The sequence below is a fragment of the Salvelinus namaycush genome, chromosome 20 (assembly GCF_016432855.1).
Source record: "Salvelinus namaycush isolate Seneca chromosome 20, SaNama_1.0, whole genome shotgun sequence".
Taxonomy (NCBI): Eukaryota; Metazoa; Chordata; class Actinopteri; order Salmoniformes; family Salmonidae; genus Salvelinus; species Salvelinus namaycush.
In genome coordinates, this window is record NC_052326.1 from 7,068,142 (window position 1) to 7,299,544 (window position 231,403).

Consider the following 231,403-nt stretch of genomic DNA (forward strand, 5'->3'; position numbering starts at 1 on the left):
GCGTGGTCTGCACGGATCCAAGCCAACGTTAAAGTGGTAGTCTGCTCGGATCACTCTCATCAGCACCACTGACGATAGAGCGGTTGCCTATCGACCAAATCCGGTGTTATATTTTGTCTAACAGCCCCATCATGCGACCATTGCCCCATTTTTTTTAACAATTCCTTTGACATTTAATACTGAAAGGGATGGATATGCTATTTATTTAAATCGACTTATGCTATTTAGGCTACTCATATCTAGGCTAGTAGGCCTGGAATAGGCTATACTTAGCCTAACAAACGTTTTGATTCACAATATGTTGTACCTTATTCCAATTCTCCATTTCATAAAAACATGCTTTTAGGATTACATTCCCTAATCCAGGGTTCTCCAACCCTGTTCCTGGAGAGCTACCGTTCTGTGGGTTTTCACTCCAATCCGGTTGTAAAATTCAGTGTATCAGCCAGCTAATTATTATAATCAGGTGCGCTAGATTGGGTTTGGAGCGAAAGCCTACAGGACGGTAGCTCTTCGGGAACAGGGTTGGAGAGCCCTGGTTTATTAGGACCGTGGAAAAGTAGGTTTGAGTTTCGATATTCGCCAGATATTCGGAAATTCAAACTTCAATAGCTCGAGAAGGTTTTGAGCTAAATACCTCAGGTTAGGCTCGTTATGAAGGGAAACAAGTGTACAACATTGCACAGGTCTTATTTTCCCGATTTCGACCAGAGTTTCATAATCACATGGCAATGGCGTAGGCTGTCTGACACACAAGCAATGCAACTAGTTAGGGACCGTCAACAAAGTGCATGATCACAATATTCAAATGTCAATAGCTCTTCAACCACTTGTGTTATCAACCTCATTTCAATTGTCCATTATTCCTGACTCAGAGAGGCATGTTGAGCACCCGTTGGTTTTCTCATAAAATGCTACCAACATGTTTATATTACACTGAGCAAAAATATAAACCCAACATGTAAAGTGTTGGTCCCATGTTTCATGAGCAGAAATGAAAGATCCCTGAAATGTTCCGTACACATAACAATCTTATCTCTCTCAAATTGTGTGCACAAATGTGTTTACATGCCTGTTATTGAGCATTTATCTTCTGCCAAGATAATAATCCACCTGACAGGTGTGGCATATCAAAAAGCTGATTAAACATCATGATCATTACATTTACATTTACATTTAAGTCATTTAGCAGACGCTCTTATCCAGAGCGACTTACATTTAACCTTTTTTTTTTTTTTTTTTTTTTTTACTAGGCAAGTCAGTTAAGAACAAACTCTTATTTTCAATGACGGCCTAGGAACAGTGGGTTAACTGCCTTGTTCAGGGGCAGAACGACAGATTTGTACCTTGTCAGCTCGGGGATTTGACACACAGGTGCATCTTGTGCTGGGGACAATAAAAGGCCATTCTAAAATGTGCAGTTTTGTCACACAACACAAATGCCACTGATGTCTTAAGTTTTGAGGGAGCGTGCAATTGGCATGCTGACTGCAGGAATGTCCACCAGAGCTGTTGCCATAGAATTGAATGTTCATTCCTCTACCATAAAATGCCTCCAACATTGTTTTAGAGAATTTGGCAGTACATCCAACCGGCCTCACAACCGCAGACCACGTGTAACCATGCCAGCCCAGGACCTCCACATCCGGCGTCTTCACCAGCGGGATCGTCTGAGCCCAGCCAAACGGACAGCTGATGAAAATGTGGGTTTGCACAATCAAATAATTTCTGCAAAAACTGTCAGAAACTGTCTCAGGGAAGCTCATCTTTGTGCTCGTCATCCTCACCAGGGTCTTGACCTGACTGCAGTTTGACATTGTAACTGACTTCAGTGGGAAAATGCTCACCTTCGATGGCCACTGGCACACTGAAGTGTGCTCTTCACAGATGAAAACCGGTTTCAACTATACTGGGCAGATGACAGACAGCGTGTATGGTGTCGTATGGGCGAGCGGTTTGCTGATATCAACGTTGTGAACAGAGTGCCTCATGGTGGCGGTGGGGTTAGGGTATGGGCAGGCATAAGATACGGACAACAAACACAACTGCATTTTATCAATGGAAATGTGAATGCACGGAAATACCGTGACGAGATCCTGAGGCCCATTATCGTGCCATTCATCTGCCGCCATCACCTCATGTTTCAGCATGATAATGGACGTCACCATGTCGCAAGGATCTGGAAGCTGAAAATGTCACAGTTCTTCCATGGCCTGCATACTCACCAGACATGTCACCCATTGAGCATGTTTGGCATGCTCTGAATCGACGTCTACAACAGCATGTTCCAGCATCTTCGCACAGCCATTGAAGAGGATTGGGACAACATTCCACAGGCCACAATCAACAGCCTGATCATCTCTATGTGAAGGAGAGGTGTCGCGCTGCACGAGGCAAATGGTGGTCACACCAGATACTGTTTTTTTTATCCACGCCCCTACCTTTTTTTAAAGGTATCTGTGACCACAGATATATATCTGTATTCCCAGTCATGCGAAATCAATAGATTACGGCCGTATGAATTCATTTCAATTGATAGGAACTACAAATCAGTAAAATCTTAGAAATTGTTGCATGTTGCATTTATATTTTTGTTCAGTGTGTGTGTATATATATTAGTACCAGTCAAAAGTTCAGACACACCTACTCATTCAAGGATTTTTCTTTATTTGACTATTTTCTACATTGTAGAATAATAGTGAAGACATCAAAGCTATGAAATAACACATATGGAATCATGTAGCTACCAAAAAAGTGTTAAACAAATCAAAAGATATTTTAGATTTTAGATTCTTCAAAGTAGTGTGGTGAAAATGTAATATTATTTACATACTATACTGTTTAATTAGACATACTATGCTGTTAAACTTAAGATAATTGTTATATGTTAGTATTTTTACTGATACAGGCTTGTCATTTGACTGAGTCATAAGTCTGGGCATACAGAAAAAAGCTGTTTGGGGTGTGACTGCAGTATATGACATCCTGTTTTAACAATATACAGGAACTTAGATGTGTGGAAACATGCAGGAAGGAACAGACATGTCAGCTAACTTAATCTACACAGACATGCTAAATCAGCTTTTACACACCATGTTCCATCCCTGTTTCAATCCATCTGCTAAACTGCCACAGACAAAATAGGTTGTACTTTTTCTGTAAGAGGAGAGAGACAACTCTGTTCGTTGGACTTTCATAACGATGCACTGATTGAGTGGTTGTTATTGATTGCTTCATATTTGAAAATCTTTAAAAAATGTTTTTTGAAAGAATCTACAGTCTCTCTTCCTATAGAATTATTCTGACAGTAGCTACCATTTGCCTTGATGACAGCTTTGAACAATCTTGGCATTCTCTCAACCAGCTTCACCTGAAATGCTTTTCCAAAAGTCTTGAAGGAGTTCCCACATATGCTGAGCACTTGTTGGCTGCTTTTCCTTCACTCTGCGGACCAAATCATCCCAAATGATCTCAATTGGGTTGAGGTCGGGTGATTGTGGAAGCCAGATCATCTAATGCAGCACTCCATCAGCCTCCTTCTTGGTCAAATAGCCCTAAAACAGCCCGGAGGTGTGTTGGGTCATTGTCTTGTTGAAAAACTAATGATAGTCCAACTAAGCGCAAACCAGATGGGATGGCATAACGCTGCAGAATGCTATGGGAGCCTTGCTGGTTAAGTGTGCCTTGAATTCTAAATAAATCACTGACAGTGTCACCAGCAAAGCACCCCCACACCATCACACCTCCTCCTCCATGCTTCACAGTGGGAACCACACTTGCGGAGATCATCCGTTCATCTAGTCTGCGTCTCACAAAGACACGGCAGCTGGAACCAAAAATATTATTTTTGGACTGGTCTAATGCTCATTTCTTGGCCCAAGCAATTCTCTTCTTGGTGTAATTTAGTAGTTGTTTCTTTGCAGCAATTCAACCATGAAGGCCTGATTGACACAGTCTCCTCTGAACAGTTGATGTTTTTTATTTATTTAACCAGGTGTGTTGACTGAGAACACATTCTCATTTACAGCAACAACCTGGGGAATAGTTACAGGGGAGAGGGGATGACTGGGCCAATTGTAAGCTGGGGATGATTAGGTGGCATGAAGGCCAGGACACCAGGGTTAACATCCCTACTCTTACAATAAGTGTCATGGGATCTTTCTTTACCACAGAGTCAAGACACCCATTTAGCATCCCATCTGAAAGATGACACACAGGGCAGTGTCCCCAATCACTGCCCTGGGGCATTGGGATATTTGCCTCCTACTGGCACTCCCAACAGCATCTAGTCTCCCATCCAGGGACTGACCAGGACCAACCCTGCTTAGCTTCAGAAGCAAGCCAGCAGTGGGATGCAGGGTGGTATGCTGCTGAGATGTGTCTGTTACTTGAACTCTGTGAAGCATTTATTTGGGCTGCAATTTCTGAGGCTGGTGACTCTTCTGAACTTATCCTCTGCAGTAGAGGTGACTCTGTGTTTTTCCCTGCGGCAGTCCTCATGAGAGCTAGTTTCATCATAGCGCTTGATGGTTTTTGCGACTGCACTTGAAGAAACGTTCAAAGTTCTTGAAATGTTCTGGATTGACTGACCTTCATGTTTTAAAGTAATGATGAACTGTAGTTTCTCTTTACTTATTTGAACTGTTCTTGCCATAATATGGACTTGGTCTTTTACAAAATAGGGCTATCTTCTGTATACCACCCAATCATTCTTAAATGGAAGAAGTTTGAAACCACCACGACTCTTCATAGAGCTGGCCGCACGGCCGAAGTGAACAATCGGGGAGAAGGGCCTTGGTCAGGGAGGTGACCAAGATCCTGATGGTCACTCTGACAGAGCTCCAGAGTTCCTCTGTGGAGATGGGAGAACCTTCAAGAAGGACAACCGTCTCTGCAGTACTACACCAATCAGGCCTTTATGGTAGAGTGTCCAGACGGAAGCCACTCCTCAGTAAAAGGCACATGACAGCCCGCTTTGAGTTTGCCAAAAGGCACCTAAAGACTCTTAGACCATGAGAAACAAGATTCTCTGGTATGATGAAACCAAGCCGGAACTCTTTGGCCTGAATGCCAAGCATCACGTCTGGAGGAAACCTGGCACCATCCCTACGGTGAAGCAAGGTGGTGGCAGAATCATGCTGTGAGGATGTTTTTTAGCGGCAGGGACTGGGAAACTAGTCAGGATCGAGGCAAAGATGGACAGCGCAAAGTACATAGAGATCCTTGATGAAAACCTGCTCAAGAGCACTCAGGACCTCAGACTGTGGCGAAGGTTCACCTTCCAACAGGACAACAACCCAAAGCACACAGGCAAGACAACGCAGTAGTGACTTCGGGACAAGTCTCTGAAGGTCCTTGAGTGGCCCAGCAAGAGCCCGGACTTGAACCCGATCGAACATCTCTGGAGAGACCTGAAAATAGCTGTACTGCAACGCTCCCCATCCAACCTGACAGAGCTTGAGAGGATTTGCAGAGAATAATGGGAGAAACTCCCTAAATACAGGTGTGCCAAGCTTGTAGCGTCATACCCAAGAAGTCTCAAGGCTGTAATCGCTGTGCTTCAACAAAGTACTGAGTAAATAGTCTGAATACTTATGTAAATGTTATATTTCCTTTTTCTATTTTTAATAAATTAGCAACAATTTCTAGAAATCTATTTTTGCTTTGTTATTATGGGGTATTGTGTGTGTAGATTGATGAGGGGAAAACAATTTAATCCATTTCCAAATAAGGCTGTAACGTAACAAAATGTGTGACAAAAATCAAGGGGTCTGAATACTTTCTGAAGGCACTGTATATACAGAGTCAGTTCAATTAACATATTTACAATGTGCAGGGATAATGGAGTGATAGAGGTAGATATGTAAGTGGTAAGGTGACTAGGCATCAGGATATATGATAAAAAGGAGTAGCAGCAGTATACATGTGTGTGCTTGTTATGTGTGTGTTGGATTATCAGTTAGCATGAGTGTGTATAGTCCTGTGAGTGTGCATAGACAGTACAACAATAAAAAACAAATTATGTGCAACGTGTGGTGCAACGTGTGGCACAACCCTGTGAACAATATGAACTGTGTTAAAGGTGCCTAGGTCATGTGATCAAGTAGCTATTGAAATTCTAAGTCAAAAGTTTAACTAATAAATAGAGATTAAATAAATTAAACAACAAAAAAAAATTTAAAAGGCTGCGCAATGTGTATCTCTCCCCTTTGAACAATACAACTTGTGTTTGAGGTGCCTAGGTCATGTGATAAAGGAGCTATTGAAATTCAAGTCCAAAATTGAACTAATAAATGTTGGTAAAAGACATTTAAAAAATACATCAAAAGTGATGTACAGTACCAGTCAAAAGTTTGGTTACACCTACTCATTCAAGGGTCTTTATTTTTACTATTTTCTACATTGTATAATAGTGAAGACATCACAACTATGAAATAACACATATGGAATCATGTAGTAACCAAAAAAGTGATAAATAAATCAAAATGTATTTTAGATTTAAGATTCTTCACCTGTAGCCTTGATGACAACTTTGCATACCTTTGGCATTCTGTCAACCAGGTTCACCTGGAATGCTTTTCCAACAGTCTTGAAGGAGTTCCCACATATGCTGAGCACTTGTTGGCTGCTTTTCCTTCACTCTGCGGTCCAACTCATCCCAAACCATCTCATTTGGGTAGAGGTCAGGTGATTGTGGAGGTCAGGTAATCTGATGCATCACTCATCACTCTCTTGTTGTGTTACAGCCTAAATTTAAAATTGATTTAAATTGAGCTTTTGTGTCACTGGCCTACACACATTTTTACAAATGTAGTGAAAAGCTGAAATGTCTCATCTAGGTATTCAACCTCTTTATTATGGCAGGCCTAAGTAAGTTGAGGACAAAATTTGCTTAACAAGTCACATAAGTTGCATGGACTCAGTGTGCAATAATAGTGTTTAACAGGATAATTAAATGACTACCCCATCTCTGTACTCCACACATACAATTATCTCTAAGGTCCCCCAGGGAGATTTTTTAATGGTTCGCAAAGAAGGGGACCTGTTGTTATTTATTTGTTTACAGTGCATTCGGAAAGTATTCAGACCATTTTGTTAAGTTACAGCCTTATTCTGAAATAGATTAAATGTTTTTTCTCCCGCTCAATCTACATACAATACCCCATATTCACAAAGCAAAAACAGGGTTTAATAAATTTTTGCAAATGTATAAATATCACATTTACAGTACATAAGTATTCAGACCCTTTACTCACTACTTTGTTGAAGCACCTTTGGCAGTGATTACAGCCTCGAGTCTTCTTAGCTATGACGCTACAAACTTGGCACACCTGTATTTGGGGAGTTTCTCCCATTCTTCTCTGCAGATCCTCTCAACCTCTGTGAGGTTGGCTGGAGAGCATCGCTGCACAGCTTTTTCAGGTCTCTCTAGAGATGTTCGATCGGGTTCATGTCCGGGCTCTGGCTGGGCCACTGAAGGACATTCAGAGACTTGTCCCGAAGCCACTCCTGCGTTGTCTTGGCTGTGTGCTTAGGGTCGTTGTCCTTTTGGAAGGTGAACTTTCAATCCAGTCTGAGGTCCTGAGCGCTCTGGAACAGGTTTTCAAGGATATTTCTGTACTTTGCTCCGTTCATCTTTCCCTTGATCCTGACTAGTATTCCAGTCCCTGCTGCTGAAAAACATCCCCACAGCATGATGCTGCCACCACCATACTTAACTGTGGGGATGGTTCCAGGTTTCCTCAACATGATTCTTGGCATTCAGGCCAAAGAGTTCAGCAGGCTGTCATGTGCCTTTTACTGAGGAGTGGCTTCAGTCTGGCCACTCTACCATAAAGGCCTGATTGATGGGAGTGCTGCAGAGATGGTTGTCCTTCTTGAAAGTTCTTCCATCTGCACAGAGTAAATCTGTCTCTCTGTCAGTGTCACGTTCGTTATAGCTACACAGGCAACTAACCATAGACAATCACCCACGAAATACTCAAGGAATATGGCTGCCTACATATGGTTCCCAATCAGAGACAACGATAAACAACTGCCTCTAATTGAGAACCAATCTAGGCAACCATAGACTTACAAAACACCTAGACTAGTAACAACCCCATAAACATACAAAAACCCTAGACAGGACAAAAAACATATATCACCCTTGTCACACCCTGACCTAACCAAAAATAATAAAGAAAACAAAGAATACTAAGGTCAGGGCGTGACAGTCAGTGACCATCAGGTTCTTGGTCACCTCCCTGACCAAGGCCTTTCTCCCCCGATTGCTCAATTTGGCTGGGCGGCCAACTCTTGGAAGAGTCTTGGTGGTTCCAAACTTATTCCATTTAAGAATGATGTAGGCCACTGTGTTTTTGGGGACCTTCAATGCTACAGACATTTTTGGTACCCTTCCCCAGATCTGTGCCTGTAACGGGTGTCGTCGTTGGATGAGGAATAATCGAACCAAAGCGCAGCGTGGTAAGTGTTAATGCTTTTTATTTAAACTGAACACTAACAAAATAACAGAGAATGAGCGAAACCGAAACAGTCCTGTCAGGTGTAGAAACACAAAACAGAAAATAACTACCCACAAAGCATCGTTGGGGAAAAGCTACCTAAGTATGGTTCCCAATCAGAGACAACGATAGACAGCTGTCCCTGATTGAGAACCATATCCGGCCAAAACAAAGAAATACAAAACATAGAAAAAGGAACATAGAATGCCCACCCAAATCACACCCTTACCAAACCAAAATGGAGACATAAAAAGCTCTCTACGGTCAGGGCGTGACAGTGCCTCAACTCAATGCTGTCTCGGAGCTCTACTGACAATTTCTTCGACCTCATGGCTTGGATTTTGCTCTGACATGCACTGTCAACTGTGGGACCTTATATAGACAGGAGTGTGCCTTTCCAAATCATATCCAAACTATCTACCACAGGTGGACTCCAATCAAGTTGTAGAAACATCTCAAGGATGATCAATTGAAACAGGATGCACCTGAACTCAATTTGAAGTCTCATAGCAAAGGGTCTGAATAAGTATGTAAATAAGTTATTATGGGGTATTGTGTGTAGATTTGATTTTTTAAAATTCATTTTAGAATAAGGCTATAACGTCACAATGTGGATAAAGAGAAGGGGTCTGAATACTTTCTGAATGCACTGTATGTATATTGCACCAGATTTAGCTAGACAGCTAATTTTAATCTGTAGGCCCTGGGTAGAAAACAATCAACATCATTACAATGCTACAATATAGCACACTATTTAAAATGTGGGTGGGTGGGATGGATGGATGGATAAATATAGTACCTGTCAAAAGTTTGGACACCTACTCCGGGTTTTTCTTTGGGATGGTGTATTGCTGCAGAATGCTGTGGTAGCCATGCTGGTTAAGTGTGCCTTGAATTCTAAATAAACCACAGACAGTGTCACCAGCAAAGCACCTCCACACCATCACACCTCCTCCTCCATGCTTCACGGTGGGGAAACACACTTGTGGAGATCATCCGTTCACCTACTCTGCGTCTCACAAAGACACAGCAGTTGGAACCAAAAATATCAAATTTGGATTCATCAGACCAAGGGACAGGTTTCTTGGCCCAAGCAAGTCTCTTATTCTTATTGGTGTCCTTTAGTAGTGGTTTCTTTGCAGCAATTCGACCATGAAGTCCTGATTCACGCAGTCTCTTCTGAACAATTGATGTTGAGATGTGTCTGTTACTTGAACTCTGTGATACATTTATTTGGGCTGCAATTTCTGAAGCTGGTAACTCTAATGAACTTAATCTCTGCAGCAGAGGTAACTCAGTTTTTTTTCTTCCTGTGGCGGTCCTCATGAGAGCTGGTTTCTTGATGGTTTTTGCGACTGCACTTGAAGAAACTTTCAAAGTTCTTGAAATGTTCCGTATTGACTGACCTTCATGTCTTAAAGTAATGATGGACTGTCGTTTCTCTTTGCTTATTTGAGCTGTTCTTGCCATAATATGGACTTGGTCTTTTACCAAATAAGGCTATCTTCTGTATACCACCCCTACCTTGTCACAACAACTGATTGGCTCAAACGCATTTCATTTTTTTTTTTTTATTGAACCTTTATTTAACTAAGAAGTAGTTAACTAAGTAGTAGTTAAATAAGTAAAGACATTCCACAAATTAACTTTGAACAAGGCACACATGTTAATTGAAATGCATTCCAGGTGACTACCTCATGAAGCTGGTTGAGAAAATGCCAACCTGTGCAAATCTGTCATCAAGGCAAAGGGTGGCTACTTTGAAGAACACTTTTTTGGTTACTACATGATTCCATATGTTTTATTTCATAGTTTTGATGTCTTCACTATTATTCTACAATGTAGAAAATAGTAAAAATAAAGAAAAACCCTTGAATGATTAGGTGTGTCAACTTTTGACTGTATATTGTTTTAGCCATTTTGAATTCAGGCTGTAACAACAAAATATGGAATAAGTTAAAGGGTATGAATACTTTCTGAAGGGACTGAATCTGCTTTAGTGTTCGAGATGATCAATCCCTGTTGAGGGAGGAGCTGCTTTAAAATAATATTGTGCCTATTTATTTCTTCTGAACACATTTTGAACACAGTTTGTTCGAAATGTCAATTCTTGCAAACGTTTTAAAAATATTTACTTTATTGTTCGCTAGCTGGACAGGCAAACACGAGTTCTAAACTGTAAATCAATCAAAACTTGTGTACTATCGACGGTACTCAATCTGCTGATCACGTTTACCAATCTCATTATCCATACCTAAAGTAGTAGACAGCTTTTGTATTTATTTGTAATCTAACTATTCAGTTATAGAAATGTGATACCATCAATGCAAGCTTTAGAATGACTCCCAACTTAGAACACAGCAACTTAGTTATGTAGCTAGGTTGCTAGTTAGCTAGTTACAATAAGTAGATCTGTTGCTAGCTAGCCGGAGAAGATAGCTTTATCACTGGTTAGCATGTCATTCCAGGACAAGTAGCATTTCAGTTTATTCCAAGTAATAATTTAAGACGACACAAATCTATAGGACAAGTGTTGTAAAACGTATACAGTCATCAAGGCAGGACCCACTAATTTCATTCACACTGAAACATAAGAAATGCACTTATCCCTGTCAATAGTTGGAGTAGGATGATTGCAGAGCACCCTGCCTCAGACTGTCATGAGATTCATTTTCTAGCTCACAAACTACAATCCTTTGCTGTGATTATTATTTAAATGAATTCTTGTCTCTCACTTTTGTCTCACATTATCTATTCGGCTCTCATGTGTCCTTATTTTTAAAACTGTATTTAACCTTTATTTAACTGATCACAGAGATCAACCTAGCATGGGATGATTCATTCACCAGGGAGTGACATCTATAGGCTTTGCCATATGTATTTGCTAATATGCATATAGAGCTGTCATTTTTTAAACTTCCATACAAGTATACATGACACCTTTTCTATCTACATGCTTTTATCTGAGTTTCTATGCAAATTATATGATTGAATGTTTCTTTACGCCTGCAGCTAGTTACTTGAAATGAGACAATCATGTCAAAACCTGATTCAAAATTGAATTCACTGACAGATGGCTAATGAAACACTAGCTTCCTGAGCAGACACATTGACAGTTACAGTATTAGCTGGCTAGGCTGGTCAACTGTAACAATGCCTAGCTTACAAATAAATTGGCTAAATGGTCAACAGAGTTACCTCTTCATATGATCAAGACAAGTCGTATGGCATGCTGCATATTTCAAGTGCCCTCAAACAGATATTTATCTTCAGTCTTTGGGAGCAACCGTTAGTTCCTCTTAACACACTGACAGCCGATCACACTTTCATGTAAGGCCGTGTTTACGTCTGGGCTGCATTCAAATCAAACTTTATTTGTCACATGCGCCGAATACCAAAAGTGTAGACTTTACCGTGAAATGCTTACTTATAAGCCTTTAACCGACAGTGGATTGCAGTTCCCGTGTATACATGAGGGGTATGTACGGGATTGCTGATTGGTTCCAAGTTTAGCAATTCGCAAATTTGCCTGAGCAGACAAGTGTTGAAATGTACTTTTTCTGAGAAAAAGTGCAAGAAATGAAGGTGAAAACTAATTTTACAGTAACCATAATATGTAATTGTCATATAAAGAAATTAGCAATGAACACTGAACAAAAATATAAACTCAACATGCTACAGTTTCATAGATTTTTTAGTTACAGTTACAGTTGCGGGAGTTACAGTTCATATGCGGAAGTCAGTCAATTTAAATATATTCATTAGGCCCTAATCTATGGATTTCACATGGCTGGGAATACAGATATGCATCTGTTAGTCACAGACACCTTAAATAAAATTGGCCTCACAATGGGCCAATGGGACTCCCAATCACAGCCAGTTGTGATACAGTCTGGAATCAAACCAGGGTCTGTAGTGATGCCTCTAGCACTGAGATGCAGTGCCTTATACCGCTGCGCCACTCGGGAGCCTATATTTACTAGTAACACAGACAACTTTTGATATCTACAACATATGCTAATCTTATGATAGTCGTATTCAAGACTGCATGCCTACTACATGACCGTATGGAGAAGGGACAAAATGGCAGATGTTATTGAACAACTTTGACGAAAATTCAATGAAGTTGAGAGAGACTTTCAACAAGGCCTTGCAGGTCAGGTACAGTTGCGGAATATTGATACATCCCTGGCGAATTTACGAAAAATTGAAGGCATGTTCTCGCATTCAAGCTCACGTGGAGACCAGGAGGAAGCCTTCTCAGCACCCCGAATGCTTCAAGATAGCAAGGCTATGAAAGTTTAAAACAACTGTTTTTGATTGCACTTTTTGAACAGTGTTCCGTATTTATTAACTATGGTATCATCTCACTAAGTTTCGTCTGACTAGCTACAGCTTAAAGGCCTTCCTTGGCACTTAAAGGGATACTTCGGGAATTGGGGGATGAGTCAGATGAACTTGTGGATATCATTTGTATGTCTCTGTGTCCAATATGAAGGAAATTATAGGTAGTTTCGCGAGCCAATGCTAACTAGCGTTAGCGCAATGCCTGGAAATCTATAGGTATCTGCTAGCATGCTAGCAATTTTGCTAGCGCTAGTTAGCAATTTCCTTCAAACTACATGCAGAGACATAAAAATGTTACTGACGAGTTCATCTTAACCTCTAAGGAGGTTAAGTAAGGGGCATCATTGTCAAAATCCAGAATTATTCCTTTAAGGGATCTGGATCTTTTGTGGCCGGGGCTCTTTTGTGGCCGGGTCACTAAAGAACAAGTCTAACGTTACTCTTGTCCCGACAGCACCTTACATTTGTTATGGATTATCAATGTCATGATGAATTGAGCAATTTGTAGCAATGTTTGTAATGTTACAGGCAGGAAGGAAGACCGCCAATCAGAATAACAAGGCAGCAAATCCAGTTGATTATGAGGCAAGGCTACACTGTCAAGTGCAAGGCCAAACTGTTGGGGTCTTTCTCCTCGTTCCTGTGCAAGAGAACAAGACTGATTGGGATGCCGATTACAAGCAGCAGGTCAAGGTTCATTAACAGATGAGGTGTTGGAACAGCATGTAAGAAGACTCCACAGACTGTATCCTAGATCAGGAAATGCTGTGATGTCAACCTCTTTTTGACTAGGGCTGTAGGCCAAATGTGTGTGTGTCGGTGGGTGTGTTTAGAAAACTATTCTGTCATGTGGAAAGCCTATGCAGAATTGTTTCATCTGCGTAATATAAATAACCTATTTGTGACCGTACTTTGAGATGATGAGAGCATTGTTGCAAGCAGATGGATTTGTGGTTACAAGACAGAGAGTGCGAGGGATATTGAATCTGATTTACCCAGTGGCCACAGCACGTAGATGGAGCTTGACCGTGGCCAGATGAACATACCATGTTCCTTATCCTAATAGTCTATGGCATATGGATGGGAACATGCGTCTCTTCAGCTAAATTATTCGGTTTCTTTGAAACATGTTTTCACCCTTCATTGTGTTTAACTTTGAACTGCATAAAACAGAATAGGCCTAGTTAACCATAAACCTGAATCAAACTTGGTCTGGTCCATAACCTGGTGTTTGAACTATGTTATTTTAATGCACTTACATCAATTTACCAGGAATCTCGGCTATACATGTAAGGTACCATGCCTGATCTAACAGCCTCCCTTCTCCTCCCCCTGTTTTATTTATGTTTGTCCTTTACAGATGGGGCTTACCCATTCATGGAGCCATAGATAGCAGCTCTCCTCTGATTACATACCTTGCTGCAATACAAACAACCTAGCCTCCACTGTACTGACGCAGTTCTTAAAAGGCAACATGCCTCGATGGACTCCCATCCAGGGTTTGGTCTGACCATGGAAGTAAGAACACTCAAGTTGCCTTGATTAGGAATCTTGTTCAAGATGTTGAGCACAGAAGTCACATGACAGGAGAATCTGTGCACAACCAGAGGATAAAGCGCCTTTTCGGAGGGATGTGTTTCTGTATGTGTTGCATCACTTCTACCAGTCTTAAGGACACTGGCATCCTAGATCCTTCAGATGACATCCACAAAATATCCCTGCAACTTGTATATCCCCCAGAAATTCAGCCCTGATGGATTTGTTTCGAGAGGTCTGGAATCACCACACAGATATGGACAGGTGTCATGCTAACCAATACGTGTGCAGACAACACAGCTATCAAAAATGTGTTCGGTGAAGATCCACACAGGGAGCACAATTCGGAGGCCCTTCTCACACGAAATGGCGTTGACTACTTCCCTATTGGTGTGAATGAACAGTTCCCTGCTGTAGTTGTGGAACAACCAACTATCAACCTTAGTCGACAACAGCAACAGTACATTTTAATGCCATAGAGGGAATAGTTGACCTTAAGATAAAATGCCAGACTTGCTGCACAGAAATCTCAAATCTGTTGACAATGTGTGACAGAAGGCTTCATGTCAATAGCCAAGCGCATTTCCCGCATTTCCTGTGTTTGAAGGCCGCAAAATCCACTTGACACTTAAATCTCGTTGGATAAATTGCTTTCATTTTACTCTGGCGACACTTTCCCACTATTGCTTGTGCCATTGGTTTTTTTCTTTTAACGTCTTTTGCCTCAACGATTAAACTTTGTCACACGAGAACAACAAACCAGTACAATAAATGACATCTTCCAATAACATAAGAAATGTAGCTATTATCAAGGCTGATCTTGTAATTTTAAAAATATATATATTTTCATAATAAAAAGCCAACACAACAGCTTACCAGAAATACAGTACTTTCGGGGTTTCCTATAAAATCAATGATCTGGATCAAAGCGTTAATGTTTAGAATTTCAACACAACATTATTGAAAAACGTGAAATCTAAATTAAACAACTATTCCCTCAAAGCTGTTTTTGTACAAAAAATGACATATTAAATACACACACATACTCACACAGACACACACAAACACACCTTAGGTAGGTGTGAAGACGGCTGTGATATATTTTCCTATTTAAAGGGGCATTACACCAAAATTAGAATTATTATAAATGTTATCGACCCCAACAAAAATGTACTTAAAAAAGTGCTCCTGTGAGACATTGACCAAAATGATGGCTTAGTTTTATTCCACAGCCAGCATTATCATCACTGTTAGTCAAACAATCAGAATTAGATGTTTTTGGCCGGGTGGCAATTGACCCCAAAGGACTAGAATTTATAAAAACTGAGTACTTTCTCTGTCCTTACTATGTTAATTCCCTGATTTTGGCAATGATTTAGGCTGTGTGTAGCGGTTATGGTTTGGCTTGGAAAGGTTTTTTCGCAAGGTCACATACTATACAGCTGATGTGTTGTGCATTGAAATCCACAAGCGAAGGGAAATGTGAGAGGAGGAGAGTGCATAGATGTGAGAAGGAATACAATGTGGCTGCTATGAAAGTGATCTGTGTTTACTTGTGATCAGGTGTGTATTCAAACCGCCGATTCTGTTGAAAAGTGTTTCTTAAACGGAAGCAAACGGAACGAAACGGGGATAAACATACCTGAATTTGTTTAATAGAAACTCTCGTTTGCAACTGTTGATTACACCCTAGATCAGTGAGATGTAGGCAAGAGTGTGCAAGGCGGTATTGAATGTGTCACTACCTGTCCATGTGTTACTTCCTGTCACCTCAAATTTTTCTCTCGAAATGTGTGCACCTACGTTGTAAACTTTCATTCATAGGCTAGGTTGTATCAACCTCATGATGGGTATAGGGATAATTTGAGTATCATGTAGTAGCTTAAACCTATCGCTGTTACATTGAACTGGCTGAATGGAATACGAATGACAGTCATCCAATATGCTGTAATAGAACGGCATCGACCGCCACTGGTGGAGACACATACTGTAGGCTACAATATGAGGAGGAAATTATAGTCCTAAAATGCTTTCCAGTTTAATTGACTCACCCAATAATGAGTTGCTAACTCACCGGTGATTGCCGATGCGTTCGGGGTAAAAGCCTTACTTTGTAAAACAGTTTGGAAGTTGATCAAATATTTTGGCAGCCTACAGCAGAAAGATTAGAGTCTTCTGTTCTCTTTACAGCAGGAGCTACTTGCTTTCCAATCTGTGTTTTCCAGCGATTGTATTTGAAATATTGCGAAAGGCCTGTTTTGTCTGCATGCTGCGCATCTCAAACTGTAGGCTATGCCTTGTTATTGGCCCACACACAATCCACTGCTAGGCAATTTATTTTTAAAGAAGCTATTGATCCTCTGAGGCTACATTACATGCATTCTCATGGTATAGTAGGCTATTCTGAATTATTTCATAACATTTTTTAACAGACATCAGTCATTCTTTAAATTTGGCAAATGTATTTTAATTCATCAGGGGTACTGCAGCTCCTCCAGAGCCCTTCAACTGGCTATGATTCTATATGGACATAAATGATGAAGTGCAATGTTCGAGAGATGAGTCGCAGGCTCATGTCTATCAAAGCTGCTTTTAACTGTTTTAAACACGCAATTTCATTTCGAATTTTTTCACAATGAATGGCCTTTATAAAATAACATTTTACTCCAGCAGCAATCAGCAGAGGAGCTGTAAGATAAATTCTGCTCAAAATATCTGTATGCTGTGCGGGTGCGATATTTGTGTGGGATAAATAAAATACATGATGACTAACAAAAATACACACTTGGTCAATTTGGTCATGTATTTTCATCCACTGGTATTTCTATCAATGAATTAAAAGCAACTGCCGGCTAACGGAAACCCTGCTCCTTTCACATGGGAAGCTGGGATACACTACATGACCAGAGGTATGTGGACACCTGCTTGTCAAACATGCTGAAACAGGAAAGGGTCTTCCCCAAACTGTTGCTACAAAGTCGGAAGCACAGAATTGTCTAGAATGTCATTGTACTGTATGCTGTAGCGTTAAGATTTCCCTTCACTGGAACTAAGGGGCCTAGCCTGAACCATGAAAAACAGCCCCAGACCATTATTCCTCCTCCACCAAACTTTATGGTTGGCACTATGCATTGGGGCAGGTAACATTTTCCTGGCATCCGCCAAACCCAGATTTGTCCGTCGGACTCCTGAGAACGTGTTTTCACTGCTCCAGATTCCAATGGCGGTGAGCTTTACACAACTCCAGCTGACGCTTGGCATTTTGCATGGTGTTCTTAGGCTTGTGTGCGGCTGCTCGGCCATGGAAACACATTTCATGAAGCTCCCGACAAACAGTTATTGTGCTGAAGATGTTTCCAGAGGCAGTTTGGAACTCATTACTGAGTGTTGCAACCGAGGACAGATGAATTTAACCTGCTACGTGCTTCAGCACTCGGCATTCCCGTTCTGTGAACTTGTTTGGCCTACCACTTAGCGGCTGAATGATTGTTGCTCCTTGACGTTTCCACTTCACAATAACAGCACTCACAATTGACAGGAGGAGCAGCTCTAGCAGGGCGGAAATTTGGAGAACTGACTTGTTGGAAATGTGGCATCCCATGACGGTGCCATTTTTAATGTCACTGAGCCATTCAGCAAGGCCATTCTACTGCCAATGTCTGTCTATGGAGAGTGTATGCATGCACAGTCGATAGCGCACTGGAATTCGGGCTAGAAGGTCGAGGGTTCAAGGCCTGCTCCCTGCCTGTTTCATTACAGTATATATAGTTCATCTTGCTACCAGCTAACTCTGACACAACTAGTAGCTAACGTTAGCAAACTTGAATGAAATAAATATATAATTGCACTTATTCACTAACACTTATACTTTACTTTTATACTCTATAATTTAACTCCTTTGAATCATTTACTCCATCGAAATGTTTTGCAAACGCTGGGAAAGGAGCTGGCGCACTACAGTAGGGAAGTTCTGTCATACTTCCAGGTCTATTCCCAAACAGTTTGAGCTTCTAATTTTAAAAATGAATCTCTCCAGAAATAAGTCTCTCACTGTTGCTGCCTGTTATAGACCCCCCTCAGCTCCCAGCTGTGCCCTGGACACCATATGTGAATTGATTGCCCCCCATCTATCTTCAGAGTTCGTTCTGCTAGGTGACCTAAACTGGGATATGCTTAACACCCCGGGCCTTCCTACAATCTAAACTAGATAACCTCAATTTCACACAAATTATCAAGGAACCCACCAGGTACAACCCTAAATCCATAAACATGGGCACCCTCATAGATATTATCCTGACCAACTTGCCCTCCAAATACACCTCTGCTGTTTGCCTGCATCGGTTATGGGTCCGCGGTCAAACGACCACCCCTCATCACTGTCAAACGCTCCCTAAAACACTTCTGCGAACAGGCCTTTCTAATCGACCTGGCCCAGGTATCCTAGAAGGATATTGACCTCATCCCGTCAGTAGAGGATGCCTGGTTGTTCTTTAAAAGTAATTTCCTCACCATCTTAAATAAGCATGCCCCTTTCAAAAAAAATTGAACTAAGAACAGAACTAAGAACCCTTGGTTCACTCCAGACCTGACTGCCCTCGACCAGCACAAAAACATCCTGTGGCGTACTGCACTAGCATCAAATAGTCCCCGCGATATGCAACTTTTCAGGGATGTCAGGAACCAATACACACAGTCAGCTAGGAAAGCAAAGGCTAGCTTTTTCAAACAGAAATTTGCATCCTGTAGCTCTAACTCAAAAATTTTCTGGGACACTGTAAAGTCCATGGAGAATAAGAGCACCTCCTCCCAGCTGCCCACTGCACCGAGGCTAGGAAATACTGTCGCCACCGATAAATCCACGATAATCGAGAATTTCAATAAGCATTTCTCTACGGCTGCTTTCCTCCTGTCTACCCCAACCCCGGGCAACAGCGCTGCATCCCCCGCATCTACTTGCCCAAGTCTCCCCAGCCTCTCCTTCACCCAAATCCAGATAGCAGATGTTCTGAAAGAGCTGCAAAACCTGGACCCTACAAATCAGCTGGACTAGACAATGTTCCGCCGCCATTGTTGCGACCACTATTACTGGTCTGTTCAAACTCTCTTTCGTATCGTCTGAGATTCCTATAGATTGGAAAGCTGCCGCGGTCGTCCCCCTCTTCAAAAGGGGTGACATTCTAGACCCAAACTGTTACAGACTTATATCCATCCTGCCCTGCCTTCCCAAAGTCTTCGAAAGCCAAGTTAACAAACAGATCACTGACCATTTCAAATCCCACCCTACCTTCTCCGCTGTGCAATCCGGTTTCCGAGCTGGTCACGGGTGCCCCTCAGCCACGCTCAAGGTACTAAACGATATCATAACCGCCATCAATAAAAGACAGTACTGTGCAGCCGTCTTCATCGACCTGGCCAATACTTTTGACTCTGTCAATCCCCTTATTCTTATCGGCAGACTCAACAGCCTTGGTTTCTCAAATGACTTCCCCGCCTGGTTCACCAACTATTTCTGATAGTTAGCTGATAGAGTTCAGTGTGTCAAATCGGAGGGCCTGTTGTCCGGACCTCTGGCAGTCTCTATGGTGGTGCCACAGGGTTCAATTCTCGGGCCGACTCTTTTCTCTCTATATATCAATGATGTCGCTCTTGCTGTGGGTGATTCCTTGATCCACTTCTACGCAGACGACACCATTCTATATACTTCTGGCCCTTCTTTGTACACTGTGTTAACAAACCTTCAAACGAGCTTCAATGCCATACAACACTCCTTCCTTGGCCTTCAACTGCTTTTAAAAGCTAGTAAAACTAAATGCATGCTTTTAAACCGATCGCTGCCCCCACCGGCTCGCCCGACTAGCATCACTACTCTGGACTGTTCTGACTTAGAATATGTGGACAACTACAAATACCTAGGTGTCTGGCTAGACTGTAAACTCTCCTTCCAGACTCATATTAAGCATCTCCAATCCAAAATTAAATCTAGAATCGGCTTCCTATTTCACAACAAAGCCTCCTTCACTCACACTGCCAAACATACCCTCGTAAAACGGACTATTCTACCGATTCGCGACTTCGGCGATATAATTTACAAAATAGCCTCCAACACTTTACTCAGCAAACTGGATGCTGTCTATCACAGTGCCATCTGTTTTGTCACCAAAGCCCCATATACAACCCACCACTGCGACCTGTATGCTCTCGTCGGCTGGTCCTCGCTTCATATTCGTCGCCAGACCCTCTGGCTCCAGGTCATCTATAAGTCTCTGCTAGGTAAAGCTCCGCCTTATCTCAGCTCACTGGTCACCATAACAACACCCACCCGTAGCACGCGCTCCAGCAGGTATATCTCACTGGTCATCCCCAAAGCCAACACCTTGTTTGGCCGCCTTTCCTTCCAGTTCTCTGCTGCCAATGACTGGAACGAATTGCAATAATCGCTGAAGTTGGAGACTTATATCTCCCTCACTAGCTTTAAGCATCAGCTATCTGAGCAGCTCACTGATCGCTGCAGCCCATCCAACTACCTACCTCATCCCCATATTGTTTTTATTAACTTTTTTTGCTCTTTTGCACACCAGTATTTCTACTTGCACATCATCATCTGCACATCTATCACTCCAGTGCTAATTTGCTAAATTGTAATTACTTCGCTACTATGGCCTATTTATTGCCTTACCTCCTTACTCCATTTGCACACACTGTATATAGATTTTTTTCTACTGTTATTGACTGTACTTTTGTTTATTCCATGTGTATCTCTGTGTTGTTGTTTTTTGTCGCACTGCTTTACTTTATCTTGGCCAGGTCGCAGTTGTAAATGAGAACTTGTTCTCAACGGGCCTACCTTGTTAAACAAAGGTGAAATAAATACAAATATAAAAGTACAGAGGAAGTAGAATCCCTTACTTCCGTTGTTTGTATGTGCCCATAGCAACGTTCGAAAATGAGAGGGATACTTAACCCATACAGTAGGTGGCGACATCCACCTCTAACGTATGTTTGTGGACCGCCATAATACCATAGACGAAGATTCGTTTGCTGCTTGTGTATTCAGTTGGTGATAGCTATATAATGGAGTAATAACGTTTCCACACGGTCTATTTCAAAGACCGTTGGCAGATTTTTTCGATCTTTTCTACTCATCCACCACCGACCTCGTCATTGCATCCTCAAAAATGGCTGATCCCAAATACGCCAACTTGCCTGGAATTGTAAGTGGCTTGTTAGCTTGCTTGCTATTCACATTGTCGCGTTGTTAGTAGTTAAGCACAAGTGTTTATAAGATGTTTGATGACTGCTAGTAAATTACTAGCTAAGCTCTAATCAAAACCACGGAGTCCCGGCAGCTAGTTAACTATCTAACGAGTTATCCAAACGTTTGCTAGCTAGCATTGGTTTGCCACACATTAGCCTGATATGAAGAAAAAATAAGGAAAAAGCCTGATATGATAACGTTAGCGTACTAGCTAGTGACCAAAGCTAACGGTAGTTAGTCAGTGTCAGACCTCTGGTTAACTTCTTATATGCATTGAAATTGACCGTTAAATAACAGACATGTCTTACAAGTCATCACATTTCTAAACGTAGTCTTTGGACGGCTAACTAGCTTTCAGTTAGGCTAACAAAACATGCAGCAGCTAGCTAATCCAGTTGTGTGATTGAATGTTGGCCAGCCAAAGCTAGCTTGCTAACCAGCTATAGTAGCTAGTTAGCGAAATTTGCTTTTGGTGGTTCCAGTCATTGGGTGGGTGGTTCACGCTGTAAAACTGATGACTACAGTCAGTACAGGGAGCTAATTTGGCATAACCTGAGCTATGTAACGTTAGGCATTTTAAAAAACTTTTTTTTATTAACACAATTACAAAAAACAGAAATGTACAAACAGAGTACATGAACCTAACCTAACAGTATTACAGATCAAGATTAATTTTCAATTTGTTAAATACTTGTGTTGTGTATTGCTTTTTTTGTTTTTACATTTACTGATCATTTCAAAATAAATCTTAAAAAATGTGAAGAAGTGTTTGTTCTCTACCCACTTCATTTTATGGACAAAGAATCTTCTATGAAAGATAAACAAATTAACCATGAAAGTTAAATCAGGGTCCATATCATTTTGGTTCAAAATAAAACATAATATCAGAGGCTTTCAAATTAACATTAATAGTTGTTTCTTTTAAAATAAAATCTTCTAACTTACACAAATCTTCTGACATAAGAGCAGTCCCAAAATAAATGGTCAAGAGTCTCTGGGTCACAATCACAAAATACACATTTGTTATCAATAGCTATTTTATATCTGTGTATAATAAAGGTCTTTACAGGGTGGATTCTATGAATGAGTTTGTATGATACTTCTTTCACCTTATTAGATATACAATATTTACCAGATAACAACGAAACTTTGGTTCCAGTTCACTTGTCCTAGGGCTGCATTCCAGTACATTTTAGCAGAGGGAATAGGAACAGATTGACATAGTTTCCTTATATACATGTTATTACATTTATAGTTTAAAATGTCAGTTCCTTCTAATTGTATTGAGGCTACAAAATCCTCAACAGTTGCACTTGGAGTATTGTTATATTCTCCTAAAAGAAGAATAGCACCTTCAGGGATAGCTCTAACAACAATTTGATACTCCTCAGGAGTGAATGTAACATTGTGTGTTCTCATAAATTCTGGATAATCATATAGTTGTCCAGCATTATTCAATAATTGTTTAACCCAAATAATGGTGTTGTCAATCCACTTCTGGAAAAACAAAGACTTGTTTTTATATTTTATGTCTTTATTATTCCAGATTATATACCTATAAGGGGAAAAATTGTGTACATGAGGTTCCAAGTTAGAAATACTTGTTTATGAAAGTTTGCAAGCTTAATAGGGATTTTACCCATATCAAAGTTGCATTTGAGTAAGAATTCTAGACCACCAATTTGTTGGAATATAAAATTAGGGATGATATTCCAAATGCAATCCTTATTTCTCAATCAGTTAACCGCTACTCTAACATTGAAGTCTGGTATATACACCCTTGTCCCCATCCTTCCACTGACTGGATCCTTTGAACTGTATATGTCCTTACAAACAAATAAAACCAATTTTTATCTATATCTCTCCACACACCGTCTCATCCCATTCTCTTCTGCCCTCAATCATGTGCACATCTACACTTGGTTTAGGAAACTACCATGGAGGAACGTTCCCCAATGCAATTGCTGGCCCGATCTCTCCCCCGAGTCCATATTCTACCTTCTGCCCGATTGTCCACCCGTATGTCCTCTGCTTACCAACTACTTGCTCCCAGCATTCTCCTGTTGCCGTACCTTCTGAACCACCTTTCAACCTCGCCCAGTACGCTAATGCAAGTTTGTCCTGCCTTATCCTCCGTTGCAGTTGACCACTATCCACAGGGGGGCGAACTAGTGAGCTAGGTGGATAAAAAAGAAATACAAAATTCTAGTGATTTAGACTGGATCCCTTCTCGAAATGCAGTTTTTAACTGTGTACTAATTAAACCCCAAATAATATGATCTACATTATCAGTCTCTGTGTGTAAAATAAAGTGGTTAATGTGATCCTAACTCATAGCAAAAAAATTATATTTGTTACCTAGACTTTACTACAAATTACACTCAAGTCCACAGAATAAACAATACATTAATATTGCAGTTAGCGTTGATAGCCTTTATAATAAGATGCTTGTGACCACACACATCTAAATATTGCACTTGGGGGAAAAAACCCCATCTTAAATAGAATGAAACAAACAGGCATTCAATTTTTTTCTCTATTATAGTGACCACTATAGTAGACATCGATCAAGTGCACAAGGATACATGTGCAAAAATAACGTTCACTGAGTAAAAAATGTAATAATCCCCCTGTTATAGTATGTCAAGTTCAACAAAACAAAAGTAATATCTTTGGGCTACAGTTGCAAGAAAAAGTATGTGAACCCTTTGGAATTACCTGGATAAATTGGGCATAACATTTAATCTGATCTTCATCTAGGTCACAACAATTGACAAACACAGTCTGCTTAAACTATTAACACAAACAATTATGCATTTGTATGTCTTTATTGAACACACCATGTAAACATTCACAGTGCATGGTAGAAAAAGTATGTGAACTGGTTTACCCTCCTTTGGCAGCAATAACCTCAACCAAATATTTTCTGTAGTTGCGGATCAGACCTGCACAACGGCCAGGAGGAATTTTGGACCATTCCTCTTTACAAAACTGTTTCAGTTCAGCAATATTCTTGGAATGTCTGGTGTGAACTGCTCTCTTGAGGTCATTCCACAGCATCTCAATCGGGTTGAGGTCAGGACTCTGACTAGGCCACTTCTGTTGAAGCCATTTTGATGTTGAAGCCATTTTGTTGTTGATTTACTTCTGTGTTTTGGGTCATTGCCCTGTTGCATCACCCAACTTCTGTTGAGCTTCAATTGACAGACGCCTTCTATTCTTCTGCAAAATGTCTTGATAAACTTTGGAATTAATTTTTCCGCAGCCCCAGACCATGATGCTCCCTCCACCATACTTTACAGTTGGGATGAGGTTTTGATGTTGGTGTGCTGTGCATTTTTATTCTACACGTAGTGTTGTGTGTTCCTTCCAAACAACTAAACTATAGTTTCATCTTTCCACAGAATATTTTTCCAGTAGTGCTTTGGAACAACCTGGTGCTCTTTTGCCAACTTCAGACATGCAGCAAAGTTTTTTGGGACAGCAGTGGCTTCTGTGGTGTCCTCCCATGAACACCATTCTTGTTTAGTGTTTTATGTATCGTAGACTCGTCAACAGAGATGTTAGCATGTTCCAGAGATTTTTGTAAGTCTCTAACTGACATTCTAGGATTCTTCTTAACCTCAGTGAGAATTCTGCGCTGTGCTCTTGCAGTCATCTTTGCAGGACGGCCACACCTAGGGAGAGTAGCAACAGTGCTGCATTTTCTCCATTGATAGACAATTTGTCATACCGTGGACTGATGAACATCAAGGCTTTTAGAGATACTTTTGTAACCCTTTCCAGCTTTATGCAAGTCAACAATTCTTAATCTTAGGTCTTCTGAGATCTCTTTTGTTCGAGGCATGGTTCACATCAGGCAATGCTTTTTGTGAATAGAAAACTCAAATTTTGTGAGTGTTGTTTTATAGGGCAGGGCACCTCTAACCAACATCTCCAATCTTGTCTCATTGATTGGACTCCAGGTTTGCTGACTCCTGACTCCAATTAGCTTTTGGAGAAGTCATTAGCCTAGGGGTTCACATACTTTTCCAACCTACACTGTGAATGTTTAAATTATGTATTCAATATAGACAAGAAAAATACAATTTGTGTGATATTAGTTTAAGCACACCGTGTTTGTCTATTCTTGTGACTTAGATGAAGATCAGATCACATTTTATGACAAATTTATGCAGAAATCCAGGTCACATACGTTTTCTTGCAAATGTACACTGCACGTTATTACATTGTACACTTTCTGCCTGTGTACATCTGTTCTACAATGTGCCAGCAGAGCATGAGACCCTTTGTTGGTGTAAATTATCTCTTTCTGGCATACTCCTTTTTATCCACCATAGTGAGAAAGAGGGAAAGTGTGTGTGGTGTTCGTTTCACCTCTATAGCGGCATCCAGTTTAAGCCAGCTCCACTTCATCCCTGAATCCACTTGTTTAACAAGCAATGCCTCATTTTCACCTAATTCTCTCATTCTGAAAAATAACCACATGCTGTAGAGGGAAAACATTAGCTCACAGATAGTATTTATTTCGTTAGCTAGTTAACATTTCACACAGATTGCCAGGGTCCAGTGAGAAACTAACATTAGAACTTTAGGAACGGCAAGAATTCGTATAACAGGTAATATTATAGCGAATTGGTTAGGTTACTTACGTTAGCTAATCTGATGTAACGTTAGCTAGCTATCTGTCTGACTTGATTAGAGAGCTAAATTTCACACCATAAACTCAATTATTTGATCAGCTAAGTTAGCTGATGTTGCTCAATATTTATCTGGCCAGATAACGGAGAATTCAATCCAGCTAGCAAGACACTTAACAATGCTAAGTATTCTTGTTCCACAACACTTTCTCCCTCACCTCAACTTTCCAAATGCCAGTTGTTTTTCGGTTACAACTCATGAAGTACGCTTCATCACCTTCTCACCCCCGTCTCCGTCATCAGATGTTAATGTTAAGTACATGTTAAGTTTGCTGAAAATAAACGCAATTGACAGTGAGAGGATGTTTCTTTTTTTGTTGTGTTTATCTGAGTTATTCAGGATATAATCTTTGCTATACTGTCTAGGCCCGTCGGTGAGGGAGGGGACACGGGGAGACAGACGGGACATTATGCTTGCTGCAAGCTACTAGTAATGATGGCTAGTATCTATACTGATCAAAAATAATAACTGCAACATGCATCATTTTCAATGATTTTAGTGAGTTCATATAAGGACATCAGTGAATTTAAATACATTTATAAGGCCCTAATCTATGGATTTCACATTAATGGGCAGGGGTGCAGCCATGGGTTGTGCTGGGAGGGCATAGGCCCACCCAGCCAGTCAGAGTGAGTTTTTCCCCCACAAAAGGGTGTTATTACAGACCGATACTTTTCAGTTCAATTAGCTGTCCGGGTGGCTGGTCTCAGATGATCCCGCAGGTGACGACACCGGATGTGGAGGTCCTGGGCAGTTGTGGTTACATGTGGTCTGCGGTTGAGGCTGGTTGTACATACTGGCAAATTCTCTAAATTTTGGAGAGAGGCTTATGGTAGAGAAATTAACATTCAATTACGCTGCCTCAACTTGAGACCTCTGTGGCATTGTGACAACTGCAGGAAAAATGCTCACTAACAGGTACGTGCACAACATTTGAGAGAAATAAGCTTTTGCATGTGGAACATCTCTGGGATCATTTATTTCAGCTCATGAAACATGGGACCAAAATATAACAAAAATATAAAATGCACTATGTAAAGTGTTGGTCCCATATTTCATGAGTTGAAATAAAAGATCGCAGAGATGTTCCATACGCACAAAAAGCTTATTTCTCTAAAATTGTGAACCAATTTGTTTATATCCTTTTTAGTGAGCATTTCTCCTTTGCCAAGATAATCCATCCACCTGACAGGTGTGGCATATCAAGAAGTTGATTAAACAGTATGATCATTACACAGGTGCACATTGTTCTGGGGACAGTAAAAGGCCACTCTAAAATGTGCAGTTTTGTCACACAACACAATGCCACGGATGTCTTAAGTTTTGAGGGAGCGTGCAATTGGCATGCTGACTGCAGGAATGTCCACCAGAGCTGTTGCCAGAGATTTAAATGTTGATTTCTCTACCGTACGCTGCCTCCAATGTCGTTTTAGAGAACCTGGCAGTACGTCCAACCGGCCTCAACCGCAGACCACGTGTAACCACGCCAGCTGAGGACCTACACATTCGGCTTCTTCACCTGCGGGATCGTCTTAGACCAGTCTCCCGGACAGCTGATGAAACTGAGGAGTGTTTGCCTGTAATAAAGCCCTTTCAGTCATTCTGATTGGCTGGGCCGGGCCCCTGCCCAGTCATGTGAAATCCATAGATTGGGGCTTAAATGAATTTATTTCAATTGACTGATTTCCTTATATAAACTGTAACACGATTAGGTCTTTGAAATTGTTGCATGTTGCGTTTTATATTTTTGGTGTGTGTATTTGTATTTATTATTAACACTGACTGTGTGTAAGGGAGAAGGACCCCTTCGGCCATTAGTCTTTGAGTTAGTCCTTGGTGGGACAGCATTTACAAAAACTGCTTGTTGTCATGTCACCATGCACAATTAGGGCTGTGCGATATGACCTAAAAGTAAAATATACTATTTTTTTCAGAGGTTTGGACGATTCACAATATCTCGATTTCTTGTTTTTCTCTAAAGAATTGAAAGGCCAAGACATAATACTTAATTGATTATTATTTATATTTTATATTCAAGGCCCATTTGTGCAAGACAAAATAACAACACTACTTGCCAGGCTGTCATTGTATGCAAATCAAATAAAAAATGTCTCCCTAAGAAGAATTTGCACAATAATAAATCAAAGTGTAAAATTCTGTCAAACAAAATATCTGCCTTTACTTTGTTCATCACAAGTTTCTGGAAACAAACACCGAAGGGGCACTGTAACTGACAGTTAGACTTACAGGTTATGTCGTTGTTTTGTGTTTGAATTGTTTACGTGTCCGCTGTGCGGGGAAATGATAAGACAAGCGGAACTACGTAGCTAATAACTGTTGTAACGGGGATTCTTATTGTAGCAACACACTTTTGGAGGGAAGGCAATCCCGCGCTGTGTTAGCTAAGTTTTTCATGTCATCGGGTGTAGTTCATAAAGTTTGAAGCGTATATGTTAGGATGGTAACGTTATAATAATTAAGGATGAAGCGTGAATTCATGCCAGGAATAATACGTGTGAAGTTTGATTTCCTCCCTTCTGTAATAAGCAGCCAATGAGGTATTTTTCCTTTATTCATGTGTTTAATCTAATACTGTTATAGCGCCGGCTAAACTGTTTATGTATGTAAGCACTTCAGAGTTATACCAAGCTAATAAGTCACTCGTAAGATAAGGTTGTAAGAGTATGCTTAACTGTATTTTTCATTTACTTTATAGTTCTCACGGAAGGTGATAATTCTGACTAAATCTACAGAATAAAGCCGCCAGTTAAAATCAAGGAACGGTTGTGCTCGTGGTTACTGGAGGGAGCTACAGGCACTTGTAGCAGGAATGCACAGGTACTTTTTTAGCAAGCTTACTCTGTCTTGGGAAGTTGGCCTCATGGAGCCTCCACCACTCAAGTGGGTCTTTGTCTGGGTCTGTGTCAGGGGACATCATCAAGTATCTTGACAGCTCAGTTGTTATGTTGTCCTCCTCTGACTGTGGGCCAGACGGCGCTGTCTTCTTGAAGAAGCTTGCAAGTGTTTTCTTGCCCTTTTTAGACACAGGTTCACTTTCTTCTTCTTGGTGCACAGTTGTGCCAGGTGGACATGTGCTTTCCTCAGCTAGCAGAGACTTCAGCTCCAAAACAGCTCTTTGTTTGATGGTCTCAATCTTGTCATCTACAATATATGTTGTCCTGAACCCGGGGATCAACCAGTGAGGCCATATCAGGGAGTTCAACTATGGCAAATCTTCTTACTTGTCGTTGCGATACTGTAGTGTGGCACTCTTGATTTTCCTTGCGAGCGTGCCCTCACCTTCCTCTGGCTGCAGGAGGCTGCTGTTGAACAGGTTTAAGCACAGGCTTGAGGTAGGAGACGCTAACGTAGTTCTCCCCAGACAGCGCGTCGGTGAATTCCTGTAATGGGCCTATGACTTTGTTCACGGACTCCAACACGTCAATATCTTGATAGTTGGGCAACAGGTGCCTGCTTTTATTCTCTGAGCCCAGGACTCGGGCTATGGCCTTTTCTTGTTCCAGGATTCGTTCTATCATCTTCTGTCTTGACCCCCACCTGGTTGGGGACTCTGATGAGCTGGTGAGTGGGTTGACTGAGCTCAGCCTGTGCTACAGACTTACAGACAAGTCTCTCCTCTTCTTCCAGCTGAAGGAAGAGGTGCTGACCACCTTCTTGCACAACCCAATGGCACGGTCAACTCGTGGGTCTTTCCCACCATTCTCTGAAAGTAATGAAGAAAGGATTCTAGGAATGGCAGCATTTTTCAATAATGTGACAAGTACAGCATTCAGTTGACCTGTCAAACCAACACCACCCACCCACACGTCTATTCTATTGTTTAGGAATGTTTGACCACTAGCTGTTTGAATATGTAATTTATATAATCATTTTGATTGAAAATGTATTAATTTAGTTGTTATAATTAAAACAGCCTGTGGTTATTTGCTATTGGATTGGCAGAATGACACAACTACCAACACATTAGCCTACAGTTGGCCTGAACATAACTTTTTTTGAATGCACTTTAATTATCCAATGTCACACTTACCGATGGCGAGGTGAAGCCTGTGCCCAAGCACTGCAGGTGGGTCCAGTTGAAGCGCAATGCTTTTATCATGTTGCTCCCGCTGTCAGTTGTCATGCACACCTGTCGGTCTTTGCTCATCTTCCACGTTGACAGAGAGTCATTGAGACCCCGGGCTATTACGTCACCCGTAATAATAAGAAACACTAGCCAGCTTCTCTGCGACTCTTTTGCGGGTAGCTGTGTATAATAGCGGCAGCGCTTCTTCCGTGAAATACTTGCGGCTTGGCAGCTGATATTTGTGGTCAACTGTACTAACACGTGCACAGAGGTTATCCACCAATCACAACCCTAGACACCCTTTCACAAATTGTAACCACACCGGAGAAGTGTAGCCGCCGTACCTAGCAGCTTTTTAAAGCCTGGCTTTTCTACTGTAAAGATTGGGACCATATTTGTTGTTATGTAATAGGTCACTGCTTCCGTTATCTCCTTCCACCTCAAACTTTTCTTGTCATAAGGGATTACGTTTGAAAAGGATGCGGCTATGGTAGTTTGTCTTTTAGCAGACGTTTTGCAAATCGGGCGACTGGAATCGGCATTGCGTAGTCTCACACAAGCCTCTGTTCTTCTTTCGGATTGGGTTGGTGGATCACATCTATCTTAAAGGGGCATACAACGCCACCTACTGTACTAAAGTGTGAGGCCAGACACGGCCTACCTACATTAAATTCCTGTCATTATTCTTGTTCCTAAAAGGAAAAATGTGCACCACCAACCAACCCTACACCTATATACCACTATACAAAAAAAAATATCATCACCCCATAAACTCTTCGGCAGTAAGATCTCGTACTCCTCTGCAGCTGCCACCTACACTCATTAAAAACCCACTACCCCATTCCACTACTTAGATCCCATCTGCTCCTGCACCATGCCAACGACCTGGGAGGACAGGACATCATCCCTCAACACACGCTGTAACTCTTCTGAAGTCAAATCTCGTATACCCAGATACTTCTCTGCAGCTGCCACCACAATATCTATTCTCTGTGATTTACGTTCCATTTCTGTGGTACAGTTGATAACCATTGCTATGAATGCTAAGAAGCCAACCTTACTGAAGCATAACTCACTCGTTTCCCTATCCCTCTGTGCTGGCACAAATCTACTACATCTCTGGGATGCCTTACACTTGACCCATCCTCCTCCACTTTCTATACTGCCTCAGCAAAGGTCACCTTCTGCTCTATTCTGACTGGCCACTTCAACCTGCCTCTCTCGCACCGGACACTTCCGATCCCCAGCAACATGAGCAACCCTACAGTTGACACGCACAACTTGATCCACCGAAATGACACAATCCTCTGTCCCATGCCCTCCTGCACACTTCCCACATCTTGGAATCTCTTGGAATCTCCCTCCTCCAACATGACCATAAAGTTGCACATGAAACAGCGCAGTGGATTCTGCACAAAAGTCCAAACAGGATATCTAAAATATCCTAACAGGACTTTGTCTGGTAGAGACTCAACTCAAAAGGACTGACAAGGACTCCTCTGTTTCACCTCGCTCCCCACCGGTTCTACGTCGCACCAACCAGCGGGCGTCACAAACACCAGGAATTTTCAACTTCAATTGCTCCACCTCCACACTTAATGCTACCCCAGAAATCATTCCTTTAAAATGGTGCCCTGTTCCTAAGAGCTAATCAAGAAACAGATCTTGACCCAATGTGCGTGACATGGAGCGCTGGCTCCCTCTGGTCAGAAGAAACACAAACAAATATCACAAATCCACTACAGGTTACTGTGAGCGCTGCGTTATTCGAATCCGGTATCAGGATAAATAAAAAGCGAGGTCTGCTAACTTTCTTTAATTATGTTTAATTAGCGCAAGCAATAAATGGCAATTTTCATATATACGGGTTCGCTGTATCACCGCGCAGGGTAAAACAGAGAACTCTGGAATGTGCTCAAACAACAGTTTTTATACTATGACAGCTTTAGTTCCAACCCGTCCGTTGGCCTATCACAGTAGAGGCTGAGCGCGGTTTAAACTTTGCTCAGCCTATCGCTGGCACTCAGACTGGTCCCAGTCCCTTGGTGCTCTCATCTGTCCGCATCTGGTCGTTGCGTAGATTAGATCCGTCTTGTGTCTCCCCCCAGATCCTACACTCAAACAGTTCCTAATATGGTATTGTCCAGTGTTCTACCCTCCCTGGTTGGCCTGGAGATATGCACCCCTCCCCTCTCCAGATTGACCACAGCTTTTATAGCATGTCACTCCATGTTGCTCAGTCTTTACACACATACACACATCTGCATTGTTTGTGTGTGTGTGTGTAACAAAACAATATTCATCTTCAAACAATATGGTAGCGGGCTATAGTGCATAAACATAAATCCTAACATTACCTTCACTGATTCAAATGCCCCCAACTCCTTTCTCACCCATGCTGAAACCACAAGTGGATCATCCAAATGTCACTCCTACTGGTCCAGATCGTTCTTTATCATGCCTGACGCCATTCTTCCTCAACATAGATCTTCCCACTACACTCTGTTTTTCTTCTTCCTCGCTGTCTATAATCACATCTATCCGTTCACCACGCTCATCATCCGCTGCATTGCTTGCAGAGCACACACTGATGGTGTTTCTTCAAAACCCAACTTCAGTTCCTTAGCCCATTTTACAAGTCTGGCTATCTCGGACCGCTCCGTGCTTCCTTCACCTTCCAAACATTTACCACACCGCGGCTCTCCAAACTGGCGGTTGTTGCTGGGACAGCCTAAGTACACGCTACAGCGACACAGCTGCGACTGAAAGTGATCTTTCAGTTGATTTTTTTTTTATGGGGGGGTAGATCAGCTTTAGTTTTGCAGATTGTGGCTTCTATCAATGTAATAGTTTAAAAAATATATATTTTGTATTTATATTTGCCCCTAACTCTACCATCCCTCCCCTAATTGGAGTAACCTAATGGACAACAACATTTAGCATGTATAAGCTGGCAGTAGATGCCTATTATACATTTCATGGACACAGTATATTTTACATTTAGTTATCTTTTGTTTGTTTTTAGTCCCATCCTTCAGCTACCCTCAACCGCTCCCTTCTATCTCTGAAGACTATCCAGTTTTGATTTCTATATGACATATATATTTTTAAACTGAAAGTGACAGTTGGTGGCAAGCACAGGCAACCTAACCTCTCTTCCACCTCACGTTACCAAAACCCCACCCACAGTTTTTGACAATCAACACAGGTCGAAAATGGTAACACAAATGAGGAAACTAAATATCAAATTAAGCATTGCGAATGATTGATCATTTAGAATTTTGACAGTTTTAAACAACAGAGTATGGAAAATCATTGTCAATTGACAAATATTTTGTCACAATTTGTGCTATCGCAACAAGGAAACTAAATGGCAACTCGACTTCATCTCGGGCCTAACACCCGTGCCAGTGCCCTCCAAACACCGGCTTCTTGGCCTTTATCACTTAATCAGAACACAAGTAGCTAGCTATGTTAATGTAATATTGATTGATTGAATGATTTTGTATTCATAGGCGTCCAACGAGCCAGATGACCAGCGACCTGCCAGAAGATGACCAGGCACAGTTTAAGTCGGTGAGTGAAAATCGGAGGAGAGAGGAAAGAAGGGATTGTGGAGAGCGAAAGGGAGAGTTTCCACCCCCAAATACAGTTTTGGAATCATCTGTTGTGGCGTAGCAGCATGACCTCCTCTATGGTAACCACTGCACGATGCAGAGTGGTTGGTTGTTTCGTTGATTGATTAGCATCTCTGTATCATCGTGCTGGCTCATGGATCAAGTCTGCTGTGGAACATAATTAAATGTTGTCTGACTCCCACTACAACCTAATAGTGGTTTCCCTCCCATATCCCAAAACGTACCCCTCCCTCCGCGTGTCTTGTTTTTGCCTCCTCTCCCCACCCACCCCTCCTGGGAGGCTAGTTTGTACAAGTAAGAGGTTATTTTTGTCTCAGTGCGGTCAACTGCATGTGTTGTAAATCCTTCATGTCCCCTTTTTCTTCCCCTCTTCAAATTGGGTGGAAATTGAGAATAGCCTACTTACAGGATGATGTAATGTGTCCCATTATTCTGTATCAATTCAGTTTTATTAATCTTTTTTTTGTAATGTGGCCAAATGGTTTCTCACTTTTGTAGGGAGTGGTGTTTTTCATTGATTAGTGTTCATGCAAGACGTTTAGTAGGCCTAATAATCCTCCGTTTTCACCTCGACATGGAGTTGTAGCACGTCAGAGGACATTGAATCTAAGATGTCTCTGTTATTGTGTGTGCTGATAAGAGATCTGCCACTGTACTTGTTTTAACATCCCTTCGCCCCCGTTCGTAGCAGTATACATGTTAACAGAAGCTTACTAACTAAAGATTGTTACTAACTACGTTGCTAATCAAACACTAGGTGTAATACTGCAACACACTCTAAACCATTCAGAATGTAAATTGCAGATTTGCACTAGCCTACTTTTAATATCTGTGACCATCGGGATTTCATCATACTCGCACAGGTTCTTAATGGATGGGTGTTGCACTCTGTTGAGTTTATTTACCTCATCCCATGGCGCTAAACCTATTTTCTTTCTAACCATCTCATCTTTGACTTGGGGGCTCAGAAATTGCTTTTCCCTCCTGACATTCCCCTCCTTCCACTGACTACATGATGCTAACAATACCAAGTACAGGATTAGAGGCTTCAGTAAATAGTGAGGGGCTCAGGGCATATGTTGCCTACACACACAGGATATCAGTCACACATACAGCATATACAATTCAGTGTGTGTGTGTGTGTGTGTGTGTGTGTGTGTGTGTGTGTGTGTGTGTGTGTGTGTGTGTGTGTGTGTGTGTGTGTGTACTGTATGATTTGCGATGTCAGCAGCCTATAACCAATGCTGCTAATGTATCACAGTAACCACAGCACAGGCTCTGTGGGGCTGAGAGAGAGAGAGTGAACCGCGACGTCATCATGATCAGACGGTCAGCCTAGCTCAGAACACTGTTCTCTTTCTTGGCAGTGACGGGCTGGCTGCTACTGTTGTGCATGGCATGTGATAACCACATTAATCTGTGTTTCTCTCTCTTTTCTACTCCCCCCCCCCCCCCCCCCCCCCCCCCCGTGGTCTTCCTCTTTCTCTAACTCTCTTTGGGAACCCAAGGAGCTGGTAAGATCCTCAGTGACTGACTGCTTTACCCCTCCCTCCCTTCCTCCTAACATCTACTTGTCAGTCTGTTGCATGCATCTCTGTACTGTGTGTGTCTTTACTGTCTGTATTAGTGGTGATTAATCCCATGACCCCCTTTGATGCGAGCTGGTCAAGAACTACAGGAAACATATGATCTCTGTAATTCCAAACGAAGGTTTCTGTGCCAAATATTAAGTTCTGCTTTTCTGATGTATCAAATACTTATGTCATGCAATAAAATGCAAATTAATTACTTAAAAATCATACAATGTGATTTTCTGGATTTTTGTTTTAGATTCCGTCTCTCATAGTTGAAGTGTACCTATGATAAAAAATTACAAACCTCTACATGCTTTGTAAGTAGGAAAACCTGCAAAATTGGCAGTGTATCAAATACTTGTTCTCCCCACTGTATCTAATGGTTCTGGTTGTACAGATACAAAGGACTAGTTCCCAGATCATATTTAAAGAGCCAGTGTGATAGATGGCCAATGGTTAGAACACCAACAGCAGAAATCCCCATCAATCTATCAATCAAATGGGAATCAAGCCTTAAGAATAATTTTGCCCTAGATCCACTCGCAGACCTCTCTATTCCCAAACCATGTGTACATTTGCGACTTTGCCAAGATTGGCTGGTAAGATCTCTGAGTGGATTGGAGACGAGAAAGTGAAGAATATGGCTGCATCTCAATAGTATAAAGAGAGCTGAGATGCAGCCTGTGTCTGTTGTGTATTCCTGTGGTATATCTGACCATGCATTCTCTCTGGGTGCCTCCCTCCATAACAGGAAGAGTTGTGCAGTGACAGTGTGGAGAGGATCGTGGTCAACCCTAATGCAGCTTACGACAAGTTCAAGGACAAAAGCGTCAGTACTAAAGGACTCGGTCAGTCTACTACATCCAACAGCTGGATGTCCAGGCATGATATACAGTGCATTCGGGGAAAGTATTCAGACCCCTTGACTTTTTCCACATTTTAAATTACAGCCTTATTCTAAAATGCATGAAATTGTTTTTGTTCATCTTCAATCTACACACAATACCCCATAATGACAAAGCGAAAACAGTTGTTTTAAATATTGTTTTTGCAAAAACAAATAACGGTTACCTTATTTACATAAATATTTAGACCCTTTGCTATGAGACTCGAAATTGAACTCAGGTGCATCCTGAGATAAGGTCCCACAGTTGACAGTGCATTTCAGAGCAAAATCCAAGCCATGAGGTCGAAGGAATTGTCTGTAGAGCTCAGAGACAGGATTGTGTCCAGGCACAGATCTGGGGAGGGTACCAAAAAATGTCTGCAGCATTGAAGGTCCCCAAGAACACAGTTGCCAACATTCTTCAATGGAAAAAGTTTGGAACCACCAAGACTTTTCGTTGAGCTGGCCACATGGCCAAAATAACAATCGAGGGAGAAGGGCCTTGGTCAGTGACCAAGAACCCAATGGTCACTCTGACAGAGCTCCAGAGTTCCTCTGTGGAGATGGGAGACCCTTCCAGAAGAACAACCATCTCTGCAGCACTCCACCAATCAGGCCTTTATGGTAGAATGGCCAGACAGAAGCCACTCCTCAGTAAAAGGCACGTGACAGCCCTCTTGAAGTTTGCCAAAAGGCACCTAAAGGACTCTGACCATGTGAAACAATATTCTTTGGTCTGATGAAACAAAGATTGAACTCTTTTTGGCCTGAATCCCAAGCGTCTTATCTGGAGGAAACCTGGCACCATCCCTACGGTGAAGTATGGTGGTGGCAGCATCATGCTGTGGGGATGTTTTTCAGCAGCAGGGACTGGAATACTAGTCAGGATCAAGGGAAAGATGAACGGAGCAAAGTACAGAAATATCCTTGAAAACCTGTTCCAGAGCGCTCAGGACCTCAGACTGGATCGAAGGTTCACCTTCCAACAGGACAACGACCCTAAGCACACAGCCAAGACAACGCAGGAGTGGCTTCGGAAAAAGTCTCTGAATGTCCTTCAGTGGCACAGCCAGAGCCCGGACTTGAACCCAATTGAACATCTCTAGAGAGACCTGAAAATAGCTGTGCAGCGACGCTCCCCATTCAACCTCACAGAGCTTGAGAGGATCTGCAGAGAAGAATGGGAGAAACTCCCCAAATACAGGTGTGCCAAGCTTATAGCGTCATACCCAAGAAGATTCGAGGCTGTAATCGCTGCCAAAGGTGCTTCAACAAAGTAGTGAGTAAAGGGTCTGAATACTTCTGTAAATGTGATAATTCAGTTTTGTTTTTTAATACATTTGCAAAAAATGTCTACATCTCTTTTTGCTCTGTCATTATGGGGTATGGTTTGTAGATTGAGGATTTGATTTGATCCATTTTAGAATAAGGCTGTAACGTAACAACATATGGAAAATCAAGGGGTCTGAATACTTTTCCCAATGCACTGTAGGGGCAGTAGTTTTCCCCTCACCACACGACCTGGAAGAACTTTTCCTGCATATTGTATCTTATTATTGTTATTATTATATAGTCTATATGCAGAGCAGTTGACCTCAGTCACATGACCAGGAAGACTCATGGCTCGCCTAACAGGGTCAGGGAAAACTCCTGGCCCTAGACATCAGGCATTTCATGAATTGGTCACAAATCGCCTAATATTCTGGTTTCTCCTGTAATAAATGTGTCTCTTCCAGACTTCTCAGACTGTATCAGTAAGAACAAAAGAGTGGGCTATGAGTGGAGAATATGAGATCGTGAGTAGACTCTGGGCCTACATTATTGAATTTCATATTGATCATCTTAGTTATATAAATATATTTAACACAAATCAATGGCAAGACCTTTTTCCATTCTAATCGTGTGTTATTTGCTGTCTGTTCAAGTGCTTCACTGTGTTAACTGGTTGTCCTTTCACTTAATCCCCCTTTTCTCCCTGTCTAGTTGGTGGAGGGCTGTGGGGTGAAGGAAACCCCCCAGCAGAAGTACGAGCGGCTGGTCAATGAGATCCAGGAGCTCAGTCATGAGGTGGAAACCATCCAGGTAGGGCCCAGACACAGTTCCAAGCAACCTGTTTGCTTCCTAGCCCTTACGCCCTACCGCCTAGGCCTAGACTATCCAGGTCAGACAGGAACATCAGGAATCCCTTAAACCATCCTTCATGTACTGTATACACCATTTGACCTAGACCTACCCCAAATCAGTGGTTGCCCTTTTCACATCTGTCTCGCTGTCCCCCAGGCGACCACGAAGGATAGCAGTGCAGAGGAGCGTCTGACCCCAGTAATCCTAGCCCAGCAAGCTGCCCAGCTCAAACAGCAGCTGGTCTCTGCCCACCTGGACACTCTGCTGGGACCACAGGCACATATCAACCTAGCTGACGGAGACAGAGCACTGGCCAAGTAAGTAAGTAAAGGAGCGGGTCCCAGAAGCGCTCGCCAAGTGAGAGGACAGGGAGGGAAGTAGGAAGGGATTAAAAACGGTAGAAAAGGCAATTTTAGGCTCAAATGGTTACATAGTTGTCAGAAAGGGAGACGATATGACGTAGTCTTAGCAGTCGCTGCTCGTATTAAAGACTTAAAAGGCGTCAGGAAGCCTAGCGGTTAAGAGCGTTGGGACAGTTACCGAACGGTTGCTGTTTTGAATCCCTGAGCCGACTAGGTGATAAATCTGTAAGTCGCTGCATAGGAGCATCTGCTAAGTGACTCAAATGTAAAAGACTATCTTCTTATCCCCCTCATGTTATTTCCTTCCCTACTCTCCCTCTCCCTTCTCCACCCTTTTGCTCTCTATTTGTTTCTCTCCAACCCCAGGCGTCTGCTAACCCAGCTGGAGGCAGCGAGGAGCAGTAGGGGGAGGACAGGGGAGCGGAAGGCCTCAGCTAAAGCTCCTGATGGTGTGGTGCTCTATGAGCTGCACAGCCGGCCAGAGCAGGAGAGGTTCACAGACGCTGCCAAGGTGAGGGGCCCCGGGGCCATGGCTGGGCGTCTGCCAAATGGTCAGCAGTTGCTGTGCATGCGCATGTGAGTGAAGAGAGCTCAATGAGTGTTAGCTGTTGTGTCTGTTGCGCTAGATGGGTTGGTGATGCAATGTTAGGCGTGTGAGGTCTGTTGCCTAAATTATTTGTCTTTGTTACATGATTTAGTAGTTAATTCTCCGTCTCTCCTGTGTGTAGATGGCAGAGCTGGAGATGCGGCTTGCAGAGCTGGAGACTGCCGTGGGCTCTGGATCAGACAAACAGGGTCCTCTGAGTGCTGGGGTGCAGGGAGGCAGTCTCATGGTGAGTCTCTCCTGCACTCTGCTTTCAGTACTGAACTCCACCCATATCGTCAATCACTGTTAACCCTTTGACTGATTTTGAGACGTTCTATCTGTGTGTCATCAATCACTGTTTGGTACTGAGGCCGAATGACTAAATATTATTAAGTTCAACCTACATAGCCACAACTTCACTTCGTGGTCATGATTGGAAGCCAATCAATCCCTGTTAACCTTGTGACTGTCCCCCCCCCCCCCTCCTCCATACTGTCTTTTTCTCCACCCCCCAGGACACCATGGAGCTGCTGCAGGCGCGGGTCAGTGCTCTGGACTCAGCCACTCTGGACCAGATAGAGGCCAGACTGCAGGTGACACACCTTTCCCATTGCAGAGGCAAATACAAAACGGATCAGTGTCTGGGGCAACTTGAGCCTACTCCACACTGTGTGTCTTGCCGCTTCTAGTTGTCAGAAGGCCCGGAGGGACCTTGACAACCAACACCATTCGTTGTCGTACTGCAATAGTACACTTTTATGTACATGTGATGATTTTGTGTTGTCTATGTATAGAGTGTCCTTGGGAAGATGAATGAGATTGCAAAGCACAAGGCAACCATCGAAGATGCTGATACACCAAACAGGGTCAGTAACTACCTGGTTTTTACGTCAAACTTTTCAAATGGGAACTTTATACCGCATCTTAGGACTATTTCACACAACATTTTTAAAGTAATTGTGGCCTGACCAGGAAAAACTATTGGCACAAACTATGCCCTATTGATCAAACCCTGACAATCCACTACTAACCATATAATTATTCCGACTGCGTTTCACAGCAACTCGTTCTGCTGTCAGTCAATATTGTTCACCCCCAACCTTATCATTATTTGGTCTGCAACTTGTTCCATTAGCTATTATTATATTTATATTATTCCAATAACTGTTATGTTGTCTGTCAGGTGTCTCAGCTGTATGACGTGGTGCAGAAGTGGGACACCATGGCAACCTCTCTGCCTCAGGTGGTGCAGAGGCTCATGGCTGTCAAAGAGTTGCATGAACAAGGTAATAACTAGGGCCGGTTCAATTACTGTGTAACTGACGGTTATGGATAAGGACATGAAAAGAAAATAACCGTCAAAACAAAAAAAACGGGGTTGGGGGAATGAACAGGTGACGGAAGCCGGACATTTGTGCGCTTGAGTCGGTTTCTGCGGTAACACGGACTCTTAACAACGTGATGAAACTTTGTTGCTTCTTGCTGAAACGAGCAACAAGTAAAATAAAGCTTTATTCATACAGCACATTTCAGACATGGAATGCAACACAATGTGCTTTACAGGAAAAAACGAACAATGAAAATAAAAGCTGAAATATTTACTACACAACAAGATAAAAAAAACAAAATAATGACAAACTGAACAACTAAAAAGCACCTGAAGGAAAAGCAAAGCTAAACATGTTTTTGTTAAGATCTCTTTTAAATATGTCCACAGTTTTGGCCCCCCTCAGGTTCTCTGGCAAGCTATTCCAGAGTCTGGGGGCATTTAAAAAAAAAAAAGATATATATATTTCACCTTTATTTAACCAGGTAGGCCAGTTGAGAACAAATTCTCATTTACAACTGCGACCTGGCCAAGATAAAGCAAAGCAGTGCAACACAAACAACAACACAGAGTTACAAATGGAATAAACAAACATACAGTCAATAATACAGTAGAAAAAGTCTATATACAGTGTGTGCAAATGAGGTAGGATAACGGAGGTAAGGCAATAAATAGGCCATAGTTGCGAAATAATTACAATGGAGCAATTAAACACATTAAACGCATAACTAAAGGCTGCCTGTCCATGCATCTTGGTCCTAGGCTTTGGTATAGTTAAAAGGCCAGTTCCAGAGTACCTGAGGCACCTACTGATTTGACTGGTAGACTCATTTGTACACTCGCAATGGCTGCCTAGTATTGCGATGAAAATGTCCATGTAATATAGAATAAGTTCATTCAAATGATAACTGATGCGGCACGTGGAATGTACTGTATGTATTTATTATTTTTTGTAATCTCAGTTGAATCAACAAATCACTTCACATATTGATAGGTACACTTCCTGCTTTTACTTCCTGCTTTGCTCCTCTGGGGACACTCGCAATGGCTGCCAGTCCACCCATTATGCAATCATTGACTTGAATGGAGATACCCTTTCTATTTCTATGGCAGCACATGCAGTCAGGAGCACATGCTGTAAAAAAAAAATGTTTTGCTATTCGAAAGGTTATTACCAGCAGCATACCACCCTGAATACCACTGCTGGCTTGCTTCTGAAGCTAAGCAGGGTTGGTCCTGGTCAGTCCCTGGATGGGAGACCAGATGCTGCTGGAAGTGGTGTTGGAGGGCCAGTAGGAGGCACTCTTTCCTTTGGTCTAAAAAATATCCCAATGTGATTGGGGACACTGCCCTGTGTAGGGTGCCGTCTTTCGGATGGGACGTTAAACGGGTGTCCTGATTCTCTGAGGTCATTAAAGATCCCATGGCACTTATTGTAGGGGTGTTAACCCCGGTGTCCTGGCTAAATTCCCAATCTGGCCCTCAAACTGTCACCTAATAATCCCCAGTTTACAATTGGCTCACCTGGTGTCCATACTTGTGGCAAACAAATTGTTATTTGAGTTTCACTGGATTCGGCTAGAATTTTGCTCTTTTGGGACTTCCATTGTATCAAGCAAACAAAATGTGCCTCACTTTGGCTTTGATTGGATTTTCATCAAGATCCCCTCTGCTTGTCTGTAGTGCCTACATAGCTCTGTGTTTCTCTCTGTGCCTTGTAGCCATTCAGATGGCTTGACTCGCTAGCTGCGATTTACACAGGCAGCCCAAATCTGATGTTTTGCCCAATTATTGGCAAAAGATCTGATCGGTCAAAATATCAGAATCGGGCTGCCTGTGTAAATGAAGCTGTAGTAATGCAGATTGCTTAACTCTGATGGGCAGTGTCTGTCTGTGACGACATGACTCACCAGTCTTAGTCTATCTATAGCCATGCAGTTTGGTCAGCTGCTGACCCACCTGGACACCACCCAGCAGATGATCAACAACTCTCTGAAGGACAACGGAACACTGCTCTCACAGGTAGGAAACACTACATCCCTCACTGCTTTCACACTGCCGTAGGACACATTTCACACTGCTCTCACAGGTTGGTAGGACTGCTGCGGGGACTGACATGTGACCTTTCCACTACTGAGCTCTTGTACCTTCCACAGTGTATTGAGCTGAACTGTACTGCACTTGTCTGTTTACCCATCCATCGTAGCTGCTGGAAATGTGCTGAAAAGGAGAATGTGAAATGATGGTGTGGAAAGGGTAATAAAGTTCTCTCGTCTTTCCGGGACAAACGTGTCCACATACTTGATCCCCATGGTGTCACCTTCTGTGCATTGTCTTTTTTTTGACAAAGGTTTTACTCTTGTGTAGCTAGACAGCCTGTTCATTCAATACATTGAACCAAATACATGTATTTCACTTAAAATTCATTGTTTATGAATTACCATAGACATATGTAATGATTTTGCAAGATATATAGGTATTTTTATGTGCAGCGCCTTCACATCCCTTGACTTTTTCCACATCTTGTTGTGTTACAGCCTACATTTTTTAAATTTATTTAAATTGAGCTTTTGTGTCACTGGCCTACACACATTTTTACAAATGTAGTGAAAAGCTGAAATGTCTCATCTAGGTATTCGACCTCTTTATTATGGCAGGCCTAAGTAAGTTGAGGACAAAATTTGCTTAACAAGTCACATAAGTTGCATGGACTCACAGTGTGCAATAATAGTGTTTAACAGGATAATTAAATGACTACCTCATCTCTGTACCCCACACATACAATTATATCTAAGGTCTCTCAGTCAAGCACTGAATTTCACGCACAGATTCGACAACAAACACCAGGGAGATTTTTCAATGGTTCGCAAAGAAGGGAACCTGTTGTTATTTATTTGTTTACAGTGCATTCGGAAAGTATTCAGACCATTTTGTTAAGTTACAGCCTTATTCTGAAATAGATTCAATGTTTTTTTCCCCGCTCAATCTACATACAATACCCCATATTCACGAAGCAAAAACGCTACAAGCTTGGCACACCTGTATTTGGGGAGTTTCTCCCATTCTTCTCTGCAGATCCTCTCAACCTCTGTGAGGTTGGCTGGAGAGCATCGCTGCACAGCTTTTTCAGGTCTCTCTAGAGATGTTCGATCGGGTTCATGTCCGGGCTCTGGCTGGGCCACTGAAGGACATTCAGAGACTTTTTCCGAAGCCACTCCTGCGTTGTCTTGGCTGAGTGCTTAGGGTCGTTGTCCTTTTGGAAGGTGAACCTTCACCCCAGTCTGAGGTCCTGAGCGCTCTGCAGCAGGTTTTCAAGGATATTTCTGTACTTTGCTCCGTTCATCTTTCCCTTGATCCTGACTAGTCTCCCAATCTCTGCTGCTGAAAAACATCCCCACAGCATGATGCTGCCACCACCACCATACTTCACTGTAGGGATGGTTCCAGATTTCCTCAACATGATTCAGGCCAAAGAGTTCAGCAGGCTGTCATGTGCCTTTTCCTGAGGAGTGGCTTCAGTCTGGCCACTGTACCATAAAGGCCGGATTGATGGAGTGCTGCAGAGATGGTTGTCCTTCTGGAAAGTTCTTCCATCTGCACAGAGTAACTCTGGCTCTCTGTCAGTGACCATCGGGTTCTTGCTCCCTGACCAAGGCCCTTCTCCCCCGATTGCTCAATTTGGCTGGACGGCCAACTCTAGGAAGAGTCTTGGTGGTTCCAATCTTATTCCATTTAAGAATGATGTAGGCCACTGTGTTTTTGGGGACCTTCAATGCTGCAGACATTTTTTGGTACCCTTCCCCAGATCTGTGCCTCAACTCAATCCTGTCTCGGAGCTCTACTGACAATTCCTTCGACCTCATGGCTTGGATTTTGCTCTGACATGCACTGTCAACTGTGGGACCTTATATAGACAGGTGTGTGCCTTTCCAATCATATCCAAACAATCCACCACAGGTGGACTCCAAGTTGTAGAAACATCTCACTGACGATCAATTGAAACAAGATGCACCTGAACTCAATTTGAAGTCTCATAGCAAAGGGTCTGAATAAGTATGTAAATAAGGTATTTCTGTTTTATTTAAAATACATTTGCAAAAAAAAAAATGTTTCACCTCGTCATTATGGGCTATTGTGTGTAGATTTTTTAAAATTCATTTTAGAATAAGGCTATAACGTCACAATGTGGATAAAGAGAAGGGGTCTGAATACTTTCTGAATGCACTGTATGTACATTGCACCAGATTTAGCTAGACAGCTAATTTTAATCTGTAGGCCCTGGGTAGAAAACAATCAACATCATTACAATGCTACAATATAGCACACTATTTAAAATGTGGGTGGGTGGGATGGATGGATGGATAAATATAGTACCTGTCAAAAGTTTGGACACCTACTCCGGGTTTTTCTTTTTTACTATTTTCTACATTGTAGAATACTAGTGAAGACATCAAAACTATGAAATAACACATGGAATCATGTAGTAATCAAAAGAGTGTTACAATTGCCCCAAACCCTTGCAGCCATGACAAAACCATATGCCTAGCAATAAACAAGTGATACATGTAAATGTTTAGCTAAAATAGTGATTAAATTATTCTTGTTTGAATTCTTTTGACGTTTATGGTCAGGACAGTAAGAACAATGCAGCCAGTGGAAAAAATTACTTTCACCCATAACACATGTAAATAGTGAGATTTGGGTGAAAACGGGGAGAGAATCTAAAAGGACATGTGCTGAGTGAATTTCATCATTCTAGCATGTTTCTGTTTGGGGAAATTGAAGGTGTTTCAATTGTCCCTTGTCGCTATTGCCGCCGGTCTCCCCTACTGTACAGGCATCGACTCTGTTAACATATCTCTCCCCCCCCCCCCAGGTGCAGACGACCATGAAGGAGAATCTCCTGTCGGTAGAAGAAAACTTTGCTGCCCTGGACCAGAGGATGAAGAAGTTCAACAAATAAATCTGCTTAGTTTGAAAAACTGCCTTTTTTTTTCTGGAAGCCGGAATGTTTGATCAAGTGGATTATAATAAAAAAATGGAGACCAAATGTTCTTGTCTATTCTCCCTTCCCACCCTCTTTCTTTCCCATTGAAACATGTTATATTTGGTACTATACAGGATCCCATTGAAATGTTTACTTTGGCTGAAATGCATTATTATTATGGAGTGGCTGTGGATCTGACCTTTTGGGGATCTTTAGTCCAGAAAAGATCTGGAGCTTACCAAAGCTTCTGCACATGTGCGGATCACGTTCTGCGCAGGTGTATATTCTCCACTTTACGTACAGAACAGGCTACTCAGGCAGACGATGCTACTTTTAATAGTCAGATTAAAGCTCAATGTCTGCAAGATCACATAATGATCACAGTATTCTACATAACAGAACCTAATATAATAGCATACAATAACATTACTGTAAAACAGAAACACTATTCAATAGTGAAGGATATTTCTTCAAGTTTTACAGGTGAAACATCCATGTGGCATAATTCTGCATAGTAACCATTTGATCTCTTATCAGTTTCATGGGTATATGCATTTAGGTGTTGAGTTATACAGTGTTTTGAAGTAGCCTGTTGTTTTGAATGATGCACAGTGAATGCATTTTAGATCAGATGGCGTCAACTGTAGCCTGCCTGTGTATCGTGTCTAGTGGCGCGCGCGGTTCAGTTTTGGCCGTGAGAGAAATGCTATGGTGTTTTTGTCTTACAGTAACGTTTTACTATGTTTGGTTCTGTTATGTAGATTACTGTGAATATTATGTGATCTTGCAGACATTGGTCTAAACTTTACTTAACAGGCACCATTCGACCTGAGTAGCCTGTTCTCTACGAGTAAAGTTAGAGAATACAGCGTAGATCGTTGTATTTTTTATTTAACCTTTAACCAGGCAAGTCGGTTATTTACAATGACGGCCAAACCCTAACGGCGCTGGGCCATATGCCCAGAAGCTTCAGCTGTTGTCTTTTCTGACTAAAGATGGCTCCACAGCCTTATTACGCCCACTATATATACACACACACACACATCACTTAATATTCACGTTCCCTTCAAAGCTTGATTGCTTTTAGACTGAAATGATTCTCAATGAAAATGGATCCATAACCTTTCAACCTCTTCAGCCACACTGTTTAGGTATTTTCAACAACATTCATTCAGCTAAGTCAATTTATTTTCCTGTTTGTGGCAGAGCCCTATGTAAAGATATGGCTCTGGTTTGAGAAGTGTTCAGAACAAAAAAAAACGAAGGTGAAATGGCATGTTTAAGAAAGGACATGTCTACAGCTGCACAAAAACTAACCATCGGTTGCATCCCAATTGTCCACTCTTCTCCCAAATGTGCACTTGCACACTTCCCGTCATGGATATAGCAATGGTGGAAACTTCCTCCAGCCAATGCTTACACCAATCCAATGATGGGAAGTGTGCAAGTGCACACTGGCAGAAGGGTGGAGAATCGAGATGTGCATTGTCATCCATCTTCCTACTGGTGTAGCAGCAGGAGCACCTACAGTACCTGTGTGTGTTGGGGGCCTGAAGTCATGAAGGAATACTTGTAAATATACTTATGTACTTAATGTTTCATGCTCAGTTGCTTGTAACTATTGTATTATGACAGACTAAAATGCCACAGACAAACTAATTTTAATCTACTGTGTCGACTGTCATTGCTTACGATGGACTGTATTGTACATGACCCAGTCTGGTGATGGGATATCTGAATAACATGCTTTAACTACACTCACTTGAGAGGGAGAGCAACTCGGCATATTCTACTTCATTATTACTGTTTAAATAATTGCTTATACCCTGAAAGACCCATGACAATTAAGTCCTCCGACTTGATGTTGTTGTGTAAAAGTACAGAACATTGCTACTGTGCACAGACTGCATCTGCCAGACTAGGGTAATCTGATCCTAGATCTGTGGTTACCCGCAATTTTTTACTGGGGCGCTCTAGTCTAGTTACAATCTGTTTGTAATGGTGTAAAGTGGCCAGCAGAGGGCAGCATAGACCCTTATAAAAAGCATCACTTGAGTTCATACAGTAGGGCACAGAGTTTGCCTTTGGTAAGGTTTCCACCTCTCACGCCATTATTGCCAACTAGGCTACAGTGCAGCTCAAATACAGTGCAATTGAACTTTGGATCTTTTAGCAACCTTTCAAGTATATTTACTAAAACCCTGATGTACACTGAACAAAAATATAAACAACATGTGTTGGTCCCATGTATGATGAGCTGAAATAAAAGATCCTAGAAATCTTCCAGATGCACAAAAAGCTTATTTCTCTCGTGTGCACAAATTTGTTTACATCCTTGTTAGTTAGTATTTCTCCTTCGCAAAGATAATCCATCCACCTGACAGGTGTGGCATATCAAGCAGATTAAACAGCATACTCATTACACAGGTGCACCTTGTGCTGGGGGCAATAAAAGGCCACTACAATGTGCAGTTTTGTCACAACACAATGCCACAGATGTCTCAAGTTTTGAGGGAGCGTGCAATTGGCATGCTTCAGAGAGGTTAGGTTAAATGTGGACATTTCAGTTGAATGCATTCCGTTGTACAACTGACTAGGTATCCCCCTTTCCCTGACTGCAGGAATGTCCACCAGAGCTGTTTCCAGATCATTTTATGATAATTTCCGTAACATAACCCCCTCCAACGTCATTGTAGAGAATTTGGCAGTACATCCAACCGGCCTCACAACTGCAGACCACGTTGAATCACGCCAGTCCAGGACATCAACATCCGGCTTCTTCACCTGCAGCATCGTCTGAGACCGGACAGCTGATGAAACTGTAGGTTTGCACAACCAAAGAATTTCAACACAAACGGTCAGAAACCGTCTCAGTGAAGCTCATTTGCGTGCTTGTCATCCTCACCAGGGTTTTGACCTGACTGCAGTTCGATGTCGTAACTGACTTTAGTGGGCCAATGCTCACGTTCGATGGCCACTGGCACATCGATGGCCAATGCCATACACAGTCTGCAGATGGCAGACTGTGTATGGCATCGTGAGGGCGAGCGGTTTGCTGTTGTGAACAGTATCCCCCGCCCTCTCACCTGCTTTTGAGTTCGCTTGGGGACTTGTTACCAAATTCAAAGTTTCAAGTTCCTATTTTTCCTTGGGAGTTTTCCTTCAGGCGTGCGCGGTCGCTAAGAAGTGAACTTTGGAAAATCCTTTCCACTGACAATGCACCTGAAGAGGCACTCTGCAATTCTGTTCTCTGTGCGGTTTCAAGGACCTGAGCTCCCTCTTCTTTTTGCTTTATTATAGGCTATAGTAAGCCAAACAATTGATACGTGTGTGGGGGGGGGGGAGCACAGCAGAATGATGCCGCCATCATGGCAATCCACAAAAGTCAGTCTGAAGAAGACTCGAACAGCCGCTTTAAGGAGAAGTTCAGCATAATTCAGGATAAAGTGTATCGGAAAAACTCCAAGAGGAGATGGAACACACAGCACCCATTACCGTGTCTTCATCCCCTCTACATTGACTGACCAGATGATCATAGCTTATCATACCAACCCCATGAGTGGCCACCTTGGAGTCTTCAAGACCTACCGAAGATTACAGGAGGTGGTGTACTGACCAGGCATGTGGATCGATACCAAGAGGTTTGTACAGCAGTGTGAAGTCTGCCAGGAATACAAGCCAGACATGGGCAGACCTGCAGCAGAACATGGTGAACCGTCCCAATGAAATGCTGGGAATTGACCATGGGGCCTTTTCCTCCCAGCCAGGGGACCCGGAATGAATTGTTATTGGTGCTAGTGGTCTACTACATACACTGGGTGGAGTTGTTTCCACTCCGCAAAGCCACTGCATCCGCCATTGCTCTAATTCTGCAAATGGAGAATCATTACCAGATTCAGGATTCCAAAACAGATTCTCTCTGACCGAGGTCCGCAGTTCATCTCAGGAATCTACAAAGAGTTCTGTACCTACAGGGGTGGAGTTGCCAAGCTGACCACGGCCTACCATCCTCAGACCAACCTGACCGAGAGGGTAAACCGCACCCTGAAGGGGATGATTGCTTCATTCGTGGGGGAATCAGCACACAAGGTGGGTTCAGCATCTTCCTGCGTTTTGCTTTGCACTGAACTCTGCGGTCCAGGAGACTTCTGGGGTCACTCCCGCCGAACTCCACTAAAAGGTCAGATGGACAGAGTCTTGCAAGGTTACAACGTTTCACCTGACTGCTCAGCGTTTTATGCAGTCCAACACCACTACACCTTGCTAGCCAGAGTGGAGGCCAGCAAAACCAAAGCCAAACAACGACAGCTCAGAAACTATGACAAACATAGACGAGACGTGTGTTTCCCACCCCAGTCTCATGTCTGTGTCCATTCTCATCATCTGTCAAAGGCGTCCAAGAAAAATATATCACTAGCCACTTTAAACAATGCCACTTAAAATAATGTTTACATACCCTACATTACTCATCTCATATGTATATGTATATACTGTACTCTATATCATCTACTGCATCTTGCCATCTTTATGTCATACATGTATTGTGACGTTCCTGACCTGTTTTTCCTTTTTCTTGTGTTTATTTACTTGGTCAGGGCGTGAGTTGGGGTGGGTTGTCGAGGTGTTATTTTCTATGTTGGGTTGTTTGTGTTCGGCCGGGTATGATTCTCAATCAGAGACAGCTGTCAATCGTTGTCCCTGATTGAGAATCATACTTAGGCAGCCTGTGATTCACGTGGTTTTTGTGGGTGTTTGTATCTCGTGTCAGTGTTCGTACCACACGGGACTGTTTTCGGTTTTGTCACGTTTGTTGTTTTGTATGTTGAAGTGTTCAGTTATTGTTCATTAAAATATGACCACTTTCCACTCTGCATATTGGTCTGATCCTCCTCGCCTCTCCTCCTCGTCCGAGGAGGAGGATTACGACAGCCGTTACAGAAACACCCACCATCAAAGGACCAAGCGGAGTGGAGAAGGGCGGCAACAACAGCAGTGGAAGAAAACACAGGACTCGTGGACTTGGGAGGAGATCCTGGACGGCAAAGGACCCTGGGCTCAGCCAGGGGAATATCGCCGTCCCAAGGCGGAGTTGGAGGCAGCGAAAGCAGAGAGGCGCTGGTATGAGGAGGCAGCGCGGCGACGCGGTTGGGAGCCCGAGAGTCAGACCCAAAAATTTCTTCGGGGGGGGGGGGCACACGAGGTGTGTGGCAAAGCCGGGTAGGATACCTGAGCCAACTCCCCGTGCTTACCGTGGAGTGAGAGGGCGTCGTACTGGTCAGACACCGTGTTATGCGGTGGAGCGCACGGTGTCCCCAGTACGCGTGCTTAGTCCAGTGCGGGCTATTCCACCTCGCCGCACTGGTAGGGCTAGGTTGGGCATCGAGCCGGATGTCATGAAGCCGGCCCAACGCATCTGGCCTCCAGTGCGTCTCCTCGGGCCGGCATACATGGCACCAGCCTTACGAATGGTGTCCCCGGTTCGCCAGCATAGCCCAGTGCGGGCTATTCCACCTCGCCGCACTGGCAGGGCTACGGGGACCATTCAACCTGGTAAGGTTGGGCAGGCTCGGTGCTCAAGAGCGCGTGTCCTCCTTCACGGTCCGGTATACCCGGTGCCACCTCCACGTACCAGTCCACCGGTGGCAGCCCCCCGCACCAGGCTGTCTCTCCGGGTTCTCTCTCCAGCTGCTCCCACCTGTCCAGCGCTGTCAGAGCCTTCCTCCTCTCCAGCGCAGCCAGTGCCTACACCACGCACCAGGTCTACAGTGCGTCTCAGCCGGCCAGAGTCTGCCGTCTGCCTAGCGGCGCCTGAACTGCCCGTCTGCCCAACGCCGTCTGAACTGTCTGCCTGCCCAGCGCTGTCTGAGCTGCCTGCCTGCCCAGCGCTGTTTGAGCTGCCTGCCTGCCCAGCGCTGTTTGAGCTGCCTGCCTGCCCAGCGCTGTCTGAACTGCCTGCCTTCCCAGCGCTGTCTGAACTGCCTGCCTTCCCAGCGCTGTCTGAACTGCCTGCCTTCCCAGCGCTGTCTGAACTGTCTGCCTGCCCAGCGCTGTCCGTCTGTACTGAGCCTTCAGAGCCGTCCAGCCAGGACCAGCCAGAGCCGTCCAGCCAGGACCAGCCAGAGCCGTCCAGCCAAGACCAGCCAGAGCCGTCCAGCCAGGACCAGCCAGAGCCGTCCAGCCAGGACCAGCCAGAGCCATCCAGCCAGGACCTGCCAGAGCCAGCCAGCCAGGATCTGCCAGAGCCAGCCAGCCAGGAGCTGCCAGAGCCAGCCAGCCAGGATCCGCCAGAGCCAGCCAGCCAGGATCCGCCAGAGCCAGCCAGCCAGGATCCGCCAGAGCCAGCCAGCCAGGATCCGCCAGGGCCAGCCAGCCAGGATCCGCCAGCCAGCCAGGATCCGCCCCTCAGTCCGGTGCTGCCCCTCAGTCCGGTGCTGCCCCTCAGTCCGGTGCTGCCCCTCAGTCCGGTGCTGCCCTTTGGTAGAGTGGGATTGACATGGAAGGTGGCCATTGGGAGGAGGCCAAGGAAGCGGGGTTTGACTATGGTGGGGTGGGGACCACGACCAGCGCCAGAGCCGCCACCGTGGACAGACGCCCACCCAGACCCTCCCCTAGACTTTATGCTGGTGCGCCCGGAGTTCGCACCTTAAGGGGGGGGGGGTTATGTCACGTTCCTGACCTGTTTTTCCTTTTTCTTGTGTTTATTTAGTTGGTCAGGGCGTGAGTTGGGGTGGGTTGTCGAGGTGTTATTTTCTATGTTGGGTTGTTTGTGTTCGGCCGGGTATGATTCTCAATCAGAGACAGCTGTCAATCGTTGTCCCTGATTGAGAATCATACTTAGGCAGCCTGTGATTCACATGGTTTTTGTGGGTGTTTGTATCTCGTGTCAGTGTTCGTACCACACGGGACTGTTTTCGGTTTTGTCACGTTTGTTGTTTTGTATGTTGAAGTGTTCAGTTATTGTTCATTAAAATATGACCACTTTCCACTCTGCATATTGGTCTGATCCTCCTCGCCTCTCCTCCTCGTCCGAGGAGGAGGATTACGACAGCCGTTACATGTATCACTAGCCACTTTAAACTATGCCACTTTATGTTTATATACCCTACATTACTCATCTCATATGTATATACTGTACTCTATACCATCTACTGCATCTTGCCTATGCCGTTCTGTACCATCACTCATTCATATATCTTTATGTACATATTCTTTATCCCTTTACACTTGTGTGTATAAGGTAGTAGTTGTGGAATTGTTAGGTTAGATTACTCGTTGGTTATTACTGCATTGTCGGAACTAGAAGCACAAGCATTTCGCTACACTCGCATTAACATCTGCTAACCATGTGTATGTGACAAATAAAATTTGATTTGATTTGATTTGATTAGACCAGTCACATTGTACAACACCTGAGTTGCGCAACGGTCTAAGACACTGCATAGCTTTGCAAGCTGTGTTGCTACAGATGCTGGTTCAATACATGTGCCGGCCTCGACTGAGAGACCCATGAGATGACTGTAGGTGTTTGGTTTCTCTCCCTCTAAAAACAGAAATAAATAATCCTAAATAACAAACTTGCTTTATTTACAAATTAGTAACAATGTCTCACCCCACTCAAGTATGGCCTTTTTCTCACTCATTTTACGTTATTTGAAAACGAAATCATCTCCAAAATATTTTTTAAACAAAGCAATTATTATTATTCATTTAGAATTATATAAAAGCCCCTTGGATATTCTCACAGATATATTATTAACCCTGTTATTAGCAGGACAATATATATTGGTCATATTGTTCATGGCTCCCGAGTGGCGCACAATGGGATTACCTTGCAGTTCTCCAGCTGTATCAACAAAGCGTGCAAGGTTCAAGGCACGAGGGCAGGGGGCACGGGATGGGCCGCAGAGCCACTCACAGAAGACCGACCTAACCCATGGGGAAGGGAGGAGGGGGGGTGGATGAGTCACGTCATATTTTTCGATATACTGTAGGCCTACCGTAGGCGGCATGAGTCTCACGAGTGTTGTGTAATGTGCTGTTAAAAGGGGTGTAGGTCTTATTTATTTAAAGAGCATACTGAAGTTAGAAGCAATAGGATTTGAAGCAATAGCCTACAACATTTAGCACTGCTCTGAGACAAGCATGGGGACTGGTCTTGATAAATTAGATTTTTATTTTGACTGAATCTCCGTTTGGGTATTGGTTAGACTACAATTAGGGTGTAGACATGTTATGCTCTTAGTGTAACCTTTATATAACTAGGCAAATCAGTTAAGAACAAATTGTTATTTACAAGGACAGTCTACTCCTTCCTTCCTGTGGGGAATTGAATACCGGTCTCCCACCTGCCCGCACCACACGGGGATTCTTTAGCTAAATAGCCCAGTACTGTAAGCCTATCAAATGCTTCTCAAAGATGCCCTCTGGTGGTCAAACTAGGATTAATGGTACCAGTGGTTCACACTTAAATAACGTGCCATAGAATTATGCGGCACCATGCAAGCTGCGCCGCAGTACGCTGCAACTTTTAAAGGACGAACCACTTGGTCTGTTTGGAGGACACGGCGTGACGTTTTGATAACTGTGTAAATCTCTTTAGGACAAGGGGACTTTCGTCAATATATTCGCCTGTATTAAACCCCAAAAATGAAATGCTAATTAGCTGCTAATTTGGTTGTCATAAAGAATTACAAATGTCATGGTGATTTGGATGAGACTGCCGAATCGAGGCAAAGGTTAGAATCTCTGGATTAGTAACTAATGTTAGCTAAATTTTGTAATTCATAAAATAGCTACATTTCTTTCAATTGACAATTCTGTTAACTGTCTTGTGCAAGTTTTAAATTGACTCAATACCTGTTGGCAAAGGTGTCAGCTAGAGATGACGTGCAGGAGCTTGCAGGGATTTGTAGTCTTGCATGATTTCGACTTTGATGCTAATCAGCATTTTCGAATCTGAGAGTATATACAGCCGAATATACGGATAAAAGTCACCTTGTCCAAGAGAGATTTACATGGTTAAAAGTTCACGCCGGGGTAAGCCTACACGAAACACAGCCCTTATTTTAAGTGTTTCTAAAATACCCTATGGGAAAAATGTACGGTGGAAAAACTATTGTCACCATTTCTGTTTGACCGCTAGGTTTTATGGGTATGACATCTCCACTGTGGGGCTCTATAGGTGTCTCCCCATTTTTGTGCTATGTTCGTGTACTAGTCGGAACTAGGACACTCTGAAATGTCTGACTTGCTAAATGGTTGTAGTTATACACGTGCCACGTTCAACCAGTTAGCAAGTCGGGAAATTTCAGAGTTTCCTAGTTCCGACTAGCACTTGAACGTGGCATTATTACACCTAAGTGGTGTCACCTTGTTAAGGTTGCTGGATCGAATTCCCGAGCTGACAAGGTAAAAATCTGTCATTCTGCCTCTGAGCAAGGCAGTTAACCCACTGTTCCCTGGGCCCCGAAGACGTAGATGTCGATTAACGCAGCCCCCCGCACCTCTGATTCAGAGGGATTGGGTTAAATGCGGAAGACACATTTCAATTGAATACATTCAGTTGGACAACTGACTAGGTATCCCCCTTTCCCTTTCCCCTGAAAACCTTTCGGCCACTGAGGTATAATAAGAAAGGACTTGGCAGAGGCTAATGACACATTCATGTAGCTAAAGAAATCATCTTAGAAAAAAAACACACTAGGTGACAAAATACCAGATATTCAAACGAAAAAGCTCATAATGTTTATTAGTACAATTTTGTAGTTTATTGATTTCTCTAATCCATCCCGCCTTTTGATTCTCTTGTGAATAACATTTCCCAGTTTTGTTTAATTTTGCCTTTGTTTGTAAAGCCCCTTAGCAGCAATGTTAGTATTACTATATTATTATTGAATTGTTATTAGGCCTATGATTATGAGAATTACATATAGTATTTATATTATTATAATTATCGAACTAACAAATTAGATAAATTAAGGGAATAACATTGTGGTGTAGTCTAAACGTGTGTTTTGCTTTTATAAACACTGTTGCCTCCCTGCCCATTCCACCCCAGACGGTCGTAACAAAAACCCAGCCTGTGCCAACAACCCTGTGTCCTTTATCCCACTAATGAATACAATACACACGACACGACGGGACTCAATAAACATTAGACAGAAAAAGTATTCCGCTCAACTACTCAGCAACAGCCCCTCAAGTCGTGACGTGGTAACCAAGGCTCCTCGCGCGCTTTAACCCTGCTCCTGGAGACAGCACGTTGAGCTTTCTATTCGCTACTCACGCACGCGACGCGTCTCATCCCACTTGGCGCTGTTGCTAGGCTTGCTGTTGCTAGGCTGATAAACATGGATTTAAACACTTATCTGTCCTTCGGAGTTTGAATACTTTGACGTGAAGTGCCCAAAGACGAAATGACACATGAAATAGAATAAGAAGTGAGCGATTATTTATTAGAATGAGAATGTTGGCTTTAAACGGTTAACCTTAAATGTGTATTATCTTTTATCGTGTACAGTTGTAGCCTGTTCACGATCATCCTCGAAACGATGCGGTAGAGGAGTTTTTGGGAACGCCCAATTTAGAAACTGGCTCTCGACATGTTGAATCGGAGCGTGGTGATGTTGTTTTGATAGCGCGCACAGGCACTACAATAAATTACATTTATGAAATTAATATCCGAATGACATGATATTCCTTTAGAATAAACGTGCAATAAAATAAAACAAACAAACAATTATTATAGGCTGTCACTTATTGCAATAAATAGGCTATATTGCGTTGTTTCCTCTGAGGAAAAAAAATATGTTGAAGTTTAATTGTTGCAGCAGGCTATACTAGCCTACTCTTGAGAAACAACACTATTTACACAGATAGAGCTACAGTTGGGGGATAGCAGTCGGATCTTCAAAGCATTTCACATAACATGACACACACACAGACTTGATTAAAGGCCTACTGTACAATGTGGCCCTCACGCGCGTAAAGAAAACAATCGGTCCACAAAAATAAAGACACAATAGAGCTACCAGAGAATTGTGAGATCAAGCCTATATCAAAAATGGAAAATAAAAACCACACAATTATTGGATTTACATAGAAAATAAGCCATTATTCCAAGCAGACTTGCTTTCTTTATTCTTTTCACTAGCCTATATAACTGAACAGAAATTACAAATAGCCTGTAGTGTAATATGTGTAAGAAAAACTTTGCTTAGACATTCTAAAATATTCTTGCATAAGTGTATTTTTTTTTTAGAATTTTGTTAGAGCCAGAGAGACTTAAATAAAACATGTTCTGGTTCTCCCGGTCTTATCACTGACTAGAAATGTGTTGCCAAGCATTGCATCATTCCTTTCATGTGACTCCCAAACGCCCCAAATTCGTCCTGGCCGTCTTATGACTGCATCACATCTTCAGGTCACATAAACTACGACGGAGACAACTAGCAATGGCATTTTAAGGCCCGCCTTTACCGTAGAAGATAATTACGCATTGGATGTCACCAAGCAAAATATTTTAGCGCGTAGATTATGATTGGACCATCTGGATGTCAGTAATTTCATCGTCAGCTAATGGTAGGTTAGGTTGTGTAAAAAACAATATCTCCACATTAAGTTCGGTTGGCTCACCTTATATAAACACCACCGGGAGTTTCCAAAAATCACATTCACTATACTAAGCCGAACAATGGTTAACATGAGCTATCACCAATCTCAACTAAAATATATACATACTCCGAACCCAAGACAGTCAAGAAAGCGAAATAATAAAAGAAAAAGGGTAGGTGGATTTTATTTTATTGTCTACAGTTTTTAAGAGTTGTTGAACGTCTTCTACAAGAGTTCTAATTTTAATTTGGCAGCTGATCGTCTCTGGCGTTCCTTTAGAAATAAGAATGTGCATGTTTTGGCAACTTTCCCATGTCTGTTATAGGAGAGCAGTTGCTCTAGTTCAATTATAATTGACAGTTGTTATATTTTTATTCAGGGAGGCATTTATCTGCTTATTTGACTTTGACCGTTCTCTACCACGAGCTTTATCTCTCTACCAGAAGTTTGATATCAGTGACAGCTGAGCTGTCAAACGCGTACATAACGTTTTGAAAACTTTTGTTTCGGTTTTATTAACTTATGTAGACTACTGTTATCGAAGACAAAAGTATTTGTTTGATAAATGTATAGGATGTCATGTATCCAGATAGTATATAGGCTGTGTTATGTTAATAGCCAATTAAATAAAAAAACACTTATCTGCATTGACAAAGAAGAATAAGCTCGCACGTCTTGCTATTTTGAGTTCATTGATTTTCCTGTAGAATAGAATAGAACAGCTTTTGTGTTGCCATCCCAGTATTCTGTACCCATTGGAGGTGTCAGTTTTCACCCTTGCTTTTGTTTCACTCGTCCCGTACTTTGATTCCATGACGTAATGCCTTGGCTTGGCTGGATGGATGGAGAGCGAGCTGAGACCACATCCGAGAAAAAAACATAGCCTACAGTTGCATAAATGTCACTTTTCTGAAATGTATTCGTCAAACAATACATTCAAGAATAAATAGATACTTATCATAAAAGTATTCGTCAAGAATTGGGCTGCATTTATTGATTGCGGCAGAGTTAAAGGTACTTTAAAACCAGTTACTCTGACCACAGTAACGACTTTCTTTGCTCGATGTCTGTTGTGGTCAGACAGCCATGTATTTCCTGTGTTGAGCAAGTGGTTTCAAAGTACCGTTAACTATTCAATATTAAGGATAAAACTGTATTTTTAGACCAAATATCTTCAACTCGGAAAATTGGATGTCAATTATATTTTATTTTTCATGAGCTAGTGGAAATCGAACTCAAGCAAGGATGTTCTGATAGAAATATAATTCATTGTGGACCTTGACAGACAGAGGGCGCCCTAGAACACCTACGGAGTCTTTGTTTACATGAGGCAAATCAATGACCTGATTTTGTTGTGATTTTCCCTAAAAAAAATATAATCAGAACACGTGAAGCCAGTACAGTAGTTTGTCAAATGATTGTATTCGTTTTCTTTATCGAAAATCATTTGTATAGGCCTATTCAATATTTTTATGAATGTATTGTCAGCAGGTTGTTTTATCAAGTTGACTGCATCAGCTTTAATGTGACTAGACATCTCTATGGCTGCTTTTATACAATATGTTCCTTTAAGCAAATTCTAACATCTCATCAACATCTCATCATCACTGTATTACGTATTTGTTACAATAATTGCCAATAATTATTGTCATGAATTCTTTCTTTCTAGACTTGTTGGGACAAATTATCACCAACAACCAATTGCCAGACTTGATTATAAGAGACTTTCAAAAGGTGATTTGCATTTCCTCATTAATTCTTTAGATTTCTGTGTTTTTACTGAGTGTTGGATGTTTTGTCTATGGATGTCAAGTCAACCTCATCATGTTTATATTATATCAATGCATTTATTTTCTAGATTTGAACTTGATAATGTTTGAAATTTAGTCATCACTACATCTCATGTTTTTGGCTATAGAATCCTATCATCAATTGATTCATGCAGTACAGCCATTTGTCCAAAGAGTGTCACTATTTTACAATTTCACGAAAAGTGGATTTTTTTTCACTAAATATAGAAATTATAATACCGGTACTTTGTTCGATTGCATATTTTTCTTCAACAATTGATAATTAGAAACAACATGCTAACGTAGCCAGTTCTATTGCACAGCTCTCTCACATACAGCTTTCTTGGTAATATGTCGATCCCGATATCTAGCCTACTGTATAGAAACCCCATAACGGTTCATACTAAAGATGCTATATTAAATAATTATTTCATCATTCTAAAACCAAACCCTCCTGTCTCGACATTATTTTAAAACCGGCTCCTCCTTTCTCCACCACCAGTCCAGGTCCAGTGTGTACCAGCGTGTGGCTGTGAAAGACTATCTGTGCGACTGAGTGACAGAGATGACTACCGAGTGGCTTCACCTGCCCCCTCCGTACCCCCCTGGTGTGGGGCCGCTGTGTGGTGCAGAGTTGGAGGCGTGGTATGAGGACCTGCAGGATATACTGGGATCAGACACGGGTGGGGCCAAGCTGACTCGCGCCCCTCCCTGCTCAGAGGTCAGTTGGGATTATAATTAGTAATTTAAAAAAAATATTGATTGATTTATGAACAAAGTGATCGATGACTGATTGTGTTTTTTATTTTTTTATCAGTTGTTGGTTATCCAAACATTTTGTTTAATCTTTTCTTCGTCTTCTCTTCTTCATGATGCAACTCTTTCAAGAGCGCTGATGTAAGAAGGGTCTTTGACATAACTGCTCCTCTATTTTTTTCTTCTCTTTCTTTTGCTCTTCCTTCCCTCTCTCTTCTGTCATTTCTTCTTTCTCCTCTCTCTATATCTCTCTTCATAGAAAGAGACAGAGTTCCTGGATGTCCTGGAGAGCTGTTCCCTGACATGGCTGACGGACGGGGTGGGGGTGGGGGTTGGAGGGCAGGCGTGGGGCGGAGGAGAGGGTGTCCAGAGGGTCACAATTCCGGAGGAGCCTCCTATCCATCCGCCCCACTCCTCCACCGCCTTGTGTCTGAATCCAGCTGTGGAGAGGACGGAGAGGCCTGGGGACAGAGAGGGAGGGAGAGATGGAGAGGAAGGTTCGGGAGGAGGGGACCTGTTACCCCCAGAGTTCTTTGAGCTGCTGAGTGAGGGAGGGTTGGGCATGGTGGACGGTAGCTACCATCATCATCACTCCAACAACGTCCAACAGCCTGCGTCTCAGCCTGCGTCTCCCTCCACTAGCGAGGAGGATGAACACCCATGTGTCCCCGACTCACCCTCCTGCTCCTCCTCCGCCGCCTCTCCTTCCCCCTCTCTCAACTGCTCTCCTCCCTCCTCTCCTGTCTCCTCTCTTACTAGCACCGCTTTCTCATTGTCTCGGCTGGGCAAACGCAAGAGAGGCAACTCTCTGTCCTTCCCTTCCGCCAGTTCGCGCTCATCCTCCTCTTCCTCTTCTGCGAAGAAGAGCAGGAGAGAGAGGGAGCAGGAGAACGAGAGGAAGGTGCAGGAGCTGACGGATCAGAACGAGAGGTTAAAAGCGGAGATAGACAGACTGGGAGAGGAGGTACAGAGGACACGCAGAGCCCTGATAGAGAGACTAGTTAACACCAAAAAGTGAAGGAAGAAAAGCAAAGAGGTAGCGGGATGACAGAAGTAACACAAGGCAGAACGTAAACATTTGGAATAGCAGGTTGGCGGTGAAGGGTGAACATTGGGGTGACCATGAAATGCATTTCTAGATGAGAGTTAGAAAGAAACCAAAAGACACGTACGTGTTTCGAGAAGAAAGTTAAATGATAATTTTCTTCAAAACTGTATGAGAGAGAGAGAGAGAAAGAAGTAAAGTTAGACAGAAAGATGAAAGAGCAAGTCAAAGGAAAACCATGGAGAGAAGGAACTGCAGCATTGCGGCAAACGTAGAGAGAGGGAGATAGACAGCATGTAAAGGAAATGGAGGAAACGGTTTAAATGGCAGGTGGATCATGCAATGCCTCTGTTGAGACGTTACAGTGTACTGTATGTATGTAAGGCTGGATTTTAGGAAGCACATTTGAACTAGATGGGTAGCAATTAGCGCCCATCACAAGCATTGTACGATTGTGTAGCTCATTCAGTCTACTGAAGTGCTCAGTTTGAAGTACTGTAGGGATTAGTTAAGAGTCAAATTAATTGATTGAGGGCATCGATTCCAAAATGAAGAAATTGATCGGAAGCATCTATGAAGGTCGTTAACAGTTAACGCCCATCGCAAGCATTGCATGGGACTTGTTCATTAGGAATCAAATGGAAAGAGAAGGTGGGTCTACCTGGACTCATCCAATAAGAAACGCTGATGGTTTTCTGTTGCAAAACGCATTAAAACTTTTTTTTGCCGCGATGAGCTCGATCCTGATTATGGCGTTTTTCCGCTTATCCAACCTAGTGAAGTGTTCAGTATGAAGTAGGGATGATGAGTTAGATTCAATTGAGTGATTTCCAAAATGTTTCCAAAATGAAGGAATTGGTTGGAAGCATCCATCTATGGAAGTTGTTAACCAACACCCATCAGAAGCATTCCATGGGTCGTGTTCATTAGGCACCAAACGGAAGACCAACTTGGGTTTGTTCATCAACAAACACTCAAATGACATTTTCCGTCGCATGCCATAATGAATGAGACTGATTGGGCGTGGTTTAGATCATTCAGCCTAGTGAAGGGATTTGTATGAACTAGGGATGAGTTTGATTATTGGATTAATTGATCAAGGGCGTTGGCAGTGACTCCAACATTATGGAATTGACTAATCACATAAAGGTGATATTTACCGTTGCTAGGAGTTTTATTGACTAATCTGCCCTCGCAACCATCAATGAATTGATTCTGAAAAACATAGTTGGGCTCATCCTTAGTATGACGGTAGACTGTGGAACGGAAACGCAGAGAGTGCATTTCATTGTCACCCTATCCTTGATCTAGCCTGGTTATATCAGACTGAATGCTGTGCGTACCATTGTTCCCCAATGAAACAACAATGAAACATAGCTAAATCAGTTTGGATCCCAGGCTATCCCTTATCTGCCAACCTCGAAAATCTAAGATTAATCCTAAAGGCTGAACGGAGGCCAGCAGAGATAATATTTCTTGCATAGTTTATGTGGAAATATGGAGCTCAGGAAAGTTTGTCAGTACTCAGTGCAGTGTGAGTATGTGAGAATGATGATTGGTAGTTTTTCAATTTCTACTTTTGTATAACCCGCTGCAGCTTTAGTGTGTATGGATAGTTCTACACCTAGGACCCATTTATTCTTCTTTCTACGCTGACCTTTTTCTATCAAATTGACTGAATTGAGGTAGTAATATTTACAATGTAGAGCTACCTGATTCACCTATATATTTGATATAACCATGTATTATACCTAGTTATACTGTAATATATACACTTTACTGTACCCATATTAATTTGTCATTTTATTATAAAAAAATATGTTTCGATTAGTGGTTGAATTAGAGGTATTTTATTTCTGTTACATGAAACATTATATTGTATTAACTTTATTATATGCTCACATTTTCTAATAAATCCTTAAAACAATTTCAGTGTCTTGAAATGCTTATTTGAACGTACTCCGGTCAGTTGACGAGAGAGAGAGAAGTGAGATGCGTATATATTAAGGTCCAAACGAATGCTTAGAAAACACATTTTTTTCTGAATTCATTTTCCACAATATTTGCAAAAAGTTACTTGTAGCAATGCTATTTATTTGATTGAATAAATGGGTAAGGGGCATATTAAAAAAATGTTTTTTATAATATAACAATTATATTATTAAACATCTACCCAAACCTGACATTGATCACACACTGACCTGTTCTGATTTCTGCATAGTGACACTAGATTCTAGAACCTTAGCCTGGTGGAATCAGCACGATCGTTGCCTTTTTTATTTCACTTCACGATAGATGTGGTGCAGTAAAACAGAACGGTGAATGCAAGCAGCTATCAGGCTGGTTTCTACCAGGCTACTAGAACCTTCTTGTCTTTCATCCAGTCATAGACTTGTCTTACAGAAGTTATTCTCATATTTCTTTCTTAGTGCATATCTTGATCCCATTCTCCATTAAGGTAATTATTGAACTCTTACTTCCCTCTACTCTTATTTTCCTGCTTCTGTCTTCCTTCTCTCACTTCTTGCCTTTCGTAGGGGCAGGTTCGGGGTTCTTTCCCTCAGCCAGGGCTAACTGTTTCTTCAGTTCCAGCAGTTTGGTGATCTCTGCTCCGATCACAGCCTTCTCTGCCTTCTGGCCTTTTAGGGTCCTCACCTTCTCCCTCTGAATCAGAGACAGACCGGAGAAGAGGTTGTGTTAGACCTAGTCGTCATTGACAACTAGTGAATCATTACCTAACGTCCAGGCTGTATCACAAATAACATCTATTCCCCCTAACATGACACAGTACTGAGTAGAGAAGAGGTTATGCTAGGCTCAGTTGTCATTACCAACTAGCAGGCTAAATCATTAACTACCACCTTTTCCCCCTGACCCAGAACAGAGAAAAGCAGAGAAGAGGTTAGACACAGACATCATTATAGAGATACAATATAATACTATAAGGACTCGGTCGTCATTACCAGCTATTAAACCATTACATAACTGGGCACATAAACAGAGTAGAGAAGAGGATGGACACAGAGAGTCAGCATTATCAACTAGTAAATCATTGACTAGCAAGACACTTTCATCATAACCAGCTAGACTGTCGTGATTACTAAATTAACAACTAAAAAGGCCCTTTTACTTAGTCCGCACAAGGTGCCAAGCTCGCTGTGTGGTCAGGTGTAGAAGCGGGTGAAAGTTTGCTGGGTGTAGCTGTTTGACGTTCTTGGGCGTATCATGAGAAGCCAGGGTCATCAATACCAGCTAGACAGTAGTCATTGCCAAACTAGTACATTATTAACTCAAGTCAATCCATGGACACACTGACATGCTTTGAAATCCTATGGTTGCATTACCTTTCACATTACTAGATACTCAAGAGAGTTCTAATGTTAAGGTATCAAGATAAGATGAGACTTTACCATTTAAAAATGGCATCATAAAATGTCTGGGATTTATGTAATGGCGCATCTGTGACAAAATAAATGTAATGTTTTGATATTTGATCAGGAGGTTTAACATTGGGAGCATGTCCTCTCACATTTATATTCCGAAGCTGTCCCGGATATCATACTAACAAGACATTTCTGGAGAAAATAATGTAGTATGTAACTGACTTAGGGGACAATTATTTCATAATTGAATTGTTTTCACCCCTAATTTGCTACACCCGTACCCCTCATCTTACCTGTTCTGCAACAGCGAGTGTTAGCTCCCTGGCTCTCTCAACGTCTACTCCGTTCCTTACAGCCTGAGCAGTATTAGCTGGGGTTGGGGCGAGCAGGGTGTTCTTCGTGTCTTTCGTGGGGGCTAGTTCTAGGTTCTTTCCCTCGGCCAGGGATAGCCGTTTCTTCCGTTCCAGTAGCTTGGTGACCTCCGCTCTGATCACAGCCTTCTCTGCCTTCTGGCCCTTCAACGTCTGCACCTTCTCCCCCTGGAGCAAAGACAGTAGAAGAGAAAGAGGTTTTGATAAACAGTCATCAGGGACAAAGAAATATCAAACATGTTTTGATATTTGACCGGGAGGTCACGCGAACATCGGGAACCATTCCAGACACATTGTGCTTCCGATATTCCTAACATATCCCAATATTAGGACGTCATACAAACATGTAATTTTTTAAAGAAAATGATGTACCATGTAACTGTCTTAGACTCTTTTTAAGCAATGAAACAATCTGCAGCTGTTACATCCAATTTTAAAACTATAATTCCATATCATGGATGGTCAGTCCTTGCATCCATAGCTCGATCTATGAATTTCAGAGTGGTTCAATTTCTCCAGCCTTATCCCTCAGCTTTTTACTGAAACAGTGCCGGGAACACTTTTTTATTGTTTCAACTGTTGATTGCTCCTTTAAGGTCATTGTGTCACCCATAATTCACTACACCCATCTCTCCACCATCCCACGGCCAGTGTTAGCTCCCTGGCTCTCTGTGTCGGCTCCGTTCACAGCAGCAGGGGCTGTAGCTGAGACTGGGGCGGGCTGGGCGTTGGCATTAGTCCGGGCGGTTGATTTGGGCTGGAATGTAAAGACAGGTTTCAGATTTTATAAGCAATGTTTCTCCAACAATCTCAGGATTACACTATTACATTTCACTCTCTGTAGTGACGCGTCTAGCACTGCGATGCGGAGCCTTAGACCGCTGCACCACTCGGGAGGCAGTGTTGCAGTTCTTGACACAAACCGGTGCACCTGGCACCTACTATCATACCCCGTTCAAAGGCACTTCCATTTTTTTGTCTTGCCCATTCACCCTCTGAATGGCACACAAACACAATCCGTGTCTCAATTATCTCAAGACTTAAAAATCCTTCTTTAACCTCTCTTTCCATCTCTCATGCTCTTCATGCTCTTCTCTCCCTCGGTTAATTGTTTGCAGGAAATATTTCAATTTAACAGGCACGAGTGAGTACACAATCGTTTAAATGTTTTTTGGGGTGTATCTACCGACGGCCTGTACAGGTCCGGAAAGATACATCCGTTGTTTTATTTTTGTTTTACTCTGCCTGCAAACACCCTGGATGATTCAGAATCCATTGAAGAGCTTGAACGAGTCATTGACGAGAGATACTTACGAGCTCAAAGAAACATGTCACTGGATTCGGAGGATTCAAACACTGTGAAGGACAACAAACCCAATCAACAAAACAAACCAAAGCCAAGTTGGCCAAGCGGTATCAACGATGGCATCAAACCATCCTCAAGCAAGAGGGCGCTGTGTGGAGAGTGGGGAGAGGTTTACGGATAGGGATGTTGACTTGTTGAAATCCATCAATGAAAGGCTTGCCAAACTTCGATATACTAAGAGAGGACATCAATGCATTATGTGCCAGTCTAGAATTCAGCCAATGTCAGATGTCAAACAACTTAAAGAAACCTTGCTTGATGTACAGTGTCCGATCAATGTGGGATAATCTAATATTTTCAGGGATAGCGGAGAATGACAACAGCAGAGGCTGTGAGGACACTGTCCGAGACTTTATGTCAACTCAACCGAAACTGCCCACAGATGTTGTGCGTTTCTTCAGAGTCCATAGAATGGGTAAGGCCTCTGGGAATAGGCCACGGGCTATTATTGCATGTTTTGAACATTTTAAGCAAAAGGAAATGGCGAAGAGTAGGGGTAGGAACTCAGAAACACTGACTTTTGAATGAATGATCACTTCTCCACGGAGATCAATGAAAGGAGAAAAAAAACTGAATCGATGAGTCTCGTTGGTGATGGATAAACTTTACGTCAACGGGCAACTGTATCAGGACTCTAGAGTAACTCCCTGGCTATTTTAATTCAATGTTCAAATCTGAGTTTGTGTGTTGTAGTGTATCATGACAACTTCAACTATAATGAATACATGCTCTATTGATCTCCACTTGATAAGGAAAGGGCTGCATATAGCTCATGTTAATGTATGTAGCCTTCCTAACAAAATACATGAGGTTTTTAACTTGGTCAACATAAATAATATTCATATTTTAGCTTTGACCGAAATGCATTTGGATGCATCTGTAAATGATGGGCAAATGAACATTCATGGATATAGTCTACTGAGAAGGGACAGGAATCAAGGATATAGTCTACTTAGAAGAGATAGGAATAGGAATGGTGGGGGTGTAGCACTGTACATTCAGAATCATATACCTTTTAAGAGAAGGGATGACCTTAATGTATGTCAAATAGAGGCACTATGGGCTCAGGTACATCTGCCTCACCAGGCACCCGTATTGGTAGGATGTGTGTATAGACTTCCTAGCTCTAAGGTGTCCTATCTGGATGACTTATGTACTGGGTTTGACAAGGCCACAGATAGCAACAGAGATGTATTTATCTTGGGTTATTTTAATATAAATTGGAAGTATCATAATAATTCAAATATAACTAAATGAATGAGATATGCCGAGAGCTGTGGTTTGGAACAAATGGTTAATGATACTACTGTACTAGATCATCAACTAAGTTAGGTCACTGTTCAGACACGTGCATTGATCTGATCTTCTGCAATATACCATTGCAATGCTTAAAAGCCAGATCAATGCCAGTGGGCTGGACAGACCATAATATTGTGACCATAACCAGGGGTACGCGCAATGCCGTCGGGGGTACGCCAAATAAAAATGGGATTCACTTTTTTTTCCTTCACATTTTCAAACAGTCCATTTATATTTTCCAACGGGGCAAAACATTTGGGTGAGGTTTTTTTCTCGCCTGAGTAGCCTCGTTTCACTGCCAAAAATAACATTTAACTATCTAGCATTCAGTGAAATAACAACACAATGTCAAATACAGGTAGCCTAGTCAAATAATTAACATCCAATCACATTAACCGTTACTCTCTGGTGGGAATTCCACTCACGGTCCGTATGTAGCCAAACGTAGCTGCTGCTCATGTTGGTTTCTGCACTGATGGCACAAAAGCCATGACAGGGAGACATAGTGGAGTGGTAACGCACATGCAAGCAGTTGCTCCCGACACCACTTAGGTACACTGCAGCATCCACCGAGAGACTCTTGCTGCCAAGGGAATGCCTGACTGCTTGAAAGACATGTTGTACACTACAGTGAAAATGGTTAACTTTGTTAAAGCAAGGCCCCTGAACTCTCGTGTATTTTCTGCACTATGCAATGATATGGGCAGCGACCATGTAACACTTTTACAACATACAGAAGTGCGCTGGTTATCAAGAGGCAAAGTATTGACACGTTTTTTTGAATTGAGAGATGAGTTTAAAGTTTTCTTTACTGACCATAATTTTCACTTGTCTGACCGCTTGCATGATGACAAGTTTCTCACGACTGATGTTTATTCTCACCTGAATGATCTGAATCTAGGATTACAAGGACTCTCCGCAACTATATTCAATGTGCGGGACGACATTGAGGCTATGATTAAGAAGTTGGAGCTCTTCTCTGTCTGCATTAACAAGGACAACACACAGGCCTTTCCATCATTGTATGATTTTTTTGTGTGCAAATGAACTCAAGCTTACGGACAATGTCAAATGTGATATAGCGAAGCACCTGAGTGTCACGTTCCTGACCTGTTTTTCCTTTTTCTTGTGTTTATTTAGTTGGTCAGGGCGTGAGTTGGGGTGGGTTCATTAAATATGAACACTAACCACTCTGCATATTGGTCTGATCCTTCTCGCCTCTCCTCCTCGTCCGAGGAGGAGGATTACGACGATCGTTACAAGAACCACCCACCAATCTAGGACCAAGCGGAGTGGAGAAGGGAGGCGACAGCAGTGGGAAAAAACCCAGGACTCCTGGACTTGGGAGGAGATCCTGGACGGCAAAGGACCCTGGGCTCAGCCAGGGGAATATCGCCGTCCCAAGGCGGAGCTGGAGGCAGCGAAGGCAGAGAGGCGCTGGTATGAGGAGGCAGCGCGGCGACGCGGTTGGGAGCCCGAGAGTCAGACCCAAAAATTTCTTGGGGGGGGCACACGAGGAGTGTGGCAAAGCCGGGTAGGATACCTGAGCCAACTCCCCGTGCTTACCGTGGAGTGAGAGGGCGTCGTACTGGTCAGACACCGTGTTATGCGGTAAAGCGCACGGTGTCCCCAGTACGCGTGCTTAGCCCAGTGCGGGCTATTCCACCTCGCCGCACTGGTAGGGCTAGGTTGGGCATCGAGCCGGATGTCATGAAGCCGGCCCAACGCATCTGGCCTCCAGTGCGTCTCCTCGGGCCGGCATACATGGCACCAGCCTTACGAATGGTGTCCCCGGTTCGCCAGCATAGCCCAGTGCGGGCTATTCCACCTCGCCGCACTGGCAGGGCTACGGGGACCATTCAACCTGGTAAGGTTGGGCAGGCTCGGTGCTCAAGAGCGCGTGTCCTCCTTCACGGTCCGGTATACCCGGTGCCACCTCCACGTACCAGTCCACCGGTGGCAGCCCCCCGCACCAGGCTGTCTCTCCGGGTTCTCTCTCCAGCTGCTCCCACCTGTCCAGCGCTGTCAGAGCCTTCCTCCTCTCCAGCGCAGCCAGTGCCTACACCACGCACCAGGTCTACAGTGCGTCTCAGCCGGCCAGAGTCTGCCGTCTGCCCAGCGGCGCCTGAACTGCCTGCCTGCCCAGCGCTGTTTGAGCTGCCTGCCTGCCCCTCAGTCCGGTGCTGCCCCTCAGTCCGGTGCTGCCCCTCAGTCCGGTGCTGCCCTTTGGTAGAGTGGGATTGACATGGAGGGTGGTCATTGGGAGGAGGCCAAGGAAGCGGGGTTTGACTATGGTGGGGTGGGGACCACGACCAGCGCCAGAGCCGCCACCGTGGACAGACGCCCACCCAGACCCTCCCCTAGACTTTATGCTGGTGCGCCCGGAGTTCGCACCTTAAGGGGGGGGTTATGTCACGTTCCTGACCTGTTTTTCCTTTTTCTTGTGTTTATTTAGTTGGTCAGGGCGTGAGTTGGGGTGGGTTGTCGAGGTGTTATTTTCTTGTTGGGTTGTTTGTGTTCGGCCGGGTATGATTCTCAATCAGAGACAGCTGTCAATCGTTGTCCCTGATTGAGAATCATACTTAGGCAGCCTGTGATTCACGTGGTTGCTGTGGGTGGTTGTATCGCGTGTCTGTGTTAGTACCACACGGGACTGTTTGCGGTTTGTCACGTTTGTTGTTTTGTATGTTAAGTGTTCAGTCTATTTTCATTAAATATGAACACTAACCACTCTGCATATTGGTCTGATCCTTCTCGCCTCTCCTCCTCGTCTGAGGAGGAGGATTACGACGATCGTTACACTGAGTGAGTTGGGTGAGAAATTACGCAGGTACCTTCTCAAAACGGACGACACAAACAACTGGATTCGTTACCCCGTTCATGCCCTGCCTCCAGTCCACTTACCGATTTTAATCAGAAGCCACTGCCAGATTTCTGGATTGTGCTGCGCTCAGCGTATCCTGCCTTGGCAAATCGCGCTGTTAAGACACTGATGCCCTTTGTAACCACGTACCTATGTGAGAGTGGATTCTCAGCCCTCACCTGCATGAAAACTAAATACAGGCACAGACTGTGTGTGGAAAATTATTTAGGACTGAGACTCTCTCCAATACAACCAAACATTGCAGAGTTATGTGCATCCTTTCAAGCACACCCTTCTCATGAACCTGTGGTGAGTTATTCACAATTTTTCGATTAACAAATAAGACTTTATATGTAAGATGGTACAGGTACAGCAAGCTCTACAAGTAGATCTGAGAAATATCAGGGAGTGGGTTTGCCAGAACAAACTTGTTTTGAACACCAAGAAAACCAAGGATATGTTGGTCTGTTCCACCAGGAAAAGGTCAACACAGCATGGGAGACAATTAAGTATGGGGGGAGTACAAATTGAGGAAGTGGCAGAAACCAAACTACTAGGGGTGCAGCTAGACAACTGCTTATCATGGTCGTCTCAAATAACTCATCTATGTATAAAAAATAAAAAATTAAAAAAGAAAACTGCATGAATGATCAGAAGGATAGCTAAAAATGTACAGGTAAAGATTCTTTAGCAAACAACCCAAGCGTTAATTGTGAGTCAGGTGAACTACTGTTCTGTGGTCTGGGGAAATGCAACAGCAAGTGAAATTAGGCGGCTGCAGATCGCACAGAACAAAGCAGAAAGGATTGTTTTAAGGTGGAGATATGGTTCGTCTGTTGTAGTCATGCTCAATGCTCTTGGTTGGTCATCAATCAACAAGATAATTGAATAAAAACATGCTTATTTTATTTCACAATGTACACCATTTAAAACAGCCAAACTCCATTCACACCAGTATTTAGTTGTTAAGAGACAAATATTCAGTAAATACTAGGAATAGATTGTCCACCATCTGTGTTATCCAGGCAGAAAAGAGAAATATGCAAAATAACATTTATATTTAGAGCAATAAAGAAATGTAATAATTAATCTGAGCGAACCAGAAACCTTTCAATATATAAATTCAAACAATACTTTAGAACCATTTAAATATGAAAAATTAGAAGGTTGTCCAGGACTATGGTAGATGAAGGAATCAATCTATATTTTCAGGCTGTTAAGAGTATTTATCTGGCCAATATGTCAGTGTATTATGTCTGTTTGTAACAGTGTGATATATGTGAAAATGTGATTGTATTATAAATTGTATTTTAATGTTTAAGGACTCTTGGAAGATTAGTCCAAATGAGGACTAAATGAGATCCTAATAAAATGAAATCAAACATGTCTCCTCCCCTTCATCTACACTGATTGAAGTGGATTTAACAAGTGACACCAATAAGGGATCATAGCGTTCACCTGGATTCACCTGGTCAGTCTATGTCATGGAAAGAGCAGGTGTTCTTAATGGTTCGTGTACTCAGTGTACATTGTAATATAAAAAAAACTCACATTTCAAGCATGCACATTTAAAATGCCTGAATGGCTCCTAGACAAGAAGATTAAACTGCTAAGAGGAGCTAAATATCATTATCATATCAAATATAATCGAATATATGACAATGCGGTTTCCCTTTGCCCATGTCCAATAGTCAGAGCTCGCTCTCCCTTTCCTCACCATGCCAATGTGATGCCAGGCGGGCAGAGAGCAGACAAAGTCCCCGGATCCCTGCAGCATGGTGGCGGTGACGGTGGGTGGGCGTTGAGCTGCTGACGGATGTTCTGGGCAAGAGCATGACAGACAGAAGGCACAGCACGTTCACAGACACACCTGTTACCGTGCCCGCTCGCTGCCTGGAGGAGGATGTGGAGGAGAGAAGGGCATCAGTAATCAGAGAAAGAGAGAGAGGGGAACACAAAGAGAGAGAGAACGAGAGAGAGAACAAGATGGAGCGAGAGACAAGCCGGAGAGAAGAGGAGAAAGAGAGACAGGGGAGAGAGAGAAATCAAGAGAGACGCGGGGACACAGAGACAGGAAAAAGAGAGAGACAGGAAAGAGACGAGAGAGACCGAGAGAGAGGGAGAAAAAGATAGTAGTGACACTGATGGTTTTACCACAACTCCCTAATTTAGGATGAACTGTCCCAACCACAGCCCACAATATCAACAAGTTTCACTTTCCATTAAATTCAGCAGCTTGTAAAATCCTTTGTGTGTGTATGGAGGACATTATAGACAGGGCCTAGAAACAGAAAAATGCATATTTTGGCCCGTCAAGGATTCTCAGGTGGATTATGCTTGTCTATCCCCTGACCTTGCAATTAAGCTTTTGGGCCACCCTGGATCTTGTCCCAAATCAAATATGGCAGCCATAATGCCATTGAATGACGGTTTAGGCACCTACACTGAGTGTACCAAACATTAGGAACACCTTCCTAAAATTGAGTTGCACCCCCTTTTGCCCTCAGAACAGCCTCAATTCGCTGGGGCATGGAATCTACAAGGTGTCGAAAGCTTCCACAGGGATGCTGGCCCATGTTGACTCCAATGCTTCCCACAGTTGTGTCAAGTTGGCTGGATATCCTTTGGGCGGTGGACCATTCTTGATACACACGAGAAACTGTTGAGTGTGGAAAAACCCAGCACCTACTACCATACCTCGTTCAAAGGCACTTACATCTTTTGTCTTGCCCATTCACCCTCTGAATGGCACAAATACACAATCCATGTGTCAATTGTCTCCTCCCCTTCTACACTTATTGAAATGCATTTAACAAGTGACATCAATAAGGAATCATAGCTTTCACCTGGATTCACTTGGTCAGTCTATGTTATGGAAAGAGCAGGTACTTTGGTGTCAGTTTACTGTGAATCCAAAATGGCCACCATAATGAGCTTTAAGGCCAGGGACCAGTTGCAAGAAATATCTTAAGTACATTTACTCCTTAAAATCTACATAAAATTATTTGTGCAACCTAAAAAAAGGTTAAGTGAAAAAGTTAAGGATGCCCATGAGGTACCTTAAAAGGGATACTCAGAGATTCAAATTTTTCGACTTACCGAGAGACAGATGAACTCGTGGATACCAATTTTATGTCTCTGCGTACAGTATGAAGGAAGTTGATGGTAGTTTTGCGATCCATAGCATATGCTACTGTACCTGTAGACTACCCTTCACTGCGCTCACGCTAGTTAGCATTGGCTCGTGAAACTACCTCTAATTTCCCTCATACTCCACACAAAGACATACAAATGGTGTCCACGAGTTCACACACACAGGCCAGCACCTTGCAAACGCAGCCAGTATATCTCTGGCTGCGTTTGACAGGCAGCCCAATTCTTTTGACCAATCACATCTGATCTTTTCACATCAGATATTTTTTCAGAGCTGATTTGATTGGTCAAAAGTGAAATAAGTGAACAAAAGATAGGAATTGGGCTGCCTGTCTAACTGCATCCTTAGATAGTTTAACATCTAGAACTGTGACAAAAGGGAAGGGATAGAAGAGGGGGGAACAAATCTGTGCGTAGTGGCAATTATTAAACTACCCTATCCATAGTGCTTTACTAACAGTAGTATTTCTCCTTTATAATAATCATCCTTCTAAGGACACCAATTAAATAAATGTTAATAGAATTCTAGAGACCGGGGGCTGTGTGTTTGTGCTGAGTGATTAGTACTTTTTGAGGTCAGTTTGTTTATTTAAAAAATTGTGTTTTTTTCCGCTTTCGATTCATTTTACTAGTCCTTCAAAGTAAACAAGGCATACTTTCAAGACTGCTTATGACTAACTACTACAACAATCCTTCAGGTAGAGCTACGGTGCCTTCAGAAAGTATTCACATCCCAATTGACTTTTTCCACATTTTGTTATGCGTTTCAGCCTGAATTTTACATTTTAAAATGTAGACGTTTTGTCATTGGCCTACACACAATACCCGATAATGTCAAAGTTGTACAATAAAAAAATAAACCTGATATGTTTTGAGACAATAGGTATTCAACCCCATTGTTATGGCAAGCCTAAAAAACTCCAGGAGTAAAAATGTGCTTAACAAGTCACATAATAAGTTGCATGGACACACTGTGAGTGCAATAATAGTGTTTAACATGATTTTTGAATGACTACCTCATCTCTGTACCCCACACATACAATTATCTGTAAGGTCTCTCAGTCGAGCAAAAAATCACATTCCTATCCAAACAAAAATATTATCTTCATCCTTGATATTTCCTACACAGCGTAAAGGATGTAAACCTGATATACACAGTGTGAAAACTCTTCAAGTTACAATATTTTCATTATATCGCTTTTATACCATTTTTACCATCACAAAATAGACATTCATTTCCCATATTCCATCTCTCATCATTCCCCACATTCGGATGTTGAAATATATTGTCCCAGTGTTCACTGTGGACGATATAATTTTTGGGCGGCAAAACCTTCTGTAACAAAGAGATTCCATTCACCAATACTAAAGACCAAAAGGAGTTGTCTGCTGCCTACAATTTACCATCGACGTGAGTTGTTATAAAACCCCCACACCAATCCCTCCTCTCCTCTGCAGGTGAGAGGGCTCTGTAGACGCTGATCCATTGTACCCTGATCTTTGGATACTCACAGGAGAGTCATGACAAATACCTGTACAGAATAAAAATATTCCAAAACATGCATCCTGTTTGCAACAAAGCACTTAAGTAATACTGCAAAAAATGTGGCAAAGCAATTCACTTTTTGTACTGAATACAAAACGTTATGTTTGGGGCAAATCCAATACAACACATTACTGAGTTCTACTCTCCATATTTTCAAGCATAGTGGTGGATGCATCATGTTATGGGTATGCTTGAAATCATTAAGGACTGGGGAGTTTTTCAGGATAAAAAAATTAACGAAATGGAGCTAAGCATAGGCAAAATCCTAGAGAAAAACCTGGTTCAGTCTGCTTTCCACCAGACACTGGGAGATTATTTCACCTTTCAGAAGAATACAAACCTAAAACACAAGTACAAATCTACACTGGAGATGCTTACCAAGAAGACAGTGAATGTTCCTGAGTGTCAGAGTTAGTTTTGACTTAAATCTGCTTGAAAATCTATGGCAAGACCTGAAAATGGTTGTCTAGCAATGATCAACAGCCAATTTGACAGAGCTTGAAGAACTTTGAAAAGAACAATGGGCAAATGTCGCACAATCCATGTGTGGAAAGTGCTTAGAGACTTACTCAGCCAGACTCACAGTTGTAATCGCCGCCAAATGTGATTCTAACATGTATTCAATGAGTGTTCTATGTTTCATTCATTTATTGCAAATATAGAATTTCTCTTCCACTGTCATTAAAATATTTTGTGTAGATAGTTGACAACAAATTAAATGGGTCTTCCAAATGGACAATGACCCCAAGCATACTTCCAAAGTTGTGGCAAAATGGCTTAAGGACAACAAAGTCAAGGTGTTGGAGTGGCCATCACAAAGCCCTGACCTCAATCCCATAGAAAATATGTGGGCAGAACTGAAAAAGCGGGTGCGAGCAAGGAGGCCTACAAACCTGACTCAGTTACACCAGCTCTGTCAGGAGGAATGGGCCAAAATTCACCTAACTTATTGTGGGAAGCTTGTGGAAGGCTACCCGAAACGTTTGACCCAAGTTAAACAATTTAAAGGCAATGCTACCAAATACTAATTCAGTGTATGTAAACTTTTGACCCACTGGGAATGTGATGAAAGAAATACTATTATTCTGTCATTTCACATTCCTAAAATAAAGTGAAGATCCTAACTGACCTAAGACAGGGAATTTTTACTAGGATTAAATGTCAAGAATTGTGAAAAACTGAGTTCAAATGTATTTGGCTAAGGTCTATGTAAACTTCCGAATTCAACTGTACATGCATGAGTCCCATGTTGAGCTGCCCTCCATATTCGTTACAATGTTCCTGTTGGGACCACTACAGTAGGATGAGTACACTAACCTGTAACAGTGACAGGAAATTATTATTATTATTCTGGGTTAAAATTTAAAAACAAAGATAGAAAGTATAAAGTATTTCGAATTACAGACCTATACATTTTCAAGTAACTGCACTTTTTCTGGCCGGCAAAAGTATTTAGACAAACAAATCGGTCAGCACAAAATCTGTGTCCCGCCGTTGAACTTCGAAATACCGATGTGGACCTCAAGCCAAAAAGTTTGCCCACACCTGTCATGAACCCCCAATGTTTTATTGGTCAGGGAGAAATCCATACCAGTCTAATTGGAATGAACGGCAGAGATGCATTTCCTGCTTTTACTTACAGTATGTAGGAAAATATAAGGCATGTGATGTATCAGAATTTTTTTGTTTTTTTGTACACAGGAATACAGGAATACCCCCCTCCCTCCCCTCTACCGGTATTAGCTTCACTGATTAACAACAAAAAAAGAAACAGAATGACCTTCACATTCCATGCTAGAAAATAAATTATTCAACACAAAAACAAATAATAATAATACATTAATGAAGAAAGTAGTAATGAGGCAGCTAAGGTGACGTCTCTAGAAACTACTGAAAGTCCCCCCAGACATCAGTAAATTCAAAAGCTTTATTACTGTCACGTTCGTCATACGAAGGAGACCAAAGCGCAGCGTGATGTGAATACATCTTCTTTAATGATAACGAAGAACAATAAACAAACTAATACAAAAATAATAACACGAACGTGACGCTACATATAACGAGTGCAGACATGCAACATCACATAAACAATCACCCACAAACCAAACTGGAAAATGGCAACCTAAATAGGATCCCCAATCAGAGACAACGATAAACAGCTGCCTCTGATTGGTAACCAATCCAGGCCACCATAGACCTACGTATGCCTAGACTACACACACAACCTAGACATACAAAAACCCTAGACCAGACAAAAACACACATACCACCCTTGTCACACCCTGACCTAACCAAAATAATAAAGAAAACAAAGATAACTAAGGTCAGGGAGTGACAATTACGTAAATTGTATGTTATTTTTTCAGATGGAATATAGGAAGATATTTTAGCCACATCTGCTTGCTTGGCGGAGGGTCACTCTTCCATATTATAGCTGTGCATTTATTGGCTGCAATGACCGCCAATTTAATGAATCTGGTTCTGCTACAAATATTAACTGGTAGAACAGAATCATCTCCAAGAAGAATAAGGGAAGGATCTAGTGGTACCGTCATATTAGTGACCTGTGATAAGATCTGAATAATGTCTTACCAATAATTGCTTAGTTCAGGGCAGGACAAAAACATATGCATAAGTGTGCCCACTCCCGTTTTACACCTTGGGCGACATTTTTTATTGATATTATACAGTCTCTCTGGTGTAAAATAGACCCTATGTAAAATAATTGACTTGCATCAACTTGTGCCTTGTGTTAAATGAAAGATGCTGAGCATCTAAAAAGAGCTTTCCCCATTTCTCATCCTCAACAACGAGAACAAGGTCATCATGCCACTTCATGCAAGCTTTCAGAGGTTCATCGTTCCCCAACAGAGCTTGAAGCCTAGAGTACATGTAAGAAATGAAACCTTTTTCCCCTTTCCTTTCCAGCCACAGTGTATCAGTTATAGGTGTCACATTCTGACCTTAGTTCCTCTGTTATGTCTTTATTTTAGTTTGGTCAGGGCGTGAGTTGGGGTGGGCATTCTATGTTGTTTTTTCTATGTTTTGTTCTATTGTTCTATTTCTATGTGTTTGGCCTAGTATGGTTCTCAATCAGAGGCAGGTGTCCGTCGTTGTCTCTGATTGGGAGCCATATTTAGGTAGCCTGTTTTTCATTGTGTTGGGTGGGTGATTATTTTCTGTTTGCTGTTTCACCGTACAGGACTGTTCGTTTTGTTGTTTTATCGTTTTTCTTCAGTGTTCAGTTTCTTATTAAAACATTATGGACACTTACCACGGTGCGCATTGGTCCTCCTCTTCTTCCACCCACGACGAGCGTTACAATAGGTTTACTCATGGGCTGAATCCTACCTCCCTGCTGAGTGGCAATATAATGCCTAACCTGTAGGTACTTAGAGAAATGAGTTTGAGGTAACTGAACATGAGATGCCAGTTGTTGAAAGGATAGTAGTTCACCTTCTCTGTACAGGTTACCAAATGTTTTAATTTCATTGTTGAACCAAGAAAATGTAACACCATCTCTCAGGGCTTTGGGTAAGATGGGGTTATTATAGAAAGGTGTTTGTTCACATATAGATCTAAGCACTTCTGTTTGTTTACAGACTCCAATCCATATATTTTAATTGTTTTAATGAAAGGGTTGTTAATGAGACCTAGCAAAGCTTTACGTGGGCTAATATAAGGTATAGATGCCAATGTAGCAGGGGTCAGACACTCCTCTATCTGTCTCCAAGATGGTGAACTTGTTTTGGTATTTTTCCATACCCACACAGCCTTTAACTGAGATGCCCAGTAATACAACTGGATGTCAGGTAGAGTGAGTCCTCCTTCTGAGAATGGTTTGCATAAAGTTGTGAGTTTCACTCTGGGGGGTTTCCCTTTCCACAGAAATGAAGAAACCTTCCTATTAAGTTGTTTGAAAAAAAACTTTGGGAATAGGGAAGGGAAAGGTTTGAAAAAGGTACAAGAATTGTGGTAATATATTCATCTTTACACAATTGACCCGCCCAATAAGAGAAATGGGTAAATCCCTCCATCTATCCAATTCTTCCCCAACCTTTTTGAGAAGTGGAGTATAGTTCTGTTGACGTGTCTTAATAATTTCAGAAGGAATTTGCAATCCTAGATATGTCATTTTCTGTGGTTTCCAAGAAAACGGCTGGTCTAAGATTGGGTTCTGCATAGCTGCCCTGTTAAAAGGCATAATTATACTCTTCGATAGGTTTATTTTATATCCTGAAAACGTTCCATATTCTTTCAGGATGTCAACTAATGTTTGGAGTGAAATTTCAGGTTTAGTGAGGTAAAGCAATATGTCATCGGCATATAGTGAACCCAGATGTTCACGCCCACCTATACGAACACCATGGATGGATGGATGAGATCTAAAAGCTTCTGCCAGTGGCTCTATAGCCAAAGAAAAAAGGAGCGGACTAGCGGGACAACCCTGTCTTGTGCCACGTGATAGGGAGAACTGTGAGGAAATGTTTCCATTAGTCAGGATCTGAGCTACTGGACATTTGTACAGTAATCTAATCAGACCAACATACTTAGGTCCAATATTCATCCTCTGTAAAACTTCAAACAGGTAGTTCCATTCTATGCGGTAAAAAGCTTTTTCTGCATCTAATGAAGCCGCCACTACAGGTTCTTGGTCATTCTCTACATAATGCATAATATTAAATAATCTTCTGATATTATCAGGAGATGAGCGGTGTCTTACAAAGCCTATTTGGTCCATATCAACCAAGTCCGGAAGAACCTTGTCCAGTCTAAGAGCTATGACTTTCGCAATAATCTTGGGGCGGCAGGGTAGCCTAGTGGTTACCCACTAGTAACCGGAAGGTAGCAAGTTCAAATCCCCAAGCTGACAAGGTACAGATCTGTCGTTCTGCCCCTGAACAAGGCAGTTAACCCATTGTTCCTAGGCTGTCATTGAAAATAAGAATTTGTTCTTAACTGACTTGCCTAGTTAAATAAAGGTAAAATATTAAGTGTTCAATAGAGATATTGGTCTATACAACCCTCAAAGCAGAGGATCTTTCCCAGATTTTAACAAAACTGTGATCAGTGCCTGTTCAAGTGTGTCTGGGAGCTTTTATGTCTCTATGGCATAATTAAACATACTTAAACAAAGAGGCTCAATTAGTTTGGGTAAAAAGGATCGATAGAATTCAATAGGGAATCCATCTAACCCTGGTGATTTTCCACCAGCAGTGTTGAAAATGGATTCCATAATTTCCTCTGATGTAATTGTCACGACTCCCGCCGAAGTTGGCTCCCCTGCAGTCAACCGTGACAGTAATCTCTTTCTCCAAGTGCTCTCTATCCTCATCAGTTAAAGTCTGTAAATTGAGTTTGTTCAAAAACTCATGCATTGTGGCAGGGGCATCCCCTTCAGACTTGTACAATGTTTCATAAAACTCCCTGAAGACTAGATTAATTTCCTCAGGACTGTGAACAACTGTGTTATTGGGCAGCTTAATATAGCTAATAACTCTGCTAGCGTCCTCTCGTCTTATCTGCCAAGCAAGCAACTTTCCTGCTTTATCTCCATGTTCGTAGTAGTTTTGTTTTGTTCTCCTAAGAGCATTTTCCGCTTTATGGGTCGTCAGCGTGTTATATTCCAATCGCTTTGAGTCTAATTTTTGTAGAGTTGAGTCGTAAAATGTTACACTATGTTCATTTTCCAGATCTCCAATTTCATTCTCCAACTAATCTACTTGAGCCTTATACATCTTACGAGCACCTGAACTAAAGGATATGATTTGCCCCCTCAGATATGCAAGGAGAGCTTCCCATAAAATTAGGGGGGAGGTAGAGTTGTTATTGGTGGTAAAAAATATGTCTGAGTGTTCAGAAATGTTACAAATGTGGGATTATTTAGTAAGTATGTGCCAATCCTCCATCTTCCTGAGGGTGGCTGTGCTCGACTGACTGGTACTGAAGCCAGCAGGGCAGAATGATCTGATATACATCTTGGTAAGTACTTACACCCAGTAGTTAAACTTCCCTTGCCTGCAGGAATAAGAAATAAGTCAATTCTAGAGTAACTGTCATGGACAGGGGAGTAAAATGAGTATTCTTTAACCTTTTGGTTGTGAAATCTCCATAAGTCTACAAGTCCAAAATGTTTCATTTCTGCTTTTAACATTTTAGCTGCCTGTGTGAGGTTGATACTATTAGAAGAAGATCGATCACTGGAAGGGTCCAGTACCAAGTTAAAATCCCCTGCCATTATTATCTCTGATGATGGGCACGTTAACTTCAAAAAGATGTCTTGGTAAAATGTAGGATCATCATGGTTAGGCCCATACACATTCACAATGGTAATGGGCTCATTGCTTATGAAACCTTGAATGATCACAAACCTAACCCCTTTGAATTTAATATGAGATTGTATCTGAAAGGGGCAATGCTTATTAATGAGTATGGCCACCCCTCTTGCCCGAGAGGTGAAAGATGAATAGTACACTTGACCCACCCACTCTCTTTTCAGTTTATCATGCTCAGAGTCAGTCAGGTGTGTCTCCTGAAGAAGAGCTATATCAACCTTATGCTGCGCTTGACTGCGCTTGACTGGGCATTTAGTACCCTGGCCCACCATGGTTCCTGATGTCTCTGCATTCGTTGCCGACTGTACTGTGTGTGCGCAGAACAAGACTCCGCGGCAAGCTCAGGCTGGCCTCCTGCAACCACTTCCTGTCCCTCACCGCCCATGGTACCATATATCCTTGGACTTCGTCACGGGCCTCCCGCCGTCTGATTGCAACACCACCATCTCTACGGTTGTGGACCGGTTTTCCAAAGCCGCCCATTTTATTCCCCTTCCTAAGTTGCCCTTAGCTAAGGAGACGGCCCAGCTCATGGTGCAGCACGTCTTCCGGATCCATGGACTGCCAGTCGACATGGTCGGCGATCGTGGTCACCAGTTCTCGTCCCGGGTTCTGGAAGGCGTTCTGCACCCTTATTGGGTCGTCAGGCCAGCCTGTCCTCTGGTTTTCATCCCCAGTCCAACGGCCAGTCGGAGCGAGCCAATCAGGCCCTGGAGACGACTCTTCGCTGCCTCGTCTCCACTAATCCCACCACCACCCAGCAACTCGTGTGGGTGGAATATGCTCCCTTCCCTGTTCTGCTACGGGCCTCTCGCCTTTTGGGTGTTCCCTAGGTTATCAGCCCCCGCTCTTCCTGGAGCAAGAGGCAGAGGTCAGCACACCTTCTGCCCAGATGTTCGTCCGTCGTGGTCACCGTACTTGGAAGAGAGCCCGGGCCGCTCTTCTCAAGACCACCTCTAGGTACCGACGACAGGCGGATCACCACTGGACCCCTGCTCCCGTCTTGGTCAGAGGGTATGGCTGTCCACCTGGGATCTGACCCTCCGGGTGGAGTCCTGCAAACTTTCCCTCCGTTTATGGGTCCTTTCCCCATCTCTAAGTCCTTAGCCCCTCTGCTGTGCGTCTTCTGTTGCCCCGTACCCTCTGTATACATCCCACTTTTCATGTGTCCAGAATTAAACCTGTCTCACAGCCCTTTATCTCCTGGACCCAGCTCTCATCGCTGAGTTCTATCGCCGGCACCCCGGTCAACCAGGTCTTTGTGCTTGTCTCCACCCCCCTCCAGGTGTCGCCCATCTTCCCCATTATCCCCGGGGCATTTATACCTGTGTTGTTTGTTTGTCTGTTGCCAGTTCGTCTTTTCAGGTCTTACCAGCGTGCTTTCCCGTCTTCCTTTTTCTCAAGTTCGGTTTCCTAGTTTTCCCGGTTCTGACTATTCTGCCTGCCCTGACCCCGAGCCTGCCTGCCATCCTGTACCTGCTTGATTCTGACCTAATTACAAACCTCTGCCTACCCTGATTCCGAGCCTGCCTGCAGTCCAGTACCTGCCTGACTCTGACCTGATCACGAACCCCTGTCTGTGCTCAACCTTTCCTTTGCCTGCCCTGTGTTTACAATAAATCATCAGAGAACTGTACTATACGCCTCCTGTGTCTGCATCTGGGTCATATCCTGAGTTGTGATCATGAGGTTATTTTACCCATTGGTCAAAAGATGCATTTTTGATTGGACACACTACAAAATGCTACTCATATTACAGAGAAAGTGGTAAAGCTTCATACACATGTGTAGGAGGCTTAAAGGTTCCAACATCAATGAATTATTTCTCAATTATGCTTTAAGATACAAATGTCAAATATACTGTATGTCAACAACCCTTCCTCCAAAGGACCCTTCTTTGAATATAATTTCTAGATAGCCATTTAGTTTTTTCTGAATGTTGTGAGAGGAATTATACCTGTAGCCTATCGGCATTAGGCCTATGGGCTTATCCAAGTGCTGCAAGAGGAGTGGAGCAGATCTGATGGGCAGATATATAACACAACTCTGAAAATGGTCTTCTATCATACATTTACAGTTTCTATTGCTGCCATGGCGCCTAGTGGCAGCCTAGGCCCGAGAGCTCATGTAAACTTTATTTTTCAATAGCTAAATGGGATCATTCAAGGTATGGCATGAGTGTGACAATCTTTTGAAGAGGACATTTTAGGCCAGTGTTGCCCAACCCTTTTTCCTGTTGAACTACCACTCTGTTGGTTCTTCTTTAATGTTGTACATCTTTTTGTTTTTCATGTATTTCAGGGGTTGGACCAGCGGACGACAATGACAAAGCTGACCTCGCAGTTTGATGAGTGGGGGCAGTCTACCCCTGCCTTAGCCAGCTGGCAGCAATCGCACTGACTTTGCCAGTGTCTTACGTTAATTGTGAGAGGGACTTCTCTGCAATGAAACGAGTAAGAACGTTTAAATGTGAAAGTAGATCCTCTTTGTCCCTCTCCCTTCTCTTAATATTATCTCTGTTATTGCAGGTCAAAACAGACTTGAGGAGCAGACTGCAGGGAGAGCATCTAGCCACCTGCATGCGGCTCTCCATCAATGGCTCCCCCATCAAGGAGCTCAATTACAGGAGGGTGTTGGAAATCTTTTTCCAGACGCCCAGAAGAATAAAGTTCTCTGACAAAGGCTGTAATTTCAAAACAAGGTTTTTGTCCGAACCTGGAAAGAGATTTCCAACACCCTACTTTTGTGATTAACATGAATTAGTGGGCTCTAATTCAAGGTCAGTCAAATGTTCCTCTGTTAATTTTGTCAAGATAAACTTTTTTTATTTCAGAACGAAGGTCTCTGTTATGTTTCTTTAGACAGCTGCAGCACTCAATGGTTTATTTGAGTTTTTTTCCTTGTAAAAAGCTACGAGAACCAATATTTTCAGTACTTATACATATTTTGTTATGGGGGTGAGGACCCCGGAACCCCCCAAAAAAGGTGGGACCAACCCCTAAACCCCCACTAACTTTTCCCCCACAGCTAACACATTTTCCCAGAGGAAACACTGGTGTGTGCTAAATAGTTTTTCTTCCTGAAAAGAAAAGAGATGGGATAGCATCATCCATTTCACAGTCTATATGGATCGGTGATGCTATCATCTCAACTTTTAAGGAGAAATACTACTTAGCTTATAAATGCATAACAACACGTTGATAGTCTGTTGGTGTGTAACTTGGTTGTGTGTAGCCTGTTTACAGTGTGTGTGTGTGTGTGTGTGTGTGTGTGTGTGTGTGTGTGTGTGTGTGTGTGTGTGTGTGTGTGTGTGTGTGTGTGTAGCCTGTTCTTTACTTGACTTTGTCCATGAGGTTGATGTACTGCTTCAGCTCCCATCCCACCTGGGACAACACTCTCTTATCCTCCTGCTGAAGCCCCATAGCAGGGACACAGTTCTCAAAGAACTTACTGACAAACACCAGCTCTGAGAGAGGGACGAGGGAGGGGAGTGAGAGAGAGAAAGAAAGAAAGTGAATAAGAGTTCATCACCTCCTTACCATTCCGAATGTGTTGACTTCAGCACTTAGATAGGCCTAAATGATTCATTCCAATACTTTATTTTATTAATGACTTAATATAAATTAATCAGCTACTAGCTAGCTACTTGAACTACTTGAATAATAGATTAGTAATTTCCAGGTTTCGATATTCCGTTCTTGGTACTCTGCTTTCTCCTGACCTGGGAAAACTCCTGACCCTTCAGTATCTGAGTTCTAGCTTTCTCCCTAACCTGTTGATGAAGTCTTGTCGAAGCCTTAGCGCTCTCCCTAGCCCTAGCTCTAACGCTCTCCCTACCTATGTGTTATATGAAGGTCTGGTTCTACTAACCTGTTGAGGATGTTGCCCAGGTTATTGAGCAGTTCAGAACTGATCTTCGTGGCCATGTCGGCCCAGGAGAAGGCAGAGTCCTGTCCCTCGAGGTCGGAGGAAGAGCACGTAGAAACGCCACACGTCAGATGGGATGCCTGTGTCCTTGGACGTGTCACCAAACACACCAGGAATCTTAGAGAGCTTGTGTCCTCGCAGTTCAGGTACTCTGAGCTAAATTCATACAGATTGATTTCAATTAAACTCCTTGAGCAGCTGTTTATACGCTCTTGTCCAGAGCAATTAACAATTCAAGTGCATTCAACTAAAGGAGGTGTAATAACCACATAACTAGCGTTGCAAGTCTTCAAAAATCGAGAATTTAGCAACAATCACATAGCTAGAATAATAAAATAAGAATTGTGCTTCATAAATGTACTGGACTGCCTCTGGTCTATGTGTGTGTTACCTGTAGGTACCAGGTGGATGACCAGAGCAGGGGGACACAACGCCGTGTAACGGTTATACAGCTCTACCTGGCGGTCAAATACAGGAATGACATGTTATAATACAATTCCATCTAACTGCAGACAGAGGAATGACATGTTATAATACAATTCCATCTAGTGGCAGACAGAGGAATGACAGATGTGAACATGTCTGGACCAAAGCAGATGTTGAGCGGTTGGAAATCCCGCTCATCGCTCATGGCTCATGGCTCATGGATGCGCACCACATCATGTGATTTCCTACCACTCCGCTAAAAATGCTCTGCGCTCACAGGGGGGAAAAAACTGCTGCTCCAAATTCACTCCATTCATTAAAATCACAATTTAACTAACACCCATCTATTTTTGTGACTACCTAGACCTACCAGTTGTTTTTTAAGTATTGAAACCAAAGCATATGGATTTGAATGAAAAGTATTTGAAAGCATTCTAAGACAGAAATGAGGCATGCAAGACAAGAAAATAAATCCCTCCTTGCAGTTGTGAACCAAATGACCAAACGCCTAATCCTACTAACTGAACTATCATAAAAGCATTATAACAAATTATGAAGAGTATTTTCCAAACCATCAGAATCAGTCCTACTTGTCCGAAGAGTAGGGCTAGCGGTGGATTTGGCAACTCTCACCTCCTCTCACCCTTTTCTCTGTATAACCAACCAGAGGACCACAATGGGAAAAAGGCTTTGTTTTGTCCTCAATGATTTTAAATGTAGTGTGAATTGTGTTTCTAAATGGTCAAATAAATCAAATAAAAGCAGGCCTATATTAAGCATCTGAATACTGATCTAGGATCAGTTAATTGCCTTTGAGAGGATAATGAATATGATTATGGACAGGGGTACCTGATCCTTGATCAGCACTCATACTCTGAGACACTTTATGAATACAGGCTCAGATGTCTTCTCTTACCTCAGGGCCATTGCATGGCTGTGTGCCTCTACCCTGACACTGGCCGTGGTGAGGAGCTGGCTGTCTCTGCATGTACGTCTTCAAAGCCTCAGCCATCAGTCCCTTCCCCGTCTGGGCTGCTGACTCGCAGGCTGCCTGCACGCCCACACGCTCAAACCAGTGCGGCACCTTCGTCTGCTCACCTAGTGTTATAATATAACTCTTCGTTTAATACACTTAAACTAAACTACTGTGGATCCATTGTTGACTTTAAAACACTTAACACTCACCTGACACCAGGCTGCTGTCCGAGAGGATTGGGTAGAGAGAACAACGTCTGCCACTGTAACTATCTCCTACATAAAAACACAGAAGTTGAACATACACTAAATGTAGGGCCGGTTTCCCAGTTAAGCCTAGTCCTGGATTAAAAAGCTATTTCAAAGGAGATTCTCCATTAAGCATGCTTTTTAGTCGAATACTAGGCTTAAACTCTGTCAGGAAACTGAGCCCTTAGAGAATTATACATATATTTTTCACAAAGATGTGAAGGTGTGTGTTGAGTGTACATACAGCAGTGAGAAATGGTGTGGACCTCTTGATCTGGTCCAGGTAGCTAAGAGGTCCCTGTAGAACACTGGTAGCTTTGGTTCCTTTCCCCTGCAGCACCACCATGTGGAGGGCTTGCACCAGTGCAGGCTGGAGAGACAATAATAATACATTAATATTTCACAATATAATTGTATTTGATTCAAATAAAATAAAGAACCAGTGATAGACACAGACGTTGCTATCTTGCAACATGATAAAAGTTATGATTTATGTATATGTTCAATATACATGTTTAAGCTGACATCAGACATCCAATATACAGTTTATTTATGGGTGGTCAATGCTTAAATAAGCAAAGAGAAACGAGAGTCCATCATTACTTCAAGACATAAAGGTCAGTTAATGCGGAAAACGTCAAGAACTTTCAAAGTTTCTGCAAGTGCAGTCGCAAAAAACATCAAGCACTATGATGAAACTAGCTCTCATGAGGACCGCCAAAGGAAAGGAAGACCCAGAGTTACCTCTGCTGCAGAGGATACATTCATTTGAGTTACAGAAAATGCAGCCCAAATAAATGCTTCACAGAGTTCAAGTAACAGACACATCTCAACATCAACTGTTCAGAGGAGACTGCGTCAATCAGGTCTTCATGGTCGAATTGCTGCAAAGCACCACTACTAAAAGACACCAATAAGAAGAAGAGACTTGCTTGGGCCAAGAAACACGAGCAATGTACATTAGACCGGTGGAAATCTGTCCTTTGGTCTGATGAGCCCAAATCTTTGTGAGATGCAGAGTAGGTGAACGGAAGATCTCTGCATGTGTGGTTCCCACCGTGAAGCATGGAGGATTTGTGATGGTGTGGGGGTGTTTTTCTGTTGACACTGACAGTGATTTATTTAGAATTCAAGGCACACTTAACCAGCATGGCTACCACAGCATTCTGCAGCAATATGCCATCCCATCTGGTTTGCGCTTAGTGGGACTATCACTTGTTTTTCAACAGGACAATGACCCAAAACACACCTCCAGGCTGTGTAAGGGCTATTTGACCAATAAGGAGAGTGATGGAGTGCTGCATCAGATGACCTGGCCTCCAATCACCCAACCTCAACCCAATTGAGATAGTTTGGGATGAGTTGGACCGCAGAGTAAAGTAAAAGCAGCCAACAAGTGCTCTGCATATGTGAGAACTCATATGTTGGAAAAGCATTCCAGGTGAAGCTGGTTGAGAGAATGCCAAGAGTGTGCAAAGCTGTCATCAAGGCAAAGGGTGGCTACTTTGAAGAATCTCAAATATAAAAATATATTTTGATTTGTTTAACACTTTTTTGGTTACTACATGATTCCATGTGTTATTTCACAGTTTTGATATCTTCACTATTCTTCTACAGTGTAGAAAATAGTACAAATAAAGAAAAACCCTGCAATGAGGAGGTGTGTCCAAACTTTTGACTGGTACTGTAATAATAGATTAATAAAAAAAATATACACAACCGTTCAAAAGTTTGGGGTCACTTAGAAATGTCCTTGTTTTTGAAAGAAAAGCACATTTTTTAATTCATTAAAACAACATCAAATTGATCAGAAATACAGTGTAGATATTTTTTATGTTGTAAATGACTATTGTAGCTGGAAACGGCTGATTTTTAATGGAACATCTACATAGGCGTACAGAGGCCCATTATCAGTAACCATCCCTCCTGTGTTTTCCAATGGCACGTTGTGTTGAGAAACAAACACCTCACAAGTCCTCAACTGGCAGCTTCATTAAATAGTACCGCAAAACACCAGTCTCAACGTCAACAGTGAAGAGGCGATTCCGGGATGCTGGCCTTCTAGGCAGCCTCTTCACTGTTGACGTTGAGACTGGTGTTTTGCGGGTACAATTTAATGAAGCTGCCAGTTGAGGACTTGTGAGGTGTCTGTTTCTCAAACTAGACACTCTAATGTACTTCTCCTCTTGCTCAGTTGTGCACCAGGGCCTCCCACTCCTCTTTATATTCTGGTTAGAGCCAGTTTGCGCTGTGCTGTGAAGGGAGTAGTACACAGCGTTGTATGAGATCTTCAGTTTCTTGGCAATTTCTCACATGGAATAGCCTTCATTTCTCAGAACTGTGCAGTCTGGTTTGCTTAATATAAGGAATTTTAAAGGATTTATACTTTTACTTTTGATACTTAATAATATTTAAGCAATTACATTTACTTTTAATACTTAAGTATATTTAAAACCAAATAATTTTACTCAAGTAGTATTTTACTGGGTGACTCACTGTCACTCGAGTCATTTTCTATTAAAGTATTTTTACTCAAGTATGACAATTGGGTACTTTTTCCACCACTGCCTAAAGTATATTTGCCAAATAACCCCCCAAAAATGAAGCTATGAGCTCTATTTAAAAATATCTATTTTTCAAAGAATAACTGCTCTTCCATGCTCTCCACACGCAGCAGTATATAGCCTTCTAAGCAAAGAGTAGTAACATAATAAAACTTCAGTGTTTCCCCTATATGCATTTAGCAGTGGTGCACCACCGCTGCTAAATTGTGGCAGCCACTAAATCGCGGCCGCCACTGCAAAAATAATAGTACATTTATTTTTCGTAAACTTAAACGACTAAAACAAGATAATGTATGAAAAAAAGATAATGGATATTTTTACAATATCTTTGAGAACTAACAATCACCAAAATAAAAACTAGACAGTCAGGGAGAATCTAAAATTCCCCAAATGTCATAGGGCCCCTCCCAATGATTTTGTTATGTTTGAGTCAGTCAGATGGCTTATGCCTTATGCCTTGCTCTTATGCTATCGCAAAATGTGTATAATAGAAGGAAATTGGCTTTAAAACTGAAACATTTCTCTCTGCCCCATGGCAAAATGTGTAGACATGCGGGAAATTAGCTTTAAAACCGCAAAATTGTCTCCGCGGCCAAGAAGAGGGCCTCTAAAACTGTGCCATTGTCCATGCCCACAACCACATCCCCCACTGGCTAACATTTAAGAGGCCAGCAAACACGTTCCTCACACACTAAGAACGTATTTCCTCCAACGTTATAATGAAAAGGTGCCTCTTGGTCCCAAAACACACGTTTTCTGGAGACTTGTAGGAAGAGTGCTGATGACGTCGCCAACTCCATGCGCTTTCGGTAGCCTGATTGCTTCCAGACTGAAGAGAAATCCGTACACGATCTGAACACAATCAGCCCACAAGGTGACTTTTGTGCACCTAGACCCGTCTTTTCAATGTGCTCTTCGTATTCTGATTGCAAAAGTCACATGTAAGTGTCAAGTGTAGACACAACCTAAGATACATGACGACTAACGATAATACACACAATTTAATCCCACCCATTTATGAAAAATAACCTATAGCCGGATAAGTATGATGGTCAAATGCATTTACATCGACTGGTATTTCCATCAATGAACTAAAAGCATTATTTTGCGATTTGATGTTCCAAACATATTGCTCATTGTGCCTTTAGAAAGTTTTCACACTCCTTGATTTTTCCTGATTTTGTTGTATTACAGCCTGAATTTAAAATGGATTAAATTGAGATTCTGTGCCACTGACCTACCACAATACCCCACAACGTCAAAGTGGAATTTTGTTTTCAGAAATTTTTACAAATTAATAAAAAATGTAAAGCTGGAATGTCTTGAGTCAATAAGTATTCAACCCCTTTGTTATGGCAAGCCTAAATACATTCACGAGTGAACATTTGCTTAACAAGTCACATAATAAGTTGCATGGAATCACTGTCTGTAAAAATAGTAGTTAAGATGATTTTTTAATGATTACCCCATCTCTGTACTCCACATATACACTGAGTGTACAAAACTCAATGGACACCTGCTCTTTCTTTGACATAGACCCAGGTGAAAGCTATGATCCCTTATTGATGTCACTTGTTAAATATGCTTCAATCAGTGTCGATGAAGGGGAGGAGACAGGTTGAAGAAGGATTTTTAAGCCTCGAGACAAATGAGACATGGATTGTGTATGTGTGCCATTCAGAGCGTGAATGAGCAAGACAAAACATTTAACTGCCTTTGAACAGGGTACGGTAGTAGATGCCAGGCGGACCTTTTGAGTCAAGAACTGCAACGCAGCTGGGTTTTTCACGCTCAACAGTTTTTCGTGTGTATCAAGAATGATCCACCACCCAAAGGACATCCAGCCAACTTGACACAACTGTGGGAAGCATTGGAGTCAACATGGGCTAGGATCCCTGTGGAACGCTTGACACCTTGTAGAGTCAGGGCAAAAGGGCGGAGTGCAACTCAATATTAGGAAGGTGTTCCTAATGTTTGGTATACTCAGTGTATGATTTTTCTGATGATAACTTGGGATCTCGGAATGTTAATGTATGATTTTGTTCTGTAAAGGTGCCTCAATTCACACTCATGTCTCTGTCCTCCTCAGCTCAGCCCATTGTTCCAGAAACTAGAGGAAGTTCAGATTGAGGCTCTGAAGAAGCGGTTTGGAGGACAACAGGTCAGTACAGTGGTGAAGATGATGGTAAATGTTATCAGGCTAAATGCTGTGAATGAGAATGGATTTCACATGACTGGGAATACAGATAGGCATCTGTTGGTCACAGATACCTTTTCAAAAATGGGCCTCACAATGGGCCTCAGGATCTCATCACTGGATCTCTGTGCATTCAGGTTGCCATCGATAAAATGCAGTTGTGTTTGCGGTCTGCAGCTTATGCCTGCCCATACCATAACCCCAAAGCCACCATGGGGTGTTCTGCTCACAATGTTGACATTACCAAACCGCTCACCCCACAAAGCCATACATGTGGTCTGTGGTTGAGGCCGGTTGGATGTACTGCCAACTTCTCTAAAACAAAGTTGGAGGCGGCTTATGGTAGAAACATTTACATTGAATTCTCTGGCAACAGCTCTGGTGGACATTCCTCCAGTCAGTACACCAATTGCATGCTCCCTCAAAACTCGACACATCTGTAGCATTGTGTTGTGACACAACTGCACATTTTAGTGACCTTTTATTGTACCCCGCACAAGGTGCACCTGTGTAATGATCATGCTGTTTAATCATCTTCTTGATATGCCACACCTTTTAGGTGGATGTAATATCTTGGCAAAGGAGAAATGCTCACTTACAGGGATGTAAACAAATTTGTGCAAAGCATTTTTAGAGAAATAAGCTTTTTGTGCGTATGGAAAACTTCTGGGATCTTTCATTTCAGCACATGAAACACTTTACATGTTGCATTTATATTTTTCTTCAGTGTAGTACTTTAATTATATTTCATTTTAACATATTATTGTATAACTCCTGAAAATGTCATGTTGATAGGACATTCCTGTCTTGAGATAATTTAGTTTGTTAATCTGTGTGTCATTCTGGTGCCAGTTTTGGAAAAGGCTTTGCCATTGACCTGGGCCCGGTTTCCCAAAAGCATCTTATATCTATGTTCATCGTTAGAACCTTCGTAGGAGCATCGTTAAATCTCTGTGCTCTTTCCCAAAACCATTGTTACTGGCGTTGCACTTAGACCACTCGTAGAACAGCTAAGTGGGTCATGTAATGCATTTTTGCCCTCCCGGGTAATTTTATACACAGAAGATCTCCGCTAAACATGGTTTATCCGTCTCTCTGTTACCGGTGATAACTTCAGAACCAAGTTGCCAACGTCTTTGAAATTGATACAAACTAGCGACGTATAAACATATGATTCAAATGACAGAGATGACTGCATAAAAATATAAACAGAAGGCTACAGGCCTATTTCAATCATACTGAAAGACATTTCATGTTCAATCAATTGAGTTCTATTTTGCTCCTTGTAGGCTACGGTCTGTAATTTCTCTCAATATATTTAATATATTTAATGATGTGTAGGCTAACATATGTGCAATGATGTACTATCAGTCATTAAGTAACTCATGAAGCATCAATATTTGCAGCCGTAGGTGGTAATATCTCTCTAGGAACTGATCCATCATCAGTATTGCGAAATAATTCTAATGTTAAGGTAAGATTTTACTGGATGAAGCTGATCCGAGAGCAGGACTCCTTTTCTTTTGAAAGAGATGTGTGATCTTGTGTGCCAGCTCTGCAGTCGTGTAAAGTACTTAAGTAAAAACACTTTAAAGTACTACTTAAAAGTCATTTTGGGGTTATCTGTACTTTACTATTTATATTTGACAACTTTTACTTCACTACATACCTAAAGAAAATAATGTACTTTTTACTCCATACATTCTTCCTGACACCCAAAAGTACTCATTACATTTTGAATGCTTAGCAGGGCAGGACAATGGTCAAATTCACGCAAATTCACACAAATTCACGCACATATCAAGAGAACATCCCTGGTTATCCCTACTGCCTCTGATCTGGCAGACTCACTAAACACAAATGCTTTGTTTGTAAATGATGTCTGAGTGTTGGAGTGTGCCCCTGGCTATCTGTAAATTAACAAAAACAAGAACTGTGCCGTCTGGTTTGCTTAATATAAGCAATTTGAAATTATTTATACTTTTACTTTTGATACTTTTACTCAAGTAGTATTTTACTGAGTGACTACCTTTTACTGATTTTATATTAAAGTATTTTTACTTTTATTCAAGTATGACAATTGGGTCCTTTTTCCACCACTCCCTAAAGTATATTTGCAAAATAACTAAATGTTTTTTTTTAAGCTATTTAAAAATATAACTTTTTCCAAGAATAACCACTATTCCATGCTCTCCACACATGAACATGCAGCAGCATATAGCCTCGGTATCTTTACTTTTACTCAAGTATGAATATTGGGTACGTTTTCCACCACTGCAGCTCCGTGACTGATTGATAATATTTGGATCAATTTGTCATTACATGCCCTTCAATCTGAATATGGATCTTCTGATCTGAGATTGGTTCAATCTTGATATTCCACACTCATGAAATAGGGCCTTACATTGTTGATCTAGTTAGCTAGCTAACATCTGTCAGATCTGACAGGCAGGCTGCACGAAATGAATGAATGGCTCTTTACAACAGTACCGGTAAGCCTTGTTCACATTGGCAGTTTGAAGTGACTCGAATCCATTTTTTTCCGCACATCAGATTCAAATCTGTTCTTTGTCCTGTAGTCTGAACAGCCAAAAAGCAAATTGGATATTTTAAGCCACATTTCAACACACCTAAGTAGGTGGTTTGAAATAATAATCAAATCTGATTGCTGGCCATGCGACTTGTGTCTGAATGGTCAAATCTGATTTCTTTTAAAGGGAGCCCAAATTGAGCAAGTTCTCCATTATAAGTACTTGGGTATTTGGATTGACGATAAGCTCTCTTTTAAAACACACATTGAAAAACGGACAAAGAAAAAAAAATGGAGAATTAAGAATGGTTTCTTTTATAGAAATAAATTCTGCCTCACTTTGGAAAGTAGAAGGAAGATTGTTCTTCCAGTACTTGATTATGATGATATAACCTATACTGAACAAAAATATAAATGCAACATGTAATGTGTTGGTCCCATGTTTCAGATATTTTCCATATGCACAAAATGCTGATTTCGTGCACAAATTTGTTTACATCTCTGTTAGTGATCATTTCTCCTTTGCCAAGATAATCCATCCACCTGACATGTGTGGCATATCAAGAAGCTGATAAAACAGCATGATCATTACATAGGTGCACTTTGTGCTGGAGACAATAAAAGGCCACTCTAAAACATGCCATAATGCCACAGATGTCGCATTGTGTATTTCTGTCAGTAATGAAGTCCTTTTGTAGGGAAAAACTAATTCTGATTGGCTGTGCCTTGCTCCCCAATGGGTGGGCCAGTCTCCCAAGAGGGTGGGCCAATGCCCTCCAAGGCCCACCCATGGCTGTGCCCCTGTCCAGTCCTGTGAAATCCATTGATTACGGCCTAATGAATTGATTTCAATTGACTGATTTCCTTATATGAACTGTAGCTCAGTAAAATCGTTGAAATGTTGCATTTATATTTTTGTTCAGTATAGGACATATAACATTAGCTCGAGCCATCAATCAATTAATCTGACTAGTAATAACTCAATACCATGTGTTGGTAAGCAAACAAGGCTAACTGATGAATAACATAGCTAGCTAGCTAGCTGGCTAGCACCCCCACAATTTTCGTACACATCACTGCATTTTGTATAGTTCTGTTAGCTGGTAGTCTCTGACTACCAGAAGGGTTCAGCGTTGGCTACGTTTTGTATATAAAGCGGTTCTTCAGAAACTCCCCCACTACCTCAGCTCAAGTATTAATTGGAGATCCAGCAATTTTCAGACCTGCTCTCTGGACTGGCTAGTTCTGGCGGTCCCGTGGGTCTCCACTGAGCTGGGGAAAATGTGTTTAGTTTTTATGCCACTATCTCATGGAATAGCCTTCAGGCCATCTTGAATCAAGTCTCGCTGGTCCCCATTGGACAGTTTAGATACATTTTTGAGGGAGATAACGTTAATATGTAATAGTTTTGTATTCATCTTGTTGTATTTATTGTATTGTGTTGTTGTTTTGCTTTATGTTGTACTTAATTGTGTGTTCATGTTCACAGGGCACCCTTGAGAATAAGACCCTGGTCTTATTACTTTATTACCATACCTTCGTGGTTGACATGTTAAACTTCACAGTTGACTCCGTTCTAGCGCTGCTAAAACCTCCACACAGTGCGGATTTCGTCACTCGCGAACAGTTCCATTTGGCCGCCTGTATTCAAATGCTTTTGTGTTGAAATACGTAGCTATATTTGACTCGTTTAAGGACTGAAAAATCAAGAAATATAAAGAAAGATATGACAGCATGAAACTGCCGGTGACTTCATGCAACCAATGTTCAATTTCCCTTTTGCAAATGGCGCATATTGTAGTATTCTAAAGCATACCACATCCATAAAAGCGATGCAATCAGACTCTACATAAAACTACAAATTCTATCAGTATGAAAATTAATTTATCGACAACAAACTGACACGCTAACTTCCCCAAATTCTGATTGGTTAATGAGAAATCACATGGGACTTTTCAGCCAATCGATGGCCAACTACGTTGATGTACTGTACCTAGACATATCGTTTTATCTGAACGAGAATTAATATGATAACCAACAGGTTTAATTACAGGTATTAATATTACAAATCTATAACCGTGTTCACATTTTATACACATTGAAACAAGCCCTCACCAATTTGTGAAGCTACAATGGATTTCACTGCATCACATGATAGAGGATAACTTGATCAAGGCAGAAATAGCACACATCACTGGAAGCTGCGAGTGCGATAATTTCTGGACATCGTTCGCTCGCTACTGAATGGTCCGGATCAGTTTTTTTTATTGCAATAATAATTGATGACACTCGCCGCACCGACCTCCTAAAGGTGAGAAACGGTTTTATTGTAAATGTTCTAGTATTTCGAGACCCATATATGGCAAGTAAAAAAAATGAAAATAAATGTTCCAAGTAATTTAGAAAAGAATACTTTTAAATTATGTCAGTTATCTAAGTTTTTCTAAGTAATGTTGCTGTACTTTTTTCTTACTTTACAGATATATGTTATTGTTGTGTTATAAATAGATCTAAACAATCATATTAATAAACTTATTGGCTGCTTGCATGCACTTAAATGCAGTGACAATGAAGAGGCTTACATTAGCAAATAAACTGGGGTTATGTATACTTAATGTGAAATCAGGTGAAGTATAGCCAATTATGTGCATTATGTATGATGGTGCAATATGTATGATCTCAAGCTGACGGGGTGTCTGGAGCCAGTGTAGGCTTGTGGGTGAAATCTCATCTTTGGCCCTTACATAGAGGCTCAACTCAAAGTTGCCCAGTTGTTGACATGTTACGCATATACAGCAGAAGTTGTTAGTGCTGTCAAATATGAGTGTCCATAATCCCCCCGCCTCCCAAACATATTACCATACAAGAATGTAAAATGTTTCACTGAGTTTTCTTCTTATTTTTCACATCCTGTAGCATATGGTGTGCTTAGTTTCAGTCTCTAACACACGTCTCTTTTAAGACAGGATATCAAGCATAGCTTCACTGTGGTGTCCTTTGAGGTAGGGAGTGTGAGCTCAGCTTTGTGGTTTTAGATGCACTGAGATGATCACCAATCTTCAGTTGTACTCTTCTATATTTCACCACTGCAGTAGAATAGCCTATTGTGTTATTCTTCAAATCGTCCCCTCAGTTTTTCTTAGCTCAAATGGCAAGAAATGATGACGCAAATAATCTATAAAGGCTTTGAAGCAGTCTGAGAAGTGAGAAGCCTCTTTGTCTGTAGCCTAGTCTATTGCACATTTGCATGTTTCCCTTACACTACTTTGACTAAGGTACAGCCAATAAAAAAGCATGTACAGGATCAAATTGAATGGGAACAGTTAGACGCATTGTGTTTTCATTTCGTTTGGTAATCTGTCTCAGTAGACCTAGGATTTACTTTCTCCCTGGCTATTTTGTAGCCTGCTCATAGCTAACTGTTACTGCACAGTTACTGCACAGTTTCAGGCACGCACACACACACACACACACACACACACACACACACACACACACACACACACACACACACACACACACACACACACACACACACACACACACACACACACACACACACACACACTGCCCATAGCTAACTGCACACACATACAGCCTTGAAAGATTATACCCCACCAAGTAGGGTTGCAACTTCTGCTGATTAAAAGCTGCTTGCCTTGCCCTGTGTATAAGTGAGTGACTAGTGAGAGTTCATGTCTTTGATTGCATGATCTCCCCTCTCTGTTGGTAGTCTCTCTCTCGTGACAGCCTTATCATTTTTTATTTGATTTATTTCACCTTTATTTAACCAGGTAGGCCAGTTGAGAACAAGCTCTCATTTACAACTGCGACCTGGCCAAGATAAAGCAAAGCAGTACGGCAAAAACAACAACATAGAGTTACACATGGGCTAAACAAACATACAGTCAATAACACAATATAAAAATCTGTATACAATGTGTGCAAAGGAGGTAAGGCAATAAATAGCCAATAGTGGCAAAGTAATTACAATTTAGCAATTTACACTGGAGTGATATATGTGGAGATGAAGATGTGCAAGTAGAAATACTGGTGTGCAAAAGAGCAGAAAAACAAAAACAAATATGGGGATGAGGTAGGTAGTTGGTTGGATGGGCTATTTACAGATGGGCTGTGTACAGCTGCAGCGATCGATAAGCTGCTCTGACATCTGACGCTTGAAGTTAGTGAGGGAGATGTAAGTCTCCAACTTCGGTGATTATTGCAATTCGTTCCAGTCATTGGCAGCAGAGAACTGGAAGGAAAGGCGGCCAAAGTAGGTGTTGTCTTTGGGTATGAACAGTGAAATATACCTACTGGAGTGCGTGCTACGGGTGGGTGTTGCTATGGTGACCAGTGAGATGAGATAAGGCAGAGCTTTACCTAGCAAAGACTTATAGATGACCTGGAGCCAGTGGGTTTGTTGACGAATATGTAGCGAGGGCCAGCCAAAGAGAGCGTACAGGTCGCTGTGGTGGGTAGTATTTGGGGCTTTGGTGACAAAACGGATGGCATCAAGGATCGGTAGGATAGTCAGATTTACGAGGGTATGTTTGGCAGCATGAGTGAAGGAGGCTTTGTTGCGAAATACGATTCTAGATTTTACTTTGGATTGGAGAGTTCACAGTCTAGCCAGACACCTAGGTATTTGTAGTTGTCCACATATTCTAAGTCAGAACCGTCCAGAGCAGTGATGCTAGTCGGACGGGCGGGCGCGGGCAGCGATCGATTGAAGAGTATGCATTTAAGAGCAGTTGGAAGCCACAAAAGGAGTGTTGTATGGCGTTGAGGCTCGTTTAGAGGTTTGTTAACAAAGTGTCCAAAGAAGAGCCAGAAGTATACAGAATGGTGTCGTCTGCGTAGAGGTGGATCAAAGAATCACCCGCAGCAAGAGCGGCATTATTGATATATACAGAGAAAAGAGTCGGCCTCGAGAATTGAACCCTGTGGCACCCCCATAGAGACTGCCAGAGGTATGGACAACAGGCCCTCCGATTTGACACATTGAACTCTATCAGAGAAGTAGTTGGTGAATCAGGCGAGGCAGTCATTAGAGAAACCAAGGCTGTTGAGTCTGCCGATAAGAATACAGTGATTGGCAGAGTCGAAAGCCTTGGCCATGTCGATGAAGATGGCTGCACAGTACTCTCTTATCGATGGTGCTTATGATATCGTTTAGGACCTTGAGCGTGGCTGAGGTACACCCATGGCCAGCTCGGAAACTAGATTGCATAGCGGAGAAGGTACGGTGGGATTCGAAATGGTCGGTGATCTGCTTCTTCACTTGGCTTTCGAAGACTTTAGAAAGGCAGGGCAGGATGGATATAGGTTTGGAACAGTTTGGGTCTAGAGTGTCTCCCCCTTTGAAGACGGGGATGACCGCGGCCGCTTTTCAATCTTTAGGAATCTCAGACGATATGAAAGAGAGGTTGAACAGACTAGTAATAGGGGTTGCAACAATGGCGGTGGATCATTTTAGCAAGAGAGGGTCCAGATTGTCTAGCCCAGCTGATTTGTAGGGATCCAGATTTTGGAGCTCTTTCAGAACATCAAATGTCTGGATTTGGGTGAAGGAGAAGTGGTGGGGGGGGGCTTGGGCCAGTTGCTGCAGGGTGTGCAGAGCTGTTGGCCTGGGTTGGGTTAGCCAGGTGGAAAGCATGGCCAGCCATAGAGAAATGCTTATTGAAATTCTCGATTATCGTGGATTTGTCAGTGGTGACTGTTTCCTAGTCTCAGTGCAGTGGGCAGCTGGGAGGAGGTACTCTTATTCTCAATGGACTTTACAGTGTCCCAAAACAGTGTGCCTCCCTCCCATCCCTGGTGGATCAATGGTCTCTTTGCTTTTCACATTAAAATCAAGTAGGTGATATGATTCTGGGTGCTGAGATTACTCTGTTGGTAACATGCTGTTTTGGGTTCATTGGTGAATCTCAGTCTTTAGCCTATTGAGAAGAGATTGTGCTGGATTGAGGTAGTGTCCTATGGAGATCATTTTTGTGTGGCAGCCAGTGGTTTTCAGATTGTAATGAGTACAGGATTATTGTTTTGGGATTGGGATATTTGGGTAATCTGGAGAATTACTATGGTCACTGTCAGTGTGCGTGTGTGTGTGTGCGTATGTCTGCATGCATATGTCTGCATGCATAGGTGTGTGCGTGTGTTTTTAAGCTCAGTGCTATCAGTGTGATTGTCTGCAGCAGTGACCTTCTCTGGGGAGAGAGAGGGAAGTAACACAGGCCACAACAGGACAGGCCACAGAAATCCCCGAAATGTCACTCCACTGATCTTCTTTTAAAGCTCACAGCCAAAACACAATTTCTTAGTGTAGTTGTATGTCGTTCATCCCTCACATGCTGTCCAAATCCCTCACACTGACTCTTTCACCTGACAGGAGGTTAGACCCTTTTACTGGTCTTACTGCAGTCCTACAGACAGACAGACAGACAGTGAGAGGGACGGGGGGAGAGAGAGGTAGAGGTAGAGTGAGATAATGTCATACAGACATCCATGTTTGAACTGTTTATACCATATACACTTTTCTAGGAACCTGTACTAAACACTATAAATGATTGTGCTTATCTGTGTAGCCACTGTGTTTGAATCTGCATTACCCAGAGAGGTTTAATGCACTGCAATGGTCCCTGGCGGTATCACACACTGTGAGTGATTCACTCTCTGTGATGTTACTGTTGCAGAAAGTGGGTCTTTGACTTTGCTGATAGCTTGTGACAGCTCTGTGCCTCACTCCCATTCCTGGTGGATCAATGGTCTCTGTGCTTTTCACCAGAAACATCAATGAATGAGCTGCAGGCTTCTGGGAGGGGCAGGGAGGCCTGTGGGAGTCAGACTGAGGCTCAGCCAATGATGTGCGTATCTATGGGCTCAGCCTCTCTAGCCTGCACCCAGGTTGCTGGAGTCATAGGAAGATTATATGTCTATGGTTGGAGTGCTGTTTGAGTTCAGAACCTTCCGGAAATGAAAGGTTGGTTCTAATTCTTCCCATTTCTTGAAAACTGCTATGTTTTTTTCGCCCCTGATGATTTGAAAAGTTAGATTTAAACAAAGAAATCCATTTGAAATGCAGGGAATATCAGTAGGAGTTGAAGCCGGACTGGATTTGTGCTGAGAGTTGTTCAATTGTTGCATCGAAAGATACGGATCTAATTACTAGTTTTGTTTATTTGTAGAAAATATATATTTTTAAATGCTGTCCCACCTTTTGATGTCACAACCAAACATACACATTAAAAGACTGTAGAATGAATGTTCCTTAAAGACATGCTCCAGAACTTTGGCAACTCCCGCTTTGGGCTGGATGTGTCAATGTGTAGATCATCGTTGCATAATTAGTGTCTTACCTTAATTAGCTATGAAATCCCTAGTTTGAAAGCAACTGTTTTTCTGGAAGCTGTGCTGATCCATTTCCCCTCACGTGGGCCAGCCCCCTCGCAATTCCAGTTCAACTAATGAGCTTTAGCCCCTCGCCATGTGAATGATAGCTAGCAAAGTGCATATCATGCACCCACAGCAGAGCGAGAGAGAGCAATGACGTGGTGCACATATCTTGCTGAGATGTACATCTGTCCAAATGAAAGATAGCAAGCCATATATTAGCTATGGGGATTCTTTAATAATGTAACAGCATGGGCAGCGCCATTGAGGCTATCTCCATTTTGAAGTTGCATGCACAATGCTCTACCAACTGAGCTACAGAGAACCACAAAAAGTGGAGAGTATTAAGATGCATAGCCAGCAGGGTGGCTCCAACCCTCCAAGAGCCCAAACATTGACATCTATTTGACCAAAACATAGATGTCTTTAATGTGCCATACTGTACTGCACTATACTGCAATGTACTGTACTCTACTTACTGTGCTCTACTGTACTGTACTCTACTGCTCTCTACTATACTGTAGCGTACTGTATCCGACTCTACTGTGCTGTTCTTTACTGTGCTCTAGTCTACTGTATTGTACTGTACTCGAGTTTACTCTATATGAGTTTCTTACAATTGAAGAAAGGGCCAATGGACTCTTGATCTAGTGGCCTTTGTCTGGGGACCATTCATGATCACATACAGTTGTAGTCGGAAGTTTACATACACTTAGGTTGGAGTCATTAAAACTGTTTTTTTCAACAAATCCACACATTTCTTGTTAACAAACTATAGTTTTGGCAAGTTGGGTTAGGACACCTACTTTGTGCATGACACAAGTCATTTTTTACTAAGTTGACTGTGCCTTTAAACAGCTTGGAAAATTCCAGAAAATAATGTCATGGCTTTAGAAGCTTCTGATAGGCTAATTACATAATTTGAGTCAATTGGAGGTGTACCTGTGGATGTATTTCAAGGCCTACCTTCAAACTCAGTGCCTCTTTGCTTGATATCATGGGGAAATCAAAAGAAATCAGCCAAGAACTCAGAAAAAAATTTGTAGACAAGTCTGGTTCATCCTTGGGAGCAATTTCCAAATGCCTGAAGGTACCACGTTCATCTGTACAAACAATAGTACGCAAGGACCACGCAGCCGTCATACCGCTCAGGAAGGAGACGCGTTCTGTCTCCTGGAGATGAACGTACTTTGGTGCGAAAAGTGCAATCCCAGAACAACAGCAAAGGACCTTGTGAAGATGTTGGAGGAAAGAGGTACAGAAGTATCTATATCCATAGTAAAACGAGTTCTATATTGACATAACCTGAAAGGCTGCTCAGCAAGGAAGACGCCACTGCTCCAAATCCACCATAAAAAAAGCCAGACTACGGTTTGCAACTGCACATAGGGACAAAGATTGTACTTTTTGGAGAAATGTCCTCTGGTCTGATGAAACAAAAATGGAACTGTTTGGCCATAATGACCATCGTTATGTTTGGAGTAAAAAGGGGGAGGCTTGCAAGCCGAAGAACACCATCCCAACCGTGAAGCACGGGGGTGGCAGCATCATGTTGTGGGGGTGCTTTGCTGCAGGAGGGACTGGTGCACTTCACAAAATAGATGGCATCACGAGGAAGGAACATTTTGTGGATATATTGAAGCAAAATTTAAGATATCAGTCAGGAAGTTAAAGCTTGATCGCAAATGGATCTTCCGAATGGACAATGACCCCAAGTATACTTCCAAAGTTGTGGCAAAATGGCTTAAGGACAACAAAGTCAAGGTATTGGAGTGGCCATCACAAAGCCCTGACCTCAATCCCATAGAAAATTTGTGGGCAGAACTGAAAAAGCGTGTGCGAGCAAGGAGGCCTACAAACCTGACTCAGTTACACCAGCTCTTTCAGGAGGAATGGGCCAAAATGTTTGACCCAAGTTAAACAATTTGAAGGCAGTGCTACCAAATACGAATTGAGTGTATGTAAGCTTCTGACCCACTGGGAATGTGATGAAAGAAATAAAAGCTGAAATAAATCATTCTCTCTACTATTAATCTGACATTTCACATTCTTAAAATAAAGTGTTGATCCTAAATGACCTGAGACAGGGAATTGTTACTCGGATTAAATGTCAGGAATTGTGAAAAACAGAGTTTAAATGTATTTGGCTAAGGTGTATGTAAACTTCCGACTTCAACTGTACATTCGGTCTTTCAACTGTCTGGGTCTGAATCTTGGGACCAACGTCCTGGCATAAAGCTTGGTCTTGGCTCCTGGATATTACCGTAGGCTTTGGTTTGCTAACCATAGGCAACCCAATTTAAAGAAGATAATGCTTTTTGATAATTTGCTGATCACTCCCAACCCATAGGAATAACCACCCAGCGGACTATTTTTAAATGGTGGAAGCTCTCAATGGCAATGTCGATACTAAAATGAGTTATCTCGATCTAGAGATCTCCATTTATCTCTATGATGGACACTTGACGCAGATAACCCTGTTATTTTCCCAAAATAATTATTTAGAGGCATAAGTAATTCAGTCACTCAACAAGTTTCATATCCATACAATCCACAATGAACATTGTACAGAGAACAATACAGAGTACATCTATCTGAATTCAATGTAAAGGTTTTAAAAATTTGGTTAAAAATCATGTTTTTACTATTCGATTAATTTGGTATGCAAATACAATTTCTAAAAATGAATTTGCTATAGAAGGTTAATCAAAATGATCACTACTGTGCATGGTTCTCCCTTTACTGCACATTTGTGGCCTGCTGGAGGTCATTTTGCAGGGCTCTGGCAGTGCAACTCCTTGCACAAAGGCGGAGGTAGCGGTCCTGCTGCTGGGTTGTTGCCCTCCTACGGCCTCCTCCACGTCTCCTGATGTACTGGCCTATCTCCTGGTAGCGCCTCCATGCTCTGGACACTACGCTGACAGACACAGCAAACCTTTTTGCCACAGCTCGCATTGATGTGCCATCCTGGATGAACTGCACTACCTGAGCCACTTGTGTGGGTTGTAGACTCCGTCTCATGCTACCACTAGAGTGAAAGCACCGCCAGCATTCAAAAGTGACCAAAACATCAGCCAGGAAGCTAGGAACTGAGAAGTGGTCTGTGGTCACCACCTGCAGAACCATTCCTTTATTGGGGGTGTCTTACTAATTGCCTATAATTTCCACCTTTTGTCTATTCCATTTGCACAACAGCATGTGAAATTTATTGTCAATCAGTGTTGCTTCCTAAGTGGACAGTTTGATTTCACAGAAGTGTGATTGACTTGGAGTTACATTGTGTTGTTTAAGTGTTCCCTTTATTTTTTTGAGCAGTGTATATAAATATATATATATAAAAAATTCCCCAACCCCTAATTTGTACCTCTTCTGTAGAATGACCCATATAGGGGATAGGATGCCATTTGGAACAAAACCTTACTATAATGCTTAAGCTGCATGTCCCTAATGGTCCTAAAAAGAGAAGCCTGAACCTGATATGGCCTTCGCCCTGCTGGCACATTTTAGTAAGCATTAGTTAGGATTTTAAATTATAACACATTGCATAAACCAACTTTAGAATGCAGTATTGGCTTAGTAATAATATGAATCTGTTTTAAACACAAGTTTCACTATGAATTCCAATATACATACATGCAATTTTAAACTCAATCAAGCTATTTCTGAATAGTTTGGTGAGGTTTTGGATAATATTGTCTGAAAGTTACATGCTATAATACTCACAAAGGCATTTAGTAAATCAGACAGGTCATTTAGTCCTTATTGAGTAACAGCCACAGGTTGTGAATGGTTGCTACATAGATTTGCAATAATGCTGAGTGCTACGTGTTAACAAAATGTATTGAGAAAACCACACTGTGTCATGCATGTACGCATGCACGCACACACAAAATGTATTAAGTAGATCACCCTGTCGCTCTCTCTCTCTCTCTCTCTCTCTCTCTCTCACTCTCACTCTCACTCTCTCACACACACACACACACACACACACTGAATTGTATTATTTCTGAGCATCCAGCAGGCTTTCTCTGCCCTCCTTCATTTCATAAACAAAACAATAACAAATGTGTTGGGCAAACATTGGCGCTGTTTCCCCTAATGCGAATTCCAGCTTTAACCAAGCTGCAGGCCAAGGTTAAATCTAGGCTTGGTTTTCTGTATCGTAATCACTCCTCCTTCACCCCACCTGCCAAACTCACCTTGATTCAGATGACCATCCTACCCAACACTTTTAATCCCGCCATTTCCCCCACTTGCCAGGCGTCATTGTAAATAAGAATTTGTTCTCATCTTAATTGCCTGTATAAATAAATACAATTACAATAATCATGCTCCTCTTCCTGCACCTCAATCTATCTGTAATCCTGACAGGCTAGTCTCCGACAGGGACCCGTATTTACCCGAAATGGAATCCTATGCCCTGGTCAAAAATAGTACACTATTTAGAGACTAAAGTGACATTTTGGACGCATCACCTCCAGAGAGTTTCAGTGATTCAGTGTCTCTCTCTGGTCCGCTCATCAATGATTCACACAGCAGTGAGAGCTGAGAGGATGAAAAGCTGTTTTGGCCCGGGATGTAACAGCCCCATGCAGGGATATACCAGCTCAGTCAGTTAGGACAATCTTCACAGCTTATCTTCAAATAGTAGTGAGTGTCATTGCAGGGTGGAATGACAGGGAGGGACAACGTTTGATCCTTTGACAATTATCAACTTAATATTTGTGATTTAAATTGAGTGTGGATTAACAAAAACAAGCACAATTTAATCTAAGCTAATCCATGATACCTGGCACATCAACAGCAGCTAGAGAGACAGACTAGCAATTAGGACTATACCCCGTAGTGTGTGGAAAGTGTGAAATTCCCAATTCTCTCGATTCCGCTTCTTCCTGACTCCTCTGAAAGGCTAGAAGATAACAATAGAGTAAGAGAATGCATAGGGTCTCTGTGGGTCTATGGGTCAGGCATGATACCCAAGGACATATAACTCATACCCATAGAAACAGAATTCTATCTTGGACCCAATGACTCTAATGGGGTTTCCCTTCCTATTTCTATGCTCATAGCACAACCAGCACATCACGCAAATCTAATGTGATTTCCAAGTAGTGGCAGTGACAAATAACACTTCTTCCCCAAGTGTTCGTTGTTGCGTGTTCTTTGTTCTAGTTGGAGTTGGAGTTAGAGTTGAGGAGTTTTAAGGCCTAGCTCTGTTGATTTGGCAGTTGGGTCTGTTGACCATTCAGACAGCTCTGAGCTATAAGCACGGAACAATAATCAATGGCTGGATGATCAGTGAGGCGAATGGCCTAGGCTGTTTGCGGCACGTGACAGGGGCCACACACATACACTCAGGAAGACATGCACGGCGGCAGAGGCCCATACACATATACTCTTCTGACAAATTGGTCCTGAATGGGAGGGTAGCATTAGTTACTAGGGTTCACTGAGCTCATCCAAGATCCGTCAACTGGGATTAGGAGTGAGACTGTGTGCGTGTGCATGCCTTCATGCGTGCATTTGTGTGTGCCTTAGTGTGTGTGTCAGTTGGCAGTGCCACTAGCCTCGTTAACTCTCTATTGGGTAGTCCCCTAATCCTCCCTAAAGCAGAGCAGATGATGAGACTCGCTGCTGAGCTAACGTATAACTGACTAGTCCAATGTGTCTTCATTGTTTTGGAAGGTTGACTGTTGACTGGCTGGGATGTTAGTACTGTGGCAGATTGCATCATAGAACCCCCCCACCCCCTCCATCTTTACTGCTGACCAGCTAACCTCAAGACTGACCACAACACAGACATGGTGATTAGATCTACGTGTCTCTCATATACATGAATTTGTGCAGGCATGCATTCACAGTATAATACACACACAAGAGTGCATGCAGTCTACAGTGTATCTGGATGTTGATGTCTGTCTGAGCTGGACTATGTTATTTCTCTCTCTATCTTTATCTGTTTCTCCATCTTTCTCATTCTTTCGCTCTCGTTCCCTCTCTCTCTCCTTTTCTCTGAACCCCCCCACCTCTCTCTCTCTCCACTGTTGTTGTTGTTGTTGCCAGGCCTGAGTCATGTGGCGCCCTCTCCAACTGGCACAGCCTGGCATGGGGGTTAGCTAACTGTCAGCTTCACCCACCCCAGCTCTGAGGGTCCGTCTGCCAGCATATGTGTCTCTCTCCCTCTCACTGTCTGTCTGTTTGGGTGTGGGGCTTTAGTCTCAGTTCTCAGAACCCAGAAGCAAATCTCTTGTGGGTTGGCCAACTATATTTATAGAAATAGTGTGTCACAAGATAGTAGTCTCAACCTGGCTCTCTCTCGCCATGCTCGTACTATTGGCCAACCTGTCTCTCTCTTCATGTTGGCCAACATGGTCATAACAGGGTTAGTAATCCCATTTGTTTCCTAATTTGACTCATTCTGGAATTGAGTGGAACAGACATAGCGGTGGCCACCAGTGTCGAAAGATGCGGAGGGAAAATGAAAAAGAGGAGAAATATGACCTCACCATACACTTTGGATGTTGATGCTCTGAAAGTGGTTTCCTGTTTTTGCGCTGGCCCTGCTTCTGTTCTGTTTTGTATCTAACACTTATGTACGTATATGTATGCATGTTTATGTATATGTGTGTATACAAATACATATATGTATTTACCCCCAAAATATATGGGGGATTGGAAATGATGCAGACAATTACATAGATGGAAGTGACAATCTATCCGCAATATTAAAGCTGATCCACCCCCCCCCAAATATAAGAAAAGATTTAAGAAAATATAAAAAAAAACACTTGTTGTTTCAAAATCCACTGCTAGAGCTTCTGATAGAAGTCTAGACATAGTCGATGGATGGATAGATGGATAGATAGAACGCTAGGATCCAGGCTCGGAACACATATGTGAGGGGATTGGGAATCCCATCAGCTGTGATGCTTTACCTGCTGTGTTGACTCTTGTCAGCTGGCGCACACTAAAACAGTACACAAACGCACACACAAACGTACGTAAGCAAACACACACACACACACACACACACGCACACACACACACACACACACACACACACACACACACACACACACACACACACACACACACACACACACACACACACACACACACAAATACACACACAAATGTACACAAGCAATCACACACACACAAACGTACACAAGCATGCACAAACACACAGGCCTCACAGCGCTTTTTTTTAAATTAAAGTGCTGCTGTGCTGTGCTGTGGATTATGAGAGATAGAGATCTTTTTGAAACCTTTTTGAGTGCAATAGTTACTGTGCGAGAGGGAGAGGGAAGATAGAGAGAGGAGGGAGAGTGGAGGGAGAGAGGGAGGGTGAGAGAGAGAAAAGGCCTCAGCCTCTCTGCTAGTCTGGTACTAAGACCTGCTGTGGGCTGCTCTCAGGATCTCAGTCTCAAATGGGTGTTCTGTTAGGTATGTTATGTAAGTGGGTCTGGTAAGGGCAGAGTTGTAAATGTGTGTATGTGTTGTTATGGCTGGTCGGTGGACAGTTTTAGCTGTCTGATGATGCCATGGATAAAAAGGATTTAGATACTGGTTGGTTGATCAGCACACTCTGTTTTTTTTCCTCTCTCTCTAATTGCATGAGCCCCGTTAAACAAATTAAGGATTGCAAATCAATGGCAATGCCCTCTTTTTAGAATACAAATGCTTTGTAACGTAATTACTACTTACTGTTTATTTTATGCGATGAAATGGTGTGGATCCGTAACGTTTGTTTGCCGGTTAGTACACAGCTTTGTTGTGTATTAAGGCCTTGTATAGGGGTGGCAGGTAGCCTAGCGGTTAAAAGCATTGGGCCAATAACCGAACGATCGCTGGTTTGAATCCCAGAGCAGACTAGGTGAAAAATCTGTCGATATGCCTTTGAGCAACACACTTAACCCTAATTTCTCATGTAAGTCGCTCTGGAGAAGAGCGTCTGCTAAATGACTAACATGTAAATGTATTGAGATCTGAGCTTAATATAGGGGTCTGAGATTATGATATTAAATGGTGTGGATATGTGATGCATGCCATATTTTGTCCATATTTACATTTAACCCAGTTCTGTTCTGTTTGTGTTTCAGAGCATGGCGCTGGCCTGGCAACAGTCACCGCCGTTACCCCGTGCCAGTGTCACCTGTGACCCCACCCTCGCCACCCTTCCCCTTGTCCCCAACACCCCCCACTGAGCCCCAGTCTAACCAGCCAGGAACATCCATCCACCATGCTGTCGGGCAGCTGGCGCCGTTCCCCAATAGCCTCACCCACCAAGCCCTCAGCCTCCACCAGAGGGAGTATTACCAGTGTGAGCAGTGTGTCCAGCAGGGAGAGCCGTGCCAGTGTGAGCAGCAGTGTTAGCAGTGTGAGTGTGCCTACTGTGTGTGGCGTCCCCAGTGGCACGGTGGTGTTGGAGGCTCAGTATGACTACCAGTACCGCGGGGCAGATGGACGACAGGTCTGCATCCGAGAAGGGGAGCGGTTTATTCTGCTCAGGAAGACGAACACTGACTGGTGGCAGGTAAGGACGTCCTGTGTGGCTCGGTTGGTACGAGCGTGGTGCTAGGAATCCAGCTGGGATCGCATATTATGTATTGGGAAAATCCTTACTTCCACTTAAGTCAAATTTAAACTTAGTCATGTATTGATGTCAATGGAAGCTACGTGAAAATTTGACTGAAAGGAACGTTAGGATTTGCCCCTAAATCGTTCTAGATAAGAGCATCTGCTAAATGGCATATATACTGAACAAAAATATAAACACAACATGTAAAGTGTTGGTCCCATGTTTCATGAGCTGCAATAAAAGATCCCAGAAATTGTCCATACGCACAAGAAACTTGTTTCTCTCAAATTTTGTACACAAATTTGTTTGCATCTCTGTCAGTGAGCATTTCTCCTTTGCCAAGATAACCCATACACCTGACAGGTGTGGCATATCAAGAAGCAGATTAAACAGCATGATCTTTACACAAGTGCACCTTGTGCTGGGGACAATAAAAGGCCCCTCTAAAATGTGCAGTTTTGTCACACAACACAATACCACAGATGCCTCTAGTTTTGAATGTGCTTGCAATTGGCATGCTGACTGAAGGAATGTCCACCAGAGCTGTTGCCAGAGAATTTAATGTTAATTTCTCTACCATAAGCCGCCTCCAATGTAATTTGAGAGAATTTGGCAATACGCCCAACTGGCCTCACAACTGCAGACCATGTGTAACCACGCCAGCCCAGGACCTCCACATCCGGCTTCTTCACCTGTGGGATCGTCTGAGACCAGCCACCCGGATAGCTGTTGAAACTGTGGGTTTGCACAACCAAAGAATTTCTGCACAAACTGTCAGAAACCATCTCAGGGAAGCTCATCTGCAAGCTCGTTGTCCTCACCAGGGTCTTGACCTGACTGCAGTTCGACGTCGTAACCAACTTCAATGGACAAATGCTCACCTTCGATGGCCACTGGCACGATGGAGAAGTGTGCTCTTCATGGATGAATCCCGGTTTCAACTGAACCGGGCAGATGGCGTCGTATGGGCAAGCGGTTTGCTGATGTCAATGTTGTGAACAGAGTGCCCCATGGTGGCGGTGGGGTTATGGTATGGGCAGGCATAAATCAAATCAAAGTTTATTTGTCACGTGCTCCGAATACAACTGGTGTAGACCTTACAGTGAAATGCTTACTTACAGGCTCTAACCAATAGTGCAAAAAATGTATTAGGTGAACAATAGGTAAGTAAAGAAATAAAACAACAGTTAAAAGAGGCTACATACAGACACCGGTTAATCAGGCTGATTGAGGTAGTATGTACATGTAGATATGGTTAAAGTGACTATGCATATATGATGAACAGAGAGTAGCAGTAGCGTAAAAGAGGGGTTCGGGGGGTTACGGACAACGAACACAATTGTATTTTATCGATGGCAATTTGAATGCACAGAGATATCGTAACGAGATCCTGAGGCCCATTGTCGTGCCATTCATCCGCCGCCATCACCTCATGTTTCAGCATGATAATGCACTGCCCCATGTCGCAAGGATCTATACACAATTTTACGAAGCTGAAAATGCATACTCACCAGACATGTCACCCATTGAGCATGTTTGGGATGCTCTGGATCTATGTGTACGACAGCGTGTTCCAGTTCCCGCCAATATCCAGTGACTTCACACAGTCATTGAAAAGGAGTGAGACAACATTCCACAGGCCACAATCAACAGCCTGATCAACACTATGCGAAGGAGATGTGTCATGCTGCTTGAGGCAAATGGCGGTCACACCAGATACTGACTGGTTTTCTGATCCACGCCACTACTTTTTTAAAGGTGTCTGTGACTAATAGATGCATACCTGTGAAATCCATAGATTAGGGCATAATTTATTTATTTCAATTGACTGATTTCCTTATGAACTGTAACTCAGTAAAATCTTTGAAATTGTTGCATTTTGAGTTTATATTTTTGTTCAGTGTATATATTTTGATTACCAGGTTCGGAGGATTGGGGCAGCCAGTAAAGCCAAACCCCTGTATGTCCCGGCTACGTATGTGGTGGAGGTGCCCATCAATCCTCTGTCGTCAGTACGACAACATGTCAACAACAATATGTCAAACCATGGCAACATGAGACTCCTGACCCGGTCATCTCTCTCTCCCTGCTCTAACAACCAGTACTCAGGTACGGGGGTGTGGGGTGAATGCGGGGAGGGGGTGGAATGGGGTGGGGTTGTGTGTGTGTTTTGTGTGTCATACGGTCAATTAATCTCCATGGTCCCTTAGCTAATACGAACATGTAATAAACACACACATTTTGTTCACTCTTCTCCCTCTCCTCTCCTTCCGCAACAGTGCCCAAAACCTTCTGTCGTTCCATGGAGGACATCAACTCTCACAGTGCCTTCAGAGGAGTCAACTGTCACAGCCCTACCCCAGGTCTGGGAGGAGGAGGGGGCCACTTCCCAACCATGCCCCTCGCTGCGCTCCCCTCCAACACCACTACCTATTCCACCGGACAACTGATGGTCCCTGGGGGCCCCCAGACCCCCATGGACCACTCGGCCCCCATCCCCCGAAGTAAGATTTTTCTTGATAATTAAAGTACATACAAGGCTGGCTTTGACTTCATGGTCAAAATGCTTCAGCTTTTAATAAATAATAGCACAATTATTTGGAATAAACTGTTGTGGCCTTTTATGGGTGGCGCTATCGCCTTTTCTTTTTTGAACTACATAGAAGGCTGCTCCAAATACATTGCATTTGGAAAGTATTCAGACCCCTTGACTTTTTCCACATTTTGTTATGTTACAGCTTTATTCTAAAATGGTTCAATTGTTTCCCCCCTCATCAATCTATACACAATAACCCATAATGACAAAGCAAAAACCGATTTTTTGAGATTTTGGCAAATGTATTAAAAATACAAACCTGAAATATCACATTTCCATAATGTGATATGTCACGAGAATCGGATGGGAGCACAGGGCTTCCTTCAGGGACCTGAATGCCGCTTCGGCCTCATCCGGACCCTTCACTGTTTTTGGGAGGCGGGCCCTGGTCAGATTGGTAAGGGGGGAGGCTATAACCGCAAAGTTGGGGATTAAAACTAGCACCTGTAGATCTTGGAATGGGCACGCTGGGCCTTCTCCAAATGTTCCCTTACCACTGGCCATATGGCTGTCATCCGCTCCCTCATCCTTTTTACGTGTTACACTATGCTGCGTAAGGGGGTCGGCTGGGCTTTCCACACCTCCTTGGTGAGATCCTGTAGGTCGCGTGGTCTCCTCCCGTAGAGGAGTTCAAAAGGGGAAAACCCAGTGGAGGCTTGGGGCACTTCTCGGATTGAGATCATTAGGTGGGGTAGTACCTGGTCCCAGTTCTTCCCGTCCCACTCAATGACCTTCCGCAGCATTTGTTTGAGCGTCTTATTGAACCTTTCAACGAGCCCATCCGTCTACAGGTGAAAGAGGGAAGTCTGGATCTGCTTTATCTGTAGGAGAGCACACAACGCTTTCATTAGTCGGGACATGAACTTGGTACCTTGGTCGGTCAGGATCTCGTTCGGGATGCATACCAGGCTGAAGAGGTGGAACAGCTCCCAGGCGATTCCCTTGGAGACTGCCGCCGATAGGGGAATGGCCTCGGGATATCGGGTGGCATATTCACTATTACCAGGATGTACCGGTGTCCTCGGGCCGTTATTACTAGGGGGCCCACTATGTCCACGGCGATGCGTTCAAACGGCACTCCGACGATTGGTAGGGGAACCAGCGGGTTCCGGAAGTGTGCTTTTTGCCCTGATCCACTGCTATCACTTGGGCTGCGGCGGCTTTCAAGTTCAAATCCTCCCACTGGGTGGTCCCGAACTGTCCCTTCAGGGGGATCAGGGCAGGTGTCTCAGTGTTTCCCTCAAAATTGAGGAGGGGGAGCATGGGCTCCTCCTCAGGTTATTCACCAGGTAAGGTTGGTTCCGGCGCCCCGTTGGACCCTAATTCCGGGTCTGGCAACCACTTACTTCCGGGCTGCGCAGGCTCCGGTCCGTCCCCACTCTCGTTGGTCTGGCAGCTTCTTTGTGGCGTCACGATGGTGGCCTGCCCGGTCAAATACCGCTTGGTGTCGACGTGGACACAGGAGATGGACATCTCCTCACCACGGTCGGTCAGATGGGCCGGCAGGCGGGCTTTTACGAGCGTTACCACACTCCCGTAATCCATCAGTGTGGGTGTGGGTGTCGTGACCGTCGACGTTCACCAGGACCATGGGTACTGGTAGTTCGCTGTGGGCCCAACAGGAGGTGACGTAGTTTATTGCGTAGCCCAGCTTGTCTCCGGGGCCCGCTGTTGGCATCGACTCCTCTTGACCTGAGCAGATCCATGCGAGGTGACCCCACGGTGGTGGGGTCGTCCTTCTGTCCCCTCCGACGGGTCTCCCCCTGGTGGCTTGTCCACGGTACACAACAATAAGTATTCAGACCCTTTACTTAGTACTTTGTTGAAGCACCTTTGGCAGCGATTACAGCCTTGAGTCTTCTTGGGTATGACGCTACAAGCTTGGCATACCTATATTTGGGGAATGTCTCCCATTCTTCTCTGCAGATCCTCTCAAGCGCTGTCAGGTTGGATGGGGAGTGTCACTGCACAGCTATTTTCAGGTCTCTCTAGAGATTGGGTTCATCTCCGGGCTCTGGCTGGGCTACTCAAGGACATTCAGAGTCTTCTCCCGAAGCCACCCCTGCGTTGTCTTGGCTTTGTGCTTAGGCTCGCTGTCCTGTTGGAAGGTGAATCTTGGAAGGATCTCTCTGTACTTTGCTCCATTCATCTTTCCCTCGATCCTGACTAAACACCCAGTCACTGCCGCTAACAAACATCCCCACAGCGTGACGCTTGGCCAAAAAGTTAAATCTTAATTTCATCAGATCAGAGAAATGTGTTTCTCATGGTCTGAGAGTCTTTAGGTGCCTTTTGGCAAACTCCAAGTGGGCTGTCTTGTGCCTTTTACTGAGGAGTGGCTTTCGTTTGGCTACTCTACCATAAAGGCCTGATTGGTGGAGTGCTGCAAAGATGGTTGTCCTTCTGGAATCTGTGCCTCGAAAGCAATCCTGTCTTGGAGCTCTACGGACAATTCCTTCGACCTCATGGCTTGGTTTTTGCTCTGACATGCTCTGTCAACTGTGAGACCTTATATAGACAGGTATGTGCCTTTCCAATCACGTCCAATAAATTGAATTTACCACAGGTGGACTCCAATCAAGTTGTAGAAACATCTCAAGGATGATCAATGGAAACAGGATCCACCTGAGCTAAATTTCGAGTCTCATAGCAAAGCGTCTGAAAACTTATGTAAATAAGTTTTCAAAAATGTCTAAAAACCTGTTTTTGCTTTGTCATTATGGGGTATTGTATGTAGATTGATAAATAACTAAATAAATGTAATCAATTTTAGAATAAGGCTGTAACGTAAAAAAATGTGAAAGTCAAGGGGTTTGAATTCTTTCCCGAATGCACCGTGCATGACATTAAAATGATTAAGGATAATACCCTTTTCCCACTTTGATCCTTTAGGTAAGAGCTCCAGCAACCTGCCAAACCCTTATGAGGAGATCGAGGTGAGGGAAATGGGTCTCGAGATGGGGCTCAGTGGGTGGAGCACGCCCATCGGTGGTGCTGCCAAGTCCCTCAGCCAGTGGGAAATGGCAGAGGCCGCCCGCAGACACAGCCATCTGCAGGTAAGACTGGGCCAAGTGGGCCAAGTGGGCCAAGATACAGACACACACGGACAGGACACACACAGACACACACAGAGAGAGGGAACACGCAGACAACGGGCATAGGTTTTGGCCAACACACCAAGACGCACAGACAGGACAAGGATTAGACAACAGCTACTGTATGCTACTTCAGAAAGACACACGGACAGAGAGACTAGAGCTACTTCAGATACAAATGTACATCGTTTGGGAAGTGACGTTATGACTAGTCTCATTCCATACACCTATGTGCTGTTGCCAACTCTTCTATCGTTGTCATTCCATGTATGGCTTAATGATGAGGCTATATAATAACAGCTATCCCTAATCTAGTCTCTTGTGATAGACTGTTTATACCATTGCATCGAGTAGCTGGCTATCGCACACGTGAGATTAGGTTCTGGGTGCCGACCGAAATAATCCTTCATCAGGTACTGATGATGGTTGTGGTAAAACAAACATGTTGATTTGTGGTAACAAATAAACAATTTAGCTTTTTTGTTAGAGACAACATCCATTCATATGAAAACGAGAATCAGCCACTGCCAAGTTAGAGTCCAGACGGGATGGTTTTTGGATGGCGTTTAAAAAGCCACTCCGTGAGTGAACATGATTGTTGTGATTTTATGAGAGTTGACATCTAGCCCTGTATTTTTCTTGTCTCTGGATGGGCCATCTCTCTTTCTTTCCTCTCTTACTTATTATCCCTCGATCCATCTCTGCGCCTCCTTCCTCCCTCTCTCTCTCTCTCCCAAGGGCTTTTCTTCACTCACTTTTTCTCTCTCTCTCTCTCTCTCTCTCTCTCTCTCTCTCTCTCTCTCTCTCTCTCTCTCTCTCTCTCTCTCTCTCTCTCTCTCTCTCTCTCTCTCTCTCTCTCTCTCTCTCTCTCTCTCTCTCTCTCTCTCTCTCTCTCTCTCTCTCTCTCTCTCTCTCTCTCTCTCTCTCTCTCTCTCTCTCTCTCTCTCTCTCTCTCTCTCTCTCTCTCTCTCTCTCTCTCGTCTCTAAGCTCAGTAAGCAGGATTAGAGCAACATCCATGTCACATGCTCCTATTTTCCTCAAAACACACACGTGGGAATGTTAATGTTGTCTTAATATAGGCCACAATAAAAAGTCCTGACATCTCCCAGAATTGCCCAGAAGAGGCTGGAAGCTTTTTGCAATAGCTGTCTACTAGCTCTGTGGCTCCACAACAATGTAAATCTGCCATGGTTCAAACGAGCCCTCCTGCCCCTAACTGAACACCTGCTACTGGCCATGCATGCCATACTGTACATGCACCACATGCACGAACACACACACACACACACACACACACACACACACACACACACACACACACACACACACACACACACACACACACACACACACACCCTTACAGAGGTACAAATGTACAAATGACCTCGACTAACCTGTACATTGACCCGGTACCGGTACCTCCTGTATATACAGTTGAAGTCGGACGTTTACATACACTTCGGTTGGAGTCATCAAAACGAGTTTGTCAATAACTCCACAAATTTCTTGTTAACAAACTATAGTTTTGGCAAGTCGGTTAGGACATCTACTTTGTGCATGACACAAGTCATTTTTCCAGACAATTGTTTACAGACAGATTATTTCACTTATAATTCACTGTATCACAATTCCAGTGGGTCAGAAATGTACTTACACTAAGTTGACTGTGCCTTTAAACAGCTTGGAAAATTCCAGAAAATTATGTCATGGCTTTAGAAGCTTCTGATAGGCTAATTGACATGATTTGAGTCAATTGGAGGTGCTCCTGTGGATGTATTTCAAGGCCTACCTTTAAACTCAGTGCCTCTTTGCTTGACATCATGGGAAAATCAAAAGAAATCAGCCAAGACCTCAGAAAAAAATTGTAGACCTCCACAAGTCTGGTCCATCCTTGGGAGCAATTTCCAAGTGCCTGAAGGTACCACGTTCATCTGTACAATAGTACGCAAGTATAAACACCATGAGACCACGCAGCCATCATACCGCTCAGGAAGGAGAAGCGTTCTGTCTCCTGGAGATGAACGTACTTTGGTGCGAAAAGTGCAAATCAATCTCAGAACAACAGGAAAGGACCTTTTGAAGATGCTGGAGGAAACGGGTACAAAAGCATCTATATCCACAGTAAAACGAGTTCTATATCGACATAACCTGAAAGGCCGCTCAGCAAGGAAGAAGCCACTGCTCCAAACCCGCCATAAAAAAGCCAGACTACGGTTTGCAACTGCACATGGGCACAAAGATTGTACTTTTTGGAGAAATGTCCTCTGGTCTGAGGAAACAAAAATAGAACAGTTTGGCCATAATGACCATCGTTATGTTTGGAGGAAAAAGGGGGAGGCTTGCAAGCCGAAGAACCCCATCCCAACCGTGAAGAACTGGGGTGACAGCATCATGTTGTGGGGTGCTTTGCTGCAGGAGGGACTGGTGCACTTCACAAAAAGATGGCATCATGAGGGAGGGAAATTATGTGGATGTATTGAAGCAATATCTCAAGACATCAGTCAGGAAGTTAAAGCTTGGTCACAAATGGGTCTTCCAAATGGACAAGTACCCCAAGGATACTTCCAAGTTGTGACAAAATGGCTTAAGGACAACAAAGTCAAGGTATTGGAGTGGCCATCACAAAGCCCTGACCTCAATCCCATAGAACATTTGTGGGCAGAACTGAAAAAGCGTGTGCGAGCAAGGAGGCCTACAAACCTGACTCGGTTACACCAGCTCTGTCAGCATGAATGGGACAAAATTCACCCAACTTATTATGGGAACCTTGTGGAAGGCTACCCAAAACTTTTGACCCAAGTTAAACAATTTAAAGGCAATGCTACCGAATACTAATTGAGTGTATGTAAACTTCTGACCCACTGGGAATGTGATGAAAGAAATAAAAGCTGAAATAAATCATTCTCTCTACTATTATTCTGACATTTCACAGTCTTAAAATAAGGTGGTGATCCTAACTGACCTAAGACAGGGAATTTCTACTAGGATTAAATGTCAGGAATTGTGAAAAACTGAGTTTAAATGTATTTGGCTAAGGTGTATGTAAACTTCCGACTTCAACTCTAGCCTCGTTATTGTTATTTTATTGTGTTACTTATTTGTTTTTACTTTAGTTTATCTGGTAAATATTTTCTTAACTCTTTCTTGAACTACATTGTTGGTTAAGCAATTCACGGGAAGGTCTACACCTGTTGTATTCAGCGCATGTGACAAATAATGTTTGATTTGATAAACAGGTCAGGCCTATAGTGAGGGGTTAAGTCGGAGTAGGGTTGCAAAGCTACCATTCATTTACCAAAGTTACCTATAGTAATCTGTGGCATTCTATGGTAACTTTGGTCATTTATACTTGAATAACTTTTTTAAAAGTTTGTTTATTTTTTATATCTGTGTCCATTTTTTCCATGAGTTTCTAGTGGATAGACCATTTGGTTAAAGAAAAAATATCCTAATTATCAGGTTAGAAGGTAAGACCCAGATGCAGACTGTGTCGGAGTAACAATGTTTATTACAGCAACAGGGCAGGCAAACGACAGGTCAAGGCAGGCAGGGGTCGATAACCAGAGTAGTGGGGGAAAGGTACAGGACGGCAAGGCTCAGGGTCAGGCAGAGTGGTCAGGCAGACGGGCTCAGAGACAGGACAGGCAAGGGTCAAAACCTGGAGGGTGAGAAAAAGAGAGACTGGGGAAAAGCAGGAGCCGAGAAAACCGCTGGTTGACTTGACCAGTAAGACTAACTGGCAACAGGGGTTAATGGGGAAGATGGACTACACCTTGAGGGGGGTGGAGACAATCACAAAGACAGTTGAAACAGGTGAAACAGATCAGGGTGTGACAGTACCCCCCCCCCCCCCCCCCCCCCCCCCTAAGGGCGCCACCAGGCATCCTACCTGTGCACATACCTGGTTGACTGGGGTGTCAGCGTTAAAAATCCGTGATGAGGCCTGGATCCAGCATGTCCCTGGCGAGGACCCAGCACCTCTCCTCCGGGCCATAACCCTCCCAGTCAACCAGATACTGGAACCCCCTGCCCCGAGGTCGAACATTCAGGAGACGCCTCACCGTGTAAGCCGGTTGGCTGTCGATGGGACGGGGGACAGGGTTGGGCCTGGAAACAGGAGACAAAGGGCTGTGAGACATTAAAGGACACATGAAAGGTGGGATGTATACGAAGGGTACGGGGCAACAGAAGACGAACAGCAGAGGGGCTAATAATTTTGCAGATGGGAAATATGCCGATAAACCGGAGGGAGAGTTTGCGGGATTCCACCCAGATGGGCAGATCCTGGGTGGATAGCCATACCTTCTGCCCAAGACGATACCGGGGAGCCGGGTCCGATGGCGATCTGCTTGTCATCGATGCCTGGAGGTGGTCTTGAGGAGGGCCGACGTCAGAGTCCATGGTGTGCCACCAAAGCGCTGTCGCACAAAAGCCAGGGTCCGGCGGGAGCCCGGGTGACAGGCCAGTCTGGAGGAGTGGGCCCACTCCAGGACCGTGGAGCGGACCGCGTCAGGCACAAACATCAGGTTCTCTGGACGCCCCCGGGGTGCGGCTGGGAACGCTGTGCCTCCCGGACCTGTTTCCCTATAGCCCAGCTGAGTACCGTCGCCAGGCACGAGGTGGGAAGGATGGTCTCGGGCTCCGAGGTAATAGCCGTGGGGCTATAATGGCGAGACAGTGCATCCGGCTTAACATTCTTGAAACCCTGCCGATATGAGAGGGAGAAGTTGAACCGTGTGAACAGCAGGGCCCAACTTGCTTGCCTGGAGTTGAGGCATTTCGCGGTGCGGGGATACTCCAGATTTTTGTGGTCGGACCATACGATGAACAGGTGTTTCCGCCCCTTCCAGCCTGTGCCTCCATTCCTCCAACTCCATCTTCACTGCGAGAAGCTCACGATTTCCCACATTGTATTTTTTCTCTGTTGTGTTGAGGCGATGAGAGAAGGTGCAGGGATGTAGCTTCAGGTCCAGGGCAGAACGCTGGGACAGGACCGCCCACACTCCTACATCCGACGCGTCGGCCTCCACCACAAACTGGCGGGAAGGGTCAGGATGAACCATGAATGGGTGCAGTGGTGAAGCAATGTTTGAGGTCCCGGAACGCCCGGTCAGCAGCAGGGGACCATGTGAACGGAACCTTGGGAGAGGTGAGTGCTGACAGGGGGGAAGCCAGGGTGCTGTAACCCCGGATGTAGTGGTGATAGAAGTCGGTAAACCCCAGTAAACGTTGCAGCTGCACCCTGGACGACGGCTGGGGCCAATCCACCACCGCCCTCACCTTCCCAGAATCCATCTGGACACTCAAAGCAGAGATGATGTACCCCAGAAAGGGGATGGTGGAGCGATGGAACTCGCACTTCTCTGCCTTAACAAACAGCTGGTTCTCCGGGAGGCATTGAAGAACCTGCCGGACGTGGAGCACATGTTCTTGGGGGAGCGGGAGAAGATGAGGATGTCATCAATGTAGAAAATACGAACCGGTTCAACATGTTGCGGAGGACATCATTTACCAGAGCCTGGAACACAGCAGTGTCATAGGTGAGGCAAAATGGCATGACCATTTTGAGTGGTAGCGGGTAACGGTTGTTCACCGTTATGTCATTGAGTCCCAGGTAGTCGATGCACGGGCGAAGGGTCTTGTCCTTTTTCTCCACAAAGAACGACCCTGCGCCGGCGGGAGAAGACGAAGTACGTATAAATCCTGCAGCTAGGGAGTCCCCGATGTAGGTGTCCATAGCCTTGGTCTCCGGTCCCGACAGTGAGTACAGGTGTCCCCGGGACGGACTGGTGCTAGGGAGAAGGTCAATCCCGCAATCATATGGTTGGTGCGGCGGAAGCGAAGTGGCCCGGGCCTTGTTGAACACATGGTGGAGAGGTCCGGGGCACCTTCCGAGCCCCCAGGAAGACGTCCTGGGGTAGGTTGCACTGACTTTAGACACTGGGCGTGGCAGAACGGACTCGTAGACCGTAGACCAGTTGATGAGGGGATTGTGTCACTGGAGCCAGGAGAATCCCAATACCACGGGAATCTGAGGAGACTTGATGAGCAGGAATTGAATAATCTCGCTGTGATTCCCTGACACCCATAGGTTGATGGGAGTGGTAATGTGAGTGACCCGGCCTATAGAGCACCTGTCCAGCGCTCTAACATCCATGGGAGTGGACAAAGGCTGAGTGAGGATGTTCAGCTCGGAAGCCAGGGTAGCATCCAAAAAGCTCTTATCTGCCCCAGAGTCAATGAGGACCCGGAGAGATTGAGACTGGATTCCCCACAGCAGAATGGCATGAAAAGGGGTGTGAGCAAGGGAAGCAGGAAAGTTCTCCCTATGGCCCACCAGAGTACTCGCTTCTACCAGTGAGCCTGACCTTTTTAAAGGACAATAAGACACAAAATGACCAAGAGACCCGCAATACAGACAACTCTTTGTGTTGATCCTGTATTGCCAATGCCGCTGGCGATAGCCCAGCTCTACCTAGTTGCATAGGCTCGGGGAAGCGGTGACTCAGCCGTCTTTGCGACTCTCGGGAAAGGTCGGGAAGCCTCGGGTTCTTTCGGTAACGGGATTGTCGGGGACTTCCGGGATAACTCTGAGGCAAGGTGGAATCCCTGGACATGTGAGGAAGTCGAATTTCCTCTCCCTCCGTCGTTCCTGTAGTTGCCCATCGATTCGGATGGTCAAAGCGATGAGGGAATCGAGATCCGTAGGTAACTCCCAAGCAGAAAGCTCGTCCTTGACCTCCTCCGAGACGCTGTGCAGGAACATATCGAACAGTGCTTCCTTGTTCCAAGCACTCTCCGCTGCCAATGTGCGGAAATCCACCGCATAGTCGGCCACACTGTAGGAGTCCTGCCGAAGCTGGATTAGCTTCCGGGCAGCTTCTCTCCCAGAGAACGGGGCGTAAAAACCTTCTTCACCTCTCCCACGAACCCCTCCAGACTAACGCATATGGCCTGCTGTTGTTCCCATACAGCAGTAGCCCAGGTGAAAGCCCTCCCGTATATCAGTGTCATGAGAGCTATCTTGGAGCTCGAAAATGAGGGCACACTGAGCTAGAAACACCTGACCGGTGCTAAACTCTCTATTGAAGCGTTCCGGGTTGGGTAAACTGGGCTCCCGAGAAGGCAGAGTGGCCGATGAGACGGAGCTGCTAGCAGCTGGGTTACTGAGGGGCTTTGGGGTTAGCACCGTGGTAGACTGCCTCCCAGACAACCCACGGAACTACTCCAGCAAACTGCCCAAAGCCCGGTCATGTCGTTCAGCCAACGTTTGGTCCCCTTCCATAAGGCCACGAAGCAGTTCCTCGTGCCTCCCGATGGTGGCTCCTTGGGAGGAGATGGCATCGCGCAGCTGGCCTGGGTCTGCTGGGTCAGTCATGGCCAGTTCGTACTATCAGGTTTGAGTTTGAAGGTAAGACCCAGATGCAGACTGTGTCGGAGTAACAATGTTCATTACAGCAACAGGGGATGCAAACAACAGGTCAAGGCAGTCAGGGGTCAATAACCAGAGTAGTGGGGGAAAGGTACAGGATGGCAGGCAGGCTCAGGGTCGGTTCAGGCAGAGGTCGGTAATCCAGAGGTGGAGCAAGGGTACAGGACGGCAGGCAGGCTCAGGGTCAGGGGCAGGCATCAAAACATTTACAACAAAGACATATTGACATAGTAAAATAAAAAGAAGTGTGTAAAGGATATTTCATGCTAAAACCCATCATTGTATTCAAGTTGATGGTTTATATTTAGGAAAATGTTTTATAGCTTTGTCATTTCTTTTATATAAAAAAATTATCTTATTTGATTATTTTAAATATTTTACATGTGATAAGGCCACACAGAGTTTCAGAGATAAGATACCTGTGATAATCTGAAGCACCCCAAAAGGCCACTAGATGTCCTCTCATAAAATTCTCCCAAAAACCTGAAAGTTACCAAAATACTGGTAGTAAACTTAGAAAGATTCCAGTAATATACCCATCCTCTGCAATCCTAGGCTGGAGTCAGATTTAGGTGTTTCCTGTCAATTGAAGGTAAAACAGCAATGACACACGTCATTGCCATGAAACCACAGTCATTTCCTTTACCCCCAGTGCACGGCAGATTAAGATACAGGAAACACACGCACACACACAAAAGGATTGTTGCGCAAACATGCATTTAAACATGTGCAGTTCAGTGAACAATGACATTGTTTTGTACTTGAAATAAATCTGTTTGCTGCTCATTTTGTACAAGCTGGACATCCTATTAGCTCTCTGAGATACATTGGAATAGAAATGGTCAAGATGTCACGCAGGGGAGGGGACATTGAGAGGAAACTTCTTCAAATGGGAATCTTTCTGGATCCACAGGCTCACTGTCTCCTCTTGGCCTTAATGAGGAGTTTGACTTGAAACTGTTTTTATAGTTTCAGTATGTAAAAAAAAAAATGTTTATCCTAATTGAATATTATATGTATATTACTGTGAATATTGATCACATTCCCTGTGTATGATCATATATTTTGATACATTGAATGTTAACCTTGTGAAACTATGTTAGAAATTAAAGAATGTTACCTCCTGTTTCAGGAAGTGATGTCAGTGAGTACTGCCCCTATATATAGGACCTTCCACCCCCACCTGGGATATGGATGCCTGATGAAGACCTAAGGGTCGAAACATTCTTAATAAATATCACCTGGGAGCACGAGCAGCAGTGTGCGATGTTTTCCTTTCTGTTTTCCATTGTTTTGTAGTTGAACATGAATCCAGCCTCTCTCTTGATATTTTTAGTATTTATAGAGATGCAGTATTAGGTGCTATTACAAAACTAGTTTATTTATTAAAAAACGAGTTTGTCCTCAGTGCTCAGAATGTTAGACCTCAGTGCATTCCCCTGGAGTACACTACTGACACAGCAGTCGTAGGTGTCCGTGTGTGTGTGCGTGTCCGTGCGCGTGCGTGTCTTATACAGTATAATCCAGGGGTTTCCAAAATGTTTTGACCTGTGACCCTATTTTGATATTTAAAAGAAATTGTGACCCCACCATGTAAAAAAAAAGGGATGTAATCAATGGCCAATGTTGACTTTTTAATTGGGGCAATGACAGTCTATTACAAACATTGGTGTGTACTCATGGATGCCAAGGGAAGCCAGGCTTCCCCAAATATTTGACCAATAAAAAAATGATAATATAGAAAATAATGAATCTTTCGTCTCTCTGTGTTTTCATAATTTCCCGTCAATTCGCAATTGACTGAATCTCACCGGAGAAATCACCAGAGCGAAGGAAACAGCACCCCTCTGTCTCGGTATGTGTAGCCCATGTATCTGATGCAGTCTGAACCAAAAGAGTATGACATGTTGCAGTCGTAGTGTTTGATTGATTGATGTCAGCCTTTCTTGATAAGAAAAGTATTAAAGAATTAGCCAATCAGCGTTGAGCTGAGCTCAACTGTGGGTTGTCCTAGTGCTGCAGATGGGGATTTTGGACTTGTGGTTTTGACTTAATTCTCTGTACAGGCTAATGATTATGACAGCGATTCTGATCTAACCATAAATTATGATGTTGTGCCACTGGCCTGAGACAATTGAAGTTCAATATGTAGCCTAGATGTAGCCTAGACCTTTTAGGCTCATGTTAACTAGTTAGCTAACTTAGCTGGTTAATTGTTGCCAATGTGAGAAAGTTAGGCTAGAAAGTGTTTTAGCTAGGTAGCCTATGACAACAAAAACAAAAAGTGTACTGTATAACAGAGCTGTAAACCGTTTTGCCAACATGGAAGAGAGGATGGCATTGGCTTTTACTTGCGCGCACACACACACCACATTAGCAACACTGTATCTTTTTGGGGGGGGTTCTTTTAAGTTTGTTTCAGTGTATTCAACTAAGCATATATAGCCTTGTTGATTTGATGATATTTAAATGCTTAAGTTGAGATGGTACTGAAATAGCAGAGGGAGTGCTCCTGTTGTCTTTGTGCTGACTTGAGTTAACTCCTTGGTTCTAAATCAGTTGTTCTTTAGTCAACTGTCTTGAACATAAACTTGCTTGACCATGTTGCAAGTCGTATACTGGTTTGTCACATGCAGTCTTTGCTTTGTGGACATCACCAGACAGAAGTCCACTTGTTAATTGCAGGCGTTATGGCAGGTTGCCTATTTGAAATGCACTGGATGAGGTAGGAGTTGATACAGGTGCCGGTATCCCAGTTAGAGGACAAGGATAAGGAGAGAGACTTGGGGTTTCGTGCAATTAAAGGGACAGTTAACCAAAAAAGTTTGAGAAATATTAGAGCCTGTTCTACAGCCGCACCCAAGAGCAGTCTCTCTTCTAGTTTCGCTTTTGATCCACCTGGTTTGATCTTGACCTCACACAGATCTCATCTTGACCCTACCTCAGACGGGCCACTGGTCTGGGAAGGGTCGATGTTAGCCCGTAAGTGGTCAGCCAGGATTTCTATGGCACCAGCTCCATCGACCAACAAGACCACTGTCAGCATAGATGGCTTGGGGCAGAGAGCTGTTGCACCTCCCCATGAGGAGCACATTGGGAGTGACTGGGTCTGGTCAGGCAGAGGCACCATGGGTGGTTGTTTTGGAGGAGGGCGGCGTGCCTGAATTGCAATTGGAGGAAGGAGGTATGGTTTGCCATCTGTCGGAACACTGAGGATCTGACCCCCCTGTCACTGGAGGATAAGGAGTTGGCTTGTACGCCATAGGAAGGGGCCTTGGAGGGAGAGAACCTTTGTGGAACAAGAGCAAAACCAGCAGAGACTGATTTTGGGGACGGCTATAGAAAACTCTCATTGTTTTCACACTTTTTTGTTAACTGTCCCTTTTACTACAGGCACCTCTGAGACATAGAGATGTGTCGAGATCCCTATGTATCAGTCCTCAAATGGCGCTGCCCATGTTGTACAGGCTTCCTTGATGTATAGTTTGAAAGCTCAGTACCACTGGTTCACCCTCTAACCCAAGGTAGTAGGCAGCAGCAGGGAGAATGATGGAACGTTCAGAGCCGTCATTTGGAATGGCATATGTCTCCATCGCCTCCTCGCCATGACGTAGGATGACTCTGACCACTTTTAACATCACTCGTGGTGACGGTTTGGACAGTCAAGGTAAAGGAACCCCATTTCGGCTTTGTCGGTGCTGACCAGAAGGACGATCCTGAAGAACTCGAGACATGAGCCTAGGAAGTGTTCTTCCCCTTCACAGTAAGGACAATAGAATTTAAACTTGTTTGTTCTGGTTTAATTTGCTGCTTACCACGAGGAGAGCTTGTTTGTAGTCACGTTCACTGGTCAGGAACTTGTTAGTCGTACCCAGGCGCAGTGGTTCTTTCCAGTTAACCTCCCTCTTGTCCTGGTAGAGAACAGAAGCTGTCTAGGAGAGTCTTCTGGTCCTTGCTTTCACCTGCAACCAGTCAGACAGGTTCTGGAGGGTATAGGGTTTTGGCTACTCCATGTCCTATAATAGTTTTCAATCAACCCATCATGGCAGTTTACCCAGCAACCAGTCTACAAGTGTGAACCACACTTGAGCTCAGCATCCTGGTAACCTTCCAATGTCCGCAGCATGCGGACAGAGCGAATGGATGGAGAGAGCGAATGGATGGAGAGAGCAAATTCTTGGAAGGCTGTGTCATCTCCTACCCTCACATGTAACACATTGAGGATGTTGCCAATATCACTCTGCATAAGCTGATGGGGCTGTCCATACTTGGCATCCAGGGCATTGAGAGCTGAGGTGTATGGCCTGGTGTTGTACATGTATGAATTTGCCCGTTCCTGTGCTCTTTCTGTGCTCTCGGCACTTAAAACTATTATTTTCTGAGATTAGGTTATGTAGGGGTAAAAGTCATTGTCTCTCAAATGGGCTGGGGGCTGTTTCCCCCTCATGCTCTTTCCAACCAAAACATGCTCCTCTTCAGGCCTAGCTCCTGCTGGATGTGTGCTTGCTGCAATTTGCTGTGAAGACAGGGAAGGTTCCACTTGCTTGCATCTCACATATGCCGGGCCCAGCTCTGGAGGAGTCAGGCTGAGGGTTGCCATTGAGGGTGAGATCCCCATCCATGGGAACACCTACAGTATATCCGGCTCGACGGACCACTTGTTATGGCACTAAACTAAAAGACAAAGAAACTCAGGTATTTCACTTTTTTTTTTAAATTGAACCTTTGTTTAATTAGGCAAGTCAGTTAAGAACAAATTCTTATTTATAATGACAGCCTACCCCGGCCAAAGCCTAACCCGGACGATGACGACGCTGGGCCAATTGTGCGCCGCCCCGTGGGACTCCCAATCATGGCCAGTTGTGATACAAAACGGAGTTTAAATGTAGTTGGCTAAGGTGTATGTAAACTTCCGCCTTCAACTGTATGTGTAGTTGGATTTATTCCTCCACTGTCTGACTGTTGTATTTTGTTGCCACGGCCTTATTGTATATCATGGTGGCGTATGAAGGAATGGGTTATAGAGCAAACAACGCAATTATCACAACATGGGTTGTAATATGGCTTTTTTACTGGCTTGGCTTCCTCAGTGATTTTACCCACACACCGCTACTGATTACAAATCAGTCTGAGAGGTTTTTTTGACAGTATTTCAATCTGAAGGAAGAATGGTTTGAATTGACTGAAATGCATCAGAAACGTATTGGGAAGTTCAGAAGATCATCAGGCAATAATGGTGTATGATCTTCTGTGTAGAAAAGCACATTATCATTGAATATGTTCTTTTAGCCCCAGTCTGAATTAGTGCCGAGCAGTGGCGATTTTAAATTAGAAAATCTTTGTGAGGCAATAAAAAAATGGCATGCATGCCAGCAAAGCCCCTACACAACACAATACTAAACAATACATTAATTGCACTTTAACGGTGACAAACGGTGCCCACAAACTGTTAGGGCCTACATAAAGCTGTCCCGACAGCAGAGTCCCAAAAGCAGTCCCAACACCTTACCACTGCTACAACTGGCTATCAGTGGAGCCTTGTCTGTCAACGAAACAGTTAATTCAGCCTCATTTACTACCTTTAAAAAAAACAAATGGGGTTTCTACTCACAATTGAGATTTACAAACTATGGCATAAGGGAACGACAAGTGGATAAGAGGTAATCCGTACTTTGGATAAAGACATTATTGAGCGAGCTAGGACGGACGTAGTCAATAACTATTTGTTCAACACTTTTGAAATGTACAGCAACAGAATTCCGAACATGGGCCGCTCTTACAGTGTTCTCCCTGTACACCAAGTCAGAATCATAAGATAAATAGAGGGGGAATATAAGCAGACAATGAAAGCTCTTATAATATTCGATGATTACATTTCTCAAAAACAAGTTATAGACTACATGTGCACCACCAAGTCAGAACAGTAGGTGAAATTTAGAGGTGAAAATAGACCAAATTATTGGGGTGAGGCACATGGGCTACTAACAGCTTACGATACAGCATACACTTACTATTGCTTTTTAAGCTACAGTACAAAAGTATCCACCCCCCTTGGCATTTTTCCAATTTTCTTGCCTTTACAACCTGGAATTAAAATAGATTTTGGGGGGGGGGTTTGTATGATTTGATTTACACAACATGCCTACCACTTTGAAGATGCAACATATTTTTTATTGTGAAACAAACAAGAAATAAGACAAAACACCTGAAAAATTGAGCGTGCATAACTATTCACCCCTCCAAAGTCAATACTTTGTAGAGCCACTGTTTGCAACAAGTACAGCTGCAAGTCTCTTGTGATATGTCTCTATAAGCTTGGCACATCTAGCCACTGGGATTTTTGCCCATTCTTCAAGGCAAAACTGCTCCAGCTCCTTGAAGTTGGATGGGTTCCTGCTGGTGTACAGCAATCTTTAAGTCATACCACAGATTCTCAATTGGATTGAGGTCTGGGCTTTGACTAGGCCATTCCAAGACATTTAAATGTTTCCCGTTAAACCACTCAAGTGTTGCTTTAGCAGTATGCTGGAAGGTGAACCTCAGTCTCAGTCTCAAATCTCTGGAAGACTGAAACAGGTTTCCCTCAAGAATTTACCTGTATTTAGCACCATCCATCATTCCTTCAATTCTGACCAGTTTCCCAGTCCCTGCCGATGAAAAACATCCCCACATTATGATGCTGCCGCCACCATGCTTCACTGTGGGAATGGTGTTCTCGGGGTGATGGGTTTGTGCCAGACATAGCGTTTTCCTTGATGGCCAAAAAGCTCAATTTTAGTCTCATCTGACCAGAGTACCTCCTTCCATATGTTTGGGGAGTCTCCCATATGCCTTTTGGGAGACGTTTGGTGTTTGCTTATTTTTTTCTTTCAGCAATGGCTTTTTTCTGGCCACTCTTCCATAAAGCTCAGCTCTGTGGAGTGTATGGCTATGGACAGATACTCCAATCTCCACTGTGGCGCTTTGAAGCTCCTTCAGGGTTATCTTTGGTCTCTTTGTTGCCTCTCTGATTAATGCCCTCCTTGCCTGGTCCATGAGTTTTGGTGGGCGGCCCTCTCTTGGCAGGTTTGTTGTGGTGCCATATTTTTTCCATTTTTTAATAATGGATTTAAATGGTGCTCCGTAGGATGTTCAAAGTTTCTGATATTTTTTTTATAACCCAACCCTGTTCTGTACTTCTCCACAACTTTGTCCCTGACCTGCTTGGAGAGCTCCTTGGTCTTCATGGTGCCGCTTGCTTGGTGGTGCCCCTTAGTGGTGTTGCAGACTCTGGGCCTTTCAGAACAGGTGTGTATATATACTGAGATCAAATCAAATCAAATTTCTTGTGACAGATCATGTGACATTTAGAGTGCCGACAGGTGGACTTTATATAATTAATTATGTGACTTCTGAAGGTAATTGGTTGCACCACATCTTATTTTGTGTATGTCCATTACATGAAATCGAAATAAAAATCCATTTAAATTACAGGTTATAATGCAATAAAATAAGAAAAACGCCAATACCTTTGCAAGGCACTGTACAGTATGCATATCTCCCTGGCATATTACATCATTTATGCAGCAGCATACAATACATTTTTGGACTCACCTTGTTGTGCTGTGCTCTCTTGAACAGGAAGGTGGCGTGGTGGTCCTTCGTGGGCAAATTTTGTCATCAAACTTTGTCATCAAAGTCTGAAATTCTCTGGCGAGCGTCTGCCTAGCCAAGAGCTAAAATAGAACTTGTTTGTATTTGTGACGCTCGATGCGCAGCAAGTCCTGCCTCTCCCATCTCCTCATTGGTTTTTAGGAGCATGTACCCACGTGGGTGATTGAAAGATGAACTGAGGTCCACACTCCATCCCAGTTGGTTGTGGTAATGTACCTTAAAGTTGGTAGCCAACCGCCATATAAAGTCCAAAAAAGAAGAAGAAGCCTGAAGGAGGTAGAGATTACTAGAAACGAACTCGGTTTACCGTTTTATCTGTGGATTAATTGTTGGGGTAGAGGACCTTGTGCATTTCAGTTAAAATAACAACCCAATGTTTATATCCCAAGACAGATCAGCTAGCATCAGCAAGCTAACTAGCTAAATTGCCATAAATGTTTAATGCTTTTCGACCTGTCCCCAAATTAATATAGTTGGTTCAGAGTTTGTTTTGATATTTCAACCTGCATGTCCTGATCGTGTCTGATGTGGGGGGACAAAATCAACATGTGTGTGATGGTGCGTGCGGTCTGGTCAGCATGCTAGACTTGGACGGTGATGTGTGTCCCCATGAGTGACAAAATACTGAGCCAATCATGGCGCAACACTCCATATTTTCTGCTGGCTTGCCCCACCACCACAGAAAGCACTGAGCTAGGCTGAAACACCTGCATTTTGGAGCTGCCTTACTCAAGAAAACAAAAAAGAGACCATGTTTGTATGCGGCTTTATTAACTCAATGATATATATATTATTTACATTGTTTCCAAACTGACATGTGACATGTAGTAATGCCTAAATAACATGCAAAACAGGAAAGCCCCCCTAAAAAATGTGACAAGCATTCCCCCCTAAAAAATGTGGGGCTCAAAACATGAATGACGGGTAACCATTGGTGCCTGGCCTTGTCCATTCTGTTCTAATGAGTCCTGTACGGCTTGTGGGCATTGTAGAGGGAAACAGACACATAATGTACTTGTTCCTGAGTCTTATCTTTAAGTGATGTGGTCATAATATTTTGTAGCTTAAAACTTCTATGGGATAGGGGGCGGTATTTAGACGTCCGGATGAAAAGCATGCCCAATGTAAACATACTGTTACTCAGGCCCAGAAGCTAGGATATGCATATAATTGGTAGATTTGGATAGAAAACACTCTAAAGTTTATAAAACTGGTAAAATAATGTCTGTGAGTATAACGGAACGGATATGGCAGGTGAAACCCCGAGGAAAAACCATCCCAAAAAAAAGAAATTCATCCTACCACTGATTTCAATGGCTGGCACTTTTATAATAAGGCGAAATCGTGCCCGATTGCAGTGCCTAGGGCTTCCACTAGATGTCAAGAGTCTTTAGAAAGAGTTTCAGGCTGATTTTTGGAACAATTAGCCAGAAATTGTAGTTTTTCTAGGTGGCTCACATTTTGGCTGTAGTGTTTCCAAGCGCGTGGAAGAGAGCGCGTTCTTTGGTATTTTTCTCCGGTAAAGACAATAACGATTCTCAGTCTTAAATTTGATTGTTTATTTGCGTATTAGGGTACCTATTGTTTGATTATAAATGTTGATTGACTTGTTTGGATGAGTTTATTGGTAACGTTTGGGATTCATTTTGTATGCATTTTGAAGGAGGGAAACCGAATGGATTATTGACTGAAGCGCGCCAGCTAAACTGAGTTTTTATGGATATAAAGAAGGACTTTATCGAACAAAATCTTCAAAGGTAAGGCATATATTATATTGCTATTTCTGACTTTCGTGTCGCAACTCCCTGGTTGAAAATGATTTGTTATGCATTTGTGTTTGCTTTCGCCGTAAAGCCTTTTTGAAATCTGACACAGCGGCTGGATTAACAACAAGTTTAGCTTTATTTTGATGTGTTGCACTTGTGATTTCATGAAAGTTTAATATTTATAGTAATTTAATTTGAATTTGGCGCTCTGGAAATTGTCGAAATGGGACAATAGCGTCCCACTGATCCGCAAGATTAAACGGTTGAAAAGATAGAGACACATCTGTAGGAAGAAAACTGAACCTACTCTGTTTATTATAACTGCGTCTAGAGGCTACTGACATAACCCCAGTCTTCAAATCCCCCTAGTTTAGGAAACAGTGTTGTATCTATAGGTTGCACATGTCACTCAGCCCCAGCTGTCATTAGTAGAAAGACTATAGTTATGTAACACGGGGTGTGGGGAGGGGGGGGGGAGCGTTAAAGCTGCATTGTATTTTTTATTCATTTTACCAGGCAAGTCAGTTAAGAACAAATTCTTATTTTCAATGACGGCCTAGGAACAGTGGGTTAACCGTCTTGTTCAGGAGCAGAACAACAGGTTTTTAACTTGTCAGCTCGGGGATTCGATCTTGCAATTTTTCAGTTACTAGTCCAACGCTCTAACCGCTAGGCTACCTGCAACCCCAGGTAGCCTAGCCTCATCATCACTACAGCGTCATCATCACTATAGCCTCAACATCACTATCGCTTCATCATCACTATAGCTTTCATGGAAAGATGATTTTCCATATGATGTTCCTTACTTCTCAATCTATTTCAGTGCAATAGATGGCTTCCTATATCCTACGTTACATGATGTACCCGTTCACTAGAGTTAGTAGACATTGGTGACCTTGAGGTTTTCCATAAGCCACGTTTTCATGTTGATGTGGACGGGTTCTCCTCTCTACTCTGCCCTACATCAGGTAAAGAGGCGGAGCCAAGCAGAACCCCCCAGTCCTGCCCCTGGTCAGCGACCACTACAGGTGATTTTTGTTTGTTTATTTCACCATTTGATTCTGATGGAGGCCAAAAACGTAATGTTTTTTTAAAATCTAAAATAATCTAACTAATATGTTTTTAGGTTTGAGTGAGAGTTCCTTTCAAACCGTTTCTTTTTTAAAAATCACATAGCCAACACAACGTGCCTACATGATATCATAGAGGATGACACACACAAAAGTAATACACTTATTTCCATTGTGGCTCTGCAGGTGCTGGACCTATGGGAGCAGTACTCGGACCCCACCACAGGGCGATGCTTCTATGCAAACACCGTTACCAAGGAGAGGTCTTGGAAACCCCCCCGCAGAGCCCGCGAACGCACCCCCAGCCGGGTAACAGACATAATAGAACGTAGGGTCTTATGTTAATAAGAACAGCCCACTTATTGTTAAACAGTACTATTTTTGGGGATAATAGTCTACCTATCAACACTGATGTTAGTATTGCTAGCGATGAAAGATGGTGGGACAGATGTACGTTGAAACTAACACCTATTCTCTCTTCCCTGCTATAGGCTAGTCCGATGCAGCCACAGACATTTCCACAGGACACCAACAACCTGTCATTACCCATCCCAGGCACAGGAAATGGCAACATGCACAGGGTAGGCCCACCTACAGGCTCTGTTTCCTGTCACACGGTATCTGTCCTAATGTCTATACAAATGGTTACAATTTCAACCGTATGTATGGCATGCACTGGGTAATGATCTTCATTTGATTTCTTGTGGCCTATAGCAGTATGCCTGAAGACACCGAGAGGCTTCAGAGGAGAAGTGGTGTACTCTATCACTGAGGATGTGTTATCTTGTCACATATGTTATCATCACAGAATCAGAGCACCACTGTATCAATACATAGAGATGTACTTTTGACTGGCTTAACGCCACTCTACCCTATTTCCTGCTAGAGTATTCTAGCTACACACACAAGATTGCGTTATCACAGAATCATTACACAGATAAATATCTCCATATACAGATGTACAGCTGGCTAAGTTAGTGTCACTCAACCCTACTACAGTATCATTACATAGACATACAGAACATTAAGAGCACCTGCTCTTTCCATGACATCGACTGACCAGGCGAATCAAATCGAATCAAATTGTATTTGTCACATTTGTCACATTTCACCTTACAGTGAAATGCTTACTTACAAGCCCTTAACCAACCATGCAGTTTTAAGACAAAATAAGTGTTGAGGAAGAAATAGATAAGTAAAAAATAACAGTAACAAATAATTAAAGAGCAGCAGTAATACAACAATAGCGAGGCTATGTACAAGGGGTACCGGTACAGATTCAATGTGCGGGGGCACCGGTTAGTCAAGGTAGGTGAACGATATGATCCCTTATTGATGTCACTTGTTATTCTATTTCTATGAAAGTCACTCTACCATACTTCTTGGTCGCCAGTGTAGGCCGTCTCGTCTCAGACAACATTGCTCAGAAGCAGAGAAACAGAATAGGGGTGCTGATCTAGGATCCGTTTTTCCTTTTGAGATCATAATGAAAAACATCCTAGATCAGCACTCCTACTCTGAGCCTTTTTGAATGTAGCACCATCTAGGGCTCAGAGCCAGAATTACACCTCATGTTCGAGATTAGTGTTAGAGAGACTAAAATAAAAAAAGGGATTATTAACTAGTAACTTGTGATTTAGATACGTTCATCGAAAACCCGCAGTTCTCTTTCTCTGCATGCGGGGGCAGTCAAGTCATTTGGACCAGTGGGGCCAAATTTGTCCATATTCTTTAGGCTACCCGTTTAACTCTATCCATTGTCACATAATGAAAGGTGTGAAACCGCATAATAGGCTTCCGTTTGTGTTTCCCTGGCTGAGCTGATGAGGGCCTTCAGAGGACATCTTAAGGTTTCTAGCGATCCTAAGGTCAGTTCAATCGAGGCCTGGGGTGGTCTAGCAATTAGAACATCTGCCTTCAGCATGCACATATAGGCCTACCGTGTCAGTGTGGGTTTGATTCCGGCCCATGCCCTTCTGGCAAAAAATAACTCAATCCCCCCAATTGCCTTGATTTAGTTGTACATTTCAAAAATGGGCAGTCCCAGATAGGTGCAGTGAAATGTGTTGTTTTACAGGTCAGCCATCGTAGTACGGCAACCCTGGAACAAATTAGGTTTAAGTGCCTTGCTCAAGGGCACATAGACAGATTGTTCACCTTGTCGGCTTGGGTATTCAAACCAGAGACCTTTCGGTGACTGGCGCCAACTCTCTAACCGCAAGGCTTCCTGACGACTTTCATCCCTGTCACGGCCGTTGAAAGAAGAGGTCCAAGGCGCAGCGTGATGAGCGTACATTTTCTTTTTATTTGAAAAAGACGCCGAACAAAACAATAAACACTACAAAACAAACTGTGAAGCTAAAGGCTATGTGCCATAAACAAAGTAAACTTCCCACAAAGACAGGTGGGAAAAAGGGCTACCTAAGTATGGTTCTCAATCAGAGACAACGATAGACAGCTGTCCCTGATTGAGAACCCTACCCGGCCAAAACATAGAAATACAAATAATAAAACATAGAATACCCACCCCAACTCACACCCTGACTAAACCAAAATAGAGACATAAAAAGGATCTCTAAGGTCAGGGCGTGACAATCCCAATCTAGATAAGAAATTACCATTACAGACACTTTTATTTTAAAGACAGTTGTATTTAATGGATAACGTAAATAGCAAACAAATAAAATTGTGACAGTATGCCACACCAACGATAGTTTCCATTCATACAAAGTGTCGGATAAATTGCCACAGTGGATTTGCTGTGGTAAATGAGGAATGCTTGTCAAATAGATAAATTGCTCTTAGTCTGTTCAAAAAGGACTAAGTTGTTTCGATGATAATACCAACCAGAGGGCAAACATACACTGTATATACAAAAGTATGTGGACACCCCTTCAAATTAGTGGATTCTGCTATTTCAGCCACACACCTTTCCTGTTTAGCATGACAATGCCCTCGTGCACAAAGCAAGGTCCATACAGAAATGTTTGTCAGGATCGATTTGGAAGAACTTGACTGGCCTGCACAGAGCCCTGACCTCAACTCCATCGAACACCTTTGGGCTGAATTGGAACGCCGTCTGGGAGCCAGGCACATAATGAAAGGCGTGAAAAACAATAATAGGCGATTGTTTGTGTTACCTGGCTATTGTTGCTTTCTGTGCGTGTTATTTTAATCAATTTAGCCTACCTTGTATTATTTATAATCATATGTTATCCTCTAATTCCTCCCAAACCCGGATCCGGGAGCACCCCCATCAGTAAAAAAGCTGACTAGCATAGCCTAGCATAGCGTCACAAGTAAATACTAGCATCTAAATATCATTAAATCACAAGTCCAAGACACCAGATGAAAGATACACATCTTGTGAATCCAGCCATCATTTCTGATTTTTAAAATGTTTTACAGGGAAGACACAATATGTAAATCTATTAGCTAACCACGTTAGCAAAAGACACCACTTTTTTACTGCATCAGTAGCTATCACAAATTCGACCAAATAAAGATATAAATAGCCATTAACCAAGAAACAACTTCATCAGATGACAGTCTGATAACATATTTATTGTATAGCATATGTTTTGTTAGAAAAATGTGCATATTTCAGGTATAAATCATAGTTTACCATTGCAGTCACCATCACAACTCTCACCAAAGCGACTAGAATAACTACAGAGAGCAACGTGAATTACCTAAATACTCATCATAAAACATTTCTGAAAAATACACAGCGTACAGCAAATGAAAGACAAACATCTTGTGAATCCAGCCAATATTTCAGATTTTTTAAGTGTTTTACAGCGAAAACACAATATAGCATTATATTAGCTTACCACAATAGCCAGAAACACAACACCATTTACCAGCAGCAAAGGTTAGCGATCGTAACAAGCAAGCAAAAGATATATAATTTTTGACTAACCTTCATAAACTTCTTCAGATGACAGTCCTGTAACATCATATTACACAATGCATATAGGGTTTGTTCGAAAATGTGCATATGTAGCGGCACAAATCGTGGTTATACAATGTGAGTAGTGGCCAAACTTCAAGCAATCTGTCCGGCGCCATCTTGGAGAGGCACCTAATCTAATCGATAACTATTCATAAACTTGACTAAAAAATACAGGTTGGACAGCAAATGAAAGATACATTAGTTCTTAATGCAACCGCTGTGTTAGATTTTTAAAATTAACGTTACTGCGCATACAGCGTGCGCTAAAGCGAGACCGCACCGAAATTCATGGCGGAATTATTGTTTAACATTTGTCAACATAAATACGAATTAACAGCATAAAGACTTCTTACTATTTGACGAGCTTCCATCAGAATCTTGGGCAAGGTGTCCTTTCTCCAGAACAATCGTCTTTTGGTTGAAAGATGTCCTCTTCTCCTGTAGATTTAGCAGCTAACGCTAGCTATGTGCAGGAGAGGTGTCCAACTCGTGATAGCGCGTAACAAAGTAATTCCAGAAAATCGCAATAAACTGATATAAACTGCTATAAGTCGGTTTAAATTAACTACCTTATGATGTCTTTAACACCTATAACGAATAAAAACATGACCGGATATATCTAAGGCCTATAACCGGAGCGTTTTAGAGCCACAGCCAGATGTCCTCCCTGCGTCAGAGCGAAGTGAAAAAAGGCAGGACACTTTGTTCCGAGGTCTTTTATAACCTCTCAGTTCTGCCTAGCAACCCCATTTCAACTCTCACTATTCGCTGACACCCAAGGGAAGACGTATGCAGTGCATCTCAACCAATAGAAGACAGGCAGATTTATAAACAAATCTCAGAACAGCTTGCAGATTTCTGCATTCTCACATCCTCATAGGAAAAATGCTCTAACTCGAGTTCTGTTTCACTCACAGATATAATTCAAACGGTTTTAGAAACTAGAGAGTGTTTTCTATCCAATAGTAATAATAATATGCATATTGTACGAGCAAGAATTGAGTACGAGGCAGTTTAATTTGGGAACGAAATTATTACAAAGTGCAAATAGCACCCCCTATTGAGAAGAAGTTATGTTGGACGTGTGCTAACAATCTAATTGTTATTTGTCCAATGATTTATTATTTCTTTCAAGTATTTTTTAAGGATTAGGGCAGTCCCACTCCTTTCGTAATTGTTTTGCTTTTATTGAAGAGATAGAAAAGTGTTGGAAAAACAGGCAAGATAGGGGAGGGTTAGTCAAAGGGCAGTGGCCCGGATTCAAACCTTTACCTACTCCACTAGCTGTAACCGCTCGAACACACAGGCACTGAGGCCACCAATAATTAATTATGCCTGTTGCTTGCATTGAATACATAATAAAACAATTTTTTTTTTTTTTTTTAAAGATTTGAATATCGAAACAAATATTTTGAATCGCCACTAGGGAGCAGCTGGAAGCGGTGTTTGTATACAATGCACACACCTTACCTACATTCTACTTTATGTAAGGGCGCATTGGCCATCTAGCAATTCAGACAAATGCCAGACCATTTTTTAGTTGGGTGGGCTGATCGAAATTGACACACACAATGAACATATATATATATTTAAAGAAATATGAAAAAGTTGACATGGCCATTGGCCCATGTTATTCTAATCTATAATGAGCCATTGGCTGATCAGTGCAGGAAACCCTTCTAGATCAGTGGGCAACGGACGACACGGTTTTCTCATAGGATGAGCTGAGGTCACGCAAACTTGCGTTCAAAGTCAAACGGGACATCAGCAAAGAGACCTGCTCCGACTGTCATCTCTTAGACAGCCATGATCATGGATTGTAAAAAAAAAAATGAAAAGGATGCCTATAAACATAGAATTAGCACATTCTACATTGTCACCTTACTCAAAATGTTATATTTTTGAGGCTGCTAAAACCATGATTTGGTCAACAGTAACATGCATTATCCTTATGATTCTTGTAATGAAAGGTTCTGCCCCTTTGCCTCTTACGCTGTGATGAGCAAGCCACTCTCCTCTACCCCCAAGCACTCAAGAGAAAAATGCAATTGTGGAAAAAACACAGAGTTGGAAGCTTCGTTCCCTTCCGCCTGTCAAAAAGAAAAGAGGAGGGTCTCAGCTTTCTGTAGGTACCATTTTTATTTCTCATCTCGCAATATTCAGCTTAATACCAACTATTTTACAACCAAGATATGATATGGCTTTGAGATATGGAAATGCACACCGGCCTATAGGTCTCATAGGTAGTAGCCTACGACTGCATTTTTTTTTTTAGGACATTACATTTACTGTTGGATGAATACCTGGCTACTAGCAGTGGGTAGCCTATTACATTTAGAGATAGTAATTTAGTTAATGTGTTGAGTTTCCACTTCCTCAGGTGTTGACCACAAATTAAATAGCCTATGATATTAGTTAGCGCACATAAGATGTATGTAATTCAGATCTATTGAACAAAACAAAACAAAAATAATTCTGGAGTCCTATTGTCACGATCGTCTTTATGTGGAAGAGAGGACCAAGGCGCAGCGTGATACGAATACATCTTCCTTTTTATTGAGAGAAGATGAACACGAAACGAAACACTTTCACAAACTAACAAAAACAACCGTGAAGCTACAAAACAAAAGTGCAGACACACGCTACTAATGTTTAGACATAGACAATTACCCACAACCTGTCTAATGCCTATGGCTGCCTTAAATATGGCTCCCAATCAGAGACAACGATAGACAGCTGTCTCTGATTGAGAACCACTCAGGCAACCATAGACATACCTAAACACCTACACTGAACACAACCCCATAAATTCTACCAAAACCCCCTAGACACTACAAACACCCTCGACTAGACAAAAACACACAAACATCCCCCATGTCACACCCTGACCTAACTAAAATAATAAAGAAAACAAAGATAACTAAGGCCAGGGCTTGACACCTATTTGAACAGTAAAATATAGCAACAACAGTCATGAATTTTGGATGGACAATTATTGACTATCACTGGATTAGGTTGCACATCAAAATATCTTGAGTGATGGATTCCTGCTTGGATGTGTCAGATGAAACCAGGTATTTCTTGAAGACCCCAGTAGCCTATTTATTACATTTCTTAATAAAGCATCATGAATGACTTCATAAAATGATTACTCATGGGTTGATGCCACCAACTGTAAAAGTTAATGGCACCAGTGAAAAATGTAAGTCTGGACTCCTGTAGTAACCAGGTGTTGATTCAGAGGAACACATATGACAGACACTAATTTGCGATATAGCCCAAGTCGTTAGTTTGGCTTTTATAACGTATAAGGCTTAAGCAGACAGGACAGGACAGGACAGGACAGGACAGGACAGGACAGGACAGACAGACAGACAGACAGACAGACAGACAGACAGACAGAGAACAAGAAGAAGCACAGAGTGACAGCAGAGAAGATGCTGAGATAGATAGACAGCACAAGAGGCACAGTTATAGTGGTGAGTGGTATCTTCAGTGGGGTTTTTACAAATTTTATTTGTTATAAACACGAGCTGGTTAAAAAAAAGGAGAACCACCATGTCTCACTAGTCATTGGTACAGAAATGGTTTGGAAACGCTTTACTCTACTGTCAATGTTACGTATCAGCACTACTACCTGTGTCTAAGTTTGGTGTGTGTGTATAGCTGGTTGCCTGCCAGGGGCAGGCGGGGTGTGAGGGGGGTGTGAGCTGCACAGTGACATGGGCTGGTGTGGATAAAATTCCAGGGCGGAATTCTTGTCCCAGTCCGCGCCTGAGGCTACGTGCAGGCTACAGCGTCTTGTGTGAATTCTTATGTGGATTATGATAAATTGACGTATTTGTAGGGGGTAGATGTATTTTTCGTTGGGCAAAATCAGGGCAATTGTTTTATTGTATGTTGAAGGAAAACAATAGGTAGAATAAACTATAGGTTTCCTCAGTGCTTGTGTGTCCAGTGGTTACAGTCACTGACTCCGGCACACATATGCCAGCGTCGGCATGGGTTCATATCAGGCCCCCTGCCATTTGACTCATGGATGATCTTCTATTTTTGACGCATTAATTCTGCATGCCTAAAGGGTTAAAACAGAAACAACTCAAAAATGAACAGTTTACCCATTCATTCAGAGTAGTTAAGGTTAGGGCTATGGTTTGGGCAAGGCTTAAAGTAAAATAAAAAATGACATGCCTATGTATCATCAGTATTCATAGTGTTCTTTAGTGCTTGCTAGAGCATTGTGAGCTGCCGCAGGGCAGTGGTCTTCTGCTCTGAGCCTCCTGAGTTCTCGCCGAGTACTGGGCGATATGACCAGCCTGTGTCTACATTAGGCCCATAAGTTAATTTAATTCATATTTCAATGTTTTCAAGAAGTTAAACGAATAGTTATAACGACACAGGGCGAGACCCAGATGCAGACGGTTTGAGTCTCTGATATTTATTGAAAAACAAGGGGCTGGCAAGAGGCAGGTCAAGGACAGGCAGAAGTTCATAAACCAGGTCAGAGTCCAGAAGGTACAGGGCGGCGGGCAGGCTCGAGGTCAGGGCAGGCTGATTGGTCAGAACCGGAAGGACCAGAAAAAACAGAGACTAGGAAAAACAGGAGCACGGAAAAGCACGCTGGTTGACTTGACATGACAAGACTAACTGGCAACAGACAGACAGAAGACACCGGTATAAATACACAGGGAATAACGGGAACAAGTGGGAGACACCTGGTGGGCGGTGTGGACAAGCACAAGACAGGTGAAACAGACCAGGTGGTGACAATAGTTTTATCATTTTTACATCAAAGAAAAGTGTCTCAGCTCAATGAAATCGTCTTCGGATAGGCTCAAATGCATAAACATCATGTCGGCTTTACGAAATGAAATATTAAAGCCGCACAATACAGGCTTTCAATCCACACCAAAGACCAAAACTATATTGACAAATTAGACATAGCTATAAAACGTGGACGAGCATCCACACTGGAGGAAAATGTATCGTTCTAAAGTAGGACCTACATCTGATGGCACAAATCAGCTCATCAACTCAGCCAGGGAAACACAAACGGTAGGCTATTATCGGTTTTCACACCGTGCATTATGTGACAACGGATCAATCAATAAACTGTATTTATAACGTCCTTTTTACGTCAGCCGCTGTCACAAAGTGCTATACAGAAACCGAGCGTAAAACTCCAAACAGCAAGCAATGCAGATGTATTAGCATGGTGGCTAGGAAAAACTCCCTAGATACAGTAGGATAGGCTAACGGGTAGCCTACAGAATGTATTGTAATATAATAAAATAACAAGGGGCCTATTGCAACCATCGGTGGCACTAGATTATCGCAATACATGCAAAATGTACCCGCACAGCTAATCTTAATAACAACCATTATTGGTCACCTCTAACCGGAACAACTTAGTCCTTTTTGAACAGACTAAGGGGGATTTATCTATTCGACAAGCATGCCATAGCCTACAATATAAATAAAGTATTTCATCGTTTACCACGGCAAATCTACTGTGCCAATTTACCCAACAATTTGTATGAATGGAAAGTGATGTTGGTGTAGCCTATTTTTATTATTTTACATGATCCAAAAGCGTCTGGTATGGTCATTTCTCATCAAAATATACCTGAACTGTCCATGTTTGAAATGTGTAAATACATCTTGTCAATCGGGGGCATTTAGATATTTGTGCCAGAAAGGCGTGGGCCGGAATCCAACTTATGCCGACAAGGTAGGCCTTTATGTGCGCTGAAGGCAGCAGCCCAAACTGTTAACCACCCCAGGCCACCATTGAACTCAATTTTGACCTAAGCATACACTTGACATTGTCGGAGCCCTAGTGGAGACCAATATCTATCTTATGTTATTAAGCTACAGTTGAAGTCAGAAGTTTACCTACACCTGGGTTGGAGTCATTAAAACTCGGTTTTTCAACCACTCCACAAATGTATTATTAACAAACTATAGTTTTGGCAAGTCGGTTAGGACATCTACTTTGTGCATGACTGTAACGCTCGTCTGAAGAGGTAGACCAAGGTGCAGCGTGGTAAGTGTTCATGATTCTTTAATTGCTCAGAACACCAAACAAAAACAACGAAAAAGAATAACAAACGTCACGTTCTGCAGGCTTCAGAGCTAACAAAAAACAAGATCCCTCAACATAGGTGGGAAAAAAAGGCTACCTAAGTATGATTCCCAATCAGAGACAACGATAGACAGCTGCCTCTGATTGGGAACCACACTCGGGCAAAAACGAAGAAATACAAAACATAGAATGCCCACCCCACGTCACACCCTGACCTAACTAAATAGAGAAATAAAACGGCTCTAAGGTCAGGGCGTGACAGTACCCCCCCCCCCCCCCCAAAGGTGCAGACTCCCGGCCGCAAACCTGAACCTATAGGGGAGGGTCCGGGTGGGCATCTACCCTTGGCGGCAGCTCCGGTTCGGGGCGTAGCCCCCGCTGCGCCTCTGGCTCCCCCCACATTGGTGGCGCCTCTGGTGCGGGGACCCTCATCGCCGGCCACCGGATTGGGGACCCTCACCGCAGGCCCAGGACTGGGGACCCTCGCCGCAGGCCCCGGACTGGGGACACTCGCCGCAGGCCCGGGACTGGGTACCGTCGCCGGAGGCTCCGGACTGGGGACCGTCGCTGCAGGCTCCGGACTGGGGACCCTCGTAGCAGGCCCCGGACTGGGGACCGTCGCTGGAGGCTCCGGACTGGGGACCGTCGCTGGAGGCTCCGGACTGACCCATGGAGCAGGCACAGGATGAACCGGGCTGTAGGGGAGCACTGGAGATCTGGTGCTTATCCTTGGCACCTCTCTTCCAGGCTGAATGCCCACTTTAGCACGGCACCTCCAGAGCGCAGGCACAGGTCGAACCGGGCTGTGGGGGAGCACTGGAGATCTGGTGCTTAGAACTTGCACTGCTCCTCGTGGCTGAATGCCCACTTTAGCCCGGCATGTGCGGAGCGCAGGCACAGGACACGCTGAGCTGTCACAGCGCACCGGAGACACAGTGCGCAGAGCCGGCGCAGGATACCCTGGGCCGAAACGGCGCCCTGGAGACCAAAAGCGCTGAGCTGACCCAATCCGCCCTGGCTGGATGCCCAATCTAGCGTGGCACTTGCGGAGAGCTGGCTCCGAGCGCACCGGGCTGTGCACGCGCACTGGAGACACCATGCGCTTTACCGCATAACACGGTGCCTGCCCGGTCACTCGCTCCCCGCGTTAAGCACGGGGAGTTGGCTCAGGTCTATTACCTGACTCCGCCAATCGCCCCGTGTGCCCCCCCCAAAAAACATTGTGCCAAATCCTTGTATCCTCGCCGTTCCGCTTTTTCTGCTTCCATCTCCTCCTTAGGACGGCGATATTCTCCAGCCTGCGCCCAGGGTCCCTTGCCTTCCAGTATCTCCTCCCATGTCCACTCTTCCAGAAAACACTGCTTGGTCTTTTTGTGGTGGGATCTTCTGTAACGCTCGTCTGAAGAAGTAGACCAAGGTGCAGCGTGATAAGTTTTCATGATTCTTTAATTACTCAGAACACCAAAAAAAATAAAAAAATAACGAACGTCACGTTCTGCAGGCTTCACAGAACTAACAAAAACAAGATCCCACAACATAGGTGGGAAAAAAGTATGATTCCCAATCAGAGACAACGATAGACAGCTGCCTCTGATTGGGAACCACACTCGGCCAAAAACAAAGAAATACAAAGCATAGAATGCCCACCCCACATCACACCCTGACCTAACTAAATAGAGAAATAAAACGGTTCTCTAAGGTCAGCGCATGACAATGACACAAGTCATTTTACAAACGATTGTTTACAGACAGATTATTTCACTTATAATTAACTGTATCACAATTCCAGTGGGTCAGAAGTTTACATACACTAAGTTGACTGTGCCTTTAAACAGCTTGGAAAATTCCAGAAAATTATGTCATGGCTTTAGAAGCTTCTGATAGGCTAATTGACATAATTTGAGTCATTTGGAGTTGTACCTGTGAATGTATTTCATGGCCTACCTTCAAACTAAGTGCCTCTTTGCTTGACATCACGGGAAAGGAAAAGAAATCAGCCAAGACCTCAGAAAAAAAATTGTAGACTTCCACAAGTCTGGTTCATCCTTGGGAGCAATTTACAAACGCCTGAAGGTACCACATTCATCTGTAAAAACAACAGTACGCAAGTATAAACACCATGGGACTGTGCAGCCATCATACTGCTCAGGAAGGAGATGCGTTCTGTCTCCTAGAGATGAACGTACTTTGGTGCAAAAAGTGCAAATCAATCTCAGAACAACAGCAAAGGACCTTGTGAAGATGCTGGAGGAAACAGGTCCAAAAGTATCTATGTCCACAGTAAAACGAGTCCTATATCGACATAACCTGAAAGGCCACTCAGCAAGGAAGAAGCCACTGCTCCAAAACCTCCATAAAAAAGCCAGACTACGGTTTGCAACTGCACATGGAGACAAAAGATCGTACTTTTTGGAGAAAGGTCCTCTGGTCTGATGAAACAAAAATATAACTATTTGACCATGATGACCACCGTTATGTTTGGAGGAAAAAGAGGGAGGCTTGCAAGCAGAAGAACACAATCCCAAACGTGAAGCACGGGGTTGGCAGCATCATGTTGTGGGGTGCTTTGCTGCAGGAGGGACTGGTGCATTTCACAACATTAATGGCATCAGGAGTTAGGAAAAATATGTGGATATATTGAAGCAACATCTTCAGACATCTGTCAGGATGTTAAAGCTTTGTCGCAAATGGGTCTTCCAAATGGACAATGACCCCAAGCATACTTCCAAAGTTGTGACAAAATGGCTTAAGGACAACAAAGTCAAGGTATTGGAGTGGCCATCACAAAGCCCTAACCTCAAATGTGCCGGCAGACTGAAAAAGTGTGTGCGCGCAAGGAGTTCTACAAACCTGACTCAGTTACACCAGCTCTGTCAGGAGGAATGGGCCAAAATTCACCCAACTTATTGTGGGAAGCTTGTGGAAGGCTACCCGAAACATTTGACCCAAGTCAAACAATTTAAAGGCAATGCTTCCAAATACCAATTGAGTGTATGTAAACTTTTGACCCACTGGGAATGTGATGAAAGAAATAAAAGCTGAAATAAATCATTCTCTCTACTATTATTCTGACATTTCACAGTCTTAAAATAAGGTGGTGATCCTAACTGACCTAAGACAGGGAATTGTTACTAGGATTAAATGTCAGGAATTGTGATAAACTGAGTTTAAATGTATTTGGCTAAGGTGTATGTAAACTTCCGACTTCAACTGTATATTAAATGGTTGTTGATGTGTATGGCTGGATTTCAGGTACATGTTTGTACATTTGAATGTTGCAGTAATAGGACCTAGGTCTAGGGTTTTAGCGAGCGAGAGAGACAATTATTTTGATAGCGTGCCTTGATGCCGGTGACTTGATTCCTCCCGAATGGAGAGAAAGATAACTGATATTTTTCAGGGACTCATGAGGCTCATTAGAATTTCCTGGTGCAGCAGGAAAATTCTCTGCGACAAAAGAGTGATCAGGTTAAGATCCGACATCTGCAGGGGTTGTACAGTGTAACAATGAGCCATTACAATAGTTGTTACACTGTACTTACAGGAATAACCACAGAGTATTGTAAGGTGAAGTTGTGTCTGGGCCTCATTTAACTTCAACCCCAACTGACCTATATTGCTAGTGTCACCATGGTAACTATGAAGATAAGAACATTCAAGGAACTCAATTCCAGGAGCTAAAATAAGTCTCTGTGCTGTTTTAACTGTTAGTGTTATATCGTTGATATGATAATGTCTCTCTCTTAGTCTGGCACATGGCTTCCTGGTTGTGCAGAGTGGGAGCGATTGTAGATGCTGATAGTGTTAGCTTCCTTATAGAAAGGGGAAGTTTGGTGAGAGAGAGAAGGGCATAAGGGCAGAAGTGGTTTAGGGTTGTATTTACTTTGTTCAAGATATAAAAAGTGTGTATCAGAAAGCTACTACAACCGACTGACAGTGGGGGGGACTAACTCTCAAATGGATTAACAAGGAAACACTTCATATCAGTTTTGTTTTAATCTGGACTTTCATCTGATCGAGGTCGACAAGCTGAACAACAGTGTGTCTGTAAGTTAAGAGTCGTAACCCCCCCTACATTTGTGTGTGAGATTGGAAAGACAGCACTACTGTTATGTGTCATCAGTTAGCATATAGGCTCATGCTAGTGCTGTCATCTTCGCGGTTGGTAGATAAATGACCATTATGACTGTACCTGCATGTGTGTGTGTGTATGTCCCGGTGTCTCAAATGGATTAACAAGGAAACACTTCATATCAGTTTTGTTTTAATCTGGACTTTCATCTGATCGAGGTCGACAAGCTGAACAACAGTGTGTCTGTAAGTTAAGAGTCGTGTCGTAACCCCCCCTACATTTGTGTGTGAGATTGGAAAGACAGCACGACTGTTATGTGTCATCAGTTAGCATATAGGCTCATGCTAGTGCTGTCATCTTCGCGGTTGGTAGATAAATGACCATTATGACTGTACCTGCATGTGTGTGTGTGTATGTCCCGGGTTTTATGACAGCATGCAGGTCAGCAGAACGCTAGGTTGAAACGGTGACAATGCTCTCTGTGCTTTCACTATTACTCAACTGTGGTGCGGAGAGAGCACCCAGTCATGCGGTTCATTAGAAAAGTTTCAACTGTCAGTCGTTGGCGTGAGCGTTGTGCGTGTATGCTTGCAAGCTACTGTTCAATCTGCATCCTGTTTCTCATAATCAGGATGAGTGGTGAAATATGACGTGCTGGCAAGTCAACTGACATGTTTGGAAAGAAAAGTGTGTATTCATGCATTTAAGCGTTGCTTAATGCGTCGGCAATTATAGGCCAGTGTTGGTTTCAATATGCCTGTGTAGTGAAAGCAAAAGATACACGGACTGTAAGGCAATAGATCAATAAAGATTTTTTCTTCTTCTTCTTCTTCTTCTTATCATCCAGCTATCTCCAGACTTCCTCTTCACTGGCCAGAAGCCTGACAGTGGCTGGGAGCTGGAACAGGTGAGATTGGATTGAACTTGAATTTACAGATGATTACAGGGGAAATAACTTCCTGGCATCGAACAAGGAACTCAGAGTACAGTTGATGTGTAAAACAACAATACCTACAGTATACAAACGAATTCCCCTATTGGGGCTATCTGATGCAAGCAGTCTTACTTCGTTATCCTCTTCGTACCTTCTGGCACCTAAGGCAGTGAGTGGCAAGACCTCTCCAATTCTAATGATCAGATGTTCAGGAATTGAAGCTAAAGATGGGGCCATGGTGCCAAACAGGCTTTAGAATGTCCGAGGCATTCTTATGTGTTCAGATACTCTTTATAACACCAATCAAGAATCCAGTTACACAATGTCATCTTGTGATGCCAGGGTGTATGTCGCAGTCCAGTGTTACTGCGACACGTTTGCCTCGCAGTGAGAATAGAGGCAGGTGCCTTGTTTGCCTGGACCCTTATCTAGCAGATCTGGCTCCAAAACAAATCCTCAACCACTCATCATGGAAAGATGGCACACATCAAGACGGGTGTTTGTTTTTCATCTCTATGGCACAATCCGGTTGTTCTGGTCAACAGTATTGCACCGTATAGAAAATAGGGAGCCATTTGGGACAGACACTGCTTATGTCGTGAGGTTGTGATTTGTGTGTCGGGCCGTGAGTTGTGTGCCATAGGCAGTGGCAGCAGATTCCTGTCTCTCAGCCCATATGTGAAGTGGAGTGAAACAAAGCTGATCAAAACAGAACTGGGCCAATGAAAACCTCTAAACCGCTCCACAGTTAGTTTACCATCTGGCTCAGTGTCAACAGAGAATAACAGAGCATTAAGGGACTTCACTGTTCTGGGCCAGTGACCCCTGGGTTGTGTGTCGGGGCATGGCACAGTGTGTGTGTGTGTGTGTGTGTGTGTGTGTGTGTGTGTGTGTGTGTGTGTGTGTGTGTGTGTGTGTGTGTGTGTGTGTGTGTGTGTGCGACTCTGCCAAACATTTTACATTTTAGTCATTTAGCAGACGCTTTTCTCCAGACCGACTTACAGGAGCAATTAAGGTTAAGTGCCTTGCTCAAAGGCACATCGGCAGATTTTTCGCCTAGTTGGTTCGGGAATTCGAACCAGGGACCTTTCACTGGTCCAACACTCTTAACCGCGAAACTACCTGCTGCCAAACTCACTATGAGAAGGGTCCATATCAAATGGCTTTAAGCAGGTTCTGGATAGCAAAAGATAGTCTGTAAATCAAACACAACGAATATACACACAGTACACTTGGGAGTGTATCACAGTTTTGGGAGTCTTCTTTTCTTGCTGATGCCGTGCCTAACCCAGTACTGTAGGTCTCCATTTTTTTTTGTCTGATACGCACACACAGAGTGAATAACTTGTCTTCCCCTCTGTGTTGGTGTCCTGTAGAGTATGCAGCGAGCAGTATCCTCAGACACCATCAGTACAACAGCCTTCAGTACGGGAGACAAGGAGGCCCTACTGCGTCATGAGACAGAGCAGCTCAGCCACTCACGATCCATGATACTGCTTGAAAACGTCAAGGTACTGTACAGGCACGCTCAGAGGCAAACACACACACACACACACACACACACACACACACACACACACACACACACACACACACACACACACACACACACACACACACACACACACACACACACACGAATAAGCATACAAACAGAAAAACACAGGCGCACAGAGGGGCATCATGCACCTCAAAAATCTGAGGGACCACTAAGTATGTGTGGATGGTTTTGGGTTGGCCCGGAGCGGGATATGCCCCTGGTCCATAAGGAGGAGAATTTTGCACTTCAAACACTTCGAACACCTGAAACAGCTTTTTTCCTGCAATCTAGATCCATTATCATTATGCTTAATTCTATGTAATAAAAATAAAATGTGGGTAAAATATTGAAAGTAATGTGAGTCTTATTCAGTACATTTAGTTAAAGTCTACCAACCTTGCCAGCAGCCATGCAAGTTAAGATAGTTAGACAAGCTAGCTACTTGACAGCCTGAAATGTCTTCTTGGTAGCTAGTTATGAGGTTGGGAGATGAGGAACCTATCTGGGCTAGCTAAAGCCAACTTCATAAATTTGCTAGGTGGCTAGTAGTATAACAGAGAAACAACAACAACAACAATAACACATTTAAATTACATGATTTATTTATTTTTTACAGGACAAATCTGAGGGGGCATGTGCTCCTTTGCCCCCTAAGGGCATGATGCCTCTGGGTGCACAGCAGTGGAGGCTGCTGAGGGGAGGAGGCCTCATAATAATGCCTGGAACGGAGTAAATGGAATGGCATCAAACATATGGAAATCATGTGTTTGACGTATTTCATACCCTTCCACTTATTCCACTCCATTACCACGAGCCCGTTCTCCCCAATTAAGGTGCCACCAACCTCCTGTGGTGCACACGTACTCAAACTAATGCACACAAGCAAGCAGAAACACGCATACACACACATACAGACACTATATCTGTCTAAATGTAACAGTCTGTATGTGTTGTTCCTAGCTGGGTCAGCAGTGCAGAGACTGCTCCTATCCTGTGACCAGTGTGGTGGTGGAGCCTCCATCTCCAGCCAGCTCTCCAGACAGCAACGACAGCTCCACACCAGTGAGAATCACATCTTCTACCTTCCTCCTCCACGTCTCTTCTCCACTGTCCCTGTTGTGCCCTGTCACCAAAGGCCACCTGCCTCACCCACTGCTACTGCCCCCACTATCTCATGCCCCACTCTACCCTCCTCCCCCCACCCAATGTCCCCATGTCTCCACTGACCCTAATGTTCTCACTACTAGTTAGCTATCACTCTAATGCCACTCTCCCCATCTCGCCCATCCCCAGGAGCTGGAGAAGGCAGGTCTGCTGAATAAGACCAAGATAGCAGAGGGAGGCAGGAAGCTGAGGTAAGGCAGGCTCATCTTGGAGGGATTGATATTAATACTACATATAAGATGGAGTTTTTCCTCAGTCCCAGGAGTTTTTCCTGACCATGTGACTCGGTGTATGTTTTAGGAAAAACTGGAATCCATCCTGGGTGGTTCTGGTTGGGAATAGTCTGGTTTTCTTCAAGGATCCCAAATCTCAGACCCCCTCCAGCTGGGTAAGACCGTGTTATCCACCTTGAAACACATAAAACCCACAAATGTTTTATAACATGATAACTACAGTTAACAATGTATTAGTCTCTCATGACCGATTGTTAATATACCGTCACTGTCTTGTGAACACCTTGTAACAACATTTTGGCCCAACATTGAAAGCAGTCACTCCCCGCAATGTGTATTTAATGACTCTAGTACCAAGAAAATGTATTCAAAATAGCTTCTGAAGTTTCATAATCATCCAACAGAGACAAAAAAATGAGTAGCTGGTCAGCTGTGGTTCTGGGTTCCCAGATTAAAAGTATATGATTCATAATAATGATTGTGTGTGTGTGTGTTTCTTTCCAGAAACCAGGGAACAGTTGTCCAGAGAGCAGTGTAGACCTAAGAGGAGCTCAGCTACAGTGGGCCAACAATCTGTCAAGCAAGAAGAACGTCTTCAAGGTCCGATACACACCAGGAGGGAGGGATGGAGTGGAGTAGGAAGGGAGGGAGTCATTAGCCTAGCATATCCCCATTCCTCTACCTTTCACAATGTCCCTCGAACCACCGTTTTCTTGTTTGGATATCGTTTCAATTACATTTTTAAGACACTTTTTTTCACCCTGTATTTTGGGGAAGTCAAATGTGGATATTTTAGTCCTACTGAAATGTTTCTGTGAAAAAAAAAAACGTTCTTTCCTCCTCTTGAGAGGAAGTTGTGTATGTGTTGTAGCTGTGTGCGCCAGAGTTAGAGACAATTCAATTTCAACTCAGTCAATTCAATATGCCTTAAAAATTCAACTTTAAGAATTGAAAATCACCATTCGTTCTCACTGCAATTTAAATTCATTTCCCGAATTGACTGAATGGAAATACCATTTTTGGGAGTTGTAGCATACACTACAAGAAGTACTACATTGCCTAGGAAGTAGTGTTTGATTTGGGACTAACCCATGGTATTTGTCTGTCTGTGTGGTAGCTGAGGACGGTGACAGGGAATGAGTTCCTACTGCAGTCAGAGACAGATTCACTGATTAGAGAGTGGTTCAACACCATCCAGAGTGTAATCGACCGGCTGGTGAGTCTCACTTTGTGTGTGTGTTTGTGTGAGTCGGGGGGGTCCTTTATTACGATCAAAAACCAAAGACATCTGGCACCAGTTGAAATTCTCTTCTCTGCTGTGTAGAACCGTGAGAATCCTCTGGAGAATGTCCTAATGTACTCTCTGAGGAAGGCGGGCAGTGTGGAGATGTTGGACCAGAGTGGAGACGAGGAGGACGGTCGAGGGGGATGTAAAGCATCACGTGAGTCTCTCCTCCATCCACTGCTCCAAGGATGCTGTTCTTGTGCTGTGGCTGACCATGTGCTTCCTCTGGTGGTGTACTCCCTCCTCTCTTTCCTCTTGTTCTCCCTCTCTCCCCTTTCTCTCATTCTTTCCCTCCCTCCTGCTGCAGTCCCTCGTTCTGCTTCCAACCTGGAGAACACAGAGAGGAAGCGTGTTCGGAGCAGACTGAAGAAACTCATCCTGAAGAGACCTCCACTACAGATCCTACAGGAGAAAGGACTCATCAAGGGTAAGATCACTGACTCTCTCTCTCTCTCTCTCTCTCATCACTTAGAGAATGAGATCACTTAGGGGTAAATCCTAAACGACCACACATCACGCCGAATGTTGATCTGCCGTTCATTCAGCATGCTTCAAAAATGTGATTTCCTGTGTTTTTTTTAATATATATATAGTACCAGTCAAAAGTTTAGACACACCTACTCATTCAAGGGTTTTTATTTATTTTTTTACTATTTTCTACATTGTAGAATAATAGTGAAGACATCAAAACTATGAAATAACACATATGGAATCATGTAGTAACCAAAAAAGTGTTCAAGAAATCAAAATATAGTTTATATGGGAGATTCTTCAAAGTTGCCACCCTTTGCCTTGATGACAGCTTTGCACACTCTTGGAATTCTCTCAACCAGCTTCATGAGGTAGTCACCTGGAATGTATTTCAATTTACAGGTGTGCCTTGTTAAAACTTAATTTTGCGGAATTTCTTAATGCATTTGAGCCAACCAGTTGTGTTGTGACAAGGTATGGGTGGTATACAGAAGATAGCCCTAATTGGTAAAAGACCAAGTCCATATTATGGCATGAACAGCTCAAATAAGCAAAAGGAAATGACAGTCCATCATTACTTCAAGACATAAAGGTCAGTCAATACGGAACATTTCAAGAACTTTGGAAGTTTCTGCAAGTGCAATCGCAAAAACCATCAAGTGTTATGATCAAACTGTCTCTCATGAGGACCACCACAGGAAAGGAAGACCCAGAGTTACCTCTGCTGCAGAGGATAAGTTCATTCGAGTTAACTGCACCTCAGATTGCAGCCCAAATAAATGCATCACAGAGTTCAAGTAACAGACACATCTCAACATCAACTGTTCAGAGGAGACTGCGTGAATCAGACCTTCATAGTCGAATTGCTGCACAGAAACCACTACTAAAGGACACCAATAATAAGAAGAGACTTGCTTGGGCCAAGAAACACAAGAAATTGACATTATACCAGTGGAAATTTGTCCTTTGGTCTGATGAGTCCAAATTTGCGATTTTTGGGGGTACAGGTTAGTCGAGGTAATTTGTAAAGTGACTATGCATAGATAATAAACAGCGAGTTGCTGAAGTGTAAAAACAAAGGGGAGGCGGGGTTAATGTAAATGGGGCGGCATTTACATTACATAGGGCGGCAGGGTAGCCTAGTGGTTAGAGCGTTGGTGTAACGCTCGTCGTTAGGTGGAAGAGAGGAGGACCAAGGCGCAGCGTGGTAAATGTTCATGATGATGAATTTTAATGCTAATCCAACAAACAGAACACTAACAAAATACAAAACAACAAACGAAGTGAACAAACGAACGAAACAGTACCGTGTGGCGAACAAACACTGACACGGCAACAAACACCCACAAACCAAAAGTGAAACCCAGGCTGCCTAAGTATGATTCTCAATCAGGGACAACGATTGACAGCTGCCTCTGATTGAGAATCATACCAGGCCGAACACAAAACCCCAACATAGAAAAACACACATAGACAGCCCACCCCAACTCACGCCCTGACCATACTAAATAAAGACAAAACAAAGGAAATAAAGGTCAGAACGTGACAGTTGGGCTAGTAACCGAAAGGTTGCAAGTTCAAATCCCCCAGCTGACAAGGTACAAATCTGTCGTTCTGCCCCTGAACAAGGCAGTTAACCCACTGTTCCTAGGCCGTCATTGAAAATAAGAATTTGTTCTTAATCTGACTTGCCTAGTTAAATAAAGGTTTTTAAAAAATAGTCTGGGTGGCCATTTGATTACTTGTTCAGCAGTCTTATGGCTTGGGGGTAGAGGCTGTTAAGGAGTCTTTTGGTCCAAGACTGGTGCTCCGGTACCGCTTGTCGTGCGGTAGCAGAGATAACAGTCTATGACTTGGGTGACTGTAGTTTTTGACAATTTTTGGGCCTTCCTCTGACACCACCTTGTATATAGGTCCTGGATGTCAGGAACCATGGTCCCTGTGATATACTGGGCCATACGCACTACACTCGGTAGCGCCTTATGGGCAGATGCTGAGCAGTTGCCATACCAGATGGTGATGCAACCAGTCAGGATGCTCTCGATGGTGCAGCTGTAAAACTTTTTGAGGATCTGGGCACCCATGCCAAATCTTTTCAGTCTCCTGAGTGGTAAAAGGTGTTGCCGTGCCCTCTTCTTAACTGTCTTGGTGTGTTTGGACCATGATAGTTCGTTGGTGATGTGGACACCAAAGAACTTGAAATGGTCGACCCGCTCCACTTCAGCCCTGTCGATGTTAATGGGGGCCTGTTCGGCCCTTCTTTTCCTATAGTCCACATTCAGCTCCTTTGTCTTGCTTACATTGAGAGAGAAGAGAGAGGTTGTTGTCCTGGCACCACACTGCCAGGTCTCTGACCTCCTCCATATAGGCTGTCTCGTCATTGTCGGTGATCAGGCCTACCACTGTTGTGTCGTCAGCAAACTTAATGATGGTGTTGGAGTCGTGCTTGACCACGAAGTCATGGGTGAACAGAGAGTACTGGAGGGGACTAAACACGCACCCCTGAGGGAACCCAGTGTTGAGGATCAGCATGGCAGATGTGTTGTTGCCTACCCTTACCACCTGGGGGCGGCCCGTCAGGAAGTCCAGGATCCAGTTGCAGAGGGAGGTGTTTAGTCCCAGGGTCCTTAGCTTAGTGATGAGCTTTGTGGGTACTATGGTGTTGAACGCTGAGCTGTAGTCAATGAACAACATTCTCACCTAGGTGTTCCTTTTGCCCAAGTGGGAAAGAACAGTGTGGAGTGCGATTGAGATTGCATCATCTGTGGATCTGTTTGGGCGGTATTTGAAATGTGAGTGGGTCTAGGGTTTCCGGAATGTTGGTGTTGATATGAGCCATGACCAGCCTTTCAAAGCACTTCATGGCTACCGGCGGTAATCATATAGGCAGGTTACCTTCGCTTTCTTAGGCACAGGACTACCGTGGTCTGTTTGAAACATGTAGGTATTACAGACTCGGTCAGGGTGAGGTTGAAAATGTCAATGAAGACACTTGCCAGTTGGTGCACGGATGCTTTGAGTACACGTCCTGGTAATCCATCTGGCCTTGCGGCTTTGTGAATGTTGACCTGTTTAAAGGTCTTGCTCACATCAGCTACGGAGAGTGTGATCACATAGACATCCGGAACAGCTGGTGCTCTCATGCAAAGCGAGCATAAAAGGCATTTAGCTCGTCTGGTAGGCTCGCGTCACTGGGCAGCTTGCGGCTAAGTTTCCCTTTGTAGTCCGTAATACTTTTCTAGCCCTGCCATATCCGAAGAGCGTCAGAGCCGGTGTAGTAGGATATATATATATTTCCACACTATGAGGTTGGAATAATACTGTGAATTTGTGAAAATTATGATAATACCCTTTTAGTGTAAGAACTGTTTGAAAAGACTGCCTGAAATTTCAGCCTGTTTTGGTACGATGGAACTTTGGCCTGACTGGTGAGATCACCTGGTGCTAAATTAGCTAATAGACCAATAAGAAAGAGAGTTCCAAACCTCTCTGCTAATAACAACTTGTTTTCGGTTTTACAGTCCCAACTCTGACTGCTCCCAGACAGTCTTAGCAAAATTCTTGCTTCAGAAAATACTCTTTGCTAAGAAGCAATTGTTGTTTATTTTTTACAATTTTAATTGAACACAGTGTACTTAATTGTTAGCCAGAAATGATTTGATATTGAGATAAAAACATCTGCATTAGCACTGTAATATCCACTTAAGTTGAATGTCAACTTAGTCTCCCATTGACATCCACATATGACTAAGTGAAAAATCGACTTAAGTGGAAGTTACGTAGTGACCTTTCAATTCCATGGAACTGGAGATCTTTCCAAATACATAAAAAGTTGTTTTTTTCCCCAGTGTGGCTTGAGGAAGTGATATGATGTGGGTTCCTCTGTGTATCTCATGACCTCTGATCTCTGTATTGACTGTAAGTCACTGTGTACACAAGATGATCTTCAGTGTTCTACATGCCCGTGTTGTTGTCATTTACAGACCAGGTGTTTGGCTGTTGTCTGGAGATGCTGTGTGAGAGAGAGAAGAACACGGTGCCTCGCTTCGTCAGGCTCTGCACTGAGGCCGTGGAGAGGAGAGGTACAGCGCGGAGGAGGGAGGGATGGAGGTCGTGGGAGGAGGGAGGGAAATGCTGTGTGAGAGAGAGAAGAACACGATGCCTCGCTTCGTCAGGCTCTGCACTGAGGCCGTGGAGAGGAGACGTACAGCACAGCCCACATAGGTTTATGTAAATGGTTGATGCCAGGGTAACCTAGAGGTTAGAGCGTTGGGCCAGTAAAACGGTTGCTAGTTCAAGTTCCCAAGCCAACAAGGTGAAAAATCTGTTGATGTGCCCTTGAGCAAGCAAGGCACTTAACCCTAATTGCTCAAGGGTCGCCATTGATAATGTCAGACCCTGGCTGTGACCCCACTCTCCGAAGGTGTCTAAGGGGAAGTTGGAATATGCAAAAAAACACATTTCCGATTGAAATATGAACCACCTAATTATTATTATCAATATTATTATTTGTTGCCAGTGTAACATGTAGTACCCGGGTGTTGTTGCCAGGGTTAAATGTAGTATGGGTGTTGTTGCCAGGGTTAAATGTAGCATGGGTGTTGTTGCCAGTATTACATGTTCTGTTGTGTGTTTCAGGTCTGGAGACGGACGGTATCTACAGAGTGAGTGGTAACCTGGCTGTAATACAGAAACTACGCTTCCTAGTTAACCATGGTGAGAGAGAGGGGCAGCGTGAGGGAGGGGCAGCGTGAGGGAGGGGCAGCGTGAGGGAGGGGCAGCGTGAGGGAGGGGCAGCGTGAGGGAGGGGCAGCGTGAGGGAGGGGCAGCGTGAGGGAGGGGCAGCGTGAGGGAGGGGCAGCGAGAGAGAGAGAGAGAGAGAGAGAGAGAGAGAGAGAGAGAGAGAGAGAGAGAGAGAGAGAGAGAGAGAGAGAGAGAGAGAGAGAGAGAGAGAGAGAGAGAGAGAGAGAGAGAGAGAGAGAGAGAGAGAGAGAGAGAGAGAGAGAGAGAGAGAGAGAGAGAGAGAGAGAGAGAGAGAGAGAGAGAGAGAGAGAGAGAGAGAGAGAGAGAGAGAGAGAGAGATGGGCTGGGATCATAGCAACTTACTCTAGGTTGCTTAAACAACTGTTTGTTGATTACAGAGCGAGCAGTGACCACTGATGGACGTTATATGTTCCCTGCGGAGTTGGTACAAGGTAGAACTCAGACGAACTGGCAGCACATAGCTTTGAGCCAAACCTATGCATATGTGTGCAATGTCTGCATTTATGTAAAAACACATGTTTCTCTGCCTCTAAGCTTTCCAGCTGCTGGAAGTTTGTATATTGTGTTGTCTTTGCACAGACATGCTGAGTAAAGTATCAGTTAAAGGTGCATCAGTTACCGTGTTCTTTACACAGTCTATTGGTGCCGTCAAGTGGCTAAAATAGACTACTGCAGCGAGCATTTTGCTCCAGCTAGCCATTATTGCACTGCCTTGAATCCTGACCAAGGTTTCTCAACACTCCTCTAGAGTCTAGACAGTAGTTCACAGTATTAGGTTCTAAACATTCATTTCACATTGGAAACTATTGTAGTTACACCAAGACATTGGGTTCACAAATGTAACCGAGGATGGCTTGAGAAACGTTGTTCAGGATCGGATGGTTGGTTGTATTGGGGTAGCGTTCCCACCAGCTCCGTCTCTCTGCGTTCTAACTATCGCCTTGTTTCACAGACAATGTACCTCTGCTACAGCTACACGCCTGCCAGCCACCCTGTCTACCAAAAGCACCGTTTTAACAGTGGAATTCATGCATTACCTTTGTGTCCCTCCCATCCCGCGCTACATCCCACTCCTTCCTCTCTCTCCAATCAACCCTCCAATGTTCTCTTTCACCTCCTCCCTTCACCCCTTTCCTCCATTATTCTCTCCTCCCACTAATAGAGAAGCTGAACCTGGACCAGAGTGAATGGGAGGATATCCATGTCATAACAGGTGCCCTAAAGCTTTTCTTCAGGGAGCTTCCTGAACCCCTGGTCCCTTATGGCTTCTTCACAGACATCGTCGAGACCGTCAGTGAGTAGCTCCTGAATTCATGAATAAATCCTCCTTCACAGACATAGTCGAATGGATTGTTTGATGGGTTGGCTAAAGCATGAATGAACAAACCAACAAATGAATGTGTCAAATGAGACAGTGAGCCACCCAGAGTCTAATATATTTGTCCGGGATGTCTGTGTGTCCAGAGATGTCAGACTACTTGGACAAAGTGGACCGTCTGAAGTGGCTGGTTCTGAGCATGCCTCCTCCCAACCACGACACCATGAGGTTCATGTTCAGTCATCTCAAACGGTATGAGACCTCTCCTCAATCTAGCCTCGTCCCTAATCTGCTGAACTGCAGTATAGAAAACTGACCACTAGATGGCGTAGTGTCCTCAGCCTTGTTCTCAGCGGTTGCCTTTCGATATGTGTTCTGTGATTGAACAGTGTGGACTCGAGAGTGCTGTGGGTCACATACTGTGGGTCGTGAAGGGAGAGGTTGAAACTCTGATGGATCAAGGATTCAGTCACACACGTAAAATAGATACTCTTCTGTTACTTTATGGTGCTTCCACAGAACTTGAGAGTGGCTGTTTATGTCGTGTTAGTGAGTCTGATGTTTGTGCCAACATGTAGCTCCCCATGGATCTGTATGTCAGTCGCCGTGTCTCTGTCTCACTGTCATTCCTCTCCCTCTCTTTTGCTCTCCCTCTCTCTCTCTCTCTGGATCTCATTTTCTCATCTTCTCCTCCCCCCATCCTCTCGTCACCTCTCCTCCCCCTCTCATCCCTTCCCACCTCCTCTGGGATCTCTGTGGCCTCGTCTGCTGGAAGGAACAGCAACACCACTGCCGCCACCACTGGAACCTCTCTCCTCCATTCTCCCTTTATTTTTTCTTCCCTCGTTCCGTCTCTTTTTTCCTATCCTTTTTTAATGTGGAAGTTTTGAGCAATTGCTGGCTGCCTCTGTGGCTTGGTGGGAATGGCATTTTTAGAAGAATGCCTCATGCTGTGGCTTTAACCCGTTCCTGAGTCGGTGTCCCCTCCGCACACACACACACACACACACACACACACACACACACACACACACACACACACACACACACACACACACACACACACACACACACACACACACACACACCCTAACCCCAAAACCTAACCTTAAGCCTAAACGTTACCCTAACTCCTAACTCCTAACCAACCCTAAACCTAACCTTTAACCCCTTACACGAATTCTAACCCTAACCCCCCTAGAAATAGCCTTCATCCTTGTTGGGACTGTGGACTGGCAAAATGTCCCTAGTTGGTCAAATTTTTGTTTGTTTACTATTCTTGAGGGGACTTCTGGTATGGTTAAACATGTCCGCACACACACACACACGCACACACATTTTCTCTTGGTTTTGGTTGTGTTTCAGATACATTTTTGCCCAATAGAAATTAATGGTAAATAATGCATTGTGTCATTTTGGAGTCACTTTTATTGTAAATAAGAATAGAATATGTTTCTTAACACTTCTACATTAATGTGGATACTACAATGATCATGGATAATCCTGAATGAATTGTGAGAAATTATGAGTGAGAAAGTTACACGATTCCGGGAAGGTTAGCATTTTTGGTTGGGTATGATATTTGTCGTTCCATCAATTGTTTTTTTATATTTTTTATATTTTTTTTACTTATTTTGCTGTGTGCTTGGGTAATTAGAGATGGAAGGGACTTCCATGCGATCATGGCTCTGTAAAAAACTTTGTATTGCCGTGAAATGATTTTGGACTTGGACTGTGAAGAGACCCCTGGTGGCATGTCTTGTGGGGTATGTATGGGTGTCTGAGCTGCATGTTATTTGATTATGCAGACAATCTGGAATTTTTGGCACAGTAATATTTCTCATAAAAACTTGAAGAGAAGCAGTTAATGTGTCATCAACCCTCAAACATGAAAGACTGTCATGCATGTTGTTAATGTTAGTTCTGCATGTGCAGTTAAGGGCAAGGCGTGCTGCTTTGTTTTGAGCCAGCTGCAACTTTCCTAGGTCTTTCTTTCTTGCATATTACTGGACAGCAATCAAGATGGGACTAGACCACAACAAGAACTACTAGTGGGGTTGATTTTTGTGTCAAAAACCCATATACAGTGCATTCGGAAAGTATTCAGACCCCTTGACTTTTTCCACATTTTGTTATGTTATTCTAAAATGGCTTTTAAAAAATCCCTCATCTATCTACACACAATACCCCATAATGACAAAGTGAAAACATGTTTTTAGAAAATGTTTGCGAATCTGACAGAGCTTGAGATCTGCAGAAAAGAATGGGAGAAACTCCACAAATACAGGTGTGCCAAGCTTGTAGCGTCATACCCAAGTACCAGTCAAAAGATTAGACACACCTACTCATTCAAGGGTTTTTCTTTATTTTTACTATGTTCTACATTGTAGAATAGTTTGGGATAAGTTGGACTGCAGAGTGAAGGAAAAGCAGCCAGCAAGTGCTCAGCATATGTGTGAAATCCTTCAAGACTGTTGGAAAAGCATTCCAGGTGACTTCCTTATGAAGCTGGTTGAGAGAATGCCAAGAGTATGCAACGCTGTCATCAAGGAAAAGGGTGGCTACTTTGAAGAATCTAAAATAAAAAATATAATTTGATTTATTTAACACTTTTTTGGTTACTACATGATTCTATATGTGTTATTTCATAGTTTTAATGTCTTCACTATTGTTCTACAATGTATAAAATAGTAAAAAATAAACACAAACCCTGGAATGAGTAGGTCTGTCCAAACGTTTGACTGGTACATTATACATACAGTACCAGTCAAAAGATTGGACACACCTACTCATTCAAGGGTTTTTATTTATTTTTTACTATTTTCTACATTGTAGAGGTCGGGCGATTGTAGAGGTCGGGTGATTGTGGAGGCCAGGTCATCTGATGCAGCATTCCATCACTCTCCTTCTTGGTCAAATAGCCCTTACACAGCCTGGAGGTGTGTTTTGGGTCATTGTTCTGTTGAAAAACAAATTACAGTCCCACTTAAGCGCAAGAGATAATCCGTTCACCTACTCACAAAGACACAACGGTTGAAACCAAAAATATCACATTTGGACTCATCAGACCAAAGGACAATTTTCTACCGGTCTAGTGTCCATTGCTCGTGTTTCTTGGCCCAAGCAAGTCTCTTCTTTTTAATGGTGTCCTTTAGTAGTGGTTTCTTTGCAGCAATTCGACCATGAAGGCCTGATTGACACAATCTCCTCTGAACAGTTGATGTTGAGATGTTACTTGAACTCTGTGAAGCATTTATTTGGGCTGCAATCTGAGGTGCAGTTAACTCTAATAAATGTATCCTCTGCAGCAGAGGTAACTCTGGGTCTTCCTTTCCTGTGGTCGTCCTCATGAGAGCCAGTTTCATCATAGAGCTTGATGGTTTTTGCGATTGCACTTGAAGAAACTTTCAAAGTTCTTGAAATGTTCCGTATTGACTGACCTTTATGTCTTAAAGTAATGATGGACTGTCGTTTCTCTTTGCTTTCTTTCCATAATATGGACTTGGTCTTTTACCAAATAGGGCTATCTTCTGTATACCACCCCTACCTTGTCAAAACACAACTGATTGGCTCAAACGCATTAAGAAGGAAATTCCACAAATTAAGTTTTAACAAGGCACACCTGTTAATTGAAAAGCATTCCAGGTGACTACCTCATGAAGCTGGTTGAGAGAATGCCAAGAGTGTGCAAAGCTGTCATCAACGCAAAGGGTGGCTACTTTGAAGAATCTCCCATATAAACTATATTTTGATTTCTTGAACACTTTTTTGGTTACTACATGATTCTATATGTGTTATTTCATAGTTTTGATGTCTTCACTATTATTCTACAATGTAGAAAATAGTAAAAATAAAGAAAAAACCTGTAATGAGTAGGTGTGTCCAAACTTTTGACTGGTACTGTATATAGTGTAGGTTTGGGTGCTGACATGTAAAGTGTGAAATCATCTGCATACATAGTAATTCTATCTTCGTGTAAGACCAGCGGCAAATCGTTTGTAAAAATAGAGAACAGTAACCACCCAAAGCAACTGCCCTGAGGGACACAGCACTGTATATATCTGATGTTAGAGAAGCTTCCATTGAAGAACACTCTCTGGGTTCTATTGGATAAATAACTCCAACCGTGAGATGGCAGCTGATTTTTTTAAATTAACAATTTATGATCATTAACATCTAAGGCTGCACTAAAATCTGACAATACAGCTCCAACTATAATCGTAGTATTCATGTCTTTAAACCAATCATCAGTCATCTGAGTCAGTGCAGTAGGACAAGTTGAGTGCCCTTCCCTATATGAAGGCTGAAAGTCAGTGGTTATCTTGATCTCTGAGAAATAGCATTGTGTTTGGTCAAACAAATTGGGGGTCTTTGTGTGTCTGTGGACATCATGTACTTATTTGTGCCTTTGTAGGTGTGTGTGTGTGTGTGTTTGTGTGCAGGCATGCATGTGTGTGTGTGTGCACCTACAAAAATGTGTGGGGGCACAAAGTACGTTAGGACTGTCTGTACCCTTAACCAGGATAAGCTTAGATATTCTGAAAAATGTAAATTCTTTACATAGAATTATACATAATGATTATGGCTCTAGATTGCATGAAAAATCTGTTTGAAAAATGCAAAAATCTCCTACTTAAGGACGGGACATATCCCCTTTCCGGACCACCCCCCCAGCCATCCACACATGCAGATGCACAAATAAATACAGGGTGTCCACAGACACACAAAGACACCCAAACTCTACTGACCACATGCCTGCACACAGACACTGTCCACACACAGCCATGCCCAGTGAATAAGATAGCTGATGTTCTGAAAGAGCTGCAAAATCTGGACCCCTACAAATCAGCCGGGCTAGTGTGGGATCATCTAAGGGGGGGTGGGGAGGGTGCTGAAGAGTACTTCAGTCTGTAATAAAGCCCTGGCCTGGCTCCCCATTGGGTGGGTCTATGCCGTCCCAGGCCCACCCATGGCTGCACACCTGCCCAGTCATGTGAAATCCATAGATTAGGGCCTAATCTATTTATTTAAATTGACTGATTTACTTATATGAACTGTAACATTTTTGAAATTGTTGCATTTGCGTTTGATATTTTTCTGTATATAAATATCTTTCTCTCTCGCCCCCACCCTCTCTCTCTCTCTTCCTCCCCCCAGAGTGATGGAGCAGGCTAAATCCAACCGGATGTCGACCCAGAACATCGGCATAGTGTTTGGTCCCACCCTGATGCGTCCGGAGCGGGACAACGCTAACATGGCCATCAACATGGTGTATCAGAACCAGGCCGTGGAGCTCATACTCAATGAGTTCGACCGCATCTTCGAACCCAACAAATCAACATCCCTCTGACACCCGGCCAGCCCAGAACACCAAACCCACCCAGCCCCAAGGACCCAGTCGAGAGCCAAACCAGTCTCCTAGCCCATCCAGCCCCACATCCCAACCAGTCTGAGCCCCGGGCCCAACCAGCCCTAAGTCCGACCAGTCTGAACCCAACTCAGTGACCTGAACCATCTTGGGACCCAACCCCTATGGTACCCTGTAACACCTTGCATTGAACCCACCCAAACTCAGCCTGAAACAAACACCAAGACCAAAACCAATAAAAACCAACAGAACCAGTACACTGTGAAACCACACCAGCATCTTCTCATGATGTCTCCTTAGCCCCTGTAGTAGCAACACCAGCCTAGTTCACCTCACCCCACGGCAAGGAGAAAAGCATGGGTAGAGATGGGAACAGGAGGAATAGCCCGTATGGATGATATGTCTCCGCAGCTCCGTTAGTAGTGTAGTAGGAGCACCAGCTGACTCTTCCAAACACAAGCAACAGCAGCGAGGCGGTTGACTCTATGTGCCACTATCTATAAACGGTCTACAACAAAGTGAATGCAAAGTTTTTGAAATTCTATCCTTGTTGTACTAGACTTGTCGAACTTGTGTCGTGGCTGGAGAATGCATCCAGACTTTAAACTTCAAAGGACTTTGGTTTTGTTATAATGGCAAAGCAATAGAACTGAAATACTTATGCTATGTACTTACCTTTTCTGAATAGTCTGTGTAGACCTTTGAATCCCCCTGATGTTATATATATATATATATACTATTTGATTTGTGAGTTTCAATTTTCATTAAAACGTACTGATTTATTTTGTGAAAGTTTGTACATAGGTGGAATATTCTGCCGTCAACCTTCACTTTGACGTGTCCCTACCAGATGAACCTGCGGTAAAGCAAACGTAAAGTAAGAGCTGTTGTGAAGTAGACAGTTAAACGACATAAAACATCGCTTTATTGTAGTAGTTCCTTCAATAAAGAACGTGGAGTTAAATGACTTGAGTGCTATGTGATACTTCTTCCGCTTATTAACCAGTCAGTCGTGGTTTCGGGTTGTCTGTTGTCGAACACCAGGGGCCTGCATTCAAATACTATTTGAAATCATTTAAAATACTTGATCTGTGCTTGATTGAGATTTCCTGGTTTAATGGAGCAGTAGAATAGTTTAAAAAAATAGCAAAACCCTGCCAACCTGGCACTCCAGGCAGGCTAATGCAAATGCTAAAGCATTTTAAAATGATTTCAAATGGTATTTGAACTGACCTAGGTCTGTTGAGGAGCAATGGGTTGTGTCAGCATGAGAGATACAGGAAGTGTGGAGGTATGTACGCCTCTGTAGAGACAGCTAAGGGAAAACAGCTCCCCTGTGATTGGTGGAAACACTGTTTTTAAATAAATAGAACAAAAGAGGAACTAGAAATGCATATGTTTAAAAAAAAAAAGTGGACTTTCCGCACACAAACTCTCGCTGCAGGTTTGATACTTTTATATTGACTGGTTTGGCAGGAGAAGACAAAAAACGAACAAGAAGGAGAAGAAGAAAAGTAGAAGAAAATAGTGTGCGTTAGATTTTGATGTTTTATGTGTTATATTTATTCCTTTTTATTATTATTGCAAGTCTCATGGGAGAGAGAGAGGGGGAAGGGGGAAATAGTTTTGTGACATCAGAGAAGATTTGACTCGAGTAGGGTCGTTAATAACTTTTGAAAATGGGAAGAGAACTGCCCATTCCGTTTCAGTGCTGATTCTATTTTTTGGATTGTCCATCTGAAGATGCTCCACATACTATCTACAGACAGTAACACTTCAACTATCTACTAACCCCAACCCTAGCCCTTAACCCTTATTCTAACCCTAAACTTAACCCTAACCCCAACCCTAGCCCTTAACCCTTATTCTAACCCTAAACTTAACCTTAACCCTTACCCTAACCCTTATTCTAAACCTAACCCTAACCGCAACCGTAGCAAGCAGTTGATAGATAGTTTGTTGATAGTATGACCATCTGTAGAGCATCTACAGATGGACAATCCAGACTATCCAAATGAAGTGTGAACCTATTTTTTCATTGCATTGAGGACCACAACCATTTTGGAGTTTGGCAACGTATAGATTATGTAGGTTATTTAGGCCTACAGATTACTTTATATCTTTACCTAGATTATTGACTTGCCTGCCTCTAATATCTGACTTCTACACTACAACCCAAAGTTAGTGTTGTATAATATTTACATGTATTTTTTTAACCTATTTCTAGAAGTTTGTGTTTTACTCCTAAAATGAGAGTTCATATATTATACAGTGAACTCCAACAGTAATGGTACAGTGACCCATTCTTTTTGTTTTATCAAAGTACTACAGACCTTTGGATTTTAACTGGTACAATAACTATGAGGTTAAAGTGCAGACTGTCAGCTTTAATTTTAGGGTACCCATATCGGGTGAACTGTTTTGAAATTACAGGACTTTTTGTACGTAGTCCTACCATTGTAGGGGACCAATAGTATTGGGACAAATTCACTTATGTGTATTAAAGTAGACAAAAGTTTAGTATTTGGTCCCATTTTTTTATTATCTTTTCATTTCACCTTTATTTAACCAGGTAGGCCAGTTGAGAGCAAATTCTCATTTACAACTGCGACCTGGCCAAGATAAAGCAAAGCAGTGCGACAAAAACAACAACAAAGAGTTACACATGGGATAAGCAAACATACAGTCAATAACACAATAGAAACGTCTGTATACCGTGTGCGCAAATGAAGTAAGGAGGTAAGGCAATAAATAGGCCAATAGTGGCAAAGTAATTACAATTGATCAATTTAAACTGGAGTGATATATGTGCAGATGAGGATGTGCAAGTAGAAATACTGGTGTGCAAAAGAGCAGAAAAACAAAAACAAATATGGGGATGAGGTGGGTAATTGGTTGGATGGGCTATTTACAGATGGGCTGTGTACTCTGACAGATGATGCTTAAAGTTAGTGAGGGAGATATAAGTCTCCAACTTCAGTGATTTTTGCAATTCGTTCCAGTCATTGGCAGCAGAGAACTGGAAGGAGAGGCAGCCAAAGTAGGTGTTGGCTTTGGGGATGACCAGTGAAATATACCTGCTGGAGCGCGTGCTACGGGTGGGTGTTGCTATGGTGACTAGTAATATTCCTAGCATGCAATGATTACATAAACCTTGTGACTCTACAAACTTGTTGGATGCTGTTTGTTTTGCCCAATAGAAATGAATGGTAAATAACGTAGTGTCATTTTGGAGTCACTTTTATTGTAAATAAAAATAGAATATGTTTCTAAACACTTCTACATTAATGTGGACGCTATCATGATTACTGATAGTCCTGACTTAATCATGAATAATGATGAGTGAGAAAGTTAGACTCACAAATATTATATCCTCAAGACATGCTAACCTCTCACCATTACAATAACAGGGTGGTTAGCGTTTTGAGGGGGGGAGGTATGATATTTGTGCATCTGTCACTTTCTTACTCATCATTGTGTGCCACTTTCCCACAGTGAAGTGTATGAAATACTGTGCCGTAATGCAGAATTTAAGTTGTATGGCCTTGTAACTTGAAGGGATGAATCTTGGAGACGCAACCAAATTAGATGACAAGCCAAATCTATGCATAATGAAAGTCGGGACACATTTTGGGCAAAACTTTTTGTGCTGTACAATGTTTTAATTTCAGGCCGGACTTTTCTCAGTTAAAAAAAATAATAAATGACAATTTGTGTCATGTTACATATTAGCCACTATTGGTAGCCACCATTAGTAATACCCACATACATTTTTTACTGTCACTTAAGTGTTAGTTCCCCTTCAATTTGTAGGCTACATTTGGCATCATTCCATTACATCGTTAGTTTCCCTTTCTTTACTCTGTCACGCCCGTGTGGTTGATCCCGAGGGTCACTAGCAATGGTGGATCACATTTAACGTATAACAAGTTGTTCAGTAATTTGGGACATGTAGCCCACTTCATGGAATACAGACCAAGCCTGGCAGTTTGAACCTGGAGCCTGGCGCATGGTTTACGGCGACTGGACCACTGTCAACACTGTTACATGATCAGTGAGGATTAGGGTAGATTTATAGGACTATTGGTCAACTTTGATTGTTTTCTCCCTTGCCAATGTTTAATGGATTGAACAACTGAATGGCAACTTTCAGGATTAAGCAAACCACTGTAATTTTGATTTACTAATATATTTTGTACTATGTTCTTTATTTCTAGGTTTTGTATTTCTTTGTTTCTGGCCGAGTGTGGTTCCCAATCAGAGGCAGCTGTCTATCGTTGTCTCTGATTGGGGATCATACTTAGGCAGCCCTTTTCCCTCCATCTGTGTGTTATCTTGTTCTTTGTTTGTGTGGAGGTAGTTTGCACATCGAAGCTGTTCGGTCGTTTTATTCTTTATTGTTTTGTCCTTTCAAAGTTTCACTTCGTTATTAAATTATGTGGAACTCAAAGAACGGTGCGCCTTGGTCTATTCCTTCCGACGACACCCGTTACAGATCTCTCTCTATATTACAATGAGTCTGTTGATAAAATTCTAATGAAAGGTACACTGTATTTACAGGGATAACTGTAGATAAATGTACTGAAAACCCCATTGAATTAAAAATCCATGGGGAAATCTGTTGGCTAGAAAGTGGGAAGGTTTTCAGTGTTTGAATTACATTTGCAAACTATTACAGACTACAAAGGGAAGCACAGCCGCTAGCTGCTCAGTGACACGAGCCTACCAGGCGAGCTAAATCCCTTCTATTCTCGCTTCGAGGCAAGCAACACTGAGGCATGCATGAGAGAATTGGCTGTTCCAGACGACTGTGTGATTGCGCTCTCCGTAGCCGACATGAGTAAGACCTTTAAACAGGTCAACATACACAAGGCTGCGGGGCCAGACGTATTACCAGGACGTATGCTCCGGGCATGTGCTGACCAACTGGCAGGTGTCTTCACTGACATTTTCAACATGTCCCTGATTGAGTCTTTAATACCAACATGTTTCAAGCAGACCACCATAGTCCCTGTGCCCAAGAACACAAAGGGAACCTGCCTAAATGACTACAGACCCGTAGCACTCACGTCCGCAGCCATGAAGTGCTTTGAAAGGTTGGCAATGGCTCACATCAACACCATTATCCCAGAAACCCTAGACCCACTCCAATTTGTATACCGCCCAAACAGATCCACAAATGATGCAATCTCTATTGCATTCCACACTGCCATTTTCCACCTGGACAAAAGGAACACTTTTATGTGAGAATGCTATTCATTGACTACAGCTCAGCGTTCAACACCATAGTACCCTCAAAGCTCATCACTAAGCTAAGGATCCTGGGACTAAACACCTCCCTCTGCAACTGGATCCTGGACTTCCTGACGGGCCGCCCCCAGGTGGTGAGGGTGGGTAGCAACACATCTGCCACGCTGATCCTCAACACTGGAGCTCCCCAGGGGTGTGTGCTCAGTCCCCTCCTTTACTCCGTTCACCCACGTCTGCATGGCCAGGCACAACTCCAGCACCATCATTAAGTTTGCAGACGACACAATAGTGGTAGGCCTGATCACCGACAACGACGAGACAGCCTATAGGGAGGAGGTCAGAGACCTGGTGGTGCCAGAATAACAACCTATCCCTCAACGTAACAAAGACTAAGGAGATGATTGTGGGCTACAGGAAAAGGAGGACCGAGCACTCCCCCATTCTCATCGACGGGGCTGTAGTGGAGCAGGTTGAGAGCTTCAAGTTCCTTGGTGTCCACATCAACAACAAACTAGAATGGTTCAAACACACCAAGACAGTCGTGAAGAGGGCATGACAAGCCTATTCCCCCTCAGGAAACTAAAAAGACTTGGCATGGGTCCTCAGATCCTCAAAAGGTTCTACAGCTGCAAGAGCATCCTGACTGGTTGCATCACTGCCAGGTACGGCAATTGCTCGGCCTCTGACCGCAAGGCACTACAGAGGGTAGTGCGTACGGCCCAGTACATCACTGGGGCTAAGCTGCCTGCCATCCAGGACCTCTTCACCAGGCGGTGTCAGAGGAAGGCCCTAAAAATTGTCAAAGACCCCAGCCACCCCAGTCATAGACTGTTCTCTCTACTACCGCATGGCAAGCAGTACCGGAGTGCCAAGTCGAGGACAAAAAGGCTTCTCAACAGTTTTACCCCCAAGCCATAAGACTCCTGAACAGGTAATCAAATGGCTACCCGGACTATTTGCATTGTGTGCCCCCCAACCCATCTTTTTACGCTGCTGCTACTCTCTGTTTATCATATATTCATAGTCACTTTATCTATACATTCATGTACATACTACCTCAATTGGGCCGACCAACCAGTGCTCCCGCACATTGGCTAACCGGGCTATCTGCATTGTGTCCCACCCACCACCCGCCAACACCTCTTTTACGCTACTGCTACTCTCTGTTCATCATATATGCATATACTTTAACCATATCTACATGTACATACTACCTCAATCAGCCTGACTAACCGGTGTCTGTTTGTAGCCTTGCTACTTTTATAGCCTCGCTACTGTATATAGCCTGTCTTTTTACTGTTGTTTTATTTCTTTACCTACCTATTGTTCACCTAATACCTTTTTTGCACTATTGGTTAGAGCCTGTAAGTAAGCATTTCACTGTAACCTGTTGTATTCGGCGCAGTTGACAAATAAACTTTGATTTGATTTGTTCAGGGGAGCAACTCCCAAAGAGCCACTCCCAAAGAGCTTGTTGCACACCTGCGTAAGGTAAGTCTGAATACCAAATAGTGAGATGTGCTTAAATAAAAATCCATAGGAAAGGCATACATTTCCTAAGTCTGAATCGGGCCCATATTGAATTGCACTTCACCAAATGTATCTATTTACTATTTTGTTTTTTGTTTTTAGTACTGTTGAATGAAAAAGGTCCCCGTTGTCTTTCTACTTACACTAGAGGAGTGACTAAGGACTGATGACTAAGCTATCTGTGAGGTAAAACAGTTACTGAGCAGCGTCTTCTCTGCATGGCACAGCCAAAGCCACATGTTTCAGGGTAAAACATCTCCACCAGCTCTGAATCATCATGCAAATTCTGTACATTTAGTCCCCTTCAGCAGAGAATTGAGGTGGTGAGGTTACCATATACCGTAAGAGGGAACTGAGGTATTTTACCAAAACCTCAGAGGCCTACTGTGAACATTTTGATTGGTTTATCCCTGAAGCTGATAATGTGTGGTCCTATCCAGTGATGCAGTTTGTGAAATAATTAATCAAAGGGTAAAGCAAAATGTACATTTTTATTACAAATATATCCACAGGTTAAAAAAACAATACTAAATGTAATTCAATACAAAAGGCATAGCTGAGTTGATAAAAAAAATACAGCCTGATAAAAGTATGTTTGTGCAGATATAAATATAATCAAATTAACAACAGCTGGTGGCATGAGGCAGTTGTAGGCTTGCAGTTCAATACTACAAAACCGGATCATCTTGAAGTTGGTTGACTGGATATATGACTACACTCTCTGTTACTAAATATTGACAAGCCCATGATGGGCTTTCAAGTCATAGTGATAGAGTAAGTGTCAGGCATATTCAATTTGTGCAACACAAATTCAGAACTATTGAATTCAAATTCACTTTCTGAATACAAATTCAAAATGATTGAATTGACATCTAATTTCTGTTGGCACTAGTATGGCTCCACCCGGGTACCCTGGGTGACATGACCGACTTGACGCAGTCCAGGAAGAGCTGTGACACCAGTGGTGTCAGCTCAGCTAAACCTAGGATATGGCAAAGTAGGATTTTTTTTTAGGAGGTTGAAGCTCATTTATTGCATTTCTACACAATTGAAAAACTCTAAAATGCCATCTGGAGAACAGCAGCAGCAACAAAAAAAACAAAAAAATAGGCTGCAATGTCAACCACTACTCAACCCCATCATAAGTTGAAACATTTACTTGTGGAACGGCGAATACAGTGAACATGAAATAGAGGCATAATTCACGATATCAAGTCACAACAAGGCCGACTTAAAATGCCAACATCAACGTGAAAGTAACCGGTGCATGAAACAGCTGACCGCGAATGCAAACTATGCCAGATAAATCCTACCCCGCATTGAAAGAAAAAGCCTACATCAAAGGACCTACTTAGGCCTAAAATCGACAACGACGCATCTAGACAAACAAACTTGACCAAAGAATTACGAAAATAACGAAACACAAAAGGAAAATCTACAAATGCATAACTCTAAAGAGCTAGCTGATTTTAGCCACCTAGCTAAAATTCATAACATATCATTTATTTGCAAATTCGTAACATATTTTGTACGTTTTTCAAATTTGTAACATATAATACGAATTATAATTACTAAAATATCATACGAAATGGGTGGTGGACATCCACAAATGAATACATACCATACAAAACACAGTGGTGTAAAGTACATAAGTAAAAATACTTTAAAGTACTACTTAAGTCGTTTTTTTGGTTATCTGCACTTTATTTTACTATTTATATTTTTGCCAAATTTTACTTTTACTTCACTACATTCCGAAGGAAAATAATGTACTTATTACTCCATACATTTTCCCTGACACCCAAAAGTACTCATTAGATTTTGACAGGAAAATGGTCCAATTCACACACTTATCAAGATAGCATCCCTTGTCATCCCTACTGCCTCTGATCTGGCGGACTAACTAAACACAAATGCTTCATTTGTAAATTATGTCTGAGTGTCGGAGTGTGCCCCTGGCTATCAGTCAATAAAAATGTAAAAAATAATTGTGCCTTCTGGTTTGCTTAATATAAGGAATTTTAAATGGTTTATACTTTACTTTTGACTCTTAAGTACATTTGAGCAATTCCATTTACTTTCGATACTTAAGTAAATGTAAATGTAAAACCAAAAACTTTTAGACTTTTACTCAAGTAGTATTTTACTGGGTGACTTTCACTTGAGTCATTTTCTATTAATCAGGTATCTTTACCATCCTACCATTTCTAAAGAGCTGCGTGCCAGTTATGATTTTCAATAATCTATTGTAGGCTACCTAACTGTGCCCAACAACTGGAAGAGATGGAAACCCGCACACTGTCGGAAAAAAGGAATAAATCAAAAACTGAGGCTTGAATGCAAAATAAAGATGTTTATTAAAACATCATGGTGCCTCAAAAAACTGCCCACAAAACGAAATAATTATATAGCTGGCTCTAGACAGAGGGCTGTCCATTCAGCACCAAGCCATGGAGCTCCACTATGCCTTTCTGTACCGAGTCGCAAAGTCGCTAAAAAATGTAGTTGAAAAGTTGCTAATTAGGTAAAATGCTCAAATTGTCCGTGATGAGATTCAAACTCGCAACCTCTGGGTTGCTAGACATTCGCGTTATCTGTGATGAGATTCAAACTCTCAACGCCCACCCTCCTTTTGATTTTGCCATAGGTAACCATCTGTCTTACGTAAGGTTATATATGAAGCCACCCCTGTGGAACGACGCATAGGCCTACCGTGACAGTGGCATTGTTTCGTGCGCTCGTTGTGCTGCATTCAGTGATGTTCCTCAAGTGTGCGCCCAGCTCATTGTCGCATTTGCATTTTTCGCCAGGGAAGGCAAAACATTCTGCGAATATTGAAGCGTTGTATCAACGAACAAAGCGGCTCAGAGAATATTGAAACATTTTGTATCAACTAGGCGGCTCCGATAATATTGATTGCAAACACGGAGGTGGTTGGTGGCACCTTATTTGGGGAGGATGAGCTCGTGGTAATGGCTGGAGCGGGCCAGCTTGTCTATCTGCTATTAGTTGCACTATATGGGTGATTATTATACTTTTAAAAAACAACCCTTCATTCATACCATAGCTAAATAACTTAGCAATATTTAATGACATTTTGCCATCAAGATTGATCTGTAAGAGTATCTAATTTTAATCGAGGAAGACTGATCGAGTGAGAGGTGGAAATGTATTACAGCTATCACAGCCTATATTTTAATAGCAATAAAATAGCTGTTGGTTTCGAATGGTTACCAAAAAGGAGGGATCCCTCACCTCCCAATTCCCAATTAAATTAACACATGGCTATCAGATTACAACAAGGTATACAAGGCCGAGTTCAAATGCCCGACATCAATTTCAAAGCAATCGGATGCACTGACTAACTGACAAAGCAAAGCTGGCACTGTCTCTGGTCTCTGCTATGCATTTTAATTGGGATTTGAATGATTTTGGTACATTTGTTCAGCCTACTTTAAATGTATGGTCTTGAGCAAAGGTATGACGGCCCTGCGTCACTGGTCTGCGTTCACTGGTCTGAACAGGAGGCCGTTCGTTGTAAATGCAATATTTGCTCAGGAATTGAGTGGACGCATTAATTGGTTCTCTCAAATGTTTGATTGTTTTTCCTGGGGAGTTGAGACCTGTCATTGTTTGGATTTGAAATTCCAACAGTTGTAACGGAAGGGGGGGGGGGGGGGGGGGGGGGGGGCAGCGCTCGGGGGGCTGTGTGTGGCTGTGCATGTGGGTGTTTGAGTGAGAAAGACACGAAGGAGGGCCAACCAGCAAAAGCACAGCCCCCCTTAATTATCGACACATCGTGCTGACAACATCAAAACAGCCTTTCCAGACTCTGAAGTCAGGAAGACTTCACATTAGATGTTAGCCAGACAGGTACAGTAGTCAAGTATGTACTGAAGACATTAGTCTCAGCTCTCCGTAACGCAATCTTATCGACTGTAGCAGAGAAGTTACAGACGACTCACAGTGGCTGAATACTGTATATCTGAGGCGGTTTTTCACGTGGACTACACCACAGTCAGATAGAGGAAGTATGAAGACGATAAATGTTATAGAATCTGTTCTGAGACCTTGCTTGACTCTGTCGCTGTGGACACACCCATAGAAATAGAGACTGAACGAATGGGAATGTCCAGTTCTAGTAATTCAATTTTTATGGTTACACCATAGTTTTCACTTTTCCCCTCCCCACTCTAAGACAGTCCTAGCAAAATTCTTGCTTGATAAATTGCTCTTTGCTAAGAATATATTTTTGTTAATTTTCAACCATTTAAATTGAAAACAATCACAGTAAGGTACTTAATTGTTACCCAGAAGTTATTTGATATTGCGATAAAAACGGTTGCATTGGACCTTTAAAAACGATCTTGGTCCTGTGCAGTTATTAACCAAACAAATAAACGTGGGAACATGAAACTTTTTTTCAATTTCAACTTATTTGAGAAGAAATAGTGAATCTTGCAAGGGGGCTAATATATTCGAGTGCAACTGTAGTACGACCTACACTGTGGTACAAGCATAGTACTGCACTTATATTCCATAGAGCGAGACAATGTATTTGCGTTTTTCTAATAGAGACAAAGCAACTCCACATGTCTGTTAAGAGATATGGAACATTTTGTGAGGCAGTACAAGTTTCATTTATTTGCTCCTTCTTCAAAGAAAACAAAATAAAACCATTTTAATTTTGATATATATACTCTCGTTTTTTCCCTTGTGTGTAGAAATACTGTAAGGTATGGAGAAATCGATTTACTTTACCAGGCTTAGGGTGGCTACCCAACATTGAACTTCCTAATGGCTCAGTGTAAAAGTCAGTGAGCGTTTGTAGTGACCGGCTTCCCTGTTGATCTTTTAGACACTATATTAGCCATTCATTAGTCACCATGGAAACCCAATGGTAAATCTGTGTTTGTATGGAGATACAGTATATTAGTGCCAATATAACAATTTACATAATGCGGCACTAATCTATCTCCATACTAATGCCCATAATTAATGCACATCTGACCACAGTCATAATGGATATATCCTAAACCAATTTGTAGCTTTGGCAAAAAAATAAGACATCTTCAATCCTTTACTTTAATTTGAATAATAATGATTTAATGCTTATTCATTTTAAAACACAGAGGTCAATTGTTTGATACAGAGACCTCTTGGTCTTTGGAGAATATGATGTCAAATCTAATATAAAAACCTTCAAAAGTGACTACTTGTATTGCCAAATAAAAAATACTGTATTATACTGATAAGGCAACTGGAAACACATTGAACAACACTGCTTGCTACAGGACAACATGAACAACAACACCTTGCAGTGCATACTCCTGTACCTTTACCTTAAACCAGTCGTAAGTGGTCAACTGGTAGCTGTGATGACAGATATGTAGTGGTCAATATTGTGCATGCTAACATACCGACCAGCGTGAATATCATACGCATGGCTCTTCATGCGCATGGCAGTTCATGTGGTCCTTATTTTGGTTGTGTTCATATGGCTTTGCATTGGAAGTCACTTACTGTACCTGTACAGTATACGTTTTGCTATATTTTGAACAGTGCATTTTTAAAATATATTTCCCACACCTATTAATCCTTATTTGTACATGTAGCTAGATGCATTGTTTTGGCACACTTGTCCACTGTTGTGACACTGGAGCTTCCGGGCTCAGCTCGTATGTGTCTGTCTGGTCTCCATTTCGTTCCAATGTGTCTTTGTCCCAGTGATGGTTGGTCTCCAGTCCGTGAGTCCCTAGACTAGCACTCTCTCTCTCTCCATTGTGTCTGTCAACCTGCTCTTCGTCTCTCTCCCTCTGTTCTCTCTCCCTGTCCCTCCCCACAGGGGACCCCTGTACCAGACTGGGGCTCGGCTCCAATCCCTCACCAGACCTATACCCTGACAAACTACATGCCTCCTTCATACGTCCGCCTTCATTCTCTTCTGTCTCGTGCTCCTCGTCTTCCTCCTCTTCATCTACTCTCCCTTCTACCCCCCCGTCTAGACTGGAGTCACTAAGAAATGTTGGGGTGTCCTCCATGGAAAGGGGGGTGTCCACGGCCATGTGGCCCACATCGGTGGACCGTCCTGGGGTTCGAGGGAGCTCCTCACCCTCCTCCTGGTCCTGGTGCAGGCTGCAGTAGGCATACCGGTGGTTCATGTGCTGGGAGTAGGAGCCCGAATGGGAGAAGCGCTTGCCACACTTGTCACACTGGTAGGGCTTCTCTCCAGAGTGCAGGCGGCTGTGTTCAATTAGATGGTGTTTGTGCTTGAAGGCCTTCCTGCAGATCTGGCACTCGTGAGGACGCTTACCTGTGGGAATACAACAAAACAGAGGCGGATGTGTAACTGTGGCAATTTCTTGATCTGGTACATTTGCTTTTTTTTTGCAATTGTTAAAGATCCTTTAACAATATACCTATGTAGCTCAGTTCCTTGTTCTCTTTTGGACAATATCTGCCGGATCATGGAACACTTGGCTCACTTTAGCAATACAACAGAAACATGATCTACCAATATCAATCATATGCTTCAAAATACACCGAGTAAGATAGTTACAGTAGACTCTGTATGTACCTGTGTGCTCGTACTTGTGTCGGAGCAGAGAGCTGCTCTTCTGGAAGGTTTTGTCACAGATGTCACAAGCGTACAGGCCTTCGTCTGTCTTCTTTAGTCTCTTCCTCCCTGGTCCCCCCTCGCCCTCTCCTCCCTCCTGTATCAGAGAGAGGTAGTCCAGACTCCCGCGGCCCATCACCTCACCCTGCAGGACACACGCAGATTTATAGTCGGAGAGGTGTCTACCCAACGGGCAAATGTTTGGCAAACCTTTGGCACATGACATCTTGATGGTGTTATTTTCTAGTTGTTTACTGGTTCTGACTGAGAAGACATCAACCAACTGGTTGACGTAACTACCGGTAGGTTAAGCCTTGTTTTTCATGACAAGATCAATGTGAAATCCATTGCTTGGAATATCTACGCTTGGAGGTGACATGAAATACAGTTACACTGTTGGAAGTAGCATGTACAGTATTTGTCAGCCCATCTGAGAAAAAAACATAAATTTGACCATTAATGCTCGTCTCTCCTGGTGGATCCTCTTCAGCACAGCGTCTGTGTCTGACTCCATCATGTAGGTCATGGGTGAGAGGAATCCCTGGTTGCGAACTGGACGGCCGAGGGGCAGGGAGGGGACCCCGTCATGCCCCGAGCCAGCTAGCCCAGCAAGCATCATAGGGTTAAACAGAGGATAGGCACTGTAGATGGAACCCCTGGCGATATGAGCGCTGCTGTAGACTGCATGATGCTGGTGGGATTAGAGTAGATTACTGTAGATTGAAGTTTAAGGCGGGAATTCTTACCAGTGCTCACACATGAAATACATAAACTGCATAGAAACACAGCACAAAACAAACAACAGTCCATAGTCAGACATAAATAGTACCCCCTCTTCCTGCCCCACATCTGCACACACACATGGTTTACTTTATTAGGATCCCCATTAGCTACTGCACATGTAGCAGCTACTCTACCTGGTGAGGAGGTGGACTGAGACGGACGCTCAGCCTCCGGTGGTGCTGGTTCTCTGCTGGGTCTCTCTGGGTCTTCTGTCTCTTCTCTTCCCAGTGAGGGTGTCCATTATAGGGCTTGCTGTTCTCTAGGGCTTTCCCCTCCTGGGGCTTGGGGAGGGAGAGATCCAGGGGTTGGTCATTCTCGGAGCTATACGACCGGTGGGTCCTTCCCTGGGGGGCGGCTCGGCTTGCAGGAGTGGTGAGGACGGCAGAGGACAGGTCCAGGCAGAGGTGCGAGCCGAACCCTGAAGAGGGGACCCGTCTTCGCCCCAATGGGGGAGGGGATGACATGTCTGTAGCAGGGCTGGTTGGTGCTGGTTGGCCAGGGCTGCCGCCACTCCTGCCACTCTCCTGGCTGGACCAATGGGACCTCGTGGCAAGTGAGTCTGGGCTGGGCGGGAGGGGGGAGTGCATGGCAACCAGCAGCTGCTGAGGGACAGAGTTCCAGCTGGGTCTCTGGAGAGGAGACTTGTCTTTCGGGAAACCGTTGGTCATCGCTGGGGGTTTGTGGTTATCTGGTGATGGTGGTGGGTGGAGAGGGGGTCTGGTGGAGAAGTAGAGGGGAGAGAGGTGTTTTTTGCTGTGAGGATCCTCAGACACCTCCATGGCCTCTTGGTAAATCTTACAGAGGTAGCGCTCGTGCTGGAGTAAGATGGCGGGGCTGGGAAAGAGCTGGGAGCACCAACGACATGTTACCCCTCCACCTACCCCCTGGCCATCACCCGAGCCGGCACGGTCGCGTTTTAGTTTCAACGGAGCCTCCGGTGATGCCTTCCCGTCTCTCCCTCCATTGTGAACCCCCAGTCTCCCCTCCTCCCTGGCTGAGCCAGACCCTCCCTCCTCCCTGTGCAGCATCTCCTGCAGCATCTGCTCAAACTTTCCCCCGGTGCCGGCATGTAGGTACGGCAGCAGGGTGGTGTCCTTGAACACACTGGCCCGGAGAAAGCGCTCCGGCGTGGAGTCCCACCGCCGGCCCAACTCCCAGCCTAGCTCCTGGCCCCGGAGGAGACGCGTACCATGGTCTCTAGGGAGATACAGGTTCCTCTCTAACCCCATTGGAGGACGTTCCTCCTGGGTGTGGGGAGGGTAGGGAGAGCCCATCCCACTGCTGTTCCTTCCACTACCTGCAGAGGGCGACGCTAGGGAGGAGTAGTAGGCCCCATGGTGGCCATGTCCGTTGTTATAGCTCCCCCCTCCTCCGCTGCCTTCTCCTCCTCCACTGCCCCCTCCTCCTCCTCCGCTGCCTCCTCCTCCTCCGGCCAGGCACTTCTTACTGCTGAGGTGTGAGCTGTAGGAGCCGGAGTGAGAGAAACGCTTCTTGCAATTGGAGCACTCGTACGGTTTCTCGCCTAAAGGAAGAAGCGCAGATAGGGAATATCAATCCAAGATACGACAGTTCAGAAAACATTTCATTTTCCAAAAAAAAACAGAATAGACTTCATAGAGCAGATCATGATCTCCTGCTCTTAATTCTACCCTCTTACCCACCTATCCTTAATAATAAACCTGTTGTACATAAGGCGCAACCTATATAAGATTCTTCTGAACCTACAGTACCTTATCTGACACGACGTAAAGTTGACAGGATTGATTTGGATGTTCCTTTATCCTTACCACTGTGGATGCGGAGGTGCTCCTTGAGATGGTGTTTGTACTTGAAGGCTTTCCCACACTGGAGACACTTGAACTTCCTGCTCTCTATGCCGTGGTCGGACACAGGGTGCTGCACCAATCACACACAGACATAGCCATACATACAGTCAAATCAGTGGGCCTGCCTACAAGAGATGAAGAATTCACTTGAGATCGCTGGCTCAGATCCAGCTCAAAAGACCATTCAAAAGAGTGCCACCTTGAAGTAGATGGACTCCAAAAGAATGATTTTATATTTCTTCCAGTGTCTCACCTTATCCTCCACCTGACTGTGCAGTGCCATGTGTTGTTCCATCTGTGCCCTATAGCGGGCAGTGTACCCACAGACCGGGCACACCATGTGCCCCCCGTCCCGCTCATGGCAGAACTTGATGTGCTCGCGTAGAGACGCACCGAGGTGGTAGGGGCGCTGGCAGAAAGGACATGCCTGAAGGTTCCTCGTAGCATCAGGACTCAGAGGGATGCCATCTAGGGTGCACACACACCAGAGAGAGAGGGTGAACTAAACCTTCAGGAAGATACAATGTCCAGTCCTCAAACTATATCTACATACAGTTCAAGTCGGAAGTTTACATACACTTATGTTGGAGACATTAAAACTCGTTTTTCAACCACTCCACAAATTTCTTGTTAACAAACTATAGATTTTGGCAAGTCGGTTAGGACATCTACTTTGTGCATGACACAAGTCATTTTTCCAACAATTGTTTACAGACAGATTATTTCGCGTATAATTCACTGTATCACAATTCTAGTGGGTCAGAAGTTTACAAACACTCAATTGACTATGCCTTTAAAGAGCTTGCTTTAGAAGCTTCTGATAGGCTAATTGACATCGTTTGAGTCAATTGGAGGTGTACCTGTGGATGTATTTCAAGGTCTACCTTCAAACTCAGTGCCTCTTTGCTTGACATCATGGGAAAATCAAAAGAAATCAGCCAAGACCTCAGAAAAAAAATTGTAGACCTCCACAAGTCTGGTTCATCCTTGGGAACAATTTCCAAATGCCTGAAGGTACCACGTTCATCTCTACAAACAATAGTATGCAAGTATAAACACCATGGGACCATGCAGCTGTCATACCGCTCAGGAAGGAGACGCGTTCTGTCCTAGAGATGAACGTACTTTGGTGCGAAAAGAGCAAATCAATCCCAGAACAACAGCAAAGGACCTTGTGAAGATGCTGGAGGAAACAGGTACAAAAGCATCTATATCCACAGTAAAACGAGTCCTATATTGACATAACCTGAAAGGCCGCTCAGCAAGGAAGAAGCCACTGCTCCAAAACTGCCATGAAAAAGCCAGACTACGGTTTGCAACTGCACATGGGGACAAAGATCACACTTTTGGGAGAAATGTCCTCTCATCAGATGAAACAAAAATGGAACTGTTTAGCCATAATGACCATCAATATGTTTGGAGGAAAAGGGGGAGGCTTGCAAGCCGAAGAACACCAACCCAACCGTGAAGCACGGGGGTGGCAGCATCATGTTGTGGGGGTGCTTTGCTGCAGGAGGGACTGGTGCGCTTCACAAAATAGATGGCATCATGAGGTAGGAAAATTATGTGGATATATTGAAGCAACATCTTAAGACATCAGTCAGGAAGTTAAAGCTTGGTCGCAAATGGGTCTTCCAAATGGACAATGACCCTAAGCATACTTCCAAAGTTGCTGCAAAATGGCTTAAGGACAACAAAGTCAAGGTATTGGAGTGGCCATCACAAACCTCAATCCCATAGAAATTGTGTGGGCAGAACTGAAAAAGTGTGTGCGAGCAAGGCGGCCTACAAACCAACTTATTGTGGGAAGCTTGTGGAAGGCTACGTGAAACGTTTGACCCAAGTTAAACAATTTAAAGGCAATGCTACCAAATACTAATTGAGTGTATGTAAACTTCTGACCCACTGGGAATACGATGAAAGAAATAAAAGCTGAAATAAATCATTCTCTCTACTATTATTCTGACATTTCACATTCTTAAAATAAAGTGGTGATCCTAACTGACCTAAGACAGGGGATTGTGAAAATCTGAGTTTAAATGTATTTGGCTACGGTGTATGTAAACTTCCGACTTCAACTGCACGTATATCTATAGGCCTCTAAAGATAGGCTTCATATTTTTTCCCCCTGCAATTTTGAAAAAAAGTAGCTCTACGAATCTTGTAGAACGCCTTACCGGCCGTATAAATAGAGATTACGAGAAAGGTGTTTGAGTGAAAGCAGACAGTAGTCTACCTGGAAAACTAGCCTTATTGGCATGCAGTAGATCGAGACATGCAGTGTGTTTGCGTCAAAGCAGGCAGAGAGTAGCCTACAGTACCTTGTCCCTCAGGTGAGCGCTGCGTCCCAGGAGACCAGATGGGAAGGGGGTCATCGTGGAGGTTCAGGCTGCCAGGGTGATACATGGCTGGGGCTGTAGCGCTGCCGTTAGGGGGCTGATGGTGCTGGTGGTAGTGGTGGGAGGCCGGGTGGTGGGAGGATGCCTTTCTCAGCTGCACCAGGAAGTCATAGTGGGCCATGTCCTCCAGGGCCTGACTGTCTGACCTCTGACCTGCTGGGAAAAAGAGGGATAGGGGATAAAACGTGTGCTGTGCCTAAGGACACCCAACAAATAAACCATAGGCTCTCATGCCATATTGCTTAAATATGATGTAATGATATGTTATGAACAGAGATTGTGAGCAAATCCCAAATGACAGTATTTTATGTGTAGTGAATTTCATTAATAGTCAACTGGTCTGGTTCCATATAGTAAACAAAATAGAACAGACAGACAGAGGGCACATTCACAATGACACTATTTCCTATGAAGTGCACTACTCTGGTCGAATGCAGTGCACTATCTAGAGAATATTTCACCCTTGTGCTTGCAATGTTTTAGTCATTGTTTAACACTCTTAGATAAAATACATAGTTATACTGTGTTTTGAATTTTATGAACAACTATGAAAGAGACAAGTTGTCTGCTCTGGGCATCCGCAAGACTAGCCAAGAAGCTTTTCTCATTGACCTTGAGTGCAGTAACTGGCAGAGAAACCCACAGATGTAATGTAATGTGAAGAGAAGACGAGAGGGAGCTTTGCTTTCTATCACAATCAGAGTGCTCTGCTCTGCACTGAGCTGCCTGCCTGTGACAGACTTTGAGGAAGTTTTTTCAAATGTTTGCAGATGTTGGCATATTTTTGATCCGTTCTTCATGTGGCGAGGGAAGAGCCTGTGTGGTTGAGTGTTGTAAAAACTGGGCTTTGCATTCATCAGGCACAGCCAAATCACATGAGGTGAGAGAGGAGAGAGGGAGAGAACGGGGGAGAGAGAGAGATAGAGAGAGAGTGTGTGTGTGTGTGTGTGTGTGTGTGTGTGTGTGTGTGTGTGTGTGTGTGTGTGTGTGTGTGTGTGTGTGTGTGTGTGTGCGTGCGTGCGTGCGTGCGTGCGTGCGTGCGTGCGTGCGTGCGTGCGTGCGTGCGTGCGTGCGTGCGTGCGTGCGTGCGTTTATAAAAGTGAGAGAGAAAGAGTGTGTGTGTATGAGATAGAGAGAGAGAAAGAGAGAAAGAGAGAGAGAAAGAGAGAAAGAAAGAAAGAGAAAAGGGAGCAACAAGTGATTGTTAGGAGGCGAGCTGTGTGAGCCTATGATCTCCTATCTAAATAAAAGGGAAAGTGTGTGTGTGTGTGTGTCTCTGAGCAAAATGAAAGGGAAAGCCTCTCAGATTCTGCTCCATTCTGATTTCGGTACGGTAACATCACATTTAAGTCATTTACATTTAAGTCATTTAGCAGACGCTCTTATCCAGAGCGACTTACAAATCACCTCTTTGGTGCATGGAAATATTGTGACATTGTGGTGGGATGACTCTTTTGTCATGCTGCAGCATATTCAACGACTACGGTTGTATCTTAAATGGCACTTAATACCTCATATATACTGAACAACTATCTAAAAACAACATGCAACAATTTCAACGATTTTACTGAGTTACAGTTCTTATAAGGGGATCAGTCAATTGAAATAAACGTATTAGGCCTTAATCTATGGATTTCACATGACTGGGAATACAAATATTCATCTGTTGGTCACAGATGCCTTAAATAAAAGGTGGGGAGTGGATCAGAAAACCAGTCGGTATCTGGTGTGACCCCCATTTGCCTCATGCAGCGCGACACATCTCCTTTGCATAGAGTTCATCAGCCTGGAATGTTTTCCCACTGTTCTTCAATGGCTGTGTGAAGTTGCTGGATATTGGCTGGAATTGGAACACACTGTTGTACACGTAAATCCAGAGCATCCCAAACATGCTCAATGCGTGACATGTCTGGTGAGTGTGCAGGCCATGGAAGAACTGGGACATTTTCAGCTTCCAGAAATTGTGTACAGATCCTTGTGACATGGGGCCATGCATTAGGATGCTGAAACATGAGGTGATGGCGGCGGATGAATGGCACGACAATGGGCCTCAGGATCTCGTCACGGTATCGCTGTGCATTAAAATTGCAATCAATAAAATGCAATTGTGTTTGTTGTCCATAGCTTATGCCTGCCCATACCAGAACCCCACCACCACCATGGGGCATCTGTTCACCACGTTGACATCAGCAAACCGCTAGCCCACACACTGCCAAACACGTGGTCTGCGGTTGTGAGGCCAGTTGGACATACTGCCAAATTCTCTAAAATGACGTTGGAGGTGGCTTATGGTAGAGAAATGAACATTAAATTCTCTGGCAACAGCGCTGGTGGACATTCCTGCAGTCAGCATGCTAATTGCACAAACTTGAGACATTTGTGGCATCGTGTTGTGTGACAGAACGGCACATTTTAGAGTGACCTTTTATTGCACAAGGTTGATGGATTATCTTGGTAAAGGAGAAATGCTAATTTAATATGGATGTAAACAAATTTGTGCAAAACAGTTTTGAGAAATAAGCTTTTTGTGCATCTGGGACATTTCTGGGATCTTTTATTTCAGCTCATGGAACACTTTACATGTTGCGTTTATATTTTTGTTCAGTATAGTACACTACTTTTGACCAAAGCTCTGTGGTAGTAGTGCGCTATAGGGTGCCATTTGGGATATTTGGGACAAACAAATCTCGGTTAACCCAGAACTAAAGTCTTGCATAATTGGTCAGATGCTCAATTAAGTTCTGGATCATATGTGTTAAGAGAAGGCATAGAACGAGTATCGGAAGCGGAACGAAAAGCTCCACCCTTTTTCTTTTAAGTTGCAGGTAAGTCTATGGGCTAAATGTCCCCTCCCCTTCCAAAATTCGAAAGATACAATCGTTATCTCACGCATCCCGTTGTATCATGACAGATCTACGGAACCATCCATGTTTACGTAGTCTGTCCATATAAGAATAGGGACAAACCAAGACTGAAGAAGAAAAAGTGTGACCTTTGTTGATAAGCTTACTATAGGTCTTGAGTGATCCCTGCTCCCTCTCTCCATCCTTGTCCTCCATGGTTAGCCCACTCCCAGGGCTCTCCTCCTCGGCCCCCTCTGCCCAGTGGCCCCCTCTGGGGCTGGGGCTGAGGCTTAGGTTGTGGGGCCGAGTTGAGAGGCCCCTAGGGCTGGGGCTGCCTGCTGGCTCAGTCCCCTCCCCGTCACCCTCTCCCTCGCTGGGGGTCAGACTGGTCTTGTCCAGGCTGTCCTGATAGTCCTGGACTTCTAGGCTCCACAAACCCACCTTATCATCATCCTTCCCCTCCGAGCCCAGCGAACTGGCCTGCTCAATGTCCACTGTCGAGAGTGAGAGTGAGAGTGAGAGTGAGAGAGAGAGAGAGGGAAGGAGGTTTATCAGTTAAAGGTCATTTTATCTGCTCTTATTTTTGACATTGCTTTACTGACATATCTAACACAGCGAGAGAACATTTTAAAAGGCAAAATGCACAGGAAGAACTGGAGAGTGTATTAAACAGCAGAGTACAACACATCAAAGTGTGCGAGTGCTATTGAATCCAGTGCCACTTTTCCCCGTCGTGGAGACAATGAATGATTATCAAACACACACACACACACACACAAATCTGAGAGGGACCGTATAAGCCACTTTTTCCCATCGTGGAGACAATTCATGTGGATCACAAACACATGCAGGGGATTTCAACTGTAGACTCTTATTTCCCAAACTCCTCTGAGGTCTCTCTCTTTCTATCTCATTCCCCTCCCTCTGATTGGCAATATCTAATCATTACCACATAGAACCATACATTGACTTTGATGGGTTTATATACATCATTGCACAGAACTTTACTTTTTAACAGGGAGCTCTTTGAGGCACAGGGTTGGCACATGAAAATATATGTTTGTGTTTCTCTATGAAAAACGGTGTAAGTCACTTGAAACAAAGCCACACAAAAACAGTTCATAAACTATAAAATTCAGGTCTGCAACTTTCACTGGGTATGACAGGGACATTTCCATATTCTGAAATTGCATTTCCCCCCCCCCTTGTAATGCCAGGGTAGTGGGTTCAATGGTTCCACCCATATGTAAAATATATGCAGGCGTGACTTTCAGATGCTTTGGATAAAAGCGTCTGCTAAATGGCATTGATATATAAAGTGGGGAACCTTTTCAGCTTCGCTATGACCGCATTGGCAATATCTAATCATTACCACATAGAACCACACATTCACTTTGATGTGTCTAGCACTGCATAGAACCCTTCACTTTGATGTGTCTAGCACTGCATAGAACCCTTCACTTTGATGTGTCTAGCACTGCATAGAACCCTTCACTTTGATGTGTCTAGCACTGCATAGAACCCTTCACTTTGATGTGTCTAGCACTGCATAGAACCATTCACTTTGATGTGTCTAGCACTGCATAGAACCCTTCACTTTGATGTGTCTAGCACTGCATAGAACCATTCACTTTGATGTGTCTAGCACTGCATAGAACCCTTCACTTTGATGTGTCTAGCACTGCATAGAACCATTCACTTTGATGTGTCTAGCACTGCATAGAACCCTTCACTTTGATGTGTCTAGCACTGCATAGAACCCTTCACTTTGATGTGTCTAGCACTGCATAGAACCCTTCACTTTGATGTGTCTAGCACTGCATAGAACCCTTCACTTTGATGTGTCTAGCACTGCATAGAACCCTTCACTTTGATGTGTCTAGCACTGCATAGAACCCTTCACTTTGATGTGTCTAGCACTGCATAGAACCCTTCACTTTGATGTGTCTAGCACTGCATAGAACCCTTCACTTTGATGTGTCTAGCACTGCATAGAACCCTTCACTTTGATGTGTCTAGCACTGCATAGAACCCTTCACTTTGATGTGACTAGCACTGCATAGAACCATTCACTTTGATGGGTTTACATACAACATTGCATATAACCCTTCACTAAAGACGAAGCTCTGATGTGTGTGACTTTGACAGTATTTTCCACTAGATACAGTATGTGCTGAATTGGCACTGATATTTGCCAGTGTTGGCAAAGTAAAAATGTCATCCTACAGTTTGTTTCCTTGTGTATTTATTGTTTAAATCTCCTGCTGTTCATGTGACATCAAATGAAGGCAAACAATGTATTTAGTTAAACAAACACAAACATAAACACAAAAGTTGATACCTTTTTGATTTGTCGAGTACAGCATGTGTACACACTTTGAACGAGATGTTCTATGATGTATTTACTGTTATGAAGTCATGGAATGAATCACTGGCCTGTATTCAGTTCATATGCATGTGAATTACTTGCGGCTTTGCTACGAGTACATTGTAAATGGATATTGATGAAGCCGTTCTATATTTACATCTCCAAGGAATGACTCCAGGTATGACTAGATTTCTATTCTCTTATTTAAAAAAAAAAAGGTGAAATAACCCCCTAGGTTTTTGTCTTACGTTATGTGATTGTGTTCACACGCGGTGAGTAAGCAGATGAGTTCATGTTTGGGGAACCCGCTGCCATTTTAGAAGAAAAATATGATTGGTCAAATGAGTAGTCAAGACGAGACACACCTGTATCATTCTCACTGACTGCATATACAGAAGAGCTGAGGTGACTAAATTCAGACGTGACCTTTATGACTATGACTGTGATGCTTTGACTGTCGTGGAGAAGTGGGCCGGTGGGCTCCAGGGGCAGCCCAGACATGCAGCTATTTCATTTCCAGCGTCCTCAGTTTCGCTCTGCTCTCTCACAGTAAATGCATGCTCCGGCTGACATGCAGGGAGCATGGTTCACAAGGCCCCCCCACGCTAAATTCACTAGTCACGAACTCCGTGTTCAACAAGATTACCCTTCACTGCCGTACCAGATATTAGAAGCACAGAGGGAGCTGTTTTCCTGCTCTGCTACGAGCTGAGAGTGTGAGGTAACTCCTATAAAGACTTTGAAGAGCCAAAATGAGGATGTGCTGGGCAGAGTTGTTGGGCATCTCCCCTGTCTGTCTGATCACTGAAGTTGGTGTCAGCACAGTGATGTAGATATTAAAATGGTGAGTGTTCTTGTTCTCAGACAGTCATCCAAACAGTCCCCTGAGGACTCACTGATCGACAGCCTCAGCCATGATGCAGCAGGGTAGCGCGACAAAAGGTTACAATCCCATCAAACGAAACATGCAAAATGACAGTTGTCCTGTGTTCTCAGTTGTGTTCTATTCTCCAATTCCTCTCATCTCCTTCTCGCTTTTTCTCCTTCTCTCCTGTCTTCTCCTTCGTAGCCCCCTGCACTGTTCAGCCTCTCTTGGATTTATTGGTTCTTACCCAATAGAAAAGAGTTTGTGAAGAATGCACTCGCTATCCAAACAAATAAATCAAGTGTGCAACTAATGAAAGCAATCCCCAGGCCAGGTTGTGCGATGCTGCTTTAATGACAGCACATGCCGTACAGTGTCAATCACTGTTATAGGAGAGAAAAATGTCATCCAATTTGAGAGGTAATGTGGACCAGACCAAAGTTCTCCCTCTCACTGGTAGGTTGGGGCGGACTGTATGGCTGAGCCCAAAATGGCACCCACTCCCTACATAGTGCACTACTTTTGACCAGAGCCTTATGGGCCCTGGTCAAAAGTAGTGCGCTATATAGTGAGTAGGGTGTGATTTGGGGTGTACTGTATGTGTTACAGAGAAATCCCAGCAGGGATCTCGTCTCAACAACATGCTGCAACATGGGCCATATAGTTGTACCTCTCTATCTCCCGTCGTTTCAGGAAACAGATTGGATCACAGTTTCATCCCCTGTAAAAGGAATGTAATGTGGTTTCTCTGTCTTTCCACAGTTCAGCTAGATCTCAGTGAAGGGAGACACAGTAGGAGCTACCAAGTCTAACTCTGGAGCCATATACTGTACATATACATATACTGTACATATACATATACTGTACTGTAGCAAGATATTATATCATGTGGTGTGGCGACCAAGTTGACGTTAAATTTGACTATAAAATAGATGAAAATCATTTGTATTTTGAAAAGTGTTTAAATATAAAACAATTCTGCAGCCTACTCCATTCTCTGTCAGTCCGTCATTATAAAGCTATACAAATGCATTATTAGCAAAACTTTTGAAAAGTCAATTATCCCATTAATCATTAATATTGGTATAAGTCATAATTACATTGGCACCGTTCATAAATGAGATAAAGGCCCCTGAAATTATTTTTATACTAATACACCTGCTCAGAGAAAGAGATTTCGTTTAAGAAGTAATTTTTTTACAAATCTAACAATGATTGGCACAACCTGTTTTCAGTACTCCAGCACCCTACCCTTGTGAGGATAACGACAACAATATTTTTTTCTAAAATGTTTTATGAGATTGGAGAACAAAAGAGCCCAATAACATCAAATATGCACCACCATATTTGACCATAATTGATGAAAAATATATATATATTTGATCATATTTGGTGGTAAAATATGGTGGTGGATCTTCGATGTTATGGGGCTAGTTTACTTCCACTGTCGTGGGGCCCTTTTCAAGGTCAACGACATCATGAACTATACCAAGTAACAGGACATTTGAGCCTGAAACCCGGTTGACTCTGCTTCGAGGCTGAAACTTGGCCGCAAGTGGATCTTCCAGCAAGACAATAACTACAAGCACAAATCAACATCCACAAAGAAATAGTTAATTGACCAGAAAATCAACGTTGTGCAAGGGCGATCTCAAGTCTCCGGACATGAACCCTATTGAAAACCTGTGGTTTGAATGGAAGAGGGCAGTCCATAAGCGCAGATTAAGGATATCAAGGATCTGGAAAAATTCTGTATGAAGGAATGGTCTAAGATCCCACCCAATGTGTTCTCCAATCTCATAAAGCATTTATACAAAAGGCCAGTGTCATTATCCTCGCAAGGTGAGGGTGCTAGAGTACTGAAAACAGGGGTGCCAATAATTTTGACCACAACATTTTTGAGATTTTTTTAAATAACTTGTAAAAAAAAAAAAACTCTTTCTCTGAGTAATTGTATTTGTACAAAATAATATAATTTCCCAAAATGTTTTACAGTCTTTTTTGCTCATCTATATCAAAGGTGACAATTATGTGAATTTCTCAAAATACTTTTAGTTCCCTAAAATGGGGGACTATGTACAAAAAGTGATGTAATTTGTAAGTGCCATCCGATATCGATGAAAATTAAAGCTGGAAGTCTGCACTTTAACCTCATATTGTATCATTTAAAATCCTAAATTCTGGAGTACAGAGACAAAACACCGGCACATGTGTCACTGCCCAATTACTTTTGGAACTCACTGTATGTTTTTCAAACTCTATTATTAAAATGACATTCTAAAAGTGAAATTGGTTCACTCAAACATTTTGATTTCATTATAAACCTAAATTATACTCTGACAATATTTTTGAGGTTAGGAGATTTACACAGACTTGATGACTTCCAAGGAAATAAAATACCAATCTACGAAAAGGAGAAGAAACCACATGGGCCCCATATGACAGTAAATGAATTCATCACTATAGCTAAAAAGATTTCTGAAAAAAATAGGGAATTATGCATATTTTGTTGATTTTAAATGGTGGAGGGGAGAAGGAGCGACTCACTATTATTGATCTTGAGGAATCTGACATGCAATGCAATGATAAAACAACAAGGAAATGCTAACCAAAATGGCTACCCGGACTATTTGGCTACCCGGACACAACCCCTCTTTTACGCTGCTGCTACTCTCTGTTTATTATCTATGCATAGTCACTTTACCTCTACCTACATGTACATATTACCTCAATTACCTCGACTAACCAGTGCCCCCGTACATTGACTCTGTACCGGTAACCCCCGTATATAGCGTCGCTACTATTATTTTACTGCTGCTCTTGAATTATTTGTTATTTGTTTTTTTATTTTTTACTTCACACTTGTTTTTCTTAAAACTGCATTGTTGGTTAAGGGCTTGTGAGTAAGCATTTCACTGTAAGGTATTCGGTACACCTGTTGTATTCGGCGCATGTAAGAAATACAATTTGATTTGATTTGAAGGCAACAGTAAACATGCCGTACCCCACAAATTATGCAGCGCCCCCCCTGGGTCAATTGAGAGTTGCATGTGACTACCACATTTTTGTTAATTACTATAGCTCCCGCCTTGGGCCATTCAGTGTAATTTTGGAAAGGCCGAATCTCTATGGCTAAACGCATCCTTCACCCAAGTTCCGTCCTAATCGGGCCAGTGGTGTCTGAGATATCACATGTGACTAACGTCCATTCGGAGAGAGACAGATGCACAGTCACCTCCCCGATTTCCTCGTGGGGGCCAGTTAAATTAGTAAAATGGCTAAGTATTTTGAACCGTATTTCAGATGAATTAAAGGGGTGATACTAAAGGGGTGAACGATTTGGATAGAATGTCAAATGTACACATTCAAAATATCTGAATGCCTTTACTTAGCAACAATCAGACATGGCAAAGATGCCATTGGGGCAGCCGTAAACAGGCGCTTTCACACGGCCAACTGTTGTTCAACATAACATCCAGAAAATCAGTATGTTTCTCAACTCTCTGAAGAAATAGAAGAAAAAAATCACAATTTTACAGCTGTGTTACCACATGCAAGGTACAGGAGAGGAGGCCACATTGACAGTAATGGCAGCAGTACTTCTCAAGACACAGAGGAAATTGTAATGGTGGGCGAGCAAAACACACACTCGCGCAGTATAGAACTAAAACTCATAAAAGTTATCTACATTAATTTACTTTTCTTGTGCAAGTTCAATTAAAAAAACAAACATCTAATTGATACAGGGAATGTATTAGATGAAATGCGGCTAATTACTATTTTTTTTAATATATATATAATGTTTTGAAAAACAAACAAACTCCCTAATAGACAAGATACCATTTCTCTCACAATAACCAAAATGTGAAATGCTATGTTACACAAGCCACATATTTAGACAGAGACACACATGCAGGAAATAGTTACAGTAGCCTACCTATGATGACAGAAGTTCCACAATGAGGATGATGTTAAAGAAGATTTATTTAGGACATTTTAGAGATCAACTAGCCCAAAACACTAACGCAACGCAATGTCTGAATTATAGCAAATACCAAAGCAGCTATTTGACATTCTTGCAATGAGTCAGAGGCACCACATCTAAGAACAAACACCTCCCACTCCAGCGCTTCTATCAACACTGTCAGTCTGTCAGGGAGGCAGGCAGGTCCATCGCTCTCTCTGCCCTCGTTTGGCCTGGTCTGATAGCACACAGAGAGAGCGAGGCCACATCGCAGAGCGGGAAACCAGGACATTATAGCAAAGCATTCAGTATATCAAAGATGCCTATTTGTCTCTAAATTATAAACTGGTAATAGATTAGACATCAACTACGGTACTGGCCCCACATATTCAACTAATATGCAGAGCAACCATTTGTATTGTTCAATTGATTGGTGGTTGAATAAATCCTTGATAATTACTCTGCATCAAACTCATGTTGATAAAGCCTTATATTTAGCTGCAGCTTTATAACATTCTTACAGTAGAGTAAGTATAGAACAAGTGTCTGTCTATTGATGGTAAAATAAATAACCTACAGGTTATTAACAGCACAGATACTGTACCGTAAGTGTGTACATTTTAGGCCCACTACCCGGAGGTGTGTATATTTTAGGCACACTACCGTCAGACTTGCAGAGACACTTGCCCTGGCGTACTGTGCAGGAGGACACGCTGTTGTATTGCTGCAGAAGAGTGAACATTCATGCTATAAAACTGTGCTACTGGGATGGCCAATCTGGAGGCGAATGAAACGCACACCCGTTTAGGCCTGGTGCTGGCTTGCAGAGAAGAACATATGAAAAGAGATAAGAAGAGCTGCACACTCTGGGAGCTCAGATGCAATCCTTTTATAACCAATGTTTCGACACCTTCGGTCTCAGTGTAGAGTTTCATGTGAAGCCAGTCTTGTGATTATTGTCTTTTTGCTATCCATTGTAAATCATGTTTTGCAGGCCTATGTAGCCAAATTGTATTTATGATCTAATGTTATCCATTCATGTTTTTTTTAAATATGTTCTATTTATATCACTAAATCAACCAATGAAATCAAGCCACAGCCAGCCATGATTACACACACCTGTGTGTCCTTTCAAACTGTATAATGTTTCGAACGTTATATGTTTGTCATTATACCCTGACGAAGACAGCTTGTCTGTCGAAACGTTGGTTCTAAAAATCTGTGCTCCTAGAGTGCTCTCCTTTTCTTTTTCTACTGGAATGGCCAACATGTATCATATCAGTTCCATATATGATGGGGTGGAGAGCATAAGTTACCATTAGTAATACGTGGGTGTTGATCAGTAATGTCTTTGTGGAGTGTGTTGCTTCTCTCTGCAACTGCGTAGGTGTGAATGTGTTTGTGGAAGAAAGAGATAATGAGATAGAGGGACAGATATATATATATATATGAGAGAGAGAGAGAGAGAGAGAGAGAGAGAGAGAGAGAGAGAGAGAGAGAGAGAGAGAGAGAGAGAGAGAGAAGAGAGAGAGGAGAGAGGAGAGAGGAGAGAGGAAAGAAGAGAGAGAAAAGAGAGAGAAAAGAGAGAGAAGAGAGAGAAAAGAGAGAGAAAAGAGAGAGAAGAGAGAGAGAGAGAGAGAGAGAGAGAGAGAGAGAGAGAGATCAAGAGATAGTGTGTCACGCTGCCCCCGTCTCAGATCCTCTGTTGGCTATTGAAACGAAAGAAGATAGCGGGGGGAAATTCCCTGAGCTCTCTCAAGTCAGCTAGAGACCAGACCCACTGCATCAAAAGACACAGTGCAGCATCACAGATCAGTCACTCCTTCTCTCTTTTGATGTCCTCAGAGAGCATGATGTAATAATTAAAAAGACATCACCCTATCAAGTAATCCACACACAGATTGCTGTGTCAGAGATGAAGAGATGAACATAGAAAAAGAGAAAAATAGAAAGAAGGGAGCTGCAGGGAGGAATTGAGCACCTTGTATCTTTCCTGCCAGTCATCTTAAGCCCATAGGTTTAGCCTGTGCAGAGGAGTGTCTATGTATGAGTTCATGCCCACATAGTCGACGATGTGATACCCTGTTACTCACTAAACCCAGTGCAGGAAGCAGAGCCAGCACCAGAAATAATGAGTTGGACAGGCCTTTGATTTCCATAGGCTGGCAGGTTTTTTCACGGGACCTCCTATGTGTGCACGTGCTTGCTCGTTCACAACTTGTTAAAATGGGTTTGGTATTAAAGACCTTAGGCAGCTCGTGAGTTTCAAGTTGGGGGAAGTTTACAATTTATCCAACCATTTCTCCCAATCAGCGTGCCAGTTACGGTTTCGTTCCTTAAAATCATTGTCACATGGTTATCATAAAAATCTAAATGTTAAAATTCAACTAAGGCGAGAGCATCAGCCTCTGCCATATGGACACATTGATACACTGTGATCCATTGGCGGCTAAAGAAATGAGTGCATAGAACTCAGAGATAGCCTATAGGCCAATGCAGAAATAAGCCTATAACGTCATCGTCAACTAAGTAAAATATGTAAATAGGCCTAAAGTCGACAAATAAAAACAGTCGAAAATATTTCACATTCATCTCTCTACTCCGCCTGTCTGCCTTCCTCTCTGTCTGTCTTGACTTGAGCTATTAATGGTGAAGTGCAACATTGTATCAAATCATCAACCGCGTCAGCCGACGCTGTAGCTAGCGAACTTGCAACATTACATCAACTAGCCTGTTCCGGGCCCTCAGAGTTTCCCGCACCAGTGAGCTCAGGACAGACCGTCGGGACAGACAGCTCTTTTTTAATGACGTCTCCACTGGATATATGGAATCATCAGATCATTATGCTCTTTCACACCAAGGCTTGGCAATTATCGAAGCCGGGAGTGTTGCTACAAAGATATTTCAAATACTTAATCACAATGGATGTTAAAAACTTGACTGGCCTGCACAGAGCCCTGACCTCAACCCCATCGAACACCTTTGGGATGAATTGGAACGCCGACTGCGAGCCAGGCCTAGTCGGCCAACATCAGCACCCGACCTCACTGATGCTCTTGTGGCTGAATGGAAGCAAGTCTCCGCAGCAATGTTCCAACATCTAATGGAAAGCCTTCCCAGAACAATGGAGACTGTTATATCTCCATATTAATACCCATGATTTTGGAATGAGATGTTCAACGAGCAGGTGTCCACATACTTTGGGTCATGTAGTGTTTGTCACCAGAGAAAGCATCTGAGCGAGCGAAACAGCACCCTTCTATATGAAGTTAATGTATCTGATGCTGTCTGGACAGAAAAAGTATGACATACCATACTCTTCTGGTCCAGACAGCATCAGATACAGTTGAAGTCGGAAGTTGACATACACCTTAGCCAAATACATTTAAACTCAGTGTTTCACAATTCCTGACATTTAATCCTAGTAAAAATCCCCTGTCTTGGGTCAGTTAGGATCTATATTTTATTTTAAGAATGTGAAATGTCAGAATAATAGTAGAGAGTGACTTATTTCAGCTTTTATTTCTTTAATCACATTCCCAGTGTGTCAGAAGTTTACATACACTCAATTAGCATTTGGTAGCATTGCCTTGTTTAACTTGGGTCAAACGTTTCGGGTAGCCTTCCACAAGCTTCCCACAATAAGTTTGATTTCCCCATGGTGTCAAGCAAAGAGGCACAGAGTTTGAAGGTAGGCATTGAAATACATCCACAGGTACACCTCCAATTGACTCAAATTATGTCAATTAGCCTATCAGAAGCTTCTAAAGCCATGATATCATTTTCGGGAATTTTCCAAGTTGTTTAAAGGCACAGTCAACTTACTGTATGTAAACTTCTGACCCACTGGAATTGTGATACAGTGAATGAGAAGTGAAATAATCCGTCTGTAAACAATTGTTGGAAAAATTGCTTGTGTCATGCACAAAGTAGATGTCCTAACCGACTTGCCAAAACTATAGTTCTTTAACAAGAAATTTGTGGAGTGCTTGAAAAACGTGTTTTAATGACTCCAACCTAAGTGTCTGTAAACTTCCGACTACAACTGTACATGGTCTACACAGACTGAGACAGAGGTGCGCTGCTGCGTCTTTCTGTAGGCGCGTGTCTCGCTCAAATGAACTGTTGATATTTCTATATTTTATTTGGACAGGCAAGGAGGTGCGGTAGGGTGGGCCAGGCCTCCTAAGGCCCTGACAGGAAGAGGACTTAATAATTGTCTGAACAAACCCGAGCCCTCCTCTGGTTTGCTCTGGTGAGACATAAATCATTTCAATGTTATACGGTTGAGACTTGAACATGTGGACTCCCTTGTCTGTCACCATCTAAGAGCCAGGTATGTTGGCATCGACAGCATGCAACACATTTCAACCAGATCTTCTTCAGGCAATGCAACAGGACTGCGAGCAGGGGGTCTAGAGGATTAGAAAGTGCAGAGCGCCAATCTACTGTTATCTATCGAGCTACATCAGTGATAGGGGATCGGGGTCTCATGAAGGAAATGCACAGCTACAGTCCAAACCACAGAAAGGGTTAACAACGGATGTACCTGTACTGTTGTTTAGTCTCATTTTGACTCACTTCACTCACTGTGTTGTGAAGCAAGGGGAGGCTGAGAACAGAATAGGACAATAGGAGAAGGGGAAGATCGGCAAATAGATAGAGTGTAGAGTTTTGGCTTAAACTCCCAGTTTGATTTTAAACCGAAACCTTTTTTCATCTTTGGTTTACCAAGTCTTCGACAGGGACTTCACATTAGGATGTTACAGTGTAACACCTGATCTTATGGCAACGTACACAAACAACAATTATCCAAAGTCATCTAGATAGCAAACCAAGAAAACCTCACCTGTCCTGTCCCACCATTTCCCCTAAACTTCTACATTTGGAGAAAGAGAGATATGGTGTGAGAGATTAGCCTATATGGATGTGTTTGTGTCTGTGTGTGTGTACTTGTGTGAATGCATGTACTTGTGTGTACAGTGCAGTCGGAAAGTATTCAGACCCCTTGAGTCTTTCCACATTTTGTTAGGTTACAGCTGTATTCTAAATCTACACACAATATCCGATAATGACGAAGCAAAAACAGGTTTTTAGAAATGTTTGCTACTTTATTTAAAATATAAACAGAAATATCACATTTACATAAGCATTCAGACCCTTTACGCAGTACTTTATTGAAACACCTTTGGCAGTAATTACAGCCTTGACCCTTCTTGGGTATGACACTACAAGCTTGGCACACCTGTATTTGGGGAATTTCTCCCATTCTTCTCTGCAGATCCTCTCAGGCTCTGTTAGGTTGGATGGGGAGCATTGCTGCACAGCTTTATTCAGGTCTGTCCTGAGATGTTCGATCGGGTTCAAGTACAGGCTCTGGCTGGGCCACTCAAGGACATTCAGAGACTTGTACCGAAGCCACTCCTGTTGAAGTTTGAACCATCTCCCCAGTCTGAGGTCCTGAGCGCTCTGGAGCAGGTTTTCATCAAGGATCTCTCTGTACTTTGCTCCATTCATCTTTTTCTCGATCCTGACTAGTCTCCCAGTCCCTGCCGCCGAAAAACACCTCCACAGCATGATGCTGCCACCACCATGCTTCACCGTAGGGATGGTGCCAGGTTTCCTCCAGATGTGACGCTTAACATTCAGGCCAAAAAGTTCAATCTTGGTTTCATCAGACCAGAGAATCTTGTTTCTCATGGTCTGAGAGTCTTCCCATTTGGCAAACTCCAAGCGGGCTGTCATGTGCCTTTTACTGAAGAGTGGCTTCAGTCTGGCCACTGTACCATAAAGGCCTGATTGGTGGAGTGCTGCAGAGATGGTTGTCTTTCTGGAAGGTTCTCCCATCTCCACAGAGGAACTCTAGAGCTCTGTCAGTAACCATTGGGTTCTTGGTCACCTTCCTGACCATGGCCCTTCTCCCCCAATTGCTCAGTTTGGCCGGGCGGCCAGTTCTAGGAAGAGTCTTGGTGGTTCTAAAATTCTTCCATTAAAGAATGATGGAGGCCACTGTGTTCTTGGGGAACTTCAATGCTGCAGATATTTTTTGGTACCCTTCTCCAGATCTGTGCCTCGGCATAATCCTGTCTCGGGGCTCTATGGACAATTCCTTTGACCTCATGGCTTGATTTTTGCTCTGACATTCACTGTCAACTGTTGGATGTTATATAGACAGGTGTGTGCTTTTCTAAATCATGTCCAATCGATTGAATGTACCACAGGTGGACTCTAGTCAAGATGTAGAAACATCTCAAGGATGATCAATGAAAACAGGATGCACCTGAGCTCAATTTCGAGTCTCATAGCAAAGGGTCTGAATACTTATGTAAATAAGGTTTTTCTGTTTTTATTTGTAATAAATTTGCAAAAATGTCTAAAAACCTGTTTTCGCTTCGTCATTATGGGGTATTGTGTGTAGATTGCTGAATATTTAAAAAAATCCATTTTAGAATAAGGCTGTAACGTAACAAAATGTGTAAAAAGTTATCAAAACTTTGAAATAACACATATGGAATCATGTAGTAACTAAAAAAGTGTTAAACAAATCAAAATATATGTGATCCGATTCAGGAAACTAGGCATATGTTGCATGTCACAACTACACAGGAGAGCCGTTTGAACGTAAAAAAATGGAAGTCCCAGAGTTATCTCTGCTGCAGAGGATAAATTCTTTAGAGTTAACTGCACCTCAGATTGCAGCCCAAATAAATGCTTCACAGAGTTCAAGTAACAGACACATCTCAACATCAAATTGTTCAGAGGAGACTGCGTGAATCAGGCCTTCATGGTCGAATTGCTGCAAAGAAACCACTACTAAAGGACACCAATAATAATAAGAGACTTGCTTGGGCCAAGAAACACGAGCAATGGACATTAGACAGGTGGACATCTGTCCTTTGGTCTGATGAGTCCAAATTTGAGATTTTTGTTTCCAACCGCCGTGTCTTTGTGAGACGCTGAGTTGGTGAACAGATGATCTCTGCATGTGTGCTCCACCATGAAGCATGGAGGAGGAGGTGTGATGTTGTGGGAGTGCTTTGCTGGTGACACCGTCTGTGATTTATTTAGAATTCAAGGCACACTTAACCAGCATGGCTACCACAACATTCTGTAGCGATACGCCATCCCATCTGGTTTGCGCTTAGTGGGACTATCATTTGTTTTTCAAAATGACAATGACCCCAAACACACCTCCAGGCTGTGTAAGGGCAATTTGACCAAGGAGAGTGATGGAGTGCTGCATCAGATGACCTGGCCACCACAATCACCCGACCTCAACCCAATTGAGATGGTTTGGGAGGAGTTGGACCGCAGAGTGAAGGAAAAGTAGCCAACAAGTGCTCAGCATATGTGGGAACTCCTTCAAGACTGTTGGAAAAGCATTCCAGGTGAATCTGGTTGAGAGAATGCCAAGAGTGTGCAAAGCTGTCATCAAGCCAAAGGGGGGCTTCTTTGAATAATCTAAAATCTAAAATTTATTTTCATTTGTTTAACACTTTTTTGGTTACTATTTCATAGTTTTGATGTCTTCTACAATGTAGAAAATAGTAAAAATAAAGAAAGACCCTTGAAAGAGTAGGTGTGTCCAAACCTTTGACTGGTACTGTATGTATGTGTGTGTGTGTGTGCATGCATGTGTCTGTGTGTGTAATGGGAAAGGGGATACCTAGTCAGTTGCACCACTGAATGCATTCAACCAAACCACTCTGAATCAGAGAGTTGCGGGGGACTGCTTTAATCAACACCCACGTCATCCGGGGTGCAGTTGTTGGGTTTTAACTGCCTTGCTCAAGGGCAGAACGGCAGATTTTTCCACCTTGCCAGCTCTGGGATTCAAACCAGCGCCCTTTCGGTTACTGGCAAAATACCTGCCGCCCCTCAAATGTCAGGGAGTGGAGTTGTGCACATTATCTTGAGGTGTCTTGCTATATCCCTGTGCAGCTGTGCCTTGCCTGAGCTCTGTTCTATTCCGTGTAGAGCGGTGGGATGTTGGGTTGGGTAGGAATGCAAGGACACATGGAGGGACCAGTCCCACACACTCACCACACACAAACACACACCACACCGCATATGAATCAAAAACCCAACTCCAGTTCAGTTCATTAACTGCTCTGTCATCTCAAAGTCTCTCACACCACTCTATAAATACCTTACTTTCCCCAAAAAATTTGTTTTCCCTTTTTTTCAGCACATGAAAACGCTTTACTGCATCTTCCAGTTCTTTCTGATGTGGGCTCTTTATTTTGTACATTTGAACAAACCACACAATGGTGGTTCCGCGTCGAGAATATTAAAACATTCTCCTGGGGGAAGACAAAAGGTTTGAAGTTTTAATAGGGTAGTCTTAAATAAAACTCCTCTTTGAGTTTAACAGCTATATAATGTGGGACAGTTATGGGTTTAGTTTCTAGTTGAATTGCAACTTATTTTCTGTTACGGTCCGAGAGATCAGGGGGCTGAGGTCTGACTGGTATGCCTGGTATCCACAACACTGAGTGAATCCACAAACGGCTCCCTATTCCATATAGAAACATTTGTCTCTCTACAACATCTTTATGATCTAAAACATCTGTATGAGATTAGGAATGAGGTGTTTTCACAGCAATACAAATACAGACACAAAGGAATAAACACAAAGGAATGAAATGTTGCATTAAAATCATCAAAGACTTCATGCTTCATCGACCAAAACTAAATCTAGACAACAGAAGGATCAGATTTAAACATAAAGTAAAGATCTATAAAAGGTTGTTTCTCTGAGTTGTTCTTTGCTGCATGGTACTCTTGGGTGACTCAGCACATCAGCAAGGAGAAAAGGAAACATTGGACATTGTTGGTCACCGCCTTTCAAAGTGTGTTGCATTATGGGGGGGGGGGAATGGTCTAACTTGCACTTACATGTGACTACATGAACTTTACAGAAATCGTGTGATCAAAGGTCGACTGCAAGTTTCTGCAGTTGCTCTTCACCGACTTCACAGTAGCTTCACCAATTTCACAATAGAGCCTGTGGGAGGCGCTATCGTGAAGCAGTCATTCGGGTATTTTGTTAGACTCAAGCGAACGTGACCAAAGAGGTGACTGAAACAGGAACCAACTTTGCCGCAATTCATGTGACGCTTTCTCTCTCACCATTTGATTTCTTTTTTCCGTTTATGAGACTGTGATATGGGGGTTGGAGACATGTTTATTCCGACATGATAAAGAACAACTGTTATTAACGACGCTGCACTGAGCCTTGCTGTTGGAAAACCACATCAGTGTCCGACTTTCGGGTGTCGCAGACGCACCTCCCCCGACTTCACTCCTCTACAGCCGGTTGCTTTCGCCTTACCACTCAAACGTCAAACGAGCCCCATGACTCTTCCACTCTTTCCCTCCTTTTACACACATACCGGGCACCCCCCTCTGGTACATACCGGTATTACATTGTTTCAATAGACCCTCTTTCACAGTCATGACACAACTCAGCCTCTGTTTATCTTTTTTCTTGGTGATGCCGCCCAGGTGAATATATGAAGAGATTTTTCACAATTCATCTTTCCTAGATGCATCCTCTCTCCTCTCCTCCATCTCAAAACGCATTGGAGAAGAAAGTCTGGACCATGGACCTTCTCCTTCAATACGGTTGAAGGAGGAGAAAAAGAGAATGCAAGGAATCGTCACAAGACGAATTGAGCCATGGACTATCTGGCTGATATTGTACTTAATTTAACACCAATATATCGGGCCTTGCTATAGATATGACCACACACACACACACACACACACACACACACACACACACACACACACAGGCACACATGCACGTTGTTGGTAGGATCACACACACACACACACTCTGATAGGATTCAGTGTAAACTGAGTCATGTGCTTTCTGCTCTGTGAGAAAACTTCAGTTCAGTGAGCTGCTGAAGTGCTTTCTCGAATTTTGAGTTGATGTCTAATAAAACGACATTAAGGACTTTTTACCTCCCAAACAACCTGGCGTGTGTGTGTGTGCGCATACGTGCATGCACGTGTGTGTGTGTGTAGTCATGTGTGATTGCGATTGTGAGCGTCTGTCATATGTGAGCAACTGTGTGTCTGTGTCGCTATGTGTGTGTTCTAGCAACAGTGGGTATGTGTGTGTGTGTGTGTGTGTATGTGTGCACTAGCGACAGTGCATTCATGTGTGTGTATTTGTATGTGTGTGGTGATGTGCGTGTGAAACAGAGCCAACACCTTGAAAAATCAACTAATTAAACTGTGCGAAAAGTGCAGAACCCACCGCACCAGAGAGTATGTGCATGTCATTACTGCCTGCATTACTGACACTGACCCAGATCGAGAAAAAGAGAACAGAACAAAGAAAGAGTGAGAGAGAGAGAGAGCGAGAGAGAGTGTGTGTGCATGTGTCCATGCACGCGTGTGTGTGTGGCAAGGGATAAAAAAAAGAAATAAACAAAATCTATGGAATAAAAACTCAAATTCAACCAGAAAAAAAGGGTTTGGTTTGAAAAGCAAACTGGGAGTTTAAGAGTATCTTTGAAGTATATCACAAGCCCTGTGACTGGGATTAGAGCTGTGTTAAGTCGAAGCAGAAGTTGTGTGCCTGGCCATGGGGCTTTGATGGCTGCGCTGTGGTGTTTGAAGTGGTTAGCAGAGGGATGGGAGCAGCGTGTGGCGTCAGTGGGACAGACGGGAGGCAGGCGGAGGGGGAGGCAGGTGGGAGACATGGGAGAGTTAGGGAGGGAGGGGAGAGGCAGGGAGGCGACAGCACGGGGCTGGGGAGCGGGGGGGGTGGAGGGGAGGTAGAGTGTGGGGAGACCCGACCACGGGGCAGGGAGAGAGAGAAGGAGGAGGAGAGAGAGTGTGACAGAGTAGCTCCGAGGGGGAGCAAGGGTGGCGACAGCACCGGCTGAGGGGGATTCAACCAGGGTGGAAAGAGAGTGAGAGAAAAGGGATAGAGAGGAGGGAGGAGGAGAAGGAATGCTAGAGAAGAAGAAGAAGAAGAAGAAGAAGGCTGAGTGCCGGCTGGGTGGTTTTCAGATCCAGGGTCTGGGACCAGGCACAGTCAGAGCTCTGATATCATCCACACACATACTGTGATGATGCAACCATCCTCAGATACACGTCCAATACGTGTTAGAACCCTTCCCCTCCAATGTGCGTGTGTTTATGAGTGTGTGTGTGTGTGTGTGTGTGTGTGTGTGTGTGTGTGTGTGTGTGTGTGTGTGTGTGTGTGTGTGTGTGTGTGTGTGTGTGTGTGTGTGTGTGTGTGTGTGTGTGTGTGTGACCACTGCTCCATGACCACCGTGACAAGAGCCTGAAGAAAATTCACTATAGGTTTCAATGTGTTCTCTCTACCTCTGACGGAAAATCCTGCTATTAGGTACCATGACGAGTGCGTTAAAAAAGTAATTTGGGGTTTCATATTCATGTTAGCTATACTGCAACTATACATTTCGCTTACGTTGAACACCCCTGTGACCTCTCTCGAATTTGTTTGATTTCTCAATTTAAAAAAAATGTTTTACGTAAGCAATTCAATTCCTCAAATGTCAGATAATCCTATTATTTCACAGTGATAACCAGAGGTTCCCTTTCAGTCAGTCAGTCAGTCGGTCAACTCGGTAGAACAGCTATGGGGAGTTTGCTCGCCAGCGTCCTCTACTGAAAAACATTAGAATCATGCCGGACAATGCCAATGAACACCGTGCCTCGCCTGAAGCCTTCCACAGCTGATACACCCGAGACACGGATTCATTCCTTCAATTCTTCTGCTCTTCACCTCGAGCTGGGCAGAACGATTCACACATTTCTTTTAAAAAATAACATTGAAACGCAGAGGCATATCAGGCTGCAGATATTGAGATGAACGAGATGCAAGACCTCGCTCTCACACAGTTACACACAGTATTTTTTTGTGCATGTGCACGGGACCGCTTCTCACTTTTCACAGCGTGGTAGCCAGGGCACCAAACACCAAAAGAGCAGAGAAGTTGAGCTTCGCGCATTAACGCTCTTAGTTGTTGTGGAAATTGACACACTATGCTGTTTACTTTCTGCATCTACGTCATATCGCTGAGTCTATCTTCATGGAGGGTCAATTTGTTAGTTATTCTTCTGCCTGTTTAGCCTCGCTAACCTGACTAGCAGGCTGTTAAGTTCAGGACCTTGCCCACAGTCATCTGGTTTCACAGTGTCTTTGAATGATACTCACGTGTGTTGCTTTGTATTTCTCATCTGGGTGCATGCTCAGGCTTCCCTGGATCGAACCAGCTCGTGCGACAACAGTTGCTGGCTGCGTCCAAGCTCACTCGATAGGCATGTAGCCTTAGAAGGCTTGGTGGGACTGAAGTTGACTTTCCTCTCCTGAGTGCCTGTACCTCTGTGGAGTTGCAGGATACTGGGGTGGATCTGGGCTCGTGGCCGGATCACATGAAGCTATCCTCCCAGCATGGTGATTATAGAGCTGGCTGATATCTCGTTTTCCTTCAGTGTTACACAGGACTCATGTTCGGATGACGACACGTTTGTTTTCTGAGACAGGCTTCGGGGGTCGCTCATTGAGCTATGTCGCCGAGCGGCTGTTTCCGTCCCCCTAAGGCAGAATGCGTCTTGGTTCGGTGGGAAATAACCGCCACCGGTGCAGGCCGCAGTCAAGTCAAATCAAATGTTATTTGTCACATGAGCCGAATACAACAGGTATTACCTTACCGTGAAATCCTTACTTACAAGCCCTTAACCAACAATGCAGTTCAAGAATAGAGTTAAGAAAAGATTGACTAAATAAAGTTAAGTAAATAACAATAATGAGGCTATATACAGGGGGTGCTGGTACCGAGTCAATGTGCAGGGGTACAGGTTAGTCAAGGCAATTTGTACATGTAGGTAGGGGTAAAGTGACTATGCATAGATAATAAACAGCGAGTAGCAGCAGTGTAAAAACAAAGGGGGGGGGGTCAATATAAATAGTCCGGGAGGCCATTTGATTAATTGTTCAGCAGTCTTATGGCTTGGAGGTAGAAGCTGTTAAGGAGCCTTTTGGACCTAGCTCTGGTACCACCTGCCGGGCGGTAGCAAAGAGAACAGTCTATGACTTGGGTGACTGGAGTATTTGACACGTTTTGTCGATGGGCTAAAGACCTTAATGGGGCCAGCCGCATTCAGCCAACCTGATGTTGCATGGGTCTCCCACTTCATGGATGTGGAGGGGATGGAGGGGGCAGGGCTTGTCTACACGCCTCCGGTGGAAGGGAAGCTAGCTGGCTACCTAGCTCCGTTGGCTAATAAAGTTAGGCGAATTGAAACAGCACGAGCCTGCATTCAAAACAAATATCCCCCCTCCCCCGCATCCCGCATCCCATTTCCCATTAACATGACGGAGGCTCACGCTTGAGCCTTTTACTTTCGGTTTTAGTCCACCAGCTTCAAACAGGTGTAAAAACGATGTTTTTTGTTATTGAAAATATATTTCACATCGATTTAGATGGTTCAATGATTCCCTACGCTATTCAGTGCCTGTTTTCTCACATTACCTGACATTACCTGAATTTTAGCAACCAGGAAATTACAGAGCTCCCCGGTTTCCACGGTTTCCACTAGACAACACAACCGCAAAGTCAAAACAACTTTCACACTTTGACTACAGAAGCCGGCCCGGCGGGAGAAATCAATAGGCGAATCTCACATCCAAACACAATACTGGCGGCTAAGTAATACTGTGAAACACTATCATTCCACTATTACTGCAGATATATTATAGACATTTCCAGGAATTACATTGCAAAAAAAAAAAAAAAAAAGATCCTATGTGTAAAACCTTTAAGCCTAAATTTCTCACACAGTTTCCTGCCAGTTTCCGGCCTCAAGGATCAAAATTTCTCATCTTAATTCTGTAGAAAGCTGAAAAAAGACCTCCTTCCGCAGTTCATTCCATTCACAACATTACTGTTTATTGCTCTCTGCTATTGATTAGCAGTTAGAACTTCTTCGGTTAAAACATATCCTTAACCACAGATCTAGGGTCAGATTATACCTAACCAGATTATCTGACTCCGTACCGGTGATTATGAGCAGCAACTTCGACCTATTTAGTTAGAATCAAGCCAATTTTTACAACGTAGCACAAGAGTTGAAGCGCTTTTCACTATATAAAGAAATACGTGTGACATTGTGGTTGGGAACAGCAACTTCTACCTACTCCATTAGAATCTGGCAACAAACAAAAAAACGTTCATTTAACTAGGCAACTCAGTTAAGAACAAATTCCTATTTACAATGACGGCCTAATTGCGCTACATAAATACAAATGTGTTGTTCAGGTAAGCCCAGCTGCTAGGTAGTGTCTCCAATTGCACCCTATTCACCATAAAGTGCAAGAGTTTTGACCATGGCTCTGGCCAAAAGTAACACACTATATATTGAATAGAGTGCCAGTTGGGATGCACACAGTCTTCCTTTATCAGTAACACCACAGGTGAAGGGCAGCTGATGGAATGTGTTCTCTCCCTGTAGGTGGGAGTGAGGGCACGGCAGAGCAGCTGGTCTACAGGGCAGCTAGTGTACAGAGCATATCAAGGTGGTACCTGTTGATCACAGGTACTGAGAGGTAGGAGTAAAGTACACCCAACAGCCAAGTCTCTGCCAATGCCAATGCCATGCTCTCTCACTGTCAGCTCTGAGTTCACCTGTACTGCACTGTAGCAAAACCTCAGAAACGGGTGTGTTTGTATGTGCATGTGTAAGTGAGAGTGCGAGAGATAACAAGAAAACGGGCGAATAGGTAGAGGGAGGAGAGAGAGAACAAGCGATAGTGGTAAAAATGACAGAGAAGGATTGAGGGAGAGAGAGACAGACAGGAACATAGAGGGAGACACCAAGCAGCAAACATTCACAGGGCCAGATTAACAAATCATAGGTGCCTGTTTTTTTTGGGGGGGGGGGGAACTCAGTCAGGCTCTCAACCTACTGTTGACAGTGAGAATACACAAGGTGCATTTTTAAATAGTGTTACGCATCAACAGTTTCTCTTATGTCACTCAATTAGGCATGTCAGCTAAAATTGATAAATTAGTCTAGCCAGCTATCTAAACTTGTAGTAGAAATGGCTGAATACCGACCGGGCATGCAGGGCATATGCCCAGGGGCCCTTAATTCCATGGGGCCCCCATTCATTTTTTGTTAGTCACTCTCACTCAATAATGTCACAGTGGAATTATGTTTTTCGAAATTTTTACAAATTAATTACAAATGGAAAGTTGAAATGTCTTCAGTCAATAAGTATTCATGATTTTTGAATGACTACCTCATCTCTGGACCCCACACATACAGATAATTGTAAGGTCCCTCAGTCAAGCAGTGGATTTTAAACACAAATTCAACCATAAAGACCAGGGAGGTTTTCCAATGCCTTGCAAAGAAGGTGTTACGCGGAGTGGAACAGGGGAACCCAAGAGCAGACTCAGATGAGGAGACTGGGATGAAGCAACCAAGGTATTTATTGAAACACGGGAAGAAGATGGAGTGCAGGCCAGGGGAAGCTTGGGTGGGTTGCAGGAAACCAGGTACGGAGGCTGAGGCTGGAATGAGAGGGGTTGGAACAGGGTAAGCAGGTCCAGGGGGGAATCCAAGGGAGTAGTAGAGTGTGGAATCCAGGACAGAGTAGCAGGATGATGAGATGTGGGACTGGAGACAGCGACCAGAGTCAGAGCGGGCAGAACTGTAGCGGAGAGGAAAACAGCGTCAGGCAAGGGAAAACAGGCACAACAGGAACAAACGGCTAGAAACATAGACTGACTGAGCAGAGATTACGATCTGGCAGCACGGAAGTGGCAGGGATGAGTATTTGTAGAGGTCTTGATTATGGAACAGGTTGCAGTTGGTGGGGATCTGCTCTGACTCCAGCACACCCGTCGCTGCCCACACAATCACACAGAGAGGGAGAGGGAGAGAGTACTGGGGGAGTGGCAGCAGGTCAAGGAGACACAGGATGAGCAGCAGAGGGCGTTGCAGGAGCAGATGTGACAGAAGGGTACCTATTGGTGGATGGGTAATAAAAGCAGACATTGGATATCTTTTTTTTTTTTTACCTGTATTTAACTAGGCAAGCCAGACTTCTTAAGGCTAGGCGTCCCGCTAGCGGGACAACTTCCGGTGAAGCTGGAGGGCGCACAATTCAAATAAATAATCATAAAAATTATGGATATTAAACATTTAGGTACATACAAGTGTCTTAAAGCAGTTAAAAGCTTAAATTCTTGTTAATCTAACTGCACTGTGTTAAGCGGAGCAGCACAGGGTAACCCAAGAGCAGACTCAGACCAGGAAACAGGGATGAATGAACCAAGATATTTATTTTAACACGGGGAGAGATGAAGTGCAGGTCCAGGGAAGCTTGGATGAGTTGTAGGAAACCAGATATGGAGGCTGAGGTTGGACTGAGCTGGGTTGGGACAGGGTAAACAGGTCCGGAGGGGAATCCAAGGGAGTAATGATGAGTTGAATCCAGAACAGGGTAGCAGGGTGGTGAGATGTGGAACAGGAGACAGGAACCAGAGTCAGAGCGGCAAAACTGCAGTGAGATGAGAAACAGCGTCAGGCAAGGAAATAGGCACCGCAGGATACAGGATCTTAAATAACAACAAATATCTAGAAGCAAGACTTGATTATAGAACAGGTTGCAGCTGGTGGGGAACTGCTCTGACTCCAGCACACCTGTCTCCAACCACACACACACAGAGAGAAGAAGAGGGAGAGAACTGGAGGAATGGCTGCAGGTCAAGGAGACACCGGATGTCCACTAGGGGGTGTAGCAGGAGCAGACGTGACACACCGTCCGATTTACAGTAGGCTTTAAAGCGAAAGCATGCCATGCGAGTGTTTGAGGACGGCGCCCCACATCAAAATATTTTTCCACCAGCACAGGTTTCATAAATTCACAAATAGCAATTAAATATTCACTTACTTTTTGAAAATCTTCCTCTGATTTGTCATCCAAAGGGTCCCAGTTACAACATGTAGTGTCGTTTTGTTAGATAAAATCTGTCTTTATATCCCAAAAAGTATGTTAAGTTGGCGCCATTGATTTGAGTAGTTCACTCGTTCAACATGCAGAGAAAGGAATCCAAAAAGCTACCGCTAAACTTTGTTAAAACAAGTCAAAATACGTTTCTATTTAATCCTCAGATACCCTAAAATGTAAATAAAATATAATGTTTCATACGGAAAGAAGTATGTTCAATAGGAAAACAATATTAGCAGGTGTGTGTCCTCTTCGTCACGAGCGCATACACGAATATCCAAGTCTGCGTCCTTGTATCAAAACTCATTATTCTTCCTTGTTTTGGAAGAAACAAACCTGAAACCTCGAACAAAGACAACTGACACCCAGTGGAAGCCATAGGAATTGCATTCTGGGAGCTAGATTGGGGTCTCAAAAAAAGAAATTCGGGTTGGTTTTTCTTTGGATTTTCTCCTACCATATCTATTGTGTTATAGTCTCCTACATTATTTTAACATTTCTACAAACGTCAGAGTGTTTTCTTTCCAATGGTATCAATTATATGCATATCCTGGCTTCAGGGCTTGAGCAACAGGCAGTTTACTTTGGGCATGTCAGTCAGGTGGAAATTGAGAAAAATAGACCCTAGGCTGAAGAAGTTTTAAGAACATATTCTTATTTACAATGGCGGCCTACACCGCCAAACCCGGACAACGCTGGGCCAATTGTGCACCGCCCTATGTGACTCCCAATCACAACCAGTTGTGATACAGCCTGGATTCAAACCAGGGTGTCTGGCACTAAGATGCAGTGCTTTAGACCACTGCGCCACTCCCTTTGAGCATGGTGAAGTTATTAATTATTGTCGAGCAACAAAATCTCGCTTAGGGCCCCCAAAAGGCTAGGTCTGGCCCTGTCTCTCCCTCAGTTACCCACATGGGCCCCCTACCTCTTCTCCTCCCCCGTCTGATGATTAGCAGAGCGGCATCAGGCAGTAACAGGCTGTCTACACTCATTGAGAGTGGGCTCCTAAGTCCTCCTGTGGTTGGCAGTTGCAGTAAAAAAAGAAAAAATATATACTACATACAGTTGAAGTTGGAAGTTTACATACACTTAGGTTGGAGTCATTAAAACTCGTTTTTCAACCACTCCACAAATTTCTTGTTAAACAAACTATAGTTTTGGCAAGTCGTTTAGGACATCTATTTCGTGCAAGACACAAGTAATTTTTCCAACAATTGTTTACAGACAGATTATTTCACTTATAATTCACGTATCATAATTCCAGTGGGTCAGAAGTTTACATACACCAAGTTGACTGTGCCTTTAAATAGCTTGGAAAATTCCCGAAAATGATGTCATGGCTTTAGCAGCTTCTGATAGGCTAATCGACATAATTTAAGTCAATTGGAGGTGTACCTGTGGATGTATTTCAAGGCCTACCTTCAAACTCAGTGCCTCTTTGCTTGGCATCATGGGAAAATCAAAAGAAATCAGCCAAGACCTCAGAAAAAAAATTGTAGACCTCCACAAGTCTGGTTCATCCTTGGGAGCAATTTCCAAACGCCTGAAGGTACCACGTTCATCTGTACAAACAATAGTACACAAATATAAACACCATGGGACCACGCAGCCGTCATACCGCTCAGGAAGGAGACGCGTTCTGTCTTCTAGAGACGAACATACTTTGGTACGAAAAGTGCAAATCAATCCCAGAACAACAGCAAATGACCTTGTGAAGATGCTGTAGGAAACAGGTTCAAAAGTATCTATATCCACAGTAAAACGAGTCCTATATCGACATAACCTGAAAGGCCGCTCAGCAAGGAAGAAGCCACTGCTTCAAAACCGCCATAAAAAAGCCAGACTATGGTTTGCAACTGCACATGGGGACAAAGATTGTACTTTTTGGAGAAATGTCCTCTGGTCTGATGAAACAAAAATGGAACTGTTTGGCCATAATGACCATCGTTATGTTCGGAGGAATAAGGGGGAGGCTTACAAGCCAAAGAACACCATCCCAACCGTGAAGCACGGGGGTGGCAGCATCATGTTGTGGGTGTGCTTTGCTGCAGGAGGGACTCGTGCACTTCACAAAATAGATAGCTTCATGAGGTAGGAAAATTATGTAGATATATTGAAGCAACATCTCAAGACATCAGTCAGGAAGTTAAAGCTTGGTCGCAAATGGGTCTTCCAAATGGACAATGACCCCAAGCATACTTCCAAAGTTGTGGCAAAAAGTTGTGGCAAAAATCTTCTGACCCACTGGGAATGTGATGAAAGAAATCGAAGCTGAAATAAATAATTCTCTCTGCTATTATTCTGACATTTCACATTCTTAAAATAAAGTGGTGATCCTAACTGACCTAAGACATGGAATTTCTACTAGGATTAAATGTCAGGAATTGTGAAAAACTGAGTTTAAATGTATTTGGCTAAGGTGTATGTAAACTTCCGACTTCAACTGTATATAATATATACTGTTTTGTATGTACTGTATATACTGTTTTGTTTTGCCTCTTGGGGCACCTACGGGCCTGGCCCCAGGGGCTTCACCCACTGTAAACCCCTGCATTAATCTGGCCCGGTACATCCATGTCCACTCCTAGCAGGTGTAATGTTTACAGCACTGTTGGGGTGATCAAGACAAACGTCCTGAGCAAATGCCCACCTGTTGCTCTCTCTGTTGATACAGTCCAGATCCGAGCAAGATCCTACCCACAACATGCCCATCCAACCTCTAGTTCAACATCTAGTTCCCTTGCTAGTCAACAATGACATCAGTTTAGTAAACAAGTCAGTTGGGTGAAGTTTGGTTATACACCCTGCCTCTCTCCCCCCTTCTTTCTCTCCCCCCTTCTTTCTCTCTCGGTTTCTCTCTCTCTCTCTCTCTCTCTCTCTCTCTCTCTCTCTCTCTCTCTCTCTCTCTCTCTCTCTCTCTCTCTCTCTCTCTCTCTCTCTGTTTCCCTCTGTTTCTCTCTCTCTCTCTTTGTCTAGCTCTCTCTCTGTGTCTCTCTCTCTCTCTCTCTGTTTCCCTCTGTTTCTCTCTCTCTGTCTCTCTCTCTTTGTCGAGCTCTCTCTCTGTCTCTCTCTCCCTCTGTCTGTGTATCTGTGTCTCTCTCTGTCTCTGTCGTGCTCTCTGTCTCTTAATTCAATTTAAATTCAAAGGGGCTTTAACGACATGGGAAATACGTTTACATTGCCAAAGCAAGTGAAATAAACAATCAAAAAATGAGAAGAAACAAAAAATAAAACAACAACAATAGAAATGAACAGTTTAGGTTGCAATCACAAAGGTTTGAACAATATAAAGGCATTTCAAATGTTATGTTAACAGCTTTGTCTCTCTCTGTCGTTCTTTCTCTATTTCTCTCTCTCTCTCTTTGCCACTCATCTGGGTCTTGTAACACATGACAGCTGAAGTAGGGTTTGAGGTGTGATTAAACGGCACATATCTATAAATTGCCAGTCAGCTAGTCAGCCAGCCAACCCTAGCCGGCTGACTAGCTGACTGGCTGGCTGTTTGAAAAGCCTCTCTCTGCTAAACACATGTACATGCAACACAGTCTGCAAAGTTAATGCAGATTATTTTCACCTGCATGGGGCATTCAGGATGGAGCATGCAAAATAGCAACCCCAAATGGGACGTGTTGGCAAAGTTGTGTCATTGCAGTGGTAGCAATTGTCCCATGTGTGTCAATGTATCAATAGGATGTGGATTTTTTATCTTCATACTGAATGAAAATAGCTACATCTAAATGAGTGAGAGACCACAGGAAATACAGTTGAAGACTTGAAGGTGTGAATATTACCGATGACAGTACACACACCTCCCCAGTTATGTTATCTGTGAGATCTACTGGTCCCTGCTACAGAAAAATACTAATAGGCCCTGTTACTAGCCCTCTTCATGAGGCTCGACACAGGCATCAGACCCAGTGAGCGAGAGGGATGGAGGGAGAGGAGGAGGATAAGAGAGGATCAAGTGCTGTGGTCAGGGTGAGGGATGGAGTGAAGGAGCAAAGGAGGGGTGGAGAGGGTTGGGTCGGAACAGAGCAGAACTGGATAGAACTGAGGACCAACTCAAGCCTGGTGCCTGGGCTTGTTGCTGTCTCACTCTCCCCTGGTCTCGCCTTCCTACCACTGTGGGAATCTGGCCTAACTCAGTGCTGCAGCTACACAATTTGAGAGTATCTTACAAGCAGCTCAGTGACGAGTAAAAGTCTGTATTTCATATTACAGTACACCTGCTGTATTAGAAATAGATTACCAAAGCAAGTACTGTGTGATGACAAACAGTACAATACCTTAGAATAGACTGTATTATACTGTAAAAAAGGTAAATGCTAGCATAATCAGAATGTATTAATGAACGGATGAATGAAATTCATCGAGGGGAGGGGTTTGTATTTCACAGTATTTTACTGTAATTACAAGGGATTGGTGCAAGCAGGTTGGCTGCTAGGTAAAGTGTTTACACATTACAACATATGAATGTATATTTGGTGTTTTTTATCACCTTAACAAAGGCTTCCAAACTTCAAATAAAATCAAATTGTATTGGTCACATACACATATTTAGCAGATGTTATTGCGGGGGTAGCGAAATGCTTCTGTTCCTAGCTCCAACATTGCAGTAGTATCTAACAATTCACAACAATACACACAAATCTAAAAGTAAAAGAATGGAATTAAGAAATATATTAGGACGAGTAATGTCGGAGTGACATTGACTAAAATACAGTAGAATACAGTATATACATATGAAATGATTCAAACAGTATGTAAACATTATTAAAGTGACTAGTGTTCCATTATGTACATGTCTATGTACATAGGGCAGCAGTCTATAAGGTGCAGGGTTGAGTAGCTGGGTGGTAGCCGGCTAGTGATGGCTATTTAACAGTCGGATGGCCTTGAGATAGAAGCTGTTTTTCAGTCTCTCGGTCCCAGCTTTGATGCACCTGTACTGACCTCGCCTTCTGGTTGATAACAGGGTGAACAGGCCGTGGGTTGGGTGGTTGATATCCTTGGTGATCTTTTTGGCCTTCCTGTGACATCGGGTGCTGTAGGTGTCCTGGAGGGCAGGTGATGTGTTGGGCAGACCGCACCACCCTATGGAGAGCCCTGCGGTTGCGGGCGGCGCAGTTGCAGTACCAGGCGGTGATACAGCCCGACAGGATGCTCTCGATTGTGCATCTGTAAAAGTTTTGAGGGTCTTAGGGGACAAGCCAAATTTCTTCAGCCTCCCGAGGTTGAAGATGCGCTGTTGTGCCTTCTTCACCACACTGGCTGTGTGGGTGAACCATTTCAGATTATCAGTGATGTGTACGCAAATGAACTTGAAGCTTTTTACCTTCTCCACTGCGGTCCTGTTGATGTGGATAGGGGCGTGCTCCCTCTGCTGTCTCCTGAAGTCCACGATCATCTCCTTTGTTTTGTTGACTTTAAGGTTATTTTCCTGGCACCACTCCGCCAGGGCTCTCACCTCCTCCCTGTAGGCTGTCTCATCATTGTTGGTAATCAGGTCTACTACTGTTGTGTCGTCTGCTAACTTGAGGATTGAGTTGGAGGCGTGATTGCCACGCAGTCATGGTTGAACAAGGAGTACAGGAGGGGGCTGAGCATGCACCCTTGTGTTGAGGATTAGCGTAGTGGGGGCAGCCCAGGACCCAGGTGCACAGGGTTCAGACCCAGGGCCTGAGCTTAATGATGAGCTTGGAGGGTACTATGGCGTTGAAGGCTGAGCTTTAGTCAATGAACAGCATTCTTACATAGGTATTCCTCGTGTCCAGATGGGATAGGGCAGTGTGCAATGCAATGGCGATTGCATCGTTTGTGGATCTATTTTTGTACCTTTATTTAACTAGGCAAGTCAGTTAAGAACAAATTCTTATTTTACAATGTTGGCCTACCCTGGCCAAACCCTCCCCTAAACTGGACGACACTGGGCCAATTGTGATACAGCCCAGGATCAAACCAGGGTCTGTAGTGACACCTCTAGCACTGAGATGCAGTGTCTTAGACTACTGCGCCACTCGGGAGGATGTGAGGGCCCTGATCTATTGGGGCGGTAAGCAAATTGAAGTGGGTCTAGGGTGTCAGGTAAGGCGGAGGTGATATGTGACCCTTAACGACAGAATGGTCGATATGATCCTGATGACAGAAGTGAGTGCTACGGGGCGAAAGTCATTTAGTTCAGTTACCTTTGCTTTCTTGGGTACAAGAACAATGGTGGACTGAGGTGGGAACAGCAGACTGGGAATATATGTAAACACTCCAGCCAAGCTGGTCTGCGCATGCTCCGAGGACGCAGCTAGGGATGCCGTCTGGGCCGGCAGCCTTGCGAGGGTTAACGCGCTTAAATGTCTTACTCACGTCGACCACGGAGAACGAGAGCCCACAGTCCTTGGGAGGGGGTTGCGTCAGTGGCTCCGTGTTATTTTCAAAGTGTGCGAAGAAGGTGTTTAGCCTGTGGCAGTGAATACAGGGCAAAACAGACCAAAAGGACATGGCAAAATGCTCAACCATTTCATGTTTAAGACTTGCTGCAACTCTAATCTGTCCCCTATACATTTTAAATTGATGGGTCACTACAACCACATAGGAGCTAAATTGGTACAGCATTCTCACTTACAGGTGCGACAAATATAGCCTCTTACAAGACACGCCTCCAAATATGTTAATGAGCCAGAAACAACAATACCATACACCCACTAGTGGTCAAAAAGTTTTAGACGCTCTAAATATACGGTACGGCACTGTACCGGAATTAGAGTACCATTCAAAATACAGTAATTTTCCCACAATGCACCATCATTTACAGTATGCTGCAGTCCACTAGCGGTCAAAAGTTTTTTGCCGCTCCAAAGATACGGTACGGCACTGTATTCTGTGGGGTGGAATTAGAGTATCATTCAAAATACAGTAATTTTCCCACAGTGCACCACAATTCATAGTATGCTGCAGTTAAATATTTCAGAGTTGTTTACTTTTGATATTTACCTAAAATTACCATATAAATTCAAGTTTTTCGTTACAGTGCCGCTATAGCTATATACAGACTTTCACTCACTCTGCTGCTCGTATAATACCACAGCATCTCCCTCTCGCTCTCGCTCTCTCTCTCTTTTCTCCCGATGTGTTTTTCACTCCTTTTGACTCTCTCTCTCTCTGCCTTCGATTCTCTCTCCTGTACTCATGCCCCCAGTGACAATTCTGTGCCAGAGAAAGACACATTTGGGCACACACACACACACACACACACACACACACACACACACACACACACACACACACACACACACACACACACACACACACACACACACACACACACACACACACACACACACACACACACACACACACCACGCACACATACGTGTGTGCACATGCACACACACAGCTGGGCCCCAGCTGCACACAAAGACTGGGGTTTGGAAATCAATGAAGGAGAAAGAAGAAAAAGTGGAAAGAGTTTAAATAAATTGGCACTTGAAAAAAGAAGAAACCGAGAAAGAGTGAGTGAGGGAAAGAGAGAGAGAACTGTGAGGAAAAAGTTAAATCGACTATCAGCTCAACAGTACAGCACAGTTGTAAATGAATCCAAGATCAAGTCGTAAGGCAAAGAGGTTAAAGGGGGATGACTCTTGCTGCACCTTAGCACAACGTGAACTCTTCTATCAGTCCACCTACTCAGAGACAGTGCTGTGAGATATAATATGTGTACACTTCATGAATGTACTTATTTATTTAGGCAGTTGTTATTGCGATGCCATGCATTATGATGCACCACACACAGTTCACTAGGCATTACAAATGTGCTTATATGCATTATGAAGAAGGTATTCATAGGACGTGCTAACAATGTCACACATTGAGTGCAAACGCGTACCTGCATCACCATGCTTACAATCATTCTCATATCAAACTAGGGAAGTCACATCTTTTGGAATTGTACACCATTTTCAATAGACTTGTCTCCATGAATACCCTGTAACATGATCTCCTGCAATCTGGAGACGATGGACAGCAATAGTCTCAACTTTGGTTGATATCTGTGGACATTGACAGTTTTATTTGGAAGACAGAGACTGTAATCAATAAGCGTCTTGGAGACAGAAGAAACGATGTCATAGCTTCTCTTTTTTTGGACAGACACTTTAATCTCTGTCTGTTGTGTTGGTGTTGCCAAATTCATTTGGTTTTATCTGAGGCATTGTCTCCAGCGGTTTCCGCACACACACACACGCATGCACACACGCACACTCAAGCACACACGGCTCCCAGAGAATGGAAGCTACAAAAAAAGGGAGATTAAATAGTCCCATCACCTGATCATTCTTTAGACGGCAATTAAAAATGTCCCCTCACCATCTCTTGCCATCAATATTTTTCTATGAAGCAACTATGCAAATATACATAGTTCAAAAATCTTCGAAAACGTTCAATATTTAGGACTGTTTTCATGTATTTTCTTCCCTAACTTCCATCTGTTGTACATTTTTGCATTAAGTCCTGTACCAACACAAGAGGAAACGTCCGCAAACATCTGAGGCTGCATGTGTCAGAGCCATTTCACCTTGTCTTGTTGTGTGAATGAACAAAACACATATCCCAGGCGTTATAGTCCTCTGAGTCGTATTGAATCACATTGAATTCAGTCACAAAATCGTGTTGGCAAAATGACCTTCTTTTCTGCTTCATGGTAGGAACATCTCCTTGATCTTAGTTGCGACAGTCACAACACCATTTCACTTTCAACGACAGCTGACCCCCAAATCCACAAAGAAAAGTCATTGAACTTCTTTGTCTCAGAAACAACAAGCAAGTTCTGACCATGCCTCTAAACACAACGTGCATCATCAAATTATGCACACCTCAATCTCTTGGTTTGATGAGAGAAACTTCCCTGATCTACAAGTAATGTGGCGCTTGCTGTTTCTAGTTCCTTGTAAGTAATTACGGTAATATGTCTTTTTTTTTGACTACCTTTGCGTTAGTGTGAGTAGAACTGTGAAAAGGAGGCCCTGGGAAGACGGGCGCTATATTTAACAACGGAGGGGACGGTGTTGGGAGGCGCGCAAGCGACCACACACACCTCGCTCTGCCTCAACATGGGGAACACTCCTAGCAGTCAACTGTTGTGTGTGGCCTACATCTCATCACAGCCATAGTTCAAGTCAACGTTGCATGAATTTAACAGTAGCCTACAAGCAGCTCAGTTGCAACTAAAATGAAGTACACCTGCTGTGATAGAAATACGCTATCAAAGCAAGTACTGTGTAATGACACAAAGTACACAATACCATAACATTTACTGTATTATATTGTGAAACAGTAAATGCTACCGTAATCGGAATGAATTAATGAATGGATGAGGAGGGGTTTGTATTTCATAGTAGAGGCCTTAACAAAAGCTTCCAAACGTGCAGTGACTACAGGGCGAAACAGAACAAAAGGACATGGCAAAATGCTCAACCATCTAAGGTTTAAGGCTTGCTGCCACTCCAATCTGTCTCGTGTACATTTTACATTGATGGGGTCCTATAACCACATAGGAGTTCAATTGGTACTGCCGTCTCACTCATATGGGCGCAACAATTATAACCTCTTAAAGGCACGCCTCCAAATATATTCATGAGCCAGAAACAAAGCCATGGAGGCATGCCTAGGCATTTTTTTAATGCTCTCTACTTGTCAGTGTTCCAAACGGGACATTACCTACTTTTTTACCTAAACATGCTAACACCATCTGATAGAATTCATAGCAAGCAGTGCACTGGAATGACGTTCAGATGAACTGGAATGACATTCACTCTCATGGGATGGGTGGCCGAAAATAAGTACCTGAAAGCCACACCCCCAATAAGTCATGAACATGACCGCACTGAGGCATATCTCACTATGCTGCTATGGCTATATGCACCATGCCACTGCCTTCTTCATCTGTTCATTTAGCAAAAAGACAGCTCAAAATCCTGAGTGGAAAAGCAGCTGTCTAAGGCACTGCATCGCAGTGCTAGAGGCATCACTACAGACCTGGGTTCGATCCCGGGCTGTATCACAACCGGCCGTGATCGGAAGTCCCATAGGGTGGTGCACAACTGGCCCAGCGCTGTCCGGGTTAGGGGAGGGCTTGGCCGGGGTAGGTCGTCATTGTAAATAATAATTTATTCTTAAATAACGGTTCAATAAAATAACAATTAAAAAACAATCCAGTCCCTTTATCACAGTCAACACCTACAGTATATTTTAGCTGTAAAAATGCTACATTTTCTCTCAGCCTCATGGCAAAATGTGTAGAATAGCATGTAATTATCTATAAAACTGCACATGTTCCTTTCTGCCCAATGGCAAAACGTGTAGAATTGCAGGAAATTAGCTTTAAAACAGCAAATTCTTCTCTCAACTTCATGGCAAAAAGTGTAGAATAACATGAAATGATCTATAAAACTGCAACATTTTCTTGTTGCCCCATGGCAAAATGTGTAGAATTGCTACTGCTACTGTACCATGCACCACTAGTGGTCAAAAGGTTTTTGGAGCTCCAAAGATAAGGTATCATGATAAAGCAATTCTTTCCCCCACACAACATTTCCCACAATGCATTTACAGTGTTCTGCAGTAAAACGTTTCAGAGTATTTTGTTGTTGATAATACAAAAAAATGACAGTATAATTTACAGTTTCTCATTGCAGTGTGTGTGTGTGTGTGTGTGTGTGTGTGTGTGTGTGTGTGTGTGTGTGTGTGTGTGTGTGTGTGTGTTTGATAATCACTTATTTTCTCCACGATGTGAGAAAGTGGCTTTTACGGTCCCTCTCAAGTGTGTGTGTGTGTGTGTGTTTGATAATCACTTATTGTCTCCACGATGTGAGAAAGTGGCTTTTACGGTCCCTCTCAAATTTGTGTGTGTGCGTGTGTGTGTGACTCCCTGTAGCACTCTCCGGCTTCAGCTCCACTTGTCACTGTTAAATGATTGACATCAGCAGCTTGATGAGAAGCTATTCAGTATTTACATATGAAAACACTGAGCTACCTCAGTAATAACCTACATACATTACAAATAGATTGTTATAACACGCATGTTTTAATTGTAGACTACAAGTGTGGGGAAATGAGGAAGGACTTGGAGATGGCATTGGTAAATCAATTGTCTTAATTGAAATGTAGTTATTTTTGTTTGTTTGAAAATACAGTTAATCAAATAGATGAATATATTAACTTGCAATACTCGCGCAATAAAAAAAACGAATTGTATATTATAATACAATGCGTTTTTATTTGGTAAAGGAAAGTCAAAAGTATTTATCTGTTCTATTTTTCAACTCATTTGAATGATGTTATTCTTAATCATTTGCTAAATATAAATGATGCAGGAATACAAATATCTATTTTTGATCAATGGATCACAATAGTAGGCCTTTTAGGATTTTTGTAAATAATCGTTTCATTTGTTTGTATACCTACCCTGTCCAACTCAGTCCCTTTACTCTTGGTGTCTTTTGTCGTGTCTAGAATAAACGTTTTTTTCTGTTTGGGTGATATAACCAATACAACGCTTTTAATAATTGTAACACATGTTTCAATTGAGTTATTATATTCAAAACCAGTTATTATTATGCGCGCAATGATCACTGTAAACAAAATGTAAGCCTGTTGTGCATTGTTGTCTTGGAGGAAATATTGCGACCTGTTGCATTACAAATGCTGCTGTTCTTGTCTACCCCTTTCTTCTTTACAATATACTTTACAAGTGTTTTAAAATAAATACTTGGATATATTACAACAATCACGGAGAGACAAACAAAACGAACACAAAACGTGGGAGCTAAATCTTATGACAATGGGCTACAGTTGAAAATATGTACTCATTTTCAAACAAGGCATTATACTTAAATATAAGAACGTCTGATTATAATTCATTCTAATAGTAACACGTGGAAACATATGGGTCTATCAGTAAGTAGCCTAAAGATGTGCAGTTTCGCACTGCATTCACGTTGCCGCACAATTCTGGAATTTTAGGGTTATTTCTGTACTGGCACGTGTCTACTCGTTAAATTTACCATGTTTCGCTGTTTTGCAAATCTCTCTCTCTAAACATGCCATCAATTGCTGTTATGGCAAAAATGCATAATGATAATATCAGTGACATCGAAACCACATGTCACATACCTCTCTAGAATGTGCTGTTATTTTCCAAAGTTTTTAAATGATAAAAAAAACTTCTACTTAGAGAAACCAACCCGAGTCATTTACTATTCGATACTTTTCAATACCGTCGCAATAATGAAAGATCCGCTACATCATGAGATGTGAACGACATCACAAGGACGTGATAGCAATGTGTTCAAACAACTTCAACTACACAATGCGCTGAACAAGTCATATTCCATACCTCGATTCCTTCTCGGGTTCGCTTGCTTCCTTCGTTTGCCCCTACTCTCCTCTGCCATCATGCCGCTCAAGGCTCCCTTTGCCCGAAGAAGCACTTTTTGGAGTGTCGGTGCGTGAGAATTGACAACGAATGGTGTGAAACATTGCCTTCGTCCGCAGCGGGTGACTATAACCCTCCTGTAACCTCAAGTCGATGAGCTGAGCGCAAGGAGAGAAGTGAGTGATGTCATTGGAGAAGGTTAGTCCCTCCTGTCCGTGATATAGTGAGTGTATTCTCTCCACCGTCGCATTCACTGTGGCATCTAAAAACGCCATTTAAAAGTTATGGTTTAAAGTTAGACACAGTCAATTATAAGTTATCCTCTCTCAATTCTATCGAGTTCCAGACACAAATAGAGCATGACTTGCACAAAGAAGCAGCAAGCCGCGTGCGTAAAGCGGAGAGTTCACATCCCAACAGTTCGTTTTGGTGGTCTAAGTATCTTTATTTAATATCTGATATGTTTTCGTATAGGTTCTTAACAGTCTTGTGTGATGCACGTTTTTTTCTTTGTAAAAGTTATATTGTCCAATAATATTTTAACAAATTCTTGCACTAAATATATATCTTTTTTAAATAGGATAATATGCGAACAACCTATTCTTTGTAATTTATTTCTTAAAGAATTGTTCATGTTGAGCACTAGGCTGCTTAATTAATGTACATATGGCCAAACGGAGAAGTTTGACATTGCAAAACTTGCAAACTGTCCCAAACACCACACAACAAATCGGCATTACCAAATGCAAACATGTTTATATGGTCACTGTAGGTATTCGAAGCCCCCCTGATGCTTTGTGGCCTGAATGTTATAGGCATCGCACCTGCACTGAAGTGCCCTGTCGTGCCCCCTGCCCTGCGCCCTATTCACCCCTGGATAGCTCGAGGAAGTGGGGAATTGTCAGTCTTTTGTGTGAAGAACTGGACCGTAATCTGTTTTGCAACTGAAAAAAAAAACATTCGAGAAAAGAAAAAACGCTAACGCGGTGTTGAGGACCCCTACCTTGGCATTCTAACCCTTGTAGAACCAATAGAACCCCCACTTCTCCCAGGTGTTCTTTAGAATATTTAGAAAACCCCTGGATGCTGTTTTTCGATCATGATAATCCGAGTGGGACATGGGAGTCACCTTTTTCATTTAACATTGATGAAGAAGGACAATGTCATGGTAATGTTCATTTTCTGTTATACATGTTTTCTTATGCATTTTATTTCCCCCTGTCAACTTGTCAGTTTGTCATTTACAACTTGTTGAAAACACAGCATCATGTCTGTGCAATTTGCAATCACTCATATTATTATTGTAGGCCTTTAGTATTCTTTTTTCCCCAATCACCTGTATTCTCAAGTTAAGAATGTTTTCTCTGTGGCCTCTTTACAGCTATCCTCCGACTTGTTAAAAGCCATCTCGATTCTAGAAAAGAGTGCATCCTAGTTGCAAGGAGAGAGAGGGAGGGGAGCAGGGAGAGATAGAGAGAGAGGGAGGTCATGGCCCTTTTGTCCAGGGATGGAAGAGGAGGGCAGTGGGGTGCACCATAAACCCAGTAGGTCAGGGGACTGAGCTAGGAGTGCACAACTCCTGGGAGAGCTGATACCCCAGAGGAAATGACATGCACACCATGGGTGTTTAATATCCATTAGAATATTCGGAGCATATACAGTATAGATTGTTTGACTATCTTTATTTATTTTTAACAAGCACACCACCACCAGCAGCAAATTAAAGAGTTGACTTCGTTTTTATAAAAGATAACTCTTTCATACACATTATTACCTCTCTCCATGCTTTTGATTGTGTCGGCAGAACACTCCGAGCTGCTTCCTCTACTTCTGTGCCTGTACATACCAGTAGTGTGGATCAGAGTGTACACATTGATGGGGTAAGCATCCAAACATATCGTTGGCATCCTGGATTTTTGAAAAACAAAAGTGCATTTTCAGATCTATAGCTTTGAAGTCACATAACTTCACAAGGTGTTTGAATTACTTTGATTAGTCCTAGAGTCATGAAGTGTTCACGTCTCTCTCTCTCTCTCTCTCTCTCTCTCTCTCTCTCTCTCTCTCTCTCTCTCTGTCTCTCTCTATCTCTCTTTCTCTCTCTCTCTGTCTCTCTCTCTCTCTCTCTCTCTCTCTCTCTCCCTCTCTCTCTCTCTCTCTGTCTCTCTCTATCTCTCTTTCTCTCTCTCTCTGTCTCTCTCTCTCTCTCTGTCTCTCTGTCGCTCTCTGTCTCTCTGTCGCTCTCTGTCTCTCTCTCTCTCTCTCTCTCTCTGTCTCTCTCTCTGTCTCTCTCTCTCTCTCTCTCTGTCTCTCTCTCTCGCTCTCTCTCTCTCTCTCTCTCTCTGTCTCTCTCTCTGTCTCTCTCTATCTCTCTTTCTCTCTCTCTCTCTCTCTCTCTCTCTCTCTCTCTCTCTCTCTCTCTCTCTCTGTCTCTCTCTATCTCTCTTTCTCTCTCTCTCTGTCTCTCTCTCTCTCTCTGTCTCTCTGTCGCTCTCTGTCTCTCTCTCTCTGTCTCTCTCTCTCTCTCTCTCTCTCTCTCTCTCTCTCTCTGTCTCTCTCTCTGTCTCTCTCTCTCTCTCTCTCTCTCTCTCTCTTTCTCTCTCTCTCGCTCTCTCTCTCTCTCTCTCTGAACTGTCCCACTGAGGTTTTGTCCCCTGTCTGTGGCCAGGGTTCAAAGCTGGTAGCATGGGGAGGAGACCTCTTTAACCGCATATTAAGCACAAGTTAATTATATGCCAACCTTTGGGACAAAGGCAGAGAAAAAGCTTTCGCTTGAATAGATGGCAAGACAAGAAAATAAAAAAGTCATTATTCTCAGCCTATGAAACTTTTTTGCATTTGAAAAAAATAACTTATTTTGGGAGATTTACATTTGTATAAGTCACGTTGTTGCGGTTGTGAGGGGAAAGGGCCTCAGTACTGCTCACGCTATCCTCTCATCAATATGATTATTTTTAAAAGATAGATACCATTGCATATATGATGATATTGAGTAGTTCAGATAACTATTTCTCTCTTATTTACATGATCAGATGGGCCCAGCATCAGATCTTCTCTGTGTGGTGTTACTTACTTGTTTATTAAGGCAGATTACTACTCGGGAGAATAGGCCATCAAAGTCGCTTTTCAAATCTCTTGGTCAGGAGTGTTGTTAGGTTCACCCTTTATATTCACTTTGCAACTCATAAATCGCCCCCTCATTCACACGGGAGAGAAGTTAGACGAAGGTCTAGCTTAGTCGACTCCTGGTAAGTACACTCTGAACAAGAGAAAGCTTTCTCCAGAAATATGCGGTTTGATTTCAGAGGAAGAACCCAGGGTGCCAACTCTACTAACTTCATAGGACCAGCAATCATGGACCAGGACCAATGAAGAGCCTAGGGTCTGCCAGCCCCTGTGGCCCCAGAGCACCAGGGTAAGGCACTAGGTTTAAGGAAGGACCATGGACCAGCTCAAGGTGCCTATCCCTACTGGCCCCAGAGGAACATGCCTGCCAGCCCCACTGACCACAGTGGATCCCATTCAGAAGCTGATCTCACTTTCAGTGGTCACCCTCACGCTGGTCTGCTTTTATAACCCCTTTATAACTGTCTTCTAATGGGAAAAGAGGAAATGGCTTTTTCTAATTAGCGTTTAAGACATTTTAAAAAGAAAAAAGACAATTAAGTATACAAAATTGATTCATTTGAGATTTTTTTTGGTCACTGGCCTACACACAATACCCCATAATGTCAAAGTGGAATTATGTTCTTTGAAATGTTTACAAATTAATAAGAAATGAAAAGCTGAAACGTCTCGAGTCAATAAGTATTCAACCCCTTTATTATGGTAAGCCTAAATAAGTTCAGGTTGTAAACATTAGCTTAGCAAGTCACATAATAAGTTGCATGGACTCACTCTGTGTGCAAGAATAGGGTTTAACATAATTGTTGAATGACTACCTCATCTCTGTACCCCACACATACAATTGTCTGTAAGGTCCCTCATTCGAGCTGGGAATTTCAAACACAGATTCAACCACAAAGATTGTAGTTACTCCACAATACTGACCTAATTGGCAGAGTGAAAAGAAGGAAGCATGTACAGAATAAAAATATTCCAAAACATGCATCCTGTTTCCAACATGGCACTAAAGTAGTACTGCAACAAATTTGGCAAAGCAATTCACTTTTTGTCCTGAATACAAATGTTATGTTTGGGGCAAATCCAATGCAACACAATACTGAGTGCATCATGTTATGGGTATGCTTGTAATCATTAAGGACTGGGGAGATTTTCAGGATAAGAAAGAAAGAATGGAGCTAAGCACAGACAAAATCCTAGAGGAAAACCTGGTTCAGTCTTCCTTCCACCCGACACTGGGAGAGGAATTCACCTTTCAGCAGGACAATAACCTAAAACACAAGGCCAAATCTACACTGGAGTTGCTTACCAAGAAGCCTGCGAATGTTACTGAGTGGTTGAGTTACAGTTGTGACTTACATTTACTTGGAAATCTATGGTAAGACCTGAAAATGGTTGTCTAGCATTGATCAACAACCAATTTGACAGAACTTGAAGAATTTTGAGAAGAATAATGGGCAAATGTTGTACAATCCAGGTGTGGAAAGCTCTTAGAGACTTATCCAGAAAGACGCACAGCTGTAATCACTGCCAAAGGCACTTCTACAAAGTATTGACCTAGGGGTGTGAATACTTATGCAAATGAGATATTTCTGTATTTCATTTTCAACACATTTGCAAAAATGTCTCAAAAATGTAATTTAATCAATTTTGAATTCAGGCTGTAACAGAACAAAATGTGGAATAAGTCAAGGGGTATGACTACTTTCTGAAGGCACAGTAGGTTTGTGTTGGCTGCAGGAGTGGAAATGGAAAAAAGTCACTCCAGGAACCCAACAATGAAAAATTGTCCAATTCACCTTAAAATGCACATTTTAACATGGCAAAATGATTTCCCTGCCAGAACCTGGTTCCCTCAGGTTCCCCCATAGACCTAAATAATGGGGTTCCCCTATATTTCCACATCTGGTTGGCTGCCCGTCCAAATATACAGTTACTGTCGCTCCCATTTGTATCATACTCCGCTGACCTCTGGTGGCTGTATGGAGACAATACATTTACTCAGACATTCTCAATAGAGGCGGTGTGGATACAAGTCAATAGAGGCCAATAAGAACCTCATACAAATACAGTAAGATCCAGTAAGTGAAATATACAGTAAGATACATAAAGCTCTGACAGACATTTTTCTTCCATCCCAAGCTGAACATGTTTATTTTTAATTGGTAAAATATAGTACATTTGTATAAAATTTAGAAAATTGTACACAAAATATATCACGTGTAAATAGAAAACGCTACTATCATAACCGTTGCTGCTTAACAGAATATTATTTTGCCAGCAAAAAGTCTGATTGAATGGTGACAGGCAGGTATCAAAACACAAACACACAACACAGAGAAGAAAGGCAAATTTCCACGATAAAGTTCATTCTTATAGAAAGAAAAAGAGAACATGTTACTTTGATACAAAACATTTCATACATTCTAAGTAACAGCACTATCGAACCATTCACATCTCCATAGCTGTGACGATGAGTATTGTGCATCTTTTCCTTGAATATTGTTAGTTCAAATCGTCTTTGGTTGGTTGATAGGTTGTACACAGTTCTCCTGACTAGATCACTTTTTCCTGACTACTAACTCTAATCCTGCAGTAAGAACAACAGTAAAGTACTAGAAATAAGAAAGCACGATTGAAAAGGCACCAATACTGAAATGAATTGTCAGACATTACTGCACTGTTCGAGCTAGGAACACAAGCATTTCGCTACACCTGCAATAACATCTGCTAAATACGTGTACGTGAGCAATACATTTTTGATTTGAAATACAGCCTCATAGGATCTCCTGTAGTCGTGTGTAAACGTGATCTAGAATAACCATCCAAACAGATAGATACTACTGTAAGATAGATTCCATCATCCTCCAAGCTGATGCTACATGAAATCGAAGCCAATGTGTTGGCCTCTAGACAGTCTCTATGTCACAAAGTCAAGGAGAGAGTCTCGTCCACGTCCACGCGATGCTGCAGTCAGTGCAATGCTACAGTATGATGTCATGTGATATCAGCTCTACTGGTCATGGCTGCGGACAGGCTGTCAGAGGTATAGACTCTAGAATCTATAGAAAGGACCTCCCCATTCAAGTCAATGGTGGCAAAATAGGTGGACTGATTCTATTTCTATGGTCAGAGGGCCTCACCGCCATATACTGTACACTATAAAGTACCTCAAGGCCGTACCCCCAATCAATTAAAAATCCTGTTTAAGGTTTACAGGGTGAGGGAAGGTATCTTTAAGACCTTGTCAAATGTGACCTTGTCAAAAGTTGGGTCGTATGATACTGTACCAGATACAATATTTGATTTAATTCTGAAGTTCCACCTTTCTCTGTCTCCCTCTATCTCTTTTAGTCTCTGTGCCTCTCAAGCGTCATGGATAAGTTTAGACAAAGGCACTTTTTGATATTCTTATCCTATAACCCCTATACTTGTAAAATAGTGAGTTGCTTTAAGAACACTTAGCTACAATAAACATGTAACATGTCTAAAAACATGTACTTTACCGTACAACAGATTCAGAGTATGGAGGCAGATTAATGCCAAAAAAGGCCTCTGAGTGAATACTGATATGATATGTCATCATTACGCTATGTCTGTCATCATTATGTACAGTTGAAGTCGGAAGTTTACAAACACCTTAGCCAAATACATTTCAACTCAGTTTTTCACAATTCCTGACATTTAATCCTAATAAAAATTCCCTGTCTTAGGTCAGATAGGATCACCACTTTATTTTACGAATGTGAAATGTCAGAATAATAGTAGAGAGAATGATTTATTTCAGCTTTTATTTCTTTCATCACATTCCCAGTGGGTCAAAAGATTACATACACTAAATTAGTATTTGGTAGCATTGCTTTTAAATTGTTTAACTTGGGTCAAACATTTTGAGTGGCCTTCCGCAAGCTTCCCACAATAAGTTGGGTAAATTTTGGCCCATTCCTCCTGACAGAGCTGGTGTAACTGAGTCAGGTTTGTAGGCCTCCTTGCTCGCACACGCTTTTTCAGTTCTGCCCACACATTTTCTATAGGATTGAGGTCAGGGCTTTGTGATGGTCACTCTAATACCTTGACTCTGTTGTCCTTAAGCCATTTTGCCACAAATTAGGAAGTATGCTTGGGGTCATTGTCCATTTGGAAGACCCATTTGCGACCAAGCTTTAACTTCCTGACTGATGTCTTGAAATGTTGCTTCAATATATCCACATAATTTTCCATCCTCATGATGCCATCTATTTTGTGAAGTCCACGAGTCCCTCCTGAAGCAAAGCACACCCACAACATGATGCTGCCACCCCCGTGCTTCACGGTTGGGATGGTGTTCTTCGGCTTACAAGCCTCCCCCTTTTTCCTCCAAACATAACGATGGTCATTATGGCTAAACAGTTCTTTTTTTGTTTCATCAGAACAGAGGACAATTCTCCAAAAAGTACGATCTTTGTCCCCATGTGCAGTTGCAAACCGTAGTCTGGCTTTTTTATGGCGGTTTTGGAGCCGTGGCTTCTTCCTTGCTGAGCGGCCTTTCAGGTTATGTCGATATAGGACTTGTTTTACTGTGGATTAGATACTTTTGTACCTGTTTCCTCCAGCATCTTCACAAGGTCCTTTGTTGTTGTTCTGGGATTGATGTGCACTTTTCGCACCAAAGTGGGCCCATGGTGTTTATACTTGCATACTATTGTTTGTACAGATGAGCGTGGTACCTTCAGGCGTGTGGAAATTGCTCCCAAGAATGAACCAGACTTGTGGAGGTCTACAATTTTTTTCTGAGGTCTTGGCTGATTTCTTTAGATTTTCCCATGATGTCAAGCAAAGAGGCACAGAGTTTGAAGGTAGGCCTTGAAATACATCCACGGGTACACCTCCAATTGACTCAAATGTTGTCATTTAGCCTATCAGAAGCCATGACATAATTTTCTGGAATTTTCCAAGCTGTTTAAAGGCACAGTCAACTTAGTGTATGTAAATTTCCGACCCACTGGAATTGTGATACAGTGAATTATAAGTGAAATAATTTGTCTGTAAACAATGTTGGAAAAATTACTTGTGTCATGCACTAAGTAGGTGTCCTAACCGACTTGCCAAAACTATAGTTTGTTAACAAGAAATTTGTGGAGTGGTTGAAAAACATGTTTTAATGACTCCAACCTAAGTGTATGTAAACTTCCGACTTCAACTGTATGTGTGCGTGTGTCATCACTATCGTGTGTGTGTGTCATCATAATGTTTTGTGTGTCACTGACAGGGTTGTGTCCATAGGGATATAGATGAAGCTTCAAAGCACTGATGCATTTTTCAGTCAATCTTTTTTCAGGCACACTTTCTAC

General features: G+C 43.1%; 3 protein-coding genes and 2 pseudogenes across 4 annotated transcripts; 3 read left to right on the plus strand and 2 right to left on the minus strand.

The window, feature by feature from the left end:
* Window positions 1–29,112: 29,112 nt before the first annotated feature.
* LOC120064995 lies at window positions 29,113–47,579 on the plus strand (annotated as a pseudogene).
* Window positions 47,580–57,564: 9,985 nt separating this feature from the next.
* LOC120064996 (DNA damage-inducible transcript 3 protein-like) lies at window positions 57,565–63,045 on the plus strand. Of its 2 annotated transcripts, XM_039015624.1 has the most exons (4): window positions 57,565–57,699; window positions 59,197–59,261; window positions 59,820–60,038; window positions 60,333–63,045. In XM_039015624.1, exons 3-4 carry the CDS (start codon window positions 59,883–59,885, stop codon window positions 61,089–61,091), a joined length of 915 nt encoding a protein of 304 aa, XP_038871552.1. In that variant the 5' UTR covers window positions 57,565–57,699; window positions 59,197–59,261; window positions 59,820–59,882; the 3' UTR covers window positions 61,092–63,045. The 2 variants fall into 2 exon arrangements, with proteins under 2 accessions (XP_038871552.1, XP_038871553.1); XM_039015625.1 differs by lacking the exon at window positions 59,197–59,261.
* Window positions 62,308–95,853, minus strand: LOC120065566 (annotated as a pseudogene).
* Window positions 95,854–109,827: 13,974 nt separating this feature from the next.
* LOC120065648 (rho GTPase-activating protein 15-like) lies at window positions 109,828–166,027 on the plus strand. The gene is made up of 22 exons (XM_039016712.1): window positions 109,828–110,230; window positions 112,198–112,384; window positions 112,555–112,779; window positions 115,764–115,927; window positions 133,787–133,846; window positions 134,075–134,197; window positions 134,380–134,469; window positions 148,848–148,907; window positions 150,311–150,445; window positions 151,435–151,536; window positions 151,768–151,829; window positions 151,939–152,026; window positions 152,376–152,471; window positions 152,989–153,087; window positions 153,196–153,313; window positions 153,464–153,583; window positions 157,611–157,709; window positions 158,266–158,343; window positions 158,769–158,822; window positions 159,554–159,685; window positions 159,856–159,961; window positions 164,867–166,027. The coding sequence occupies exons 1-22, from the start codon at window positions 109,937–109,939 to the stop codon at window positions 165,057–165,059; spliced, it is 2,685 nt and encodes an 894-aa protein (XP_038872640.1). The 5' UTR covers window positions 109,828–109,936; the 3' UTR covers window positions 165,060–166,027.
* An 11,445-nt stretch (window positions 166,028–177,472) lies between these two features.
* On the minus strand, window positions 177,473–222,972 carry LOC120065567 (zinc finger E-box-binding homeobox 2-like). Its single transcript, XM_039016630.1, has 10 exons — window positions 222,915–222,972; window positions 186,492–186,818; window positions 183,422–183,634; window positions 181,336–181,550; window positions 181,044–181,152; window positions 180,674–180,778; window positions 179,391–180,553; window positions 178,928–179,164; window positions 178,435–178,618; window positions 177,473–178,170 (listed from the first exon to the last, which is right to left on the minus strand). The coding sequence occupies exons 1-10, from the start codon at window positions 222,970–222,972 to the stop codon at window positions 177,473–177,475; spliced, it is 3,309 nt and encodes a 1,102-aa protein (XP_038872558.1).
* Window positions 222,973–231,403: the final 8,431 nt, after the last annotated feature.

What these genes read in the sequence shown, in the direction of transcription:
- LOC120065567 (XM_039016630.1), bottom strand. Translation starts at nt 222,972, where the DNA reads ATGGCAGAGGAGAGTAGGGGCAAACGAAGGAAGCAAGCGAACCCGAGA. An exon ending in GAACCCGAGAAGGAATCGAG is followed by an intron (nt 186,819 to 222,914) that starts GTATGGAATATG and finishes CACTCTCGACAG; the next exon opens with TGGACATTGAGCAGGCCAGT. An exon ending in CTGGTCTCCTGGGACGCAGC is followed by an intron (nt 181,551 to 183,421) that starts GCTCACCTGAGG and finishes TGTGCACCCTAG; the next exon opens with ATGGCATCCCTCTGAGTCCT.
- LOC120065648 (XM_039016712.1), top strand. Translation starts at nt 109,937, where the DNA reads ATGCTGTCGGGCAGCTGGCGCCGTTCCCCAATAGCCTCACCCACCAAG. An exon ending in AGAGTGTAATCGACCGGCTG is followed by an intron (nt 153,088 to 153,195) that starts GTGAGTCTCACT and finishes TCTGCTGTGTAG; the next exon opens with AACCGTGAGAATCCTCTGGA. An exon ending in ACGCTTCCTAGTTAACCATG is followed by an intron (nt 158,344 to 158,768) that starts GTGAGAGAGAGG and finishes TGTTGATTACAG; the next exon opens with AGCGAGCAGTGACCACTGAT.
- LOC120064996 (XM_039015624.1), top strand. Translation starts at nt 59,883, where the DNA reads ATGACTACCGAGTGGCTTCACCTGCCCCCTCCGTACCCCCCTGGTGTG. An exon ending in GCGCCCCTCCCTGCTCAGAG is followed by an intron (nt 60,039 to 60,332) that starts GTCAGTTGGGAT and finishes CTCTCTTCATAG; the next exon opens with AAAGAGACAGAGTTCCTGGA.